The sequence below is a fragment of the Chlamydotis macqueenii genome, chromosome 16 (genome assembly GCF_036417535.1).
Source record: "Chlamydotis macqueenii isolate bChlMac1 chromosome 16, bChlMac1.mat, whole genome shotgun sequence".
Taxonomy (NCBI): domain Eukaryota; kingdom Metazoa; phylum Chordata; class Aves; order Otidiformes; family Otididae; genus Chlamydotis; species Chlamydotis macqueenii.
In genome coordinates this window covers 4,254,084-4,539,979 of record NC_141571.1, presented here as the reverse complement: position 1 = coordinate 4,539,979, position 285,896 = coordinate 4,254,084, and the positions used below count along the sequence as shown (strand labels likewise).

General features: G+C 45.5%; 7 protein-coding genes across 13 annotated transcripts; 2 read left to right on the top strand and 5 right to left on the bottom strand.

The window, feature by feature from the left end:
• Nucleotides 1–68,035: 68,035 nt before the first annotated feature.
• DHX35 (DEAH-box helicase 35) lies at nucleotides 68,036–99,215 on the bottom strand. Of its 2 annotated transcripts, none has more exons than XM_086760905.1 (22): nucleotides 99,116–99,215; nucleotides 96,987–97,120; nucleotides 96,502–96,594; nucleotides 95,594–95,671; nucleotides 93,248–93,352; nucleotides 91,910–91,971; nucleotides 91,247–91,316; nucleotides 90,621–90,680; nucleotides 88,475–88,587; nucleotides 88,027–88,123; nucleotides 86,762–86,920; nucleotides 85,280–85,490; nucleotides 83,428–83,552; nucleotides 82,593–82,647; nucleotides 77,199–77,294; nucleotides 76,770–76,864; nucleotides 76,077–76,154; nucleotides 74,790–74,919; nucleotides 73,870–73,951; nucleotides 73,297–73,368; nucleotides 70,809–70,947; nucleotides 68,036–69,796 (listed from the first exon to the last, which is right to left on the bottom strand). In XM_086760905.1, exons 1-22 carry the CDS (start codon nucleotides 99,213–99,215, stop codon nucleotides 69,752–69,754), a joined length of 2,199 nt encoding a protein of 732 aa, XP_086617031.1. In that variant the 3' UTR covers nucleotides 68,036–69,751. The 2 variants fall into 2 exon arrangements, with proteins under 2 accessions (XP_086617031.1, XP_086617032.1); XM_086760906.1 differs by having other exon boundaries at nucleotides 70,836–70,947; nucleotides 99,116–99,160.
• An 853-nt stretch (nucleotides 99,216–100,068) lies between these two features.
• LOC104475457 (protein FAM83D-B) lies at nucleotides 100,069–105,516 on the bottom strand. Its single transcript, XM_086760750.1, has 4 exons — nucleotides 105,011–105,516; nucleotides 103,213–103,380; nucleotides 102,499–102,623; nucleotides 100,069–102,255 (listed from the first exon to the last, which is right to left on the bottom strand). Exons 1-4 carry the CDS (start codon nucleotides 105,464–105,466, stop codon nucleotides 101,865–101,867), a joined length of 1,140 nt encoding a protein of 379 aa, XP_086616876.1. The 5' UTR covers nucleotides 105,467–105,516; the 3' UTR covers nucleotides 100,069–101,864.
• A 2,305-nt stretch (nucleotides 105,517–107,821) lies between these two features.
• SACK1D (scaffolding CK1 anchoring protein D) lies at nucleotides 107,822–113,039 on the bottom strand. The gene is made up of 4 exons (XM_086760753.1): nucleotides 112,584–113,039; nucleotides 109,588–109,755; nucleotides 109,320–109,444; nucleotides 107,822–108,969 (listed from the first exon to the last, which is right to left on the bottom strand). The coding sequence occupies exons 1-4, from the start codon at nucleotides 113,037–113,039 to the stop codon at nucleotides 108,015–108,017; spliced, it is 1,704 nt and encodes a 567-aa protein (XP_086616879.1). The 3' UTR covers nucleotides 107,822–108,014.
• A 738-nt stretch (nucleotides 113,040–113,777) lies between these two features.
• Nucleotides 113,778–175,358, bottom strand: PPP1R16B (protein phosphatase 1 regulatory subunit 16B). Of its 5 annotated transcripts, XM_086760898.1 has the most exons (13): nucleotides 160,398–160,480; nucleotides 160,084–160,287; nucleotides 158,999–159,061; nucleotides 158,658–158,909; nucleotides 130,047–130,117; nucleotides 127,866–128,011; nucleotides 125,541–125,644; nucleotides 125,094–125,218; nucleotides 122,933–123,058; nucleotides 122,505–122,580; nucleotides 121,455–121,584; nucleotides 120,548–120,716; nucleotides 113,778–119,931 (listed from the first exon to the last, which is right to left on the bottom strand). In XM_086760898.1, exons 4-13 carry the CDS (start codon nucleotides 158,902–158,904, stop codon nucleotides 119,410–119,412), a joined length of 1,716 nt encoding a protein of 571 aa, XP_086617024.1. In that variant the 5' UTR covers nucleotides 158,905–158,909; nucleotides 158,999–159,061; nucleotides 160,084–160,287; nucleotides 160,398–160,480; the 3' UTR covers nucleotides 113,778–119,409. The 5 variants fall into 5 exon arrangements, with proteins under 5 accessions (XP_086617024.1, XP_086617025.1, XP_086617022.1 ...); XM_086760899.1 differs by lacking the exons at nucleotides 160,084–160,287; nucleotides 160,398–160,480 and adding exons at nucleotides 162,812–162,939; nucleotides 175,320–175,329 and having other exon boundaries at nucleotides 158,658–159,061; XM_086760896.1 differs by lacking the exons at nucleotides 160,084–160,287; nucleotides 160,398–160,480 and adding an exon at nucleotides 175,320–175,358 and having other exon boundaries at nucleotides 158,658–159,061.
• Nucleotides 175,359–197,340: 21,982 nt separating this feature from the next.
• On the bottom strand, nucleotides 197,341–208,485 carry ACTR5 (actin related protein 5). 2 transcript variants are annotated; one of them, XM_086760467.1, is made up of 10 exons: nucleotides 207,963–208,485; nucleotides 206,835–207,064; nucleotides 206,037–206,206; nucleotides 205,071–205,288; nucleotides 204,562–204,744; nucleotides 201,843–201,965; nucleotides 201,158–201,297; nucleotides 200,139–200,271; nucleotides 199,686–199,825; nucleotides 198,586–198,708 (listed from the first exon to the last, which is right to left on the bottom strand). In XM_086760467.1, the coding sequence occupies exons 1-9, from the start codon at nucleotides 208,344–208,346 to the stop codon at nucleotides 199,718–199,720; spliced, it is 1,689 nt and encodes a 562-aa protein (XP_086616593.1). In that variant the 5' UTR covers nucleotides 208,347–208,485; the 3' UTR covers nucleotides 198,586–198,708; nucleotides 199,686–199,717. The 2 variants fall into 2 exon arrangements, with proteins under 2 accessions (XP_086616592.1, XP_086616593.1); XM_086760466.1 differs by lacking the exon at nucleotides 199,686–199,825 and having other exon boundaries at nucleotides 197,341–198,708.
• On the top strand, nucleotides 198,437–213,858 carry LOC147598694 (uncharacterized). The gene is made up of 5 exons (XM_086761069.1): nucleotides 198,437–198,552; nucleotides 201,930–201,990; nucleotides 207,765–208,749; nucleotides 211,748–212,049; nucleotides 213,304–213,858. Exons 1-5 carry the CDS (start codon nucleotides 198,437–198,439, stop codon nucleotides 213,535–213,537), a joined length of 1,698 nt encoding a protein of 565 aa, XP_086617195.1. The 3' UTR covers nucleotides 213,538–213,858.
• Nucleotides 213,859–229,500: 15,642 nt separating this feature from the next.
• ARHGAP40 (Rho GTPase activating protein 40) lies at nucleotides 229,501–255,678 on the top strand. Its single transcript, XM_010130343.2, has 15 exons — nucleotides 229,501–229,887; nucleotides 237,931–238,133; nucleotides 241,551–241,771; nucleotides 243,788–243,863; nucleotides 244,453–244,604; nucleotides 245,234–245,399; nucleotides 245,785–245,876; nucleotides 246,006–246,083; nucleotides 246,307–246,466; nucleotides 247,190–247,272; nucleotides 248,277–248,483; nucleotides 248,749–248,889; nucleotides 250,464–250,624; nucleotides 251,638–251,693; nucleotides 252,972–255,678. Exons 1-15 carry the CDS (start codon nucleotides 229,631–229,633, stop codon nucleotides 253,076–253,078), a joined length of 2,160 nt encoding a protein of 719 aa, XP_010128645.2. The 5' UTR covers nucleotides 229,501–229,630; the 3' UTR covers nucleotides 253,079–255,678.
• The last annotated feature ends 30,218 nt before the right edge of the window (nucleotides 255,679–285,896 follow it).

Here is a 285,896-nt window from a genome sequence, read left to right as displayed (position 1 = left end):
AGACCCAACAGCAGAGCAGGCCATACGGTTTTAAGCTGCCTGTATTTATAAATTCTTGTGTCCCATATTCCAAGGAAACAAAAAACCTTCAAACCTGACAACTCCTCAGCAAGTTACAAAGAAAAGAAAAAAGAAGAAAAAAAAAAAAAAGTAGAGGAGAACAAGCACTCCATTTCCTGATATCACCACTCCTCTTGCACCAGGGAGAATTTTGGTTGGTGTATTTTTGTAGGGGGGTTAAAAAAGGTTTGATTTTGCAGTTTAGCATGTTGAGGCCTCTTGGTGCTTGCTGTCAGAGGGTGCCTATTACCCAGCTTCATTCATCAAAGTGTCACTTTTCTGACAGCCATTAATAAATATACTGCCAGAGCCCCTCACACCTGGCAGCCATGGCACACTGCAACACGCCGCTAACCTAATTTGCTAATTGCTGCTTTCCCCATTAATTTTAGTCCTGTCTTGTTTGGTGTTGACATGGAGGGAAAAAGAATTAAGAGTGGGGAAAAAAGCAGGCAAGGAGGAAAGTATCTGATGATTTCTCTCTATTTGTTAATTTATTCCTCACCCTCCATCACCACGTACTTGGGGATATCAACTGCTGTTAACCTCCTGCTTACTTTCACCCTTTCAGCCAAAGGACTAAGAGCAATCCTAATTTTGGCACTGCTGTGTGAAGGGTTAATAATCCACACAGTGGTTTTATCCAGAAATAAGCCCAGGGTATTGTACTTCCAGTTCTGCCAGCTGATAACCTCCTCCTCGACCCCCAAAGCCACCCCCACCCAGCGGCTGCACCCCCGCAAGGCCAGGAGTGCTCTGCCTCCCCAGACTGGGGTCTCGGCTTTGCCAGCGCTTCACACCTGCCAAAATCCCTCTTCTGTTAATTCAATTCCTGGCCATTCTTGAACAGAGATCACTCAGTTCCATTAATCATGTGATTTTCTGATAAATCTCCTCTTTAAGGCCCAAGCACAGACCAGGTCCTTTGTGACTGAGCTGGACTGAAACACAGGTCTCCAGCCGAGGTCAATTAAGACGAGGAGTACCAGACCCATCAAACCTTCAGGCAATGATGAATTGTTGTTGCAGCGCTAGTAAAAGTCTCCCTGCAGGACACTCACCAAGCTGTTGTACTTGGACCACACATTGGGGTCCATATGCTCCAAAGCTTTTCTTTGCCTGATTAGATCCAGCAACCTCTTTCTTTGCCCACCACTCCAGCTGTGGTGGTAGACTCTGCCTCCTCTTTTCAGGAATGGAGCATTAATCCCCAGGAGTAGTGAGGTTCTTTGAGCTCCAGGTAGGTGCGTGGCCACAAATGTCTGGCTAAGGAAGCAGAGACACCTGGGCTCTGCAAAAGTTTCCAGATCAATCACCGTTTTCTCTAATTAATGGAAGAAATGGGCACATCTATCTCAAAAGTAAAACCCATGGGCATCCTCTTGCACACTCAGCCTACCAGCTTGGGTCCTTCTTACAAAGCTTTCTTTTAATACCAGCTGCTAGTGCAAGAATCCTAGTCCCTTTGGGTAATTAGAGCCTCCCACTGCTGAAACTCTCAGACCCAACCACACAATGCTCATGTTGAGAGGAACAATCCTCTGCCAATCCAAGAGCCTTGTCTTGGAGCAGACAGCCAGGACAACTTCTACTGTCAGCTTGTGCCAAATGCAAGAATTTCCAATGTTTCATTAAGACCTGGAAGAGGAGAACACGGGTGCCAAAGGCAGCCCAATTCCACCTTTACTAGGGTCTTGCAGTCTGTCATCCACACACTGAATATCCCAGTCTCAGGAATAATGTCAAACCCTGGGGACACATTTTAGAAGCAGTTGCAGTAAGTTGCAACTAGATACTAGCAAGAAAAGTTTTGCTTCTTCTGGATAGAGTTTAGTGCAGAACCAGTGTTTTTCCTTAAAAGAAGCAGAGGATGTAACTAGATTAAAATTGGAACATATCACCAGAAGGGTCAAAACCAGGACTAGCTTAGGTTGTTTCAAAGTATGTAGGAAGACAACATCTTTGAATCAGCATTCATACGACTGCTGCTAGGGGACCAGCTCCAGCCTGGAAGCAGCAGTCAAATGAACTGCTAATTCAGGACATTGGTTTTTTTCCTGCCTTTGAAACGTGCATGTGTGTGTCCCCCTTCAGCTTTTCTGGCACTTAAAATGGTACTGAGACTTCATTTTGCAATGGCACAGTGCTCCTTCCAGCTGGTGGAAGTGTCACCCACATCTCTCCTTCACCTGTTGATGGGATCTTTTTATATTTCACTTCTACCCAGAAAAGCTGGGCTGATTCCTGTTCACCTTGAAAGGTCCACCACAGTGTTGGACTGCTGCTCCGCAAAGCCCCAGCTCCCAAGGAGCTGAATGAGACCTGACACAGGCAGGGCCTTCAACTTCCAAGGGCCTTAGAAGTAAAATATACTATCCGGTTCCAAGTGAAGTTAAAAGGTCCCAGTAAAGAGTAACAGCATTTCAGCTCTTAGCCAAAAGCTTCAATTCATGGTCCTTTAAAGTTAAATTTACTGCCTCCATTTAGCAATGTCCCTGTAAAAATCCCTCCTGGCACAGAAAAACCTGTGTGCAGCTCAGCAGTGCTATGGCAAACAAAATATTTCATCCTAGGGATCTAGGTGTGCATCTATCTGCCTTTACTTAGGTCTTTGTGTCTTTTCCTTCCCTTCGGTGCTCAACAGCTCTGAGCAATAAGGCAGCACAGGTGATCATGCTCACCACTTCTCAAGCCCAGCATCTTCTGCTGCTCGCTGAAGGGCCCATCAAAAGGGGGAAAACCACCAACATATAATCTACCCCTGCAACAGGGAAGGATGTAGCTATATACAACTGGGCTCCCTCTCCCAGTGCAGAAGACCAAGAAACACTAGTCAGGGCAGAGCTGAGTTGAATGATCGATGCTCTACCCAATGGTATAACTCTACTGTATACACTAGCACGATAAATAACCCTGTTCAGAAGTCAAGGTTACCTCAGGGCTTTAGCTGCTCTGTAGTATCACTCCTGTCCTTTAAAGATCCAATCCATCTTCCTGCACAAGCCTCACCATGCCCTGACCCATGGCCACCAAAGTTTGCCGTGCGTGTTTTCTGCCTACGGGCAGGCAGGACGCTGAAGCCGAGAAGCCTTTCCCAGGAAAAGTTTTGTCAGGGTGGACACATTTGCTGTAAAAAGTTTTGTTTGAGAGTGCTGTCTGACAAAAGGGAAAACAAAGGAAAAAGTTTTGCTGAAAAATACCAGGTTGGTTGGTAATGGAAGCCCTTTCATCTTTCATTCTCTGGGTCGGTTTTATTACACCACGAAATCATTTTACTGAATTAGGATCATAATCATGGCAATGTAATGGGAGTATTGAGCACTGCAGCATGAGCCAGATCCCTCAGCTGGTACAAACCAGCACAGCTCCATTAACTTCAGTGGAGCCGATTTATATCAGCTGAGGATCTGCCCTTTAGTTTTTACTACAGGAAAGCCAGACTACAAATGGGAGAAACCGATATTAAAAACAAATATCTTCAATCACAGCAGCAGGAATGCAGAAAAATATTGGCTGAGTCAACTTTTATAGCAATGTTTCCTTTCTCTCCTGAGTGCTCAATTTTGAACACTCCCCAATAAAATTTTCCAAGCCTGGAGCAACTTTCCTCCGTCCTCTGGTTAAAACCCACCTCACCTGATGGAGGCAACAGGGCTCTGGAGATGCCATACTACTTCATCCACCTTGGGGAAGCTGGCAGCATCCTTGTGTTGAGACAGCTCAAGCCTGCAGCCAGCCAATGGGACAGTTGCGAAAATGGAGATCAGGCCACAAACATCTGCTCTTCCTGAGTAGTGTGACCCTTCCCATGAGGAGAAGGTTGCTCCACCAGCCCCCCTTTGGAAGGCCACCAGGTCCCTTGAATGAAAGCACACTGAAGAGTTCAGGGCCCCTTGGCAGCCTTGCAGTAAGCGCCTTTTGTTCAAAGCCCAGAGCTGTTAATTAAGGACTGGTGATTAATGATTAAGCTCCACGTGGTTCCTATCTCAGGCTTTAAAAGTCCTAGGGATGCTGACTTTGCTGAAGGCTTCAGTGTGAGGTTCTGGGATGCGAGTAGCTATTTATAGAGGTGTCCATCAGAGCTCTGAAAGGAAGTGCTCCTTCCACGTAATTAAGAGGAACGAAATACCATTTCCAAAATATATAAAGGTCAAATATTCAGATTAGGTAAACAAGCTCTCTGCTTGTATAAGCTGCAGCCAGAAATGGGAGACTATTTCAGCATGTGCTCTCCTCAACGGGGTGCATTCAGCCCTCCGACTCAGGTTTCTGTAGCAAATACTCTCTCTGAGGGGGTTCAGAATTCATTGTCCATAAAGCTCGTGGATCCTCATGCTGTACTGCATTCATAAACAATGAGCACAAAGGGCTTCCACACGCAGGAACTGACTATCTGGTCAGGGCAGTGTTTACTGAGTGCCAGGGGCTGCTTTTAAAGGGCTTTCCAGTTGCATTTGCTGTGCAGTACACTCTTAGGTAAACATCTTACCAGTTCAGAAAAGCTGTCACACCTGGAGCACATTTTAAGAATAACACAGAAGGACCCTTTGGTAGTACAAGGCTGGTTTGAAAAGCTCCTCAGTCCCTGAAGCTGGTGCAGGGTTCTTGGCATTCCTAAAAGCTGGAAAATTGTGCTACTCTAATGTTTCTCAGCCTGAAAATGTTTAACACAAAGCGAGGGCTGCCCAGGCATATCGCAGAACTGGTCCAGCTGGATCCATCCATCTTTCTTGAATTGTGGTCTGAAAGCTTCAGTGTAGGATCTGGACCTCCCAGCTTCAAACTCTCATATCAGACAATGCCAGCAAAGTATTGCGTGGTTTCTGCTAATTGCTAATATAAACAATTCACTTGGGTCCCCAGATTTTGTACATTGCTAACCCGGTAAAGGCCAGGCTCCTTTCCTGATTATAAGCTCTAGCTCTGACTGTATTCAACCAAAGAAAGTTGATTTATGCTCTGAATGTTAGGGTATAGCCTCTCTTCTTATAAAAATGTATACACAAATATTCTGACAGCTCCTCATTTTGCTTCAGTCCAGCACTTGATTTATTGCGGTCCACAAAATCATAGAAACAATGGGTGGAAGGGCCCGCTGGAGTTCTCAGATCCTACCTGCTCCTTGGAGAGGGACTACTACCAGCACTAGGGCAGGTCCGCCATGGCTTTGGCTCCACAAACACTTTGTCCTGTGCTGTATCCATACAAGCAGTTATTTCTTAATCAAAAGCAGTCATGTTGCTCAAGTATGATTTGCCTTTCATAAACTCATCTTGTCCTTTCAAGCCTATGTTTGAAAATGGGTTACAAGAAGACACGCTCCATGACCTGCACACTGACCGACTGGGCTAACTGTATCCTGGGTGCTGCTCATTGCAGTTCTGGCAGACTGGAGTAACGTCAGCCTTTTCACATCATCAGGGACCTCCCCCAGATCACCATGATGCTCCTCAGACAGCAGCTCACAATCACATTGGCTGACTTTTTTATCACCTTTGGGTGAATTCCATCCGACCCCATAAATTCAAATACATCTAACTTATCTGAGAAGTCCCTAAATAGTTGTTCCTCCACTGCTGGCTGCCCCTTTCCTTCCCATGTTGATTTTGACAAGAACATTATGTACCTTTTCTTTCCTTTCACACCACTGCTGTAATACATACTCCTGCTGAAACACTGCATTTTCAAAATTTAAGTTAAAACAAATTAACATCCCCTTAGATAAATGTTGCCAAGTCTGAGTCCTGCTGCCACTGTTCCACATTTTCAGGTCTCCCTGGGGAGCAAAAATTGTTAATTGTGGTTTTGGGGGGTTCCCCCTCCCTGTCCTTCAGTCATATTTGTGGGATGCAAGTTAGACATGTTTATGTTGAGAACTTTGGTAGCAGTTCTCAGGACCTAATTATTCCCTATCGAAGTGTAATAAATCCTATAGCTTGCGTAGGCTTCAAGAGATTGTGGATTAATATTATCCCTTTTTGACCTTGGCAGTTAGCCAAAATATTTTGGTACTTGCATGTTTTTTCTAGCATAAAGGGAAAATAACTGAAGGTGGAGTTAATTACCAGATCCTGTTTGTTTACAAAGAACATTAAAAGCCCCATTCTTCCTTCCATGGCATGAACTGCAGGAAAGGATTTGTTCTACGGAACTGCTCACCTCATGGCCTTTCTGACCAGCACTCAGCCCAGAAATCTCTCTCTAGGCTTTCTTGATGAAATTATTTTCACTGCTGTCTCTCAGGTTTCACGGTCTTCCTACAAATGTTTTTTACAAAACACTCCAAAGCTTTAGCATATATCCCACATGTGCCCATTCCACAAGCAGACAGATGTTTGAGTTTTGGCTGGTGGCTGCTATCACTTACACCGTGTGGTTTCAAAAATGTCTTCTTACAACGATCCTAGTAAAGGAGTGGCACTTCTACTTAGCCCATAGTGTTACACAACTGGAATTCATTATATGGTTTTCTCTGCTTTGTTTTAGCCTTTGAAAGAGCACATTTGCTACACGGTGCCCCAGGCAGTTCATCAGCAACAGGGCTCAAGACCAGCATGACAGACATTACAGAATCATCGAATATTCAAAGATTATATTAAAGTTACAAACACTACGTCTATACCTCTATCCATCCTAGTGATAGTTCTCCTGGCTCTATGAGTGAAATATAAAGTGCTTCCTGAAAAAAAAAAAAAAAAAAAAAAAAAAAGACGCCATTAGTGGGTAATTAATGCAAGCCTTGAATGCTCAAGCAGTATGAGTAATACGTCTTTTGAAGTTTGGCCACAAGAGGAGGGGGGGGAATCTCACATATCAATTTGACCTGACTCAAAGCTTTAACCAACAAAAGGTCCAAAATGATGTGAAATAAAGGTCCCAGCCTGGAGGAAATGGTCACTTGTTTTTAAGATCTCATAGGCTGAAAACTACGCAGAGGAGCATTCCCTTTCCCTTCCCAGTCTATCAGGGAGTATGCAGACCCCAAGGTCCTCACCGTATTATGGAAAACAATAGAAGGAAAATACAACCGAGCTGCTTGTTTTTAAAGATAGATTTTCCTCAAAGTACTCTTGCTCCAAATAAATAGGTCTACTGCCTGGCAACGAGGTGGTCCATGTCCCTCCGGTCTATGCACCCTGTAAAAACGGGACATCAGCCTCTATAAAAGGACAGTAAATTTCAAGAGCTTGAGGAAAAAAAACCTGGCTCAAAACTAAGGTTTACCTGAATAGAGCGTCTTTAAGTAAGGTCAAAAAGGGTCAAAAGAAAGATAAGACCACATCTTCAAGAGCAAGTTTCTCATACTTAGAGCTAGAAGATGATCTACCATTAGTGGTGAGAAGATTCAGAGCTCTCCATAGTCAGAAGAAGCAAGCATGGGCTACACCACAGCTTTCGAACTGAATGTAAAAAAGGATAAAACTTCAATAGAGATAAACCCATGGCCTGTTATTCTGAAGTAAATCCAGCAACTCTTTGGTTTAACTGAAAAAGTTTTGCCTGATGCTCTTAGTAGTTGCAGCAGAACACAAACATCTGGGTCCTATTCCCCACTCATCCGAGTCCTTAGTTACCACAACTGTAAAATACCTATTTCACAAAAAAGTTAGAAAGCCAGCATGAAATGCCTTTTTGTGCTGACAAATGCCATTGCTGTGAAGTATCACCTAGGCTCAAGTCCAGCCAATTCCCTTTGTTTCCAATTTTCACACGCACCAAAGACTTATCCTCACTTAAGCAAAACAAGTCAGTAAGGTGACTGTGGGAGATAAATGTAGAATACATGAACACCAGAGGAAAAGAGTTAGAATGGGATTGCAAGTACAACGATAGGTCCGTTCCAGAGTGGGAATAATTAGCCCTTTAATTAAACTTATCTTGCTGCTAGACAAGAGCAACGCTCAGCAACACCTGGCCTGGAACATTCCCGTCTCTGCAGGCAGCAGATGGCATGGACACGATCCACCTCCCTCCTACCAGGTCCGCAGTTGCCTGTGCCAGTAATTAAGGTCTGGGACAATGTCTGAGTTATTGTGAACATGGCCAGACATTTCCTTATCTGATTCGCCCTCAGTAGGTAAAGGTGGGCTTTTCTTTTTGCTGATTTTCCCCTCGTCCTTCCCCTGCTTTCTGCCATCCTAATGTTACACCCCTCATCTCATTCCTGTCCGGGGCAACACAGAAATAAACTCAGATTTTGCAGCAACTTGCATGCAAGTATTTCTCAGGGACTTCAGCAGAGCTTTGCTGAAACAAATTCATCCAGGTGACAGCCAGTACAGGCCTGGAAGTGTTAGCCTCCAAGTTAACTGCTTCTTTGACCCCTTTTTCATGCCCTGACAGGGAATTAATTTTGATGTCAGGCCTTTGGGATCCTTTTCACATCCCTCCTGAAATTATTACAGCATAATGACAGAACAGGGGCGGGTTAAAAGACTAGCTGCTCCCGTAACCCTCCTCCAACAGCAGCCTGTTTGGGAAAAACGGAATGTAGGAACAAGTTCAGGAGATTTAGCAATGCAAAATATGTCAAAATATATTCAGTATCTAGAGATTATACTGTTTTTATGAATTAGGCTATTTGAACCTAGGTAAACTTCACGCATCCCATTATCTCATAGTAAGTTACTCCATTGTATAACTCCATTGTATCTCAAGAAAAAGTAAATTATTTTGTTTATATTAAGTCTGTGACCTGATAAATTATTTTGATGTTCCTTATTTTATCTAGTAAGAAACACAGTGATGAGCTGTTCCCTGCTCTTCTTTCTTCTCGCACCTCAGGCTTGTATGCTCTTCTAACAAAGCAGAGTTTCATTTCCCAAGCAGAAGAATCCAAAGTTAGCATCTCTATACAGAGTGACTAATTGTATCATACATTTAATCACATTTTCTGCCCTTTGTTGCACCTTTGTTATTCTAAACATGCGCTTGAGATAGGAGGACAAACACTTCAGAGGCTGTTCAGGCTGTGGATACACCAAAGATACCTGCAGTGAGCTGGTAAGTGAGACAGTTCTGTGGAAATGACTCCCAGACTTCTTTCCTAAGTAGTAACATCTTGCTTAAAGCCCATTACCGAGCTTAAAAAGTTAGGATTTATTTTCCCTATTTCCTTTCCTTTGCATTTAACAACATGAAATTTTATCCACTTCGTCAGTCACTCAGTACCAAGACATTTCCTAAACCTTTGTCCGATGTAATGCAATAGTTAATCTCAGTTCTTTCCATCTTAACCATTTCATTGGGGGATGGCAGGACTAACCACGGACAAAACAGCTTTCACAACACAAAACTCTCACCTGGCCAGAAACACAAGGTCGCATTTCAACTTAAAACTCTCCATTAATGATCTTAAATTAAGAGGTGTTGGCATTGTGTTCGTTGTGGTGTAGACCACACTGAATTGTGGCAAAGTGTGAATGTTAACCTGAAATCATCTGAATTCTAGCCCATGACTTACCTTGAACCAGGTAAAACCAATCCACTTTTCTCCCCTTAAAACATGCAACTTGGAAAGGCTTCCTAGTTTGCTTGCAGTGAAAATTTGCATGAATTATCAAAACGGCAACCACTGGCTGGATGGATAATGTTCTTTATCCGGACTAATTAGCCAAGAACACAATCAGTAGCCGAATAAAAAAAAAAAAAAAAAAAAAAAAGATACATCCAATACTCATTGTATAATAGTTTTGCTTACCCCTTGTGTCCACAGTGTCCCTCACAGTGGAGCTTAGCGAGACAGAGACACTTAAATGGCATGAGGAAAGCGATATCTATGATTTCTATAGTGCCATCTGCACACAGGGGACACTTAAAATCTTGAAAAGCCAAAAGTCTACTGTCCTTAAAATTTAGATTGTAAAGCCAATGAAAAAAAAAAATCTATAGGGATAGAGAAGCTGGGAAAAATAAGGCTTACACTAAGGCATTAGAGCTGGCCGAATAAAACTAGACTCATTAATATGTTCACAAATAAGCAGATTTCTGGGGTGACATTAATCATGGCTTGCAATTATTCACTTGAAAAATCAGCATGATAAAGTGAAGCATGGTGTTTCATCCATTTTAGTACGCACTCTTTGTGTGAAATTTCATACCAGAATTTAGTGATTGTTATTCTCTTGTTAGGAAAGGTTCTCTCATCCCATGGAGCGACACAGATTTGGAGCGCATTAGCACTAACCAAAGGAGAAAGATCGTTTTCTCAGGTAAGCCAATCCAATTCCCAGAAAAAAACAACTGAAAAGACACTTACCAAAAAATGAGTGCATTTTCATAAATTAGTATATTTTTTACTAAACAGAAAATGAGGATGGGTTTGTAACTGATTCTATACAAGAAGCATTTGACTTGAACTAAGTCATGTTTTTTCTGCTGTGAGAGTATGGCTGAATATAACCGAGAGCACGATGGCCAACGAAGTGATCTGTAAGTTAGTTTTGTCTGTCCGTTTGTTATAATATCCTGCTCTGTTACATCCATAAATTAAAAGAAGAAAAAGACAGTTAAGGTAACAGTAGAGAAGGGATCTGCTGAGATTATCATATTTATTTTTCTACAGAGGCGAGAAGTGAGATTTTATTGCATATTGCATCTAGAGAAGAATTCCAGAGATAAGGGAGTGGAAGGAGATAATGAAGCCAGAAGTCAAGGGAGGTTACCCAGCTCTAAATTAGGTCCTAGTTTCAAACAGTGCGAAAGCAGTAACACAGGAGAAATCTACAACAGACCTAAGCAGGAGCAGCATCTGGAGCTCAGTGGATCTGTTTGGATTAGCAAAGGAGAAATACAGCTTGTGCCTTTGCATAGAAATGCTAAAATATTTTGATATTTGTTTTGTTTTAAATAAAGCATAAGGATGGTAAAAAAAAAAAAAAAAAAAAATCAAACAAAAACCATGGACCAGAGGAGTGTGGGTGGTATTCTCCTCTACTTTGCATCTCAGCTCCTTTCCAGTTTGCACAGAGCAAACTGGTCTCTGTTATAGGAGGCTGGAACTATTTGTACCATCCTAGCTGCAGTTGATTTTCACATTAAACTAAATTTACTAATTTGTTACTGGGATTGAGAAGGTGCATTTTAGAAAACATTTATGCACAAGCAACTGCTAGGATTTGCACCCCAAAGCCCATGAGCCCCAACATTTTCCCTTCTCCAACAACCTTGGCATCCACAAATGCAGTGTAGTTGTGATGAGAAGTTATTTTCTAAGAGAGAAACGTGTTTTTCTTAAAGCCAAAGGTAACTTTATTCCCAAACAGAGGGGGGAAACTAAAAATCTAACTCTTTCTTCTAAATATTTTTGACAGTTTCCTTGAACCATGACTCCTGGCAGCAGTGCGTAACTTTCCTACTGCCCAATGTTCCTCAGGACACAAAGGGAGAGCTAGATCTGTACTCTGCAAGTATTAGGTCCAAATACCAGTCACGGTTCTGGAAAGTCAAGAGGAAAAAGCTAAGACTGATCATTAGACAATAAGGAGACCACGGAGTACAGGTAAGAAGATGGTTCTGTCTGGCAATAGACACAGCTCCTACAAAAGGCTTTGCCAGAACACCGTCATTACTGCTCCATGGCAGGACCCCACACCCTCCTGAAGAGATGTTGTGTAAGAAGTAAAGGTAAGATCTCAGTGCCCAAGCACAGCTGCTCAAAAAAACAGCAGAGGCCCACCAGCAGAAAAAAAAAAAAAAAAAAAATGTCCCCAGTTGCAAAGAAGTTACAACTGATCCATTTCCAGTTCAGACTTAGCCTCCAGTCCTAGACTCCTTGAAGTAACTTACAAGAGCAACCACGCAAAAAAAACCACAACAGAGAAGAAGAAAAAGTGTACAGGACCAACCATAGAGCTGATGTGAATATAAGCAGAACAGCTTTGATTCAGCAAAAGCTCACTCATTGACATCACCAATGCGTTTGCCCCTCTCCCTGCAGGTGAATGGGGGGATTGCTCCCTCTCCCTGCCATGTCTTGCTACCTGGGCTTCAGCTGCGGCTTTCAGCAGGACCCAGCAGCCCAAAGAGACGTCCTGCCCATAGCACGCACAATCTGGGCACAATTAGAAACACAAATTGACCATTACATCCTTTATTAATCTACTCAAGTTTTTGTGCTATGAAAACACCTAATTCCTCTGCTTTGGCTACCGGCCCCTAGCATAACAAGCTACATGGGACTTGTCTCATCAAAATATCATCATGTCTAAATAGAGGATCTGTCTGAACCACAGAGAAAATGAGTAATGATCACAATTATGGGCTGTATAACAGTCCAATAAAATCTAATTAAAATGATCCACATCCCATCTGCCAACAGCACATAAGCAACACCAGCCATAGCAGGGTGGGCAGGGGGAGAGAGTAAATAACACTGTCTCAATTTTAAAAATATCAAATATTTCACAGTGAAAAAGCTACTTCTATTTTATAACTAGCTCCAAACTGTATTGCCAATGAACTTCTCTGATGACTGGAGATTCCTTACCCTTATGTTCTGAGAAATTTTGGGGGCTGCTCCCTGGAAAAAAAAAAATCCCAGGAAAAAGTTTCCTCAAAGTAAACTTTTCTGAAGAGCCCATAGAGTTTGAGGTCCTAAGCCTATTTTCAAGCTGATGTAAGAACTAAGTATCCTGGGTTCCAGTGACTTTTAATGACATAAACACATTTGTAAAAAATTGGGCATAATTCCATTTATTGCTCCTTTCTCAGGACAGCAGCCAAATAAAAATATCATCATGTGGTCTTACTTGCCATACTTAGTGCATCTTCAAACTTGGACATTTCTTGGGCTTTCTACAGCCGACATCAAATACAGTTCAAGTTACTTTCTATCACCTATTCTGTGATCTGTTCTCATTTTTGAGATGGTGAAGATAATAGTTTGCTTTCTGATAATGTTGAATACGAGGTTATCAACAAATTGCCAAGAAGCAAAATAGTACCATCCCACTCTACCTGGAAACAGAAAGCATTTGGAATAACACCATGTTCCCCTCATCTCATTGCCCATTTAAGGGAACAAAAAAATCAAGGGACAAGATACAAAATATAGGAAAAAAAAAGTGCTGAAGCATGGTTTGAAGGAAGAGAAAAGAAACACTTAGTGATGGAAACTAGATTATGTTCTCTCACCTGAAGGTGCCATGAAGTGCACTGCAAAGCTGTGCCTGGAAAGAAACTAAGATGAGAGTAAAGAGAGAGCAAGCTGATGAGCAGGAAAAGTACACACACCAGTGTGCTTGAGATGGCTTTGTAAATGTTAAAGATTACACCCAAGGTAACAGTCAGGGTCTGAATAGTTTTCTATATTGAAGAGAAGTGACATAAAGCTAGAGACAACCTATCCTAAAAGGCAGCAAAAGCTTGTCCTAGATTTCAGCGTGTTTGTCTGGCTGTAGCTTGAGCTTTGTTACAAGAAACCGACCACGATTTCAGAGGGAGCATTCAACTTTGGATCCGACTTCTATCTGGAACCCACCCAGGGAACAGCAGGAAGTGTGCACTGCTTCAGCAAAGGTATTCACCAGTGCAAAGACACTCTTTTGTTAAATTGCCTTTGTGTTCTACAACTGATAGCTTGGTGAAAGGATGAGAACTCCTCCATCATTTCTCCATAGCCTGCCTAGTCTTTATGGTTGCCTCTCCAGTGCCTTGGCCTTATAGAACGGAGAGTTCCTGATGGATTGAACCACATCCTTGCCCTATTGCTAGTACCAGCTTTCATCCAAGCGTTGTTCACTTGAAATTAAACCAGTCTGAGCAGTCCTTTCTGCACTTACAAAAACAGGTGCAAAGGAATGGATGTGATCCTCCCTCCTGGTCTAGAAGCTGTGGGACTGTTTCTTATAGTTCAGTAGGAAGTCAGCCTTCACCCTATCTCTGGTGTTTTAATTTGGAAGAAGTGCTCCTCATTACTCTTAAAATCTTCCTAAACTCATCTTGCTACGTCAGCCTAATTACCTAGAAGCTAATTCTAGAATTGCATCCTTAAAAAGCTCTCTGACTGTGCACCTCCCAGGCTGCGTCTCTCTGAAGGGGCACATGTGCCTTTCCCCATCCTCTGATCATCCTTAGCATCAAAAAAAAAAAAAAAAAGAAAACCAAAAAACAAAAACCTGTGCTCTAGCTGCCCAGTCCAAAATGTTGATTTTTAGTGAAGTTAAGAATGTTATCTCTTGAAATGTTACCTCCTGAAATTTTATCCAGCAATCAATTTTTATATACAATCTTGTGAACATTTTGATGCCCAGGTACCAAAGCTATCCAAAATTCCAAGTTTCCTGACCAGGAAGAGACCAACAATGAAAAGGATTTTTCTTCTAGCAGAATGCACCTGGGATGGTGTCTATTTTTGCATTTTTTTTGTGATTAATCTCCATCCATCTCGAAAATGATCGTCACAGGTTCAGTCTCAGCTGCCCCGGCACTAAAGACGTTTGTTACTCCCTGTTTATCATGTGGCTATGGCCCATTTTCGTACAAAGCTAAAGCCGTGCAATTTTGCCATGAGAGGAAGCAGAAGGCTTCACGACTTTGCTTTGACTGTGGTTGCTCAAATCAACCTAACCTTTGACTGAGGAAGAAGTTCGGGAATGCAGAGACACAACAGTCACCAGCATAAGTGTTATGATAAAATTAGAAAGAAGGAAAATACATATTATACACTTCACCTCTGGGAAATAGTAATCACAAAAGTTATTAAACATTCTGTCAAAGGCTCTGCAGACCCCTTTTCTCTCCTGCCTGGTTTTGTAAGCAATAAAAGCAGGTTGCTAATATTTGTCACTTTCAAATTCATAATTTACTACTCAAAAGCCAGCAAAGATACATTATATTTTCATAAAAAAAGCTATGAAGTTGTCCAATTTTCCAGAGCTGCAGGAGGACTAAAACCCTCTGCTAAGGCACAGGTCTATTCATGCATTATGGATACGATGATTTTACAATTCAAAGCAATGGTTCTCACCTTTCCCAGTGCCTGGCATCGCTGAATGATGCTGTAGGAGATGCAGCGGCTTTCAAGATTGCAAACACATACCCTTGTTGAAAGCAAAAGGACTGATCAGGGTACCCCAAATGCCATCAATGTGTTTAGGGCAGGGATTTGGCCCCCTGGCACTTCTAATACTTCAGCAGTTTAAAAAAGTATGCTGGGAGTCACTGGGACCCATGTTTTCACTGCTGATTCAGAGTTAGTAACCTGCAAGAGAAGCAGGCAGATTTCAGAAACCCACTTGGTGTCAACAGCCAGCGAGGACATGTAAAACTTTGACTTCCCAGGCATCCTAGCTTCAAAGCAAGATGTTCCAGCAGTTATCAAACCTCACAGATTAACATCACATCTTTGGATTTCCCCCATTATAACAGGCTCTAACGAGGTTTTAGTAAGCATATTCTGATTGGCTTGCACTTGTGGATTCTCTGGAGTCTAGTAAGGTGTTGCACTCATCAATAACACTTTTTTTTTCTGTAGCTAGAACCCTTTAACACTGGTCATCCTACTTTAATGAAACTTGTAGAAACTTAATATCTTTCAGACCTACACACAGTATACGCTTAAAACAAGCTAAAAAGGATTACCTGTTTGCCTGCCTGCAATCAAGCTTCAGCCTTTTCCAGCTCTCAAAATGAAATCTTGCCTCAGCGGGTTCTCTGAAGCCAGCTTTGCCTGAGACATTAGAGCAGAGAACAGCATTTCATTTTTCCCAAGTTTAATACAGACATAGAGCACAGTCTCTTACTATATCGTTAACTCCTATTGGCTTGAGAAAGGCTTACTGAAATTCTTCGAGGGAAATTAAAGCCCAGAGACTCAGAGCGTGCATATCCATACACATGCCAAGAGACATGCCAAGCCTCAACACATCCAGCAAAAGAACTCCCATTTGAGAATTAAAGACAGGTTCCAAAAGCTCTCTCTTCCTGAAGAGAAGTTTTGCTATGTAGTTAATTTTGCAAGATTTTAAAATTTACTCTATATATCCTTCTTTTTCTAATACATCAAAAATGTCTGTTGACAACATTTTTTATGCTCCTTTTCACTTTAAATTGAGTCTTATTCCTTGTTCTCTTCATTCCCTCAAAATCTTCATACTATCTCCAAAACTATACTTCATATACTAGAGAAACATAAAAGAATTTCAGGTCTTCAGTCTGCTCAATGAAGCGTTTCGTTATGACCAAATTTGCTGTAAATGGGTGCAGCTATAGAGAACAATAAGTGAACAGCATGGAATGGGACGCATGGCATATATGTGTGTAAAGGGAGGGAAATAGGAAGGAGAGATATATTTGCAAAATAAAAAACTTTATTTCCAATTGAGGATGAAGGTCCCCACATTGCTATCCAGAGAGGGCAGTGCATTGTATTTCCCGCTATGGCCAAAACTATGGGGGAGCTTCTAATGCCTGAAAAAGACTGAAAAGACCAAGCAGGCAAGGGAGAAGGGAGGTTTATTAAATCAAATGAGATTCAATACTAACATAGCTCACTGCTATAGATCCAGAATCCAATATCCTACATGAGACGGATAATGATATAGTCAGTGGGAGGTCCTTCCAAATGCAGAAAAATACAGCTATATTTTTATTTTATTTTTTTTATCCCTTTCTATCTCAAACCTTTGCAGAAGGGAGAGGAAGTTTTTCTTTTTTCTACTTTTTCCCTGCTCAGAAAAAAAGAAAAAAAAAATTTCATCACATACACAAGACACCAAAGCCAGACATTCACAAGAAAGTGGCATTCAATCAAGAATTTGAGAATTGGGCTAGGAAGAGCAGGAGATGAAGTGTTCCGAGTTGTGGAGGCTTCTGAGTTGGTTTGCTGAAACTGTATTCAAGCAAACAGGGCCAACTTTCCAGCTTCTGTAAATGAAATCAAAATAACTGAAGTCAAATTAATTTCACTGATTTACCTCAAAATCCTATGTCTTATTTCTGGCCCATTCACAACCAGCATTACTGAGTACATCCACTCTGAGCACACACACATAAGCAGGAATAACAAATTCCCATTTCATAAGAATCCTGGTAGCAGAAAACTGGTATTTCTGAGTTCCTAATGAGCAGTGGAGATTTTTAATAGGCATTAAACCAGGGTCTCTCCTACACAGCCCCACAGGTACAGCTCCCGTACTTGCTCGTTGTGCATAAAGCAACGGAGAAGTCCAGTTGCACGGCTCTGATCATCCCTGTGAGCTGCACAAGAGAAAGACTGAGTCATCTTGTAGCACAGCTCCAACAGTACAGTAAATATTAACATACGGTATAAATTACATCGCTATTTCCTTGATTTACCCAGGCAGGCTAACATTACAAACAGATTGAGGAGCAAAGCAGGTACATTTAAGTCCTAATGCTACCAATCCCAGATGCGTTATACAAAAAGGCTACTAGCAGATAGACAGCAACTCACAGAAGTCAGCAGAAATCTTCTGAACACCAAAATTCCAGTAAACAAGCACATCTAGCAGGTTATCAGGTAAAGAACCAAAATACAAGGCTTATATGTAAGTTACTCTGTGAGCATCTCAACACAGGATTTTTTTACTCTGAAAAAAAAAAAAAAATGCCCCTTTCAGAGATGTTTCACAGCAGTGTTCAGGGTGAAGACAGTAAGATTTCTGTAAGCCGTACTACCTGTTTTTCTCTACCCTGCAAACAAGGGGTAAAGTACATTTTATCTTTAGACATCAGTCAGATACCAGCTCTCCGGCCAGCGTAAGCCAGGGGAGCTCTTAAATATTTTCAAATGGAAAAAACAAGCTGAAAGTTCCAGGCTATTTTTGCTGACTTTTACAGAGAATCTGAGGCTTTTCAACCTGCTCCTCTTCACCTTTTCCCCAGCCCCACGGAGATCCCGACTCCACGGGTGGGTCCGGAGCCCCCCGCCCCGCCCCGCTACCTGTGGTTTGAAACCACTGATGAACGTTCAGGATGTCTGAAAGAGCCCGGGGGGGAGCCAGCAGCCTGGCTTCGCTACGAGGGGCTGCAGCTGGGGTCATCATGTCACTCCCTCTTGTGAACTGGCCAAAATGATCATTGAACTTGTTAAATAAGTTATTGCTCTATGTGGCCGCCTCTGTAAATTAACTAAACCAATGATTTAACAAGTAATTTGCAAGATGTGTGAATATATAAGAATATATTAGGAGCTAAGTCTCACAAAACAACAGAGAAAATACTCATTTTTTAAAATCCTGTAAGATAAACTATGTAATCATAAAGAAGACTGTCCATATTATATGACCTGTAGCCAGATGTGATCTGAGACCCCTCATACTGCATTATCACAGGCTTGTTTTTAATATAACATATTCGACGTTCCTACTGATGTTGCCTGTTTACATTTTGTGCTGTCAAAAAGCTGTATTAGGAGTGATACTGTGGTGAGTTATATCAGCTCACACAAGTCTGCCCAATGTCACATCAATACTAACAGGGCTTTTAATGCTGGCTGCTGTTTTATGGGAATTTTCAGACTCTATTGTGTATAGAGTATAAATATTTATATATAATGTGTGTTTGTGAATACATGTACATACACAGGACCAGACAGACCCAGTTAATCAGCCAGTTTGAAAACTTCATTGCTTTCAGATGAAAAAGCAAATTATATTAACATATCAATAGCATATACATGCTGAGAGAGTGATTACCCTTCACATCTTCAGGATATCCAAGCACCCAGACAGGCCCGGCTACATTAACACCCGATCTGAAATATTCTGTCTCGGCATCTTTCATTTCTCTCCTACTCTTTCTTCAGACTTTCTTCTCTCTTATCTGCCTTTCCTCTTTACCCTTTTCCATCCATCTCATTTCTCTTCCCATTTCCCCTGTTCATCCATCTTTCTCCCCTCCTTTTTGTCATTCATCACTCCCTTGTCCTTTTTTTTCCCCTTCCTCCCTTCCCCCCCCCACCTCTTCCCCTCCTGTGCTCCCTCTCCCACCCCCGTTCCTCGCTGCCTGTTTTGCTTGAAGTTTCCACCTTGTGGGTGCTTACTGCTGACTTCACATTTGCTGTGGTGTGAACTTCACATCTGTGAATGGATGACAGGAAAGATTAATAACCCTGCGTTCCCCTTCTCCTTGACTGTGGGCCCACTTAATGAATAAATATATAAATAAATAAGAGCTTTAAAATCACCTAAATAGAGACCTAGAGCCTGGGAGAAACAATATTTTGCTGAATCTAGTCTTAAAAAAAAAAAAAAAAAAAAGCTACCACACCACAGTAACAACAGAAAAAAAAACCCCGCAACCTCTAATGACCTCTAGTTTACATACTCGGCAATTTTTTTCCTAAACACTTTATTGGAAAAAAGAAAAATTATAGGCAAAGGAATTAGTCCTTTCTCCCGAGCCAACTAAAGGAAGAGCTATTTAAAAGCAATAATACAGAAGATACAGGAAACGTGTGGGAAAGAAATTTAGATACCCGCAAAAAGCAGAGCTGTCAGACGGTGATACCCGCATGAGATCCCTGGCAGTAAGATCGCTCACACAGCCATGCAGAAGTTACACTGTGGAGCCATAACGCTAGAACAAGGACGGTATTTCTGACTAATCCCAGCTTTTCCATGCAAGCGAAAATCTCTGCCTGTGGCTCCAGACCCGATTACACCATGCACAGCAACTCATCCAAATAGGTGTTTCCCGTCACAAATTAGGTTTGAAGCCTTTTTGTTTAATTCCCCATTTGTGAGTTGACCATTTGACTCAATTAACTCTTACATGAAAGCAGAGACAAATAGAGCAACAAGGTCCACACATAGTGCATCTTCAGCATCTTTGGAGTGGGAGGCAGGGAGCTTTGCTCCCAACTCATTCTCACTTTGGTCCTTCACCTCACTCTCGAGAAGATCTTTTATTATTGAGGGAAAAGACGACCCATCAATGGATGGCTGTAGGAGGAGACATTTCACCAGCCAACACCAACCTGCCCAGCCTATGGCCATAGCTCAAATCAGATGGAGGTCATAATGGCAGCAAGTCTTGGGGTCTCTTGGGGTCTCATTACCCCCAGGAAAACACATGTGAAGTACCATTACAAATATTGCAGTTTGATCCAAAGGCATTTGGCAAAAGTTGATACACAAAAACAACGGAAAGTGGGGGGAGAAATAATTAACTTACTTAGCTTTCTGTTGCTGGGCAAAGTTGTCACCAGCTTCGCTGAGTCTTTCGCACAAGTACAAACGGAGACCACTTGTCCCCACATGCCTGTTTGCTCTGCTGGGGTCTGAGGAGAGGATCGCAAACGAGCCGTTCTGCGGTCATGGAGCGTTTCTCCCCGACCCAGAGAGTGATAAATCTGTCCCCTGTGAAGCGGGACGAAGATGACCCTTCTGTGACTGCACATCATCTGCTGCCGCCACCTTACCTGCTCTTTGCGGGGCCCGAGCAGCCTCTCCCAGCGCCGGGCAGCGGCAGGTTTACAAGGCAGCTGCACTCCTTCACCGGAGCGTTTCCTTCCCCTGCGCTCGTTTTCACTTTCAGCGATGGTGCTCGCTCCTCTTCCCTGAGCGAGGGAAAAGGAAAGCAGCAGGATGGACACACTCCTCCACTGCCCTTCCAAACCTCACATTCCCCCTGTCCCTCTGCTGCTGTGATTCAGGCCCGCGGGAGCCAGATTAAGCATCTCCTGCAGCAGGCAAATCCCCAGTTTCTCCCGTGTTTCTTCCCAATACCCGAAATTAAACGTGACCGCAAGGTCCCGGCCTCAACAACCGTGTCTGGGAATGGGTGGGGATGCCTGTGTGGCAAAGCCTGGTTGCCCTTTCGAGCATCAAACTGGGTTATTGCAATAGGAAAAGACCTTTGAAACCTTCTTTAAAAAAAAAAAAATCTTCTTAAAAAAAAAAAAAATCAGCAATGTAAAACATACAAGTTACTCTAAACAGTTTTATTAGGCTGAGGAGGGCTGCTGCTGCACGTAACACCTGGCTTTTAAAAATGAAACAAAGAAAAACAGACACACAGCACATCCTTGCTAACTCTTCCACACGTGGGTAATTTTACTGGTGCAAATTTACCACAGAATTCATATAAAATCATGTGGGAAACCCTAGGAAAAGAGATAGATATCCTGTCATCTTTTCATATGTATGTATGTCACACAAATGCACATTTTTTTAAAATGGTATTTTTTAAATTACTGCTAGTAATGAAGAAAAATATTGGGCTTAATGCTGCAGTTTTTATTTAGCAAAACAGCTACTGTAATGTACCACAGAACCAGGGCCAGTGCAGTCAATTTTACAATTCTTTTCTTGCAATCTCACCTCAAAATAAAGCAATTCTTCTCCTTCGAAATTTTGCAATATACGTGAAGAATAAACTGCTCTGAAATGGTAGTGACCTTCAGGTTTTAAATTTGAAAAGAATTCTAGATGGAAGAAACAAATGCAGTGTAAATAACCACTGGGTAATTAAATTTATTTTTAAATAGCATCAAAGTTCAGAAGAAAGAGAATAACAAAGAATATCTCATACAGACATGCACAAAGGCTGTGTCTGTATAATTAGTTATCTAGCAGTAACCAAAGTCTTTTTTATACAGATTTGATTATTTTTGAGATTGCATCTTGCAAATCTGAACAAGAAATGATTTTTTGCTGCGTTCAAACACGAAGATGCCTTTGGTAACACTACAGGCTGGGGATCCCAAATAGATATTTAATTTAGATTGAACAGGACACTTACACCACGGTAAATAAATCAGTTTATTAATGAAAGTCTTTCTGTTGATGTTTAATGGCTATCATATTTATAGAACTGCTGTTAATCCAAAATAAATGTGTTTAATAATCGATTGATATTTGTTTATAATGCAGTAATTGTCTTATTAAATCAGAATTAAATGCCTGTTAGGAGATGTTAACTTAAAGCTTTACAAAGACTTCTGAATAAGGGTATAATTAATAATTTTCTTACTTCATGAAAAGGATTAACAAATTAATTGTCAAAATATTGTAATATATGTTGTGAAAACCCATAAATGAGAACTTTGAATGGTTAAGTACAAAGAAGAGATAACTGTTCCTAAGAGCAGATTAAAAATTCTACATTATAATTATTACATTTAGTAGGATTTCTTTTTCTGGGTTTTAATAATTCTGAAGGGTTGTTTGTTTTTTTTTTTTGATCAAATTGTTTGATGACTGAGAGAAGAAAAAGAGAAGAGATATCTTTAGTTTCCTTACTTCCTTACAGCTACTTGCAAAATGCTGCTCTCGATTCGGCAGATTTTCCTCTCCAAAAGCAATTCTGTACTATTGAAAATTCCAAAGTTCTTTTTCTTTTTGATTCCTTTAAAACGTGTGTTTTCTTTTAAAAGCTGGGGAAAAAAAAAAAAAAAAAATACAGTTAACTCGTTGGCTTTAATTGCAAACATATCCCTTCCCATCAGCATGGCACTTGATCAAAATGCCAGAAATAAATATATTAAGACATCCATCAGTTCCACCGTCCCCACTGTCATTTTTTCAAAAGTTGCAAAACGTCTGTTATCCCCATCCTACGGGCTGGGCTGAGTTGCAGTGGGGCTTCAGCCACTTTTCAAGGACTGCAGAATTATTTGTTTCGGGGGTGTCAGCCTTGCACCCCCCGGGAAATGTTGGCAGCAGATGCAGGAGAACCACAGGGCTGCACAGCTTCGGCTGCCCATGACCCGCAGCAGCGGCTGGGGAACGGGCTCCTGAGGCATTGGGGGATCAAGGAGAGAGGGAAAGAGGCTCTAATCCACGGGTCAAAGTCAAATCATAGATGCTTGTGGGACAGAAGTACATGGATACTCTTACAGCAAAGTAGTTTAAGAGAGGAACCTGGGTACTGGTGAAGATGCTCTGGGCAATTTGTGTTTGGCCACATCAATGTTTTTGGGTTGTTTTTTTTTTGTTTTGTTTTTGTTTTGTTTTTGTTTTGTTTTTTTTATAAATAGGTTGTAGTGAGGAGGGTGTAAAAGCAGCTCAGTTCTATTTAAGGAACTGAAAAGGTTTGAACAAAATCACACCTTGTTTTTCTTTTCGTCACCACTCAGGAAGCCTTGTCCGCTTCTGACAATTATCTCTATTAATGCCCCAAAGCACACGCAGACCTTCAAATTGTTCTTTTCTTAACATTTTAAAAAAAAAGAAAAAAAAAAAAAAGGGATTTGTTATGTTTCAAAGTCCTTTCAGACAGCTACTGGAGTTATAAAAAGAAATAATGCCCACAACTCAGTGCCCAGTTAAAAAAAAAAAAAAAAAATAAAATAAATCCACTATTCCCTTGAGTTAGCAAATCGAACTGAAACAAGCAGCGCTCTCGTTCTGTCTTTTTGCTGTTTGTGACGGCTTCTAGCACAGGAGTCTCCTGGCACAAATATTTATAGCCATCACCAGTTCAGGGAATCTGGATTTAGAACACAAAAATCCATGTTGCATCTGTCTTGTCAAGGCAGAAAAGCACCATCGGGTGATCTAGCCCTCAGTCAGACTGGAGGAAAGGGTCAAAAATGCGCAGAAAAAAAAGATTAGTAGCAAAGTATCCAGCACGTAATGGATAGAGGGACACATACAAAAACCAGACTGCTTGGACAGTTTGCAAATAAAAAGGGAATAAATTCTCTTAATGAATTATTCAGGATGTGATCAGCTCTACCTTGGGCCAAATTTATCTTCCACGTGAGCAAATGCAACTCCCTGTAAAGTTCGCGGCGCTTTTAACAGGTTTACTGCGCGCTCATCGGCACGCTCTCAGAGAGTTACACTGCAGACTAATTTCTCTGGAAGCCTCTGTCAAGTGGTTCAAATTTCTAATGAAAATGTTCACTTCCATAAAGGAAGGAAGCACATTTTTGGTAACAGATATTGCACCCTCCAGTCCAGAAGTGTTTCATAAACCTTTTAAAATATTTGCTTGTGTTGCTTAAGTAATTAACAATATTCCAGGAGATGATCAGCTACCAGAATCTCATTGTCCTCTCTGTATGTGAGCTGGAGTGTATAAATATATAAAAAAAAATTAATTTCTTGTCACTTAAACTCTGTGTGTGCACAGCTATTACAACCAAACTCCAGCGAGTCAAAAGAATCACCCCGTCCGTGCAATACAACCATAATTAAACACTCAGGCCTGTCATAACAGCAGGCAGAGCTGAAAAGATCTGACATCCTCAGCACCAGTTCACTTCGACAAGAAGCACGTTGCAGAAGAGAGCTCACCCCTTTTGAAGAGGAAAAAAAAAAAAAAAAAAAAGAAAAAGAAAGAGAAAGATGGAGAGAAAGAAGAGAAGCTATTATTTTGCTCAACAGAATATTAAATTCTTTCATTTCTTTTTAATTTCTATGTAATTTAGAATATAAAATGCTTTCATTTTAATTGAAGAAACCCTTTCTAATTCACTGCAGTGGTTTAAATTTTACCAGCTAAGTTTTCATTGATTACAAGGAAAGAGGAGCACTTCAAAACATCATTTATTCCCTTACAGACGGAAGGCTCAGTGTTTGTGTAGAGCCTTGGGTAGGTGTGAGGGCTTCCTGAGCATCGCCCTGGTGTCGTTTAGAAGCACGATCTGGTCTAGCACTGTCTCTGGGATGCCAGCCTCCCAAAGATTTAAAAATATTACCGTTACAGTTGTAAAAATAAAAAAGAAAGTTCTGAGCCTAAGGAGAAAAAGTAAATACCTTTGAATAGCAATGATAAATTACATTTTACAATTATCATATCTTTAACATTTACCATTTTAAAAGGAATGTAAAAATTAAACTGAGTGAAAAATTAATAAAAACCATTATTTCAAGGTCTCCAAACAGCTTTTTACCCGTGAGCCAAGCCCGGCGCAGTGGGAAGCCCCAGAGCTCCATCTCGTGGCTTTTCTGGTTCGAGGAAGGGAAAAAGCATTAAAGGTAAAAGCAATTTTGTTATTAAATCACTCTAAAATGCAATTTCTTTTGCTGGCATCACTCGTAGAAGCAAGGCAGAGAAGAAAAACAGCCAACAAACTATTTTTTTCTCTATTTTGCAGTGCAATGTCATCTAATTTTTGCTTAAGGAAAAATTCTCTGCTTTTTCCTAACCCACAGCCCATTGCAAAACGCTTGCCAGGAGTAGGACCTAAATTAAATAAACCTGTGGTCTGGAAGAGAAAGTTGCTGGGCTGGAGAATGGCACAGCACAGAGCAGAGAGGCCGCACGGCTTCCAGTTGAAACCAGTTTGCAGCTGCTCGGCATGATTGCTCCTCTCCCCACAAGCGCCCTCCTTAATCCCGAAAGAACGGGGATATTTGGGCCAGACCTCCTGCATCTCAGGCCCTGCTGTTATTTTCTGCTTTTGGTATTTACCATTTTACGACCTTTGCAATAGGATGCCGGGGAATTTCTGGAGCGCGTGTTCTCGCCTTGTGCGTGAGCCGCACCTGCCGCAGGGACGGCCCCGGCTCCGCTCACTCCTCTGCCTCCAACCTGCCGCACGAACAGTCACACTCTGCTGCCCACGAGAAGCTCGAGGATGAATTTGTAGGTGCTATGGGGAAAGAGAGAGAGGATAGAAGACAAATAAAAATCAAGATGGCAGAACTCGCTTATCTGACGGAGAAATGTTCTAGCTCTGCCGTGAAATGGGGCTGTTTCAGTATTGCAACACGAGGTTTTGCTGCTTTTGGAGACACAAGATTCTGCTTAGGCTTTACTCAGACAGATAAAGCAGACAAGTCTGCTCTTGTAGACTTTTGTAACATGATTTTTTTCTTTTTTTTTTTTTTAATCCTGAATCAGTAACAGATAAATCCCAACTTAATTGTTGTTTCCCCATTCTGAAACGGGATCCTTCTTGGGAGGCTATTGATCCATTTCTCATGGGAAACCATGCTCAAAATTCAGGTCTCTGCTCTATGTTCATTCCAATCAAGGAGCGTCCTTGAAGATGTATTTCTGGGAGGCTCATAGATCTTTGAGCCTCATTAATTCAAAATCAAGCTGGGGGGGGGGGGGGGGTGTGTGAATTCTTGTAGAAACATCTCCATTACGTGACAAAACGAGCAACACCAGACCTATAATGCACTGTGCGTCTTATCAAAATACCCCCCACGGAGAAGCAAATGGCTTTATGAATTTGCAATGAAGCAAAGCATCTGTTGCCTTCAGGTGACTCCTTTGAAACCGGCTGGCTTGCCACCCATGCTCACCATCATCAGGCAAAGCCAGCCCTGCAGTGGCCATGGTGAATTCACACTCCAGGAGAGGACAGTGGCAGGCATGGATTTAGCCCAGGTAGTTGGAATTGAGCTAAAGAGAGATCGGCCATCGCCCGTCCCATGGAGCCCTGGGCGCTGGTGCCGCTGCAGCCTGCCGAGGGCTGAGCAGAAGCAGGCAGACTTCTCTGCTGTCCTTGTGAGGGTTGGAGGTCAGCCTAGGAACAGCTGGCTCAACCGCAGCTCAAAATAATCAGCCTCTTCCTATATGTGATAGGAATCTTAGGAAACACATTGTCAAGTTCAAGGAAGGGCTAATGGCCATTTCCCCAAATCCATTTGTCTTCTGGCACTAGGTCGTGCAACCTTTACTCATCCTGGGACAGGACTTTGCTTCTTCAGGGCTTCCACTGGGAATAATGTCACTCTCCTGGATTAAAAATAAAATAATGGATGAAAAGGAGCAGGGAGAAGGAGAATGACAGGGTGCCGCTCTGGAGACCTCAGAAGACCTCTGCAGAATAGCCAAGGCCACGTTGCCAGCAAGTTGAAGTCCACAATTACTGTATATTAATTAATGCATATTTGTATTTCTCTTTTTTCCTAGATTCATTTATACAATGGGCTGTGTTTGTATTTCAAAGCACTTCCCCTCAAAATAACTTCAGAGGATACAGTTGTTGACTGACATCTTATTTCTCTGTGTTTGCATTTTTTTGCCATGCAGGGCATAATCTGGTTCTTAGGGAGTTAATGCACCTGCCATTCCAGTGCTGACAAGCAGTTTTTCAGAGAAACATGGAATTTATTTATTTATTTATTTATCTAAGGAGCCCTGAAGATTGTGCTCGGGAGACTTCTCGAGTACTGCCAATAACTAGCAGGTACCAACACATGTACGTTTTTGACTGCGCTATGATTGATGGTGCTTATTTGTGGCTTGCTGCCTAAACCTCTCCTTTTCCTTTGCTTGGTGTCTTTCTCTCTCACTAGGGCTTTTTTGGGGTCTGGGTTTTTTTTTTTTTTTTTTTTTAAATAAATAATAAAGATACTCTAGCCATTTGGGTTGGGGGGAAGGGAGGAGGAATGATTTATCTGATGCCTCTGCTGTCTTTGAGCTGCTCTATTCTGTGGAGATTTTCACGGCAGCGAGCAGTCAGTGGAGAGAGATTGAGACCTACGGGCAGGGAGGGCTTTGGAGCTGTGGACACAAACTGGCAAAACCCTGGAGGAGCACAGTGAGAGGGAAACCCACCTTCTGGGTCTGGTCCTGCTTCCAGAGCCCACGTTGAACTTCTTCCTTTCCAGAGTCAGGAGACCCAACTCCCATGAGCAAACAGATCAATTCTCATTTCCCTGCCCCTCCTTCCCTATCCTTCACCTTGTTGAAGCAGAGAGTCTGGGGATGAGAAGTCCATATAGGAGACATAAGGCTCTAGAAAATAGCAGAAACCTGTAAAACCCACCCAGTACAGCATTCGCTTGCCCAACCACCCCTTTACCAGCCTCCATCCAACCACCAAGCCGATCTTAATAGGCTCACAGTGAACCCAGACAAACCTCCGAGGTGGATGCTATTTCTCTTTCAATTCCACAGAGGACTAATTGCTTTTATCACTTCTTCTAACCCCCTCTGCACCTGCAGGGCACATTGGGGAGATGCAGAGGAGTGTTTCCCATTTCCCTCACACACAGGTTAACCTGCTACTTTTCATTCAAAGGAAAAAAATTGATCTGATGAAAGCTTAAGCACAAAGCACCTGGCAACTAGACAGAAATAGCAATAGGTCTACCAGGAGATCGTTTGGACTTTGCATAGCTGAGTCCAGCCAGAAGTCGCTGCTTTGCTCCATGCAGCCACATGGGAGCTATTTGCGCCGGCGCGGTCGAAGTGGGGCGCGTGGCGCAGCCTCCACACCAAACGAGACAAGCCACAAACAAAGACCTAAAGAGAAGTTCAAAGCTCCTGACACCTCATCCACAAGGCAAGCCTGCAAGGAAGTCAAACGCTGACTGAATTTCAGCCAGATACAGGGGCGCCTGTTTCCGGCGCTTTTTACAAAGACGTCTCCGTGTGAACGTGCATGTGTGGTACACATGTACGACACGCTGTGCCGCCAACGCTTGCTGCTGTGTCGCTTAAACACGGGGCAAAACAGCTGTATGAGATGCTGCGCTGCTGTTTGCAGCAGGTTTTGTTTCACCCTGAGCAGCGAATGCTGACGGGGTGGTGTAGGGTTCCCAGGTGAGCTGGGAGATGCACAAGTGCGTGTGAGCTGAGAGGGCATCTCACTGCTGCCCAAGGTGTCCACAGCACAGTAGGAAAAAGCAAGATTAATCCCTTCGCTAGGTTACAGCTGAATTCCACCTTGAGTAACTGCCCTCTCCTTGGGGATGAAGCAACACCACAGGCTGGGTCCGAAGGGAAAAGATGAAGGAGAGGTGATTTCCCACATCATTGACTTTAAAGGATCACGGCGGCTTTGGGACTGAAATGAGGATACGTGCAGAGAAAGGGGAGGACATGACCGAGTGCCTCCCAGCAATGAGCTAAGCACCACTGGCTCTGCACAGCACTGTTCCCAGAAGCAGAGGAAAACTGCAGAGGACACGGCAGGCCGCTGGTATGGATGTACAGCTATTTAAACCCAGGAAAGACAAAATTCTCCTGGGCTAGCACAGTGCTTCTAATGTAAGCTCATGAACAAGCAAAACATCACATTACATATCACAAAAACCTAACCAGAAGCATGAAATGTATATGTGTAAGCCCACTACCCCTTCTCTGTCTCGTGCTCCGCGCACTAGTTTCTTGGAAGAAACCAGCATCATCGCCTAGAGTGGCTTTTCTCCAGCACAGCAGCTCTAGCCAACGGGGAGTTGATTAGATCACAGAAAAACTCTGACCCTCCACCCAGATAAGGCCCTTGAACTCCTTTTATTTATTTATTTTATAAATAAATAGTTGTAATTATTACCCATCGTGCCAGGATGCCTACATTAACCCTGGGCATTTGCCACGCTGCCGATGGTTATACCTACAAACTCAGTCTTACACGGCACCCTGGCACTGTCTCAGGAGGCTGCTGGGCTCCTGCTCCCCACACAGGTGCCTGACCTCCCCGAACTCACCCAGAACCTGGGTGTCCCTCGGGTGAGGGGTGCCTTTTGCCCTTGCACCCAATCCAAGAGCAGGCAAGGGTAGAGCGCTGCCCAGCCACCCTGCTGGGCCCGGACACTCTTGCAACACTCACCCCAATATCTGCGCTGGTCGCTACCGTGGATGGCTGCAAAACGGTCAAACAGTACCACCTTCAGGGATGAGGAGAAGTTGCAGTAGGTGCCTGATGGCCAGGAACACTTACTGCAACCAGAGTGGGCTCTGGTGGGCTTCGGCTCGCACGGCTGAGTTACCGGCTGCCTTGACTCACCTGAAAACAGGTTGATGAGAGGGATATTTTATTTTTTTTTTAAGAAAAAAAGCAACATAAGAAATTTTTAAAACTTGCAAGAAAACCGTCGTGAGGATAGTAGGAAGCTCAGACGTGCACAGCAGAGCAGGCTGTTGCTCGCTGGCAGCTCGCACCGCAGACCTCACCCCGGCGTCACGCAGACACCCCACGCGCTCTCGGGAGACGTGAGTGAGTAACGCTGCGCAGGGATTCAGCAAAAGGAGCTCAGAGCCGGGAGGACTCACTGGACACGAGCACGGGATCGAGAGTCTAGCTCCCCAGCCGACTGCAAGAGAGGAGTTTTCAGAAACCAATGCATGGGTAACACTCAGATGTCCATTGTGACCAGTTCATCTGGCTGCAAACTGGTAGCAAAGGACTCCTAGATTCATTTGCTACCCGTTTATATATTTCTTAGTAAAAGATGTCTCCCAGATAGAGAATTTCTCTGTAGTATCGAAACACCCATAGCAAGCTAGCTCATCAAAAACAGATTTATTCCATTAATAATTCCTGAACTGTGAATAAAAGGTATTTGTAAACTGCACAGTTTAAGACATCACACTCTCATTGACCCAGTTTGTGGCAGGGTGACCACAGATCCCCCAGAAGATGAACCAGTTGCTCATCTGGTGGATTTTCTCCCATGGAATAAGACGTAAGAGGAAGCAGATCGCAAGCACAGCCCAACCTGTCGCCAGTAACATCAGCTCACTCACCTACCGAGGCTCCTGACAGGGCAGGAGGGGACTCATCGGTGGTTGCCAGCAACCTCAGCAGACTGCACCCAGAACTGGCATCCTGCTGATGGTGCGCTCATGGTCACGGGCAGGTTTCAGGCCAATCCCCCTTTCAGGGCCATGGACACTCTCTGGGCTCTATCATCTACAAATGACCTGGGAAGGTTCGTTCTGGGAGAAGGAATGCTGTGCTTTGCCAGCTTTTCCATATCTTAGCCAAAGAGATTATCTTTAATTAACATTTTAATAGCAGAGCCACTTATTGAATTAAAGGTTGTCAGGTGTCCAGGGAGCCCAGGTTATTTATCCCAGACTCCATCTGGGATTTTTGCTGCTTGCTATTTGCTACACCAAGAAACATCTCCACGAGTCGCTGGGAAACAGCCCCACAACACATCCACGTGTCAGGGCCTTCAGTCTTTCCGCATCTCAGTTCCTGACCTGTGAAACAAAACAAACACCTGTTTTCTTTTGCCCTGCTGCTTTAAACCACGCAGATCAAGCGCTGTTTAGGGACAGGGCAGCTCAAGAAAAAGGGATGTGTTTCTTTAGCTGTTAATTTGCGGTGCTTCCCCGAAAACCACCACCACAGTAATCCCAAATAGCTGCAGCCGCAGCATTTACTGCACATTATGGCATCTGCAAAAGTGCTGACAGGGACAGCTGACAACCGCTCTGCAGTGTAATTCACACCATAACATCATCTCTGGGCTCTTGGATTTCTCATTGAAAAATTATGCGATGCTTTTTTGGAAATCCAGTGCCAATTTATTGATACTCAGCCTGTGTCAAATAACGAGCGAGGCCTTCAGTAAATTAGCTTAATTTTTTTTTTTTTAATCGAGTAATGTCTGTCTCATGTCTCTTACGCACCATGTTAAAAGTCATTGAATTCTTCAGCTGTAAGAAATGTATTTATTTCGTCATCTGCCTCTGTCTCCCCACGTGAGCAACTCCATGTAACATTCCTCTGACTCCAGCCTGCTCACTTTCCGATTTCTGTCCTGAGCAGTTTTATTTGCTAAACCCTACACCAAACCATAGCAAAGAAAACTTCTAGCACTCAATAAACTCTTTTTATTTTCTTTCACAATATAAAATGCACCTACAGGTCAAAGCCTAGCAACGACCTACCTCTTTACATCAAATATTTTACTTTACCTAGTCCGCAGCCTCTTTGAGTCAGGGACCACTCAGTTACAAAACATAAGCCCTATTCCTGGCTTAAGTCCATAAGCACCACTGATTTCCCAATATCAAGCCCTATATAGGATTTGCCACATCAAATCAGACTTTTGTCTCCTAGGTTTTAAATCCAATACATATGACAAAAAAAAAAAAAAAATAATCTTTGGTTTTTTCCCCACTTACCTGAACCTTATGTTGAGTGTCAGCATGCAATAAGCCACCAGAATCCTTGTGGGTGCTTTGAGCTCTGGCTTGATGGTTTGTTCCTGCTGGGCTCCTCTCTCCAAGGCTGTATCTTATGTCTGGAAATCAGAAAGGAAAAGGACAACGCAGAGACCGTCTGCTCCAGGCCTGTTGGGAAGTGCAGGAGTGAGGATGTGTTGGCTGGGGTGGTTCAGAATCCACCCGCCAGCTCCAAAGCTCAGGCTGAACAACACGAGGGAATGGAGATGGGCCAGGACAGGAAAAGGAGGCTCATTCTGGGATGCAGTCAAACCTGCCCTAACGGTGAGCAGACCTGAGTATTTTGTCTGTGTGCCTCCAAAATGACCAGGAACCTGAACAGACAGAGCCCTTGCAAGATCTAAACTGGTCCATGTTGCCTTTTACTGAACCCCAGGTGAACAGCAAAGGGCATCCCCCCAAGGAGGGCCATGCCAGCGTTCAGGAGAGCTGAAGGTTCCCCTTTTCCTTGTCACAGGAGCCATCTCCTTGTGCCCCCTGGGAAATCACGCACCAGAGTCCAGAAACAAAGAAAAATGGGTGTTTAGTTCATCCACAACTGAGCAGACTTCTCGTCCTTCTCAGCTTTGTTCCAAAATCTGCTTCAGTGTCAAATTGGTAGCTTTGGTGTCGTTAAGTTCAACTGTTCCTGCACATTTTTAATATCTGTGGGAAGGAGGTTATCTTAAAACAGTATTGGATGCTGTGTGTTTAGCTACAACTTCAAGCTTTGCCCATAAGAGAAAGTTTTGCAAGAGCAGATGAGGGCATATTTTAAAGCTGGAAATCAAACCTGAATGTATTTTCTAAGAGCACCTTTTAAAAAAAATGCAGTGGGAATTACCGTGATCCGATGAGGTCAAGCGTAAGCCTCTGTTCCTGCTGAAAAAGCCAGCCCCACCCCCTTGCCCCTGCACTCCCCTCACCTCCATCTCCACGCTTAAGGCAAAACCTCACCTTTTCATGTCCCAGTCGGGTCCACTTTCAGCATCACCCAGATCCCAGCGGAGCCGGCAGCAGGAGTGGGGAGCACCCCTTTAGCCAGTCTTGTCCCTGTTACGGAACTGCACTTTCAGGAGGTTTTAAAATCTGCCTGTGTTCACTTCACAAGAGCACGTGCAATACAAGAACTCTGCAAAGCAGATGAAAATCATGATGCGAAACGGACAAAGAGGGTTTTAACCACGAAAATTGGAGGCACAGGCATTTCCCTATGGCAGAGCTGGAGCAGAAGCTGTGCTTTGCAATCTCAGTGCCCAGTAAAACACGCTGCCAGGGCACCGGGGCTCCTCCAGCCCTTGCTCCGGAGTTACTGAAGCTCCGGAAAAGTGAGTAAGGACTTTCCTCCATCCCACGACCCACCGACATCCGCTCTGGGGAAGGAGCACGTGCTCAGTGCTGACTTTTGTGGGTTTTTCTTCCATTAGTTGACACTGTTTTTTGACACGGTTTACTTTTTGCTGCCGAACGTGACAGCTCCGCGTACTGACACCATACAGTATATTTATTCTGGTTTAGCGCGATCACTGCTCCACAGCATTTAAAGCTACAGTCCGTGTTCAATCTGTGTCGGTTTAACACGCCAGCACCATATGGCATTCTGTAATCAGCTGCAGCATTGCACTTCAAACCCACTGCTGCATTTATAATATTATTGTATGCTGCACAAACACCAATATTTAGAAAGAAAAATGTCCTTTTTATTGGACTCCTGCTGATATCCCAGCTGTCAGCCAAAGCACGCAAAGAGTTTCTCTTTTTTTGCATTCAAAAAAAAAAAAGAGCCCGCAGCATTTTTTAAAAATCTTACATCTGAAAGGTACATTTTGTCCTGCCCCAGTAGGTCTGTATGACTGAGTTCAAATGTGTTTTTTTATTAGATGAATTGCATCATTAAATTACATTATAAAAACTAAAAATGCACCATTAATTTTCAAAAACAATAGTAAATACATCTCATTTCTGATACATGATTCTGCATTTAATTTTTGCCCCGGGCCACATTTTTCTAACACGCTCGCTATCTTCCATTACACAGCCTATACAAATGGAGCTAAATTGCTGAAGCTGGGGGGGATCAGTTCGTTGGGGGGAGGGAGCTGTTGGTCAAACGTCTAATGTGAAAATAAATGAATTTCTAATCGGCTGTTGCAAAAAGAAAAATTACTTTTTGATCTCGGCTCAGCCAAGCAAGAACCTACCTAGCTGGAGTAATAAGATACAATGGCAGTGTGGAGGATGCGAGAGACACAAAAGGCTGGGCAGACAGATGGACGGACACGGCAGTAAATTAGGTTAGGGCACTCAGTTCTGTACGAGTAGCGTTTCTTAATTAAATGGACAGAAGTTCCCCCCAGCGCAAACCTTATCGCTGCAGGGTCTTCGCCACTAACGTAGCTGTGGCTCTGAGCATCCATGGGTCGCTACGGTTTGGAAGCGAGAATTAGAGAGAGTGCATTCAGCCCTGTAGTGATGGCTGAGCAAGGGGATGGAAGCAGAAGAGAAACAACCATCTCAGAACTTTTACACATGTCGTGAACAGCTAAGCCGAACCTTCCAGAAAGTCTCAAAAGCCTGGCAAAGTCTCAGGACACGCCTGTGTGTTGGATGGCCGTACCCTGCTGTAACGCCACGCACAAGTCTCTCTCCTGAGAAAGCTGCTTGCCAGCAAGCACACGTGCTTTCCAAACCAGCCCATGGCAGAAAGCTACAAACACCTTCAGTTTAAAAACATCCTCCAGAATGGAAGTCTGCACCCCAGAACATACCGAACCAGGGTACAAGCAGCTCCCAAAGTCAACTACATGGCCCCATCAGGTCTCCTGTCCACGTCTGAACCCAGCAGGTGATGTTCCCCATCCCAAATGGCCACCTAAGCTCTGCCAGACCAAGCAGAGGAGCTGAAGAGCCAGGCTCCCAAGGACTCAACATCCCCACCAGCCACAGCTGAGAAGTTTTTCTGTTCCAGATTAGTTCCAGCCTGGTCCCATGGACTACATACCCCTTAGTGGCTTCAGGCACATGCTTGAAGAGCATTTTCCGTTTCACTTGGTTTTAGAGGAATTTAGGTCAGACACGGAGAAGTGAAAGGAAACCAAAATGCAGTGAAGTGGAGACAGCCAAGAGGTTTGCTTCAGAAGTGCCTTCCTGGTCCGAACTACACCCCAACTATAGGTACACCCAGATGGCCCCTGGCTGCCAGCATCTCTGAGGAACTGAGCACACAGGAGAGATTACCGAGGGTATGGAGAATTTCCTTTCCTTCAGAAGACAGGCAAGGATGACCCAGACCCAGGCTGAGACAGCCAAGTCCATCAGAAGCGTTTTATTTTCTTCTGCCATTACCTACCCCTATTAAAAATTACTGTGCTTTTTTATGGCGAGAACGAAATCTACTCAGTAAAATTGACAAAAGCCGCGGTGTTTAGGACTATAACTGTAGAATAATGCAGCGGTACTATAAGGTAGTTATGGCTCAGTATCATTTTACACATAAAGAGGTTGAATCCTGCCTTTTGTAGGAAAAGCACAGAATAACTGCACAGAATTATAGCACTTTATATGTAACACTATAGTAAATAGTTACCAATTTATATTATTAATCTTTTTTATTACAGTAACAACAAGGGGTCAGTGCAGAATGAGGCCACATTCAGCAAAAAATCCGTTCTGGTCTCAACAAGCAGGTCAGACTGCGTGGGAGGGGGGACCAAGCACTGATGCAGTCCCTGGTGTTTCTAATATTTTGTGCTGGTTTTATGGAGCTGGGATAAGTAAAAGTTTAAGGGAAAAATCTCAGGAAGAGAGAACGGGTATCGGAAATAGAACGAGAAAAGAAAATAAGAAAGGGACATACATAGAAACAGATGGAAAAGCCAAAAATACCTGCTGCTTTTTTTGATCTGAATAGTTAGTTTTAACACAAAGATATGTTTGTGCACAAGTCAGATGTTACTGTGAGCCCTGTCTCCCAGATCAGCCGGATGAGTGATGGTACCTTACCTTTTAAATTAACAACCACGCTCCAGCTCTCTGTCCTCGATGCCGAGCAGCAGTGTGATGAACTGTTTTTATAATCCATTAATGGATGAAAAATATTTACCACATTACCCTCAGATAGCCTTGTCAAACTGCGACAGGAGCCACTTTGCTCCACACATCCCTGTTTGAAACCTTCTGTGCCAAATTAATTAACATGCAACAATTTTACGCAACGAGTCAATGATAGGAGTAGAATAGCGTAGAAACAAGTGCGATTACCCTGTGAATATGTTCAAGGTTAAAAGAAAGGCTATTTTCTGCACCTGGGTGAGAAATCTTTAAAAAGGAAGAAAAAGTAACATGTCATAACTTTCTGGTCTCAGCAGAGCACGAGGAGGGAAGGACCTGCTGCTGCTCTGCATGAACAAGTCCAGGGAGGCTTCCCCTGGGTCTCGGCTCTACTCCCTGCTATAATAAATAAGCTCAGGATTGTAAATCATGAACTGCTTACCATAAAACTCAGAGAGAAGGAAAAACCAGTGCCATTGCCTTGAAATGGTCAACAGCCCCCGACAGCAGGACTCTGAACACAGCCTGCCCTCATCCCACCTGAGCCTCTGAAACAGCCAGGCCTCCTGAGAAATGGGCTAGATCCTTCCTGAAACAAACAGCTACTCTTGTTTGCTTGGAGCACACAAACCCTCTCCACAAGCCCCCTGTAAATCCCATCACGAAGCAGCCTGTCATGCAGAACAGGCTTTGCCCGTGGAAAGGTGCAGAATCGGGCCCTTCCCAGATTCCCTGCATCATCACCGCATTTTGGGATTCTTGTGAATGCAACACTCTTGTACACCTACAGCTAATTCCACATTCCTGATCAACAGCCTCTAGATCACTAAATGGATTTCTTTTTTTTTTAAGCAGACTCTCTATTTTTAGAGTGGATATTAATTACCCTTAAGCAGGTGCAAAATCAACCTGTTTATTATTGTTTCTTCAAATCCTTAATTGGAATTGCAAGCAAATAAATCCAGTTAATGCAATAAAAGGATTTATTGTCACCCAAATTTATGCCAGCGGTTTAATCATAACACCTTTTCATCTGACAGACTTTCTCGAGAACAATTTGCCCCACGATTTGTCAGCAGGAAAATGGCTTTGTATAAATGCGCGGAGAAAATAAATGCTAATACGTGGCACCGTCTTTCATTCTTCTAATTGCCCAGGGAGTTTAAGGGAGACAGACTTATTTACTCACCGTAGGAAGTGTGCTGTAATAAATTATCACTATTATGGGTCTAAATAAGTCCCTGACAGGGACAGAAGCGAAGGTGAAAGGGAAGCGAGGGGAGATGACGGCATCCTGAAAACGTACCTGCTGGTGAGTGGGTGTGTGGGCACGTACACCCCTGTTAGCAATAACGCCCTGACGTATTAATATTCCGGGTCCGTATGGGAGCCCTGAAAGACATTTCTTGCATACTGAAGGCCGCCTCAGTGCTCAGTCTCTTCTAAAGAGAGATGCAGCCCAGGCTGTAACGCGAGCATCCTCCTTGCATGCTGCTGGAGGACGCTTGACCTTCTTCAGCACTGGGCTGCGGCAGCAGTGTCCTGCCACCCCCCCATCACCGGCATTCACTTTGGCCCAGCCTAGAGCTGGTGTCATCCCAGTATCAGAGCCTCCAGAGCTGAGCCCGGTCCATGACCACCACAGGCTTTTAGAGACCAGCACCCTTGTTGGGCGAACCCAGGCAAGCATATGAACTCCTCAACTGCCCCATTTAAGTGAGTGGCTTGAAAAGTTTATCTGCCTGCCTGCTCTCAGCACAGCCATTTGTTAGCTCCTTCAGAAGCTGCCCAGATACCATAAATAACAGGAGGTGCCACTGGCAAGGCAGCGGAGAGGCAGAAACAAAGACAAACCCAGTGTCCCCAGCCCAGATGTCTCCTCCTGGGGTCCCTCCCTGTGCGCCGGGCACCGGTGTGAGCCAAGGACCCCAAACCCTGTCCTTGAGTTGAGATTTGCCCATTGCAATAACAACAGGCCAGTGTTACCACAATACAGACAAGCTCTGGGTACTTCCCCCCTCCTATTATTTCTTTATTTTCTCTTTTTTCTTCTTTTCCTTGTGTCCCTCTCTACAGACTCCCTCATTTCTCTGAAACAAATTGCCCACAGCTTGCTTTCCCATACATCACAGAGTGAGGACCAGGCCTTATCAACGTTGCTCTGCTTTTCCCATCTATTACCCGGTTTGTTTGCACTTTTATCCCATCGTCCTTGCACAAGGGAGAAAACATCCATCATCTGTACATCTGCCAGCTGTCACCGGGCTGTCAGCACAGTGACAGCCTACATGACAAAACTGTTGTAACGGTGCACCGGCTCTGGGGCTCTGAGTTGAGATTAAACAGCGCAGAAGAAAAAAAAAATAATAATAAAAGGGGAAAAAAAAAATGGAAGCAGATTTAGAGAGAAGAAATTAAGAACACAGAGGAGAGGGGAGAGAGGAGAAAGCAGAAAGCAGCAAAAAGTGAGGTGAGGGGGTAGTGGAACGGGGTTTGTTTTCAAAAAGAAGGTCTTAGAGCACTGATAAAACAGAGAGAAACTATAATGTTCAGCACTCAGCTGAAGCAAGCATGGTGCCTGGCGCTTCGCCCCGCGTCCCCAGAAGCCGATCTCCTGCAAGCGTGGGACCTCTCGGCGGGGACAGCACCCTACCCCTGGCAGCGACCCGGCAGCGAGGGCTGGTTCACGGCACCCACATCTGCTACCACGGTGGGCTTGGGGGTTTTCCTGCTGCTTCCTCTTCTCTCCCAAGCACTGTCAATAGAGCTGGAAAATTAAGAAGTGCTTCACCTCTACCTCTCATTTGGCTGCTGTCAGAATAGAAACCAGTTCTAAACCCTCAGGGTGGAAGATGCTCTTGTGTTGGAGTCAGGAGAAAAGTTAGCATCCATGTGGGAGGGGGGCAATCCGCAGGTTGTTCAAGATGTCTTTCTCCGAAGCACCCAAACAGCAACGTGTCAGAGACACGGAACAACACTGCCCTGCTCTGAACAGACAAAGTGCACGGCAGATCCAAAAACCAGGACTGCAAATGGTCAAAGTCAGTTTCAAACCTATAGATCTTTCTTTTCATAAAATATAATAGAATAATATAAAAATAGAGCTGTAAAACTAGCCCTATGTTCATTTTTTTCCTGATTTATTCAGGGTGTACAGTCTGAAGGTCATAGTCTGGGAATATCAACTTAACAAAGAGATGTTTTAGCTTGTACTTACTTTTCCAAAACTTTCATTTTGCACCCAAAACACCATGTACCCAGGGACGTACCTTTACTTCTTTCATTTCTTTAGGACTTTTAAGAAGAAAAAGTTAAAGCAAGCCCCAACCCCTGCTTGATTTTTTAGCCAAGACACAACACTTGCCGTTACAGCCTCCGAAATCCGCAGCTGTAAACCCAGCCCTGCTCTGGGAGCAGCACCCGCATTCCCTCAGGAAGGTTTTTTGGTCCATAAATTATAAGTCAGCCTGGGCTCCTCAGGCTGGGAAAGGGATGGCCAGACAAGATGAGGGTAGGAATCTTTAAGCTCATGGGCATCACTGGGCTGGTAAACAGGCGGTGATTCTTCACAGCTTCTTGCAAAGCAAAAAGCAGGGCATCCGATGGAAAGAGAGCCAAGCAGGGAGTCTAAAAGTAGAAAAATTGAGGCTTTTTTTTTTTTTTTTTTTTTTTTTTGCAATCACACAACATGCTACAGAGTGGAAGCCATTCCCGTATTTTGCTGTGGAAGTCATGAGCATACATATGTTCAACTCAATAAATTCACAGAGAAAAATCCATCAAGGGCCATTAACAAATGTGTTCCCTTTGGCTCATAAGTTCCTACATAATGGATTGCTGGAAGGATACACCAAGAGAAATATTGTATGCATATATAATTATACTGTTCCGCTTCTGGCCACAGTGGACTGCAGGTCTGAGACAGAGCAGCCATTTTTATATTATTTTTAAAAATTTCTTATTTCCATTGTCCTAAAAAAAATTTCTTAGAAACAAAAGCAATTCAATTTCTTCAAAAAACAATGCTTCATCCAAATCATGAAACAAATATTTAAACTAAATATCTTCAGAGTCTTTAAAAATATTAAGTAGTGACTAAAAAAAAAAAAGTAAAAAGGACATTTGAGATCGCAAAGTCCATGTCAGAACAGGGATGAGAGCTTGTCCATCTGCACCTGTCAGATCTACAGTTGAGAAAGTTCTTGTTCAGTGTTCCCACCTAAGCAAGATCACCTCAACTACTTTTTCTTTCTTATGTTCAGAGATATGCAAGGAGCATCAGGCAATCCATCTAGAACAGTGACTTAATTTACAAAAAACTAAACCATGCCATGACTCAGTTTTGATTTGAGTTTTGGAAACCATAACCTTTAGCAAAGGTTACAGACAAGAGGGGAGAACTCGGCTGATCCCTTTCCCCCACGCCCGGGTGCCACCACTTTCTCAGCATCACGAGGACCAAATTCAGCCATGCGTTCAGGTTACAATTAGGGGTTTCTGTCAGGTTCCTCCTCTTTTGGGACTACATCTAACTGCAATTTAGCCAGGGAGGTGCCTGACACAGTGGCTCTGTAGGAAATAAGGATTGTTATGGTTAAGAAAGCATGGAAAAGCTTGTGTGTTCCTTTCCCCAACTACTTTAGTGTTTCTGCTAAATAAAAATCCATTTTTATTCTTAAGGGAGCTGAGTGGGGAGATGTTGTTTTACATCCTGGCTTTTGCCGGTGATGATGTATGTCCCTTTTACAAACTTATCTCTGGGTTTTTGCTCAGTTTATAAGCTAGGAGCAATCTTTCTTTCCTAAAGCTTCCTTCTCTCACAGTCTGGAGGAACCTTGAGATTTCCTGCCGGTGATTTAAAGGGCTATAATACTCGCAGGCTAGATTTGTTTTAGTGTCCATAAAACTCAAAAATTTCATAAAACAATTGGTGAAAATAAAATTACCAAAAAATGATGTACTGCCAGCAGACTGTATAATAGTTACGGGGGAAATGGAGAATATGATTCACTGGGGTATAAAAATGACAATGTATTTATTGCAGCGCAGTGACAAGAAACTAATTTGTCCCTTTTACTTTTCAGACAGGGCTCAAATTCCGATATTTCTCCTTCGCCTCCGCTGTGGCAGGGTAGCAATGTGCACGCTGCAAGCACTCGGCGGAGGGACAGCTGCGGCCGCAACGCAAGTTACTGCACCAGTGCCAGAAGGAACAGAATAATAGTTGCTCTCTATCGAGCTAAATCCTTGCAAATCTGCAGAAATATTAACTAAAAGCAGACGGCTTTGGCTAAAACAAGTAGGCATTCAAATATTAATTTAAAAAATCAGTCTAACTGGGTGGGTGAAAAAGAGTTAACTCTCCCAAACCCATTTTCTGCTCTTCTTGAAGTCAAACCCTGTACTTCCATGTCCCAGATGTTTTCCTCCTTAGGCTTCTCCAGAAGCTCATGGGAAAACAAACCAGCCTTCAAAGAAACAAAAAGCCAAGAGTAAAGACAGAAGCAGCGAGTGAGGGGTCTGGCCAGAGGAGACGCAGCCTTCCCACCCTTTGGCCTTTGGACAGTGTGGGCCTTTGTGCTCCGGTTGCTCGCTCAGCGTGAGGAGGTGGAAAACAGAGTTAAAAGACAGATTCAGCATCAGGTCTGGAAACAGGGGAGTGGGAGGTTTAGTCCCTGAAAAACAAAGTTATGGAACTGAAGCTATTGCAGCTATAAAGCAATGGTGGAGAATAGGTACACAACAAAATTCAAACACTACTACAGAAAATTCAACACCAGAAAATGGTGATCCCTGCCACAATGGAGTCAACTGCACAGCGCACACCAAATTCCTTTTTGGATGGCATTTTGGGGTGCCTCTCTTGCTCAAGTTATGTTACCTAGTGTAAATAAACTCAGAAGATCAGGTCCTGGAGAGCAGACAAGTGCCCTCAAACCTTGATCTGCAGAGAGATGTTCTCCCCATCCCACTGCAGGGGTTATTTATGTCTAAATATCTGCTTGCTATTGACCATGGAGGTGAATGCAATAGTTCTGGTCTACGTCCCTTTGACACATTAGCTCTATATCATAAAGTGCTTCCACCGGCAGTTCCGGCTCTGGAAAGCCCAAAACAGAACAGGATTGATTCCAGGATTGTATAAACTGGGTTTTATGAGGCAAGTGAAGTAGCTAAACACATTGCCCAGGTCATTGTCCTAAAATGCACCATAAAAATGCTCTAAATTCTCTACATTTGGGGGATGGAATGAAAAGCTTACTTTTTCCCTAGCTTGCACAGGTCTCTGAAGTTAATAAGTTTCTGTGGATTATAAAACCTCAGAATTGGATTTCAGTGCAATTTCAATTTGTTGTTTCATTCTGTGCTATTAAATATATTTACTTTTATGAGCCCCCTTCCTCTCCTCAGTCCCCAGAAATATAGGGCACATCCTGCCGTTTGCTCCTGGCCCGTAATGCCCTAAGTCCTCCTGGGCCCCAGCAAAGCCTGCTGAGAGCTCCCACATCACGTAAGAGGCACTGGACCAGTTGTACTTGGGCTGACAGTCTGGGAATAACTCTAAATGCGGGATCGTAACCTGAGGAACTACAATAACTGTCTTACAACAGCACTGCCTTTGGAAAACACCCCGCACACCAGCCTGGATACGTGTTATTCCTAAACTTTAAGCAATATTGCATGCTTCCTAATATTATTCCAATTTCCATTTTAAAACACTGACAACAGGGGAAGAAGAGCATCTTTGGGATCTCACCAAAGTTATTTCACTGCACCCACTCACCTTTTCTTTTAAGCTACGCTATTTCCGCTCAAGTCGGTAATTTCAACATAGAATCACATTGCCATGGGCATCAGAGCGTTACAGCCAGCTCCACTGAGGTCAGGGGAATTGTGTGGCACAGAGAGACGGATCAGCCATACCAGCTTGAGAAAATACTTTCTAGCGTGAAAAGTTTTAGATTACTTACACAAAGAACCTGGCATCTGACATTGCAAACCAGCTCCTACCTTTCCGCTTGCTCAGTCTCGGCAGTTAGGGGCTCCACGCGCGCTTGCCTCCTCAGTATTTGTCCTTAAGTGAGAGATGCCAGATTTTTCTCTTAGAAAATTGCTTAGCAGACATCTTAATTCAGTTATTGTCCTTGAGATTTTATTCATTTAACTGCTAATTTTGATTCTATTTTCCATCACAGTCCTATGAGAGAAAAACTTAATTCAGGCTCTTTCTTGGCGGTAACCTGATCAGAGAGCAGTTCACTTTTGGCAAGGGTTGTTATTGCCAAAAGGAACTTACAAACTGGGGGGGGAAGGCCAATGGTGTTACTGGAACTATACAAAGTTTGTGTATTAACTGCCACCCACATTGCTAATTTACAGTTGGCCTAAAATTTGTGGAGGAAAAGACCCAGATTTTTTACATTAATTAATTCAGCTGCAATACACAGAAGGCAAGAGTCAAAAAGCTGACTGTTACCCACAGAAAATGTGTCCAGGTGAAGCTGATGTCCACCAAGGTACTCTGCAAGCACTCCACAGCAATTACTAAAAGCACATAAAGCATCTGCTTTGTCTCTAGTAAACCAAGCTTCTGGCACTTCTGAATTTTCCATCCTGTTACAGCAAAATCCTTATCCACCTGGCAGAAGTATGGGAACTATTTTATGATGATTTCTAAGCAAAGGAGAGGTTCAGTCGTACATTGTTTTGCTTTTTCCCACAAAGATGTTAAGATGGTTTTGATTTAGGATTGAGGATTTTTTTTAAAAATACAGTTGCTAAATTAAGTGTGAATCCTAATAAGTATCCTTGTACAAGAACGTGAAGCATTCAAGCAATTAACATTTTCCCAAGATAAGGGTCTTGAATCTGGGGCATTTTAGAGGTAAATTCACTATTTCTAATCACTAAAAACAAGTTGGCCTGTGCTAGCATGTCACTCGTTCTCCAGAACAATAAAAATTAAAGTCTGAAGTCATTTTCACGGTTCTCAGCAGAGCCAGGAGGGCTGACGCTTACACGGCAGAGGTAGCAGCGCCGACCTCCCCTGCCCCGCAGCCCCAGCGCGCTGCCTGCTCGGCCCACGCGCGGTTCTCTCCCTTCTGCTGCTTCGGGCTGTGCAGCAGCCCGCGAGACAAAAGACACCTTAAAAAGGCATTGCTCCAAAACAACACGGTTTTGCTCCACTGGCCAAGAAGGCTGGTGGAGAGCCAGATGTTATGAAATCGGTATAGACAGTAACACACAGTTTCTACACCTGATGGAGGAGCCGGTAATTAATAAAATAACAGGGAAAATGCATTTCGTTGCCAAAAATCACAAGCAGCCCCTGACTCAGTGAGGTACACAGTACCTCAGGTCTATCTACAAGTTTTTCTGAGGGTTTCAGCGCTTCCCTGCAAAGATTTTCAAGCAGCATTTTTCCACAGCAGTGGGATTTGGGGTGCATTCACACAATGCAAACGTGCACGCAGGTAGCTTGCTGCAAAAAGAATCATTGCAGCGAGACACACGAAGGTGGAAGGAGGGAGCGCGTACATCCACTCAGCCCATGTACCTGGATTGCTCTAACTGATGCGACCAGACCAACCAGTTCAGGCAGGTAACATACCCGCTCCTTCCCTCTTACTGTCTCACATGCACTCTTCACAGAGCTATTTCAAAGATCTGACACAGAAAACACAAGCAGCGCGTGGTGAGTAGATGGTGGATGCGCTCTGCACGGAGAGTTGCAATGATTAAGTTCTCCCCTGCGCTCTTGCACTTGGCTGCCCTCTCTTCCCCCCTCCCTCCCCTCCAAGGAGTTTCTTTTCAAACGTTATTGCATTTGCACCACTAATGCCACCATCCTTTCTCAACCTGGTTACAACAGCCCTTAGACCGCAGATTTATTATCCAAATGCCACGAGTCTCGTTATCACTAACAAACTTCAGGAAGCAGGAAAAGTCGTACATGAGGGTCCGGGTTTATTTACTCAGACAGCATCTTTAACTACTGAAAAATGTTATCCCTTTAAATCATGTAGCCCCAGATAGATCTGCTTAAAGCCGGGTAACTCTGCTGACAAAAGATGTGATCCTTCCCCAACACAGCTGATGGCCTTCAAATATTAAACAGGATCCATTTTCTCAGACTTTGTCTGAAATTGCTTTCAAGTCCAGAAATCTGAGTTATTCCAGTCAAAAGAAAGGAAATCTATGATTTTTTACACTGGAGATGTATTACCTAAAAGATGAGGAATACATGGACGTTGAGATAAGCTAGCCATCCCTTCTGCCGCCATCTAATTTGGTTAAAAAAATAATGATATATTTTGCTCAGCTAATAATTTACTACAAACTACTTCATTAATTTCCAGCAGCAAGTCTCACTACTCTACAGATCAGAACTCCACCATATACGAAGCAACTTTGTGATTAAACGGGTAAGTGACACACTGCCTGTGTCACATAATAAACATCAGCTGTGGTCAAAAACTGTGAACTTAATACTTTGATTGGCACATGCAAACTATTAGTTTGGGATATAGAATACTGCTGCACACAACTTTAAACTTTACAGAAAAAAAAAAAGCTTTCATAGCAGCAGGATTTTATAGTCCAAATTTTCATGGGAAGTACTTGACAAAAAGGCGTGAACACAGCTGAAACATATTCGCCTAAGATGTTACACACTTCCTGAAGACTGCACGTGTGTTTAAGAGTTCTCCTGGGCTATCAACCAGAAAACAGTCACAGAAATCCTTCTTATTCACTCTGAAATTTTGTTTCAGTACTTCTGCTTCATCCACACCCAGGCTGAAGTTTCTAACAGAGATCTGCAATAACAGAGCTGATGTCCACCACAAAACTCTGCTTCCTTTTACACAGTCGGGCAAGGCCAGCTGCTGTCAGATACCTCAAAGATGGTGGGAAGTGTCCCATTTTAACAGTACCTCACAAATTCATCCTGTTTCTCTTCAGAAATCAAAAACTGCTTTCAACATCCTGTTTTGAAGAGACAACTCAGACAGCTCGGACTCCTGACACGGTCCAAGAGCAACGGTGATGTTCATGGGCACGTGGAGTGGGAGAGCAGGCACTGCAGACCCCTCACTGAGTGAGGGAGGACAAGGCAATTCTGTCAACAGAAGAAGATCACAGAAAGTTTCTGTCAACAGTTAATTGCACTAATTCAGTCTTCTTCGCAAGTATATACACTACTCTGATATACAGCATATCTTCACCTAGCTCTGATTGTCTGTACAAAGTGTAGCGTGTTGGCTTGACCAAAAAAAAAATACAGAAATAGAAATAAAGTTATACCATTTAAATGTCTTTTTTTAAAAAAACAAACAAATAAGCAAACAAACAAAAATACCGTCAACCCAAAAACCAGAGACAGTTAAGACTTTTCAGATAACGGCAGTCATCTCCTCCTCCTTTTTGACCAATGAATCACCACCATCGCCCAAACCACTCAGTGCCACATCACCTCTTGCCCATCCCTTCAGAGCCTGCAGTGCTCCTTGATTCCAGCTGCAGAAGTTCCTGCAGCCACTTCCAGCTTTTCAAAGTGGAAATAAAATCACCATGAAAAGCCATTTCCACAACCCAGCGTTCTGCCGCTTTGGCTCGCGTTGGATTCACAGCAAGGGAAGGAACACAGGAGGATGAGATGAGAGCAGTTTCAGACATTTGTGTTGCAGTTGATGGTAGGTGCTTGCCAATTCCTTACTCAGATCTGAGTTTCCAAATGATAAAAACACAAGTGAACATCTCCAGATAGATAGATTTAGATATATAGGTATGTAGCATGAGTATAAGTTTTCTACCTCCCCAGAAAAAAAAAGCACAAGTAGCTGAAAAAAATAATAGGAGTTGTGCTTTTTTTTAGCTTAAGTTTTTATTTGCCTTCTAGTTCCTGAGTCTTTACAGCGGAGCCAGATCACATTTTAAAGCCATTCTCTCAAACCACAATTGCTAGAAACACTTTAAAACAAAAGCCAAGATTCTCCTGCAGTCGTTTGCCCCCCGGAGCTGGGACTATAAACACGAGACCAAATATCTCCAGACTCAGTAAAAGCACAAGAGCAGGCAAAGCTGTCTCCGTTTCAAAGCATTAAAAAGTATTAAAGCTCCGGTCACTGGAGGGTATAAACCAAATACTAGAGGGTCTGTGACTAGCGATCCTATTACACAAATTGGTTGGCCCAGCTCTAATTTTATAGATAAAGCTCAAAAAAAAAAAAAAATCAAATATGCCATATAAAAGGTTATTGATGAATCCACCTGGGGCAAGAAACCCTCGCGGCGATGGGCAGAGGCGATACCAGAACCGCGTGCCAACTCGCTGTGGGCTCAGCTTGGCTTTACGGAGGCAAGATCCAGACTGGTCCCTTGTTAGACTTTATTGGCCAACTTCAAGAAACCTGCCTGGTTTTCTTCTAACTCCTGAACTTCTCTTGAAGACAAAACAAGAGGGACAAAAATTGACAGGGAAGGATTTAGAACAAGATGGGTATCTGAGAAGAGTTTAAAAGTTAAATACGGTGGGAGTTGGCACACTCAGGTTTTATTGCCAATTTTACATTCACATAAAATTTTACTGCCTCCGATGACCCCGCACGCTACCATGTGCCTCGCCTCTCACCGCAGGCGTGCTGGCGGTGACCTGCCAGTTGCCCCTGCTTCGCTCCTTTGTCTCCTCGCCCCTCTCCTTAATTGATTATTTATCCAATACGAGGTTGAAATTAAATCCTCGTGTCAGTTTACTGTAAGGGAGAGCAGGGGGCAGCAGGGATGGGAACACATCTAATCAAGTGTGGATTTCCCCAGCTTGCACGTGCTATGGGATTGATCTCTGGGCCCTGATGTGGCTGATAACAGCCCCGGTGCATCGCTTCCCACCGCAATCAGGGACGGGGGACGAGCTGGGATGCAGCCCTGGCTGCCATGTGCAGTGATCAGCCCCCTCCAGCAGCTCGGGACCCTCTCCTGTTGCATTTGAGCAAAGTCTGAGGAATAGGAGTGAGAAAGGTGAGTTTTGGGAGGTGCTGGAAGCTACAGACCCCACTTGAGTTACCCACTTGTGGAAACAACTGCAGGTGAAAGCACAAAACTGAGAGGAGCTACGTTACACCAGCAGCAAGGGCAGAGCACCGGAGCAACGGGCTTTCACAGAAGCGAATAAAAGAAAAGGAACACAGCTTTCACCCCTTCCCTTACACCTTGTACACCCAGCTGTAGGAGAGCTCTCCTTGTAGCATGCTTTTTGGTGTACTTTGAGGATAAAAACAAAAAACAAACAAACAAAAAAAACAAACATGAAAGACTGGAGAGTCCAGGATGAAAGAGGATGACTGAGCGCGGAGCGGGGACATCCATCCACCTCCTGTGGCTGTGGACAGGGGAGGAGGTTCTGGCCAGGAGTCCTACAGGTCTTTAAAATGAGGTAGATAAAGAAAAACATTGCACAAACGCAGAGGCTTTTCTTCTTTCATCCCATCTCTTCCTGCATTTAAACAGCATGCCACTGAAATTTGTCTAGTAAAGGCAGAGCAACAAAACAAGCAGGAGATAAATTCTGTAGGAACATCTCTGATCATGGATAAATGCAGGGTAAAGTCCTTTTATCTCAGTGGATCAGAGGTGTGTCCGTAAATCCTTGTCTCTCATCTTTGGCCTCTCAAAAGAATACAAACCTTGCCTCTCCGCAGTCCCAAATTGGCAGTGCAGCACAGAGGTCCCTTCCTCACCTTACACTGATACTCCAAAACATTCCATTTAATTACTGCTAATACTTGTGAATTTTACCAGCTTTAACACCAAGGTGCATCTCATCCTTGAGCAAAATCCTTAAGAAGAGATACTCACATTTGCAGTGGGGTTAATCTAGGTTGGAACATCAGCGGCCCCGGTTCAAAATAAGCAATGCGGGCTGCAGATTCTCAGTCCTTCCCCAAACATCGTTAAGCTAAATCAGAGACGGGAAAATCTGAGTCATGCTGTTAACTGCCTGACCTCTGTGTCCAGCTGGGAGAGGTGGAGACATGACTTGTGAAGCAGCTGCCTTAGGCACAACTGGGATGGGGCTGAGGATGCAAACCAATTACAGAAGTTTGGGAAATCAGCTAATACTTTCCAGCGTACCATACTGTTAGTTGTCCTGAGAATCGGAGCGGGGTGAAGTCATTGCCCAGTAAAATCTTAATTGGCTTTTCTTTTACACTGATGGTATACTCAGCAGCATTAATCACATTCTGATTAATGATTGACTTCAAAGCAGGACGCTTACTTCACTGAAGGATGTCCAAGAACTCTTGCCACCATTAATGGATTTTACATTATTCTCCACTTCGTTTTAAAAAGAGCAAAAACAAATTAAGGAGATGCTCATGCTGTAGCGCGGCACAAGGGAAAGAGCCGGGAAGGAAACACAAGAGCCTCGACTCCCCGCTCCGTACTGCGAGTCAGGATTTCTGAAGTTCAGCGGGTGGCATCAGGAATAAACAGCCAACCCTCCGGCTTGGGTTACCCCTTGTATATACTCAAAGTGCTAAAAATAAATCTGCAAAATAAAAGCTCCTGCCTGGCACACCAAAACACAACGGGCATCAAATTGCATTAGAATGTTTATATGGAGGAAAATTGCATCCTGCAAACTTAAATTATCTCTCTCCTCCCTCTTCCCTCCCACCTGCCACGGCCCATTTCCTATTATATTTTTCTAACAAACCAATAGATGCTTGAAATCACGGAAAGCCATAAAGAATTGGAATCAAATTAAGTCTACATTCTAACTGCATTAGGTGCTGTCAAGCATAGTTTACTCACTCTTCACAGTTCTATCTAGAGGCTAAACAATTTTGTACCCTTTCTCTACTAATCAAAACTGATTACTCCGATAATGGACCCCTGACGCTGAACACTTTATGAAGGTAAATTATGCCATATCGAACAGGAAGGGGAATGGAAAAATCACCCAGAGATAAATAGGTCTAAAGATGCATATATTGATCTTGCACTCATTCTTTCTCTCTCTTTCAACGTCTGCAATGGCTAAAGGTTCAATCAATACCTCCAGTGCTGTAATGCCGTCTTTTATAATATCATCATAATTGGCTGTTACCACCGCGTATCCTCAGACTGGCTTGTGCTGGGGCCTTTTATAGCTGAGGTCTTTTGTTTCTTCCCATCCCAGGCCACATAACTGAAGGGGCAGGTTAAACGTGGCCCCGGCGTTCTCCACATCAGGCCCCGCCTGCACACCAGGGTGAGGGGAGGACAGGCATGCTCAGCTGCAAACTGAAACTACCAGGAAATTCAACCAAAAACTACCTTCTAATTCAGTTACCAAGAAACGGTCAAGCATGAGCAGATCTTATGGCTGAGCATGTTGATTGCAAGAGACAATATCCCTTTGTTGTTCTGGAGCTTCAAAACTCATCCTATCCCAAAAAGAAAGGATGGCTTTGGGTTATAAGGCTGTTAACAGTTAACAGAACAGACTGCTCAAGGGAAGGAAATCCTGATTGGGTGCCTTCCCAGGATGAATTTTAATAATTTTTGACTACTCTGTCAAAGGGCAAAGAACAAACCTGCTTCCTATCCCAGCAAATTCTGCACCTTGGTGGCCTTCCCCACGGTGGATTTAGGGTCCCGAGAGATCAGGGTGTTACAGGGAACGTGGTGCACACCTCCAGAAGAAAGGGGAGGCAGGAAAAGGTCTTTGAGGGGTTTTGTTTTCCCTGTGGAAAACTTATATTGGGTCACGTTGGGTTTTGGCTGTATGGGTTTCCAAACACCCTCTAAAGTGCCTGCACGAGGCACCACCAGTGTTACCCTGGAGCAGAAACCACTCTGTTTTCAGTCCAGGCCCAGCATTTTCTGTTCATACAAGTGTTTATTTGCTACAAGGAGATACTACTTCATAGAAACCAAGAGCATGCTGAACAGTAACACATCAGCTGCTGGTTTTACCCACTGCCCTCTCTGGAACAGCATAAGAAACGTTTGATTGCGTTGTGAAGGCCTCACCTTGCTGAACATGGCTCTACATCAACAGAGGAAGAAGCCTCTGCTATCAGAGCAGCCCCAAAATCCCCCACAGCTACAGAGAGCAATATAAGCATGAAATTCTCTATAAAAACAGGTTACGGCATGATATGAGCTTTTGTGGACTTCAAGAAACCTCCTCTCGGGAATCAGTTGGCAAAAAAAAAAAAAAAAAGAAAAATAAAAACAAACAAACAAACAAACAATCAGCTGACAGTGCTCTGCACAGCTGCATAAAAGCTCCATGGAATAAGAGTGATCTCTGATTAATTCCTGCATGGCATCCATAAATATTCCATCGAATTCCTTCATCGCCTCTATAAATATTCCGAGTTTAACTCATCTGTGAAACAGCAAAAGCCAGGCAACGTGTGTTTGAGTTTATTTGGTTCTAGATGTCTCAGTGTCACTCAAAACAAGGGGGAGATTTATTGCATCAAACACAAGCTCTGCTGCAGAGGTACAAGCTGCTCTTTGCTACCCAGCTGTGGCCAGTGAAATCCAACCCACTTACTGGCATGGTCAGTTAGCCTGCTTGTTGGAAGTGTCCAGCTTTTTAAAGAAAACACAGATGATCTGCGTGAAACATAAATGAAAATGTTCAATTAGCAAAAGCTCAGTTGAACCAACACCAAACCATATCTGCTGTTTTGACACATCATTTGTGCATCTCTCCATGTAGCAGGAATTAATGCTCCATTCTCCTCCCTCACAAAACTTTCCACTCTCTCTCCACCTCTAAAGCCCCAGGATGCCAAAACACTTTGCACTCCACTAAAACAGAATTACTGACTCCAAATTACCTCAAAAAAACCACAGAGAGGGTCCCTCTGGGAGGTCAGCAGCACTGTTCTGGGAACTTTTAGGTCAAGAGAAAAAGACAAGCAAGGCTACCAGGAAGCAGGTAGATGTGTACACATACACACACACAAAAAAAAAAAATTTAAAAATTAGAAAAAAAATATATACACATGTACCTCAGGGGTCTATTTCGCACCCATCATTACACTCATTCTAGACAAGACCATGAGATGTTCTGACAAAACCACTGTGCCCAGAGGGGTAACTGTGGTTCCCTGCAGTCACCAACATGCCTGACCAAAGGAAGGCTTGTTACAAAGCTACGTCTGCTGTCCCAATCTGGATAAAGATTTCTGCCCTGAGAAATCTAGAATTGTCTTTGGCTGTAGGAAGAGAAAGTGACTGTTTAATCTTGTTTAATTCACAAAACTAACCCTTATGCAAAGTGGGAGATTTTAGTTATCAAGGATGAGCACAACAGCTTGGATCAAGATCTGAGAAGTCTTCTCTACGTGTCTTCAGGTCTCATCAGGAGATGGCTGGCTTTCAGAACAACTAGCCGGTTCAGGAATATTTAGAAATCAAAACATGAACAAGGGATGCTCACAGATCAAAACAACCTTAAATACCACCACAGTCCCCACCCAAGCCCTGTCCGTCCCCACGGGCTGACACCCACACAGGCACCTGCATGCGAACACCACGCGCCAGCAGCCAGGGCTGCCCATGGATGCTCAGCAAGATGAATGTCCTCCTTTCTGAGATGAGATACCTATCCCACAAATCACTGCTCTCTTCCCCCTGCACCTTCCCTTCCCTCTAACCCTTTTCCATTACTCATCCACTGGAAGAAAATGCAAAGAGTAATAATAATTAGACAAGTACAAATAGCCGGACGGTGCTGTGGATGGCGCCTTCCACTAAATAACGGGCCGTTACCATACCAACGGGTGGGACGAGCACTGGTCTGACGGAGCTCACAGGCGCTCCGGCGCTGGCACACCATCCATTATCCCACTGCTTGGGCTGGCCTCACCGAGGCACTGCCCAGCTCCTCACGCCCCATCAGTTTAAGTCAGGAGGAACCAATATTTCTCATGAGAAAGCCTCTGTGTTAGCAATGAATTAGGTGAAGGCTCAGCTTCGCTTTGGGAGGGGGAACAGGGATGGAGTAAGCAGTTATGGGGAGGGGATGGACTTCCACACTCTCATCTGCACTTCTCAATCTCTGTAGACAACCTGGCTAACTGGGCTGTCTCCTCTAAAAAGACCGAGGTTGCAGACAGAGGTTGATGAACTGGAAGGGAGAAAGCTGGAGAGGATTTGACGGGCTTGGTCCTTGCAACAGCAGGAGATCTGCTGGATTCCTCGTGTGTCCAGCGACACAGGTCCAGCAAAGCGATCTTGCTGAAAGGCTGAAATGCTTGGTTGTGTCACAGGACGCAGAAAAGAAAGATCATCCAAAGACAGATCAACAGTCAGGTGAAGCTCTGAGCCCTTGTAACTGCAAACAATCTTCTGACATAACACACTTACAGCAACAACCCAGCTACACAAAGAAACAGAACAGAAAGGAAACGCTCTTTAAGAGGGAACATAACAAACATTCTCTGTGATCCTGCTAGGAAAGTTAACAACAAACCAAGTCCAGACATTTTTTGAAAAAGCCTGATGTAGAGGACTGATGCTCTTTGAAAAGTCTCTCACTCCCCCCACCCTCCAGTGGGACAGGGAGAAGAACTGGGAAAGAAAAGAAGGCAAAACTCACAAGTTGAGATAAAAACAGATTAAGAGAACAACAGAGGAAAACAAAACATAGATGGAAAACAAAACCAGTAACAGAAAATACATCGGCATGTAATTTCCAGTACCATAACTGACTGTGGATCCCGATGCCCAGCTCCCTCCTGAGTAGCAGCAACCTCCCCTCAGTCCCCTCCTCACTTATACACTGAGCGTGGGTCCCAGGGGATGGAACGGCCCTTGGGCCAATCTGGGTAACCTGTCCCAGCTGGTGGCTGATCAGTAACCTGTCCCAGCTGTGTCCCCAGCCAGGGGTGCCACCAGCTCCAGCTCCTATCCCAGCCCAGGTGAAAACTAAATCCATCCTAGCCAGAACCAGGACAAGAGTCTACAAGAAATACTTGTGCACCCAGTAGCTGCCTTTCCAAGATCACTGACCTTTTAAAAATCTTGATCATTGCTCCTAAGTTAGGTAGTGAAATCTAATTGAAAGAAAACATCTGGAAACACCACCAAGGGAGCAAAACTGTACCGTTGTGAAGGAATGGAGATACAAAGGGCTGCAGTGCAGTTTCCTCCTTTTGCCACTGTCTGTTCAAACCTTCAATGCTGGAAGAGCTAACAGCCAAAAGAAAAAAAAAAACAACAAACAAAACAAAACCCAAAACTCTGCAGTACCAGTTACCAGTTTTTCTATCGTGTGATAGGATGGGAAAATGGGGAAAGGAAGAAGTCGATCATTTTTTAAAATGTTGTTCATGAAATACAAAGTATTCTGCAATCAATTTCTCTCCCCAAAGTTTTTATTTAAGGTTTTATTTCCAGGTTTAGTGACCACACATTGATTTAATTAAATTAATCTCTCTTTGCTCGCTGGTCTGTCCTTGCTGCATATAAAATAGTCAATGTCCCAGCTGAAATTTGCAATACATTTCCAAAGGTAATCATGTCCAGCACAACAAACACATCCTCTGGTTTTAGTGTCTTCAGATAGGAATTTAGGGTACAGCTGTTTCTTCTGTCGTACAGAAAGCTGATGGAGCCAGCAATCCCTTGAACCTCACTTCCCTATAGCCAAGCCGCGTAAATTCCCTTCTCTGCCTGCTTCCTTTGCAGTCTCTTCTCTTTCGCCCTGAAAACCTCCTTGGGAGGACCTGTCGGTCCCTGTGCTAAAACTATTCAGGGCACACGTGTTTTTAGGGCACTACATGACCATCACAACAGGGATCTCATGCACACCTTCCATTAGTAAGTTAGTATTTATTTCATCTTCCTTTCCTTCTTTACTCCACAAAGGAGGTGAGCAAAAGCCAGAGGAAAGACACAACCCATTGGAAGCTATCTTTTGAAAAGGTACACCCACAAAAGGATGGGTTTTTTCCTTTTTGTTCTGAGCCAGAAGAACAAGTCCCATGCAACTCTGCTTTCCCAGTATTCAGGATTTTAACAACCTCAGCAAAGGCACGTAAAAAATAAAGTGCACGTAGACAACAGTTCATGTGAACAGGTAATGATGCAAGTGCTAGGATAATTATAAAAAAGCTCAACAAAACAGCCTGAACAGACCCTTTCTGCTATTTCTGGCTAGTTCTGGGAGGCTCCTGTTCCCAGACATCTTAAAAACTGGAATAAAAGGGCATTTTTGCAGCGAAAGGGTCAATCAAATCATTCCGTTCCTGCCTCACACTAACTTCTGAAATATGTGAAACAACAGAGATTTTGCTGGAAGATACGAATACTAAACAGAAGGAGTAACTCTAATTTGCTGCCTTTTCACAGTATGGATGAACATATCCATGACTTAAAATCCACATAACTACAAGGAACCAGCTGGGCCTTGGTCTAAGCTCATCTCAAGCACTTCACTTGCACCTTGTGTTTTTTCCCCACACTGTTTCCATTGCAAACTGAGGCAAAATACTTCCCCCTACCTATTTCTGTGTCCGCCTATTCTTTGAGCCAAAAGCCTGAAATGTCAAAATTCAAGTTTCCTGCTAGATTTTACACTAGCAACTCAGCTAAAAAGCCTTCTCTAAGAACCTATACGTTAAACCAGGGAGGTTTGATTTCAGGTGATGCTGTACGCAGCTCTAATCTGCCGGGGAACATTATCTAGCTCAGCAATTCCCAAATAATTGTTCCAAATTAGGTCTTTAATTTCACATCTCTAGGAAAAAGAAAATCACCGTGCAGTCTTATTTTCTTAATTGAGACCAAAGAACAAATATAGTGAATTAAAGTCACTCCTATACCAGGACAAAGCAATGGCAGAGTACTTTATCTTAAATCTTAGAATCTTAGAATCACAGAAGGGTTTGGGTGGGAAGGGACCTTCAAAGCCCACCCAGTCCAACCCCCCTGCAAGGAGCAGGGACATCTCCAACCAGATCAGGTTGCTCAGAGCCCCGGCCAACCTGGCCTGGAATGTTTCCAGGGATGGGGCATCAACCACCTCTCTGGGCAGCCTGGGCCAGTGTTCCACCACCCTCACTGTGAAAAATTTTTTTACAGGTTGATTTCAGTTCACAGTAAAGGTTTTATTTAGGCTCTTCTATTTTTCCTTTAGCACTTACGCCCTGTGACAGACAGCAGTTTTTACCCAGATTGGCGACCCCTGATTTTTTTTCAGCAGAGGTGTGACGTGAGGTGCCCCAATACCAGCCTTTTGCCACGAGCTGCCTCTCTCAGCAGCCTTTGTGGGCAGCAGGTGTGAGACCCCAGGAGGCTGCCTTCTGGCTGGAAATGACTCTTAGAAAGGTACCATGGTTCTTCCATTTGAGTTCAGATTCAATATTTCCCAATACAGAACAATCATTCAGGAACTCCTCTCATTAAAAAGCAGAGGAGGTGAAAAGACTCTCTCGATCTCTTTAATTCCTAGAAAAGAGGAGTGGGTTTTTCCTTGTTTTTCACATGTATGCAGGGACAGCTCCCTACATTTAGTAGTGCCACGAGCACACTCTCCTCCAGCTCTGGGACAAGTTTCGGTACACAAGATGGTTAAGGAGAGTTGATGGTTGTGGCCTCACCAACACAAGAAGCTGACCTGAATTTATTTCAAAAAGAAACGAGGGCATCGGATCCTCCAGGCACGGTTTCAGGCGTTTCAAGGGGAAGGAGGCAAGGGATAAACATCTGTTAATTGAATTATTGGTCCCATTTGAAATGTCCATGTCCTGTGAGAGACCTGCTCTACCCACATCCCTCAGCCACATGCAGTGAGAGGAAACCAAGCAGTACAGAGAGCTCCATCTTCCCTCAATAAACTCATTCGAGGCCAGATGTAACGCTCCAGCTCTGTGGGACGCAGCTAGCAGATGTTCAATGCTATGGTGGCAGGAGTTCAGACAGACAGGAGCACCCATTTAGTTTTGCAGCCTGAATTTTGGGGCGTGACTCCAGTCGGAGAGATTTCTGAGCAGAGGGAGGGCAGCACCCGCAGGGGTCCTGACAGAGGAGGCAGCAGCAGCTTGCAGCGTTGCTGGCCCTCCCGGCATCACAAGCTCCTCTTCTTTCTCTGCTTCAAAATCCACTCAAGTTTTCAACCCCCACTTTTAATAACAGCAAACCTTCAGGCGTTTCAGTTCGCTGGCTGTGCCTCTCCACAAAGCTGCTTTGTTCCCTTTGCACTGACCAAGACAAAGAAGATGGTTAACAAGAACTTTTGCAGATACATTTTATTTTTATTTTTAAGACCTTCGGAAGCCAACTCATCTGCTCTCATGGGCTTCTTGCTGCTACGTCTCACTTTATTAGTGACTTTGGCCTTGGATGCCTCAGCTGTTGATCAATACTGCAGGGGGTCAGTGATATTTTCTCACTTTTAGTGTCTCGCTGCCTTTAACTTTGTCACCTGATGAACAGCACTACCCCTGGAACACTTATCTCGTATCGATTTTCTCCAGCCTCCCGCTGCATTTCCAGCTGTCCCACCATTTCCCCCCCCGTCACCGCATGCCCATTTAATGTTAACTTATCCCCTCACTCCCAGGCTCCTCGTTCTCACAGGATTTTACCCTTCCCTTCCCCCAACAGCAGATTGTCAAAAAAACAATTTCCTTTTTTCACCTGACTCATTGTTATCCTTCAGCCGTTTGTCAGCCAGGCACCCACTGGCCACTGCTCCACACTGGGACGGCTGGAGGAGAGGTCCAAAGTTGAAGCAGATGTTCAAAAGCCACCTGCCCCACGGCCGTACCGCTCCACCCAGGATGGATGGGCTCAGATTTACTATGGGAGCGATGTGGCCAGGTGACAGAAACTCCCAGCCCTCCACCGCTGCCGTGTCTTTCATCCCAGCCTGGATTTGGAGCCTGTTGCAGGCTCCAGAAAGCAGCTTGACATACTTTGCACCTCTTGATACTGGAGAAGTGACCGACGGCTACCACAAGCTCTGTTTATGATGGAGTGATGGTTTTCACACTGCTGAACCGAAAAGGGTACTGACACCGATGCCTTTGCTGGTGGAACGGGCTGCGAGCCGGGTACACATCTCATCCCTGGGTAACACCGGGCTGCATGGAAGAGCAGGGAAATGAGCGCTGCAGGTTTTACACCAGTAAGAACAAAGAAACTGTTTCTTTGTGGATTTTTTCCTGACACCAAAACCATTTCAAAAGATCCCTGTATGCGAACGCTGTCCCTTGCAGCCACGCGCCTTCCACCAGTTGAGCAAAAAGGCTCCTAAGCAGAAAGCCTGTCTTCCTCAGCAACAGCAAAACTTTTCCTCTCACCTTAGCAAAATAAAAGCAAAAAGAAATTATTTTCGTATAGCATAGAAAAATGAACAGCACTGCCAACAGCCTCCAACTGTCTCTTTACTTAAAGACCACGGATGTTTTGGGGGGACCCTGCAAAGCACAGCCCTCCTCAAGGCACGGGGTGTTTAATCACCATACCCTGCTCTGAAACAGCCGGAGGCTGAAGAAGCCTTTCCAGCCACATCACTGGCAGTAGGTAACTGGTTTTAAGACTAACAAGGTGCTGCCCAAGGAGAATCATCTCATTCCGTGCTCAACATGAGAGAAATATCCCCGGGTACAGAAACAGCTGCTCCTGCATCGGGCTCATGTCCAGCGCTTTGGGCTCTCTGCCCCGTGTGCTCTACCCAGCAGCTGCCCAGGGCAGAGTGCTGTGCACAGCTTCAGCTGAGAAGCATTTTCTAGTGAGACAATCTCACAAAGGTACCTAATGTTAAAACTGGGAGAAAAAAAAATTGTCTGGAATTCATAGGATCCAAAGTAGTATTTCTGATTTTGTGTTCCAACAGAAAAATACAAAGTAAGAAGAAGTTTCACCTGGTACTTGACATTTAAAATTTAAGTTTATCAAGAAAAAAAAGCAACATTTGAAAAAAAAAAAATCAGTGATCTACACAGTTCCATTTTCAGAGCTTCCAATGACTTCAGTGGACCAGATCTCACAAGTTTCCATATTGTTTTCCTGTAGCCTTTAGAAGTTCTGAGATCAGGGATGCAGGGATGCTGAGAGGCAATGGCATACCTTGCTCTATTTTTACTGTAGGTCATTGCCTTGAATTGCTCCATTTTTAGGCAAGTAACATGGCGAATTTTAGGGAAACCACTCCAGTACCTGTATTAATATAGACAAAGTCCTCTGCAGTACTTACATTGAAAATTTCCTAATTTATACATTTTAAAATGTTTATTTTCAATAAACACATTACCCTTTAGCAGTTGAGTCTTCCTACCTAAACTAAGAGGATACAGTTTTAGCTGTGCGACTGTAAGCATTCAGAAAATCGGTTCTTATATCTAACAGATAATACCATAGAGGGAATAAAGTCTTATCAGGAGAAAAAAAAAAAAACAAACAACTTCTCCCTTTATAAGGCCTGAGGTCCTGTTTGTTCTAGGAAATTCCTTAGGGAATCAAGGTGAACCAGTTCTTTCTGGTTGACTTCCCAGAAGGGTCAGGGAGGTTGAAGGATTTCACAGGAGCTTGTTTCCCCACCAAGGCTGGTGGGAAAGGAATCAGAGGCACACAACCCTCTCTGCCCAGCAGGAAAACCGGAGTCGCAGGGAGCGGAAGAAGAGCGTAACACAAGTGCTGCAGAGGGTACCTCCCCTCAACGCAAGGATGCTTCGTGGATCCTGGCCTCCCAACTTGCTTCTGCTGAACCCTCTTGGTCCCAAATGCAGTTATGAACAGGTCTCACCCACATCCTGAAGTGGATGAGGACAACACACATTTCTAGGGCTGCCGGGCAGCTTGTCCCTCTCCTGCCTGTGAGCAGCTTTCGAAACCCCTCAGTCTCGCTGTGCCTTCCTCCAAGCCATCGTAGAGGATGGAGCAACGCGGCTGAAGGGCCCTCAGCAGCTCTCCAGCCCTGCACATCCCTGCCGAACACCGAGCATTTCCCGTTCCTCAGCGAGGAGCGGCATCAACGCCGCACGGCCAGCGCTGCGCAGCCCTCTCTCCATCTCCAGGCATTACACTCCCTGATTTAATGCATATGTGCTCTTTTATTCATCTAACAAGTTTATTCCTTTGTCAGGTGCAGCCTCACATCAGAGGGCTGCACCGAGACAGATACGGGGGGAATTTATTGCTCTAACAGGTTTATTCTTACAACGGCTATTCATTTATGCAGAGTCCCCTCTCGCTGGCATCCCCGTGCGTAAGCGGAGGCAGGCAGGCTGCCGCAGAGCGAGCCTGCATTGCCCTCCCGCGGCTGGCCGCTGGATCGGAGAGCCCCTCCATTAATCATAGCAGCGGGAGTGTAAAATTCAATTTTACCTCTCCATTCATTCTGAGATGAGTTGAAGGCCGGCCTTGTACATATAAACTACACTTTACTTCATCAGAGCCCTGGTAACAAATGGAGTGTCTTCTTCGGGGAGTTTAACCATCAAAAAACACCGCGCCATTTAATTCCATGCGTGCCTAGGGTCAGAGAAGGAGCTCTCAGCATCAGCAAATGCTTCAGCCCTCAGCTGCGCAGTAAACTATGTTTTAGAGATTGTTCCTCAATACGAAATGATCAGTCCATTTATCTGCTAAAGCAGCCTGTCTCTTTGTTCAGTCTCCCAATATTTTTTCCGCTGACCTGATCTGGACAATAAACCAAAGTCATCTTAAGATATTCACCGTTCAATTTGTTACTTGAGTGCCTCCGAGCCCGACTGTCCCTGCTGTCAGCATCGCAGACTCGCCAGCCTTCACCATTAACCCCAGTGCCTGCGCTGGGCTCCCCCGACCCCGGGTCCGGACCAGCGCAGCGGCACTGCCCGCTCTGCCCGGCTCTCCGGTCCCAGCTACCACCACGTCCCAAAGCCCTGGCAGGGTGTTTTGCCCAGTGTCCCTCTCACGTGTACGAGGGCTGGGTCTCTGCTCCCTGAGGAGCTGCTTTTGTGGAGCTGCAGCCACACGCCTCTCCCCAGGCCGTGCTACAAGTGGTAGCTGATCTGCACCCCAAATGTGCTGCGTACCTCCTCTTCACCCTCAGGCTCTCCTCCGGAGGTGGCGAGTTTTACCGCCTTTGACTGAAGAGAGCCCAGAAGCCCCATCGCTGTCCCCTAAGTGAATGCATCCAACACTGAGCCATCACACAGAGCAGGAATTTACCGCTTACCTATCTCATCCTGTAGTTATAATTTTGACTGTTCTGCCCCAGAGTGTGGTGCTGAAGTCAGCAGGTCATCATCCTTACGGCTCTTTGCACGCTTACCGGCAAAGGCCCCTGGCATGGTGTGACTTTGTCCATCTCTCTCAGAAGGACGTGTAACTCGTGAACAACTGTATCGCTCTTGGCCATCAGCATCCCACTGGCGCCTGAGTTCTGGGTGTCCGGTTTTGGAACTGGTTCATGTATGTCTACATCACCTTATGGGAGGCTTTTAGAGACTCACTTCCATGGGAGTTTTCACAGTACACCAAAGAGCTGAGCTCCCACCACAGCACTACCACCTCAAACTCACTTTCTCTGGCTATCTTAGGTGGGTTTCCCACTAAGCAAGCTGAATGCCGTCAACCTTATCCTTGGGCATCAACATCCCTTTGCACTGCGTGGAAGATTAGACACCTACACAGGGCTGTGGTGTCCACTGCAGGAGCCAGACGTCCAGAAGTCAGACCTCACGGATCCCTGACTCATGCCCAGAGCCCTTTCATGCCCGTCGCCGTAAATAACTCATGCAAGTTTACACTACGGTGATGGAGGGATTTAATCTTTGGAGATGTTAAGAGAGCTTCCAAACCACTGAACCATACTTGCTACTCAGACAAGAAGCTGCCTAGAAACACTGCTCCTTACGATCATTAATTGTGACCCACTTGCCATTTCTCGTGACGTACGCGCTACGTGTTGCTCCACTTCGGAGAGCCGCATTGCCTGTTCAGCATCACCCAGGCACCGAGATTTTAACAGCAACCTGCTGACAGCGGGAGTTTTCCCAACGCTTCCCACCTCAATTGCCTCACACCAGCGCCTCAGCCAAAAGAAGGCAGGCGTGCAGAAGCAAATGAGAAATGGCCGAAGCCTCAAGAAGAGCACTTTCATGTCATTGTAAAGGCCCCGTGAGTCGGAGGGCTGCGAGCGTGCACGTGTGCATGGAGCACAGTTTGGAGAGATGGAGCCTAAATGGCTGGGCAGCTTCTGAAATTTTTTTTTCCAGAAATCCTTCCATTAAAAAGGTTTTGACCTGTTTTTCAGGGAAGATTCTAAAATTTTATCCACACTTTGACGTTTCACCCTGCTTCTGCTGCTTTTTTCCAAATAAAAAAGGAGGGGGAGCAACCCTCACTTGCAAGTCTGCATCTTTCTGTGGTGGAAAAGCACGGGCAGCAGAGACGTGGCAAACTGCTTTCTGCCACTAGACAATACTAGGAGAAGGGAGGGATGGAAGACTTACTTTCTCTACTAGTTTTTCTCCAGTGACCACAAAGGAGGAATTAAAGGGAGACAAGTGACACAAATAAACCCCAAAATCTAAAAGAGAAATTGAAGGAAAAAAGCGCACCTCAAATCAAGCATGGCATTTAAAGACCAGTCAGCACTGAGAAATACCAGACGTCAGCAATCTGCTAATTCCAGTTTTAGACAGAAGAGTTTTCTCTCAGAATGTTTCAGCTAGCTTTGGCGAGAAAACTCCCAACATGCAAACCCACTTGCCAAAAACATTTTTGCCTTCCAGAAAGCATCGTGTTTGTGTCAATATATCTGACAGACACTACAGTCTCCTCCTGCCGCAGCAGATAAAATTTCACCCGTATTTACACTTCAGCAAAGTGAACTGCAAGTGGATTTACTCAGTGAGAGACAAAGTCAACAGTAAAATTCAGATGTTCCAGCTCTTTCTGTCTCCAACCAAAAACTCATTCCAGAATAAAATTCTGCAGGGAGGAGGCTGATACAGAATGCTTATCCCCTAACTTTTGTAAAAACACACAAAGCAGCCCACACCAAAACTGGGGCAGTTTTGCTAATCTTTTGTTTTTCTAGTTCAAGTCCATCTCTTGCTTCTCTGCTCTCCTAAGCCCCAACATGTTCCCATCTCTGCAGCGCCTGAAGGCATCTGCTAAGGGCTGTGCCTTGCTGTCCCAGACACCCAACACCCATGTGCGTACCCACACACTTGGAAACAGTCCTCGGCCTCCCAAAATATTAATAGGAAGAATCGGAAAGAGGAAGGATTAAGTCTACCACCGTACAAACAGATCCTGCACTCGGTGCAGGCATGAACATGAGCCCGGCTCTTTCAGGTCTGAACTCATCTGAAAGGTTCCCTCCTGCTCTCACTTCAGCGGGGCTGTCGCACGGTTTGTGAGTCGCTTACGAAACCCCGGGGTCTCACCAGATACCGAAAAGAGAAACAGCAGGAGTTCTGTGAATCCTGCCTCATGGAAGATGCTTCTTGGCATCAAAACGCTCCCTGCCCCACGGGATTATCGTTCTGCCGGCAGGCACCTGCAATGAACAACCCACGTCTTGGCCTCGAGGGAGGCAAGAAAGCGTTGTGATTTTCTGTTCTCTGTCCTGATCTGTCTTCTGTAAGTTTTGACTTTGTCCAGCGAAGTAGTGCAAGCTGGAAAGCCTACAGAGAACCGGTGGGTGATTCCCAGCCAGGTCTGGGACCCGCTGACCGTGTGGGGAGCCCTGCAGGCAGAGGATGCATGAGCCAAGCAGGACTTGGGCATCTGCACTCGGGGAAACCTGCCCGCTTCCAGCTGCAGGGCATCTGCGAGAGGCGACAGACAACTCCGTGCGGTCCAACACTCACTCCAAGGATGGGTGACGTCCTCCTCTGACTTCCTCCACCTACAGAACTCTTCCATCTGAGCCCTTTTCCCCTCCTGCCTCTCCCTGCAGCACCCAGCTTGGGAGGAGGAGAGCACCCGGACCAACCCTCAGATCCAGGAGCCCTTGTAGAAACAGCGAGGGTGAGACCTGCAGCTGCAGCCATCTCCTGCGCTTACACCATGAACGGCGGTCGGGGCTCTCCTGGTGAGGTGCTCCCTGTGCCGCTGAGTACTCCAGGATATGCTCAGGAGAGCTAAAACAGAATGGAAAGAGAAATGAAATACATTTATTTTAAATTATAATTGTGTTTCTAGAAAGGAGGTAAAGGCAAGTGTTTCCAGGCAGTTTTTGATCTCTCGGAGCTGGGAACACAGCTAAAAGCAACCTCTGCATCCCACGTCCTCGCAAAACCGCACCCTGCAAAAGGCGATTTCGGAACGGAGCAGGCAGCCGTTTTCGCATTCTCTGAGAGAAATCACATCTACCACGCTGCCATGAACAGAACAGGGTTTTTTTTTCCCCTAAACTGTTAATTTTGCATATTACAACAGTGGCTGGAATCCAACACAGACTAGAATTTTTTTGTAGTGAATATGACAGCTGCCGCCCTGAACTGTGGGCAAACTGGGGAGGAGAGAAAAGCCAAGCGGGAGGGCGGACTGGATCTGTTACTGGAAACACGCACCCAGGGGCTGCTGCAGCGGGGCACCCCAGACCCTCCCCCCGCCGGCGGGGAAACGGGAGCAGGCGCTCACGGAGAGGAACACGGCCCAGCCCCAGACGTGCAGCCCCTCAAGCGCCCCGCGGGGCTGGCCTGCGCTTTTGGACACAGACCGGTGTTTGCAAAACACAGCCCGCAGACCACTGGTCCTCGCGCTGCTCCGAGGGACGTTCATGTCTCCAGAGCTCCCCGTGCACACCTCAATAAAGCACCAGGGAACAGCTTTGGCTATGGAGCCCGTTGCTCCAGCCTTAGGCTTTGATTCCACAGGAGGAACTCTGGACGTGCAGAGCCCTTGCGCTGGAATTTTGGACTTGAAGGATTCTGTCAGCTCTTCGTTTTCTTATTACAAAAGTATTTCTATTTAGTTAATTGAAAAGCTGAGAGCTGTTGCTGAAAGTAGGACAAAAAAAAAAGTGTAAAAACTCCAAATCTTGTAATTTCAGCTATGGCTGGTCGCTTGGGTGAGCGGAGCGTAAACACCAGTGACAAATGCTGTCCATCTCCCTGCAGCATTTACACGCTCCCGCCCGGCACACTGTCACAGCTCCAGCTGTGGTTTACAGGAAAGGGGCTTATTTTATGGCTCGGCATGGAATTGAAAGAACTGCTATGGAATTTATTGATTGGGATTTTGGGTTTGGGGGGCATTTTTTTTGGTTGTTATTAAACCAGTGGGGGGACACAGGACTCTGGGCTTTTTCACTGATCTCTGCACTTCAAACACTGATTTTGTCACACAGCCACTGATAGCTTTTTCCTTTTACCCTTCCCAAACCCACTTATCACTAATTTAATGCTAAAAGTGAAGAACAAGAAAAACTTCCAAGAACTGGGCAATAATTTGTTCCCCAAGATGCTGCTGCTCAAAACTGATGCCTGCCATCTACCGGCACCTTTCTCAAAATGCAGCCAGTTTTAACCCAAAATGCACATCTCTGAGCAAGCTTACAGAGAAAGACAAAGTTGTTAAGTGACAGACGAAAACTCCCTAACAAACTCTCAAGCACAAAAGCTCTGCAAGTCTAAGAACAGGCCAGAAACTGGATATAAGGACATTTTTTCCATATGCCACTTACATTCATCTTGCAACTTGCTTGTCCTAGGTCCCAGCCAAGGAACTTGCCCTCAATGCTGAGTTGTATTGTTGACTTTCTTTGCCAGTTGTTGATAGTACGGCCACTTGATAGAGAATAATATAAAGTTATGAAATTACTGTAATGAATAGTGGTTGCAGGTTGCCTTCAATGAAATTGATCAAAGTGATGAAGTAGTCCAGTAAGTGACCCTTACCAGAATGATGGGATGACACTAATGACAGATGCACATTGATGCTCTCAAATAAGGGGGTTCTGAAGGGCTGGCGGGGAAAAAAAAAACCAAAACCAAAACAGATACAGCCAATTCTCTAATGTAAATAAAGCAGCTGAAACATAAGGAATGATTTTGACAACTGTATTTCGGAACAGAACCGCCTTTCCAGTCCAAAGATAGTGTGCCTTCTAGGTGGCTTTCACCTCCAGCGTGACAAGATGAACGGCTGAGTCCAGCCTCCTACGGCCTCCATCGCACTGAAGTCACTGTGCCCATGCTCCTGCATCAGCAACTGCCTGCCCCACCAGCAAGGACTCTGGTCCTTGACCCCAGGACTGCTGCGCGGGGGTTTTAATCACAAGAGTCACACGAGGGGGTCAAGCAGAGCAATATTGGCTCAGGTAGTGAACTCCCAGTTCAGTTTCCCACCAGCCAAGCCAGCAGCTCAGGAACCACCGGCTCAGCTGCAATCAGAGCAGTAAACAACCCAAGCACTGCCGCGAGTCACCACGTGAACCAATGGCGAAGAAACCCTGCACCTACTTGCACCTTCCCTGCAGATCTCTCTCTGCTTTTTTCTTGCCCTCCTACCCTGCCACGGAGGCTTCCCACAGAATGAGGGAAGCCCAGCTCTCCCTCATAATCAGAAGGTCTTTGCAGAATACGGCTGGAATTGCTGAAACATTTCTAGTGGCTCACAGCCCGGCCATCCCCCACGCAGAAATACTGCTCCAGCATCTTAGTGTCTCTGTCCTGTTTCTCCGTGTGCTGGAACAGGGAAGTATTCACTGTTTGCACTTGCCCATGAGCCAGAAAAGATCTGAACCACACACATATCTGATTCAGGTAAACTACTTTTTTTTTTTTTTTTTCCTTTAAAGGTGCGTAGTACCTGACTTACCACTTTTTCCCGATGCCTGTCTGTAACGTGCTTATTGTAACACATGTACAAAATTAATTCAGTTTTAAATGTACCTTTAGAGAACATTGCTGTGTGCACAATTACATAGTGTATTACACAGGCATTTTTATCATAAAGCACTGAGAAGAAATGGCCATTACGTCTCCCTTATTTATTTCCTTTTTTTTTCATTTTAGTCTTTTAATTACTTGTCTCTTTCTTGAAAACAACCAGGAAGACTTGTAACTGTTTTCCCATCAGTTTATCAGAATTATTTTCAATCTACAACATGAGAAATAGATTTCAGTTAATAGTCTTGGCTGAATTTTTATTCCAATTTCGCTTCATTTATTCTATAACTGGCAATACTAAAGCCATGAGTAGAAACACTGGAAGCCCTTTCTGGTGGACTTCAGGAGTACAGCTTCTTTTTATCTCCATAGTAATTTGTCATTCATGGACTTAAAATTTACCTTTTTAAAAATATCTGTCTTCTTGCCAGTGGTGGCATGACTTCTTTTTCAAGCAGCATTTTGATTCAAAAGCCTAATGTTTTAACCTCATTCTCTAAAAGCCAGGTTTAAGATCCTTAAGCTGCTTCATAAACTCCTGATGATCATCTTCAAATGATCCAGCCTCCCCCACCACAGCACACAGACTGTTTATGCAACGAAGAGCCCACAAGGCACAGTTGCCCATCTCCTTAACCACAGTTATTGAAAGCGTAACGCTATGTACAAATCTAGCAGAGCTGTAGGCCAGAATTTTACAAAGTAAAGAGATTTTCAGGCCTTTTAAGTTTTGGGTCTCTGTCTTCAAACACCTTCAAAGAGTCCACATTTCTGATGCAAGCAGTGCTTGCTCTCTCAAGGTAACCTTAATCTGGATACTAAACCCATTTATTCTTAGCCTGATTCTCTGGTATAAAGTCAGCCTGCTCCATCTCTGCACCTCCAGCAATACCTCAATGGTTTGTAAAACTGCTAAAAAGACAAGTCTCAATTTCTGTTTTTGTTTACAGAGACCTACGGCACTCGTTCTTACAAAAGTACAGTTGCTTGCAGCATGTTACAAACCTTGTACAACCCCGGGTTCTGAACTCAGCAGGAGTCACAATCATTCCAAGAGAAAATTTTGCAGCTGTACAGCCAGGTAAAGAAAAAAAAAAAAAAAACCCAAAAAAAAAAAAAAAAAAAACCAAAAACATCCGGAGAAAAGAGTTCTCCAGAACACTAGAAATTCTCAGAACTGTCAAATGAAGTGGCCATCCACTCACAGCACATCACAATCCAGACCAGGACAGTACAACCACCCAGTGCGCTGGGAAATCATCCACCACTCCGGCCGAAGTGATGCATTCTCAAGCCTCTTTGATTCAATGGTTTTATTTTTCTTAAGAATACTTCCAGAGGACAGAGAGACACGGACATTTCACAAGTCTTCATATTCAGTTCTTTCTCCGATCCTTTAAGAGAAAAAAAACCTGCGAATTCAATCTTTGTAGTAAGTGCCAACACCGCTCTCAGCTTGGGCTAGGAGACAGTCCCTGCCCCGAAGAGCTTCCACTCTAAGAGGGAGAGTCATACAAAGGGGACGTTCACAGGGAAAACAAGGAAGGTGACATGGTTTGTCATGCTGCCGGTGCCATACATGGAGACTGGTACACCTTTTTGTGCTGGCAGTCAGTACATAGACACTGAGTAGACCACACACTGCACATGACAGAACATGTTCTCTCTGCAGGTGTTTGGAAGGGAGAAGGTAAAGAAGCTCTCAAAGTTTTCAAGGCAGTCCTGTGATGAGGAAGGCATTTGTTCTACGTAGAAATGTTTGCCTATTTACATTCTTTTTTTTTTTTTTTAAAAAGAAAACAAAATTATAGTTAACATGCCAAAACCACATTCATCAAATCAGTTGCCTTACAAAAATAAAACTTTCAACAACGTGTTTATAAAATAAATATCAATAACGTTGGAAAAAATAAATACAAGTACCCAAGCTATCTTGTTAAAACATGAAAAGGAACAGTTCCTTACTGAAAAGTAGCCATGGAGTCCTGATTAAAGCAGCAACTGTTCAGAGCATCCTTCTCTGACAGTAATACATGAAGAGTCTCAAGCAGCAAAGAACAGATTCTTAATAAAAGAAATATATAGGACTGTGTTCCTTATAGGAAAGCACAGAACATTTTCATCTTTACTGAATGACAGACTAAAAACCAGTGTTCCATGATACACCTCTGCTGAAATGTTCTGCTATTTCCAAGCGGTGGGAGGTTAACATCTCTTCCCTTGTTAGGAAAAAAAAAAAAAAAAAAAAAAAAAAAATCAAAGCCCCATCTCTGAATTTGAGAATAGTCCCTTGATTGAGTAAAAAAATTAATTCTTCTTAAAAATACTGAGCTACTCTTCCTCCCCCTCCCCAAACAGCAGCTCTCACGTACGGAAACAAGCCATTTTAATACGCTACCTACAACAGAACTGTTACAGCATAGGGAGCCAGGGGTAGCTGGCTCAGGCAGGAGACTTCTACTGCTTGGGAGCACAAGCTGCACCAGTTCAGGATGGTCCAACATGGAATCAGCGTTTCCATGGCAGTCCCTTGCATTCCAAGGGCTAGCTCATTGTGCTGAGCTCCTGCTGCCAGGAGTCAGTCTCAGTTTGGCCGGTAGTTGTCACAGTGCTCTAGGTAATGGGAGGCAGGGTACCCTATTCCCCACTCTCATAAGGCAGCCATACCACTCCAGAAAACCAGTTTCCCTCTTGAAGGTTTCAGTTTTCTATGGTCCTGTATGTCCTCTTACTTTTTAAATTTTTTTTTTTTCTATCTATTTAAAAGGAGCAACATGCCCAGATTAACAACAGTGGTCAAGTAGGCAAAGAATAAAATGTCCACAATGCAAGCTCTACACAGGTTTACAATGTACTGGTCATGCATAAACCCCTACAGACCCTGGCAGGCATTTAAACATTTAAGTGGATGTACGATCAAATTGCTAATGAACTGACTGCTTAATGGACTCTAGTCAGCTTGAAATCACTGGTAGGTTCTGCATCTGATGGCACAAGATTTAAGTCATGTGAAATCAGTGGTCATCCACTTTAACTCTTTTTGCTTTCAAGGAAAGATGCTGAAAGAAAAGAAAAGAAACACTGCTTAGCATATGTACCACAATTAGAAAAAAGTTCAACTAGGATGCTTTCAGTTTTTAATCCCAAATTAAATAAGTTATTATACAAATATCAAAGCTCACATTTCCCAAGCTCTGCTTGTTACTGCTGTAGCTAAAATAAACCTATGAAATAAAAAAAACCACATGTATCCCAAAGTGACAGTCTGGCTTGGTATAAAATATCATCATCCACTACTTCTGTACTACCTGCAAGCATAGGAAGAGTTTCCCATTGGAAGCAAGTTGCCAGAGTGTAAAAATAGTTAGCAGTCTCCTATGGGAGATTCACATGCAAGACCAATTTGGTTATCTGGCCTGTACAGTATTTACATTCAACTGCTCCAGCATAACTAACATTTAGATAATATTTGATACCAATCCAGTCCTCTGAATGACCAGTGAATAAGGCTAGATTGATGGATTCACATGGGATAGAGTTGGTAAAGGATGCTGGCAACTATTAAAAGCTAAAGAGAAGGTATGTATATCACATACAACAGAATTTGCAATAAGGTTTACACAAATAGCAGCTGTTCTTTGCCATTTCAAGTCTGAACAGAGCAGAGCTGTAGTAAATATAATCAGCGCTCAAAAAAAAAAAACCACCTCAGGACTTGCACAAACACTTGCAAAGCATGCAAAGACTCCTCTAAAATTCTTGTGCAAAGTATGACCACTGCCTAGCTATAGAGCTGCTCAGAGAAGTGCTTCCAAGTGCCTACGTTTAAGTGTAAAAACATTGAAGGCTTCATTTACCAGAGTGACACACTGTTTTGTAACTTTGAGATCAGGTCTGCTGGCTGGATAATAGGGAAAAAGCTTTCATGCATCAATTTATTATCCTCCTCCTTGATATTAAAACTACTACAATGAACAAAACCAAATTCATTTTTGTACCATTAAACAGACAACCACAAAACATAAACACGTAAAAGTTCAGATACAAGAGCTGCTAATACAGCAGTGGTACCGTTTGGGCTTTATGCCGATTCCGTACCGTTCCTTGCTGGTAAAAATGAGGCGCCAGTTCCAAGAGCCAGGCAGATTCAACGGCAGTCACGTCTCTCATGTAGTATTTAGCAGTCTGTATGACTTCATTATAGACTACCCTAGGAGAAAGGAAAAAAAAAGTGTTTGTTATAAAACAATGAGGGATAGAGACGACTAACAGCGTACTTAGACAGCTTCACATACATGCTGCCAGAGGCAGTATTTAAAGAGTGACAAGAAATTATTTAAGTTACAATGCAGCTTCTTACCTCTTTCCCTCTGGTTGTTCAGAGCACTCCGCATTAAGATAAGAGTTAGACTGCTGCTAAAAACACCTTCAAACACTACCAGGACATATGGATGCAATGCATAAAAAAAAAAAGTATTTCTTATAATGGGGTCAAGAGGGACTCATAACAGATGCTCTGGAAGACAGAATGTTAGTTACTCTGTGATATCATGAGGAAGGGTGTCAAAAGCACCAAAAGCCTGAACCCACAACAAGTAGGGCAAATCACAGCATGACTATCGCTAGTGCTTGTCTGCAGACACACAAGATAAGGATTAGAGGAAGAAATCAGTGTTAACTACTGCCAGAACATCTCCTGATAAGAGATGTAGAAACAAACAGCCATGTGGACTCAATCTCCACCGCCAGCATGAACAGGTCGCCAACATGGGCAACCTACTTCTGAAGTCACCCTTCAGTAGGGAAAGTCATTTTTACCAAGGAAGCACAAACCCACGCGCTGAAGGGTCAGTCACCAAGACCCTAAGTCATTATCTGCCTTCTACACACAGTCGAGCAAACCCACAAGGTTTGTGGTCTCTCATTAACTGGTATTTTGCTCTCAAAAGCAAAGAGGAGAGAGTCCAAAATGCTCTTCGCCAAATGCAGCCTGAGACACACTAATACAACTCAAGAATAATCTGAGGAAAATAAACAAGAGTGACAACACATTTTCTATACACCTGTAACAGGGAATTTAGAAGGCTTCAGTATAGCATGAGTGCCCAAGCAGCAGTACCACTGAAATTAGGGTTCCTAAGTAAGTTAAACTCCTGCCTTACAGGATGCCATGAGCCAGCTGCATCTTTAGGCTGGCTGTGGCAATACCATGTGGCCTTGGAACACAGCTCTGTGCCTGATCTGCAATGCAGGGGTCCAAAAAGAGATTTAAGCCCAGAATCAGTATTCCCCAGAACTCCAGCAATACCGCTGCCACCAACAGCAAACAGGCTGTGAAGCAAAGAGCAGTCTTCAGGTTTTGCCAGTTAGGACTTTCAGCTACTGTTCTGCTTTTCCAGATGTCTGGAAGTGCCCAAGGCTGGGATGGGAGTTCCACGCTGAGGGCTCATCATCTAAAAGCTGAGCCCTGGAGGAGGTGTGTGCTAGAGCAAAGAATTCTCCCAGTACTCTCCTACCACTAGACTTTCTTTCCAGACTAATTTATTCTCAATTTATTCTTCTTACTGTCTGTCACTCTCCCCTAACCCAATCTCTTTCAGTATGTTACTTCTGAAATTTTCTAGCTTACAGTAGATATATCTGCAAAGTATGATTTTTACTATCTCAACCAAATTGTGTTTTGTTTTTAATAGCAGTGACAGGAGGTCAAAAAAACTGGCAAAACAACCCAGCTGGTTTCAGCGGCAAAAATTACTTTAGCTACACTCTGCTCAACTCAGCCCTGAAGAATTGGTACAGTGAACTGGACTCATGATTATTTTGTGAGTCAATATAACTGGAGGCCAAGTTCCAACGAGTTACACTTCTGCAAACCCTACGCACCAGGTGTAGGAGCCCAATTCAGAGATAACAGACAACGCTGGCCAGGTTTATCCTTCCAAGTCTCAGCAACAGGCAAAGAAGGACAAGAGTCCAAGTACTTCAGGTGGATTGTGCCCACCTGATACTTAAACACATTTCTATTTGTTTTCTGAGCATCTCTGACATACAAATGGGATTGTAATATCCCAGCTAATACAAAAGTACAGCTATTTCTTCCCTCAATCTGCTGGACAGCCACAACTTCTGCATCATGCATTTCACATGTATGTCTTCTCCTAGCAAGCCACTTGCAATTACTGCAGCACCTGTTTGACACGGTATTTCCTTAATAGGTTTAAAATAAATTAAACCTAGTTCTATCCAAGTACATAGATTACTTGAACAGCAGTTTGCAGTGCCAGATACGGTGCCCATTAAAAAAGGGTCACCTGACTCTGCATTCCAGCCTCTGCAGGTTTTCGTGATGGTTAAATGTCACTCTATTTTCCTGATTTATTTTTTGGATACTGCCTATGAGAAGTCGCAAAGGAAATACCAATTGAATTCTCTCTGTGGGAACCATGACCTTTTGCATCTATTCCTCCACTGATGGAGAAAAGCCATTCACAAAAATATGTCAGGATGCTGGGAATGTCTTACAGAGATCACCAAACAAGTGAAAGCAGCCTTAACTTACCATCGTGGAGGTTTCTCTGCGTACAGCACTGAAGTGGGATGGATATGAAGCTCATGGTCATCACGGATAGTCCTTGAAAGCAAGATACTACTTCAGACTGTGTCTATTTATTGTTTAACATTTGGTTCCTTTCATCTCCAGTAAGAATGTTAATAAAAGGCAACTATGAAAGAGCTGGAGCAAGTTAAAAACATTTGCATTTAATGAACAGATGAAACCAGGCTTAAATCCCGGCCAAAGGAACAACTGATAACTTAACGTTCTAAAAGAGCTCTATCTACATTAAATGAAAAAGCAGTGTTTCAGGCTTTTATTCAGTGCACTGGGAGTGCTACAACAGAGACACTGCTTATATTAACACAAACTAATTACTATTTATATTTTCGAGAGAGAAGAGATAAACATTGAAGCAGTCTGAAAATACAAAACTTCAAATATTTAGTAAATCAATTGCCATGTGTTTCTTACTGCCAGTGTCTGAAGAAGCACCTGTTTGTTGATTATACTTAGATTTGTCAAGTCAAAGGAGCTTTTAAACTAAGCAACAGTTGCAGAGAAACTATATATATTTACCTGTAAGCTCCGGTAGAGTGGAATTTAGCTGCATTAGCAAAGAATCCAGAAACTATGCATCTCAAAACAGGGTCTGGATCACCTGAAAAGAAGAATTTTTCTGTAAAATGAGTCAACGGAATGACAAAAATCCCTAAAATACCACTTAATCATCTCAAACAACTTTTCACAGTGCATTAGGCTTTGACAGCAAAAGCTCCAAGGCAGACAAACCCCGCAATCTCTTATGACTTCAATTTCACAGCGAATCAAAACGACTATGTAAAAACCTACTGTTGCCACTGGTGTCTCCATGAAGATAGTTTCACAGTTCTTAGAGCAACCTTGTGTGACAGCTAAGCATTGAAGCTTGATTTCGCAGAGCAGTTACAGATAAGTGCTGAGAACGAGCTATGGCATCCATGCACACACAGCACTGCTGGAAATCAGATCCTAGTGATGGTACATCATTTTGAACATACTAAAAAAATGGCTTTTTGAAAAGTCAAAAAAAAGACTCTTTTGGTAAATCTCTCCATTAAATATATAATCAGTGGTGATGATCTCTTGCTGGAAAACTTAACTAATGAAGAGTGGACTAAACATTAATTGTAAAAATAAGCTAAAATGCTCTTCTACAGTCATTCATAGGAAAAAAAATGGGTTTTATTAACATCATTTTTAGGCCAGGGAGAAAATCATAGAATCATAGAACGGTTAAGGTTGGAAGGGACCTTCAAAGCCCATCCAGTCCAACCCCCCTGCAAGGAGCAGGGACATCCCCGACTAGATCAGGTTGCCCAGAGCCTCATCCAGCCTGGCCTTGAATGTTAATTAAAGGTTAATTAATTCAAAGGTTACAGGAAAAGCAGAAAGCAGACTGGAAATTTGGAGAATACCTTCAACATGTATTGGACAACAGGTTAAAAAAAAAATTTCACCTTCACTGGACTTCTTTGGCACTTTAAAGCGGACGAGAAGCTTTTTCAGCTGCTCTCTTACAACAGAAGCTCTAACAAGCCCTTTGTAGTTCAGGAAGTGTTCCTGACACCACTGAGAGCTCTTGTTGTGCTGTACAGTGAGAAGAACAGAAAAATTTACAATTAAATACCATCAGCAAAACAAAACCCAATCTCTTTTGGATCACATAGTCTTGTTCTGTTTTCTTTTATCTCCTACAACACATTGATTGTAGTTTTCCCTGAAAATTACCTATTTACATAGTAACTAACAAGGGCACATAACACCAGTAACTACAGAACATGTTTCAAACAACATCTAAATAGCAGCAGCACAAATGCCACGGGGTATTTTCAAACAGATGTGCTTCATTTTCTCATATGTGGTAAGAGAGAATAGCACCAGTCATTCCATTCTCACACACAAATGCATCACATCATAAACCAGTCTGTTTCCAATCTCAAAATGTAAACAACCTTCTCTATGAAAAGAACTGTTTCTCCAGAAGCCAGTACTCCAAGAGTCTCTGCATTTGGCTGTTTCTAAGAGAGTTTGGCAGATATAAAATTGAAACGGTAAAATTTCAGTTGATGCCTGATTGCTTTCGGGTTGGGGAGAGGGAAATCGTCTTTTAAACACTTGAGTGGTGATACTGCTTCAACTCAACACTGGTGCAAATCTATTATTACAGAAGTGCTTTATACCAGCAAAATATATGTGTTCCAAACAGGTATAGCACTTCAAAACAGTTAAGTAAAACCTCAGCTTACAAAGAGGTACTAAGATTGGTGTTAAACCGTAGGGTAAATACATAAGGCCAATGAAAAAGAGGATATGATGATCAGTGAGGCATTTTTTTTTTTTTTAAAGACTGCTAGATTTAGATGCACTTTATCATCAGTAAAATTACAGGGATATCTATAGAAAAGATGAGAGAACATGAATTATATTTGTAATTTGGATATCTGTTTTTCCCAGGCCCTTTCAAAAATCTCAGTCTCCTTGAAAATACAGTTGTCTACCCATAAGACTTCCATGCTGAACCCAAACCAAATTATTTCTATTCTCTATTCAGAGGAAGTACAGAATGTCTGTGGAAAAAGATAACATTTAGACATGTGCTAAATGTCTTTTAAAGCAGAGTTATCACTTAATAGACTTGGTAAGTCCTCAGCCTTGAGGGTTCTATAACCAGAACTTCCAGAATCAGACCTGAGGACGTCAAGTTCTTCCCATTCCTGCAACCCACATCACTTGAACTGACTTACCTTGACAAAGGCTTCATAAACGTTAAGCATAGTGAGATGATCACCTTCTTCCACAGCAAACTTTCTGTGTTGCCTGGCCTGGAGAAGAAGAAATATATTTTTTAGGCAGATTGATTTTTTCAAAAATCATGTCCAATACGCTCCACTCCCATCATCTGCGTATTTCCTGGTGACTATCAAAACTCTTACCAAGAGCGTAGTTCCTCCAGCAGTAGCTATTATTTTACTATCCCACCTATATTTAGTAGCACCTCTAAAAATGAAATTAGAAAAGTGAACTGAAAATGAACCCTGAAAATCCAGTAGAGGGATGCATTAATGTTAGGCTCCTGCTACATATTAAAAATTTTCTACATCCCAATGCTTTCTTTTTTGTTCCTCTTGAAAGAAAGTGGTATTTAGGGAGGTTTGATTTTGTTGGTTTTGGGGTTACCCCCCCGCCCAACCCTTATGCTGACCAATACTGGTTTATAATCCTTCATGTTTCTGGTCCTCAGGAGGCTTTTAACACCAGTAAAGGACTCCAAGGTTCCCACTGTTACTCAGTTTTTTCTTTTACCTATAAGCAATAGGTACAGTTCAAGACCTTGTTTGATTTTCATACAAACTTGCAGTCTGGAAGGGGTATCAATAAAATACCTGTTAGTTCCACATTTCTGGATTTCTGTTAAAAAGAGAGACAACTGAACTTACAGCCTGAGTTTTTTGATTTGGAGGGATCACAAAGATGTTTTGAATCTGCATCATGGCAGCAATTGTCAAAATCTCCTGGGAGCAGCCAAAATTTCCTGAGGAGTAAGTCGAAAAATTCAGTAAAGGAAATCCTCCTCCATTCAACTAACCCCCACATAGATTAAAATGGAAAAGCAGTGGAACATATTTTTATAGTTTATAAAAACAAAATATCTCAACTCCTGGATTTTTTAGTATAACAGTGAATGTTTTTAAAGGAAAATTTATTATGCATTAGAGAGGTCCACGAGTTCAACCAATTATTTTCACTAAACACCATGACGAAGCATACAGTCTGTTGAGCAAACATCTAATACTACACTACAACTACAAAAGGCAGTGTCCTCTACTCAAGTCTATGAAAAGAATTTGATTTTTTTTTTCTCCTACCTGATTCCAGAAGCATCTTTGCAAACATAGGATTCAAAGGAAACTCTGCTATTCTTATTCCAAGAGGTTCTGTTAAACGGCAGTGCATATCCAAACCTGCAGCATATTAATAAACGTAGCTGAGATATAGGCAAAAGTAGCACAGAAAGTCTTAAACACACAAATTTCTTCATTTTGACCAAGTTCCATTGCTACTGCCAAGGATTTGGCCACGAAGACGATAAAAGGGCTGGAGCACCTCTCTTATGAGGACAGGCTGAGAGAGCTGGGGCTGTTCAGCCTGGAGAAGAGGAGGCTCCGGGGAGACCTTACAGCGGCCTTCCAGTGCCTAAAGGGGGCTGCAGAAAAGATGGGGAGAGGCTGTTCAGTAGGGCCTGTTGCGATAGGACAAGGAGTAATGGTTTTAAAATAGTGGGGGGTAGATTTAGATTGGATATTAGGAAAAAATTTTTTTACAATGCGAGTTGTAGAACACTGGCCCAGGTTGCCCAGAGAGGTGGTGGATGCCCCATCCCTGGAAACATTCCAGGCCAGGCTGGATGAGGCTCTGAGCAACCTGATCTGGTTGGAGATGTCCCTGCTCCTTGCAGGGGGGTTGGACTGGATGGGCTTTGAAGGTCCCTTCCAACCCAAACCATTCTGTGATTCTATGATTCTATGATTTAGAAAAAATCAATGCAATAGCCAGAGTGCCTATTAGCTGTTCAGACTCATGCATCTCCTTTTTAAGTATTTAGCAACATCTTTGTTCGTGGGGACGGACAGCAGCAGGAGTCCCGATGAGAATAAAAAAAAAAAAAAAAAGGGCATAATTATGGAACAGGCATAATTGCAGAAACAGGAAGCACTACTGGGGATGGGAGTAGGGTGTCATTTTTCTGAGTCACATCTGCTTACATGACAGAGAAAAATTATTTAACTTTAATCTAAACTAGTGATGTACAGCTGATGAAGATTCTCTACAGTTTAGTCTGCCTCATGCACCAATAACTAAACTGCCAGCCACGTTCCAACTATAATCTTGTTACTGGAGATAGTACAGGACAGAGCCATAACAGCTTGCTTTTCGATTCCCAGTTAGCACTGAGAAACCCTGCACATTTACCATTTTAGTTGTATGGCTTCCTACAGACAAATATCTGCAGTAAATTTTACCCATGCAAACCACTGGGTCACACTCCAATGCAGAGCACTATGTTGAAATTTCAGGGAACGATGTACATTGAAAAGCTTTTCCTTTGTAGGAGGACATAAGAAATATAATATACTGTATCTGTATTATTTTTTAATTTTAAGAAAAGAGATTGCTAAGGAAAGTAGCACAGAGTGAAAATTGAAAGAGAAAACTGCAAGTAAGCCAAGTTGTACAAGGCGTGATAAGGAGGCAGCGCACAAGAGAAAAGCTACACAAGGAGGGACTAACAGGAGCCCAATAATAGGACTTTCAGGCACTGTAGATTGCATAAAAAACCACAGCAGAGTGGAGTGAGGAAACACAACTGTGGCCCACGCATTATATAAACATATTATTTGTCAAACTGCCTGGTGGCACAAAAACCACAGTTGTACTTCAGCTGTGTTTCACAGAGAAAAGCAAAGCCACAAATCCAGGAAAGGAATGAGATCTCCTATAACTCATGTCAGTATATGTAAAACCACAGATACCTCTGTCCTTTATTATGTGATACACTAGCATCTCACTCACTATAACAATGTAGTAACTCACTCACCACACCCCTGCACTGCTCAGCAAAACCTGATAGACATTTCACATAATGTCAAAACATTTTCCTCAGAAACAGGTACAAAAGGCAGCCTGTGTGAAATGATAAAGTATTATATGTAAACACAAAGTCACAGAAACTGCAAAAATTAAGGGAGGATAGCTTTCATCTGACCACTGTAACATGAGAAGTTCAAGTGCTACCACAGTTAATAGCTTAGAATACGTTGTCTTTCATGTACAAAAAGATAACCGGGTTCCTAAGTAGGAAAAAGGCGAAACTGTGACCTTTTTAACTTTCCACAGGTGTATCAAGCCATAACCCTTTGGCTTCTGCTGAATCCTACAAATCTCAGTGCAATTTTGTATGGATATATACAGCTTGTGTACAGATGTCTTTGTAGCAATAAGCCTGAACATAAACAAAAGGCCTGCAATGGATACAGGTGTGTGTATGTATATATAAATATACAAATATATATAAATAAAATATATAAAATTGCAGAAAATTGCAGATATGAAGCTCCGCTTCGAAAAAGATACTGCAAAGATTTTTATTGAACGTGCTCAGCAGAGATTATTCAAGTACCATGTCACTAAGAAGTTTAAAGTAACAATCACTACTATGTCACAGCCTGAGGGATTAAAAAACTTTTAAACTCAGACAGAGTGGTTGTTTCTGACATGTGACAACTTACAAACAAATCTTCAACAAAATCTTGGATCTGAAATAAAGCTAAAAATAAAGCCACTTTTTACTTGCTTATTTACCTCCTGAATTATGCTTAAAAATAATAAACTCCAACTGACCACTCAGACTTTCAAAGGGGCATCAAAAGAGAAGGCTGAGAAGAGACACTCCTGATGTAAGCACTTTGCATCACTGTAAAAATAAGCAGTCTAAAAACAGTGATGTGTTTATTCAACAGAACTACCTCAACCTTAACAGCGTCTGCTCTGCCCAGGTTTCTCTCTTGGCACCGCACTGGCACAATGGGGTTCTGACCTTAAACTGCACATTTGCATGCTATTACGACACAAACGATTAAACACCTGCTCCTACTTGCATAAGAGAAATTTAATCCTTACTGCACCTGCAAAAGCTTGGGCAGCTTCATCTCAGCAACTTAGATAAAATCTCCAGAATAAACCATCTAAAATGTTAAACTTCAGCAAAAATTGATGAGTGAATCTGTGTATCACACATACACACACATTTATTTCCTTCTTAAACACCAACATCAGCACTTCTCTGCTTTGCTACAAAAGCTGGGCAGCCAAGAGAGTAACAGCTCTGTACCTTCCTGTGAAGCTACCATGAGCATAACACTTGAGCTGTTTGATGTTTTGCTAAATCAGTGAGTTTATTGACTTTTCCTCTCCACTTCCCTAAGGTGGTTTTGGCTGTGAATTCATCCCTGCAACATGCTTCCAAGCCAGTGTGAAAGTCCTTGTTCCAAGCTGGAAATGGTTGCCAAGAACCAAGTGCCTGAAGTGAAACCCTCCCTTGCAACATGGAATCGAATCAGCACTGAGAAAAAATCATGGCCAAGCAGAGTTAGAGCTCCATGAGAATAAAAAGAGAGCAGACTACCACACATTACAACACAGCATTCGTAAGTGATGTAAAACCAGCCACAAACCTCTGGAAGCTTCCAAAACTTACACAATCTCCTTTACACTACCCTTTTCCTCATGTTTATATTATGGAGCAAATATTGTTAACTTTGAATTAACTACAAACTCTGAGTTGAAGTCAAACAGAGCTTCATTTTGATTACTTGTTCTTGTGTCAAATTTCTGTTTTGTTTAAGTTTGTTGCACTCGAAAAGATTAAACATCTGTCAAAAAAAACCAACAATGTAACATTTTTCCCATAAACAAAATTAGATAGCATACATTCTGCACACCACAACAAAAAGGACTTGAAAACTGTGTATAAAAATATTACTACAGTGTGATTTGAATGTTACAGCTACCCAGCAGTAGCCTAATGAGAAAAAACCAAAAATGAACACATGTAAAATCACAGAATCACAGCAAATCTCAAGCTGTAAGGGACCCAGAGGTATCAGAGTTCAACTCCCCACTCCTCTCAGGGCTACTTAAAACCAAACCACATGAGTAAGAGTGTTGTTCAGACTCCACTGAATTTGAGAACAAGCTGTGATTATAATCCAGAGAACATAATAAAAAACAAAAACAAAAAACAATTAAGTAGCTAAATAGTAGAAAAGTACTTTGAATGTTTTTTCTTCTTTTCACTGGAAGTTTGTGTGTATCTGCTCATTTGCCCATAATCAGAAAGTTCAGTACTAAAACTCAAGGCAACTCTCTTTGTGAGCTGCGTGCCAACGAGCTCCTAGGCATTTAAACGCACGCAAAGCAAGCAGGCTGTGCTCAGAAAACACAGCCATGAAGTAAGAGTAACGTAGTTCCAATCCATCCAGGAGGAAAAGGGCTGCCTTTAGGAACGATGAGGGGGATTTTTAGTGGTTGCATCATGTATTCACAGCTAATAGAATCAGAACAGTTTGACTTGCTACAGGCTTGAACTTTGTCTCAGCTGCAGGACCAACACCACTAACATCAATAGAACTACACCACCTAAGGTGTAATAAGCCGTACTACATTCAGAGCAGAGACACAGACTAGAACTAATTTAAAAAATTATAACTAGATTAGCTTTTAATAAGTTTTGGCAGTCATACTTTGAAAATCATATCAATGACAAGGTCTGAAAACTAAGATGTGACATGTGCTTTGCTAAGCCATCCAGAAGCACGCTCTCTATCAGGTTTAATTCCAGTGTCCAGTGACTGGCCTCTCCCAAATTCAAGCATCAGATTTTACTTACAGTGTTTAGGCAGAGTTACTGCGCACACATCAAGATGAGATAATGAATGTAACATGCCAACAGAAAAAATTTAAAATAGATACACTATGCTTTTTAAAGTCTGACCAAGGAATAAACCAAGTAGCAATTACAGTAATCTTGCTAAATTCTAGGTTATTACAATCAGTCTGATGGTGAAAGAGATGTCAAACCTTGACTTTCAACGTTTTTTGTTTATACTTGCAAGTGCTACATGTTTCCATCATTGGCACAGTAACATAAAACAAAAGATTACCACATTAAGAGCTTCAGTAACTAACAGCTTACGTAATTGGATGCAGGTAAATTTAGTGTTTAAGTCATGTACTGGGTCTAATCAGTGTCCGAACTCCATTTGTATCTTCATACCACTCTGTAAGGACGGAAGAAACACAAACGGATCTGCCTGAGAGAATCAAGCCAACACCCTCACCAGCTCAGGGCTGTTCCTAGCAAAGACAAAAGGCTGGTTCCTCCCATGCAGGTGCAAAAAGATACACAGAAAGTAGATGTAAAATATATGTCTGCCCAGCCTAAACAGTTAAATTCTAGTCTATACTCTATGCAATAGATTTCTATTTCCTCCCAAAAAGTTATTGCTGCTTTTTGCTTGCTTACTTGTCTGAAATAACCAGAGGAAAAGAAAGGAAATTCAGAGGAGACTGAGAGATGCTTTAAAAACACACTAACAAAAAACTTCCACCAGTCAAGGCTCTGTTTTCTGTAACTTTTTTTTTTTGTGTGTGTGTAACTCCAGTAACATAACTACAAATAAAGCAAAGCATAATATTCTCACCTCCTAAAGCATACAGCAATTCTAAAGCTTGCACCATTGACTGTGCAGGAGGTGGCTGCGAAGAAAAAAAATGTGTATAGTTTAAAGTTATCATCACAGAACACACAAGTTTTCACACAAATTTTTAGATCTTCCCCTTTGCAAAATTCTTACATTCTAACTACCTACCTTTCTACTTAGGCAAAATGAAGAAAGAGCTCTCCGACTCTTCCTATCATCCTTCTGCTGACCATCAGTGCTGCAAGTCAAAACTATCTCAACAGGCTCAGCGTCATCACTACGATGCTCTCAAGATCTGAGCTAGAAAAGGCATACTTGCTTTGTCCAACAGCAATGCCAGCAGTGATCAGAACAGTTTTTTAACTTTCTCTTCTAACGCTACTATATTAGTTTTTCACATCAGTACAAGAGTAGCTAGAAACTTTACAGAAATCAACTCTAAAATTTGGGATGGCTCTTTTAAACAAGATGGACAGCATAGGTTTATTTCTGTAGATACCAACCTTTTCTTCCCCTTTTTCTTTATAAATTCCGTGCAAAGGGATTACAGTTACCGTTTTGCAGAATCTCAGAGTCTGTCTTTCTAGGCCTTTCTCAGCTTCTCAACACTTTCAATAGCAAACTCAGAAACAACTGTTTGTGTTGTAAAGTTGTCACACACATTACTTACACTAGCTGATTTCCCAAAACATACTTTGCTGCCTGACAGCGGGCAATGAGTTATGCTCTCCAAACCAACAGGGCAATGGTTACTGGTGAATGGTTCTGTGGGTTATCAACAAGTTACGTAGTGATGTTTCTTCACGCTAAAAAAAGATGACAAACTAGGACTCACCGAAAGAAAGGGGAACCTGAGCACATTGTCAATTCCCAAAGCCTTTAGCTGCAAGATGACAGGTGCAAGGTTACTGCGCTGCATCTCAGGAACAGTGGACTTGGGCAGCTTCTCGAAGTCCTCCTCTGTTGTGGGAGAAAACAGCAATTTGGGACTGAGCTTCAATTCCTACTCTATATTTCAAGTTAAAATTTTCAAGTATGAATAGTTCACAGGGGTTAAAAAGAACTCTAACTCAAAGATGATAATCTTTCTCCAATTACTGTATCTTAAGATAGTTTAATTTAAATAGAAAATTCAATGTATTTGGCTACACTGCTGCTTTTGTAGTTCATCCATCCATATTTCAACTTGAAATGTAATAAGTTCTTCACAAAAATCTGGAAATGTTTTATTTCTCTTCTGTTTAACATTTTTTTAAATCAGGAAATAAAAGGTAGGGTGCAACATAACAAAAAAAAAAAGCTTTTTTTTTTAAAAGAAGTGACACGGAAAAGTTCAAAGAATACTATTTTTAGTAAATACTCAAACAAAAGGAGGTTTAAAATGTACATTTAAAATAAAGACTAAGTATTGAAAAACAATTTATTTAACAACATCTTTTTAAAAGCACGTTCACTATAAAGTCTAAGTCTGGAAAAATACTTCATATAAGGTCAAAATCCCTGCACCTTTCAGTAATGAACTCTTCTGCAGTAAAGAAAAAGGCACACACATCCCTATATTGATCTAAAACTCCAAATGAAGGCAAGAAATATATTATTTTCACCTGAATTATTTTAATTTCTACACAGAACCCTCTTTTAGCCCTGGTCTATCTCAGACCTTCCCTAAGAAAAAGGGAAGTCCACTCAGTGCACTTTCTTCTTTTCTTTTTTCCCTCTCCTTTAAAATGTTTCTTAAAGCACTCACTAGGTCAGCTCCTGAGTATACAAAAATAACTTCAGTGTAGTCATGGTTTCTCCAGTAAAATACTTCCAAAGCTGTGTAAGCTTGGTATATTATACCTGGTATATTCTCTCCTGATTCTTACTGGACACACAAATTTAGAGAATAAATCATGACTTTGTTTAACATGGCAACTGCTGGGAAGCACACACACATTCTAAAAGAACGTGCTTGATCTCTCTAAGTCTCAAAGCTCCAGTAAAACTAGAGGGGGCACGTAAGCAATGGCAACACTCAACTGCAAAGCCTTTTCTCATTAAACAGCTGAGAACAGAAACAGCTGGATTACAACTTTCTGAACACTAATAGGTAGCCAACAGATTTATCTGTAACAATTATTTTTGAACAGTGCCAGGGTCATTGATTCAAGAGAAGCATTTGGGGTTGGCACCTATTCCTGCAAAGGAGGGGACTCAAAGAAGTTTATCTCACTTATCTAAAGGATTTCCAGAGTCCTTTGTTAGACACACAGTCTAAAGGAGACTTCAGACACAGAAGAGAGCATCATAGGTGGGTATTATAAACGGAAGCAATGGCTCAGAAACTAAGATCATAAGAAGATAAACTTCTTAGTAGACTTGCCAGAGTTGCGTTAACATTACAGGTTTGCAATTGCTGACAATGTTGTAGCACCTACCCTGCTCAGTTTGTGTTTCCGTCTCACGAAAGGATTCAGTGTCCAATGCTTAGCACATATTAACAATGTATTTCTAAATAAGCCAGAGGAATAATGAAGGGAAATTTCTGTCTCTCACTCAGAGAGAAAAGAGGAAAAAAAGAAAAAAAAACAAAAAAAACCCAAACCCCACTGTTTTTTTCTTCTTTATCTAAAACTAAAACCACCGTAAAACAAAGTGCGAGTCACACCAGCAAGTTCACCTTCCCTACACATCAAATTACTGACCTGTATAAAGTCTGTAACATTTTCCGGAGCGGTTCCGTCCCGCACGCCCTGCTCTCTGATTAGCCGAAGCTTTAGACACCGGCACCACCACAAGGCATTCAATGGCTGTTTTGGGGTTGTAGGCCCGGAGCTTCACAAAACCACAATCGATTACGAATGCAATCCCGTGAATTGTGATGGAGGTCTCGGCAATGTTGGTGGCTACTATCACCTACAGACACAACAAAGACACTGTGAACTCAATCTCAATTACACCGTCAAGCCCCAGCATCAGTGCAGAAGAACTCCAACACAAGCCACTTAAATGACCTCAGATATCACAGCTCCAGTAAACACTCCAGAGTACAACAGGATACAGTACATGCACAGAAAGAGCTGTCGGCTTGAAATAAGCCCAGTTTTTATAGCTTCACAATCACTCTTATTCAAATTTATTCTCTCTTAATAAAAGAAGAATTTGGCAGTGTTTGCAGAGAAAAGCATTGACTGTAAATCAAGTGTTCTTATGTAGCAAACTAAAAATATTTTCTTTCTGCTTCTCAGTTAGATTGAGCTATTACTTGTAAGGTTGGAATGAGGCAGCGGATAGGAGGGGAACAGAGCTGATTAAGTGTTCCACGTTCAGTATTCCTGCAGAGGTATATACAAATGTCCTAAAATATTTTAAAAAACAATTGTTCCCAGATGACAGAGGGCAGTTTAATCCTTAGTTCACCTGAAATCATAAAATAAATCTTGGTAGTTAATTGACTAATGTTATATCCTGGAGACAAAAGAAGCATTTAAACACTCAATGTTCTCACATACCAGATGAACAATTTTACTTCTTAGATGCCAACAGGCTCAAGAATTACAAGAAGTCACCCCTGTGTAATTCTGTCATCTTATCTCAGCCCCAATACAGGCTCTGCCTAAGCAGAAAGCACTAATAATGAACAATTACATAGTTCTGTGACATTAAATGTCTGAACAAGACTTACAGAAAGCAAAACAAAGCTTTTTTTCTACTAAAACCATGGAAGTTTTAACTTGTTTCTTAGGTGAACATAGAGCACTTACCCACTCTGTCACTGATTTTTCCATTATTGATGGAAAACAATCATAGATACTTAGACCACAAAAAGAAATAAAACCCAGTAAAAGTAAAGGACTTCAGGGTGCAAGAAGCTGCAATGGGACATAGAGAAATACAAGGCTGAACGAAGACTCTTAAAAACTGAGAAGTTTATGAGGAGGGAGGAGAGTTATTAGGCAGGAGAATTAGAACTAACAAGTGTAGGACTGATAAAAGACAAAAAGGGAAGTCAGAGAACAGGTTCTTGGTTCACAGTCTGAAAACTGATAGGCAGCGTCAGGAGATGCAGAAAGCCTCCCTCGGTAAGCGTTTGCAATACTCGCACAATGTAAACCTGATCTGTATGATCTGTGCAATGCAGACACCCTTCTGGGTGGTAGAAATTGAGACACACGCAACAGCCTTACCTTCCTGACGCTGTGAGAAACTCTCTCAAACACTTTCATTTGGTCAGGAGAAGGCAGCCCAGCATACATGGGGAGAACGCGGAGGTGCTTTTTCATTCCAGTGCGAGAAAGGGCCCGAGCCTGCTCTATGAGCATGGAAACAACAGTCTCCACTTCCTCCTAGAGTCAGAGCACGACACAGGACAGAACGAGAGAGGTGTCACTTTAACATCACATAGCTGTCACCTATATACAAAAAATGCACCAAAATAATCCAAATATAATTTTAGTTGTCCAAACTCCAGGATTTTTTTACTAGCTCCTTCAATTTTATAATTATGTAAATGGTTATTCATAACATATATGTAAAATATTTATGTTCATTGTTATTTGAAACAATGTCACAAATACATAAGAAAAGTCACAAGGGAAGGACTGAACATCATTCAGGAGGGAGCAGGCATGTTTTCCCACGTACGTCAACTTGTGAGAGCAAAATGGGAGGCCAATCTGTTTTGACTGTGCAGAATGCTGTGGGTCTTGATCAGGAATGACACAGTTTACACCTATTGCTCAACCTCAAATTTAATCTCAGAGATCAACCATAGCATCTCACTCTTAAAAAACACAGACAACAAAACACTTAGACATCGCCTTGTCAGATACAAAATTCATTCTTTTAAAGTCAAATCAATAATGGAAGTGAAGAAATTATTCTGAAAATATGCAAGATGTTATTGAAGTTCTTCAAGGTAGCTCCTCACTGGAAAAGTGATAAGCTGCCTCCCACTTACTCTTCTCAGCTGCAAAACAAACTGACAAACATAAATAGAGCAGAAGAGATGAGCAAATTTTCATCTCACAGCAATTTGTTTTTCTGTCAAAGACTTCAGATGTTAAGCCTAACAAATGTAAATTCTGTTTGCCTTAAGTCAACTTTGTAGGTGCGACTAGCACTAAAACCCACATACTGTTCCACTTATTAACAAGGCCAAAAGCATTAAAGGAGAAAAACTCTCACCCATCACCAGCTTTAATAAATCCAGACCATAATTACATTTTCCAAAAAAGTCTTTTGGACTGGCCTAATTCTGCTTCTGTCAACGCAGAAATATTTGTCATCTTTAATGAGATTAAAGTAAGCACAACTAAGGAAAGCAGGAGACTGAGGCAGCTTTGTAAAGCCCACAATACAGCACTGTAAAGCAAAAAAAAAAAAAAAAAAAAAGAAAAAAAGCAAACCAAAAAAAAAAACCCAAACGAAAAAACCAAACGTATGTCTATACCTGGCCAGTTAAAAAAGCCAGTATATCACCATCATTCTCCATCTGATGAATTTTCATTGCAGTTTCCACAGTTGATTTTACGTAGTCTGGAACAGGACTACAGGGAGAGAAAACAGGAGAGACATGAGCAGAAAAATGGGTACAGGCCCCTCACTGCTATAAGTAACAAACAGAGAGCCAGCTTTTGGACACTATATATCAGCCACACCACACTTAGTTCATGATGCATCTTTGGGAATCAGCCTTCAGCAATTCATTTGTTCCCTTTACACTGCAGTAAGCTTAAAAACATGTCTGCTGCTACAAGCAATATCCAAATGCTTCCCAAATTGAATACTACACCACCTTACCATTGATCTGGGAATTTTGTGAGTTCCAACCTAGACAAAATGATACCACAGCTCCACACTCTCATAATCACCACTGACAGGATCAAACAGGAACACACCTCTGTATGTAAAAGATGTCCACCGGAAACGTTCTCCCCTCAACAGTCAGGATCACACTGGTATCCTTGCTGGGGTCACCGGTATCATTTTGATTAAAGAAATCTCTGAATTTCTACATTGAAATAAAAACAAACACTTTCAGTTTCGTACTTCAAAGAATTGAGGGAGAATCCTAAAGACACGAAGAAGTGAGATTACTACTACTTTGATGTTTTCTTCCTAAACTTGACAGTGCCAATTTACAAATTTTAAAGTTTGATTTTTTTGCCTTTTATTCAGTTTGGGGTTTAGACATTTACCACAAACACTGTCTTGCACGGTTATTACTTTGAGAAGCAAAGACTAAAAAGAGGTAATAAAATTCACTAGATCAGCTGATATAGCTGGAAAAACCAGATATATAAACTTTTTATTGCATCGGTAACAGTGACAAAGTCATAAATAAGAAGAACTTAGAAATGACTAGTCCTAAAAGTTCTGGGTAGGGCTTGCATATTCCCATCCATTTTTGGATGAGCAAGTAAATGTCACAGCTCTTACTGAACACCAAGATCTCACTTTATAAAAGCAGAGTTAGGCTGATTTATGTAAGTTTTTTACTTATGTGTTGCGAGACACCTTCATAAATTTAGATTTATTGACATAAAGTATTTTAAATATGTAATAGCAAAAGAATGAACATTAAGAACCCAAATAATCCATCTCAACTTTCATGATCATTGTAGAGACACCACAAACTTCCTGTATTTAAACATGTTCATATACTCACACTAATAATTTTGCTCTTATTGACTCATTTTTATACTAACCATAAGCTATTTGAAATGTGTGATTTCTAGCAGCTAAAAATTTTGCAAAGGCAAAGTATTGTAATGTTATCTAACACAACATACAGAATACATAGTGCTGCAAAAACTACCATGCACAGCGTACTATCAAAATCTATGGGGTACAATATTTGCCACTAAGGGAAATCTCAGCACATCTCCATCTTCAGTGTTACATGCAAGCTCTCACCACCACACCTCATGAAGGACACAGAGCTAGGAGAAGTACAGAGAAAAGCAATGAACATGATAAAGGAGATGGAGTAGCTGCAATGTGAGGAAAGACTGAAAAGGCTGGGGCTCTGCTTGGGAAGCAGAAGGGTGAGAAGACACGGAGCTGAAGCTTACAGAATCAAAGGTGACAGACAAATGTAAAACTGGTTTTGTTTTTTTTTCTGTTTAAAAAAAAAAAACAAACCAAAAAAACAAATCCCGCACTATTAGAATTAGGAGGTCCTTGATGAAACTAGAACATTTAAAAGAAATTAAAGTAATTTGTTATATACCAGGTGGCAAACTTCTGAAAATTGCTCTCAGATGATGTCCTGGAGACTAACAGCTTCATCAAGCAGAATGAAACACAAATTAACAAACAGCAGGTCTGTAAACACATACTAGAAGGAAACAGCAGGACTGTGCTGTGTAATATCTGTTACAACCACTGCAGGCACTGAAGAAGCTCAAAGAGAACAGACCCACAGCAGGTGGACAGGCTCATGTGCTCTCCCTAAACAGCATCTCCTATTGCTGCTGCTACAGACAGAGCACTGGGCTGGATGAACCACTGCTCTGATCTAGGAGAGCACTTCTTCTGTTCCTACTCAAAATTAAATTAGTTATGTTTAATTAGTAAGTTGCACAAGTTTCCACAGGCCACAAGTCAATCAAGGATCTAGTAAGATCTCACTGAAATTAAATCCACTCACAAAATTTATCACTTATTTTTACTGGTCTATGGTTGTCTCAAATTACTAGCACCAGCAAAACAGAGCTAAAGCAATGCCTCTCACTAGAACAGATTAAGCCAAGAGAACATCATTTTATACAATACCAGTAAGAGGAAAAAAAGGCATAAAAATACAAAAAGCAGATTCTTATTTAAATTCACTTCCAAAAAAGTTTGCTAATACAAAACCCAAACCAAACATAGCAATCTAAAAACAGCAGATTTTTTTCCTGCACTCCTTCCTCTCTTCACCACTCAAACAGCAGTAATGCTTCACAAGAAGCAAGCAGCACAGAGGATAAGCTGTATACAAATAGAAGTGGAGCTGCCACTTAAGGTGTCTTCATTTCAAAGCAAATCTGTGAGCTATACCTCTGCATCCAAGGTGGCTGAAGCCACAATCAGTCGAAGATCCCCACGCTTCTTTTGAACCTAGGATAGAGACCAAGAACATCCAAAGTAAGCCTCTTTTCTGAGATAAAAGGCTAGAACCAAGTTTTAGAGCATCCAGACTATCAATAACTTATCCTTAAAAATACTTTGAAACTACAAGACAGTGGATGAACTGAAGCACCCATATCACCCCACAGATCCAACAACCTGATGACTGCTTGGAGTTTTACATATCCATTTTCAGGGCATTTGGTCTGTAATCATTATAGCTTACTCTTAATTTCTAGTAGAAGTCAGATCTCTAGTAGGTTGAAAGTCAACAACAATCCTCTATCAGATCACTTCACATGATCAGCAGCAAATGAAGACCACCTTTTTGCTAATATCATCTAAGGAGACATTTCAGCATCAGGAGGAGGAAACAGAGGATCCTGAGTGTCAGATGTCTAAAGTAAATAGGTGGATATGTACAATAGGCTGTAGGATACATGAGGAGCTAGAAATCACTGTCTCTCAAATTGGTTCAGTAATCAGCCATTCGGATCAGAGGTTTAACGAAAAGGATGAAAATGAAAATGGTTACAGAGAATATTTTTTAAAATCACCTTTTTTAGTAGGCCAATTGCAATGTCTGTATAAAGAGTCCTTTCATGGGCTTCATCCAGCATGAGGACACTGTGAATAAAGCAGAAAGATTTCAGAAATGGTTTGATTGACACAAGAATCAGTGTCTTCTTGCCTTCTAGAATTACCACTATTTGAAATCTGCTGCTGGACTATTACTGTTTACATCCACTTACAAAACTATGAAAGTTTAAAAAAGCACAATGACAAAGTAGGGAGAAAAATTTAGCTAACATGTGGTACATAAATACTGTTCTTTATTTGGGACAGTTTCTGGAAAGGGGTAGGAGAAAAGGTCTGTTTTCCTTGTACTGCACAGGTTTTCTGGATATCAGAATAGTCTGTGTTTGTATTTTTTTTTTATTTGATAAGCATCAGAAAGCAAAAGTGAATTTAAAACTAGCAAATGAAACAATTCAGCCTCCATGAGGCCCATTTAGCTTTTTTCCAAAACCATAGCACCAAATCCTGCCAGGTTTGGATCAACTGATTTTCTAACAGTCTTTACAACATAAAGAAGTCAAACTCTAAAATAATTTTCATATCTTTTGATATTTAATTTATAATAACTACACCTTGGTCTAAAAAAATGCGGTGGTTTACCAAATTACACTTCAGCAAGCATTCACTCCATGTTTCCTTACCTGTATCTTGTTAATAAAGGATCAGCCATCATCTCCCTCACCAGCATACCATCCGTTAGAAACTAAAAGTGAATGCAAAGAAAAACATTTTGAAAACTCCTATCAGGTAGTCTGGATTACCCATGTAACTTTTAAAGATTATTTTCTAGGCTTTTGCCGGAATTTTTCCTTGCCTTTAATTTTCTAATGATCTGTTAAATTGATCTATTTTCAGCTATGGAGGTCAAATATGTATTTCTGAGTGCTAACGCAGAGATAAGCAGAGCGATTGCTTTTTAGTATGTATTGAATTTTTCAAAATTAGTTACTCATGTATTGGAAAAAAATAACAGATTGGCAGCGCTGGAAGACAGCAACAGAAGTTTCTTCCCTCTTGTCTGTATCACGGCTAAATCTGTTGTACCAGTAACATCCTCTGTGTCAATCCAATCTTGACCCTCTCAAAGTAGGCTACTTAACAACTATCACACACTTCTGACCAGAAAACAAACCTTAAGATTTTAACAAAATGCAACATTTTAATTTAATTCTTTCTACTTGCCAGTGGAAACTCATCAGCCTCATAGAGCCATCAATAATTTGACCTGGGACTCCAGCTGTGGCTTTGAACTAGGCAAGAACTGGTGTGCAAGGTAAAAACCTCCAAATTTCCAAATCCAAATGCTTAATCAACACAGTCAAAAAGAGAAAAACAAAACCCAGAAGATTTCAGCTGCATTTAACGAACAAACATCTCAATTTCTTTAACTCTGAAAGGGCTACCAGACTCAGAAAAAAATAAAAAAGTAAATTGTCTCATTCATCATCATTGCTACTCCAGCGTAACTAAAGCAAACTCCCATCTGTACCAGCACAAGCAACACTAATATTGCTCACAGCACTAAAGAACAGCTGTGATGCTTGCGATTTAATCCCCATCAAATTACTCTCAGTTAGCCTACTCATCTTATGTTTTCTCTGCATTTTTAATCAAAATCTATTTTTAGGGTGGTGAGGATATTTCAGCTGTGTGATTCACTGCAGCCTTTCACTATGACTGTGAGTGACATACCAGGTCACACTAGCACTGTACCAACATCTGGCCACACTTACCTTGAAAAACCTCCTTTAGTTTTAAAATGGTGGTTGCCAGACCAGCAGAACAGAACACATGCCCATTTTATTAAGGTTTGGATAGCCACAGCCGTTTCAAGCACACTTTTGGGGTACCCACTTGGAAAATTGAAATGCTATCTATTCTCTTTACTGGGCATCACAAGTTTCTCATTAATTTTGCAAAAGTACTTGAAGAGGTTCAGATAACCCTTGCAGAGTAACCACACATTGGTCATGTTTCACCTTAATTCTTGTAGCCTGTGGATCTGTGCAGTCATCAAACCGAATACAATATCCAACTTCATGACCCAGCACTGCACCTCTTTCATCAGCAACTCGGCCTGCAACCTGAGAAAAGAGATTCTTAAAAAGAGACAGCTCACAGCACACTTCTGAGTTGTATGGTTATTTTATCCACAGAGAACAGGCATCAAAACAGAAACAGAGCTGGTGCTTCCAAATAATTATTTGTTCTTGCTCAGACACAAAATTCCATTGGTGCATACTGAATATACAAGCAGCAAATACTTTAAAAATGTTTTAGGGTAACTTAATAAATCTATTTCACCTTGCTTCTACTCAGGAAAGCTAAGAGGTACCTTTCTGTGACAAGTACTCTGACAGACCTACAAAGGCAGCCACTCAATGAAGAAGAACCACCTACCAGCGAATGCTGGACTGCAATTTAAGAACACAGTTAGCATGCAAAAAGGGAATACATGGATATGGTACATAGAGAAAAGTTATCAGTTAAGCTGATCTGTCTCTGAACTTACTTAAACTTTTTTTTTTTTAATTAAAGATGCTACTGTACTTTTCATAATACAGAATCTTCTAAGCAGGAAACAGACAGAGTACTGGCAGAATAATTAAAAGCAGCATCAATTTTTTGGAACAGCATTACCCTGGGCCAGTTTTAAGCCAATAGCTCCTTTAGCTAAAAATCTTGAGTTATGCAGACTTATTCTACAGAATATTAGGTATTATCAGGCCATGGTTTCAGCCAACTACTAAAGACATGTAATAGCTAAAGACACAATAAAACTCCACAACAAATACATTAGTCCTAGTAGAATTCCAAAAGGAAGCTACTTTCAGTCATTTGAGTGACATTGTAAACCATACCAACAGGCAGTGAATTCATGATTTCACTTGGAATCTCATCACCCCATCACTTTCAGCTCAAATATTCAGGATAATTGTCAGCCTGAGTACTGCAAATAGAAGTTCAGGAATTTCTAAGCTATGCCTTATGCCTCTGCAGTAGCTCTCTTTACTTCTGACAATCTCCATACCCTAGATGGGAAAGCAGATAAGCACACCAATTAAAATAAAAGATCACTTTCAGTTCAAGACAAAGCAACAAATCATCAGCTACATCTCTAACCTCCCTGCAACAGCCACACAGTCCAGGCAGTTTGCAACAACACTCTCAAAGAAAAATCCTACTGTGTCTATATAGCAAGTCCTAATTGAGTAATATTTTTATTTTAGGCTCAAAAATAACGTGTTAAGACACCAAAGGGAAAAAAGAAGTAAGCTTGTCATGAGAAATTATTGCAGTATACACAACGTCTCCTGTTAGAATCATGCACTGTCAGCTGGATGTCCTATGAAGGAGAAAAGGGAGGACACTGCAGGCAGACTGCGCAAAGCACAAGATGCAGATTACTGCTAGAGACTGTTTCCTTAACCACGTTGGATCTGGTCAAAGAATACTGGATGAGATGAAACAGCAAGTTGTACAGCTGCTCAGTCTACTACATTTTTACCAGAGGCATAAGCTGATTTGTTGCAGGTACATCATAAAGAACAGGCAAAACGAGGGTTATAAAATGGCACCTCAGTTTTCTGTACAAAAAGAATGCTGCAGCAGAAACTTCAGCTCACCAAGTCAGTGTTGGCAGCAGTTACAAAGACAAGGAGCACTGGACACTTTCTGGGCAGACTATTACCAGACAGTCCAAGATGTTGCCCTCAGCACCCCCTCTTGTTCCTCTCATAGTACATCGAGATGACTTATGCTTTCCTAGATATACTATGTATATGAAAAGAATTCTCACAATAAAATTTTTTCTTCTTTTCCCTGACACTTAGAAGGGAAAACAAAACAAAACAAATCAAGAACCCCACCCACAACAACAACAAAACCACAGAGAAACTATTTGAGAAAACTAGGTATGAATGACCAAAAAGAGGTACACAGCCTCCTCTTTCTTCCACTGGTTCTGTTACTACACAAAGATCTACACCATTACTTTACTTTGTGAGAGAAGTTAAGGGTCACACAAGCACAGTTCTAGTCCAGAGGCAATCATAGCTCAACGCTGCGCAGCCCTACCTTCTGTACACAGTTCTGCTGATACCACTTTGTTTTATTTCAAAACTTCTACTTCTGCAATTCCGGACTTGGAATCCTTGGCAAGCCCTAGTGTATGGTACCAGCAATTCCGTGAGGAAGATAAGTAGAAATGTCTACTCATTCAGGAGCTCATGCATTTGCCATTCCTGCTATTCAGCAAAACCTGCTAATAAACTGGAGGTTATAATGACAAGAAACCAGGAAAATCTGGACATGGAGAAACTCACTGAAACAGCAGCTACCCGACGAGGCTGCGTCACACCAACAACTCTTCCTTCAGCTGTCCAGCCAGCTTCTGCTAGGTACTGCAAATAAATATTGAGGATAAGAAACAAATTGATCATGCTGTGACTACAGCAAGGTGTTAGTTCTCCACACTATGTGCTTTTTCCTGGTTCTGACACTAACTGATGCATGACCTTAGACAAATCAGTTACTTAGAGATTTTGTGCATTATTAATCTCACTATTAAAATTAATACAGTACAATCCCTACTCCCTAAGTACATGAGCTTTCAGAAAGCACCTAAGAGCAGTTCTTTGGGTCTCAAGTATTCTTAACTACTTCATTTTTTATCTCTTCCTTCCTTCACTTTATAATCCCTTTAAGAAAAAAAAAAAAGCTAAGCAGCACATGTCCTGCACTCACACTGAAGCAGATGATATTCATCATTAGTCTGCAATTTTTTAAGTTAAAATCAAGAACTAACTTTGAAACATTCTCAGTCTTTTTTCCTTTCTGTCACAAAAGAGAAAATTTTACAAAACCATAAAAATACAATATTCCAAAAATTTCCAAGAGGAAGACTCGTAAGAAAACTGTACCTTTTTTCTTTCTTAAAAACAGATTCTCAATAAAATTTTAAACATGACTCTGATAGAGTAATAAATACCCACTATAGCTAAATGACTACAATTTTACCAGCGTAAGTTTATTTGTTGTGTAAGGTCCTTTCCTGTAGTGGGAGAGGGTTTATATTACACCTATACCAGCTCCTGCTTTCAAAAATGAAATCTTATATTTCTCTCCTTTTGGTCACACAGGTGAATTCCATTCCCACAGTGCTGTTCCGGGTTGCTGGTTTAAACATTTCATGTAAAATCACCTGATTTTACCAAGTTAAACAGACACTTACTTGCGGAATCTGCGTTGATTTCCCACAGCCTGTTTCCCCAACAATCACCAGAGTCTGATAATTCTCCACTAGATAAAGTATGTGATTTCTTAGCTGAAAGAGAAGATGACATTTAAGTATCAAAAACAGATGTGTATAAAAACAAGAAAATAATCAAAATGACAATATTTACAAATCTAACAGACACAGCAAATTTATTTAACATGGAGTTTACTGCCAAAAGCTAAACAGTTCTTTAAAATATATAAATGACACATACAACATATAGTAAATAACAAATCTACAAAGCCTGTAAAACTGTCAGTAACAGTTTTACAACAGTAAAGTTATCAAACAGGACAACCAATTCCAGCAAATAAAGAGGGCAAGGTCATAAAATTATTATTTTATGTTGTAAAGTGATTCTATACTGCTCTTTTTAAAAAAAAAAAGTAAGAGCCAGGCATCATGCAACAGATTTAATATACCAAAAAGAATTTCTGTACCTTAAAAACAGGCAGCTTTTGTCTTTGTTGCTCGATAGAAAGGGAAGCATAAGGATTATAGATAACGGTTATGCCGCTGCTCTCAGCAGGACTCTGTCTCTCCTCTGAGACACTGACACCTGGACCTTCCGTGCCTAGATGACATAAGTTAAAATTAACTGGAAGAATAGACTTCTGCCTAGCATATCACAATACAGCCCAAATAAATATGTTCCTTACAAGGAGGAATCATGGGTAGCAACACATATCAAAATATTAACTTTTCTATTAAAATAATCAAAATAATAACTAACAATAAACATGTAGAAAATCTTTCAAATTAAATGTGTGTCTCCTGCTCATTAAAAAAAAAAAAATATATATATATATATAATGAAGGAAAAAAAACCCACATAGGAAAAACATTCAGCAAGATCTTGGAAACTTTCTTCTTCTTCTGTGCAACAGTTCAGATGTATCTTGAATATCCTTCTCCGAAGATTTTAAGCCAGCCAGTCAGACGTGTAACAACTTCCCTTGACTAACATCAGCTGTATAAACATTCTACCTTGTGTGCTTATGATATATGCCTCTCGCTTCAGATCTGAATTTACCTCAATAACTGACACTTGATTTATTCCTGCTGCAGGTTACCATAAAACTACTGAAAACGCCGAATCATGTAAGTGAACTAGAAACAAAAACTCATGTCAATAACGGAACATACCATCTCCAGCTGCAGATTTGTCTGGGAAAGTCTGAGAGCAAAGAGCGTTCCCCTCTTCTGTAGGATTTGCTTGTTTGGGCTTTTTGCACTTTCCCCATTGTTTAAAAACAGTTAGTCTTTATTCAAAGCTGACAAGCAAGTTTTATAGCAAATTGATTCAATTTTAAGTGTCATTAGCAATTATTCCAATGACTATTCACTCCCCAGGACAGATTGGGACTTGAAGAACCAGAGACTTAAATAGCTGGATCTTGACAAATCAACAAAGTTAACAGATATTGCTTCTCATCACCCACTGATGTTCTTTCACAGCATTTTCTATGTTTTTTTTTAAGAGGCAACTGTCAATCTATTACTATATATATGCATACTATATATACACATGTATTATTATAATATTAAAATGATTAAAAAGCTGTTTGCTAAACTAATCTTGACTCCGGAATAGCTTTGCAAACCACAGCATATCACAACGCAGCGAACAATTTTTAAAAACTACCACACTGAGACCCACCAAGCTTCCCTTCGGGTTAAGTGAACAGGAAGGTACACAACTGTCCAAAGCCCGAGGGAACCATCACAGAGTCACAGCACAGTGAAGGCTGGGAGGGGCCTCTGGACACCTTCTAGTCCACCACCCTGCTCTCCACAGGGTCACTTACAGCAGGCTGCGCAGGTCCTTTCTCAGTCAGGCTGGACACCCCACAACCTGGCTGACTGTTCCCGAACCTGCTCACTCACACAGCAGAAAAGGTTTTTCTCATGTTTAAGGCGACTTTCTCATATTTCCGCTTGTGCCCATTGCCTCTTGTGTGGCTTCATCTCCTTCAGGTTCCCCTATCAGGTATTACATACATCAGAAAGCCCCTCCTGAGACTCCTCTTCTCCAGGCTGCGCAGTCCCAGCTCTCTCAGCGCCCCGTTGCATGTCGCATGCCCCTGTCTGTCCATCATCCTCGTGGCCCTTGACTTCGTGGACCTGCTTCAGTGAGCACACGTCCTGCTGGTGCTGGGGAGCCCACAGAGCACCCCGATACGGCTTCTCCAGTGCTGAGGGGAAGGATCCCCCCTCCCGCAGCCCAGGGCGCGGGTGACCTTCTCTGCCGCCATCACCGGCTCACGCTCGGCTTGTACCCACGGGACCCCAAGGTCCTTCTCTGCCGAGCGGCTCTCCCCAGTGTGTAGCACACGGGGTTACTCCCTCTCGGGAGCGGGAAAGTTGTTAAACTTCTTGGGGTTTTTCCGAGCCCCCCTCGAAGGGCAGCACAACCACCCGGCGAGCCATCCACCCCACCGGGCTGAGGGCGGACGCTCTCCCCTCCCTTGCCACCCCCGGTACCGGGCAGCGCCCGGCTGGAGTCACAGAGCCCGGGACCCCCGCCGCCACGGGACCACCACTCCCCGCGTGGGCTGCGCCCCCTCACCCGGCTTCCAAAACTTCACCGGTCCTACGGGCGCCGCCATCTTGAGGTGAGAGGGCAAGCGGAAGCGGCGGCGCCCACGTGACGCGCCGCCCGTTGCCATGGTGAGCGGAGCGGGCCCGCCGGCTCTCCCGGCCCCGAGGCGGCCCCCGGCTCCCACCCAGCCGTGCGAGGTGCCTTTGCTGGGGGAAGCCGGCTCCCCTCCTCTAAGGGCAGGCAAAAGGCCCTGCTACCAACACCGTAGCTGTTGCGGCAAAGCATTAAGTGCTGTAGCTTTGGGTATTTTCCTATTTTAACAGCAAAAATGGCTCCCAGTTCGTAACACCGAGTGTAAGATCAGTGCTGTCACGTCAGACCCGCAGAAAGCAGTGTCGCTGAGGAAACGCGGTTGATAAAATCATTCTCAACTGCGGCTGAAGCCCACCCTTCCCCTCTGAACCAAAAGAAAAATAAAGAATTACAGATAAAGACTAGGGGCCAAGCCCCCCAGGCACTACTCCTGTTACTAAAATCACGCATACAACCTGGGGGAAGAACCTGGGATTTAACAGGATTGAAAGGTCGCCTCCAAAATGTCTTTGCCTCATTAATTAACCAAAGCTAATTGCTTCCCTGCTCCACATGAAGGATGCCTCCATGCTACCTGCACCACAGCTGTTGCACTTCACACCGGGCAGCCGAAGGACTAGAAAAAAAAACAAGTACAGTAACAGTTAATGGACTCAGCTGTGCCCTACCACAGGCTCATTACAGGCCAGGAAAGTTATTATTGAATCACATTTAATGTAGACTTGAATTAATTAAGCACAGGCTGGCATAAAAAAAAAAAACCCAAACAAAAAAAAAAAAAAACAAAAAAACCCAACTTATAAGCAGTTTAGTAATGCTGCCAAAAAAGTCATGCTTAAGGCAAAAAAAAAATCCCATTTTATTTTCTTCTTAATCATTCTCATTCTTCATTATTAACTTTACACGCTAGCAGGGCAGTTGTGGTGATTAACACAGGCTGCACTTCACAACACTGTACCTCCATAGTCACTTGTTACGCTAAGTCTCTAGGTAACCACTTGAAAAAGAGGTTATTCAGTTATAACCAAAGACATTCTTCAAATTCTAGCTATTTATTTCACTGGACTTTTCAGATTAAGTCCACTCTAGCAAAGTTAAAAACTTATATTTGAGAAAACATTCACAGACAAGAATTGTCAAAATAAGATTGTACAAACAATATTTTGCATAGTGTACATTGTATTTTTTGTGTGTTTACGGAAAATATAGTTAAGAATAAAAATTCATGTTTCAAACTTCTTTACATCTGGATAAAATTTAGGACTGTTGAACTATTGAATATTTACAGATCAAGACAGTCAAAACTATTACATTTCTATGATTGTAAGCACAGAAGAAAAAGGCACAGATGAGTTGCATCCTAATCAGTACATTATTGCATTGCCCATAAAGACCATTTCATAAGCTCCACATGTCCAATTTGACATTATCCTGCTGATGTTTAGCACAGACCTGTAAGAAATTCCCCAGTGAAGTTTTAACCTTCCCCTTTGAAGCCCAGAACCCACAAGACACTTATACAAGCATAAACCCAAGTTTTTTGCAGAGCCTCAAGAACAATTTGAGAAATGGTGTACCTCTGCTTTTGCCACAGCTGCCGTGGTTGGACTAACACGAGTTTCTGCACTGGCAGGCTGCTGAAAGTTCAGTGCCTCAACGTACAACTGTTTGGGAGGACAGCTTATTCATTTGAGGTTTTTTGTTTTACTTCAGGAATGGACGGATTAAAAAAAATAAATAAATTGAGCTTGCATGAAACCTTAAAAATAAATGGTTCTATTTCTGATTTCCATGTTATCGCACATCTAGTGGACGTAAGGCTTTTGAGAAGTAGCAGCAGCTTCACAGATTTCAGATCTACTCAACTTTTCCCTTAAGATCAGACAGCAGTAGCATCCATAAAGAAACCAAAAAAGTATATATAGTAATGACAAGAAAATGGCCTCTGCTACAAACATAGTAGGTTAGGAAATCTATCCCTTGCATGCATTTATTGCATGATGTCCAACAATCCAAGTATTCTTATAATTATTAAGAAAAGGTCATTTGAAAGTCAATCATTGCAAAAGCCTTGTAAGCCTTGTTTGCCTGACACATTAGCTCCTTCTGCCTGTTCTTTCTTGTGTAAAGAAAATGCGACACTGGAGGACTGGTAGCATTGTACTGATCTACTTGCTACTCCACTTCAATTCTGTCTCATGAAACAGTTCGTGGAGAGTTTGTGCAACGCAAGGCTAAGCTTATACTGATCTCAGAGCCATACAGCAGTCCTGCTACTCATCTTTAGAAGACTTCTAAGCAATATTATTTTCAAGACCTAGATTCCTTAAAAAGAGGTTTGAGCTACTGAGCTAAGACACTGCTAACCCATCAGCTTAAAACATCTGAGGATAGGTTGAAAAATGAAAATCTGACAGAATACTAGAAGCCAATAATGGCTTTACAGGTGGCAAGAGTTTTGGTTTTTTTTAAACACATCTGAGCCTAAGACAATACCATAATTGTACCTGTTGATCTGCATTACAGTGGTCTTAAAACAAAACCACAGTTAAAGTATCACTTTCTCTCAGTTTGAGGTTTGTTTCCCAGCTGCTCTCACAAACATACTCTAAGACAGTACTGGACATGGACAGCTGGACATGGTTCCTGAGGTTCTGCTTCTCGCTCTGAGTGAACACGCGATTCATCTCGCTGCGATCCAGTGTGGCCTCATAACTAGAGAGCCATTCCTCTTAGTCAGCAAAGGAGAGGTATGCATTGCATTACTTGACACGTAGACTGCCTCCCTTGAGGCATGCAGATAGCTTCGCTTCCTTTTTACGTTTCCTACAAATGCTCTAAGATACAAAAACTCCATTCTCAGGAAATTTTCCCTGGTCAAGTCTCTGGAAGCCACTGTTATCCTGACCAGCTGGTCCAACACCTTATTCTTCTTGCAGCTGGAGAACTCTTTGAGGTTGATAGGCTTTGACCGTGCATAAAGAATCCGAAATTCCAGGTCAAAGTGTGCAACTGCAGGGCCTGACAGGATCAAAATGTTACTGCTGTTCAGCTTCCCATCTGTCCACGTAAAACTAGCAAAGGAAGGATGAGAAAATTCTGAGTTAATTCAAAATAAATAGTAAACAAAGTATTAACTGAAAATACTCTTTCATCACATTTACTTAAATTGTTCTTACAATCCAAATGATGAGCAGTGCGCTCTTTTTAGGACAAACACTACACAAACTCTGATAAGGAAAGCAGTTTTGCCATATGGCTGTTTTTCCTCTCCATGTAAAGAAATCGTGAATCAACAGAAAGAAATGGGCACTTGCCTGTAGGAGCCTGTTATCACTCTAATGCCATCAATTAACATGAACTTTTCACGGACTTTTCCAACAATTTTGACACCCGATCTTGTGTAGTATGTTTTCCCAGTGATATTTCGAATTCTCATCAACTGTTAAAGACATGGCAAGCGTTATGCACATTTCAAAGTTAAACAATTTCATTTAAAGGAGGAACACACAACAATAATGATCACTGACGAACTGGCAAAGGTTGCTGCGCAGCGGCACAAGATTCACTGTCTAGGAACCAAACAATAATTTTGTCTTTAGTAGGCAAAGGGGTGGCATTAAGGGGCAGACCCATAAACTGAGCACATTGTGATTGTAATAACTCCTGTCGCCTCATCTTGGAGGGACCCGAACTCCGCAGACTCCTGAGAACCTACTTCTCCATTAGCCTTCAAAGTCTCGGCGAGCCTGAGCAACTCCAGTGATGCTTTAGGAACTGGACATTCCTCCTGCATTCCTTGAATATTCAATTAGTATTTGTGCTCAGAGAGCAATAGTAACATCCACTTAGAAAGATTTCAGTTTTTCTATTGCCTTCGCATGCAAGAATGGTTAAATCTTCCAAGAAATAGCCAGAGCTACATAAACTCCATTTTAGGTTGTGCCAGCAGGCAAAATAGTTCTTCTTTTGACAGCTCAAAGATTGTAAGAGGATTGCCTCTCTATCCCTATAAATATGACAAGGCTCACCTTTTCCTGTTCCAGGTCAACTCCTAGATCCTTGCACATTTTCAGAAAGTGGGAAAATGAAGACTGATCTAGAAGGATATATGCTTTAACTTGCCGCTGGCTACAAGCTTCCAAGAGGTCTCTGAAGATATCGGTATCTGTGAAGGAATCCATAACCAGGGCAATCATCTGCAACGAGTTTCAGAAGAAATCATTAGGCTGTTTCCACAGCATCTCAAAGGAGATGGCACATGAGGAATTTGACTTTCAGATTAAATATTCCCCCTCCCCCCTTTTTTTTTTCCTGGTGGTTACGGAACATGGTATAGTCTTTTGTAATATGGTGTATTCTTCTGTTGTTCACAGGAGTGCTGAAACATTTAACAGACACATAAGAAGGAGAAGGGAAAAATAACTCTGATTAGAATAAAGTTATGTGAAGCAAATGGTGTTTTGGTGAAGGTGATTACTGAGCACAGTACGCTGAGGCACAGGAGACACAATATACATCACCCCTTCACTATGATCGCGTATGCACGTCCCTGTATAGTTAAATAGGAAAAAAATATATATACATTGAATTTATTAACAGAAATTTTTGTTAAAGATTATTTGCCCCAATCTTGTTGTCACTTGACTGACTTGTAGCAGATAACATAATTTACAATTTTTATTACTGCATTGTGGAATTTCATTTTTTACTATAATTCTAGCAGCAGACATTGAAGCTTCTTTTGCCAGGATATGCATCTTTTTTAGTTAATTAGGTACAAGCAATCTATCCTGAAAGCCTTTTGTGAAAAGACACATTTTCTCTATTTAAAAATCAGAGTTCATCACTAATGAGCAGCAGTGATAGCTCCTGCATCTCTTTAGTAGCACGTTGCTCATGGTTTTTAATTAGGGTTGTGCTAAACTCTTCCCTTTTTTACTACATAACTTCACCTTCAAGAAAAAGATTACAGAAATCGGAGCACTTTCTCCTTTCCCCCACCTCTAGAGAAGTGCCAAGACCTACCAAGGCAGAAGGAGATAACACCTCTCCAAAAACCGAAGGGAGCTGATAAAAAAAAGTATTTTGCAAGAGGAAAAGAAAGACATTTTGCTGTCAGTCTTCTTCAGCTACATCAGTAACTTTTGGTGTAACAAAAGCACCGAACTGATTGTGGAGACGTCTGGGGGTGCTGAGAATATCTCGGGAGAACCACAGCACTGCCAAATGTATTGCTTCAGGTTTCTTCCTCACCCCGAGGTATGGCAAAACCAGGGGTCTAGTTCAGTGTTAGACAAATTTCGTCTCTAAATCCCAGACAAGAGGGTTTTTTCCTGAGAACAGATGCCTCTTCCTCAAAAGCATTGCCTGAAGAAAAAGGTGAGCTTATTTCCAAAGCTTAAGTTTTCCAAAGCCTTTCACACTTTTCAAATATGAAAAGTAAATAAATAAATCACCAGTGTCTGACTGCTCTTGACACCTCACCTCTCTATTCAAGATAAAAGAGAGGTCTGTCTGCAACTTATTGTTCGGAGTCTCGTCTTCCAAGCCGAGACCGGACAATCCGCCCGAGCTCCTCCGGTAAACCCTCCCCGTTCCCGCCCCGGCAGAGCCCCCCGCGCACTGCCCCGCACCCCGGTTTGCACCCGCCGGACGCTGGGGAAGCAGCGGCCGCTGAGCAGAGCGGGGAACGGGCGCGGGGAGGAGGCATCGCTCGCAGGCGCCGGCTCCTCCAGTGAGCGCAGCGAGGCCCGGACAGCCCGGACACGGTTTTCACCACTATGGGGAGAAGGGGAGGCTGCGGGAGCGAGACCCCCGCACACTGACCTGCCGCGCGGAGCGGATCTGCCGCCGCACCGCCTCCTTGCAGCAGCCGTAGCCGCTCTCCCCGCAGCCCGGCTGGAAGTGCGCCTCCACCCGCGTCAGCCCGCGGAACGCGCCGCTGGCGAAGCCCGGCCAGCCCAGCTCCAGCGCCGGCGGCTCCAGGTCCGAGCGCTCGGGGAAGTAGGTGAGCGAGGAGGCGTCGAGGGAGGCGCCGAGCGAGGGCTCGCCCGCCGGCTCCGGGGCCGCGGCGGGCGGCCGGGCGCCCCGCGCGATGGCCTGCACCTCGGGCTCCGACAGGAACGGCGCCAGCTGCTCCCGCCGCAGGAAGGCCCGCAGCGCCTCGGGGCCGCCCGCCACCAGCTCCTCCAGCGCCAGCCGCTGCGCCTCGCTGTACGGCCCGGGCGGCTGCGGCGGCCAGCGCCCCGCGCCCTCCTCCAGGCACTGCGACGGGTTGGCCATGGCGCGGCACGGCTCAGCCTGGCCCGGCCCCGCGCCTTTATAGCGGCTCTGCGGGCCGGCCCTACGCGCGGGAGGCTCTTCCCCGCCTCCCGGCCGGCCCCGGTTGGGACGCGGGAAGGAGCCGGGAGCCCCCGCTCCGCCCGGCCCCCGGCAGGCACAGGGGCGCTGGGGCAGCGTGGCCCGTGGGACAGCGACGGGTGGGAAGGCCGGCTGGCTTCCCCCCGCCCAGCGAGGCGTCTGCAGAAAAAACAAACTGTGAATTAAGCAGGGACGGCGAGCGCAGCCCTCGACCCGCGCCGTAGCCCCTGATCAAAGGGCTGCTCCTCAAGCCAGGGCTCAGGAGCGCACCGACAAAGGGGGAAGTGCTGCCTGACTCACCCAGAGTCAAAACGCCAAACAAACAGAAAACAAAGCTCCTTAATGATCAGGTGTAAACCCCCATGGCAAAAGTTTATTTGTAAACTGTTTCTTGTTCCTGGGAAAGTACCAAAACAGCTGCACAATGCAATAGTTAAAAAGCACTGAGAACAAGTTGATTTTACATACATTCAAGCACTGCTGAACACCAGCTCTTAAAAATACAACTCAAGACTGGCTTTCGAGGCGTATCTTGGCTCCTTCTCTGCAACTTGCTTCGCTCCCAGTGTTCCAGCTCCAGGCCAGAATCTTATCTTTTTAAACAAGTGCAGACAGAGCTTTTATTCCACACCTGCTCCTCCCTGTACATCTGCCTTACAGCTTGAGGGAGCAGCTGCTTTGAAATCCAAGCTGTAGAAGTAGCTAAGCCTCTTTCTCCGTACCCATTTCAGAGACAGAAATGCCAAAGACAGTAGAATAAACTGTTGTTGTCACACTCAGCCTTGCTGAGTTTTGGCTAATTTTCTGTTCATTCACTTCTTCATTGCTGCTTATAATCAAGACAACGGCTGAAACATGCCATCTGCTGGGCACCTGTGCCCAGGAGTGAGAAGAAAATACATTACCTGGACTCTGATTGGACTTGGCAGAATTCAGAGTCTGGCTGGTCACTAAAATACTGGGATGCAAGCCTAAAGAATAACAGTACAGGTCAGAGCTCAGAGGGAACCCACACAGTGCTCCAATAAGCAATCCAGCAAGCACAGGCGTGCACCACTCACACATGGTACTGCTAACAAATATTCAAATAATGTGTCCGCAAAGCAAATGAACCCAAGACCCATTTAATAGTGAAAGCAGAATATTAAAAAGTTAAAATAAAAATAGAGTGGCCCTTCAGCTCCTCAAATCAAGTCAGCAGCGGGTAAAGGATAAACAGAACAGGAAACAGAGTATTTCAGATAGTACAGTTTAAAGAGAAAAATGTTTTGTTATTCACTTTACAGTTACTTGTACAATAACATTAGCAAACATAACCCATAACATTTTGTAGTGCATTTGTCAGTTTACTTTTGTCATGTGCCCTCAGTGATTGTCTTGCCTGTAAATTCACTCCAAAAAAGGAAGCTGTTTACAGGTCTCAATGGAAAGAGAATGATTCGGATATTCCTAGACCCAGCCAGAACAGCACACTTTACAGTGCTAAGACTAAAAGTCTTAATTCCGTGTAACAAGCTGCACAAAGTTCTTTGAAGCAATCCCAAAAGAAAAAATACAGGAGGTATGCTGCATCAAGACACTGAACTCCAAGTCACCTCATCTCCCACAAGTGCAAAAAGAGAACAGTTCAGCAGTACATTCCCATTAATATTCTTGTAGGTCCAATATATCAAGGTTTTACTTCCAAATATTAGAAACATTTTCATCAGGACTGTACCTAAAATGGGTACAGCTATCTTGGAGTGCTCAGTTGCTACTTCCTGGCCTTGGTTTTAAAAAGATGCTATTCTGAGAATGTGTATATATGTATATATATATATAAATATATAAAATGTATGTACCTACACAAAGACATGAGAAGATAAACTGAAGAGCTAGTTAGCTCAGTCCATTTCAGAAGGCTTAGACAATGGAAAAAAGCATACAGTTGAAGATAAGAGCCTGCAACTGCTCCAATAGACCCTTCACAACTTTAGTGGAAGGGTAATGTATAGATCTCTGAAGTCAGAATAAAATTAGCTTTAAGGCTCTTCATAGAAGTTGTTTCCCCTCATGCTAAAGTAGAAATAAAAGACAATATTAAAAAGAAAAAAAAAATTTGAGTATACCTTGATGTAAGCTAAGTCTCCAAAGCCACTCTGAGCAAGAACAGTCTGACTCAGATTTTTTTCCAAGTTTATATAAATTAAAGCCAATCCTAGAAAGCAGCAAGAAGCTTACTTTTCAGGTTAGACAACCAGAATGAAAATGAACCTTTACCACTAATGCATGTAAGAGGAACATGCAAGTAGTTACAGTATAAATAAACCTCTGAGTTTTTTTATTGCTTAAGTTGCAGAGTATAAAACAAAATGCTGGAGAGTGATGTACACATGTAGTAAAAGTGCTGGAAGGAAGTGGAAGAATCAGCAGGTACGAAGTGACTGCAGTTTGAGACTGGAGCTTGTGTGTTCTGCATTCAGTGCAGTAATCATTTATTCAGAGAAAAGAGTGAAACGTCCCGGAGGCTGCGCAGGCTGGCACTGATGTCACGCCGCTGTTTTAGATTGCATCTTCCGGTGTATTGGGTCATGTAGTTTTCAGGCACACGTCCCCCCCGGGATAGGATATCCACCATGTGGCTAAGCTTCGACCTGATGGTCGAGTAGTGGAATTGCCTCTCTTTATGCAGTTTTTGGAAATATTCTGCCCTGTGACTGCCAGAATATTCAAAGGACCGGAGAGAAGATAGTGAGCCAGTAGAGCTTGCAAGAGAGCACTGGGATGATGATGAAGACAGTGATCGCAGACTAGAATTTGACACAGTCTTTCCAGACAGGAAAGATCCTTCTTTTGACAGCTTTCTGGGAAGCACAGGTGTTTCTGTGTACCCGTCTTCCTTTGTCTGCGTCACTGCAGTCTTCAGCAAAACTGAAGTCTGAGTGCCCGTCACTCTAGCAGCGACAGAAGCCTGAGTGCCAGTTTCTGCCGTTACAACATTGGTCTGCGTGGCAGCATTACAGGCAGTCGCTGCAGGCTTCTCTTCCCACGGGCCAGTTTGAGTTGATGCGCTTTTCCGTTCCACTGTGGCCACTTGATCGCTGAACCACTCCTCTTCACACAGGCAAGACTGCCCCAGGTTACAAGGTTTGCCTTCAGGGGTATCTTCAGGTAGATCTAGTTCTTTCAACAGTTTCTTTGGAGTACTAGACAATCTGGCAAATTCCGCGGTCAGGTTGCCTTCCACAGTATATTCTTTAGGGGACTCCATTCTGTTCGCCAGGTGGTCAAATATCCCACTGCTCCTGCAGCCGGATGGCCACTCGGGGCTGATGGGCATCGACTGGGCGTAAAGAATCCTGAACTGGAGGTCAAAGTGTTCAACCACTTGCCCTGACAATAGCAGCAAGTTGCTGCTGTTCAGCTTCCCATCGGACCATGTGAAACTATTGAAAACAAACCAAGACTCACAGTTAATCTCCAGTGCATTTCGACACACACAGTTACAGGTAGCAAGACTCAGCTTAGAAGTGCTGTGCGTAAGGAAAGAATAAAGCAGATAGACTACTCACTCTCTCTTCTTCAGGAAGAACTCTATTTAGCCATAGCCAAGTGCTTTGCTAGCAATAAGCTGTGTAAACCAGTTTTCCAAAGCTGCTTCCAGTTTTGCGTTAGTCCCACTTAGACTCAGCTAGTCCACTCGCCACTGGCATTCATTCATCCCAGGCAAACAGCAAAGTTCATGCTTCTTTTTTGCCAGAACTCCCCCTTTCCGCCAGCAGACCCCAATACTCGCCTGTAGGAGCCTGTTGTCACTCTAATGCCATCAATTAACATGAACTTCTCATGGACTTTCCCAACAATCTTGGCGCCTGACCTCATGTAGTATATGTTCCCCGTGAGAGTTCGAACCCTCAGCAGCTGTTTCAGAAAAGAAGGGAAAAAATAACATTGGATTTAAGTTAACTTCCAAAAAGTTTTGATTAGCAATTTAACCTAAAAGCAGCTATACTGTACCACAAAAACATAAAAGCAAACGGCACCCACTCACGTTTAGTACTCACACTTTCCTGCTCAGGACGAACTCCTAAGTTCTTGCACATTTCTAAGAAATGCGGCAGAAAGTCCTGGTCAAGAAGGATATAGACAGGGACTTTGCGGTTTTTATAGGCATCCTGAAGGTCACTGAAGATATCAATGTCTGTGAAGGCATCCATCACAAGGGCAATCACCTGCAAGAAAAGTGACAACACTTGTTCAAGGGCTTTATTTTACACAAGGCTAGACCACTGCCCCTCCCAGCCATTTTCTCCTGCTGCTGTCATCGAGGCCAGATGCACATTTCTTTGTCCTGCTGGGTTGGCCCTGGCAAATTAGGAGAGATTTCTATATTCCTGCAATGTTTCTGTAAATTCACTGTGCCCTAGAGTGCAAAGCATAAGCCTGAAGAGGTTTCTCCCTCACATCTGCTCCTGCTTTTGTACACTTTCACAGCCTGCTTTCCTACATCATCTCTTGTTGTCTGGCCTTTTGGTAACACCAGAGAAGCTATCACAAGCAGAATCGGGAACCCAGACAAGCTGTCTCCACTCCTGTTCTCCCAGCGCACCATACCTGCTACAGAGAGCCACTGCCTGCAGGAGAATTAGCTTGAGTGGCCTCCTCACTGTCCCAGCTGAACTTCTCACAAACCCCAACTGATTTATCTTTGTGTGGTAGGAAGGAAATGCTGTCCCTATATAAGTTATCAAGGGATAAACTAGTTCTGTGACAACATAGAAACTGAATGCACTATTTCCAGACACTTACTAGATGTATTCCGAGTTTCCATTCTATACCTTCACAAGAAATCCTTCCACTCACTCAACTCAACAGTTCTTTATAAAAGGCAAGTCCTGAGGTGGGAAGACTTTCTTTCAATGAGCCTAAGACAAGATGACAGTCCTACATTTATGAACAGTCTCTCCAGGTAATTCAGAGCCACATCGCGCACAGTTTGAGTGCTAAAATTCTCACCCTTCAAAACCAGGAACACACATCTGTGTGGGGACACAAAGGCATAAAGGACTTGGCTTCATGACTTATTTTTCCCATTCTCTTTCTATTAGACCAGCATTGAGGACAACGATTACACAGCCGCTGTGGGTACCTGGCACCTGCCCTTATCAGATAACAGGGCATCCACGCACCGCTGCAACGCAGATGCTCTGTGTGCGGCACTGCCTGTACTCAGAGGGAACGTTTCCCACAGGAACGGGCTACGCTTCGCATTCACACCTGCGCCCTGCTCCCTAAGGGACTGGCTCCATACAGATGGGTTCTCAGGTGTAACACACACAGGCACGTTGGTATTTCTAAATAAAGTTAGTTTATGCTTGTACCCCTGGCATGTCTCCTCTGCTTTTCTCCACCCTTGTCTAAGTGTCAAAGAAGATAAAGAAAATTAAGATCCTTTTGGCAGGACCAGATGAGTAAGAAGTTAACCCCTGAAAACAGCGCAGCAGGTACATAATTCTTGTAACCTCGGAAAGAAACACTGGTGCCTTCAAATTACTACTGCTCAATTAGCAGCACATTCAAGTTCTAATCCCAGAACTGGCAGCTGAAAAAGAAATACACTTTTACTCAAAATGAGCAAAAGTACAGTTATGTTTAGAAGAGAGAAATAAAACCCTTTTCTCTACACTCATCCATTCAGGATAGTGGAGACAAGATAGCAAGTGTCCCCTTTAGCCACTCAAGCTAACTGCATTTGAGCAAGCCAAGAAGAAACTATACAGCATCTGAAGTTTTCCTGTTCCTCACGTTAACCCACAGAACTCAGACATGACTGAGCAACATTGCACAGGATTGGATATTCAGTAAATTATAGAGGGTCAAGATTTCTCTCCATTCCATAAAAATGCTCCCTGGGTCAGATACGTACAGAGCGTTGGCAGGAACAGCTTGGCTCAGTGCGAGGGAACGCATTTGGCAGGATGCTACAAGCAAGGACATTACAAACCAAGTACAGCTTCTTGGAGAAATAGATGCTTTCATGGAGTTTACCTGAATCACCAGACCGATTGGTATCTATCTATCTATATCTACATACATGTCTTGTGTAGATGTGAACAGAGCTTCCTCTGTGACCGTTTCTGGCAAGAAGCCCATCGTTCACGTCATCCTCACACACCCCCTAAGCTTCTGCGCTCAGAAGCAGGCAGGAGCTGAGCTCAGTTGCTGGTTCAGGCTGTGCCATGTGCGAGGAGATGTTAGGCACAGAGCCAGGGGTTGCTTCACCTGGCCACCTGCAGAAGAAGCTACACATTTAAATTTCAGCTAAGCCAATCGAATGGCTGCTAACGAGAAGGGTGGTTCCCTTCTGAGGAGGACAGTTGGAGGCTATAAACTCAGGTAACACAATGAGTTATAGAGAACAGTTAGAAGATACTACTCTGCGTGATTTTTTTTTTAAGCCATGTTCTGCATCAGATCAAAACCATCCACTCCTGTAGGAGGGAAGTCCTGTTAAAAGCAGGTCTGCATGTTACTGAGGGGCGATAATGAGGAGAAAGAGATAAAGAGATATAATCATAGGGTTACGCCTGTAGATATTCTTCTATAATAAAGGATATGACACAGAAAAGAACAGTGGGACGTTTCTGCAAGCGAACCTGTCTTGCAGAGCACATCAGCAAGGATTCTGGCGGAGGAAACCCTCTGCTCTGTACAGCAAGATCAGCTCGAAGCCAGCGGGTGGTTTGGCCGCGGACAGCAGCAGCGGCCTGCACCGGGGAACTCTTGGTCACCTCCGGAGCAACGTAACTGCCACAGCGAGGCCTCACGGGCGTAGCGCGCAGACCGAGTGCCACTCGCTGCGTAAGGACAAGCGCAGCCTCCTGAGGGGGTTTCTCTGCTCCACAGCCCGCTTAGCATCACACGAAGGAGACGCCCATCGGTACCGCCGGTCATGTCTGCCCCCGTTCGCAGACCCGCCGGAGGAGGGCGCCGGGCCGGCCGCTTTCGGGGGGCGCCGCCGGCAGAGCCCGCACCCCCATGGCCTCCCCCGCACACTGACCTGCCGCGCGGAGCGGATCTGCCGCCGCACCGCCTCCTTGCAGCAGCCGTAGCCGCTCTCCCCGCAGCCCGGCTGGAAGTGCGCCTCCACCCGCGTCAGCCCGCGGAACGCGCCGCTGGCGAAGCCCGGCCAGCCCAGCTCCAGCGCCGGCGGCTCCAGGTCCGAGCGCTCGGGGAAGTAGGTGAGCGAGGAGGCGTCGAGGGAGGCGCCGAGCGAGGGCTCGCCCGCCGGCTCCGGGGCGGCGGCGGGCGGCCGGGCGCCCCGCGCGATGGCCTGCACCTCGGGCTCCGACAGGAACGGCGCCAGCTGCTCCCGCCGCAGGAAGGCCCGCAGCGCCTCGGGGCCGCCCGCCACCAGCTCCTCCAGCGCCAGCCGCTGCGCCTCGCTGTACGGCCCGGGCGGCTGCGGCGGCCAGCGCCCCGCGCCCTCCTCCAGGCACTGCGACGGGTTGGCCATGGCGCGGCACGGCTCAGCCTGCCCCGGCCCCGCGCCTTTATAGCGGCTTTGAATCCAAACAGCGCCGCCGCCGCCGCCGCCACTGGGGGAGCCGCGCCCCGCCCCGCGCCCCGGTTGGCTGCGGCGAGGGTGGCCCGGCCCCGCCGCCCGCCCGGCTCCGGTGCAGCCGAGAAGCGGCGGGGCCGGCGTAGCTGTTCGTCGCGGAGTCGGTGCTGGGTGTCGGGCAGCCCCCGTTGGTGCCCGGCCCTGGAGGCTGCACGCCCCCGCGGTCCCGTCCTCAGCCTCCGGAGGTGCCCCCGGCCTCCGCGCCGACGCCCTTCCGTGCGGCCTCAAGGCCCGACCCAGACCGGCCCGGTGGCCAGCCCCGCCGCGGGGCCTGGCCCTCGCTGCTCCCCTCGCCCACCATGTCCCGTCAGGCAGGACTAGGAGGGCAAGGGTGCTTTTGCCTTCGCCAGAATCAACCCCCCTTGAGAACCCTCGTAACGAAGCACATGAACAAATACCAGGCCTAATACCTTGGACATGACAAAGTCCAGAAAAGACAGTTACAGTTTTGACCCTTTTGCTTGTTCCCATCATGAATTACTGCTACCTGCTGAAAATTAAGAAGTTTCACCTACCCACTGCCTAGATTTACTCTTCTACACAATTCCTGGCTGTACTTAAGAGAGTGGCAGAGACATTTAAGCAGAGTCCCCAAAACGTAAACCAAGTAAATAAAAGTCAGTGGCATTTCTGTATTATTAAAAGAAATTTAATATAATCTTTAAATTAAAAAATTCAATTCTCTATTAAAGACACTGAGTCAGGTGCTAATACTGTCGGACATACCCTTTTGGCATGAGTTTTACATACAATTTAAGATTTTATGCATTGCTTCAACATGTTAAGAAACCATCTTTTCATACTTAGAGTAGCAATAAAGTCAGTTCCATACAATATCAAATATCCTTTTTAAAAAAAGTTTTAAATATATTAGACTCTGATTGCCAAAATGCCATTTTATACACAAAGCTGCTAATACAATATACAGTTCTTACATTATTTTTTTTTCACATAAAATACATTTCATCAAGTTTTATTTGTACATCGTTTACTACCGATGGATGGAATTATGCGTTATTGCAGAAGGCTTGCCGTCGTTTGTTAATATCCCGTACACGCAGCAGTCGCACCGAGCTGTACCAGGGTTACCGACGCTCCTCTCGTCCACTCTCACACTGCAATCTGTGGCCTGAAGACATAGAGGTGGCAATGCTAAGGCTGCATCTGCACCGTTTAAAATCCCGTATCTCCCCTCCAGCTGCGGGTGGAGATAATTTTGTTGGTGTAGGTTTAGGGAGCAGGTATCTTGAGCAGAATCTCCTCTGCTACAGCTTCCGCACTTGAAATACAGCAAAATATTCTAGGTGGTAGTTGTGCCACGGCAGACGTTGCCAGTGGTACTCGAATTGTGTGGGTGGACTGAAAAGTCCATTACCAGTTTGGCCAACATGAAAATAGCAAAATAAAGCTGAAGAACAATCAGGGACAACAAATTCTGTTGTACAGCCACAAGGCAAAACAAACCAAAAAAACGTAAATATTAGCTGTGTTCTGTAGCAAGAGGCTAGACCTTGCTGCTACAGGCATATTCTGGACTCTGCCTGCAGAGAACTGCTGTAACAAAGTAGGTCAAGGTGATTTGTTAAAGTAGAATTAAGACCCTCTGCATTTCGTCTCTGTGCATCTAGGAAGAGAGAACCGGCGACCATGAAATAAACTCCAAGAGCAAATAAAAACTTAAAAAGCTGGTACGCTCTGAACTGTTAACCCCTCGCTAAATAGTCTCCAAGTTAAAGAACAGCACTGTACAGTCACCACAGACGTTTCAGAGACTAGTCACCGAGTCACCTTTAGCAAGTACGATAAGGCACGGAAATACCCAGACGTAGGGAGAACACTTCCAGCAGATGGACAGCAGTTCACCTATGGCTCTCTGCAGACCTGTGCTACTGCGTTCCCCGTTAAGATACTCCTGTTTCATGGTATTGCTGATTTAGTTTCAGCAAAGATTTGGGTAAACAGAGCTCCAAGATTAAAGCAAAAGGACACTAAACAGATGCTGTAATGACATTTGGGAGCTTGTAAGTGTTTTCAACCCCATGAAATAAGACCCTGCTCAATAAACTTAAGAATTCACTGCGTCCATTGAGTATTGCACTGATTCATTATTGCTATTGCCCTGCCGTGCTCCTCTCCTTCCCTACCAGGAGTTCCTTATCCACGTGGTTTTTCAGCCACACCTGAAAGATGGTACAGAATCAGCTCTTCCCAAAACTGGGAGGGTTTTAAGATTCTAGAGCACCACAGAAGTGAGACTAAGTGGGCTAAAATCGCATCACTTGGTACGTGAAATACAGACCCCGGTCCGACGTCAAACAGATCCCAGCATGGTACTTAAGCCCTTATCTAACATTTCCGTGCTGGGACTTTCTTGGTTGAGCTCAGTAAAGCAGAGATGCTGTTTTGAGAGATACCATCTTCTCCATCTAAAAAAAAAAGTCTTTCAACATCTAAAGTAAAGCTGCTCTCATAAACTGGTTAGTTTGCTGGAAACAGTCAGCATACAGGAAGGTTTCTCAAGCAGAAGGGTTATTCTCATGTGCAGCTCTGCCTGCATAGACCCTACATCCACCTTCTCAAATCTTTGTGTAGTCTCTATGAACAACTACAACCTTTAGCTTCCTGCTAACAAAAATGGGACTCTAATCTGATACTGAATCTGTACTTAGATGTACATCGAGCCTAAAAGCACTGAGTATAGCATAAAAATCTCCAAATCTTCCCCTAATTCAAGTGCTAGATATGCCAGTCACAACATGATTTCTAGTTTCTACAGCTTCTCAGATCCGATGAAATAGTCAAGTGCCTTCTGCTGTGTACTTCACAGCATTCCACTGGGATGGCCTTTAAAATACATAGATATAAAAAACCCCTGTTGTTGTAACACTGCTAAATTTTATAATAAAAAGTCCTATTCCTAGAGGTAGGCTTCTAGAATGCACGTATAAGAGTATCTCTGTGTTTATTATTCCCTCAAAAGCCCGTTTGTCTCTACCAAACAGTTTACCAGAGGCCAGTTAAATATCCAGTTTACAGAATTGCTCATCCCAGACCTACACCCGACAACTCTGCATGCAGCAGAAATTGCCAGCTCCTTCCTTGAGGGCTGCCAGTGCCCCACAGGCAGCGACCAGTGTATCCAGAATGTCACCAACACATAAGCATGAATCCAGTTCAGGTCACTCTTCAGCAACCTTTACAAGTCCCGCTGTGATGCAACTTTAACCCAAAGCCAGTGGTAAACAAACACTTGGCATGAATATGAAACATATCCTGGAGGATTTATCAATCACTGACTCTGCTGTCTGAATAAGAATTGATTACATCTCATCAGACACCACTAGACTCCAGTGAGCACGTTAGCTTAGTGCTAAAGCCAGAAGAGCTGTATCACAGTCAATTTTACAATCACAATACAAAGTCCCATTAGGGAGATGTTTTGTAATCTAGAACCTGTAATATCTTTCACCTGATAGTAAATCAGTTATTGGTTTGCTCAAGATCACAGCTAGAGTGATGAGTTCTTGGAATTTTACATATAAACGGAGTGAAATAGCAATGGACTAAAAGCTGTTTGTCTAAAATGGACTGGCTTCCTAAAGTTTTAACGTATTAACAACCCTCAGTGAAAGCAAGCCTCCAACTGCTTAACACTGCTGCATTCAATGGTCTTTCCACATGCTTGGAGTTAGGCAGGATTCAATACACTCAGTAGCACAAAAGTGCTTGGAGAAGGAAAAGGGCCCGACGACTCCTTCCCTGGGAGGGAAGGCCTCAGCTGGGCCTGAATTTTGGACCTCTTCCAACCTAGTAGATAGCACCAAAAAACAGTGGGTTCAGAAGTCTCATTAAGATGGACACAGAGAGACAACTCCCACCACCATGGGAGAAAAGAGGCACCTGAAAGATCATCTCCCCCCGTTCAGCAATACCCAGGCTACACTTGGTGCTACCCTAGAAAAGTTTTCTCGAGGTAATCAGAAGACCCACTGTTAACCACACACAGATGCGACAAAGTCTTTCCAGTTACCAAATCATCTTCTTTCTACTAGAGAATGTTTTTAAATCCCTTACAGCACAATAATATTTCCTATTTTTATATCTAGCCTATGCGTTTCAATAATGGAGGAAGCCCAACTTCTCTGAATGTTTCAAAACATAAAAAGAAACCTCCTGCCTTTAACTGAACAGAGGTTTTAACAAACATCAGATCAACGACTACCATTTTCTAATTTGTTCCTAAGACTGGTGAGGGAGGACAATTGTATCTTGAGGGTTCAAATGACTAAACTGTCAGCCAGCACAGCATGGTTGTGGTGGTGACACAGCCACCTCTGCCGCCTCGAGGAGCTGAGAATGAGGAGCCCAAAGCCCTGTGTCATAAAATACCCAGCCCCAGCGACGGGGTAGATTTGATGGGGAGCAGAGGGCAGCACTTAACAGTCACTAGCAGCCTAAATCAATTTTTTACAGCCTAGAAAAAAGGAAAAGCTGTGAGCATTCCCAAAGGAGGAGTACGTGTGAAGTGTAATATTGATGTCTAACAGCTGCCAGCTAAAAGGAAGATTGGTGGAAGCTGCATGTGCTGTTGCTTGGCTGAAGGACAACCACATGAGCTGGATTTAATCCACTGATGGCTTACAGACACCCACACAGGCTTATGTTTTCAGAGTTTGGAATTTAAACTGCCCAAAAAGACACATATTCATGCGAGCAAAGAGTTATGTGTGCAATAGCCCCTCTGGGCAGAAAAAGGGTTGATGATTTACAGTTACTCCTGTAGATACAACTCGTTGACTCAACTGCGGCCAGTTCCTCAGAGCTGAATCCCACAGGACGCTCTCACCTTCCCCAGGTACGCAAAGCCTTAACTTGCTGAGCCAGTGCCAAACCCCAGATGATGCCACGCTGGTGTTTCTCAGGTCGTCTGTCAGAGCCAACATGAACTGCGCCCAAACGCTGGTGTTGGTGTGCCAGCCGCTCTACAGCGGAGAGGCTTTGCCAAGTACTGCACGGCGCTGGGCAACTCCCTTACACATGGAGGCATTTAAGTCTTCTTCCAACACCTACTAACCACTGCTGACAACTTCAGCATGGGAGCTGCAAAAAATAGACAAAAAAAAATATCCTGCCCTACTGCGATGTTCAACTACCAAAGCAATGACGTAACATGAATTTATCAGCCAAAGACTGCAGGTTAACGCAAGTGTCATAACACCTAGGGAGATCAGAAACACTTCCCTGACATTTCCAGATGGGTGTCGGCAAGCCTTTCCTCCTCATCCCTCCCTAGCCCTGTGCTTCTGGAAACCCAGGAAGATCAGAACGCAAAGCATACTGCCCTTAGTATCTGTGCTGAGCGTACAGAGTAAATAAACAGAATCAATAGGAAAATGAGATCAGCAAAAGTCTTTTCAGGTTTAACAAATTAAGAGTCTAAATAGTACAAATAAGGTTTTAAAATTACTTATCCCAATATAGACCTTTGTCAGTATTTTATTGCAGTTAAATTCTATTGCCAGGGCCCCTTATTGCAACATCAGTTTTAAAGCCTAGTGAGTGAAGCCTGTTCCAGAAAAAGTTCTGCTTAGAACCTGGTGGCAGTCTGCAGTGATGAGTTTACATGAGCACAACAGGACCCAACCAGTGCAGTTTGTGATGGTGAGCTGTCACTGCAAGGAGATAACACCTTGCAAACTTCCTAAAGCAAGCGCAGCATCTACACCTGCTTGTTGCTCAGGCCCCGTAAGTGCTGGATCCAGCCGTAGGGAAAACAGCTCTGTCCACTCTTGCAAACCCCATGTGGGGGCTGATCTCCTCTCCAGGACATACGCATCACCCAAGAGTGAAAATTCAGGTCGGAACTGTCACCTTCCAGAAGCTTGGTGACTTACAGCAAGAGGCTCAGATGCAAAGATTTTAATTCAGATCCTTTCTTCGTTCCAAGACATCTCGTGACTTCCCAAGGATGGGGAGGCAGTGCACCATACCTTCTTCCTCAGGAAGCAAGACTAGGGCGACTCTTTTTACATCCTACTGATGCACATCCCTTCCTCTCCTAAGTGCCTTGCTCCACCTGCGTTACTCATTCAACTGCCACAGAAGTAATTGGCAGGGTAAAGTACAATTCAAGATGCACGAGGCCGCTGCAGTCAGGATGTCTATAACCAAATTCTCCCTTTGGAATGCAAACAACCTGGCCACTGCAATGGATCCAACCAGCCCACCCACGTCATCTTTCCTCTGGAGTGAGAAACAAATGGGACTAGGAAATCCTGCAGCACCCATGCACCTTCTCTTCCATTTCCTCCATGGGAGCTTTGAATTTCAAGAGGGGGGGATCACCACTGGACACTGTGTAATACACTGAGGTCCCGTTGGAGCTGTAGGGAGAAGTCCGGGATCCGATTAGGTGTGACTTGGCCTCACCGCTGTTCTCCGCAACTCCTCCCATGCCACTGCCGAAGTGGGTGCTGAGGAAAGGGTGATTGAGGAGTTTGGCTGCAGCCCGCTGCCGCTTAAGTTCGGAGAGCGTTTGGTGGTTATGCTCCTTGTAGGCACCCCAGAACTGCTGGGCGTCAGGGAGCCCAGGGTTGCCGTAGGGCAGCATGTGGCCTGGGTTACTGTCGGGGTCAGCGTGCATACTCCAAATGTCCCCGTTGGAAAAGGTGTACTGGTAAGCGCCGGCTGATGCCATGAGTCCATTCTGGAGGGGGATTTCAGAGTCACACTGGGTGCTTTTGTTCGCTAGCTCCGGAAGGAGGGAAGAGTTCTCCAGCACTGAATTCTGAAACAAGAAGACATGAAAGAAGAGCATCTTCCCTTGTCCCTCATAACCCAGTTCATTCCTGTGACAGCTTCCTAAGCCTGCTCACACCAAGCCCTTCCACCAGACAGGTACTGCTGCACAGACAAGGAATTCACCCACTGATGGGACCCTACAATGCTGTGAGCCCCAGCCAGGAGCTGGTTCCCAACCAGGAATACGGAATGCTAACTCAGAAGGAGTTACAAAAAAAATTATATAGATAGATAAGCATATTAATATAACATGACTGTAACTGAATTAAAAACAAATAACTGCAAAACAGTTATCACGATTCTTTTGTGATTGCTAGTTTGTTAGCTGGTAATGTAAGAAAAATGCACACATGATTTTTTCTGAACTTCCTGATTCACTGGGGCTGTATCTCAAAACTATGCAGCTGTAAACCCAAAACAGTCTCTCCACATGAGTGGGTTATCCGAGTTTATACCAAGTGAGAATTTGGTCTTTTGCTTACATCTGATGGACGCAGTGTATGAATTTTTCAGCCACCTTCCCTCCCAGGGCACCCACTGCTATTGCACCTGCACTACCAGCCCTCCACGGTGACTCCCATGATACAGAAGAGATTCCTTACGGGGTCTGTATTCTCCTGGTCAGACCGAGTCTCCCCAATTTCTCCAATAAGACCCGAGTTTCTTCCTTCTTCTGCTGCCCCCAGCTGCTGCCAGACAATGGCTTCTTTCTCGCACTCCTTTCTGTAGAGGTTTGTTCGGTCCGAAAGGCTGGCTCTCCTCACCACCTTCCTGCGGGACAGGGAGAAGGGGCATCGAAGCTGTGAGTAGGGCATGACATTTCCTCTTACCCTGTGCTCTCCTCACCTCCTCCTTCACAGCCTCTCCCACTGGAATGTGAATTTAGCTTCCCGGCACCCACGCAAAGCAAAGGCACTAGTGTGAATCTTAAAGGTGGGAGGAATTTTAAGGAGTTTTAAAGCAGTAGTGCAAATCTGCGTTAGCTCTCATACAGCTCACCTAATGGATCTGCTCTGCAAGCAGTGAAGTAAATGCAGAAGAGAAGGGCCCACGGGCTGTTTAGGGAGTTTTGTGGTCTGCAGGAGTGCTTTGGTATCTAGTAAACATCTTACAACGACCTGCGCAAACTGTGTCTGAGCACAGTATCTTGGCCATGAGACACACTACTGAGAAGCTCAAGTTAATCTGTTTGAAGCACTGATTCCCAGACACCGGTCTCAGTGGTTTAACAGGGTAAGTTCTCACCACTTGGTCCTCTGCTCAGAGCAGTTCTTAAGCCACGACAGGGCAGAGCCATCTCCCCCCAGGAAACAACACCTCTTGCTAGTGAAAGAACCACGCTTCAAAGGACCTCTGCCTTCGGCAACCAAAAGTCAGTTTCTGCTTTTCAGTGTTCGTTCAGAAAGGACAGACGGGTTGTTCTCCACGCACCGACTGCCGGGTGCTCTGCAGCCACATCTTGGTGGCCAAGCTAACACACTGGGTGACCTGCGGGGACAAGGCACTTACCCCCGGCTGCCGGTGCTGGAGGTCCTTCGACTCAGGGAGGATTTATGCCTCATCTGAGACTTCATGATCACATCGTGTTTGTGTTTCAACTCCAGGAGTAATACTTTGAATTCCTCCTCTTCACACAGATCTACAGCACACACAAGCCAAGCCAATAACCAGGTTCAAATGTGGTAACATTAACGTTATGTTACTAACTGCACCTTCCTACTATATACAACTACAAATGCTCGGAGGAAGAGAAGGGAAATTTAAGCAGAATATGCTTAGGCACATTAATCTCTAAACAAATTAGGGGAGGCAGAATGGTTTGAACACCTGAACAGAAGCAGAAGACAAGAGCTGCTGATTGTGATGGGGGTGCAGCTTTGTGATGATGCCGCTGTTCAGCTAGGTTTTGTCCCATCCCTGCAGCATACTGTGCCTTTACCCGTGAAAGGGTGACAGATACACTGACTACTGTATCAAGGCTTTAAGATGGGAGGAAAAGAAATTTCTTTAATTACTAGACTGCAGCACCCCTGCAGAATACAGCATTTTTACTTAAGCCTCCAAACCAAAAAAGAATATAGACAAAAACAAAGCAGATCAGGGTAGAAGGCAAGAACTTTCAACCTTCAAAACAAGGATGCACAGATTTTTCAATTAAGGCTCAGAAAACATTTTTCCAAAAGAAAATGTGGCACAAGGTTATAATGCACATGGTCAGATGCCAGCACTTTGGCATTTTCACTTCTAATCTGTTCCAAGACTTGGGTGTACTTTCTCTTTCCTCTCCAACCCCTTCTAGCTTACTACACTTCATTGCCTGACTTGGTGCTTGAGAAACTGCTTCTCCCTTGGTTTTAGGAACAGGAAGAAGCGTTTTCAGAAGTAATAAAGGAAGCACTTTAAAACTTCAGTCCCAGTTAAAATAACTGCAACTTTGATTCTGCAGACACCTGAAAAATAATGCTAATGCTCCTGAAAGCACTGTGTGAAGATTCCTGCAGGCTTAGGGGGAAAAGCTTTTCTAGCAAGCTCTTCTTTTTTTAAGCTTAGTAAACTCACCTATTGGCATCTCATCCAAAGATGTCCTGGCACTCAAACTAGCCCCATGGGACACAAGCAACTCTGCCATCTGCATCTAAAGAAAAGGAAAGAAAGCCAAGTTGATAGAGGTACTTTAGGGAATCTATTTCCTCCTCAAAGCTGAAAAGCTGGAAGAAGATAAGAAGCAATAGCATGCATGCTCAGCTCATCTCAAATTATTCTGGCACATGTGTGGTGTGTGATGTTAAACATTGTTCCTACCATTCAACTGCACTCCCTGAACCTTCTCAGCAACAGGTTCTTTTTGGAGCCCCAAGGACCTCATTTGACACTGCCAGTGAGTCCAGCCCTAGTACAGGTTTCTTCCGTTTGCAGAGTACTACACAACTTGTCCAGGCAGAAAGAAATGTCACCCTCATACATGACATTTGCAACAAAAGCATTACCTGTCCCCAGAAAGCAGCAGCATGAAGAGGTTCCCAGCCGTCCCAGTCCTTAACATCCAGGCTTGCCCCCTGGTCAAGAAGGACTTCAGCTGCATGCAGATAACCATTGGCTGCAGCTATATGCAGCTAGGAGACAAGGAACAGAGCATGAGCCACCAGCAAGGACCACGAATGGGTTTATACGCCAAGTTGCAGTGGAATTTCTTGGATAACATCTGAGTCTAGATCTGGACGGGCAGCACATTTCACATTCGGCAGATGCCATCAGGTCAAAAGCAGGTTGTTCCTGTTACTAAAACTCAGTATTACCTGCATATCATTCTGTTTGGAGAGGAAACTGCTTAACAGTTCTTAAAATAAATTACAAATATGGGTTAGGAAAATAATGTTTTCACATTTTAAATCAAGGAATCTTAAGTGCTTCCCAGTCTGTAGGGAAATAGCACCATCAAAACGCAACCCTGCAATGGAGAACATCATCCACCGCAAACTCCGCATTCTTCATGCCAGAAGAATGTCTCCTCTTCCACATTTAGGTGCTGTGGGTGTGATTTTTTAAATCAAATTTTCAGTCTGATTTAGTCAGGACTCACTTCATGTAAGTGCACTTCCACTCACGCTATAATTGTTTTCACCATTTGAAAATCAAAACCACTTAAATCTGGGGCTACTTTTAGTTAAGGGAATCTGATTTTTCAGGGACTGGCTTCCAACTACAACCATTACTTTGGAGACATCAATAACAGCTTCCTTCAGTCGCACACCACACTTCGTGTCTTGGAAGATTTTCATAATTGTGGTCTGCTGTTGCATCTCTGAGCAAAACATTGACCTACGCTCTACTCAAAGTATGAACTCCTCTCAGAGCTCATCCAATTTCATCTATACTGAAGAGGAGAATTAAAGCTTCTTTTCAAAAATTTCCATGTAGATTCCACCACACAAAGTTAAATCCTCATCTGGAAATAAATTCTCATGCTTTCTGGCAATTCAGTTAATTTCTACATAAATATTGTGGCATTGGGTCATACCCTCTAGAGACCATATGAATTAACAAGGAATCACTTGGGGGTGATAAAAAAAGGGAAGCCAAGAGGTCATCTTGAATTTATGTATATAATCCTTGTTAAAGGGGAAAAACATGTTAAAAAAATAAGCTGCAATAAACGCTTCAGTCATCCAAGTTTATCTTGGAGGGAGCTGGCCCTCTCCTTACACTGGTAGATGCTATAGGTGACAATTTAGATTAAGAAACCTGAATGCACTGCCATGGTCTGCCATCCAACAAATGACACCAAGTGGCCTGGATGTCAGTTATATCTGTGCCCAAGCCTCCAATGACCAAGGTTGTATAAAAGTCCCAACATGTATGACAGCATTACTGAACTTTCCCTAAGTTGGGACTGCTCTAAGCAAGGGCTTAAGACACGTTTGCAGGTGAAAAAGAAGGGAACAGGACTAGGATTGTTCAGCCTTCTTGGTCCCTGACCAGTCATATCAGATGCCAGCTTGCTTTGTGCTGCACATTTGTCCTCTGCCCAGGGGCAGATGCCATCCTACACGAATAAACTCAGCGCTCCGTTGACTCTGTATGAGCCAGATGCTATGCAAAGCAGAAAGAAGAGGAGGCAGAAAGTCTCCAGAGTGCTTAACACCAGCTCCAGCTCCCATGAAAACCAGAGGGCTCTCACGTCTCCTCCATGGGAGTCAGGTCAGACTACAGGACTAGTGAGAAGCAAAGCGTTACTGGGGGGTCGTTCAGTCTCCATTTCCTCAGAGGTCAGCACCAGTGTTATGTTCTGCAGCTCATCATCACAGGATTTCTTGCATCTTTCTTTGGTACCAGCCACTGTCAGACAGGACCCAGGAGCTCCGCAGCCTCACTGCAGGACCTGAGCTGCTGGACAACTGACAGAGCTCACATGAACAAGGGATTCACTTCAAAAAAGCACGGCTTAGACACCAAGTTATGTCAGCTGTACTTATGGACAGAGCCTGTTCCTACGTGACAGTAAACTAAACCAGGGAGAAGATCAAAACAGCTTCCTCGCTCCTCTCTGTGATTGTACGTGTTGATGTTGTATAAGTCCTGCCTCAGGGCAGGTTTCGTAACCTGCGGGCTGAAGGAAGGCAAAAGTGAAGCCACGGCAGTTTCACTCACCAGCGTAGCACCTTGGGCATCAGTCCTGTTCAGGTCTTGTCCAGTTGCAAGTATGTCATGAATGTCACAGATCATGACCTGCTCCGGAGCAGCCCGCATCTCATTGATCCTTTCCTGTGTAATTCCTGTTAAAATTCGGAGTCAGAGAGAGAAGAGTTGGAAAGGGTCTTTGTCTCCACTGGTGGAGTAAAACAAGACTTATGATTCCCTGTTGATATGACCTCACATCCTTTTCAGAGGCTATGTAGCCGAGGGGACTGACAGCTGTCCTTCACCCTCATCATTTCTTAGGAATCAGAGAAACTAGACAGAGTTAGGTTCCAAGAAATTATGCCAGGCAGCAGCTCTCTGCTTTTCTCCAAAGGCAAATCAAGAGCTGAGAAGCAAGGTAATTTTTAGCACTACATCGACCCATTTTTGTATTTTGCATGAACTCAGTCTCCTTACCTTGATAAGCCATGCAAGTCTCAATGACATCCAGAGTTGGCTCATCTTCACAGAGGTCATACGGCATGTTGCCATCTGCATTTACTGCTAACAAGTCTGCTCCACTGCAAGGAGAAAGCGGAGTTACACAAGGAAGGACCTCAGACATCCTTGAGCAGACAGTGCCAACCACTGGGATAAATGCTCAGCAAAAACTAACTGGGGTTTAATGGTCGCCCAGATGTCACCAAGATTTGTGTGAGATACGAAAGATTTAAAGCAAAGCCATGGAGCTGTCAATGGGGAAGATAAACTCCAGAAGTGGATGAAAGGCAGCATGCTACACCTCCTTCATGGGCTGTGGGGCACACGAGCCACCGAGCTGTTCCTGTCCTCTCCTGACCCTGGCACTGGACAGACCGGCAGCTTCTCAATGACAGAAGTGATTTATTTGCTGAATTTCTGGATAACAATGCCAAGCAACTACCAGGTGCTTGTTATCTGGGCATCCGGCAGTCCTTCAACGAAAAGTTCACAATGACCAGAAAAGTTGGGAAAGATAGGAGCTGAGTGGTGGAGGAGCCTTCCAAGTAGCCAAGGGCATGCTGGCATAAAATAGTAATTAAAAATACCCTGTCAATGGTGAATTTTTCTTTCTGATTGTCCAAAAGCACTTCTCTAAGTGCTTTAGTGACCTCCAGGAGGTCACTATGTGGAATTAAAATTACCAGCTAAATTAATCACTGTCCCCATATTCCCGCATAGTAGAAATTTTCCAGCACCTTCTGAACTGTGCTATTTCAGCTAGCAGTTAAATAGTTTCAGCTGAATTCTCATCTACCCTGACAGCTACCTTGCAAGGACAGCAGACAGTACCCATTTGCATTTAGATTCCTGTTTCTTCTTTTGTGTTTTCCCCTCTGCCTGAGCAGAGCAAACTGCATTGAATTCACATTTGCAAAGTACCAGCGTTTGTTTAGTCAGCAAATTAAAAAGCAAAGAACTGGGCATCTTGTGGGCTACTTCCTCTGATGGTCTCCAGGTGTTCCAGGTCTCACCAACAGTAACATTGCTTTTACAGGCAGTGTTTAACCAGTCATTTGATATGTGACACCTCCTGTGAAGGACAACTTTGATTGTCACAGACAAATTAAATCACCCCATTCCTCAAAAGTCCAGGAGAAGACTGTTTCTGAAGACAGGATCATGTCATTAGGCTACTAGTGTCCAAATTTGCTGGCAGCTCCTTACCACATGGCAGTCTGTGACAACCAGGGCCATAAGCTCCAGTTCCTCACCTTGCCACCCATCCCCATGACGCTCCCTTATCTTCAGTTAAGGGTCAGGAATGCAATATATTGTCCTATATTTGTGTGCTCCATTTTTATGACCCCCATCCAAAAGTTTCCTAACCCAAGTAGGAACGTCCTTCCAAGGGATGACTATTTGCATCCTCTGCTCCACTTCCATTATATGGCCAAAGAGCTTAATCTTTAATGCGAGTCTCCCAGATGCATCCCAGCATCACAGGAAGAAGTCTCCCTCCCTGAGGGAGAAGCAGCAGACAGTGCTGAGTGTTAACGCTCCCAAAGCACATCCTGCCCTCCATGCCGCCACTCTGGGAAGTGGAGGAGAAGGCTCCATACAGAGTCAGGACCATCTGCTCCAGACAGGATTCACAGCAGGTGCTCATTAAACGCTGCACATGGTACAGCTCAAAACACCTTCTCCTCCTTGCTGGCAAGTCTAGAAAAGACTTGAGCTTTAGGGCCTTTGTAAAGGCAAGTGGAAAGTCCAGTGCGAGCACCTTCTCTCACACTGCTGAGGAACAAATGCATTACAAGAGGGTAACTAGTTACTAATTAAGAGCCAGTAAGACAGGTCACAAAGTTCACCCAAGCATTTGAGCTAAACGAAGATGCTGTCCTACATCAGTGTCTCTTTGGCTGTGGCTGGAAGACCTGAAGTCATGTTTAAGAGCTTGAAGGTGGATCCTGTTGGTTGCTCCTATTTCTACCCATCCAGCGAGCACAGTTCAAGCACAAACACAGCCACATACACACAGAATACAGACAAAAAGTGGCAAATTTTGTCTCAGTCTCCAGAAACTTCATGCAACGGAGTCAAGTCATCTAAGGTTTTACTGCATGTCCTCAGCCTTTCTTGCTCTTCCTCCTCCACCCCTTTTGCCCCACGCAGGAAGGAGTCCAATGAATAGCCTGAAAGCAGGGAATAATCACCACCGCTGCAATCTTGCAAGGAAGTGAGCAGTCTCTGTTTCCATCCACAGAAGCTGTGGGTAGAATCAGATCTGTGGAAAGGGACAGACACAAAAAAGCCACCTACTGCTGGATGAGGATCTTCACCAGGTTGATATGACCACACGTAGCTGCTGCATGCAACGGAGTCCACAGCTCATTGTCCTTTGCATTGACATTGGCCCCATGGTTGAGGAGAAGCTTGACTATCTCTTCATAGTTGTCTATGCAGCACTGGTGGGGAAGAGATGCAGACAGATTGTTTTTTTAAAACTTTGGGAAGACAAGGAGCTGTCTTACTGCTCAGTTGTACCAGGATGTGGAGACGTACTTCATCCTGCAGTGTTTGGCAACAAGCATCTCCGACAGAGTTAAACACTAAATTGAGCACAACCAGCTCAGAAAGGAACCATGCAGAACACCTACACTGGGCAGAGTGAAGGTCACTGGTGTTTTACAGGGCCTTCTGGTTTGAGGGCAGAACCAGTAGGGAACGATAGCAAATCGGCTCACAGCTTCTCTTCCCCTGGGTCTTCCATATTCAAGAGCAAACACAGCAGAAATTCAGCGTAACCAGTATAACCACATACCAGGGGGTGAGTTGACAAGCTGACATTCCCTTTTCTTGGGGAAAATCCCACACACTGGCATGTGATGAGTAAACACCTTCCCAGCAGCTCACGCTACCTACCACAGTTACCTGAAGAAATGCAAGTTGGATTCCCAGAATTATGAGGTGCTTCACAGGGCACCTTTCATCTCTTGGAAAAAAAAAAAAAAAAAAAAAAAATCAGCACCCTCGGTGCGCTTACACCACAGTCCCCAAGGCAGCCTGCGAGAAGGGCCTCAACCGCCTTCCTCTGGGGAAGGTGGAACTTGCTCTTTGATCCACCTTGTGCTCGCTTCTTGACATGAACGTCCGTGCAATAAAGATACAAAAATAAATTCATTCCTGCGCAAAGAGCCTGTTTGTGGTCTGCGCGTTCCTGCAGACCCACACAGGAGCCTCACAGCTCAGCGCCGCAGTATGGGCTTCTCATGGGGCTGAACTGCACCCCACAACAAGCCCTTCAGCAGCTGAGTGACACGGACCTTTCATGTGTTTCTATTTCTGTGTACTATTTGGATAATGTGAGGTTAAAATCACGCCTCTCACACAGCCAAGTTGTCACAGAAGTATAACTGCTAATGGGCAGTAATGTTCACTGAGGAGCTTCTCCCTGTTCGGGGATTCAGTTAATTCTAGCGGATGCAAAGTTCCCACCTCAACTCTCAAAAGGCACCTTTACAATAACTGATCCTTCAGTGGGCTTCAGTACCTCGTGGGGAAAGCAATGACGCCATCACACATCTCTGCGTGCAGAGTAACATCTCTTTGGAGAGGTGGTGGTGGGGACCTTTTATTCTTCTAGAAGCCAGTTTGCATTTTTAAGCAAACATCCATTCAGCTTTAGAAGAGAGCAAGTGACTTGCAGAAGAATCCCAAATCCCAAGTCAATGGGAGCATTTACAGCAGGGACTAACGGCAAGAAAACCACGAGTCCCCGTTCCGCCCTCGGAGCCGGGGTGACAACCGCGCCACTGTTTTTGGTGGCGGTGGAGGCGGCAGCTGCCAGGCGTGGCGAGTCCCACGGCCTTCCACAGGCTGGCTCTCCTGATGCTTCCGCACTGAAAACCAGGACTCACGAGGAGGGGTGGGGACGGGGGCCTATTAGAAGAATAGAAAAACCCTTATGGGAGTAGTGCAGAGGCTCTGAGGAAGGACACAGTTACACTCTACCATAGCAAGTCTGTATTTTACTGGCGATCAGGTCCTTCCATCTCACATGGACCTTTGGAAGTCACCAAGCCTACAGAGAGCAGCAGGCTCTCCAAGCATCCTGTGCATCATTTATCTAATCCAGGTTCTAAACTCATAGGTTGCCAAAGTCTCTAAATTTAGAGTCAATCTGCTTTAAGAGTTTACAGGCCAGCCCCACAAAGATTAAAGGGTGAGAGAAATGTTCTTCACATCTGAAATTCAGCCACAATTCCTGAGCTCTTATCACTGAGCAAAGTCTGGGATAAGGGAAGATAAGGGTTTGATCTCAGTTTGCTCTCCAAAAAATAGGATCGCCAGCACAACACGGTGAAGTTTCACTGCTTTAACACAGCAACAAAATGAAATACAGGAGCTTTCCCCATTCTCCGTGGCAGGCCTGCTCAGAGGGCAGCAGGAGACGCGACGGCGGGGAGCGGCAGGGAGCTGCGACCTCCTCCCGCGCCTCACCTGATGCAGTGCAGTCAGTCCGTCTTCGTTGCACAGGTCTGGGCTGATGTTGCTCTTCAGCAAGTAACACACTGTAAGGGAAGGGGACAGGAGGAAAGGAGTCAGATCAGGAATGATCAGTGATCCTAACACATCTCTTGTCCTCAGCTAGCCCTGGCCAGTTCAAGCCAAAGCCAAGTCACCCCGTCAGGGTGTCCCAGTGCGGGCAGAGCTGCAGGAGACCAAGAGCCACCACTGGTGTGAACCCGCAGTCACCGCAGTGCTGGTGAGCAAAGAGCCTTCTTGGCTTTATCCAGCAGAGAGCACCAGCATACAATTTTCCCCCCCACTTCCTTCCAAAGGAGACTTTGCTATTACAGCTGTCATTTTGAGATGGTTGTGCTGGAACCATCTACATTTTTATCTCGTGCTTTGCAACATCCCAGTGCAACATCTGCGCCCTGCAGCCCAGGAGAGCTCAAAGGCAATCGGGGGATTTTTGGGTCCCGAGTTAAAAGCGTAAGAGAGATCTCACTGTGGAGGGGATGAGGTCTTGCCTCCAGAAATTATTAATCTGGGACGAGAAAACCAATAGATTCAGGGGTCTGCCAGGTTGAAAATACACTGAGGTCACTTTGGACGCTTCAGATGAGCTGTTGGGTATTTGAAGAAAGCTTCTCAGAGGCTTATTTTTTTATTGCTGCTTTGGGAGGAAAGGATAAGATTTATTCCATTAAAGTGCAAATTTCTGGAACACATGAAAAGCCATTAGCCCCTAGGTAAAAAGTAAAGTTTGCTCTGAGGTGCAGATCTCGCATGGGGTAACAGCAATAAGCCTGGGAGAGGAAGGAAATCAACAGCAACACCAAGAACTCTTCCAATTCAACACTGCTGACAAATCTTGATGATCTATACCCATCTTCTGTTGTTTACTTGCTCATTCCCTGCTTTTTCTCCAGAGATTTCAGGACCTAATGCTTTTCCCACCTCAGATGTCACTGACAGCACAGGCACCAGCCAGAGGTTCATAGTCATCTCCCTGGGACCAGGGTAGCAAGAGATGTTCAAGTCCCACCTTATCTGTTGGCAAGGATGCAACCATTAAGCTAAACCAGAGCCACAAAACAAGCGACACTAACAAAACTGAAGGGGCAACAACCATCTTCAGAGCTGGCAATCAAAAAAAGGCTGCAAGGCTGGTCGCTCCCAAAGCATCCCGCAGCCGCTGCTGCTTTCACCTGATCCCATCCCGCTGTTGGAGGGAGCCCTTTCCCCAGCACATCACGGCTGTCCCTGGGGACAGAGCACTTCTGGCATCCAAAGAAGAACACGGAAAACATGTCCGCAGTGACATCAGCGGTGATTTATGAAGCTTTGTTTAAAAGATCTGGCAAGTGCACTCGCAAGAAAGGCAAATAGAAAACAAAGTGAAATTTTGTTTGGAAGCCACCAAGCTGACGTTATCAAAAAGGAAGGCAAAACCAGACAGAAGTGAAATGAAACCCTTTATATCACAGGACTGTTTCACCTGACCCAAAATGGATGCTGGAATTTATGTTTACTGGAAATAATTTCAAGGCATTGACACCTGCTTGATGAAACTGATGCAAAAAAGCAGAATACAACCAAGAACAGAACTCATCCCCCACCGCGGCGAGTCCAAAGAGCCTGGCATTTTTCCAGCTCAAAGGCCAGCGCAGGAAGCCCACGCCCACAGGCAGCTCACACCCCCAACACTTGCATGCTCCACAGTAACAAGAGCGCTGAACCCCAGCCAATATCCAATTTAATGACCGTGCTTCTACTGTTTCTGGCCAGCCCCGAGCTCCTGCTCTCCTAATCCAAGCTGAGCGATAGGCAAGTCATTCGCCAGCGGATCTGGTTGTCTTTTATTTACTTTGGATGCTCTGCCATTAGGGTTTTAATTCAATCTCAGTCATTTAAGAGCCATTGTGTGCTAATGGCATGCAGCTCCATAATCATGTTTTGCCTGATCATGAAGAGTTGGACAAGTAGACGCTGGCAGATTAACCTTACAAGTGCTGACCCACCATGGGAAGAAGCAGTAGCATAAATCCCAGCTTGTTACGGAGTGTTGGGTTATGGAGTGTCGGGTTTTGTGTTGAAGACTCTGCCATCATGGCTTGACAGAGCTTGTAAGAGTCCTTGAAGGGTTCAGATTCAGAGAAAGATTTCTCTTACCCGAAAGCAGCTTTGAATTCTCTACTAACCCCAGCAGCAGCCCTCATGTTCACAGCACACCTCCCTTGACTCTCATACGCCCTCGGGACCAGCTCTCTGCAGCCCTCCAAACATTCCTTAGTATCTCTCAACACACTGAAGACTGACAACCACAAGACATCAGAAAAGAGTATATAGAAAAGTCAGGTAGCGAAGCTAGGTATGGATGTAGTACCAATGAGTCCAGGCACAGATGGCTTGAAGAAGAGATCAAACTGCTTTCTAATCAGTCCTAAGCTGAGGTTCACATCTCGGGGTTCGGCAGGGGAGCACAGGGCTGGGCAGCAACAAGTTCTGGCTCTTTTCTCCAAAATTAGAGGGATGTTGCCTTCAGTATTCCTCATGCTCCAGAAAACAAATCCCAACAGCCAGGCAGAAGTCTGCGAGATCTATGATTTCCTATCACATACAGACCCTTTTACAAGGGAGGGGATCTACCCAGTGTCCCACCGAGCTCGCAGCAGAACGCAGCCCTGATTCCCACCAAGCAGCAAAGAGCGGCTTTGTCAGCTCCTGCTCCCTGTGGGCAGGGCTGCAGAGGGACGTGGAGGGGCAACAGGGATCTTCCCCATGCCCACTACCCAGGGATGGCCCAGGTCAAAACCTCCCACCTGGCTGGGAAGAACAAGCCCTCCTTTCTGATGGACTTCAGGAGAAATGTGCATTGGTGGGTTTTCCAGTGCCTTAAGGGCAGGAAAAGAGGGGCACAACCGTGATGCTCTGCAATGCTGGAAGCTGGACCCTCAGCTGCAGGGCTGTGGCACTGCCACCAACCCGCACCGCTGCTTAATACACATCAGGGACAGGGACCAGAGCAAGCAAAGTGCTTCTCTTCCAGCCCCCTGATACCACACGCCTCACTGCGAAGCCCAACACCTTCTCCTCCCACCTCCAGGCACGAACAGTGCCATACAGGTAGGAAGCATACGCTTCAGCTCACAAGGATGCAGACTAATCGCTCAACGTCAGCCGATCGCCTTCTGTCAGCCCGAGCACATCCCTCGTGAAAGGAAGGTCCCCCCAGATGCACGAGGTGTGGCACGGACAGGGGTCCTCTCTGAGCTGAGGTCACCGCAAGCCCGACAGAATGAACTTTTATGGGTCACATCGGCGGGCTGAGCAGGCAGCAGCCTCCACTGTAACACTTACGATTAAGTTCTTAGAGAGAGCTCAGTACCTGAAATGCCGAGCTCTCTAAAATCTGTCCTCCTTCGCACGTAGGCAGGGGGAGGTGGGGAGAAGGGGCTGGATGCGTGGATGTTCTTTATTACATGTCAAGCAGAAGTTGTGGGAAGCAGTTTCAAATGCATAGCGAATGAAGGAATGAAAATGATTACAATAAGACCTGGGTGAACAAATTGTTGTGAATAATTCATCGCAAATTATATTAACTGAACAATCACTCAAATGTATTTTCCATTATTCAGCTTGTTCTGCCTATAATTGAACCTCTCACACGCCAAGATGGTGTACATTAATCTTCAATTTATATTTTATCATTCACATCTGTGCTGTGTGAAATGGAAAACGCTCCCACAACAGCTGTGAAAATACACCCTAGGTTTTAAGTCACCCTCCATCACATGTCCTGGAGCAGCCTCCGACAGCTTCTCCTCCCCAAACACAACAAACCCCCTTCTCAGGAGCCCTCTCTCCTCCTGAGCATGGCCAAGCCCTGCTTACTCTCCCCAAACCCCATAAATCATGGGGAAGACAAAGAAGCCACTGCAGAAGCCCTAAGGAAAATTCAGTGTGGGGTCATCAGCTCTCTCGCCTGAAGAGATATCCCAGCACTACGGCTTTTCATCGATGTCCCTTCCCACTGAGTTTAAACGAGAAACAGCTTTGCCAGAAAAGTTCCTAAACCAGATGAACGCTTTTCCATGGGGAAAAATATGCCTCTGTCAATGCAGGCCCCCCCAAGTCAATAAGCTACCCCATAAAAGTCTGGATACTATTACGCTCTCATCCATACCTTAGGTATTAGTAACTCATAAGAGGAAAAGCCAGCTGAAACTGATATGGATACCAGGGCTGGGAAAAAGCCCCGAACACCTTTCTGACAGGAGGTGCCGATTCCTCCCAACAATAGACAGTGGCAAACTGTCCATACTGGCAAGCAAGCTTACCTACGCGCTCCAAGTTTACATACACATATAGGCCATTAGTTTTTAAAAATTCAGGTTTATCTTGATCCTTTGCACTCAACAATTTTCTTTTTGAAAATATTTAAACTCTTTTAGTTCACTTTCTGGTTCTCAGGCCCCCTTTAAAAGCTCCTATTGCACTGAGGTCTCTATGGAAGCAGATATTTCTTGTACATTTACACCTGAGTTCAGTGAATTAACCAAAGAAGTTTCACTTGGATTAAGATGCACACTTTTCCACATTGCTAGAAGTCACTTCTCCCCAAGTGCAGCTTTAGTCAAAAACCCAGTGTGGCAGAAGAAACTCTTCCCAGTGTCGCTTGTGGTGAGATACTGGTGGTGCCTGAGCCACGGGGATGTGCTGGCAAAGGTCTAGAAAGCCCGGTCCCCAGGCTCAGCTACTTCAAAGCTGCATTTTCACCGCTATGGTTTTGCAGGGAGATTTATTACACGGAAGAAACACTGCCAGGAGAACAGCACTGAAGCTGCGAGCGCTCTGGCAGCAAAGCAGCCAGCTTCCTAACACAGCGTAGCGTGACGTTCGCGTTCAGGAGCGTACCTGAACCCGAGCAGTGACAGCATGAAAGCACTCAGCCTTATCCTCCAGCATACAACCGGCAGCCCATGCTGGTCCATTGATAAACTCTGCAGCTCCCTAAAGCTATTTGAAGGACAAAAATAAAAACCCCAGAAAACAAAACCCCGCACTCAGACAGCTTCAAACATGTAGCGCACCTAAAAAAAAACACGGCCCAGTTTGCCTGCTGAGCTAGCAACTGAGACATCCCGTCACGACTGATCCCCCCGCGTTCCCGGGAAGGTTCAAAGCCTGTTGTGACACTTCCCACCCAGTTTATAGCTGGGCACACACATTCCTTCCACTACACCCACCAAAATCTGGGAAGTCTGGAAAGAGGCCAGCAGAGCCCCATCTGCTGCGTGCCACGTTCTCGCGGGCAGGGACATTTCGTGCAGCTACGCTCAGCCCAGGTGCTGCTTCTCTCAAGGAAAAACTATTTCTGGCTTTGATGCTTCTTGCTGAAGGGGGCACATCCTTCTGCAGCCCCCAGGAACCTGCTTCGCACAGCCAGCTCCTCCTGCAGAGCCTGGGGCCTGGCTCATACACAAGCTTTATCCTGACAGCAAGTGAGAGTTATCAACAAATCACACATTTATTTAACGTATGGGGCCCAACTCTTTCTCCCCCTCTTTGTATCTATTTCAATCCGTTTTTGCTTTATGCTTTGACCCCTGTCCGTCGCTGCAGTACCAGAGCACCAAGAATGCTACAAGGGGACAGCTGCCTGCAGCTGCGTCTTGGATGAAGGGGCCATAGGCAGGCACCCAAGCTCTACTGCATCCCATATTTTTCTTGTTCTGCATCTACAGGGCTTCAAGCTCTGGTAATCCACTTAGGGCTAGTGATGCTAAAGCATCTTTCTTTCTTTAACGGCTGCCATCAAGCTGAGATTACTCAGATAAGTAACAGCGTGCAAGTTACCCGTCTGTGACAAGCAATGCTCAAAGGACGCAGCAGAAACAAAGCCAAACTCATTTCAGTAGGGAAAATGAAAATTAAAGGATGCTGCCATCTGACAAGCTTTTCTGAGGATGTAGTGTCACGTTCAAAAGCATCCTTATCCTCTCCTCCTGCTCAGACTAACAGTGACATTGGTGCACACCAGAGATACCAAACACATACAGGAAAACTAAAGTCAGAGATTATTTTCTTGGCTTCCCATTCCTCATCTGTTACTGGAAGAATAAATAAATCATTTTGGTACAGTTTTTAAACAGATGATGGGCTTTAAAAGGGATGAGTGTTTTACATAACCTTCAGGCTCAGCTGCCTTGAGCAGGATTTCTGCAGGCAGGCAGCCAGGAAAGCAGATTCCCCAATATCATTGCGACAGTGACACCTGGGCTGCCAGAGAGCCTCTTCTCTTGTTAAGAGCCATTTTGGAGTAAATATTTTCTATGAATGGTGCCTATTTAAAGGGTGCTAAAAAAAATTTTAAGTTAGACTTAATGAAGGTATGGATCAAGAGACCAAGACCAAGTTTCCCACGAGTGACTCAGAAGTTGCAGCAATGAACAGAGCAATGTTGGCTTTTAGGGTGCGGTGGTGCTCAGCAGAAGGCACGGACAACGTGCAGAGGGAATTGTCCTGCTGCAGTCGGAGCCACACGAGCCAGTGGCCTGAGCAGGGAGCACCAACGGAATGCGAGGGAGGGACAGCCACCTCCTCCAGCAGCAGCTCAATAGGAACCTGCATCCCCCACCTCTTGAGTTCGCATCCGAAATGCTGGGTTTGGTGGGTGCAAGCTGGCAAGCAACTAATTTCACTTCCCTTCTTGCTTCAGGCAGAGTTAGACAAAGGGCACCTACGGAGTCAGTAAATGCTTAACCAGGACCTCCTCTTCTCCTACAGCTCTGGCTACTTCCAGCTTTCTTCCTACAAAAAGCTCTTCTTGGAAGTCATGACAACACACGCAAATCCATTCAAACACAAGATCAAAGGCTTTTATCTGAGTAGCACAGAGGATCCCGCTCATATACCTGTTCAGAAACCTATTTTGATGTACTGGACCAAAACCCATCTACTGAGACATGCAGCAGCCATCACCTGCAGTGTCTGTACTAAGCTTCTTAGAAAATAAGTCTTTCAGGGTACTAGAAAGGAATTGCAGAAAAAAAAAATAATTGGCTGTAATAGAAATTACAGCTTAAGAAGTGTTTAGATAAAAGGGAGCAGCGGTGTCAGGAGGCAAACTCTTGCAGCTGTCCGAGTACATGAAGAGGTTCCCCAGCCCCGTTAACACAATAACGTAACAGGTGATCTGGAGCAGAACTGCAATATCCCCCACGTGCACCCAGAGCCAGCCCGTCAGTGTCTGCAAGAGGATACTCTTGTGTGCTCCGTGTAGGAGGAAATAGTTCATCTGGCCATTTGAAAGTGTTATTAGGTTCCAGAGTCAACAGCCTCTGCCCCAGCTCGTATTTCAGGCATCCTGTGCCCTCAGCTGAGCAGCTGTACGCTGACCTGAACCACACGAATGTTTTTAAGTCTCACTTATAAAACAGGAAACTTTCTATTTAGAGTAACGGAAAAGAGGTTTTGGTGGAGGGGGGGGAAACACATAGCTGCTTTTCAAGCTGCCCTGAATTAATACCAACGATTCCCCGCAGCGACAGCTCGCCAGCAGACTGGGCTCTCCCCCTCCTCCGCCAGCCCCACTTCAGAGACCCTTCTCTGTTGTGCATCCTTAACCTTGCCCTGCTCTCCAGAGAAGCTCCAGCTGCTCTGGCTGTTTCAGTACCTCTTCCGTGCTCAGCAGCATCCACTCTGACCTCGATCAGCACATTTCGGGTTTCTTCCCCTCTAAAAAACCAGCTCTGTGCGAGACGGCAGTGGCAGGAGCCAGTGCCAGCCCCCAGGTTGCACCCGGCCCTGTCGTGTCTCACACCATCACCCCGCACGGGAGACCACAGGGGACACGGCAGGGGTTAAGGTGCAATCTGCTGGAACATCACCTGCTGCTCCACAGCACCATGTCTTACGGGAAATGCTGCACTGCTGCTCAGTGCTGGAAGGGAAATGTCTACACAGGCAGAAAGTCCTCCCCTTTCTTTTCTTTAGAAGAATCACAGAACAGTTCAGGTTGGAAGGGACCTTTAAAGGCCATCCAGTGCAACCCCCCTGCCAGGAGCAGGGACATCTCCAACCAGATCAGGTTGCTCAGAGCCTCATCCAGCCTGGCCTGGAATGTTTCCAGGGATGGGGCATCCACCACCTCTGGACAACCTGAGCCAGTGTTCCACCATCCTCAGCATGAAAATTGTTTTCCTGATGTCCAGTCTGAATGTACCTCCCTCTATTTTAAAACCATTACCCCTCACCCTGTCACAACAGGCCCTGCTGAACAGTTTCTCCCCATCTTTCCTGCAGCCCCCTTTAGGCACTGGAAGGCCGCTCTAAGGTCTCCCCGGAGCCTTCTCTTCTCCAGGCTGAACAGCCCCAGCTCTCTCAGCCTGGCCTCACAGGAGAGAAGCTCCAGCCCTCTCATCATCTTTGTAGCCTTCTCTGGACTCACTCCAACTGGTCCATGTCCTTCTTATGGGTCAAATAAAGAGAGATTGTGGTTTCCTTTTAAAAAGCACATGCTACAGAAAGAAGACTTTCACACAAGTTTAGCAGCAACCTGAACTTCACCAGAGAACCGTGGCCTGATCCTTAGCAACCTTTCTGTTTTTGCAACCTGTAATTATTCAGCAGGAAATTTTACATGATGCTGAGATTTGAAATTCAACAGAGCCTTTCATCCCGAGATCCCTGCAAGCGCTGCAGCCGTTAGCAGAGCGAGCTCCAGGCTGTCTCCAGGGATTTTACAATCAGTATTCGCCTCATTTCACAGATGTGACATCTCAGCCCGAGTTAGACCAAGACTCTGGAGGCTCAGGTTTCTTGGCCAAGGTCACAGTGACGGTCCGCAGCACAGCTGTGACAGTGTTTGAGTCCCAGGTCCCAGCTCCACCCTTTCAGCACACGAAAAATTTCCTTTCCTCCCCCGCATCCTCCTGGTTGTTCAGCCGAGAGGAACTGGGCAAAGCAGCTGAGGTCAACGCTAACAGCTTTGACAGGAACCAGACCCCAAGGTGAACCTTGCATTTGACAGAGCTCGGCAATTGTGTCCACGGGTATTTTCACAAGAGCAACGGAAGCTGTGGCTCGGCAGCCACTCTCGGATGGTATTGCTCCCTCGGGAAGGTCTCCACCACTCAACTCAGACCTATTTGCTGCCCACATTGAGGACCTGGGCTGGCCAAGAAGAGTGAGTCACAATGGGTGGGGGAGCAAGGTCATCCGAAGGGCTTGCAGCATAGCAACACACTTCACTTAGTTACGTGTCAGGAATGGCGCCATCACCAAGGTGGAGAATGAAGCACGTTTGGTCGCCAAGCCTACATTTGACAACCATCCCTGATCTTCACGAGCAACCCAGACAGGATAACCTCTTAAGTCCCATCTCAAAAGCCCAAGTTCCAAAAGTTTGCAAGTTTTCAGGGCTGAGCAAATCCTACTATTCCCCCAGAGTTTCAAACCACTTCTCTTTCAGTCTTCATTTCAGCGCCTGTCACACACAGACAAATCACACAGTCTAGAACTACTTTTTCGGTATTAACGAAAAAGTACATTCAGTTTTCTCTCCAGGTCAAACATCTCCAATCCCAAAGCAACTCCCAATGCCGAGCATCACCCCGGCGCAGCTGCTGCCTCTCAGTGCCTGCGACAGCCCGACACCAACACAGGGCAGCTGTCACGGGCCTCCAAGCAACTGCACAAAGTCCCACAGCTGGTGGCACGCTGCCCTTGGTGGGACCCGGCTGGGAGGCGTGGGCAATCCTTGTACCACCGCATACCAAACAGGGGCATTTCCAATAAATACCTTCTCACCCCAGCTCTCCATGCTGCAAATTTCTTTTCAACGTAACCAAACGGATTAGAGAGCCAGAGCAACTGCTCTCCCAGCCCCTGGCAACCAAGAAACCCTTATCAGAGAAGTCAAAAGAGTTTATCTATGAACCATGAAAGGTATTCAGCACTATGTGAAAACCATTTCATACATTTAAGAGCTGAATCAGAAGTTAGCACCTGAGCTTGGCAGAAATGCAAGTTTTTCACAGCTACAACAATGCTCATAATCAATGAGACAGGCCTGACAGAAGGTATAGAAAGAAATCTGCGTGATGGCTGCTGTGCACAGAGGGCACCAGTCCCCACAGCCAGGGGCTGAAGCTGGAGACCATCCACCTCGTGGGCCCTGGGCCTGATCCAGGATGGTCTGCTCAAAGATCACGGCATAATCGTGCAATCCAAATCTAAGACTCATTCTCTCAAGCATCCAAGTAAAAAAAAAGTATTTTTAAAAAATGGACAAAAAGTAAATTTTCTTAACGTTTCCCAATTTCATCAAAGAAGGCTTGAAATTCCTGGTTGGTTGACTCCCCAACATTGGACACACTTCAGATTTGGCTGGAGAGGGTGCTGGGCCATCTTGTCTAGACCGTGCTTTTACCAAGAAAGGTTGGACCAGATGATCCTTGAGGTCCCTTCCAATACTATGATTCTATGAAATCCCCATCCATGACTCCTCAGAGACTGCACAAAAGACCTTCACAAACTAGGTCAAAACAAGTGGGCTGGTCTATAACCTGACTGTCAAGTGCTTTGCATACAGACCACCTTGTTTTAATATTTGTTTCACCTGCCCTATCACACGAAGTTGAAAACTCTCTCAGACTTCTTCTGTCACAAGTTCTACATGATTTCTGCTTCCTGCCACCTCAGCTAGTAGAAGATGAGTGTTCCCAGGCTGGATTCATCATCATGCACTGTGATTCATGGCTGCCGGGAGGTCAGCACGTAGGAAAGCAGCTTGAGAGCTTGACAGGGCATTTAGACTTTTCAGAAAGAAAGAAAAAGTCCAACTTGCTGCCTTCACCCATCCCTTTCATATCTGCAGACACCAAAGCTCAGAGCCTCACATGAACTCAAAACAAGACAGTTTTTACTGCCAGCTCTCCTCCACCGAGCTTCCTGTGCTTTGATGCAGCAAAGAAAGAAACTGCGCATGGGGTGGGGAGCACTTTCCTTTTTAGCGAGCGGCTCCTTCACTTTCAAAAGCCATCTCAGCCAGCTTAAAACTTTCATCTGCAGAATACAGCTTGGATTAGGCAAAACCCTTCCAATCAGAGCTGGCGGAGCGCGAAACCCAGCTCCCTCTCAATACTGCTGACGACGTCGTGGCAGAGGACCAAGGATGCTCCCTGACAGGAGGGGAGGTCTGGGGTCCAAACCAACGGGCACAGCTCACTCCCAACACTTTCGAGACTGCACTAACAGACTTGGGGGTCAGCTAGGAGTCTTTTACTTACTGTAAAAATGAAAAGAGCTGAAAAGCTCCTCCAGAAAGTGCTTTGCCTTAGTGCTTCAGATCAGGTCACTGATGTTTCATCCCATTTTCTGAGATCAGCACCTTAATCTCAGCGCATACAGTGATTTTTTTTTAATTTATTTTGCTTTGTATGTACACTCTGAGCTCATTAATACTAACAAAATACATAGTTTAAAAGACCAAATTAAAAATACATTATTGCTACAGCTTTTATACAGGTTTAAAGCATCCCATTGATCAGAGCAGTATCTCTGAAGGTTGAAACATAATTCCTTGATGGTGGGAACGAGGAGTTGCAGGCAACAGCAGAGAGCAGAGAGAAAGCAAGAGAATCCACTTCTCTCCCTTCATCCCTTCAAGAGGTCTCCTGTCCTGGGCTGAAAGACCCTGTCCAACTCTCCACGTTAGTCAAACGCCTCCCACACCCTCTTCAGCAAGAGCCAGCTCAGAGGAGTTACAGTTTTCCCTTCTGCGGCAGTGGAGAAAAGCTTCGGTTTGCCAAAGTATATTGCCTTTCCCAGGAAAACTGCAGTTTTCAAAATAATTAACAGTCATTAAAATTCCCCATTAAGTTTTGCCATTAGCAACGACAGGACCGTTCTTCTCTCCACAGTGGGGAAAACTCTGCTTATTTCTGTATTAAAACCAGTTTTGTTAATGAACCATTTTATCCCATCCTGTTTGCTTGTAAGAGAGCTCCCTCACCAGCAGATCCCTCACATCAGGGAGTTTTTCATTACATATTTAACACGACAAGAGCCCAAGCACCGTGGGCCACCTTTTAGCTGTCACAGTGCTGGAAAGGTGACATCCATCTCCTGGGTTTGACTGGCAGATTGCCCTGCGCTCACTGCAGCCCTCACACCGAGGTGTGAGCAGACTGGAGAGCCGCCGTACGCTCCCACAGCTGTTTCTGTGCAGCGGAGGAGAAAAGACTGCAGGATTAAATTACCTAAAAAAAAAAAAAACCACCACACTTTGGACATTAAGACAAGAGGAAAGCCAGTCTCCAGCTTTGCGTTATCCCCCGTCAATTCCGCAGTCTAATATTTTGACTTAAAAATTTATAGCAACCACAAGATGCTCTAGTAGCTAAACCCACCTTAGGAAGTTCATAAAAGTAATTAATGCTGAAGTGGCTGCTCACACCGCTCTGCTGGCAGCACTAATTACAGGTTGCAGAGGTGGATCCCAGTGACAGCGCAGGGAACCAGGAGCTGGTCCGAGGCTGCTGCACGGTACTGGGAGGACGTGCAGTTCCCTGCCTGGGGAGGGACCCAGCACTTGCTTACCTCTCCCTGCTACTAAAACCCAAACCCAGTATCTCCAGCACTGCGTATAGCTGAGCTGCACCCAGCAGAAGAGGCCCGCAGCATCACGCCCAACACCCTTTTCAAGAGCAAGTCGGGAGCGGGGCTGGAGAGCCACGGTGGCAGGGTCCTTGCAGACCATTGTGAGGACAGGAATCAAAACGCTCTGGTTCCTGGAGACGCCACGGACCGTTTTATCGCTCGTGAAATGAAACGGGAGGGTTGCACTCACTCACTCCCTAAACCAGGGGTGTAACCTTCCTCACACAAGCAGTCCTGTCCTTCAAACACGGGCAGAGATCCACGTGCTCAGCGCGACCTGTGCCAGGAGCATTTATACCTGCTTTGGGAGACGCAGGAGATCTGATCCTCATTACTAGAGGATTTGTGAGCAATTATAAGATCCCTTCTCAACTGTTTTTGGTTCTACCTTTGTCTGGAAAAAACAATCTTAAAAAATTTGATTTATTTCCAAGCAACTGCTTGTGACAAATGCTCTGAGACGTTCCCCACATTTCACAGACCAAAGCAAATCCCACTCCAAGCCTCCACTACCACCCTAGTGCTACAACAGAGAAACCCTGTTTGTTTCTGTACATCATATCATAAAGAATCGTTCCCAGGGAAAGGAGCCCACCAGAACAGGAGCATCCAACGAGGTCTGGATCTCGCACGAGCAGCTGCAACCAGTTCAGTTGTATAATGGAAACCTGACCTACAAACCTTGAACCAAATTCCAGCTATATTCCCCTTCGGAAAGCGAGTGCGTGAAGGCTGCACACCTCTGCTCTGCTGCTGCCAGCTCTTACAGGTGGAAACTCTGGCTTGGCTCCATGCCCTGACAGGACCATTACCTTTCCTCCATCCGGAACACCTGGGAAGAAGGGGATGGCCAGGAAAAATAGAGTTTAAATGCGCCCTGGTTGTGTAAGTGTGATCTGTGCAACCCGTTAGCAGGGGATGGAGCGTGTCGCACTGGCCCGGATCCCCACGCATCACCATATGCCTTCTGCTGAAGGACAGAAGAAGGAGCAGCAGCCTCTGGCGCTGCCTCTTCCACCGAACAGGGCTCCGGGAGCCCTGAAGCAAGGGACACTTTCCCAACAAACACGCATCCCTTGTAGATCAAATGGCTGCACGCAATGCTCTGGGGCCAGAACAACTGCGGGGCTAAAAGGAGCAAGATGACAATCAGGCTTGGTGCGAGGCACAGTTTTTGGGATGGATCACGTTAACCTCTTCACTGCTGAAGCTTTGCTCCCCAGCGGGGCCATTCCTCAAGAGGGTTGTTTTTCTAGACAGACCAAATAAACCTAATTGTTTGAGGTGTTTCATGCCTGAAACACGCAACAGCGGAGATTCAAAAGGAGAACATATGCACCAGGGTTTTCTAGGAAATAAAACACCCGTAAAGCAGAGATGAACACTCGGCACATGCAGGCAAGGTTCAGGCAAGGCCGTCCCCACCGCAGGCGAAGAGGAACAAATCACGGCAGCTGTGATCTGCAGAGTCACCATGGGATGGGAACGAGATGCAAGGCAAAGCCATCTTCTCCACTCCAGCACCAGCCCAGCAGCACCAGTCAGGAGAGCCCGGCCAGATGGAAATTCAGATCGACCTGAGCCCCAGAGGAGCTGGGCAAGACGTGCAAACCCTCCCTTGGATGTCTACTCTGCAGTAAAAATCCAAAAGCATGAGAAAGAGGTGCTTCAAGGAACTGTGGGAGAAGCAGGAGCTCTCAAAGAGGTTCTTACATCGTCAACAGTTTGCAACCATCTGATCTCTCGTTCCTCCACCCCAGAGTATTTAAATCAAGGAGTTTCTTCAGATACTGGACTGAATTTGAATGACAGTGTTTCTCCAACTTCTCGGCTGGCAATCCCTTCCTTTCCCACGTTCACTCTGGAAATAAGGAGACGTTTGCTGTTGATGGAGCACATCCCTCCGGACTAACCCAGCAGCGAGGGACAGGGGCCAGGCCACGCTGACCCACCGACGGGTCCTATTTGGCCACATTTCTGGATCAGCTCCCACGTGCCCGTGTCACGCACGGTATCCTATCTCCCCTCACAGATACCGCTTCCGTTTCACGAGAAAAAGAGCTTGATAAGAACCGCTGACCCCTGTGCAGCTTATCGCAAGAGAAAAAAAAAAAAACGAAACCAGCCTGGAGCCAGGAAGGGGCTACGTGGGCCTCCTCGGAAGTTGCCCCTTCGCCTCCACCCGCCCTCACAGCCACGCAACTCCAGTGCGTTAAACACCACAGGAGCCCAGCGAGATGTATTTCAGCCATCACACGCAACTGCAGCAGAGAGCAGCTCACTAAAAATCTGATTTACTTAACGACCTTACCAGTCGCTTTGCAAAGCCCGGGTGATTTCAGAGGAAGCGGGTGCCTTGCCGCCGCTCTGAGTCACGGGAAGCGCGGCACCGCGGCCAAGCCCCGGCGCGAGGCAGGAACACTGAAATTTCCCCCAACCGTTCTTATCTTCTCTCACAGCAACTCAAGGCCCGTTTTCAAAACCGGGGCCCTATTCAGAGCAAACAAACAAGCCGCTGCGTTTGGCCAACCCTGCTGCGTCCGGGAAAGTGCCGTAAATCGCGGGCAGAGACAGGGTTTACATGCAGAAGCGACAAGGAACGCGCATCTGCAATGATTTTATGGCACACCAGCACAGATAGCGGTTTTATGCTCCTAAAAACAGGTGATTTAAATTCAAGGGTGTCACAGACTCTAATTCTGAGCTAATTTCTCCTCTCTTCTGTGCTCTAGCGTACATTACCATTATTGAGAGAGCAGAACACAAAAATCTGGTTTCCTGAAGACAGAGTACAACAAAATGATGTTTTTCATGGCAAATCAGTTCAACAGAGGCTCAATAAAACAGGATTGATAATTAGCATTTTCTTTTTGACAGCTAGCAGCGATTGGCTTCGCCTTAAATCTAGCACATTTGCCTATTTAAAACTAAATCTGTCCAAAAATGAAACAAAACATCTGGCAAAAAGCTCCCAGTGAATGCTGGCTAAGATTGACAGCGTCATACACCAGCGTCACCGGCTACAGCGTCAGACAATGCAACAGTGACCAGGGCAGAACGGCGGCGGCCTTCTGGAAACAGCCATCAGGCGAACGGAAAATGCCTCGGAATAGCTAAATCAGTTTACGTTTTCCCTAACAGGACTAGATCAAAAGAAAGCTAACCTGATTAGGAAGGAGAGAGACACTGATTTGGATGCATGGAGCAAAGCAGAACAGCTATAAAGTGATATTTACGGTTGCTTTCCTTACCAGGGTTGCACAGAGCAGCCAGCAAGTACCAGCAGGTCTGGCCCACGTTTATGGGCTAAGGGTAGACCCTTTGAAACAAGGACAGCTTCCCTTTCCCAGCTTACTTTCCCAGTTAAGCAGCTATCAAAAAAAAAAAAAAAAAAAAAAAAAAACAACCAAAAATGTAATTAGAGCAAGCAATGCTCACTCACTGCCTGCTGGCAGTGCCGTTTCTCCCTGCACCGGGCAGCTTGCCCCGATCACGGGCAGGTCGAAGCCACGTTGCCAGACCACGGCTTTTGGCTCAGCCCTCTCAGACAGCGAGGGAAGGGAAGGGCCAGGCAGGACTGGGTTCAAGCACTGGCTGTGCCTACACGCAGGTCCCCAAGCATCCTGCTCTGAGGACGCCGGCCGGTGTGACTACGTGGCTTGTATCAGGATATAAGCTGGCGTGTGGACTAAGGCTTGTTGGTGCTCCCCTTGGGATGCTCGCAGCGCTGAATCCTACGGGAATACGATGCACACACACCTCAGGGACATTGTGCCTGCCTTCCCAAGGGAAGCCAATATGGATCCTGGCACCTGCGCCAGCCAAGGCACCTGGCAGCCATCACCTCCTCCAGCAAATCCTCTCCCCCGTGAGATTAGCACTCTGCTATGCACAGCTGCTTACAAGGGGCTAATTTTAGTTAAATGTGACCACTCAGTCAGTCACTGGGTGCCTGGGCCCCTGCTCCACCAGTCAGTCACTCACAGCTCCCCAAAACCCCTCTGCCACACACAGCAGAGCTGCCAGGCTTCTCGTCAACACGGGGGCCAGCCGGCGCAAGCACCCAGGCTGGCAGGGTCAAAGCCCTGCGGAGCACCTCGCGTGCTCGCTCTCTCCAAACCCCACGGGAACCAGTCAGTCCCCAGGGGCGATGACAGAGCAAAAAGCTTGGAGAAGGCTTTCTGGAGCTGTGCACATCCCAGGGGATGCCCAAGCACAGGGTCACGTTTTCTTTCCGAAGCAAATACCCGCCCCAGCCTGTCACATGTCTGCTCAGGTGAAACGCTTAAGCCCACAAGTCAGAATTTTACACAATTACTCTGTACACTGCAAACTGTGCCCATACTATCGAGGTTTTCACGGCTCCAGGAGGCTGTCCCAGCGCTGGGCTGCACCGCTCGCCCTGCCCCAGCATCGCATGCGTCCTGCTCTGGCAGGGAGACCTCCAGCCTTTCCTCCGCCTGCCCCACAAGCATTTCCACCAACAAACCCTCTCCAGACGCAGCTCTGTCACCCCGCTTGCCTTTGCTAACAGCCCTCAAAGCCGTAACGATGAGACTTCAGATGTCCACAACAAACCAGCCAGTGCCCAACGTCCTCTCATATTTTAGTGAGAGATAATAAATGCGGGCAAGGCTTTGCATGAGCCTCACCAAGCCTCCATGTCCACGCACGGGTCAGACACTATCTGACACCTCCCAGGGAGCCCATATGGAGTTGGATGGTATTAGGCTCTATGACAGAAAATGCTTTAGGGCAAGGGAAAAACTGCCAGACCAACTTTGCCCACTGCAGGGTCAATAAATATCCTTCTCTTGCCCCTCAGTCCCAAGACCTCATGGTATGTGGGTCTTATTTTCACCTCCCAGTTACACAGAAACCAGGGCTGGTGCCTCAACCCCTCGAATTAGCCTGCTGGATTTTGAAATGCTTTGCAGCATCCCAGCTGTGGCATCTCAGGACCTCCACGCATGGTGCTCCATGGAGGAGCTCTTTCCATGGCATGGCAGGGACAGGGCAGACGAACAACGAGGTGCAACGAGGTTTTAAATAGATGTGAACAGCTTGGTGGGTAGGTAAACAGGATCCCCGTTTCTTTCCTGTTCCACAGTTGGAAAACCCACAGCTCCTCCCTGTGGGATGGAAAGGAGGAGGGTTGGGAGCCCACAGCACTGGGGCTGGTTTCCAGAACTGGGGAACCACTTCTCCGCCCCAGCAAAGAGGGGAGACCTTTCCACCGCTGGTGGGAACTTGGGCAATCCCCACAGGGCACAACATGCCACATTGGTATATTTTAACATCATGGGGCAGGAGTGCTTAATGGGGTGGTCTTTATACCAGCATGCACCAGAAAGGAGCTGAGCCTTTTTCTGATGGACTTGGTATCCCTAAGGAACACAAACACATTAGGTGACCAAACCAAACGACTTCAGGAAAAGTTGAAATATCAAAATATCTTTAGAGATCTGTGCCAAAACGCTCAGGGATTCACAAGAAGCCCCCAGTTAATGGTAGCTGAACGTGCTCCTATCCAAGCTTGGTCCAGGAAGGCGGAATGAGCAATGTGTTTCAGGAAGCTTTCAAACCCCAGAGAAGGGCACAGGGATTAAGCAAAGCCGGGTGGCCAGGGTCACCCTTGCACCACTCTGGGCATGGCTCCTTCCACCTCCAGCTGCAATTCAAGCAGTCAATCCTACTTCACAGGAGGAAATCAGCCAACAAATATTGCCCTTCAGCCAGAAGACAAGCCTTTGAACGTAAGCGAAGCAATGAACGTTTCCTGTTCTCTTGTTCCCCTAAGGATAAGTGGACACATCGACACTGCAAATATTCCTGCTACTAAACACACGGGAAGTCTCAGGGCACGGGGCAATACAATGCAGTGATGACGCAAATCTTGAACCCACGCTACAGATTCAGTGCTGACCAGTACTCAAAGGACAATTTTCCTTGCTGCAAAGAGTGATGGAGAATTGCCACAGATGAGAATAATTTGGGTCAGGGGCAGAGCAGCAGCTTGTTCATAGCTGTTCCACAACTGCATGATTAAAGTTATAGAATAATAAATTTACTATGAAAGCGTACGGGGAATCCAGCTTAGATGCCCTTTAAGACAAAATTCTAAACACACTGGCTCTTCTAATAAAAACAAAATGGACTTCCAGCATCTCTCCATGATCCACTGCCACCTACGAACCCAGACGCGTTGTGTTTTTGGCACAGCATCCAGCAGTAGGCTGGAAGTTGACTGGTCACAGCCTAGACTGGAGTTTCAGGTCACATTCAGGACTTGCATAATTTTCTTGACAGCATCAGCTTTAGGAGGAAAGAAAACCCTGGGATCAGCTGCCCGACAGCCAGGAGGATGTCACTGCAGATCCTCATGGACTGTCCTCCTTCGCTGCAGCTGTGGCTCTTTCTAATGCCTGCTATTTCTGGCTAACAAACCAGAATTTAATTAAGAGTCCCATTTACCTTCCCGAGCAGCCCTGCTCTGGCCTTGCTAATTAAAGACAAACCAACAGAATATGAAGCAAAAAAATAAACCAGGTCTGAAAAGTTCGAGAGTCACACATAGTCTGAGCTCCTAAGTAGGTTGAAACCCTCTCTCCATGGGAACGTCACATGTTGTCCAGCCCCGGGTTTCTAAGTTAGGACCTGGTCTCTGTACAGCTGGTGGATTCTCCAGAGGATTAACCACAGCACCCCAGTTCAGATCTCGCTGACAATGCATGAGGACTGAACCCAAGGTTGGTAGACAGATGCAGAAAGTGCTCTTCTCGCCAGGTCCTTCCCACGAGGGAAATAGCTGTCCTTTAGCACAGAGCCATTGCTCCCGCCCAGCTCCAAGAGGCTGAGAGCTGGTCCAGACTTCCTGGTCCCAAGCCGTTGGGCAGAGCGGAGATGTCCTGCAGCAAGGAAACCTCAGCACAGCAGAGCTGCTCCATTCCTGTGCAAGGACTTCGTGTTCTCATTCAAGAATATTCCTGCTGGTAAAATTTTGCTTTTATTGAAATAGAGGATCCTTCAGATTGGGCGATTTGGAAGACTTTGTTTGAATACACCAAGCCACCGTGTCTCGCTACGTTCCAACCTCATCATTTCAACCGGAACCAGGCAAGTATCAGCACTTGATCTCCAACCTTTGCTGCTCTGAATCAGACCAGAGTGGAAATACTTTGAAGGTGCCAGAATCTCCCCCACCAACTCAAAAGGTGGATGTTTCCAGACAGATGTAGGTGTAACAGGACAAAACACGCGCTGTGTGCAGATAACGCTTCTCTATGGCGGAAACCATCGGCTGCCAACCGGGTTCAAACAGGGCTGGTGCAACCAGTGAGAATGGCGTGAGGGTGACATTCAGGTTAGATCCTGCTCTCCTCTCTGTTTTTAGAGGTGAACACTATAGCAGTAGCCCTTAGGAGAAAAAAAAAAAGTGGGCTTTTCTTGTATGGTGGGAGCTGGGGTGTATTTTGTTTGTTTGGGGTTTTTTAAACTAACAGGATCTCTCTTGTCAGCCACAAAGGCACACAAAGATGAAAGAGACTTTGGAAGTTTCCCAGTGCAATTCAGAGCGTGGGGGTTTTAAGGTTAAGAGAGGGACCGCTCCTCTGTGCCACTCAAAGCACAGCCAGGCAGCGCATACGGGACCACCAGAAAAAGGGACCTGAGATCCACCTTGAAGTCCTTCCCCAAACTGACAGAAGCTGCAAACTCATAAAACATACACAGAGCAGGAGAAACACAACTGAGCAACTACAGCCAGTTTCCTCCACCAGTAACCTTTACAGCCAGCCTGCCTCACGCCGTCAAGGGAATCCGGGGGCCAAATGGAGCAATAAGCAGTTGCACATTGCAGGGACCTCGGCGGAAACGGCATCCGCTTCCTAGGAGCCGCACACGGGCTCTTGCTCCCCGAATTACAAGGAGCACAGGGTGCTTGATTGCATCTTGGCTCTTGATTACAAAGGCACCAGCAGACAGAATTAAACAGTTCCTGGCCTGTTCAGCATCCTTTGGGTGACAGGTTAGAGGGCAGGCAAGGCTTAGGAGATGTTTTTAACAGTTGTGCCAGAATCTGAATTTTTTTCTTTTATTTTTTTTTTGTCAAGACAGTTGCACCTTGTGATAAGGTTTCCCAAAGACCTGGCCAGGCTCCAGAGGTAAAAAAAAAAAAAAAAAAAAAAAAAAAAAGCAGTGGAAGTGTATGTAAAAGCAGCTCTGTGCGGGGTTATAAGGCACTGCCTGAACGAGCTGCCATAGCAACTGCGATTAAAGAAAGAATTGGAGCATTCTTCACAGAAGTATGAAAACTCACAGTCAGTAAGCATAAGGATGGGAGGCAAAGCAAACTAGAAGTGGATAAATACAAGCAAGTGGGAAAAATATCCCGAAATGAATGAGACGCAGGGCTGCTTGCACAGGTATCTGCTCTCGTGTTGCAGAGATGCCTATAAATACACGGAGATACCCAACTCCAACCTCATTAGCAAGCGTTTTAGATACAGTTGATCCTGCCTTGGGGCAGGAGGTGGATTACGTGACCTCCCGGAGCCCTCTCAACCTCTATTTTCCATGATTCTAGGAGGAAGAAATCTACACCAGCTGAGCTGTGCTGGCCCAGGTCCAGAAAGGCAGGAATTTAAATCTGGAAAATATAGATTTAATCCACTTTTCAAGTTCTCCTTGACCAGGAGAAGGGTCAGAAAGCAGAGCCTGCAGCCAAGCTCTTCCTATCTGGAAACTACGTCCAAGCGCTCTGTTTTCAACTGCATCAGGGTAAAGCAATCACGTGAAGCCTAGCCATGCAAGACGACTTCACCTCCAAAATTGCCTCACCAATATTCATTTGCAAACAAAAAGAGTATTTTTTGTTTGGTTTTTTGTTGGGTTTGTTTTTGCTTTGGTTTTTTTTTTTCCCAAAATATACTTGAAAACACAATGATGCTGCAAAATGCCAGGTACCAGCGAGCTCTCAAGCATGATCAGGCCAACATCTTACATCCTTTTGGCAGAACTGGATTAGATATCACAACACAGCAACGCAATGAGACGGAGCCCTTGCTACCGGAGGTCACAGCCAAGGTGGGAAGACAGACGATATTTCACTCTGGATTGCTTCTGCTTATTACACAGAAGATACGAGAGGATCCCGACTGAGCAGCTATTTACGCTCTCTGGTTTCTTGTTGCTGGAGCGGGACAAAACACACAGTCAATCGGAGCGTAGGAAGCAGCACACGCCTGGAAGGCAGCCAGGCAGGCAAGAAACACGTTGCCTGCAAGAAACCCCATGGCACAGCCCTCCGGAGCAAGGAGCTGGCCGGGTGCATCGTCAGCCCTTCCACGCTGTCGACCCACCGAGCAGGCAGGCAAGCACTGCATTCAGTGCATGATCCGACCCACATCCACGGCCATCGCTGCGCTTCCACGCCTCGGTCCCCCTTGCCCCGATGGCAGGCAGTGATCCCCCAGGGAAATCGTAAGGACAACCAAGCTGGGAAGTTACTGGCTGGAAGAAGCCACTGATAGACCAGCAAGTATTATCACGATCGGATTGGGAAGGTCTGGCTTCGACATTTGGCAGCCTGTAGATATCAGAAAATAAGCAGCCATCCAAAGCTGCCTCCGCATCATCAGAAGCAGAGCAGCCAGGACAGGGAAGGGAGAGGTTAAGCGCCAGCGATTTAGCACTTTGTTGTATGCGCAGACATCCCTGGGCACCTGGTTGAGTTAAGGTCCCATGGATAATCTGCCTTTGGCTGACAAAAGTCCTGACGTTCCCGGTGAAGGCAGCCGTTCCGTCCTGAGCCCTCCCTGCTGTGATTTGGCCAGGCAGGGTTTGCAGAGCAGATGGTGACCTTACGTATCCTACCTGCTGCACCTCGCACGAGCAGCCCAAAGGGTTTCAGCCTTCACCTCCCATCGCCCAAGCCTCCTTTCAAAAGGGAATACTCCTGACTCATGGTTGCATTAAGAAGCAACCATCGACAACACTCAAATCGCAGAAACGCCCAGTTTGCATTTAGGGGTCCGTGCCACCAAGGAGACATCGGTTCCGAGTTTCCCCTCCAAAACACACTGTAGGGAAATTTTAGAAGCCAATTAAGTGATTTAAGCCACTTCTAGTAAGAAAAAAAAATCTGGGATTGGCAAAGTCATTGGCCAATCTCCATTTGACTTAAAACATCTTGAATCCAGGCAGATCGTCCTTACTGGAGGGACACGTAGCGTGAGTCCAATGTTTATTCATTATCTTGTAATACTCTTACAAGATACAGAAGAAATATTTTCAGTGGTATCAGAAAGGGTAGAAGCTGACACAGATGTAAAAGCCAGAAACCGAAACAATGTGAAACCAACCCGGTTCCATCACGCAAGCCAAGAACGTGTGCTTTGCCAAAACAAGGTGCGAGCGGAAAGATCTGCCCACGGAGGCAGGGGTGGGCAGCCAGGCCAGCAATAGGAAGCTGGGGGGTTTAAATTTTGATCAAAAAAAGTTCCAGCCAGGATCTCTACATCATCATTTCTTAACAAGACAGTCGGAGCGCCTTTGCATGCACGTTTTCGGTTCCTGTCTTAGTCAAGAAAAGAAATTGCTCATTGTGCGGGGCGCAGGAGGGAGACTGCTTGTGCTACAGGACTTTCTGTGACTCGAGAAACTCAAAAGATGCAGAATTTCTGGTCTGTAGGGATGGAAAGAGCCTGTTTCTGAACTCGCACGTCTTGAAACAGCAAGCAGCAACACTCCACACGCACAACAGCCAGCACTCCAACCACAGGCGCCCGAATCCTTCTGAAAGGGATTAAGAGGTTTGACCCACGGAAACCAAAGCTCTTCTACAACAGCTGGGGTAATGTTTTATGAAATGCATTCTGAAGTTAAGGAAATACCTCATTTTGTTATTTAAAAAGTAAAAAAGAAGTATTTCTGATCAAACTTATTGGATTAAAGAAGGGTTTGAAATGAAATGTTCAAGCTGACTCCAGATTTGGAGAGGGAGAGGGCCTCATGCCAGAAAAACTCGAGATGAAGTTTCAGCATTCACTTCCAACCAGAGAAGTTGGCATTTCAAGCCCTTATGGAAATGGAAATCATATTCCCACTTGACTGAAATTCTAGGAAATGGGGGGGGGGGGGGGAGCTTATTTACTTGCTATGACAACAAAGCAAGTGTCATACTCAATATTGCTCATGCTCCCAGATGCCATCTAGTTAGCTGCCACATGCAAGCCACCCTGTGTCGGCATCGCATCCCGATTGCCTGAAAAAGCCAAGTTAATTGTGGCCAGATACACGAATCTGCTTTTGGAAGACATTCCAACCACCATTAACAAAATTAACAAAATCCATCATTGCCAAGAGCTCCCACGCGCAGCTTCCCACAGAGGATGGGTTTCATTTCCACACCTATGGAGTTTAAAATTCAAGAAACATCTTTGCTATTGAACAGAAACTTTTCATTTCTGACTCAAGTCATTCCCCAAATACCCAGATATAGACTCACACTGCTAGTGATAAAAAAGGCTTTTTTTTTTTTTCAGAGCCCTTCAAAGGGCACGAAACCCAGAAGAAAAATCTTCAGACAGATAAATGCACTTGCTCATAGACTCAGACACAGGAACTCCACGTAAAAAGCTTCAGGAGACTGATAATGTGGGTGGAAAATTAAAGCACCTCATAAAAGGTTTTTAGTAACAAGGGAACAGATCACATCAACTTGGAAAGGTTAAAGAAAGCAATTTATAGACACTAATTAGGGCCTCTTTTTAAAGTGCCTTTGCAAATGACGAGGTTGGTTTTATTCCGGAAAGGTGCAAAGGGAGCGCGGTGGGAGCTGCCTCGGGACGGCTCCCGAAAGGGTTTGCCACGCGCGGTGGCAAAATCTCGCTTTTACAGGAGATGGAAGGGTTGGCACGAAGGGAAACGTTGTCGGGGATGTACGTACACAAATAAGCTGTGCAATATTTATATCCTTCCCAGGGAAATCCTCTCCACACCAGCGCAGGACCCAGCGAGCCCCAAGCTTGCGCCCCACTGCTCGCTGGATGCCAAGGCCATCAAACCTGAGATTTCTCCGACTTTCTGGCTCGCCAGCTGCAAGGATCTGTGCAGTTAAAACTTCTGCAGAAAAGCTGTTTTATGCAACGCCTTTGCTCTGACAAAGTTTTGCTCGCAGGATGAGGTGCCAGGAGGTGGGAGCTGAAGGACGTTCCAGTGATGCTTCCCGGAGCCATGGCGGCAGCGGGCGCCCGCAGGGAGGCAGCTCCCATCCGAGAGCCGGAGGAACCAGGGCACCTCCAGTGCTGCTGGAAGGTGAATCCGTCCTTCAGCGGGGCTTTACTTCTCCGTTGGTTCGCTGAAGGGAACGCATTACACCCCAGCTTCTGCCGTTAAAGTCAGAGCTCCCCTGCAAACAGGCTGGGCGTGCAAAGGGACTTGCAGCCAGTAAATGCCACCCATCTGTGCAGGCAGCCACTGTACCCACCTCTGGGATCTCTTTTTTTTTCAATTTCTACAACACCGGCTCCTCTCCCCGTGCTCTGGGGCAGCTTTTACAGGAGCTCAGCGATGCAGAAAGACCTGGACACGACAGCCTGCAGCAGCCGGGGCTGCTTTCGGGGACAAGGCGCTGCCCTGGCCATGGTGGGACCAGCCTCCTCCCTGCAGTTTCAGTACATCACACCCTTCCCAGCTCCTCTGCCAGGGATAGCGGAGCGGGTCCAGTGTGGCAACTGGGAGCACTCTGCTCTCACCTCGGAGCTGAACCGCAAGCCGTCTGTAGATGTTTCAGCTGTCCAAAGGTCCCGGCCAGCGCAGTGCAGCCCAAGGGGACCGCTGCCCTCGGCTGGGGTCACTGCCCATCACCTCCCCAGCGTGACCATCCGCTCACATTTGCCACCAGCGTGTTTGCAGCATGCTCCCTACCCTGGTTCTGTCAGCAGGGATCCAAAGGAGCTTTTAACAGCAGCTTGCTTGTTAAACTCGGTCTGTTTTTGACAGATCTGTTGCAGAAGACGCGAGGATGAAGCAGGCAGAAGCTGTCACCCCTTCGCAGCTCCTGCCCACGCCGGAGCCAGCACTCCCTAGGAGCCCTTGCCTTCAGCACCACACCGAGACACAGCGGTTCTGCAACGCGTCCAGTCGCCCACGGGCTCATCGGCCACAAACTTGGATTTCTTACACAGGAAAGAAGTCCTCTGAAACCATCATGTTTGCACAGCCAGAGAGGTCACAGGCTCGGTGGGAAGTAGGGGTGGCTCAGTGCGGCAGCCGTGCCGTCAGCAGCAAGAAGGACGAGTGAAGATGCTGCAGACACCCACGGGTGCTGCTCTTTCAATGACACCTGGGTGAGGCGCAAGCAAAGGACAGTGAAGTTGGCAAGTCCAGGTCCTCAGGGACGCGGGGCTGCTCCCTGAGGAGCAGGGCAGGGATTTGCACCCGCCAACTCCATCCTACGTGGCTCAACACGCTGCTCCATCAGTGGGTTACACCACAGCATGAGACACCTTCCGGACAACGAGCCAACTCGCTACCCAACTCCACTTTCTTTTCCCCCAATTCCATTGCACGGTGCCTACTACCATCCCCTGTCCCCATTCAGGAGTAAGAATGCTAAAAATAAATACAAAAGTGGAGAAAAGTGACAAAGCTTGGAAATGGCACACCTGCTCAGAGGTAGCTCGGAGGTGACGCGTGCCAGCTACGCCCCCAGCTCTCTAACCTTCCTCACGCTAACTTCTGAATCATCTGTATTTCACCTCCCCCTCCACTTCCCACATGGAAACAAAAGATGATTCATACACCAAAATAATCACCTGGGACCTCCAACAGCCCACAGCTTCCCTCACTTTTGTCCTAGGGCACTTGATTAGGAATTTTCCCAGTTTGACACCTGGATAATGGCATGGGGGCTACTGCCCATGCCCTCCCTGGCGGGTGGAGAGGTTGATTTTCCACTGAGCAGGGAAGCCCCTCTGTCACGTTTGCTGTAACCAGCATCACATCGGAAAGAGCGACTGATGGTTAAAGCTCGCTATCTGGGCTCGCCTACGGAAAGAGGTCAACATGATTATAGCACCAAGAGAGACCTGTAGTGATGGATTTTCCCTTACAGGAGGAAAAGAGTGAAACCGTGAGCTGCAAGCTCAACTCCTGCATCCCCCAAGAGTAAAGCATCCATGTCCGTGTGTGGTGGCAGACCGTTGTCCCCAGGACCTCTGACACCAGGCACGTTAATGCCACTGCCATCAGGGTGCACAGCGACCTGCGCCAGTGCTGTGTGGGCAAATACGTCTGCCAGCTGTCCATCTCACCAAATGAAAATGCATTTTTAAGGCAGACAGTGCAGGAGCTTTCCTCCTTCCAAACTGACCCCTTGCCCAGATCCAATGCCAGAAAGCCAAACTAGAAGGCTGGGTCTCTGGCAGACCTGTTGGACCCATCACACCCTCCAGCCCAAGAGCTGAGCAAAGATACCACTGGTGCATGAAGAGGGGAACGACGAAACGCTCATTAGCCACCCCAACACAGTGCCCTGTCACTTACAAGTATAAAACCCAAAGCCATGCCCTACCAAGTATCTGCCAGCACAGGCAGAGGCGAGACAAGTCACAAATCTGTCACCTCAGGCAATGCCAACAGACGCAGTGTCACAGTAGGGCTGGGCTGGCGTTTGGGGCTCTCCTGGAAAACCAGAACAGCTCAGACTGGGAAAGGCAGCTTCAACAGAGCAAAGAGCTGGAAGCAACTGTTAAACCTTTAAAGCAAGGAAGAAGCAAATAAAAACCTGCAGTTTCCAGGGCATTATCGCAGGTCTGCTCTCCTAGAGAGAGGCTACACGTGTCTGCAAAACCCCAGACACACTGCAGGGCTTGGCAAACGCTTCTCACGCACCGCCCAGGCAGGCATCACCAACCACCACGGTGCTCTGTTTCCGAACGGGTGCAAAACATGCACTGGTGGGACGCGAGGGCAAGTTACGGTGCACAAGAGGCCTTCTCAGAAACAGGGATGTGACTCTGCGGAGATTCCTCACAAGACGAGACAAGGTCCTCACCCTCACCCGCATACCAGACAAGTATACACCGCTTCTTGCAAAAGATGCTGGAAACCAGAGCAACACTCACCAGCAGAGACGCAACTCAACTGGGCAGGTTTCCTAAGCATCTGCCCCGTCCCTGCCACACCAAGGGATCCAGAGACGACACCGATTTCGGTACCCGGCCACTCCAAAAGCTACTCCAGTTCTCCTCCGAGAAATGCTTGTACTTCTCTGTGGAGAAGTCAGCTCTGGCTCCCCGGAGCTTACAGGTTTCCCTCCCCCGTGCTGTGCTGAGGCTAACAGGGATCGACTTTTAGACATATCTTTTTTCTTCTCCCTTCAGATTTTGAAGCAAAAGCTTTGATCTGCTTTGAAATGGTGCAATTAAACCAACTCCTGAACAATTTGTCATTCTCTTCTATAGAAAGCATTAAGCAAAGCCATGCTTTTCAGTATTTTGAACAGGGAAAAATTTCATACATCCGTGTAGCTCTCCATCCATCGCCCACAAGCTGGGAAGCTGAAGAGATTTACACTGACATGTAAATCCCTGCGACAGACTTGTATAAAACCACTAACAGAGGCACACCCAGAAGGCAAAGAACTGTTTCACACCTTCTGCAAGGAGAAAGTGTGAAAGGGAAAGAGATGAAAGCCGCCTCCCTGTCACCATCCCACCCTATCCTGCCATTCCTGATGTCAGTTTAGGTAACGCTGCTGTCACACAGGGCTGTGAGACCCCACAGCTATACCAGAGATGGCAACACTCGAGACCAACACCACATCGAGGGCAGTCCTGTCCGTGGATGTCAACGCTGATCTCTGCACACCACAGCGCGACATGGAGCTCGCACGCAGCCTGACAAAGAAATGGCCAGATAAGAGTGCCGTACCTTCCTCCACGTCGTTCCTCAGAGAAGCCTCCAGCAGAGCAACGCTGGCTTCAAAAGACACTTTCTTTCGGTTAACAGCGTTTCTCTTCTTTTCATGCTTCCGCTTCTTGTGCTGCATCTCCTTCTCGTACTGCGCCCATTTCTTCAGCTGCTGCGCCCTCCGCTTCTGGGCTGCCCGCAGCCTCTCCAGTGTGGGCACCTTATCCAGCAGCTGCAGCTCTGTCAGGAGGTCCACGTGGGCATCCATCGCTTCTGCTGAGAGAGGTGGGGGTGAAGGATGTCCCAGTGGGAAACAACGTCCCACCGCAGGTCCTCCGGATCGCAGCTGCCCGCTGCTATACCAGCATCTCGAGGCCGAGCTGGGAAGGGCCCATCGCAGTGTCTGATGAAAATACAGCAGAAACCTGAAATGAGGAGGGAAGTGTGAGGGATCAAGTCTCATCACAGCAGGAAACACCTGCCATCTCAAAAGGTGGTTCACTTAATTGTGTTTTAATTGCTTGGTTGTTCTCACTAGCCTTTGTGACTCCACCCTTTACTCACTCTAAACACCCAAGCAAAACCCTCTTGATTAAGCTGCAGTTTTGGCCTGCAGTCCATTCATGGCCATAGTTCAAGGTATCCCCCCTTTATGACCACAAGAAAGCCTTAATGAGCAAAGATCTTCCACAGCATCCAACACCATTCCTCACTACAGACACCCCCAACGCCGCAGCCAGGACCGCACTGAATGGATACCCGCAGAGCCATCGGCCGGGGACCCGTGGGCAGCCGCCCAGCCACCTGCTGCACAGAAGTGCCCCAGATTTGAGGAGCGATCCAGCAGTGAAAGGTGCGTTTGAAATAAAGCCAACGTCATGAGCAACTTTCCAAACAGACCCGCACAGAGCACATCGAATGCCAAGGCGAGCGTGCCAAACCGAGGTCAGCTGCAAATAACCACGTATGAGACAAGAGCTCCTGTGGTTCAGCCAGCTTGGGAAAAATCTTGATGGGGAAGGGAGACTGTGGAGAGCTTTCACAAGCACCTGAGAAAGCCCCAACAGAGCAGCTGAGGCTGTTCTTTCCTCAGCCCTCCCGCTCCAAAGGAGAGGAAGCAACAGTCTCACAAGCAATGGATGCAAAGCATCTACAGGGAAAAGAGCAGCAGAACTAAACCAGGTAACAAAAGCGGGCAACTAAACCCAGGTGAGAGGCGTGGTGAGGACACCAAACCTCACCTCACCCAGCCAAGCCAGGAAAAGCCACCGTCCATCCCCCCTCAGAAGGCGAAGCCGCGTGGTCAGGCAGGCATTGCGCCGGGGGGCTGCAGGGAAAGGTCCACGCCACGCAGCGCATCCACCACATCCCAGAGAACTGCGCAAGGTTGAGACATCCACTCCTTTCAAACACTGCTCCAGACCTTCCGCAGGGGTTTTGACCTTACCTATAAATATCTCAGCAGACTGACAACCAGGCACAGCATTTCCTCTGCGAGATAATTGGTTTGAGAACCAAAAACAAACAAACTCAGCCAGAGCACGCAGGCAGGTCCCAAGCAGTCCCTTTATCCAGAATGAAGGGCCAACATGAGGTCAAGGGCAGCTCCAGCTGCACCTGCAAACCTTCTTTTGAGGGTTTCAGAACAGACCTGAACAAAAAGAAAAAAAAACAAAAAAAAAAAACCACAAAAAAAAAAACCAAAAACCCATCCCCATTCCATCCCATAAGAACTTAAGATTGCAAACAAATGCAGCCTACTTTCTAAAAAGCTTTTATTTTGGGACGGATGCATTTTCCACCGCCCCTCACAGGCGTTCCTGGGAAGGTATCTTTTTTGGCGATCTCCGCTCCAGCAACGCAGGCTGTGGATCTGAAGCCCCGTTTACAATACCTCGAAGGAGGGGAGACAAGGGCAGGAAATGCCTCTCGGCATACCGCGCGCGGCACTCCCACCCTGCTCCCTTTCCAGGCCACTTCTGCCATTGTTCGCTGAAAAATGAACAAACATTTTCCAAAACACACCTGAAGTAGCAATGAGGACCTAATTCTGAAAGTTTGTTAAAGCAAATGAGCCTTATTTCAGCGTTTCCCTGTTTACCTCCAGAAAGCTGGAAGCTTTTTTTGGTGGTATTAGGGCTGCACCGTAGAAAGAGCCACAGGACACTGATTTACAAGGAGAGGAGAAGCATGGCTTGCTCTGCTTGCCCGCGTTTCAGCTTTCCTGCACACACCTCGTCCTCCAGCAGTTCCTCTGCTCTCACAACAGAACAAAAGGGAGACTCAAGAGGGGATGGAATGGAGAGGGGAGATCCACAAACACCAGGAGACATCCTCTGCTGCCACAAGTACCAGACACCAGCGTCTCCTCAAACCAACCAGCAAATGAATCTCTAAAGAAGAAAGATCTCCCCGAGAAGCCTTCCCGAAGGGAACACAGCTCGACTTCTCACAGACCTAGGTACAAGCTCCCCAGCATCCTCCACAGACCCCAGAGCCCCTGAAAGACTTCGGCTCTACAACTCCAGCTGCGTGTTTTACAATGACCTGGTTTCTTCTCTGTACCAAAAAAAAAAAAGGTACATTGACTTCTCACGGCACAAACTGCTCAGTCTAACTATAGCACAGCTTCAGAGCCCAGCATTTGTTTACCTGCAAAGCAAGACAGATGCTGGCTGTGTGGGTGTCTGCGGTTTGCAATGCATCACATTTTGGTTTCTGATTTATTTAAAGAAGAGGAGGGGAAAAAAAAAAAAAAAAAAGTGCCATTCTTTGTGTTCGACCAAGCTGAGTTTCCATGAGCTCAGCAGATCCGCCTGCCACCGTGCCGAGCACATCCTGCCAGACGCATGTGTGGCCCCTGGCCCTGCGGGGACAACGGGCGACTATTTCGGGGCCGAAAGGAAGGTGAGATGCTCGCTGTTGTATCGTGCTCGCGCCATCGCGGTCCTCTTAGCGCTGCAGCGGGGTAAGACCCGCTCCAGCCACATCAAAGCTCAGTCCCCACAAAGGCCGCGCAAGTGTTGGCAAACACAATTGTCTTTTTCAAAAAGCTTGCGCTTCCTGTACGTTTTGTCTCACCTCAGTACAAGATCCAGCTCACTGAGCTCAAAGGACCGTTTCAGGGCACTCACTTGGGTTACAAGAGACAGCGATTCCGTGAAGTGAGGGTTTACTGAGTCAGCAGCCGCAGCAAGCTGCCGACCTCGACCTGGTACCATCAACCCCGGCGGGCTCCTGCGCCTCCTACACACGCACCTCTTCCCATTTCACATTTAGAGGTTGCCACTTACATCCCACAAAAGGAGAAAACCCAGTGCACTTGCTTTCCCGTCCCAGCACACACTCAGAGCTGCCCCCCTCCAGCCTCCTACGCTTTGCCATAACTTCGCCAAGGCTGGATCCACTGAACCAGCCGTGATGCTGGAGAGCCTCCTCATCTCCCCGTCCAAGGATGAAGCTGGAGCCCAGACCTGCGAATCCTCTGTCGCATCTCCCCAGGGCTCTGCTTATGGCACAGCATGACACTGAAGCAGAACACAAACACTTGCAAGAGTCCTTCACTCAAGTGTCATCAATTGACTTCGCTTCTACACCACTTGAAAAAAAAAAAAAAAAACCACACACAAACCATGCAAGAGCAACCCTTGAATGGGACACCTTGAAACAAAATAGCTCAGCAACTACAGAATTCTTCTAAGCTGTGCATCTTTCAAGCAAAGGCAAAACTCAAGACCCAGGTGTGTGAGCAGCCACTTCTGAAGGAAAGGAGATCATCCCCATTCCCAGGATTGCCTGCAGGGAGGAACCTGCAGGATCGGGCCCAGCTGATGAGCTGAAGCATTTGTGTTTGCAGCATAAAGTCAAGGCAGTGGCATGAAGAGGGACAGAAATAGCTCTCTCCTCCCACCCCAAGCTAATCTTCTCTCAGGTGGAACTGGAAACCAAGCACGAAAGCCCATAGCAGGGATCTGAGCGCATAAGCGGCCTGCAAAGGAGGTGGCTGCCTGGTTTATTTATTCCATTAGCATCAACTCCTGCACCACGGCAAGGTGAGGAATTGCCACATTTACCCCTTCTGCCTCCTATGAGAGTCAAGCTGTGGTGTTCTCGCTCCATGATAGATGGGGCCCATCTAGATGATCAGCCCATCGCAGCCCTTTTGCTGAACCCACCCTCCAGCAACAAGCACCAACGAAGAATTCACAGGCACCACCTTCAAGACCGTCACTGCTCGGTGAAACAAAGCAGCTGAAGACGTGTTCTGTCTCGTTTCCGCCGTTGGCCAGGATCTCCCCAAGGTCTGGAGGACACAGTAGAGCGGCTCTTCATCGCTTGCTCCCCAACAAGCAGCGTTCCCCTCCCTCCCCAGAGGAATACAGTCCAAGTCATTTCCTAAACCCTGCCACTGCTGAGCACGTAACCCCACCGGCTCTGCCAAGGCACTCCCACCCTAGCACCGGCACTGCTCCTTGCGGCAATCCACAAACCTTCAGGAAGGTGGGAAACCTTCCTGCCCATTGACGGGAATGATCCCTGTTCGGGATCAAGAGCTCTTGGAGTTTGTAGGGTTTTTTTTGGTTTTTTTTTGTTTGGTTATTTTTTTTTTTAAAACAGTACAGGGTACTTCAAGACAAAAGGGTCTTTCCTGCTAAGCAGACCAGAGCCTAGAACCAGGGTTTCTTTCCTTATCATAGCTGCTTCTCTCACTTCCTGCCTTTTGGAAAAACATTTCATTAGAGCATCGTCAACGAGAACACTGCATCAAGCCCTACCATCCAAACCATTACAGCCTGACCCACCCCTAACGGGGGACTCAGCCGCCGGGTCTTCCAAATCAAGACAGAGGGTCAGATACCAACAGCAAACACACAGCAAACTGGGAAGGGGAGTTCAAATCCCAAGAGACACGCCTACCCTTCTGAGGAATCCCAGCCCCAAAACTCTTGTTGTCCCCTGCAATGCTACAGGACAGACACGTTTTCTGCAAAGCCCAGGGAAGGAGTAGGAGAGAACACCCGTGGTGAAAGGCTGCAGTGGTAAGCAATTCAAAACACGGCGTTTCCAGCCTCCTGAAGGGTTTCCTTTCTTTTTGAAACTGAAATCTTTATTCCTCAGCCCATTAAACAACAGCTTGACGCACACCTAAGCCAGTACTTTCAAGATAATATGCAACAAATCCTTCTCTAGGGGTCAAGAGGATCCACTGATGAGCAGAGGAACACAGAACAAGGTCACCTGCCTGACTTGGGGCAGCAAACTCACTGCAAGAGCTACACCATCACCTCAGGATTGTTATTTCTAGTCCTGTGCTCCAGCCACGAGGAACTGGCAAAACCCTACTCATCCCTCAGTGCTGCTCTCACAGCGCTGGCTGTTGCTTCTGGTGGCAAATTCTTCTTGCACGCACCATGCAATTCTCCCCGCGCCGTGCTGCGAATCCCACAGCACCCGCAGGTTAGAACCACACAGAGGAGTGAAAATTATGAAAACTGTTGCTGCATGATTTAATTCCACCGGTATCTTAGAAGCAAACTGCTCCTCTCCTCACTCAGGGCTTCTGCAGCATTTTGAGAGGCAGATGCTCAGGGCTACCAAGTGAACGGTTCCTCCAGAAGGAATGAAGCGGGGAGCGACAGGAAATATCACTTTAAAAATTTAAAAAAAAAAAAAAAAAGGAAAAAACAGATATTTCAGCCAAGACTCCTTAGGGAATACAACTCCTACAGACTGCCCTGGAGTGCTGGTGGAGAAGAGCAGGTACAGAAGTCTTCTGGGTAAGAGATCTCATCAGACATCGGGAGTTTCGGGCGAGATTCCTGGCTTTCCCACAGGTTTTTTGTATGCAAAGTGAGTAACTTAATCTGTGCCCCAATTACCTTCTTAAAGGGAAGATACTGCTTTCCCCGTCCGCAGCAAGGGAAGTCTCATTGCTGCCTGATGCAAAGGTAAGTCTGGTGGTGAAGGTGCATCAACACAAGTTATTTTTCCAGTTTAATGGAAAGCTCAAAGTTTAAAGCTACATTCTCCCCCAGAGAATTAAAACCACGTTGGTTTGGCCGCTTTATCTCTCGTTCCAGATAATCTCTCCCTCTTCAGTGAGCTCCTGCCTAGCAGTAGGAGTGAAACACAAGCAAGAAGAAAAAAAGCGAAACAGCACGTCAAAAAATCTCTTTGGAGCCAATGCTGTAACAGAAAATTTTAAGTGCCTCATTCTTTTCTCATCTCAACTGTTCCACTCCTAACAATATTGGCAATTGTTTGAGGAAAGCCCCTCAGTATTTTCACCATATATTTCCCATAAACATTCAACACAGCACAATATACATTCTTTTTCCTATCAATATTTCAATGTAGGCTTCCATAAAAAAAAAAAAAAGAGAACTTCTGTGCCAAGCAGCCCTCCCCCACGTCAGCGCGCTCGGAACCACGCTGCTCTTCCCACTGGCACCTCAGTGAGGAGCAAAACAAAGCTGGTGCTGGTTCCCAGACACACACACATTTATCAATGGCTGGAGAGCTGGGGCTTTGGGATCATTGGGCACGGCCACTGCCATGGAGCGGTTGGCTCTAATAGGACACAAGCCCAAGAACAGCTCACTCGTGTGATTTAGGAGCAAGCTGGGGCATCAGAGATAGACCAGCTCAGCACTTCCTTCCCTCCACATGGTTCTTGTGCAAAGCTGCTCCTCACACCCCATTTCCAGTGCGAGGCAGCCGGACTTGGAGGCATTTTAGAAAACCTTGATCTAGAAGGTCTGTAGAGCAAATAGATAAAAGAAATTAGGAATTTTTTTTTTTTTTAACACTGAGGATGGTGGAGCACTGGCCCAGGTTGCCCAGAGAGGTGGTGGATGCCCCATCCCTGGAAACTTTCCAGGCCAGGTTGGCCGGGGCTCTGAGCAACCTGATCTGGTTGGAGATGTCCCTGCTCCTTGCAGGGGGGTTGGGCTGGATGGGCTTTAACGGTCCCTTCCCACCCAAACCCTTCTGTCATTCTATGAAATGCTCTTTTCTATGTCTGCTCCACACAGCTGCCACCTTTCTGCATTAAACTGCCCTTGCCTGGGTAGCTTTTCAAATCCAGAATGTTTACATGGATCATTTTTACGCTCCCTACAAGTTTGGGGTTTTTTTCCTCCCCTCTCCATTTTCAGTCCCCAGCATCCTTCCTAGCACCCAGGCTCCAGCCCAGCTCCGCTCGCGCTGGCTCTCCCTCCGCACCCACAGGCGGAGCGGGCTCCTCCAGCCCTGGGTCCCGGGTGCCCCTCCGCGGGTGCTTCGGAGCCACAGAAACTGCTCGGCTCCCTTTTGCTTTCCGAGGGCGACAGCTCAGGTTTGCCTCCTGCTTTCAGGTCAACGGGCGAATCAGTAAAAACAGCCAGCCTGCGCTCTTGGCCGTGAGCTTAGCACGCAGAGAAAGGTGAGTTTGAACTTGAAAATCTAACTGCGATTCAGAGTCAAGTTAGAAATCAGAAGTTCGGGGCTCAATTTCAAACTAGACACCAAAACAAGGCGTCCCCTTTTAACCCAGTGCAATAGAGAAAACCATTCAGCAAAGCTGAGTCCGCAGAGAGCGCGTACTAATTGTACTGATTCTTTTTTTTTATTCTCTCTCCTTAGATGAGGACTGTACACATCAAACCACAAGCAAAGCTCTTCCCTCTGTACCCGAGACGGCACACGGGACTCTAGAGAAGGCTACGCATGAAGACAAGGAAATTTTATCCCTTCAAGAATTCATTACATACCACTCCCCTCTCCCCTTTGCTCTCCCCAAAGAAAAGTATCTGCTCACAAAATTTATCTCTCGCATCAGAGGAGCAGCCGGATCCCTGCCCTCAGGCAAAGACAGAAAGATCAGAACGGGATTTCTGTGCAAACACGAACCGAATCCCGGCTCCCCTCGCAGGAGAGCGGCCCCGTCTCCTGAGCCAGGCGGTTAAATATTGAAGGAAAGGCATGCAGCAGCCCCGATTATGTGGAACAAAAATTAATTGAGGGCATAAGTCTCCGATTGGGCTCTCCATTTATTTTTTCCACAGCACATTATACGTGTGCATGGATGGCAATGCAGACACTTGCGGGGAAAGCAGCCCGGCCCAGCTGTGACAGCGATATTGACGCCTTTTATTTGTTTTGTTTTCCTGGTTAAAGCTTCCTTTTCTTTTTTTTTTTATCAGCCCTGCAACAGACAGATGTGTGGAGTCTTCCAAAACCGCATCCCCCTCCCTGACATTTTAACCTACACATTTGGAGACCTGTAATTTGAAAAACAACAAAATCTTCCCCAAACAGGCTTTAAAACAAGGCATGGGGAAAAACAAAGCTAAATTCCAACAGGATCTCAAAAAGACCATTGCAAGAGCCCCCACCCTTCCCTTAAGAAAGAAATTAAGGCCCGATTCGCCTGCACCTCGGTCTTTTTAACAGAAATCCTTCTATTGTTTAAATCCACTTGCACAGATTTTGGCCCATTGAAAAATAAATAAATAAATAAAACCCCTGGGAACAGCCCAATTCTGGCTCAGCAACAAGTGAGATAAGTGCCTGGATTTCCCATTTACAGCTCCTAGGCACCTCAAGGCACGCCAACGCGGGATGCTCCAGCGGCAGGGCTTTTGCAGGCTCTCAGCTGCTGACGGGGACGTCTGCTCCTGTCACTGCCGGTGCATCGCAGAGGTGACAGCGAGAGCGCGATCCCGCTGGGCCCCATGCAGCTACGCAGCCTCCCCGGGCTGGGGGACACGGCATCCCCCGGGGAGTTACCACCTGATGGGATTACGTTCCTCTTTTTTTAATTTTTTCTGGTTTCCTTGCCGCCAGAAGAGAGTCCTGCCTTGCTCTTCTCCAATGCTTACAGACACTATCGAGCAGATCTATAACCATTCCAATAATCCTCAAAGGATGTTCACTAAATAACACACAAGGGTGCCCTCTGACCCATCCTGCATCCATCAGGGAGCCTGTACATCCATTCAGGACGGTGTTGCCCACCTGCCTCTGCTGCTCAGGGACCAGCACGGTGCCCAAGGGCTCTGCTGGGAGAGTACAGAGGTGAGACTTCGGGAAAAACAAATTATCCGCACTACGGTGCGGGATGTTTTGCTCCACATGGCTCTAATATCTGGATTTGTTATCCAAGGCATGGCCCTTATACCTTGGTGACCTCCTCAATGACTTATTCCACTGCTAAACCATGCGCGTGCCACACTCTGACAAGCAGCATCATACAGTTTCTGTAGGGTACCGGTATCAGCCCGTTCACAACAACGGCAGCGAAGATCAGCACCACCAGATACTGTTACTGCAGGGCAATCAAGACCGTTTTCCCTTGAAGCCTGCAGGAATACTGTAAGTGCATCTTCTAGAAAGTTGAACCATAATACTTCAAGAGGACAACGGCTCCTTAAAATGCAGATCAGCAGAAACCCCGCATGGGAAGTAGGCTGCTGCCGGCAGCGCTCGGCTGAGGAAAAGCATCTCCGCTGCCTCTCGCCTCCACCTCTGCCCAAGCACAGCTCCAGAGTAACTTGCCTTATCTTAGATGCAAACCATCAGACTGAAACAAGTTTGTTTTTTTTTTTTTTGCTAGCAAAATGCTAAAAAAAAAAAAAAAAAAGTTAGCACAGCTTTCTGCAGTGCCAACATCACCAGTTTCAGTCTTAAATCAGACACTCGGCGCAGCTTGCCACCACCGTGCTTGCGAGGCAGATTTGCTGTTTCTGAAGTGCCTTATTTTTAGGTGCTGTTATCAACCCCTTCGTCACCATCCATGCCCTACTTTCTGTGTTTTCTGCATCCACTCTTGGCCACAGTCAGAGATGGTACGTTGGCTTGACTTGCTGCCCTGACAACACAGTTGCTTTGACATTCAGTTTCATCAAATATTTACCACTTCTTAGTTTGTAAATACGATTTCGGATACTTTACACTAACTTGACTATGAACACGGTACCAGAATTGCTGGTACTGCCCTCTCCTCATCCGTCTAGTTCTTACTCTGCTTCTGCCATTCCAGAGATCACAAGCTCTAGGGCTCTGCTGCCACAGGTCAAGAGAGACCAAGGAGAACCTTGTCCACCTACAAGCATGAGGTTCAGCCATCCTGCTCTGCTTTCTCAATGTGCACCCGCGCCCGGATACGCAAACAGCCAGACCTGCCCAGGAGAAAGACTCTTCCCAAAGATATTGGGATTAAAGGGCCAGAACTCAGCTGGAAAGAATGGCTGCTCTTGAGGGAGACCTTCTAGAGGGCTTCCCGGGCACAGGTACGCACCCTGCCATTCGGTATGTACCTCAGCTGAATATTTGTTCTGAGAAGCAGTTTTATTTGTGTGGCAGAAAAATCAGTGTTCCGGTAGTGAAAGTCAAATTCAGGTAGCAGGGGCACCCTAAAGCCAGAAATCTGCTCTGATCCTGCAGATGGTGGAGATGGTCCTGCATCCCGCTGGCAGACCTACAGCACAGCTCCCACCAGCCACTTTGGTGGGTTAAGCAAGTAAAGCCCACCCAGTACAAAGCCCCTCTTAACTTCACATACCAGATGAACTCTTGCTCAAGATCTCGGCAATAAAAAGCCAAGCCCTACACTAATCCCCAAATCTCAGCTCAGCACCATGAAGTAGAGAAAGCGATGGCAGGCATTACTAGACACATCACAGTCAGCATGGGGCTCATGTCTTCCTTGGTCTTTCTCCTCAAGATTTGGGTTTTGAGCTGCTGAGCAAGTAACCAAGCAGACGTTGCGGCTGTGAAATGCTGCCAACATCCAGCGTTGCCACACAGAGCCACTGGAGAGCAACGCCTCGCACTTGGGGTTTTCCCATACGGATCATTAGAGGTGCCACGATGTCACATGGAGCTGTTGGGACAAAACTGAGGCCGTTAGCATTGACAAGTGAAGCTGTGCATCTCCAGCCTTCCCTCCTAGGCTGCCCCCTCTTCTCTTCCAGAAATACCCAACCTGCACCTCCAGCCCCTTCCAGCTGCAGGGCAAAGCATCAAGCCGTAGGGTGTCAAGCAGCCCCTCACCTACAGAGTTGGGGGGAAGAGCTAATGAGCCAGCTCACAAGGGTGGTCTCTTGGCAACATGGGGTGAGAGAAAAGGAGGAGAAAAATCGCTGTCAGCTCGTTTGTGTGCACTTAGGGTGGCATTCCCAACCCTGTAATTGTTGCGTAATGAATTTAGCAATGGAGTTCAAGAGTTATGATTCATTCAGGCCAAAAAAACCATGAGTCAGTCCCCAAAGAATCATGAGATGTTAAAATTATACACATTTAACTTCAGCCTGACAAATCCAAAGGAGTACTGTAACAGCAGAGTGCCTCAGCACAACTCACAACATCACGCAAACATCCCCACTCCTCCTCCCAGCCAACGCAAGACGAGAGCCGCACGAGAGCAGTGCCTGGGTCTGCCGCTGCAAATAATTTACGCCTGCCGCCTGTTCCCAGCTCAGGTTATCAGCCCCAGCTCAGAAAAAAGGCACCTGATTCTGCCTCTCAGCCAGTGCTCACGCTGACTCACCGAGAAAGGCGATAAGGTCCCATCCAGCCCAACAAAAGGTCTTTGCGCAATCTCGCAGGAGGTGAGCTCTGGGGATGCCCAGCACAAAAGCCGGTGAGGGGACAGGGGAGGAGAGCAGAGGTGGCTGCGGGAAGTGGGCAGTCAGGGTGCAAACCACAGGGCTGGGGAAGAAGCGCAGCTCTCTGTGGGGATCAAGCAAGGAACGGGGCAGATTTATTATAGAAAAGGATGGCTACGTTGAGGAGCATGTGTGGGTCACCAGGAGGCAACGCAGAGAAGACCTCGGGAAAAATAAGATGTTTTCCTAGCTCTGTTGGGTGATCTTGCTTAAGTCACGTCCTGTATTCTGTGCTTACGGAGCTCACATATATGGAGAGGAAAGCTATTTTGAAGTGAGACAGGGCGCGAATTCAAAGCAGAACAATTATTCTGGGTTAACTCCCCAGGTGGCTTCTTATTCTAGAGTGGCAATACCTTTTTCTAGTTTAATGCACTTCAAAAATAGATTAGGCCAATGGTTCTGATCTGCAAGGCTGTGGTAGCTGGCCTGCTGCTTTTAGAGCATCCTTAATTAGAGCCTGGTACGGGGACATGAGGGCTCCAGGATGCAGATGTGATAGTCCAAGTTTAGAGACATTTTATTAACTGGGAAAGAAACAACGGCTTGCAGGAGGGTCTGCCCAGACATGGCTTGGGCAGGAGCTGCTGCAGCAGCCACTCCTGCGGCAGGCACACGGGACACAGCCCAACGTGCCAATGCGCTCTGCCAACCCAAACCCAAACAGCGCTGGACGAAACCGACACGCCGCACCTCCTGCGCAACCAAAAGCCTTCTTGTAAAGCCATTTTTCTTTGAGGTTCATTTGAATTTACTATTTATCAGGCTTCCATTTAGCCTCATTAATCACAGCCTATCAAGCTCTTTCAAATCAAACATAGAAAAGTACCCAGCAACTGCACTGCTGGCTTTATCCTGCTGGAATTATGGAAGGCTAGGAAGCAAGAATGCCAACCCACCTGTCTCCTGCTTCTCAACCACTTCCCCTGGGATAAAATCAGCTGACTCTTCTGGAAAAACCCACGCCGGTGTCTTTCCCTGCCAGCTAGCAACATTCAAGGAGAGCAAACAAGATGTCATGCAGGAGAAAGCGCATCCCTGCGAAAGCCGAGGGAAAGGCAGATGCGCAGCTCCCAGCAGCACTGGTACCAGCATCAGCACGCGGACGCTGTCTCTGGAGCTGGGGCAGTCAGCCACCTTTGTCAGAGGCATTTCCTACCCGGGCCTCCCGAGCCGGAGATCCGGCAGCTCACCTAAGCCATGTCAAACGATACACCATTTGTTTGCTTTGTACGGGTATTAAGGCTTAGCCTTCCTCAAGCTATTACTTTATATTTTTTCCCCTCAGTGCCTACATGGCTGTTAACCCCTGTATTGACATGCTTCTGTGAGACCTGCAAGGAAAAGCTCCATGAGGAAGAAGGGCATGACTCAAAGTTACGCTTGCCCAGCTGGTAGAGGTGCTGAGGGGTGCCACCAAGGCTCGGCCCAGCACCATCAGCTCTCACTGATGAACCCTTTCCTGCTCAGCCGTGAAACTCGGGGTGTGGCGTTCATTGCTCCCACCTCCCAAAGTCTGACAGCTTTTTGTACGGCCCTTCACCTGTGTTCTTTGGGAACAAAGTGGGAACTATCCTGATTTCAGAGGAGAAGGTGAAGCAGACAGTGAGTCACATCCACAATTACTGGTCCCTTACGCCGCTGCCAGCGGCAAGGCAAGCTGTGCTCCACGCCGAGCAGGACCTGGCGTAAGACTGGGCTCTGGGTTACTCAGAGCTGGAGTCTGACTGCTCCTGAATCACTGTACCGTGATTCTCCGGCACCTCCACCCCAGCCAGCAAAGCACCCGGGCTCTGCCCTCCTCTCAGGAGCATCACCTTAAAAAAAAAAAAAAAAAAAAAATCTATAATATCTATGTGTATATATAAAGAAAAACTGTGCTGGACAGCAAAAAGTGACAGTCTATAAAGGATCATGCCCTCAACAAGACTTTGGCGAGTGGCACGGCCAGTGTCAGCGCAGGCAGAATGGCGCTGGCGTGATGAATGAGCAAGGGAGCACGTGGAAAGGAGATGAGGAGAGACAAGCAGGCTAATAGAAGACGACAGATTTCTAGTAAGATTGCGATAAGCCTCTTTAAACTTCCCTAAAGGATGAGCCAGCTGGCAAGGCCATCCTAGGAGGTGGTGGAACCCAACTAACAGCCTCACAAAAAGCCGCCAGCTGACCCCTTTCACACATCCCGCAGCTCTGTGAGCAAGGAGGGCTGGACTCTCCTGCGCCGGCGCTCACCTGCCGTTCCAGCCTTCCTTGCAGAGAAGCCGCCAGCCCTGAATGATTTTCCACAAGCAGTGAGGTCGGGCTGAGCATTAGTGCCGGCCGAGCACACTGTCCTGCTCCCTCCGGCCCCAACTAGCCATACTGCATGTTTCGTAGCCCACACCAGAGCTAATCCTGACCCACACCCCCAGCATTGGGCCAGGAAGCTTCACCTCCTTCCTAAATTTGGGATCCCTGGCAGAGCCAGCTCCTCCAAAACCATTACACCCCGGTGAGCAGATTCACCCACTGAGAAGGAAGAGGAGAGGGCTATCCACAGGGGAGAGCAAGCTTGAAACGTTAAGATTTTCATTTTTAAAAATTTTTTAAAGGGATGGTACCTTCCAAACCTGCCGAAGGCGGAGCGGATACCACGCACAGGTATTTCTAACACAGTTTACTATGCCCCCCTTTCCAGTGCCTCCACAAAACCCCATAAGTATCTGAAACTGGAGGTATCACCTGGCGCAGCTGAGGGTTTTGGAGTGAAGAACAACAGCAGCCAGTTTGATATCAAGCAAGTTTTTCTTCTTAGGCCAATTAGCCAGTGATATAATCTGCCCACTAAGGTCGCTGAATCATCATTTAGCAGTTTCAAAGGAGACAAGATGAACCGCAGGCCAAGTTTCCCCCTCCAGCTCAATGAGTGATCCAAGACGCAGTTAATGATAGTGGCTCATGAGTATCTGCTAGAGGATTTGAGAGGGCAATTTATGGCCCAAAAAGAGACTGACCTCCTTCACACCAAAGAAGCGAAGCCTGTGAAGATGCAGGACCTGATTTTGGGATCTTAATTCACAAGCATTAAACATCCGAGAGCTGCCAGACTTGAGTCAGACAGGGGTCAGAGCAAAAAGGGACCCAAAAACAGGTGAAGGAAGGTCACACTAAAATCCCACTTCGTCACCAGCGGGCAAGAGACCTTTTTAAGGCTGGGAATAAGAAAGGAGTCACATCCCTAGAAGACTCCTAGCACAAACCTTGCATTTTTGTGAGTTTATATAAGACAAAAAATGAGACATCCCCTCATCCACAAAAGCTTCATTATTTGTCAACCTCAGGCTGTAACCAGTAAACACTGGTTGATGTTTTTCTTCTTACTGGATGTAATGTGCCTAGAGGCAACAGGCATTTTATAAATTATTAAACCAAGGGAAAATAAGGTTCCAACAAAGTGGCTGCAGAAGCACCAAGGAGCCAGTACAATTGGTACCAGCGCACTCACACAAAGCCATTTTTCCTGCAACGCCGGACTCAACAACAAGACATTGTTAGAAACAGGCAGCCTGGACACGTGGTCTCGGTGGCAAAAAGACGACGCGCTATCTCAGCGTTTCATCGCATCCACCACAGTTATCTGAAGTTCAACACTCGAAACATAGTTTTTCCTATTAAATAGTCACTTATGTTCTCCAGTCAGAAGGAAAATAAGCACTTTTTTTTAAAAAATCTCACGAGAGATCTCAGGACATGAAGCAAAACCCACAAAAATAATGCAATAAGAGTATTTTCAATGTCATCTGTAGGTTTTGGTCCAACCTATAGTGTAGAGTTAAACAGGGAAGGGAAAAACATAAATGAAAAAGTATTCTTCACATTCAGGATTTAACACATTACATCTCTCATAACAAATATGATCCCTCATCAGACTAAATTCAGTAGTAGCCAGAAAAATCCCTTCTGCTTTCTGCCCTAACAGCCCTCAGCCCTTCCACCTGTGAAAAGCACCCGAGAGTGGCCGGGCTCAGGACACCTGGCCAGGGCTGGGTGAAGGTGACAGCACGGGCAGCCCAGGCACCCGCTGCTCCCCCCGTTCCTGAGCATTCGTTAGAAGCGCAGGAGGACGCAGAGATGGGTTTGGTTTTTTATTTTTCCCCCAAGTTTGTGAGCCCTCTGCTTTCCTTTTGCACTTTCTCTGCTAGTCCACTGTAACTGGAAGCATCCTCCTCCTCCTCGAGCAGTTACCACAGCGCAGAAAAGATCTTTTCACGATAAGGAAGCAAAGATATGAACACAAATCACTGGCTTGCCAACAGGGTCAGCCAAAAGCATCTCTGCCACCACTGACACCCCACAGCCCAGAGAAGGGGCTGAAGTTGGGGCTGAAGTTCGCCGGGTCCACCAGCACCCAAAGGAGACTCTCACTGAGAAAGACCTTCGCCGCCTCACGCGGGGACCAGCGCTCGCAATCCTGGTGCCATTTCGGGAATTACGGTTCCTTATGTTTCTGCTGCCCCCCGTACGTTTCTTCCACAGCCCAATCACACCGACTGGGAGAGGGTTTCCAAGCGCAATACGCAAAACCCAGCCACGAACAAACGCAAGGAATTCTCCACCCAAGCGTCCCGGGTTTTGCGCGACGACCCCACGGCACGAACGCGGGTTTAACCACTCACGCCAGTGACCCAGTGCAGTAAGAACTGCCTCGAAGGACGGGGGAACTGCACCCTCACCATCACGCGTGTCCGGGACCCGGCTGGGCGGAGGGACCCGCGGGTGCTTGGTGCTACCGGGAAAGGCACCGGACCCCGTTACTGGAGTGGCTCCGACCGGCCCGGTCTGGGACCGCACTGGGCTGGAGTCACCGAAACTCCGCGGCGCGACTGCAGCCGCTGCCCCAGCCGCAGCGGGGACCCCCCCCCTGCTGCGGGCCCGCGGAGAGCTCCGCGGCCCGGGGGGGACACCCACCCAGAAAGCGCGAAGCCCCGGGCATCCCCCTCAGCCGCTGCCCGAGTCGGCCCCGCTCCCCGTCCCGCACCTCCAGCCCCGCACTCACCCGCGGCAGCTCCGCGCGGCGCAGCGGGCCCGGCCCCCGCGCTCCCGGCAGCCAGCGGCGCCGCGCAACCCCGGCCCCCGCCCGCCGGCTGCGGCTCCGCCCCGGGGGGCGGTACCGCGCAGGGGGGCGGGGGGCGGGCGCGGCCGCGGAGGGGGCGCGGAGCGGCCGGGCCGGCAGGTGGAGGGTGCAGAGCGGGGGCGGGGGGGGGCAGCCTCCGCGGAGCCCCCGGCTGCCCGCATGACGGCAGAGGGGTGTAACTAGAATAAATAAGGAAATTAAAAAAAATACTAAAAATAATAAAAAATGTCTTCAAGTGTTGGTGGCAGCCCTGACTTCTGGCCGGGCACAAGATGGGAGCTGCTGTGCTGAGGTGGGGAGGGCTGGGGAGGATATCCGGGTGAGAAACAGGGTTTTGCCCCTTTTTTGGCATAAATAGCCCAGCCCGGCAGCAGGCTCCTGTTTGCCACAGAGCAAGTGGACGCTAGGGACTGGGTCCCGGAGCGTTTGTTAGGAGAAACTAAAAGCCACCCCAACGTTCACTCAGGTTTTTAAAACACAGTGACTGATGCTGAAAACAAATGCCGTTCCCGGAGTATGGCTCATGCCCACTTCACAGACGGACAAGGAGAGGCAGATAAGAGTCTTTGCCAGGAGCCAAAACCCGTCGCCAGTGCTGGGACAGAAGCCAAGAAGCCTCCTGGGCCAGGGAGCGGCACCCGGGAGCCCACGCTCAACCCGGCACGGGCTGGGAGCGGAGCAGAGAGGATTCCTCACGCTGCCGTCAGATATTCTGTCTGGGATGGGTTGCCTTTTCCAGGGTGAAATAGGTGTGGGAAGGTTTGGAGGATTAATCACCATGGGCCCCATTTCTCCTTGGGGAAGGGCCTCCGCCAGGACCGAACAGATGGATGAGGGGAAAAAAACCCTGGAAAACGAAGCTGATGAGAAGCAAGTACATCCATGTCCTCCTCCTCACTGGATCCGTAGAAGTGTAGGTGCGGTATGGGAGGAATGGGAAAAGTTTTAGCCAAGTTAAAGCTTAGCTACAGATCTGGGACTGGACTCCTCACCAGCCAGAGACCTTGGCAGCCCTGGGTGGAGGAGGCTTCATGTGGCATGAGTCCGGCTGCCAGAGCTTTAGCCCAGAGCGCTGGAGAGCCGAGCAACTTTGGACTGGTCTCTGAAGTCCGTAATTCGGTCTGTTTATATCAAACGTGTTGTAAGCACAGCTGCTTTCTGAGGCACGTATGGTAGTGATGGGGGGAGTCACATAAATAAACTGGCTCCGTGCCAGACCAGTGAGTCAGCATAAAGAGCTGAAATACTTCTTAACAGTCAGAGGATCAAAAAAAAAAAAAAAGAAAGAAAAAAGAGACTAATTTTCTATTCCAATTTGGGTATGAGCGTTGCGATTGGGGAGATAAGGCCAGCTACCACGGCAGCAGGCCCTTGCGATGCCCAGAGCCCAGGAGTGGAGGAGGTGAAGATCCCCAGGGCAGAGGGAGGTGAGCACGGCAGACAGAGCCCGCAGGCATCTGCATCATCCTCGTTTTTTCTGGCAAATCAAAGCTCTCGGTTCAATTGCCAGTATGAAGATTTGGGGCTAGAATGGAAATACAGTTTGTTTGTTTTCTAATGCAGTCAAAAATGACTGCATCAAGTTTTCTTTTTTGTACAAATTAAAAATATTACAAAGATTTAGGTTTAAAAAAAAAAAGCTATTTCGAAAGTGAAGTTTCTTGAAAAGCACTGCTAAAACATCTGGCATTTTCAGAGACCCAGTTCCTGACATTTCCTTCCCCATCCAGTGTTCAATCCAATTTTACAGCTAGTTTTGGTCCCTCAAATTCCTTTCTTTAGCAAGCTCACTATTCGCTGGAAAGACTTCACCTGGCTGTGAGAACAGGATTTTTCTCTTGTGCTCTTATAACAAATACATTTCTCAGCAGTCAGACTAGATGCTGCCAATCAATTGAGTCTTCTGGATTAAAAAAAAAACAGGTAGGGAGCTGCAGTGATTGAAGGTCACTGAGCCCATCCCGTAACTCGGACACAGAGACAGAGCCGCCAGTCTTGGGCTGTGCTGGGAGCTGAAAAATGTACAAGTGAGGGGACAGCAAAAATCAGGTCCCTGTTCTGCAGGCGTACAGCACACGTGTGCTTGTGATTGCTGCTTCGTCGTACACTCGCGTGGTGACAGCTTGTCAAAACAAGCCAGCCGAGCGTGGGTAGGCTGCAGCCGGAGCCGAGCGCCGTGGGAAGGTGCTGCCCCATTTTTCCTCTCTCCTCTTCCATTTACACTTCCACCTCTGCCGTTTGAATTCCCTGGCAAAGCTTTCTTTTCATGAGCTTTCAAGGTCTCCTGGTGTATTTTATTCCGGCTAAGAGCCACTGTCACTAAGAAGCGAGCAGGTAGACCATGTCCGTGGTTAAACCCATGGCGAACGAGCACGAGCCTCTGCAAAGCAGAGGAGCAGCCCACATCCCAGCACCTGCGCGGCACAGCACTGCTGGGCAACACTTGGAAGGGCTGGGGAGAAGAAACAAGCCATGAGGCAAGAAGTGAAGGTGGAAGTTGGTCGCAGTCGGTGAACTTGAGCTGCTTTGAGCACTGGGGCTGGCCCAGCAAAGCCAGCTGGGGAGGCATGGAGAGCACTGGGAAGGTGAGGGAGATGAGGGTGGGAGGGATGGAGATGGGGAAACAGAAGGAAATGGCCCATCTCGCCGTCTTAATGGTGAGAGCAAGAGGTTTTGAATAGACATACTGGGCGGAAATGAGTGGTGGCAGGGGAGAAGCAACTCAGTGTGGGGTGTGGGTTGTCTCGGAGGAAGCAACGAGGGACAAGAAAAGGAAATGATGCTCAAACCAGGGGGTTGCCAGTGGTGAAACACTGTCTTAGAGAAAGATACATGAGCAAAACCACTGTGTCAGTTATTCTCTGAAAAAAAAAACAAAAACAAACAACCAGCGAGCAAACAAACAGCAGATCCAAGGGCTTGGAAAGAGCTGAAGCCATGGGAAGGCTCTCCAATGTCTTACAGAAGGGCACATGGAGTAACCAGGGGCTGACTGAAAAAGTACAGGAAGAAAAATCAGTAAGAGAAGAGAGGACACAGGACACCAAGGCAAAGCTGAAAGTGGTAGCAGAAATGTGGGACTAATGAAGAGATAGATGGGTAGAGCTGGGGTATTCGCGCTGATTTCAGTGAAGGCCATGAGAGGAAATCAATGATCAGACAAAGAATAAACCAGGAGGCAAAAAGAGAGTGTGCACAGATCTGGCTCCAAGGCAGAGCCTTGCCTTGTTAGCAAGGCAGGTAAGCAGTTTTAACTCACAGGATGCTCAACCACCAAGTAGTTCAGCTTTTCACAACCAATCCTATTCCTCAGGCAACCCTCACCCCCACCTACATTAAAAGCAGCTGGAGACTAACTTTACACAGCATGTCACCTGAAGAAATTCTTAAGATTGTGGGATGTTCCAATGCCTTGGACAAAATTTCAGTAACTGATACAAGTGCTGTAGCAAGAGAAATCAAAAGTAATTTGTCTTTCATACTTGAGCATGAAAGCAGTAAAAACCAGCTTTGTGAAGGCTGGCAGGAGGGCCCCCAACCTCGGGGACCGTTGCTCCATTGCGCTAGGAAAGCCTGCGCCAAACCGGGCACGAGCCAGTGAACTGGCACAACGACTTCCCAACGGCCCAACGAGTCGTCCAAGCGCATCCTCACTGCTGCAGAGAAACTAAGGCTTGGGACGGCACCAACGGCAGTTTGTACCGTGTAAATATACCCAAAGAAGAAAAAGACATTAATTGATCAACCCCTGTATTTGTACAGCTCATCCTTATCAAAGGCTGGCGCTCATTCCTCCTCTTTTCTGCAGGCACAAAGGCCAACTCTGTGCAAGCAACGCGCCCAGTGCCAGCTCCAGCAGCAGTGACCCAGAGCAACGCCGCAGCGTTGGCATCCACGGCTTTCCCAGAAGAAAGGCCGTTTGCAAACACAGAAGCCAGGAACAGTTTTGGAGAGTAAAGCTCTCCAAATGCACAAAGGGCCAGGACCCTGTTGTCCTATGGAAGATTTCGTGCCTTGACAGGAGAGAAGTATTACAGACTGGTGGGCACAGCTTCGCAGCTCGCAAGGTTACCGGTTAAAATCCCCGTGGTCAGGAGCTGGCCCCCTGCCCGGTGCCCAGCGTGGAACCGCGCTCCTGTTGTGAACAGCGTGCTCCTCCTCCTCCGCCTTCGGCCGAAGGAACGGGCACCTCTCGCCCCACTTCTCCACCGGGCCCTGTGCCCACATCTTTCACCAGGGGCACGTCCAGCGCCCTCACATCGGGGGAGCAAGCCCATAGGGTTGCTTGGCGTGAAGTCCTACAGGGGTTTGCTTTTGGGACGGGTTAGAGAGAAGGGGTGGTACTTCGGTGGTGGTTTCCTCCTCCCAACTCCGCACAGCCGCTGTGGTGACAAGCCGGAGTTACCCCGCAGCGGAGCAGAGCCCACCGGCGCAGCGGTGGACCTTCAGCAGCAGTGGCTTTAATCTTACTATTAATCCCCACATCTTCTCTAACGCTTAAAGTCCTCTGCTGTGGCTGCCCTCTTGCTGCAGCGAAGTGGAGAAACGTGTGGGGTAGGTGCCATCTCCACCCGTTTCTGCGGGAAGACCACCTGGACAGCACAGCATTTCTGTTCTGCTGCGGTTCAGGGGCAGAGAGCCTTTTACGTTATCGTGGCTCTGCACCTCGTTCCCTTCCTCTAATCCTCAGGACTGCAGTTAATGCCTGGTCCCGACCTTCTTCACAGCAGGCTGGGAAGATTAATTAGGAAGATTGTCTCAAGGTGCAAACTTTGCATCTGGATGGAAATTTTGAAGGTCAGAAATAAGCTGATTTAACCCCGTGTCTCTGTGCCTGTGAGAAGCTTTGAGGGGAAGACATTTTAAGGGCTAAATACATCTTACAGCCAGGACATAAAAGCGTGGCACACTCCTAGTACTGCACAAGCTCATTGGACTGGCTTACTAGCAATAGATGCTGTCTTAGGGAGTTTAAAAGTGACAGCAGCTGATGAGGAGGGGAACCTCAAAAAACAGCCTCCAGAAGGACTTTGAATTAGAGGCAAGACCCTCTGGCATTTCTGAGCAGCCCTAGGGTCAGTGTTGAAGGCCTTCAGAAAGAAAAGATCACGTTAAGCAAAGCAAGATGCTCCTAAAACACCTTGGTGCTGGACTTTACTGAGGGATGGTTTAGCTTTTAGATAAAACAATGCTCTTTTGTTTACAGCCATGTCTACCCTTGACTGAAATAATCCATTCTTCCTGACAGTGTCCTTGAATTTCTCAGTTTCTCGCCTTGAATAAACCATCCAGCCTATAATTCACTTTGTGGAACAGGGGTGATTCCTTCACCTATATTTCACAAAGCTGATAGAAATTTGGACAATAATTGCCACACTCCCGTTCTCCAGCCTGCGGGCTACACCTGGAGAAAACAGAGACTTCCACAGAAACCCAGAGAGCAACACTGATTTTGAAAGCAAATGTCACTTTTGCAGATGGTTGTGGTGGTTAGAGGGAAGGTCAGAGCCCTACCAGAGGAGAAACACGACATATGCTACCCAGTTATGACATACTGGTCCCATTAAAGGGTCTTCCACCTTCTATTGGACACCCATTGATTGGCAATTAAGTCAAATATCTCCTGTGCACTGCACTTGAAACTCATCAGTGCTTTGTCATCATCTGTGAGCTTTCTCCCCAGTTTAAGCAAATATTGTACAATAATCTGATTTCCACTAAGTGCACAGAACATGTAGCCATAAAATCCTCTGTGGTATTCAGGTATTTGACAAGCTGAAGTGTTTAAGGGTGTGCCTGGCATTTCTGTTGAGATATACAACTGTTTAATGTGTTTTTTAATCCAGTCTCAGAGGGAAACTTGGCCTCAGAGCCTTTTGGAACAAAGAAACTGCAAATAGGTTTCCTGAATCATAACTCCAAGCCCTTGGCTTGGGCAGGCGCTTGCACCGTGTAACCCTTGAGATGAAGCAGCCGTGCTGCGTCTTGCAGCCAGCTCAGTCCTGTAGAATGGTTTGGGTGGGAAGGGACCTTCAAAGCCCATCCAGTCCAACCCCCCTGCCAGGAGCAGGGACATCTCCAACCGGATCAGGTTGCTCAGAGCCCTGGCCAACCTGGCCTGGAATGTTTCCAGGGATGGGGCATCCACCGCCTCTCTGGGCAACCTGGGCCAGTGCTCCACCACCCTTAGGGTAAAAAGAATTTTCCTGATGTCCAGTCTGAATCTACCTCCTTCTATTTTACAACCATTACCCCTCATCCTTTCACAGCAGGCCCTGCTGAAGAGTTTCTCCCCATCTTTCCTGTAGCCCCCTTTAGGCGCTGGAAGGCTGCTCTAAGGTCTCCCCGGAGCCTTCTCTTCTCCAGGCTGAACGTCAGTGTACCAGACAGCTTTACCTGGCTGGGCTGGCTGCAGAGATGCTCTGAGTTCATCAGGTCTTGACCATCTGTGAAGCAAAAGAGCACAAGGGGACTCTTAATGCTGGAGCTGCTGCTCAGAGCCCTGGGCAGCACACTCGCCCGCCCCGTCGGGAAATGGAGATCTTGACAGTTCATGAATCTTTAACGATGCTGCTCAGCAGAGTACACATTTGATAGCTGAAGGCATAAAAGCCTCACCAACAGCAGGAGTGTTAGAAACCTTTGTGCATCTTTCAGGGCCAGATCTGGTTTCTACGGTTAATGAAAGTCCTCCTGTTAGAGTTAGCAGGACTGGACCCAGCGCCTGAGCAGCCACACGCAAGGAAAGCTACAGCTGGGACGTGCAGCTGTGAGACTCACGGGCCGGGTTGTAGGGATTTAAACATGGATATTCCATGTTTAGGGCTTTCTCCTCCGTAAGTGGGGTGGCTTTACCGGTCAAGTGCCCTGACAGCACTGTTACTGTACAGAGACAAGAGACTTTGCAGCAGCGCTCAGATAACCGGGGTTATATTGTCAACGGCATCACAGCCTGGCCCGTCACACACATCCAGTGTTTCCAAATGAGGACACAATGCCTTTAGTCTTGGAATCCATAAATGAACATGTAAATAATCAGCAATTTAGAACAGCGAGAGCTGAGCAACACCAACAGACACATCACAGGCACCAGAAGCTCAGCTCTTTATCTAAGTTACTTAACATCAGAAATACGGACTCAGGGGTGAGGTATCCAGCCTTGACTGTGTATTCCATGTTACACAACTCACACAGCACTAAAAGTAATGCCAGCATTTCTTTTCCCCCGCCCCGAGGCTATGGAGACCTGGTTTAATGATGTATCACAACAACCCGCCTGAGGAGAACACACACGGAACAAGCCCTGCGCGTGAACGGTTATGGGAACGCACAAGTCACCCCCGCCACGAGCTTGGGTTTTATTTTGCAGCATCCCAGACTTTTCCCAGTTTTACTGAGCTTTTAGAAAAGCAGATGAATGTGTTCTCCTTCTTAGGGCCTTCACCAGTCAGCCTGGGCATGACTCTGCATCTATTGCAGGTCAAGATTTTTCTAAAATCTTTCATAGGTATTCCAGTTAATTAACTTGGTTACAGAATAAATGAAAGACCATCTTTCCATTGCCATCCTAATGAGTAAACAAAAATCAAGATGACAGCTGTAACAAGAAAAGTGCTGATGACAATGTACACTGTGCTACAGCAGCTGCAATGAGAAAAATTGTTTCTAATCAATATTAATTGGAAGTTTCCTGCTTTGAGAGCTTGCATGCTTGTTAAGTGTCCGGTTCCCAGTTGTACCAGTTAGTCTAATAACAGACATACTGTCCTATAGAGTTCATCTTTCTAACTGGTTGATGTAAGGATGAACTTACAGGAAAAATAAATTCTAAGGAGCCATTGTGAGTTGGCTGTAGGGATGAGAACTCACACCAGCAGGGATGGAGCTGTTGGAACGGAGCCCTTGCCGCTTGCATTGCAGAAACATCTGCAGCATAAGCACCTATTCCAGTCTGAAAGCGTCAGAGGTGTTGACTCGTTAGCAAGGACGTGAGCAGAGAGCTCCCACCCTGCCCAGGTTGCCAGGAAAACAGAAGCGTGGAAGGGAAGATGTCATTATGGAAATGTAAAAGGACATTGGGTCAAGTTATTGCAAAGCACGAGACACTTCTACATTTTGATAACTGCTTAGCATTTAATTTCTCTCTCTCTTTTTTTTTTTTTTTTAAATCCCACCCACAGGCAAAGGAACAAAGCCCTGATTTTTTAAAATAAGTCCTGCCTTGAACACGCCGTGCCGGATCCCAGCACGTAATGGTGTAGCCACTCGGTGCCGATTACCAGCAGAACTTGGATTGGGGACCTGAGGCACCAAACTCACCCCAAAGGGAAGGGGCCGGCCAGCAGCAGCGCCTGGTTGCCCCCAGTGCTCTGCAAGCAGAACTGTTAAGTTATTCCCAAGGAGCACTCGCACTGGTTAAAGTGGGAGTCTTCTGGTCTGCCTTGTGCCAGCAGACATCCAGCTTTGCCAGTTTGGGACGAAGGCTTTCAAAAAAACAGCCACTGAAGCCTCCAGATGTGGTGGATTAACCTGCTCAGCTCTGCCTCAGAAGCCCCTACTCAGCATTTCAGGATGCGAAATAACATAACACAAAATGCTATAGCTAAGCTTCTTTGGTAAGGTCTTAAATTTTCTTGGTGATGGTATTTTAGGGGCGTATGGAGGGGGAGGCATCAGTGAAGTCACCAGAAATACAGATTTATATCAAGTCTCACAGCTGTGGAGAGTATTCTCAGTAAAAATTATTTTCTTGGCTGTGCCTTAAATCACACTCCAAGAAATAATTGTGATACCTGGACTACAGCAGTCTGATGTTAAAATATTGGTACCTTGTATCAAGGAGATATTCCTGTCTCTGATCATGAAACAGTGAAAAAAAAAATCTGAAATAAAGCAAGAAGAAATAAGGCTTCCAAAAGCAATAAATATCAGTTTAAGTCTGCTCCCGTGGACATCAACAGAAGCCTTCTCCCATTATCAAACTGGGCACTTACAAATCCCCTAGCGATGCCCAGTCCTGAAATATCAACTCTGCTGAGGCAAGGGGCAAAATCTTGCCTTTTACTCTGTGTGGTAGGCTTTAAATCCTCGGAGGACTTAAAACTTAATTTAGAGACAACCAAGAGTGCTTGAAATGACACTGGACAGGCAGGAGACCGGCCCGGCCTGGGGGGCTGCAGGAACAGAACAGCAAATTGGCAGAAACCCCAGATGAAGACGAATTGGAGGTGAGTACCTGGCTGGCCCCAGGCTTGCCCTGGGTCACAGCCTTGTTTGTCCTCTGACCATCTCAGCTGGGTGCTACAGGAAGCCTTAGTCTGCTGTGAACTTTAAAATGACCAAAGAGACTTCTGTTCAGGGCTCTGCCTGCTCTGGCATTGCACTCAACATAATGAAGCCTCAGCAGCATTAACCCCTGAAGAACTCAGCCAACACCTTTGCACCTCTTCTCCACTGAGAGAGCCATCCACTTCCTCTCCTTAAAGTCCAACCAGCTCATGCCTTCCACGATGCGCCAAGGTGGCCATCAAATCAGATTTGTGAGTCTCATCAGAAACGCCCGTGATCAGACACATCACACCCAGAACACAGGGCACCACTAGCAGAAAAATAACTGGAATGGTTCACTCGTGTCCTGTTCACTGTGCCTTCTTCATAGAATCTTAAGGTTGGAAGAGACCTCCAAGATCATCAAGTCCAACCATCAACCCAACCCCACCATGTCCACTAAACCATGTCCTGGAGTGCCACATCTACACTTTCTTTGAACACCTCCGGGGATGGTGACTCCACCACTTCCCTGGGCAGCCTGTTCCAGTGCCTGGCTACTCTTGCAGTAACGAATTTTTTTCCCTAATATCCAATCTAAGCCTCCCCTGATGCAACTTGAGGCCATTTCCTCTTGTCCTATCACTTGTTAATCAGGAGAAGAGACCTGACCCACAACTTTCAGGCAGTTGTAGAGAGGATGAGGTCTCCCCTCAGCCTCCTCTTCTCCAGACTAAACAAACCCAGTTCCCTCAGCTGCTTCTCATCAGACTTGTGCTCCAGACCCCTCACCAGCTTTGTTGCCCTTCTCTGGACACACTCCAGCACCTCAACATCTTTCTTGTACTGAGAGGCTCAAAACTGCACACAGTATTTGAGGTGGGGCCTCACCAGTGCCGAGTACAGGGGCACGATCACTTCCCTACTCCTGCTGGCCACGCTGTTCCTGATACAAGCCAGGATGCTGTTGGCCTTCTGGGCCACCTGGACACACTGCTGGCTCAAGTTCAACTGACTGCCTACCAGCACCCCCAGGTCCATGCGTTCATGCAAGATGACAGTCCCTTCCCAGCCGGCAGCAGCGGTGGCCAGCACAGCCGCTGCCAGGCTGTGGCTCAGCGAGTCCCCGGCAGAACTGGCAGGACCACAAAGGGAAGTGCTCAGGTCACAGGCACACCTGACTGAACTTGTTCAACCTGAACGCTCTGCTTCAGCTTGAGCCTTAACATACCCACGCCGCCACCGCTCGCAGCTGGGTCCCCGACCTCCTGGCACTGCTTGGCACCGAGCCCGCGAGGAGCAGGCACTGGTTTCACCGGCGCGTTCAGCAGCGCTGCCGAAGCTGTGGTAACAGAGATTAACAGAAAGACTAATTCCCTATGGGGCCACCAGGCCGTTGTCCGCACTGTGGCAGACATGTCAAAGCGCAAGTGGAGAAAGCAAAGCTACAGCAGCTCTCTGGCTTGGTTTTTTTTCCTTCCTCTTAATTATCCTTAATCACCTCCAGCGTTCAGCCTGGTCACGCACAGCTATGGCCACAGCGTGGGAGGGCTTCCAGGGGTGAAGGTTAATGGCCTCAGGAGCAGGAGAAGCCAAGCACCACATTATGTACTATTTTCAGACCATGGAGATGTAGGGAAGCAGCCACTTGCTCTGATGCTGATGAGACCCTTCCCTTGAGAGCTCTTCTCTGAGGAGCTGTAGTAGGAAACCCTGTCCGACAGTCACTGCTGAGCCTTCTCTCAATTCAGTTGGTGGCTTAGGTCTGTCCGCAGCTTGCCTTCTTCTTGTTTTCTGTCTGGAAACACAGATCTTCTACCTAGAGTGAAGGGAACAGAGGGACTCTGCCACCATTCAGGGTTTCTGCAAGCAGCTCTGCGCAGTAGGAGACAGACGCCAGAGGCCCTTGCCCAGCAAAAGCACCATCGCGAGCAGCCACCCATCCCTCAAAGCCGAAGCCAAGCAAGGGTCTGAGCCAGGGGTGTAACAGGAGTTACAGTACTGCCTGCGAGCGCCTGGGGTGGGACGTCACTGGAGTCACCCCAGTACAGGAGGGAAAACAAGTGACAGAGAGGACCAGTACCTGTTTTGGATGAGGCAGGCTGTTTCCTACCTCTCCAGCAGCGCCCATCAGCAAATACAAATCAACAGACCCAGTTTCTGAAATTACGTGGTTTGGAATAAAACCCCTGTGAGATAAAGCTGCAAGTCTCATCTGGACACCCCCATGCTCATTTTCCATGCTGCAGCTGGGCAGAATTGCTTCTATTCGGCGACGCTAGAGATGCTCCAATCAAAGGTGCCATGTAATTGCTGTGGTAATGTGAAGCACGGTGGAGGTGGCGAACGGCTCATGCTGCCTGATTTAGCGGCAGGTGATTAGTTAAGTTGCAGGTTCGTTTTTTTTTTTTTTTCCCCCTCCTTCTTTCCCTCTTCTGCGAAAAATTCAATTTGCCTCAAGGCAGCTGATACTGACCTAATCCCTCAGCAGCCCAGCCCTGACCTGCTGCAAATTCCCACCTCTATCAAGAGCACAGACCCACATTCCTCTCCCTGACAACACAACAGCCCCCGGATCCGCTTACCTTCAGGCCCTGCTTAAAAACCTGGGCTGCAAAACACGTTATATAATCATGAAACAAAAGTCAAAGCCGCGTGAGCCAGCAGGTGAAAATGCTCTGATGCATTGTGCTTGGTTGGCAAGCCCTGAAAAGCGTCGTTAAATATTTCCTATAGCTCTTTCTGTAAAGGCTGACAGTTCTTCCTTCTCCCTTCTCTGCTAGGGTCTTAAATCCTCTCTGCTCAGCAAACATTATTTTTCTTTTGTCCTGCTAGTGCGAAAATTCACATCTCTGTTTCTCGCTCTTCCTCCCTTCCCAGTACGCCTAATTGACCGTTATTGCTAATAACCTTAGCAGGGATCTGGGAGGGCTCCTTAGTACCACAGTACTCCTGGGGAACGGGCTCTGGCAGCGCCCACAGGCAGAAAGAAGCCCTCATTTCTTCTTCCAGCCTTGCAGAAACAGATAGCTTGAGGTATACTCTCCTCCCTCAGATGTTTCCTTAAACATTCAGATGTTTAAGGAAATAATGTGAAGGTCAGATTCTGAAGCACAAGTTGTTTCAACACCCTCTTGATGATGCCCTGCTCAGCCTTGTGTTCTGCCAAGGCTGGAACATGAGTGTGATGGTGGCCTTTTCCTGCGCAGAGGTGGGCAAGTGGGTGTCAGCGTGCAGCCACGTAAAAGGAAAAAGCACAGACGTATTTATGTTGCACTAAAAATTTGGGATGATGGCTAAGAGCTCGGAAGCGAAGCAGCGATGTGCAGACAAGGCTACAGCACGTTGTATCGGAGCGCGGACGAAGCGTGCTCCAGCCGCGTAACTGCTCCTGCTGATGTCATTTGTGCTGAGTTCCCACCAGGAGAAGATAAACCCTCCCAGGCTCAAGCACCCGGCAGCAGCAGATGTGCTGTACAGAAGATAAAGGGACGGGGTACCATCGCTGGGATTGCGAACCCCGTGGGTTTACCGGGGCGTTGCAGGGACGGGCAGTGCCGGCTGCATGGTGTGCTTCCCCTGCGGGCAGGGCAGCTGGCGCAGGGGAGCTCCCTGGTTTGTACAAGCGCAATAGGACGAGGGGTAATGGTTGTAAAATAGAAGGAGGTAGATTCAGACTGGACATCAGGAAATTTTTTTTTTACACTGAGGGTGGCGGAACACTGTCCCAGGTTGCCCAGAGAGGCAGTGGATGCCCCATCCCTGGAAACATTCCAGGCCAGGTTGGATGAGGCTCTGAGCAACCTGATCTGGTTGGAGATGTCCCTGCTCCTTGCAGGGAGTTGGACTGGGTGGGCTTTGAAGGTCCCTTCCCACCCAAACCCTTCTGTGATTCTATGCAATTACAAAGAGGTACCAATGCACCTTTCCAGAGCATCCCTGATTTAGACGGCCACACCAGCGCGCGTGACGCTGGTGTGCAGGCACTTGGAGGTGGGTGAAAATGCCTCCCTGCACTCGGGCTCCCAGGTTTCCCAAGCCTTGGCTGAGATGGTGCCCATGCATCAGCTACCAGCACCTCTGAAAAGAACACGCCGAGGGGATGGCACAACAGCAGGGTCATTTCTACTTCCCTACAAGTTTTCTGCTTGCCAAAGTGGCTAGTAAATGCAGCTTAGGCAGAAATAAGAGAGAGTAGAAAAAAACTAAGCATGTCTTCGGCAGAGCTCTGCCAATGGAAGGCTTTTCATTCCGTGTTTTCCAGGAAATGGTGCTGGGAGGAGGAAAAGGGACAACTTGAGAAAACCCCGCTGCTCCCCCCGCACCTCGTCTGCAGCCGGGGAAGAGGGATGCTGCCAACACAAAACAAGGTTCCCCGGGATTCTCTCTCCACATCTCAAGCAAGGCATTTTGCATTTTATATCCTTCTTCAATCTAATGGCTTAAAATTATTTTTCCAAAAGCTAAATTACTTCAAAAAAAATCTTTCCATTTAGTCATTTGAGGAAACTCTCTTTTCTCTGGAGAAATTATTCTATCTTTATGTTGAGTATGGAAGAAATTAAATATGATCGTATTAATTATGGTTCCTCATTTAACATAAAACTATAATCAAATGATTTAAATGTCTAAGCAGTTGTGGTAGCAGTACTAAGAAATTGTGACATTAAAGGCTTGCACTTAAGTTAAAAATGTTTAAATTATACATCTCGGGAGAAACTGATGCTACATTTAGAGAGCTACAACCTTTTTATTTTCAAGTAGAAAGATGAAGGAGCAAAACACTTTCACGAGACACATGCTTTTGCTTTAATTTTGAGAAAGTCCTTAGGATGCCTATGAAACAAAACTAGCCCCCCCCCCCCCCAATTTAAACCATGGTGCCTTCTTTAAAAAGGAAGGGGAAGCCTGCTTGAGCATCTTCTGACAAAGCCCATGAAGCAAAAATATGCTGAGGCCACGAAGTCTGCAAAGCCGGAGCAAAGGAAATTGTCATTTCTGGCAGGACCCGGCTCGCTGGGTTTCTACCAGCTTGGTGGGGAACTTCTGGTGCCTGTGGCTCCAGAGTCAGCCTCAGGTTTGAGGGCTGATTTCCTGAGCCAGAAAACCCTGGAGCATTTCTGTCTGCATTTCAGGAAAAGACTTCCTTCAATTCAGGAGCTGGAGCTGCCCGAACACCCTGCTAGAAGGAAGAAAAAGAGGAAGCCGTCAGTATAGCTGCTCAGAACAAGTCATGGGGGGTTCCTTCTGTGGGAAACACCAAACTGCTATTTTTGGGTTCAAAATCAGCACAGTGGGGTTTGGGGGGGTATTTTGTTGTTGTTCTCTCAGTCTCCACTTCTTGCAGAATAGAGACGTTCACACGTGAACCAGCGCCGCGTCCCACATGGCTCTGTGTAGCTCGGTCCCCCTGCTGCCGGGCCGCGCCGTGGGGCGTTGGGGAGTACCTGAAAGTCAAAGGTCTCCTTGGAATGGTGACCATCTACTGAAACCTTCCCCACAAAGCCTGGAGCTTGAGATAAAACCCCTCTTCATGAGCCCCTCATCCCAGATTGCAAGAATCTACTTTGATACCGGCTAAAATCAATTGTTTGGGACTGCTGGCTCCTGTGATTGAAGTGACGACTGCTTGTAAAAGCCGCCGTCCCCAGCTCGACAAATTAAGGACTCGTTTGCCATCTCTGTGTACAGCACACAGCACAACCAGTGCTTATACATATTTCAGATCCCAGCGTGTAAAATCACGGAGTAGGCTGAAGGTGTTGTAACATCACAAAGCGCATTCTGGGTTGGGTAAACACACTCAAGGGGCTGATGGCTCCCGGGAATCGTCGTCTTTGGTGCCAGGGGAATCCGTCTTGTTGTGAAAAAATAGTATTCAGTGGGATTTTTAAAATGCATTCAAGAGAAAGGGCTCAGGGGTAGGGTAAATATGAATTGTCTCCTCCAAGTTTGCATCATTATAAAATTTGTTTTCATTCAATACCCAGACAAAGGGATCTGGGCAGTGAGGGGCAGAAACAAAGCCTCCTGCAAACAGCAGTTATCGCTGTTAAGGTACGGACGTGTAAGTTTTACAGCACGTTGGGAAGCCAAGCCCTCAGGAGCTGAGGAATCATCCCTTCCAGCCTCAATTCAGCCCCTGACAAGAGGGGTTGGTGGAGCGGCTGGTGCACCCCCAGGACAACGGGGACAGGAGGCCTGAGCGGAGCTCCCCTGGGTCACGCATGCTGGGCATCTCCCAGCTCTTCCAGGCATGAACCTGCACAGCCTGAACCCAAGACAAGAATCCTGCAACCTCCTCATTCTTCTCTTGCTAGGAAAACATGACAAATTCTCATAAATGCCAGATTCTCTTTGTATCTTCTCCACCCGCTGGCAGTGCAGCACCATCAGCTGCTCCCGCGTGGGCAAGAGCTATTGACCATCTCTACTGCTGACGTGGGACGCTGCTGTGGCCAAGGAGGGCAGATGCTGGGCCGAAGTCATCAACTTGGGGGCAGTCTGCAATAGGACGTGACTCATTTGTCTTCCCCAGGTGATGGAGAGATCCATCGCTGCATGGTGTCACCACGGCAGGGCACCAGCCCTTCTTCCTGGGCTGGAGTGCGCCTGCGGGCAGCCGGGCTCAACTCTTCCCATTCCCAGGCCAGAGGACACTCCTGGGGCTGAATATCAAAGCCCTGCTGCGAACAATGTCAGCCAAAGTGCATAAACAAAGCCCAAAGACAGGTCACAGCAGTTCCCACAACAAGAAGTCACCAGCGGTTTACAAAGGATAAAAGCAAAAATAAAAAAAAAAAATTAGCCCCCAGTTCCTTCCATCTGCACCACCCCTGAGCCAGTGTCCATCACTGTGAAATCAAAGCCTTCCTCTCCATTGTTTCCTCAGTAGCCAGACAGCCCGTGGCCCTCCGCTGCCGCGGAGCTGGCCGAAAGCAGCCCGGGGCCCCACCCGACAGGACCCAGGGCTCTCGGTGCACCTGTCCCGCGCAGCTGCGGCGCAGCCCCTCTCCCAGTGCAGGAGGCAGAGCCGGGCTCACTGGCCAAACCTCTGTGTTCGCGTGCCTCCCCGGCTACACAGCATTAACCAGCTGGGACTATTGACAGCCTTCCTGCTTCACACGCACGCCGCTCTTGCTCCACGCCAGCCCTATGCTTGCCCTCCTCCCTCAGCATCTCCTGGAGGTCACTACCAGGACCAGGCTGGAAGAACCTTTGATCCAATGCCACTTTATGTTTGAGGGTAAATTAACAACGAAGCCTGGAACAAAACTATTTGACTTGACAACCTTTACATTCCCTTCTCTATACGGAGAGTTTGGCCAGATTGCCACGACCAGTAAAAGCTGAAGTGCCAACAGCCCAGGAGCTGTGCCGGTGCCCCTTTCTGAATTTGCAAGAGTACAAATCTCCTCTGCTTCACCCATGACACCAGGAGCTCGCTGCAACGTGGCCTCCATCCACAGCAATGCTTACAACAAGGCCCAAGCAGAAAGTAGCTATTGAACAAGGAACTGAAAACCCTGTTCACCATTAAAAGCAAGGTTTGCCGTGCAAGGACTATCTTTTGGGGAGATTTCTATCCTAAATGGGGCTTTTCATGAGAAATCCACTTAGTATTCCTCTAAAATTCCAGGAGGGTGAAATCCCCCACTCCATCTCATTAAGGATGAAGGAATGCCAGGTATGTGGCAGGAATCTGGGGTGAGAGGAGGAGTGGGGTTTATTTTAACCAAGCTGTAGTGTGAGGGGAAAAAAAAGTAGTGATCTAAGGGTGAGGATTTGAAACGCATTTCCCAGTGCTGAGAAGCGATGCCAGCCAGGAGCATCATGCTAATGCACGTTTAACCCAAGGGACACAAAACTAAGTTTAAAGATGACAAAAAAAAAAAAAAACCCTAAACCTGCCACATTCGGAAATCAGAGGTGCTTTTCCTAGCACTAGACAAGCTATGCAAGGTGTTATGCAAGAAGCTTACTAATAGCTCAAACCCAGTGCGAGCGGATGGCACCTACCTTGCGACAACCTTCCTCGTGCCCTGTGAAAATCCACGATGGAATCCCAGGGCACGGCATTGCGGTGCACCTAGGAGAACAGCTTGGGGCCTTTTTAAGGCATTTTGCCTCTGGAGCGCTGACAACATATTCGTTGATGGCTTCTAGATTAGGTGGATTTTTGTAAGCATAGCAGATGAAATGCTGGAAGGCAGCTCAAGGTGAGAAGAGTGACGGGGAGGCCACCCCTGAGGAGCAGGCACCCAAGTGCCCCAGGGGACTTCTGGTCATTCTAACAGTGACACAAGTTATTTCTAAAATTGTGTGGAGGAGCCCTGTGAAAGTCCCTGTTAGCCCTCAACGCAGAGCAGGAAGACCAGTTTCTTATTTGGACACAGCTGGGCTGCCAGTCAAACACAAACAAGTGTCAGAGAGGCAGGCTATTTTTTCTTATTTATTCCCATTCTCCTCCGAAGAGAGCGACAACACCCCGAAGAACAAAATCACATCAAAATCTCTAGTGGAAACATAAGACTAGACAAAGATGTTTGCACAAACTCAAACGTGCCTCCCAACAAGCCTCAGGCACAGCAGCAAGTGGCCAGCCTCCCGTGCTTGTACGGGACAGTTTTCCCACTGGGCACACAGAGCTGAGGGTGCTGCAGGAAGGGGTGCACAAACAGGGTGATGGTTTAGAGAGCAGAGGAGGAAAATCAGCCTCAGCTGCAGCCAGCAGCCTCCCACCCCTCCTGAGCATCAGGGCACTCAAAGTGCCTACACAGCAGCCCCTGTGCCAGCTCCATGTGCCCCTGCAGCAGCTACGAGGCTTTTGGGGCTGCAGGTCACCATCACCGCTCAAAACTTCTTCCACCCAGAGGTCCACCACGCACCCTTGCCCTTCACCTATGGGGGGTACCCAACGCGTTGTGGTCTTCCTGCTGTCCAATACTTTATCATCCACCACATTCCCAAGTCGGTCAAACATGAGGAGCTTAGACACTTTCCAAAGGCATCTCTCCTCTGGAATTTGTTTCACCTAGGTTCAACAAAGCCACGCTTTTTCCTTGCACGTTGTAAAGCTCATTTCTCCAGCCAGACCTGCCAAGAGCAGTGCCCCAAGCTTCCCCAGAAGCTTCCTCTTGATGTTAACTGCCTGACGATGGCTACTGGAAATGCAGGAACTGGGATGCTTTCATGGAGTCTCACTGGCAACATAAAAGATGCTTTACCCATCGGCACAGCACAGTTACTTCCCAAAAGATAGATGGGAGAAGCTGCTTCGTACTTCACCTCAGTCCTGAAACAAATAAAAAGCTATAAAAATACTGTCCTGTTTCAAACTAGGAAATTTCAAGAGCATGAAAGCTTCTGAGTCAGACCATAAATCCAGCTTGCTTCATATCCTAACTGACAGCAGTCAATAGCAATTGCTTAAGAATAAAAGCATACCTGCATGGAGCGGTTCTTACCATACACGCTTCTTCCAGCTCCAGGCAGTGAGTGGTTTGAAGACCTCCCACTTGGACCTCTGTGCATTAAGGAGCTGTTCTCCATGATTTTATTTTACCTCCCTCCTTCCCCACAAACCCCTTTCCAGCCTTCCCATCACCCTTACTGCCTTCTACAGTAATTCAGTGCTGTGTGAAAGCACCTGCTAGCAACATTCTCGGGTCAGCTTTGCTGTTACGGATGCTGAGGCACAAAACTGAGGTCAGAGCAAACAGACCTGGCTTGTCATGAGTAAACAGAGATGAAAATGGATTCAGGTCTCCTGACTCTCAATGCAGTACTCTCATCACAGTCTCTGCTGCCTTAGGAAATGGAAGCCAAGCCCTCTGCTCAAAAAGAGGAAGAAAAGATCCCTAAGGATGTAAAAAAAAGCCAAATACAATTGAAAAGAAAACAAACCAACAAACAAAACCTTTAAACTACAGTACTTTGCACCCTAAGAGGTAGGACTGGGCTCCTGTCATGAACAAGGAGGGGAAAAGGTGCTTGTCAACAACTCTATTTCAGGCCAAGATGGACAGGGCTCTGAGCAACCTGATCTGGTTGGAGATGTCCCTGCTCCTTGCAGGGCGCTTGGACTGGATGGGTTTAACGGTCCCTTCCCACCCAAACCATCCTGTGATTCTAAATATAGGAAACCAAGCACCTGAAGAGAGGGAGCAAAAGTAGCCTGGAAAATTCTTGGCAAATGATGCCAGGAGTTTGAGCCACTTAAAACTGAGAAGCTTTGTTGAAGGGGATGCTGAGGGACCAGCTCTGTATCTGCACAAAGCAGTGGGCGTGAGCAACGGGAATCGGCACAGCTGCTCTGTGCCTGACGTATCGAACTGGGGTGGAAATCCCACCATATGACTCTGCGGATAATGTTAAATCCATTACAGCATTCTCCCCTCCCCTGCTCATCCCACACAAGCTTCAAAACTTCTGGCTTATGACTGGCTGCTAGAGGATCATTGCAGGCTGTCTCTGGAGGGATAATCCTAAATTTTAAGTGACAGTTCATGGGCATCTTCTCTTTCTTCTGAACTGCTGTCTTACACAGCACATTAAGTATTTCAGAGATTAATAACTGGAGCAAAGAGTTCTAATCTCTGTGTCCTAGCGGAGATTTAGTAAAGAACAGTTAGTGTTTGAAGTTGCTATGGCACAGGAAATGTAAGAAGCCTTGAAGACCAAAAGCAAGGCTCGCAGGCAGCAAAAACGGAAATCTGGGACATGAAACACGTGATCTGTGTTTAGTCTCCAGGGCTTCGCACTGACGTGGTATTTCCACTCGGAGCAGGTCTTAGGGACCCTGTGAAAGGTGGAACCCAGTTCGAGCTCTCTTTTAGATTAAATAGACCAAGCTCACCACGCCTGTTAAACTGCAACTTGTACTTTTGTATTCTCTGACCTGAATTAGGTGATAACTGAATTGTATAATAAGGTTACAGGTTGCTTTGAACTTTGTATACTGAGGGTCAACTGGGAACCACTTGACCATCTCTGAACTGGCAATTGCACCTTGTCAGCTTGCAGGACACCCGCCAGGATAAACACACTACAGGATTTGAGGCTGCCTGCACAGCAGCTTGCTCAACAGCAGCCCTGTCTCTTGGCAAAGGCCCTCACAGTGCAGCAGTTCCGCCTACTGCTCCTCACACAACCAGAAGCCCCATGAAAAAGGAGCCAAGGAGGCACCTTACTGGCCTGCCCCACTCTGAGGTGGCATAAGCCAATGCACAGAAGAAATATTCCAAGCCCCTTGTGGGTTTGGTGAGCCCTGTGCCAGTTATATGTAGAACAACCAAATTATGTACACGGGCATGAGAAAACCTTGCCACAAGTGTCACAGTGGTGGAGCTCCACAAGAACTCCAACCAACGCCACCGTCAAAAATAACGCCGTTGTGTCCTCCTGCCCTCAGCACCATGCACTCCTTCCATTTTTCTCCTGCGAGCACCCATGCCCACATAGCACCACAGCAAATTGTGTGGGGGAACTGAATTTAAACTGGTAGAATGAATCCCATTTTGCAATGTTTGCGCTTTTCACGGTGCTACTCCAAGCAACAGAATGCCCACCAGCACACTCAGAACAGCCTGTGACTGCGATCACGTTGTCCAAGTTCATTAGCTACTCCATTGTGGGGATAAAGTAACAAGTTAACAGCTAATATTTAGGAGATTATAAAATTATGCTTCCTTGAAGCTGTTTAAGCAGCTGATCTGGCATCTCTGTACAGAATTAGAGAGCTCTGCTTCGAATTAATGCAAGTGAAGTGGTTGGCACAATTTGGGCAAACATTTGAAAATACTACAACCATCCATTACAGATACCCTTCTAGGCCTCCAATCTGGAACAGTTTTACGCACAACACCCTCTTATCTATTTAGCAACCAACACCACGGACTGGAACAAATTTCTGTATCCTGAGTAGCCACTGTGCCACGATAGCTCAAGCTGTGTCAGAAAGAGGTCAAATAGCAGTGGGATATCATACACTCTACTCCAGGTCACTGATATGAACCGAGATCAGGAAAGACACTGCTTTGAGGTGTAACTTTGCCCTGAGTTTCAGCACAGCATGTTTTTCCACATTCTTTACAACAGAGAGAATTGCCTTAATGGTCCTGAAAATTAGCATGCCTCCAGGCAGCTAGGGATAGGATCAATAATCCAAATTTGAGGTTACCTGGACTTCTCCTCCTCCTCCCCTGCCCAACAGCCTGTTATGACCAGCTCAAAGGTCCATCAAGACCTGCACCCCACCTGAGCACGACCAGTGCTGGGTGCCACAGGACCCACATAAGAGAGCAGGTCTGTAACAACACCTCCCTCAGACCCGCTGCGGAATATGCGACTGCAGGACCTCCTATGCACAGGTGAGACCTCTGTGTTTGATGGCAGATTTTTCAGCTCATAGATCTGGGTAATACTTTTTGAATCCAGAAATGTATGTACCACATCCTGTGGCAACAAACTCCGCACTTCAGCACCAACAAGCACCTCATCTCCTTTGTTTTGAATCTGCCAGATGACAACTTTTCTTGATGCTCCGCAGCCCTTGGGGACAGTAAGCCACCACCTCTTCACGTTCTTTATACCAGTTATGGTCTGGATATTTTCCCCATAGTCTTACCTATTCCAGCCTAATGCTTTACAGCTCTTGAAAACTGATGCAGTCTGCTTGGGTTTCAGTTCAGCATTTAGTATTCATTATTCTTTTGGGAAAGCAATAGCAAGTTGCTCTGTGCGAGAACTGAATCCCCAGTCAAATTCAAACTAGAGTACGCCGTGCAGCAGGATAGGGGCCTGGCTGCAAAGGTGCATTTTTCAGCCAGGTACAATCAATCAAATACATTCTTATTGCTATATTTTCTAAAGAGGTCAAATCACTGAAACACAGAACTTAGCGTTAAAGTAAAAGGTTGCTTTACTGCTAAAACAACTTCTGATTAAGAAGTCCCACCGGTCCAGAGCTGCCCTGCTGAGGCCCCACTCTTGCAAACCCACTTAAGGGCTGCACAAGCTTTGGCAGCCCTTCTGGACTGTACTTTACGGAGGGTTTTGTCTTTATAGCTGGACAGTGCTTTATGTGACCACGTCTCCAGTTTCAACCAAGACATTAATTTTACTGACATAAAAGAAGTCAAAAACTATCCGAAATCCCACTGCTTATCTGGCAGGGGTTTAGCAGAAAGTGTTTGCCTCTTCCTGCTGCACAAAATGTGAGCGCAGGAGGCCTCAGGAAGAAAGGCACAGACAGATCAGCCCCTCGGCCTCCAGCAGCAGGAGAACGCGTCCTGAGCAACACATCCTGACAAACGCTGGCTGCAGCGACCGAGGGAGACGCCTGCTGGGCTGACTCGCTTGATACAAGCCTTGATCCAGCTGCCGGATCACACCATAAAAGCCGTATAAAACCTGTAAATTTTAATTAAACTTTAAAAAAAGCTGTAAAACAGATACTCTCAAAAACCTCTGAGTCTTACTATGAAAGTCCAGAAGATAGTATTTTTCTCTGGAACACACTTCAGTTGTGTGCCTCCTTGCTGATGCACACCCCTGTGCTACGCACGAGCAGCACTGTGCGTTGCAAGCGCTACCACCATGCCAGCTGCTGCCCCAGCGCAACTCGTCCTCCTCGTTCCAGTGCCAGGATGAGATGCTTCGTGCCCTCTGAGCAGCCGGCAAGGCTAGGCTGAAGCCTGCACTCCGTGCACAGCTCATACTGCAACCCAGTAACTCTTCTTTGCACTGTTATCTCCAGCCAAGGGTCTGCGATGAAGGCGCGGCGCTACGCCTGCTCACAAGGATTGCCTGTGCTGGACGTCAGCGCTCTGCCAGATGCTAATGCCTCTGTTGTCCGTGGGGCCTGCTTTGGAAGGCGAATGGGAACGTAGACATTCGAAGCACAGTGTTCCTTGAGGTATTCTCCCCCTTTTTCTTCATAGTCTTTTCTGGTTATCCAGCCTTCCTCACGGCTCATGTATTCCACTGCCCAATCCCTAGCCCCATACCAGGCATCTAAAACAGGACTGGAAGCAAGGTGAACCTGGATGGAAAGAAAACAGAACAACAACATCAATTCAACACAGGAAAAAGGCCCTTTTTACCCTGATTACAGAAGTATACAACATAAAACCAAATTTCAGCACTTTGAGCTGATTTTTCAGTGCCTCTAGGGATCAGTAACGTTAGGAAGGGGTTGAAGTGTGTTTTCACTTTGAGATCAATTCTCCATGAGCCTGCTTTTTTCTACAGGTTGAGAAAGCACATGGCTATATCCCATTCAAAACCAACAACCCTCACAGCTAGAAGCCAATGTTGGAAGAGTTGGTGGTACTGCAAAACAAGTATCAAGTGCTCCAGCAAAACTTCCTCTCTGCTTGAAGTAGCAAGGAGTAACACTGCAGGCTAGAAAAATCACACGTGCTCTTTCCACTAGTGCAGATTCATACTTCCACTTAAACCATTCCTATTTCTGTAGCATGAACGGCTTTCCTGGCTCAGCTATAGGCTTGCTAGACACCATGGAAATCCAACATGTGATATCTGAAGTGACAGGTTTCTGACAGGACCACACTATGGACCATATTTTAACGGAAAGAAGAAAGCTCTTAGTCAGTTACAAGCAGCGACATTAAAAGCAGATTTCTCCTCACAGACACAAGTTACACACTGTAAACTTAGCAAGCAATATCCTTCCTAAAGCTACCAAGCAGATGGCTGTAACTACGCTTCTGTCAGTCACACCTGGCTCACAGCTACATACAATAACTACAAAACAAGGGTTGTGGACTCACAAGATTATATTTGCACTGATTTATCTTTTTTTTCTCTCCAGTTTATAGGCTGATGTTGTATTCAAGAAGATAGTAGATTTGAGGAGACAAGGTGGTTTCAGAACAGCAAAGGAGACTCTTGCAAGTGTCCTCACAAAACGTATGGCAAACTCTGGGACTCACCCAGCTTGTACTGTGCTTGCTACTAAAACAGTTGCAAAGGATCCTAGGTTTGCAAGATACTCGCTGAATCTCTTTTGCTGCTGTCCCACAGAGTCATCACATGTAACAGACCGAACACGTAACTTCGTTTTGAAGCGAGTACAGTTTTTCCCAGCAACTACTCCTAACAAAGGTCACTTGCTCCAGATAATAACGGTCCCAGTCCTAAAAAAAAAAAAAAAATCAATCTGCACACTTCCAGTCAAACACACTTGTGCATCCATGGTCCTTTAGCTGAAGCAGGTTTTCCTGTTCCAAGGCTTCTACTCTAACTCTCTCTAATGTCTTCAGTAAGAGCAACTGTATCTTTGCTTAACCTTCAAATCTCAGGTCAAAACAGCTGTTTGTAGTGTCTTGTCATAAAACACTCTGCATTCCCATGCTCTAAGCACACCTGCTCTGTACCTCTCCCAACCCAAATTACTTTTGAACGTAGACAAACAGGCTGTTCACGCAAACATCTCGTCAATAAACGTACCTGAAAAGATGACTGGAAAGGCCTCATTTCAAGGAGTTCCTTCTGGACTCTGGCTTTCAGTCCAGGGTACATTGTATTTCCACCAGTGAGAAAAACATTCTGGACAAGAATAGCTTGCTGTTCCTTTGGATACCTACAAGGAGCAAAAACCAACTTCAGGCTTTCTCAAGGACATGAACTGAACAGCTATGGGGAATACCGATACCTTGTCTCCAGGACTCACTTTGAAAAACTGCATTCACTTCCCTAAGCATGAAAACCTGCGTTCATTTGTTTTCTGGAAATTCAGGGGGTGGCAGAAGAAAATCCTTAAAGCACCTATGCACTGTACGCCACAAATCAACAACTCAGCAGAGCTGGAATTCTTACATTTCCGAAAATGCAATCTCGTATGTCCATACAGTTCAGGGGCAACATTTTGCTAAGTTGGAAATACATGGAAATGTGTCTGCTAAGCACACCTGTATCATGATTTTAAAATATCACCCCTGATTTTGGTCTAACAAAAAACAGGGACTGCCAGCTCATTTTTTCAAGGGACAGCTATTCACAAGGGTTTGTTGTTTCCCCTCTATAACAAGTTGGACCAGGGGTCTCCAAAGTGGGGAAGATTTTTTGGTACCATAAACAAAAAAATTAAAATAGTGTTTATCTCACCTTTATCTCATCCTTTTCTAATTTCTGTTTTTGCAAAAGTTTTAAAATGTACATAATATTAGTTCAGTAATACCTGTATGTAATTTATAAATATACATATATCGGAGGTGTGTGCTCAAAACTTTTTTACTGATGGGGTAATCAATCTAAAAAGTTTGGAGGCCACTGACTTAAGACGAGCAGAGTCACACATGGTTTTCAGAACAGGAAGACATGTCTAACCTGCAACGCTCAACCCCACCAAAAAGAACTATTCAAACATACTTTCTCAAATTATTATTAAGTAACCAGCATTGCAAAAGCTGATATCAAAACAAGACTAGCTTGCCTGAAGTAAGTGCCAAGTAGCTTTGTAAACTCACCTCTCAAGGACATATTGCATGGTTTCTGCTATACCAGCCTGGTCTTCTCCTATCAGGGAGGGCTGGAAGACAATCTCAGGAGCCCTGATTCTTTCAGTGCCAAGGAAAAGCTGATGGTACTCTGCCAGGTTAAACACGGGCTTTAAAAATATGAGATTGAAAAGTAGTGGGAAATTATGTTAAAGACGAGTAATATTCTAGAATAAGCAAAGCTTTCAAACAGTTCTGTAGACAAAAACCAGACGGCAATGCTCTCCCAGAGAAAGGGTCATGCCGTAAAAGCCTCAAAAAGGCCAAGAAAGCTGGACTTTTCCTGTACTTGATTCTGTTTGGTGCCACTCAATCCTAAGGCTGAACTGCACAAGCTGAAAGCTGCGTCCACTGAAACGTGATATTGGGCTACAGATCATATACCAAACACTTGAGCAGGACTTGTTTTCTCTAATAACATGGTACTGCTACAAGAGGCACTGCCTGCAGAGTGAGCCAAGTGTGTATATTCCTGCTCTAAACCATCAGTTAAGATTGCAAGGACATCTCCTCTCTTAATGTCCTGTCCAGATAGTTTAAGCTTCTATTTCAACATCAGGCAAACAATGTTTGCCTTTGGAGAAATGTTAGCAGACCGGCTGGACAACTGAGAGGCAATAACATCTGGCACGAGGTATAGATATACAAATCAAACCTGCACTGCAGCAACAGGCTTCTCAACTTCAGGCTGTTCCTCAGCAAATAAAGGTTCAAACTCATTAATACTCTCCACATCCTCCAGCGAGTGTTCACTGCCTAATGGATCCAAATCAGGAGTCTGGAAACAGAGAAGGTACATCAAGGTAGGTTAGCTCAGGTGTGCTAGGCACATACATGACTTCAATTCTGGTGACAGATTTGGAAAATTCAATGCCAATTTCCTCAGATCTTAACTTTTTAACATGCCTGAAACCAAATATGCTGTTCTCCAGCACTAAAGACAAAAATCAAAATCGTGAACAGCCCAGCAGACAGGGCGTAAGCCAGACATTCAGTCAAAGCATAAAAATCAAACACTTTCAATAAACTTATCACGATGCCAGCTCAGAAATTAAAGGCTTTAATCAACAGGCTGAATGCCAGGATCCTAGCCAGCCATTTCCTAAATATAACAACATACTAAAACTTATTAAAATAGCTTTTTTTAATTGGTGCACTCCCAGCACTTCTAACTGCTCTGTAATTACCATTGAATTCCTTGCTTTGCTTGTGTGAGGCTGGAAAACAAGTATTTGCTAGCTACAAAGCCGCCACACGGTTTTTGGCAGTTTCAACCACCTCGCATTTGCACGTGGAACACACCAAAAGCCCTCAGGTCTTACACAGACCTGCAAGTGCTCCCAACGCTCTTCCTAATGAAAAGTATCACTCAAAAGCCTGAAGTACTTCACTGTTGCGAAGTAGAGGAAGCTTTTTAATCATCTTGTTTAGTTTTGTGTTACAATATTACTTTTGGGATTTTGTTGCTAAAGATCTGTTTTTGTTATTTTAAGGTTGAAACATTTGTTGCAATGTCTAGCAAACAACGCCGGGATGAGATGGAGCTGGCTCATTGAAGCGTTCTGAAGTATCTAGCTTAGGTCCACTTAAAACCCAAGAAATTACTCAAACTGCAGTTTAAGCAGTGTCCATCGGTAGAGCAAACAAACAGCAGTCCCCAGAAGTTATCTCCAACACTTATGCTTTTTAAAAATGCATTTCTTTTTATGTCTTAAACCTAGCAACAGAAAGATAGAACTGTGCTGAAGAATTGGCACAGACCCTAGGATAACATAATTAGCTTTTTTGTCTCCTTTACACAGCCACAGAAGGATGGCCGATCTTCACAAATGGTGTCAGTGATAACTGTAGGCACAGACCAAACAAAAAGGCTTGGCGATTCATTCCGAGGTCTGGGGTTACACCTAGAGTAAAGAGGAGGAGCTCAGGATTCAAAACAGACGTGTTGGAACTTAGGCACCACCACTGGGCAGAACTACAAGGAGCTGACGGTCTTTCAGTTATCTCTTTCCAGAACATTTTCTTTTGACAGAAGGCAGGAAGTTTCTTTACCACAATGGTAAGACCATGTGCACTGAGTTCTTGAACTTCCAATTTTGCTCAAATGCAGCCATTCTGATTCTTACACAAACCTTCCTGTTAAGGATAGGCAAAACATAACCAAGACACCAGCTCACCTGCTAGTTCTGTCTACATCGCAAGTCCCACATAAGACACAAAAACTGCCCTATCCAGCACCATTCTCCTCCACGCTTCAATTTTCAGTTTTTCTCTACCTTTTCCTGAGCAAAGACTGATATAACTAACAAAGCTCTATCTCAATTTCAAGCAAATGCACAAACAGCCTTAGACCAGCTCTAAGAAGCAGCTGCTACGTGCTGGGCCTGTATTAGTCTGGCAAAGCAGACAAATAAGCTTCTCATCTTCAAGACAACTCCAACAACCAAGAGCAGCAATTAATCTTTCATTGTTAAGTAAACAGAATAGAACGTGCTGTTTAACTGCACCAAAAAAGACAGCCAAAATGAAGGCAAGGGTTAGTTGTTTACCATAAAGTTCTCTGCACCTGAAAGGGAAGAACAGAAAGGAAAACAAACACTGTTTTTAACAAAAAGCTTGATAGGTTCTACTATATGATTAATACAAGGCTAGAGACATTTAAGGACAGTTGTCTTAGGATTATAACCAGTTGAGATTTAAGTACTCAGGACTCCATGACATTTAATTTTCAGAGACTGGAACAAAAAATAAATCTCTAACACACCAGGCCCACTTACTTCATCAAAATTATTGCAAAAGCAGAGCTAGAGGTTGGTTTAAAGTACGAACAAAATCAGTATGCTAGCTGCTGCATTTACAACTGTCTAAGTAAGTCAACGTTAATTAAGGACACCGGCTAGCACATGCTGCCAGGAGTAAGGACAAAGGGAACTGTGGTACCCTCCGTGGTACTTTCTCTGACCGGCGAGGCCTCTTTAATTTTTTCTCCAACTTATTAAATATGTGCAAGAAATTTTAAAGGAGATTTAATGATTTCATAGAATTGTACACTTCAACTAGTGTCAGAAAGCCTTCTGATTATGCTTGGATCTATATGGAATCAAACTATAAGATACGTCGCAGAGCACGGTGCAGAACAGCACAAGGAGGATTACTGATTTCAGGCATATTCTGTAAGATCAAAACTGTAATCTTCTGTAACTGCACAGGAAAGCTGGAAAAGAGAGGAGCAGTTGCCAAATTAACAGTGAGTTGCAGTGTGTTAAAGGCAAAGTTTAGCTCATCAGTAGAAGTCTGAAGGGGCACATTCTCAGGCATAAAAGCTTAATTCTCTCAGAGAAAAGAACAGAATTAAAGTGGTGAAAATGTTGTACCTCTGGTTTGCTGTCCACAACATCCACTTCAATATTGACTTCTGCCTGGAGGATTTTTTGCTTCGTTTGTTCAACTGACAGACTCAATTTGTTGATGTAAGACTGAAGTTCTTCTGCAGAGTCCATGTTCAGCTCCACTAAAGCTTTGTGGAATTGATCCATTTGACCATCTTCTAACAGTTCCTACAGACAGATCAGAGCTCGCTGTGACGAACGGTACGATACAATACAATAAATATTCCATCAACTGTGTTTACACAGACAGTTTGCTTTCATTACTATTGCAATGTGCACACTTCAGCAGCATTCAAAAATATTTCACAAAAACCTGGGAGCATGGTCTGCATAATCTCTCCCTTTTATCTTGCAAGTAACCTTCAAAAGCTCCTCTCTGAAAACTCGCAGGACAGTTGTAGCTTCTTTACAGCTATGCATGACCTTCTGACAAAGCCCTGAGGGCAGCCTGCCCCCCTCCCGAAATATCACACAGAAAATTTTGCCTTGATTACCTGTATGTATAGTAGTCTGTCCAACCTCTCTTGGTCAAGTTGCAGTTTCTCTTCTCTGCGACGTGCATTGAGTTCTTGCAGTCGACGTAATTGCTGCTGCCGCCTCTCCTGCTTTTCCTCTGATGTCAGAGTGCTTCCCAGGAGTTTGTTAGAGAAAGGAAGCTGCATCTTGTGCATGTTGTTCTCGTAGTACTCTGGGGACCGCCACTTCTGTAGCTCTGAATGTTTTGAAAGCAAAAGAACTGTTTTGTCAGGCTGAGAAGGACGATTGGTATGCTGTAGGCACTCCAGGCTAAGTACAGACTTTGTGTTCTGATCTCCAGCGTACAGGAAACACAAAGTACTAACAAGTGGGAAGTACACACTAATGTCACTTCTCTGTTCCTGAGGTAAGGGAGAGTTCTCACACACTTCTAAGGATTCCTTCAGGCTCTTTCATAAATGACAAATTCATGAAAATACTGTTCTTCAGTCTCTATTTAAGATTACATTTAACACAGAAATTCAAAAACTTCTGTAATTCACAAAAAGTCATGAGAAGTGTTCTCTGCAATTCTGAAAACCTTAAAATGGATATGCCAAAAACCTAGAGAAGAAACATGGTCAGATGCAGAAATCATCCTAACCAGTGCCATGTTTAGGTGGAAGCATAGAGTAAAGTAACTAATAAAATAACCTCATTTTAAATTATTTTCCTCTGAAATAATTCCAGTTAGGATTCACGGAGAAATCTGAACTAATACAGAAATTTTTTTAATATAGTTTTGTTTCTCTCTTACTGCTAAATTTGAAGCTGTTGTCAAGTGTTTCCCATGAGCTAGATTACCAAAAAGACAGCTACGAAGAAAGCAAGATAGTAGTAGAGTATTTCTGCCAGAATCCCTGCCAATTGGAGAACAAAGGATACAGAGGACAAAACTAAGTTGGATGAATACTATGTAGCAGTAAACTACAGCTGGTTTTTACCTTCTATATAGTCCTCTGCAACATAGCTATGCTCATGCAGAATTTCCTCCATGCGACTGAGAGTGATGGCAGCAAAATGTCCTGGATATTTCAGCTGAAGGAGGCGCTGGAGATACACAGCTGCTTGACACCCTCCAAGATTAATACGTTTGCAGTTTTTAGCATCCAACCTGAAAACGTGAAGAGACACGACTAAGACTGGAGAGATCCACAAGTTCAGTGTTAGTGGAGCTACAAGTACTTCCTTTACCCTTTGTAACACTTCACAATTGGCCAGGTGTAACCCCTGAAAATCTGAAGCATCTACCAGATATAAATAAAGCCATTTCCTGAAGTAAGGATTAAAAAAAAAAAAAAAAAAAAAGAAAAGAAGAGTAAAAAGAGTAGAGCAACATAGCAGCAGAATCAGAATGATAAAAGCCTCAAGAACCGCAGAAATCTCACAGAGCACCTTCTTCTGTCCCAAAGCAGCTTTAAAACCTAACATATACTTTTCAATGCCTGATCTTATTGGGGCAGATATTCCCTGCTACTTTTGAAAGTACAGATCTATGCATGAATAGCAACTCAAAATACAATACAGACAAGAACAGCACTGCTTCTTCAATTCAAAACTCAACAGAACTTAGCAAAATCTGCAGACTTAGTTTTAACTCATCAGTATAAATCAAGACCCGATAAGAGATTATACTGCAGGAGCTGGAATACTGCATGCTAGAGGAACGGGTACTTGCATCACTGAAAAGTCAACGACTGACAAAGAGAGGCTGTACCGTGCTTAACACACCAAGAACTCACCTGCCTTCCAAGACTGGCAAAATGTGCGTGCACTGATAACCTGAAGATATCACCAAACCACTGCAGGGCCACTTCTGCTTTCTGTTGTGGTAAAAACTGTACAAGCTATCTACGCCATAGGAGACTTTTGGCACTTGGTAACACTCGAAGAGAAGCTCTGACATCATTTGTCTCGAGTACAGAGGATTGCACACTGCTTCTGTCAAAACAATGGGATGATCAACACAACCCTGTAAGAGATAAGAGTAAAGAAAAACAACAAAGGAATGAAGGGAAAATCCAGGGATACTTATCCTTGCCTCTTCTTTTGAGCATCAGCAGTAACACCTCCAAAACAGCAATGAGAAAGCACGTCATGTGTAGGCTATTAATCATGTAAGGCAAATTGTATCTACTGCTTAAGGGAGTAAAAAGAAGCCTTGTCTATAGCAGGGCTTCAAAGTTAATTCAACCAAAGAATAAACTCCTCAGGGTGGAGGAGAATACATTTTTTAAAGCATATAGGAATTATTTAAAAAGTAAGTAACCAAAGTCTATGCAACGAGGGGGTGAAGTGCAAGTGAAAACTGGTGGAAGTTCAGTTCAGCACTACGTAAAGCTTTTAAATGAGTGTTGTTACACATTCAAAAGGCTTCACGGTCTGACGAGCAACTCTCAACTCAGCTGGGTATACAAACCAGGTAGTCAACGAGCAATGTTAATAAAGAGCACTATACAAAACTAGTAATGTTTCATGTCCTTCTCAAAAACTGCTCCTGGACACCGGTGCTCAGCCACAGCCTGATAAGACACTGCAGTCCAAACCTCTCGCCCTGCAGCTGTATCCTCCCGCTTTTGTTTCACCACAAAACTATGAAGAAATTAAGAGAATAGGGAGGTTCAAGAGACACCCCTGGGCAGCACCTGGCCTGGCCACGGTCCCCTCAGCAGGACCCAGGCTGCGAGTATCAGCGAGAGGACAACACAACGTCCCTGGACAAGCAGGGCGATGCTGGACCCCTGCATCCCCACCACGCACCCAGGCACAACCTCCCCCTCCACCCAAACCCCCCACCCACCCCAAGGCCCGGCTTGGTTTCACCGGTGGCTTCAGGGCCTCGCCCCGGAGCCCCCCCCCCCCCCCGGTACCTGCGAGGAAACGCCGAGGCGCTGGAAGACGTGGTCGAGGAGCAGCTCCTGCAGCTCCAGCTGCACGGGCACGTTGCGATCGAAGGGCGAGCGGAGCAGCCAGCGCAGCGGCTCAGGGCTGCCCAGGTCGTTGCCCACCTGCGTCTCGGCGCCGGCCCCGCCGCGGGCCCCGCGGCTGCGCGCCGCCAGCGAGCGGAACCGCAGCAGGGGCTCGGCGGGGACGGAGGGGTCGGCGGAGGCCCAGCCCGCCCGCGTCTGGAAGGAGCCGTTGTCGATCACCAGCGGCACCGGGTGCGGCGTCCGGACGGCCGCGCTCGGCTCCAGCACCGGGTCCGGGGCCCAGCGCGCATCGCGGAAGGCGAACACCCGCGTGCCCGCCGCCATTTTGCGCCCGTCCCCGGCTCCCTCCGTCCGGGAACGCTGGCACCGACTCACGTTCCGGGCTCGGCCCCGGCCACGCCGCGGGGTGGGCGGCCTGGACCCCCTCAAAGTGCCTCTCCCGCGCCTGCTGCCACTCCCACCCCGACACTTCAGACCTTCACAGTGTCTGTGACCTGCGTGGAAGGGAAAACCCGCGACCCTGGCCTGTGCCAGACCGCCCTGGGAGGTCACCGGCACGGCCTGTGCTTCCTCAAGGCCTCGCCAGCCTTCAGCCTGCACATCTCCCCATTTTCAGAAACGCCACCAACCTGCAACCCAAACTGTGTGAAATGGGGACTGCAAACATCAGCATCCTTGAAGCTCGGGTCATTAATGGCTTTTCTCACTTGTTTACCTGATGCACAAGGTAGAGATAATAGCTTTCTTTCATCACACAGTGTTGTTATTAACATAAATTAATAAGAATTTGCAAAATTCATTTAGATATTGGGATTAAAAGGCTCGTTTCAAGGTGTTGTTGCTACATAAACACATCCACACAAGCCAGAACATTAAATGCGTGCAATCATTCATAACGTGCGCTTGCACAGCTGCTCTTGTCTAAGGTTTTCTGAGTGCTACACAAACAATTAATTTAGCCAAACAACCTCCTGTGAGGTGAGCAAGAGATAATGGTTTTATTTTATTGAAGGAGAAACACACAGTGTAATGAATATCAAGTTACCAAAGTCACATTTCTGTTCCTGCTTTGATCACCACTGAACTCCTTTACTATTAAGCAGTGCGTTTATAGACACATATCCTATGAAACATGCTTGCTTGCCTTTCTTAGAGGGAAGGGAGATAGAAAGGTAATGAAAATACGAAGGTTTATTTTCCTAATGGGTAGAAACGTAGGGAGCAGGTTAAAAATAGGGCCCAAGTTAATATAGAAAAGAATCACAGGGTGGTTCAGGTTGGAAGGGACCTTTCAAGGCCACCCAGTCCAACCCCCCTGTAAGGAGCAGGGACATCTCCAACCAGATCAGGTTGCTCACAGCCCCATCCAACCTGGCCTGGAATGTTTCCAGGGGTGGGGCGTCCACCACCTCTCTGGGACATATTTCTGCTCCACATCAAATAAGAAAGCCTGTGAGAAGTTATTTTTACCTCACCATTCTCTACATATCTCTGCAAGGTTGATTCTGTTTTATTGATTTCTCAAAACTAACCTTGGCCATCCAGTTGCAAAGCAGCTGAAGTGCTTGATTATCTCCTTTATATCTGAAGAGATAAAGATACCTTTAACATTTGCCTTGAAAGCTTCCTCATTTGTGTTTATCCTTTAAATGCCAATGGAAGAAAGGACAATCAAATCAGATGTTTTCTCAGTTCTTCTTATCCCATGTTTAATCCTTATTACTCCCTCCCTGCATAGCACAGGCCTGCCCCTCAGCCACGCTGGGTCCATCAGCCGTCTTCTTGCGATTAACACAGTGATGCAATTAGTGTTATTAAAAGGTAGTTAGTAAAGCAGAGCAGGCAAACTGTTCTAAACTTAGGGTAACCTGAAGCAAGCAATGAGGTATCCTCTGGATCTTTTGGTGAATGAGCTGACCTTTCCTCTTCTTTTCTTCTGGCTTTGTTTGCCATTTCTAATGCTGTTGATCGCAATAATTATCTGGCTACAGCTTCTACTTAATGAAGGTAAGTTCTGCAGTTGATCAGATAAAACGCTCCTGCATAAAGGCTTTATCTTTTAGCTTCATGTGGCTTGTCACGGGAGGAAACTAAAGGTTTTTTAGTACTGTTGGTAGCATATGGAAAACCAAACTCAAATTGTGCTTCTCTGTTCAAAATGCTTATAAGAAACAAGCTGCTGCCAGCTGTTCTTCCTTACTCTCTCCCTTTTTCTCAGAGGTAATTTAACTTAAGGCAAAGGACAAGTGATTTTTGTAAATTTGTATTTAAAAATCCCCCAAGAAAGCAAACCTAACCCTCTAATTTTGTATACTTCCAATCTCTGACATTATAGTTCTCTTACACTTCTCCTATTCTTTTCTTGGGGAGAGGTGTTACCGGGGAGCTGTTAATGGATTATTTTATCAATGCTGAGACTGATTGATAGAAAATTTTTCAAGGGAGCAAGACTTAATTTTCATTTATTTGTGTTTTGCTCCTCTTTCCAGCCCATCACCGATTCTTAATTCTAACATGTCAGTAACCAGTAACAGGCTCTGGTTTAGGCTAATAATAGGCTTGTTGATGTACTTATGAGGATAAAGCCTTGCTAGTTCGCTCTAATCCTGGAGCACAAGCAATCCCAGCTGAGGAATCAATCCTAAATTCAAAATCAGTGATTCTGCCTGTGCAGAACATCTGTAGGAAGGAAAAAAAGAACAAAATTTGTCTTCAGCAAGCTTTTACTTCTATTTGGTGTCCAGTCCTATAACAGATCAAGTAGGAGTAGCAAGAAGACGATGCCTTTGGACCCACAGACAGCAGAGGAACAGGAGATGCTTACCACAGCAGAGGCTTGTACTCCTCTCTCCTTTCCTGTTCTGCCTGTGCATGCTGCATTTTCAACTTTCAGCTCCCATTCTGCAGGCGTAGCACACAATTGCTGCTCCTAACAGCCTCTGCTTGCTGCAGTGGGAAAGCACCTTCCCCCCACACACTCAAGTGCACTCTTGCAGGTAACCGAGCATGGTAATTAAAAGCGCAGGTTGTGACAATGGTAGAAACTACCCTGAGCAGCACAAGAATGTCTTACTGCTGATACCTGAAGAGAAAAATATCTGTTTTGCATAGGTAAAGGGTAGCTCTGCCACATACTTACACTTAAGTTGAGTATCAGCTGTTTGCCTGGATGGAGTAACTCTGGAATATCTTGATGCCTTGAATGAGATGTTTCAGGTTATGTGTACGGTATTTACCTTCACAATTTCTGGCCCTTGAAGGTGACTGTTGTTAGCACCAGGCTTCCAAATTCCATTTTAATAAATATGACTATACACATTACTAAATTTTTCCGTACTAGCATGTTTACAGGACTAGAGCATTAACATGTTTCTTAATCACTCTTAAGAGAATAAAATAAAACTGTTTTCTTTTTAATATCTTCCTGATTAACTCAGTCATACCCACTTATTTTATGCTACTTCGCAACAGGTACAAGTAAAAAGCATTGTATCTTTCAGCTCCTCCTTTAATATCGTTGCTGATTAAGAGCTAATTGGTTAAAATCAAACACTTGTACAGTCCTCTTATTGCCTCTACAATAAGCTGGGCTTGTAAATCCTTTATTTCAGGTGAAAAAGATTCAGAAGAACTTTGTCTAGCTCCTAGTTGGAACATGCTTGTAGATAGGGAGAAAAAGTCCCATTACAGCTGTTTTACCCACTCTTTTTCAACTCTATTTCTAGACCAGGTGCCTAGTGCTGAAGAAATAAAGAAACAATCTTCTTATGAGTCTGATTCCGACTCTAAATTTGAGAATGAGCTACCAGCGGAAGAAAACCAGAATGACATATGTAGTACAGAAACGCAAGAGGAGATTCAATCCATTGGATCTCTGGAAAAACTGAGGCCCAAACCTGCTTATTTGAGCTCAAAACCAAAAAGCCAAAAGCAAAGTTGTCCTGCTGCAATCTCAGACAGCTGGTCTCACAGCCAGAAGATAAAACCTTCCCGCACTGAGAAGAGCGATCTCTGTAACATCGTGATGGTGAGTAGTGTGACCAGACTACCTCTTTGCATACCTACTGCTTTTGTGCATCAGCTCTGATTTTTTTTTTTTTACTTCTTCCTGACTCCCCTGCCTCTTGGGTAAGAGAAAGGTGTAAGATTGGTTTCTGCTTGGTTAATAACTAACAAGGGTGGTTTTCCATCATCCCTGTTTGGAATGACTCCTGTTGTAGATGGGGTAAAGGTAGCACAAAATTGCACAGAATAACTATAATATATATTTAGTGTATAAGTATGTGTATAGATATATATTTTAATATATGAATAGAACTTAATTTAAATTTATTTTCAGAATTTAATTTGAAGCAGTGAAAATTGCTACCTATTCCTCTAAGATAAGAAGTCTAAATGCACTGTGTATAGAAACTTTCCTGGTACGTATGGCTGATATGTATTTTTAAAAGCTGCTTCAGATTTTTTACAGTGGTGTATGTGATTAAAAATTAGATCTATTTCATTTGCTCAATAAGAGCTGAAGCCAGAACTTTATTTGCAAACACAGTAGTTCCAATCCTCTTAGGCTTTATACAAATCCCAGAAGATATATTTGAGGCAGTGGAAGAGCTTAGTGTCTTGTGTGTCTTCTCTTTCCTGGTGCCTTGTCTGTGCGTCCCTTTGCATAAGGGGCTCAGAAAGGAAAGCTGGTGTGTGCTCTTCACAGTTCTGTCAGCTCACTTATGTTGCTTGGACTTCTGAATTGTAGCAACTGAGGTACTTGCCCACACTTACTTCCACAAGCTTTGCTGGAGCAGTGACCTTTATTAGGCTGGAATAGCTAAGAACCAGTATCATCTTAAACTGCTCCAGCTGTTTGACTAGCACACTCTGAGGCTGAGCTCTAGAGTGGAATCAGTAATATCTCAAGTCAAAGTATTTTTTTACATCATTAATACTACCAGGTCAGTGTAGGAAGATTTTTTTTTTCATTGTTGTTGTTCAGAGACTAGAGAAACGATACGAAGAATGACCTTGGATTTGTCTAGGGTACCATTTGGTTCTTCTAGAGCTCTTCACATGTACAAGAATTGATTTGAACAGAGCCGTTTAAAGAGCTGGGGTTTAAACTTATCCCTTGTAGGACATAAAACTTATTCTGAAAAGCTTGCTATTTGTGTTGAGTGGATGAGGGAAGGAAACAAGAACTCATGGTCTCACAAAACCTATACTCTACTGAAAACTGAGCCTCTTCTGAAAACATCATTGCCATGACAATTCTCTTCTTCCTTTTCACCAGCTCTTGTGCACCATGCTCTCTTCTCTCGCCTGGAATTTTATCTGCCAGTTGCTCCACGTCTCTAATGTCCTGAGGATTCAGCTGCTGCCATCCTCTCTGACCATCTACACAGATCAGCTGTTTGTGCTGCTGGGTGAAAAAATTGTGAAAATCCTGGGCTTTCTGAGACTGGAAAGCAGAGGGCTGCTGACTTCAGTCTCGGGGAGGAGACATAAGAAAAGCGGAACAGAGTGATGAACCTCAGAGAACCACCTCAGGGTGGAAATAAAGCAGGTATTCCCGTGACCATTAGTAGCAATCCTGGTGAGCTTCACTGAGAGCTACTACAGCATGGCAGAAGGCAGTTGATTCTCTGAAAAGGAAACCTAGTCAAGACTAAGTTGACACATTTGGGTTACAACAGCTACTTTCAAAGTGAACAGTATTGACTAAGCAGTTAAATGGATGACAGCAGCCAGCCTCTTGTCCAGTGCTTGGGTGCGTACTCTGGTCCCCTGTCACTTCAGGGAGGGACACATTGCTCTTTTTGTAAGGACCAAACACTACACCAGCGCCAGTGACATTCTGTTCACCACTACTAATCTTTGATTTCAACCAAATAAGATCAAGGCAATAGCTCTCAGTAGCAGTTCTTACTGGAGCTTTAACACCATGCAGCCCAGTGATTATTTCACTCATACTGCAATTAGCACTTTTCTGATCTCCAGCTTGTCAGTTTTTGAAGTAGGAAACAATTTTTCAACGCTCAGGTCAAACAAGTGAAATGAGCCTACCTCCAATTAACAAGAAATAATTAAGCCCTTTGCAGATACTGAGCATGCATTTCCTTCATTTCTGTCCAGAATATGCCTTTTCAGCACAGCTGACAGGCTGATAGAAGGTTATTTATCAAGCATATGTAGAGTTATACATGTTCCTTCTCTGCGGGAAGTGAAAGTGGCTCATCCACCTAGATAAAGACTGGTCATTATTGTCTTTTAGCAGAAATCATGATGCGTTGTGACTCCAAGCTCCTTATTGTCCCTGCATATTCCATGTGATGGGCATTCACTTTAGCTAGATGGAATCAGTTTATTTACAATCAAGTCATACATTCACAATCAGATCTTGCATGTTTCCTGTGTACAGTTCTTGGAAGTCCATAGAATTACTGCACAAAGATGTTCCGCCACCTCCAACAGTTCTCATCTCTGGCTCCTGTAAGATGGACATCCAGGACCTTCTCCATCAGTGCTGTAACAGATGGAGGATCTTTTCTGAACACCAGGATAGGCACTGGTGACAATTGTGGCTCCTGGTGAGAGGATGCCCCTGACATCACTGAACCCTTGTTGTCACAGTCCATATGAGGGCAGTTTTAAGTCAGGCAGCCCACCCTCAAGAGCTGCCCAGCTGTGCCCATCTTTCCACCTGTGGGCTGAGGATATGTGGGTCAGTTGCCAGATTTGTTTCGCCGTTGGAAATACTAGCAGTAGGTTGGTGAGGCCAACTGACAGGGAGGAAATAGCTATAATTCCTGCTGGGGCAGAGTTCAACTTGGTTACTCTGAAGAGCATCCAGTGGGACCATGTGGAGGTGTGACCTCTGCGGCTCTGCCCAGTTAGTAGCTATGATCATGTCTGAAGAGAGGCATCGTTCCTCCTGCCAGCCCAGGGACGCACTCGCCAACAACTTGAATGAACCAGTTGGTGGGACCACAAGGTTGGCAGGGCTGGAATGAACCATAATTTTGTGGCCTCAGGGTTTGTCCAGCTGTTGGGCTATGAACAGAAGAGCTGTTTGCTCCTGGTGTTGATGCACTCATTCAACAAACTGTTTTTAAAGAGGACGTGAATTAGGAAGTCGCATCCCAAAAAAGTACATCGCCACTGTGGAAACGTTTGTCTCTGCTCGTGGTGTGGAGTAACTGTGTCTCTCCGGAGTCTTGCAGGGGCAGGCTGTGGCAGTGACACTAACCTGCGTGAATCGTGAAGCATGCCTTGTTTGTTTTTATTTGTCTTTCCCTCCCCATCTCCTGAAGTCTGCACGTCCAAATATTTGTCCAGAGCGGTATGCTCTTAAATAAAACTTGTTTGTCCACCTCTTTATTTTTGCAGGTCCTTTATTTAGAAAAAAAATAAATATTTGCCATTCCTCAGCTGTTTGCCGAGGAAACCTCCGTCTCTCCCTCTGTCCAGAGGGTGACCCGGGCTGGGGCGCTTCTCCTTCGGGGGGGGCCCCGTTTCTTCCCCGCCTGCCAGTCGGGGAGCGGGCCGAGATGGGTGCTCACGGTCGATGCTGAGGGACCGGTTACGGCCGCCGCTGTTAGCGGGGGCGGCGCGGAGCGAGCTCGGGCAGCGGCCCCGCCCCCTCGCAGGAGCCAAGCCGAGCCCCGCGGCTGCCCGCGGGCCGGCTCTCGCCTGCCGCCGGTGCGGTGCGGTGCGGTGCGGTGCGGTGCTGGGGCTCCGGGGAAGCCGGGAGCGGCGGCGGGCGGTGCCGCGCCCGGCTGCCAAGGGAACCGCCGCCTCTCGCCGTCCTCCCCCGCGGCTGCAGCGCGGCTCGGAGCAGGTAGGCTGGTGCTAAGTGGCGGGGCGGGGGGGTCTGGGCTCTGGGGGCGAGGGGCTGCGGCGTTTAGTGCTGAATTGCTGCTTTTCCTGCAGAATTTGGCCTCCCCTGCCCCCTTGGGGAGCGGGGTTATTGTTTCAGCTTAGCCCTTCTGCTCACCCCTCAGAGCTGCTGCCCCTCAGTTAGCGAGGAAAATGCTTTCTGGTAGCCCCAAGGTTTTTGTCTTTTCCTTTTTCACCTCATCTGCGTGCAGTTAAAGTCGTGTTGGCAAGGACTTTGTCTTGCAGCACTGGGGATGCCTCCTGTCTCTGGAAATTCACTTGTTTAGGCTACTGGGATATGCTGGTAAATCTCAGTTCAGTAATAAGAAACCTGATTATCTTGAGGCAGTTGCCACCATTTGAGTTAAAAAAAACCTTTTTACCGAGATCGCCACTGCGAAGAAGCCGATGACCTGAGATGAGTAGGTAGCCTTGTCTAAAGGTCTAGAAGAATACTGCTGTTTCTTGTGTTGCATGGTGATACTGAAGTATGTGCTTTGTGTAGTTTTTAGTCTGTGAAGATGCTCAGAATAGCTTCAGCTTGGCTGGGCTGGCTGTCGCTTGCAATATCGCTCTAATAGCAGGGAGGTTGATGCCAGCATGCAAAACCTGCTTGAGAAACCTACTTTGAGGATTGCTGGTTCCTGCGGAGTTGCCCAGTACCACAGCTATGCTGGTGGCAGTAGTGGTTTGTACCTGGTTTTCCTGTCACTGAGTGATGAGAAATACTGCACGACTGAATATTTGGGTATTAAGAATAAAGCTTTTATGTGGGGATTTGGCTAAAAGTAGCACAGAAAGGCCGTTTTGGCTCTGCTGTGGGTCTGTGCTTCTTGCAAGAGGCTGGTGATGTGTGAAGCTGATCTGGAGGACGAGCTCAGACCTAAAGACACGGGGACTTGGTTTGAACCCTGTAGATTGTGTCGTGGTCCACCTGCGTTAAAATCTTCCTTACCCTTCGTCCAGCTGTAACACCTGCCCCGGTGCTGATCTTTGCTGAGCTTTTGGAGTTCACAGGGGGAACGTGGCATGGCCTCTCAGCTGCTTTGTAGTCTGGGAGCACTTGAATGGCATCGGAGAATTTGTGCTTTAATTTCCCTTTTGCTGTTGTGTGCAAAAGCCGTTTTCTGGCCATCAGCAGGAGCGTTAGAGCTTGCAGACTTGGATATTGTCGTAGAGCTCCTTCCAGTGTGATTGTTTGCAGAGATTGCAAATGGATGACTTTTTTTTTTTTTTTTTTTTTTTTTTTTTTTTTTTAATGAAGGCTTTTCTGTAGTTTTGGATTTAATTCACCTGTAATGTCTCCTGTTCACCTGGGGAAAAACATCATTTCTCATATGCACCCAGCAGCCTCCATCCCAGAGCACTTCTATGTTGCAGCAAGTATGTTGTTTTCTTAGCTGCCAAAGTTTGATATCAAAACCTGGACTGAACACTTTGAAGCACAGCATCAGTGGTAGTTTCTTTTTGGTAGTTTCTTTTGACTGAGGTTAAGCCTACTGGGAGAGAGAAGGCTGCATTTCTGTACTGTTGATGTTTTATGACCTTTTGTATATCACTGAATCTCTCTTCTCTTTTTTCCCCTTTCGTATTGATAAAGCGTTTACTTTGCGGGCATGTCAGAGGGGTGGGGTTTGTTAAACATTACGACTCCATTGGGAAGCATTGTATGTTGAAAAACGTAGGTATCTGCTTCTTTCTCCTCTGAGCTCAAAACTCTGGAAGAAGTTGATAAAAGACCCAAACTCTAATCTAGTGTAAACTCAAGGAACCTGATGTGGTTTGATGGATGTCAGTGATAGACACATCCAGAAGCAGTATGTCAAAGCATTTGGGGCTGAGGTCTTGCAACACGTTGGGATCCCTAACTTGTAAGCGGGGCCTCTCTTGGTAACAGCTGGGTGAGCTGTGGCTGTTTACATCCTCCTGGAGGAGTCATGGGATGATTTAACTTGGCCGACATCTGTTTTTAGTAAAGAGGAATCGGGGTTCCTAGGTCCAGCTGCATGTAGAAATATAATGCTGAAAATTTGGCTCGTGGTCCCTTGTGCCGCAAGAGTGCGCAACGGCAGCAGCGTGGCTCTGGGTTTCATCAATACGTGGTTTTGAGATGATGTTTTTGAGTCACTTGTGAAAGCTTTGTAGGTTGAAATGGGTGAGGGTCCAGCTTGCATTAAGGAAAAATACTGCTGCTGGTGAGTACAGGATTGTATTGAAAGGGGGACCCGCAGGAGTTGTGGCACCTCAGGCCTTAACAAGACCCAACTGGCCAAAGCCCTCAGCATCCTGGTCTGGCTTCTGGTTTGACTCTGCTTTAAGCAGGAGGTTGGATGAAGTGGTGGCCTGAGGAGCGCTTCACGTGTGCTGGGGATAGCACGTGTAAACTGTTCTGGGCAACAGTGCCCTTCTCTGCAGAGGGCAAAGGACCCCTTGCTCCTCTAGTGCCGCGTTGAAGATCCCTGTGTGACTTGCACTGCGGTCTTCTGCTTTGGCTGGGTGAGAAGGGAACTCAAGGTTACAAGTGTATGTGCTACACTATCTTAGCTTTTCTTTATCCTTTAAAAGTTAGAGGCTACAATGCATGACCAAGAATGCAGTATATTCTAGCTTCGTGTGTCTTTTAGGCTCTCAGTTGAGCAAAATGTTTGCTTAATTGGGGATGTTACAGCCCATATGCTTCTGTTCCAAGCAGTTTAAGTGCTTTCCGTTGGAGACATAAAAATGTCTTAGTTGTGACATGGTGTTTGAGCCTTCCTGCTGCAGATGTAAAATTCATATGGCAGTGAGTCTTAATTGAAACCTGCTGGAGTTACTTTTCTCCTGCAACACAGTATATGAAATATTCTGTATGCAGCTGGCTTGAACGGAGTACCCTTAATGAGATATTGCTAATCAATTAGTGCTATTGCTTTCTGTAATGCTGTTCCTTCCTAAGAAACATGATTTTGAGTTATGTAAGGCACTTCAATTCGATATTCTACATATCAAATATGGCCTGTATGATTTAGTCCCTATTTTATACCATGGACTTCAGGTAGAAGTCATTCACTGCAGCATTGTTAATCGGGCGGGTAAGCCCCTCCAGGTGTGTTGTGTAGTGAAAAGCTTGTCAGAAATCAGAACCTGTTGCTTGAAAAGTGAGGTCTCAAAATAGTTTTTAGATACAGATGTTTGTAATACTTTCTGGTATTTGTTGCTGTTTGGTAAGACCGTTAGGTCAGTTTGCAGGGGAGTGTGTTTGGTGATTGCAAAGAAGTTTGGAGAAAGAAATCTAAAAGCTGATGTAGCTTAAAGCGTATTCCCCAAAGTAGATTACTCCAAGAGTCTGGAATGTGTCGGTGGGAGGCTTCAGTTTTAGTGAGATGTTGCTCCATGTATGCAGGAGTCCTTCCCCTCCTAAATAATTGTTTCCATCTGCATAGCTTATTCCATCAGCCCCAGGGCTGCTGGTGCCTGGACTGTTGAGCTGTCTGCAAAATTTGGGTCTCTTGTAAAAATGAAGATCTTTCTCACTAAGTCCTCTGTGCTAGCTAGGTATGAAGGGACATTTGCTGCTGTTATACAGAAAAATAACAGGGCAACCCTCACTGCAGGACCTTTTAAAATAAGCAACATTCTGGCATTTCTTTCCTGTCCTGTTAAACTTTTAGAGGGAGAAGTTTGGGGACCCCCCGAATCTTACTGCATAATGTCTGGCAATTCACTAGTTGTCTGAGAGTTGTTTAGTTTTTATATAATATGATTTTTTTTTTCCGTCTCTGATAACAGGCAATGTCCCTGACTACTTGAATTGAATACTGTGCCTTATGGTCTGTGAGATGTCCACGTGAACATACACGCTCCCATCATATGGTGGAGCCTGAGAGTAGGAAATGATACTGAACGCAACGTAAGAGTTGAGACCGCAGCGTTTCAGTAAACAGCTTGGCTGAGACCCAAGCACACTTCTAGTGCGTGAATTTGTGTTTGTTGTACTTTAATTTTGTGTTGTACTTGTCCTCTGTCCTTTTTTGCCCTTTTAGAGAAGGTTTCTTCTAGGAAGATGGACTTTGTTAGCAGTGGAGGTTGGTGCCGCCACATTACTATTAAATAATGGGAAGGGACTGTGAAGGAGGTGGTGAGGGAAGAGCCTGCTCGACCATTATACGCTTACAGTTCGGCAGCAGCGTAGCAGGCAGCCTGTGCATTGATGAAGCAGTGACAGCAGGCTCCTGACCAAGAGTTACCACTTACTTCTTCTCAGGGTCTGTTGTGATAGGACAAGGGGTAATAGTTTTAAAACAGAGGGAGGCAGAGTATGACTGGGGCATAAGGAAGAAATTTTTTACGCTGAGGGCGGTGGAGCACTGTCCCAGGTTGCCCAGAGAGGTGGTGGATGCCCCATCCCTGGAAATGTTCCAGGCCAGGTTGGACGGGGCTCTGAGCAACCTGATCTGGCTGGAGATGTCCCTGCTCCTGGCAGGGGGGTTGGACTGGGTGGGCTTTAATGGTCCCTTCCAACCCGAACCATTCTATGATTCTCAGTTATCCTTGCCTGGGTCACCTAATGAAGCGTGGGAGAGAGGTCATTGTAACTAAGAAACAGTGCAATGGCACAAACCTGGAGTACCTTTCACTCCCTTGCCTCTGCGCTCTTCTCTCTGAAGGGTCTCGGTTCTGAATTACTTGAGGTCAGTTAAGTGCCCATTTCCTGGAGGAGGTGGCATGACAGATGTGTTTTTCCTTAATCTTCAGTTCTTGGTGAACCTTCTGTGGGCCTAGCCTGTAGTGGATGTGGAGAATGTACACACCAGGAAAGGCAGTCTGCCTGCTGTGGTGCTGGGGCATTTGAAGGGCTGTACACTGCTGGTTTGGGGAGGAAAGATGATTATGGAGGCTGTCTTTCTGATGGTGGTTACCATTCAGCTGCTGTAAACTTAAATTTTTTCACTGCTGCTGCCAAATTAGCAGTTCTGCTGGAGTCCTGGGAGCTCAGATTTATCAGTGTCTCTGTATGTGCAGAACTGAGCATGCTACCAGTGCTTGAACCTCCTGACAACCCTAACCAACTGACCAACATTGAAAATTGAAGTGATATTTCTTGCCTTGAGGGTGCATGTAAGCTCTTTGAGCGAACAGGAGCCTGTAACTCTTGCGAGATCCATAGCAGGTGGCCAATATATAATGGAACTGGAAGGATATCCTCTTTAGGCAACAAATAAATACAGCTTTGCTGATGAAAGTTGTTTTTCTCAGTCAAGGTAAAGCTCAGACAATGTTAATGTTTGAGAACAGCGGGGCTAGCACAGTGGAAGGAAATCCTCACATGCCTCATAGCGGAAGGTAGACATGAGCCTGCAATGTATACATCCCTGCAGCTGATCTGAGATACAGTTGTTTTGGTCAAATATTCCAGAATCCTGGAGTCGTTCCAGCCTGTGCACAAGAAGGGTAGAAGCAGATAAAGGTAGCAGCTGTATTTAGATGCAGTGTTTCCTTTGACTAACGGGAGAGGAAGGATACCTCCGGGGAGCAGTCCTTCCAAGAGATCCCGAATCCAAGAGTTTCAGAGTTCATTCACTTCGCTCTTCCTACGCTCTCTTGGCCAGCGTAAAGCAGGCGTGAAGCTGCTGGATGTTTGCAGGCCAGGATGTTTGGAGCAAGTCCAGAGCTGTCAGGCCAGTTGGGAGAGTTCAAGGCTTTGTTAAATACCAGCACGCACCGTGGAAAAAGCTTTTTTTTTTTGAGAATGGCTTTTTGCAAAGTTTATTCTAGCTGCAGCCATGTGTTAACTGGAAGAAAACCTAACTGGAGACCAAATCTATAAGTAGGACCAAGGAATTGGTTCTTTAAGCAATTTGTGAACTCTGCTAGCAAGGTCTGTGCAGTTTTGTGATGGATTAGCATTACCTCATTGTCAACAAGGCAGATGGCAAAGAAAAACTAGTCTGTAAGGCTCACGAAGCTGCCAGTCCATTGCTCGCTGGGGAGCTGTGAGTATCATTTAACCCTATACGAGTATTTTTTCTGACAATGGTACTGAATCAAGTGTCATGGTTCACTTGGACCTCTCAAAGTTACAGGAGGAGCTACCCTGCGAATCCATGAGCTCATGTGGTAAAAAATCAAACAAGGACTCAGTCCCCTTCCAATGGGCTGGTGTAACTTGTTAATTCTCTAATTCACTACTTCATTAATTCAGAAATTCATTAGCTCATGTGCTTATCAGGAAGCCAGTTTCCCAGCTGATGGTGAGAACGCTCATCCTCCTTCCTCCATCGCGGTGCGAGTGTGGCAGTGGGAGGCCTGGGGGCCTCAGCAGTGTGGATGCTGATGGGTCAGCGTGAAAGCTTTTTGGGTAAGGTGATATGCTTACACCTTCCATCATGGAAGCTTGGTTTCTGCCATTCCTGTGGGTTGTTCCTATTAATTCTGAAGAGTTTCAGTCTTACCAGAAACTGCCCAAGAGTTGCTTTTGCATAGCTGCAAGGACAGCAGGTCTTATCTCCTCCTCTCCTTTGCGTCTGCCGTACGTGTAGCTCTTGCTTTAACCCAGTGGTGCTGCTCCCAGCACAGATCAGGCTGAGCTGTGTATTGGGCCAAAACCTGAGCAGGAGTTGAGTCGGCAGCCACAGTCCAGTGATGCCTATGTCAGAAAACGTCCGTTGTACAAAAGTTTGGTTGCTTAGACCAGCCTGGTTAAAACACTGTACTGCGTGTCAGTTTGGTTATGAGTTTGTCTCTTACTAGAGCTGTGAGGTAAAACGTAGTTGCTGTAGTTCATCTGCTCGTGTGTGTGTCTTTAGATTTACTTTTATGAAATCTTTGTAGCTTTCAACTCACCTGGGCGTCTGAGTTGAATTTCTACTTCGCTAGCTTGTTGGAGTGCTTATTTGGTGGATGATCTATGCGCCGTCGTCATTTTGCCTTTGCATTAGCACTGTGTTACTCTGAACTTGCACACCGGGTGTAAACTGAAGAATGGAAGTCTATCTTGCAGCATCACTTGACATGGATACCCGAGACTTCATCTTCTCTTTGGCCCTGCCGTGAGAGCGGTGGGCTTTTATAGAAGGATAAGCAGCGTGTGGGGATTTACAGGCACTGCTGTGGTCTCTGACCGAACTTTGAGATGATCCTGCACCACGAACATCACCTGCCCCATGTTCTTCCTTTAAATCCTGCACTACAAAGCTGTTTGGAAATGTCTGTGGCAAACTCTTCCATCCCCTTGTTGGCCCCTAAGTCCTAGATCGTGCCTGCAGTTCTCTAATCCTGGTTTTCATGAAGACTTGTGTAATTAAACTGTCATGAGTATTTTGGAAAAACAAGCCCTCTCCTAATGAGTTAAACTCTTGACTACTAATAGTTCTGTAAGAGCCGTGAGCTGGATTGTGCAATCTGGTTCAGCATCTCAAGCAGTTTTGTTCCAGCTGTTGCATCGTTTATAGACAAAACCAGTACAAACAAGCTCTGTGTGGTGACTTCAGAGCAAGGTGCCAGCATAGCAAAAATAGAGACAGCTGACTTTTTTTTAAAACTACTGAGCCTTTAAAGCAGTAGCCCAGTTTTGTTTCTGTCTCAGCTCTTTTCTAGAGGACAAATGAGGAGAATGACCATAAACATGAATTATGGGCCAGTTGTAATCTCGCCACGCTCGGAGGAGTTTGGATTCCTCCTGATGGACTTGTTACTGCTAAAGAGATGACGAAGTAGGGCAGAAGCCTGATCAACAATGGCAGTTCTGAGTATGAGCACAACTGTTGCTTACGAGTGGAATAATTGGCACTTACTATTGCCCGACTGCTAAATAAGAACTTCTCCTACTAGGCTGTATTAAATTTTCTTTTTGTTTTGGAAATAATTGATTGAGCAATCAGGATCTATGAAAACGCTGCTCCCTTTCAGAGGGTGGTGTCGCTCTGTCCCCTGCTCAGAGGCTGATGGATGTCCCACCCACCAGTGAGCACAGTGGCATCTCCTTCCCCAGTAGATGCCCTACATCCATGGGTGCAGGGACAATGTGTGGGCACCTGTTTGGTAAATATTTTTCTCTGGATCTTGAATTTAGAATATTTAGGTAAGTGGATTTGGTTTTTATTGTAAACATTCAACAAGAGAAACTTCAATAGCACGGAGGGGATTCCAGTCTAATCTCTGAAGTAGTTTTAGCTTGTCTGACCCAATATTAAAACTCCTGAGGAGATTTTTAAAACTGTAGGATGCTAAAATCTAAAAAAAAAAAAAAAACAAACCCTAACCAAGACATTGCTTTGAAAATGGCATTTGTACTTAGTCCATACTCTGGTCTTTAGGTGTTTCACTTTTAATCTTAATAAATATCTTAGTTGTGTAGCTGTGATCATGTCACTCCTGCCTTTCTCCTCCTCTTGTCCTACCATCCCAGCTAAAACTCGGGCTTATCGGAGCCAAGCTATCAGTAGCTGTTGTGTAGCTGTCTCATAACCTTGGTAGCTCGGAGCCATTTGCGTCTGCCCTGATCGCGGGGCCATGCCATGTGCATGACTCTTGTTCTTTCCAGAGTGGATGTTTGGCATTCTTTGGGCAGGAACTCCTGTGGGATGCCTGAAAACACACTGACTCACGGTGAGTTCAGCCCGTGGAGCCCATCCCGCTGCTTGTGATCACGGTGCAAGAAATAAACAAGATGACAACCTAATCTATCACGTCTGTGGGCTGAGAACTGGGGCAGCAGAGTAAGTGTATTTCTGACAATTTTTCTATTTGTAACTCTGTCGCCCCATCCGTTTCCCAGAAGGGAGCAGAAAATTCAGCTTGCAAAAATCAAAATGAGGTTTGTGAAATGGGCTGGGATGCGAGCTTGGGAGTTGGAGCTCTTGCAAATTCCTTTTTTTTAGGACAATTAAGGAGGTGCAAAGCACTCAGTGAAGGTGGTTCTGGGGGTGAGCTCTGCAGTGTGGACTCCAGTCCCGTGCGAGCTGGACTGGCACAGCTGGTCTGGTGTGAGGTTGCTCATTGCAGCCCGAGAGGGAACCAACTGCTGATCCTCTGTCCCTTCTGCCTCTCTTCTGTCACACCTTAGCAATGATGTGTAGCCCTTTGTCAGCTGGTTACAGCAATAACAGGTCCCTGTGTTTAAGGGAAGTGAACAGGCATCTTGGTGGTTGTTAATCTGGTGCCTGCCACTTCTTTCTACCTTGAGTGTCCGTCAGGAAAGAGACGTTTTTGGGAGGCACAGCACCCGGTAGATATCAGGCACGTGTTTGAACGGGGAGGTAAACGAGGTCATCCTCAGAAACCCACTAAGATGTCTAATTTTATACAATCTGAAAATGCCCAGGAGGCAGAAACATGTTCAATTTAAATTAGTGAGTAAGTCTTGGTTATTCATCAGAATAAGTGTTTTTCTGTATCAAGAATAGCCGCTGTGTCCTAGCGCTTCCTCCTATTGTTACAGGTCTTCCTTGAGCAGTGGAAATGGTGGAATGGAGTGCTTTAAATTGCGTTTACAGTAGTAATTAGGTTTAAGCAACTTTTCAGTTATCTAAAAATACAGGTGTCTAAAGAGCATATTCCCCCTGCCCCGCCTTTACCCCCAGGCCATGACATTATCAAACAGGGTGAGCAGCTGGAGGCAGTCGTGTGCCCAGCCACTGGCCCGTGTCTGGTGGAGTCTCTGCTCAGAGCTGCTGCTTGTGATGGAGAGGGGATGCGGTGGCTCTGCCTTTGACTGCCAGCCTGCCAGTCCCGCTCTGCTGCAGCATCTCATCCTGCCGGATACCAGCGGTTCCTCCTTTGCCCAGTGTTTTTATCTTTTTTTTCTTAAATATGAGATTAATAGCCATCTGCGTACAAACAATTTCAGCTTAGGAAGCATCTGTTGTTGCTGTTTATCCCCTGCCTGAAGCCCTAATCCTCTGTTTGCTACAACTCCTGGGCGTAGTAAAGCAGATTATGCGCTCTGCCACACAGCTTGCGGCTGCAGGCAGGTTGGGTTTTACCATGAGTGGGGTCTGACCGTTCAGTGTTGGCTCCGAGCTGCCCTGAGCGTGGGTAGAGCAGGGAGGGTTGAGGGGAAGTTAAGGAAGGCGATGCTTTACCTCTCTGCTTGCGCTGGATTGATACCCCGGCTCCCATGGGCTGCACATCTCCCAGTGGGGTGACAAAGGAGGTCTTGTCTCGTGAAGTCAAGTTACCTGACAGCTGCTGGGCTGAGGTGCTTGTTGGATCTCCCAGCTCGGGGCAGAGCAGAGCCAGCTGGTGTCGCAGGGCTGGCTGCTGGGAGCCGGTGCCTGTTACCCAGACGTGGCCACAATTCAGTGCCTCGCCCCGGGCACCCCTGGGTGCTGCCTTGGGAACAAGCCGGGGCTTGGGTAATCTCACCGCCTCGGTGACTCCAGAAACTGTAATAATCTCTTAATCTTAATGGGTCCAAGTGATGATGGGTAACACTACTTGAGGATTTTCTTGATATGTGACGGGCTGAATGAATTATTTTCAGGCTTTCCTAGTGTTATGCACTCTGTAAAAATAAACTTCCTGGAGAAAAAAGAATTGCATATTAGGGATTTCAGCTATGTACAGGTTTTTCCACTCTACTTCACATTGCAGTGTCTTTCACTTGCATTTGATTTTCACAGTAACAAATTACTGGGGACGCTTGAAAAATGTAATGCTGTTTTACAGTCTGGTGATGCAGTTCACGACCATTGTGTCCAAGCCAACCTGAAGGCGTGGTGCTGAGCTCTGTCAGGGGCAGGTCTCCCAGGCTGGTGGGTCCCTGTGGTCTGGCAGAGGATTGCTGTAGTCCTTGGCTCTCCAGCCTGCACATACTTTGCCCGGCTGAAATTCCAGATTATACAAAAGCATGTTGGATGTTTTTCTGCCTACTTTTTTTTTTGTTCTGAAAACAGTCAGGTTTACTGAGCAAGCTCGGTTGTGTCAGTTCAGCAGAACATGTTGATACTTTCAGAAGTACCGCGTGCACTAAAGCTGTGATGGTAACAGCGCTGTGTCTGTGCCGCTGATTCATGTGAACTAATTGGCTGCTGAGGGCATTGGTATGTCTCTTTATCACCATATTTGAGTAAGATTCAGCTCCTTGGATTGAGACGATCTCATCCCAGTGAGCTAATCTCTAATGATGCCGGGAAGGCTGTCCTGGTGCATGAGACATGCTGGAGAGCTTGAAACTGGAGTTGGAATATTTATCCTGATTCACTCTGTCCGAAAATGCAGACTCAGCTGGCCTCATGTCCTATTCCTCCGCCTCTTTTTTCACAAGCTAGGAAATAAACTTGCTGATTATTCCTCTCTGATGCCATGAGTAACCCAAGTCCAGACAGCAGTGAATATGTGAAAGGCTGTAGATGGTAGAGGAGCTGTTATTACCCACAGAGAGCTTAAACTTTCAGCAGTGCTTGTGTACTGCTTTAGGTGAGTAATCAAAGCTGAATGTACTATTAAAGAATTTTATTTTCATTCTGGATACTTTAAATTCGCCTCAGTTGTGCAACAAGCCTGGCTGAATTATTACTGCCGTGTTAGAAAGCTGTGAGGATGCAGCTCGCTAGCATGAATCTGCCTGCCTGAAAATCTGCTGGTCAAAAAGGACACGCAGCTGGCTGAAGTTATTAGAAGAAATGTCATGAGAAGGAACCTAGCTGAGGGGTAAAGGAAATGTAGTGGGCTGTGGACTTGCCCTCCTGGCGGCTTAGATGTGTTTGTGCGTACGGGAGAAGGAACGGCCTGAAAGCCAACCACTTGTCTCGCGGCACGGCGTGCTGGGTGGGAAGCCTTTTTGGAAAGGCTGGCTGCTCCCTGGGGAGGAATAACGCTTTCCTGCGTTTGTAAAACCGGTGAAGCTTAGCGCACCAGTATCTCCTCTCATAGATGTTTGTGTTGTCATCCATCCTTGCTCTTCCCTCCGGTGTCTCAGACCCTGGGCAGTTTGTGTGGTGGCATGCGAATGACGTAGGCTTCTGTCCCATGTTGCTTTCCAAAAACGCTTGCCTGTTTACCTGATTAAAAGCATCAGAACTGGTTTGATTTGCTTTGTGCACATTGGTAAGCTCTTCAGTAGCGCATGCATTTTTTTACAACGTGCTGTCTGTGTATAATTCAGTGCTGTTGTAAAAGCTGTGGCTCGTGGGTGGGTTTTTGTCGTAACTGAATTTCACAAACTGAGATTCTTCCAGGCTGGTACGTGCTGTGGCTTATCTTGGTCTGGGGCTGGCGGAGGAGAAGCTGTATGGATAATTCGTGTTTTGGATTTGATCCCTTATGATTCTTATTAGCACCACTTGTAGTGAACAAGCTGAATAAGAAATAGAACGGACGATGTATGTGGAAGGGCTGTGGGTCTGTTGGGAGCAGGAGTGAGCGAGGGAAAGCCAGCTCTAACTCCAGCTGTGCATAGGAGCCTTCCCAGAGATGCTTCGCAGTGTCTAAAATCTTGGGGGAGGCATATAATATTGCAAGAATTTGGGGTAAGTAGAAAAAGGGAGGGGGGAAACATCCCATTAATATTTTTGCATACTTTTAGCGTGGGGAGTTTTAAGAGTCCCAGACCAAATTACCCTCCCTCCACCTCCCCGGAGGGCTGAAGCTGTGCTGGGGTGTAGCCGAAGGCACAACCCCAGCCCGCAGCCTAAACCATGGAAAAACCAGTGTCGTTTAATGTAGCGCAGGGGGTGTCCGTCAGGGATCCCTCTGGGATGCAGCCGGGGCTCTGCCTACAGCTACGCTCAGGACAGAGCCTGGGCTAATGCCGCTATACGGAGGGTGCGGAGCGGGATGGCAGCAGGAGTTTGGGCAGTGTTCCCGCTGCAACATGTTGTCTACGTGTTCGCAAGGTGGGGTGAAAGCAGCTGGACTAAAGCAGAGGCTGGGAAAACAGCTGTGTTCGTGGGTAAGGAGCAAAACTGGGACAGCCTCTGCATGCTGTCCCAGGGACAGGCTCTAAAATAGCTACTGCTGCCACAGACCCAGTCTTACTGGGAGTACTGGAAGCAAGGAGCGGGGTTATTACCTGTACTGGAAAAGCTTTGCATGTCTTTGTTAAGGAAACTGTAAATAAATGACTGGCTTGTCTCTTTAACTTCAGGATTATAACTAGTAAATGTCAGAGGAAAGGGGAGTTACAGAAACGCTGTGAAAGGAGGTTTGGAGGGTAACAAGGGAAAAACAAAACCTGTTAGGACGGCAGGGAGATGGAAATTTGATTGCTTTAACCCTTTGCTTGCTCGTGTGTTGCTTGTTGATGAGATTTTAAAGAAAGATCTGGATCTTGCAAAATATTCTCTGTGGGTGTTATGGGTTTACGCTGCTCTTTCAACACCGGTGTCTTACATATGGCTGGGATTTACTCACTGCTCAACTATGGGAGGAAATGCTGAATTTGCCTTTTTCATAAGCGCTGGGATTTTTTTGCTGTCTGCTCTGAGTCCCCAGGCATATACTTTCTGCTTTTCTTCATGTTCTCTGGTTTCAGAGAAGTACAATTTTGAGGAGTGCATGCGCTGTTTGGCTCCTCCCTCGTTTGTGGGAGTTACTCTTTAACGCAGCTGAGGCTTGAGTTAATGTTTAGCAACCCTTCACTTCAGCCCAGGCTTGGAAATAACTCCTTGCTCTTTTCTGGTGACGCCGTGGGCTGGGTGCTGGCCGTGGGCTGCGTCCTTCAGCCCGCGTCCCTGGCGTGGGCGGCTCGGCCTCGGCCACCGCTGCCTTGAAGGTGCAGGTGGATTTACTGTGAATTCTGCTCCATCCGCCCGGGCAGGTGGATGTGGGGAGGGAGGAGAGGATGCTCAGGAGCACCCAGTCGGCACCTCGTGGGTGACGAGGAGCGATCCTTTGTTATCAGCTGTGGGGCTCAGCAGCAGCTCCTCGACTCGTCAGTGGCAACGGGATGGACTGACTGCTGCTTGTCTTCACATCTGGACATGGACCAGCTTGGCACACGTGGCTCTGGGGCCACCAGAAGTGGGATCCCCCGGCCTCGGGTGGTGTTGACGCCCACCCAGCTCGGCCACCTCGGCAGGTATGGAGTGCAGTCGTGGGGTACAGCTGTTTGGGGTGATGACTGCTCTTCCTCCGAAGAGCAAGGGCAGTACCTGGGGCAGGATAGGTGGAAACAAGGTAAATTTCTAGAGGTGAGCAGGTGACAACATGCTCTTTAAAACTGTGCTTTGACGGCCTCGATCATGAAATGAAACCTATTAAAACTCCCTTTTTTTTTTTCTGTATTAACTCTATAATTGGGCTTGGTGCAGCTGTGAAAGTGGGACCTGGGGGGTGCGTGCATGCCTGGCAGGGCCGAAACGCAGACTGCGTGTTTCCTTGTGCCTCAGCGGTACCGCTGCCCTGGCTGCCTGTGGGGTTTGAGGGCTCTTCAGTGATTTGTAGAATCATATGAAGCGGAGAACTGCGTATTTATAAATATTACGCAAAACACACATACTAAAGGATACAACTGAAAATTGAACTGCTTTACTTAACATACACCGTACTGCTTATCTGCTGAAATGACATTAAATGACTTAAGACTTCATTTAACGTGTATTTGCATCAGCTTAGGAGTTGTACCGAGTTTCAGAACATCTTCCTGCTGCAGTAATCAAAACCTGTTGGTTTTGTGTGAATGTACTCAGTGATTTCATTTCTAAACATAGCTCACGTTTTCATGTTTCTGTCTGACTTCTCATTTTTCCTAGTCTGTTTGACCTTCTCTGTAGAGCCAGAAAGGAAATATTTAAAAGATTCCAGGCAAAATCTGAGGTGTGGAAAAAAAAAAAATTAAAGAATTATAATCTTAGGGGGAATGAAACAGGAATAATATGGTAAAATACTTTTAAATTACACGTGTGTAAGACTAGACTAGCACCTTGAGTATTGCAGAGTTTCTTTGATAAAAATCAAAATATTGAGGAACAACTTACATTTTTTGCCAGACAAGTGAGTTGAGTTCCAGTGTCTGTACTGGTGCTGGAACACCTCTGTGGTCAGGTCTGAAGAGGTGCTACAGCAGGAACCCCAGATTTGCTCACTAATGTTGACCAAACACTGAACTCCTAGCAAGTGGCGCTTTACATCTGTTCATTTGGGACTTGCCCAATCTCTGCTGGGATTGACCTAAAACATGGCTGTGCAATAAGGGGATGATGCGCCAGCTATCCTGGTTTTCTCATTAATTGCCATAAATGACTATTTATTTTTGCAACGGTAACTGTGGTGTGCTCCTTGGCTCCCATTAAGACACCTACCGGCTTACCCGGCGGTGGTAGTGCCATGCCTCCGACGCACCGCTCCGAACCAAGCTCTCCCCGCCTCGTGCTGCTCCTCTCACTGCTGTAAAGCTCATGGTACGTGGGGTGGCTGCGGCCAGCAGCCCTGGGCTTGCAGGTGGCACTCCACTTATTAGTTATACAATTAGTTATAAACCTCAACCAAGGGGAGACTTTTCATGGCAGTGTAATAGCCCAGAAATTTGTCTTATGTGTAATTACTCTTACCTGAGAAATCCAAGCAAGGAGCTTATGACTGTCCTTCCCGTCTTCCTGCATCCCGAAACCTCTCATGCGTGAAGTATGGCTGGATTCCAGCACGTCTCTCAACCCCTCCTGACTTTGTGCTGCTCGACAGGTTACTCCTGTGACTTCTTCAGAGTCTCTTGCCTGTTCCCATATATCTGAGCAGCCTTTCCTCTGAAAGCCACGTGGTCCCTCATCCCCTTTGTCCCTCAGCTGGGCAGCTGAGTCATGTAGAGGTTCAGCATCTTGCCTAAAGTCACAGCAGTGATGGAAATAAAGTGAGGGTGGCTTGTCTGACGTAACAGTAGCGTGTTTTGAGGAGATATTGACTCATACCTTGGTAAGATCCCTGGCAGTGTGTGCTCTAGGGCTGTGACAGCCGCGTCACTAAAGGGCAGCGAGTCTGTGCCAGCTGCTTCACAGGAGTCCCGAGCCCAGGCTCAGCCTTGCGACAGCTGGAGGAAGCCCAGGGCGGCTCCTGTACTGAGGACAGGGTGATGGAGCTCCCGTCTGTAGCCAGTGCCACTGGTCTGTGGGTTTGGTAGCCCCATGCTAACTGGTTTGTGGGCTTTGGCATCCTGGTGGTGTGCTGATAGGCAGAACCTGAATGGCAGACTGGATCTTTGTGGCTGCTAGACGGGCAAAGCTACTTGCATATTTAGATGAATGTGGATTGTGGAGTGTGGAGATGGAAATGGGGATGAGAATGCCACCTTTTAATTAGCGATTCTCGCATAATCATCTGGTATATCAGGCTTATCAGTTCACAATTGCATTAAAGATCAGAGTGCTCCTAAAGCTGTTTTGGCCATGCACCCCTCTCTCGCAGGCGGATTTCCGTGTCAATGAAAGGCCTTTCCTGTTTGGCTTACCGTGCGAACGCAGGGAAAGTGAGCAACGGGCTTGTCTGCAGTGACCTTCCAGTGAAAGAAAAAACACGTACAGAGAGCATGGCTTATGTCTTCTGAGGCCAAAACAAGCTCTAGGGTGATGGGACAGACACCCAGCTAATAGACTAAACTAAACATGGCTTTGAATATTTTTAATTGGGCTGTGTCTGCATGGGCTTATCAATCTGGTGTTTGTTCTGCCCCGAGACACCTCCAGGCAGATCTGGAATTCCAGGCAAATTTTGCCATTCCTTAGCTTGCTTGTTTAGACCCTTACTAGACAGAGAGGAGACAAGTCTACTGCTGCTGAAGGCCTGGGACACAGATGCTGAGATGAGGTTTCTTTGCCCTTAAATGGCAAGGAACACTTATTGTCAGGTAAGTTATAAGCTGTTGTTCTGGTTTTTTTTGGAGCTCGGGTCCATCACAGCGAGCGAGGGGGATGCTAAGCTGGAGCAGTGTTCCACATGAGCATCAGGGTGCAGGTCTTTGAATCCACAGAGCACTGGGCGAAGGATCGCTGTTTTGTCTTTCTAGTGTCTACAGGAATGGCGGGACGGGAGTTGGGGAGTGCCTTGTTGTTGCTGGGGGGAGGAAAAGCTGGCTGTGGTGTGAAATACTCCACGCAGGCAGAGCTATCTTGGCACGTCCTCTTTATCACTTGCAGAACAGGCTTCTTCAAAACAACCTCAAATGACGCTGCTCCCCGAGCTGCTTGCATAATGGCAGATCCTGATGAACTGATTGCTGTGTTACTGAAAACAAGCTGTAATCCCATTAGCAAATTGTAGCAGTGACAGCTTGGCTGTTCTTGCTGGTGCTGTAGAGACAGACCTTCAAGTGTGCCATCCTGTGGGTGCGAAGTCCTTGATAAAACGCCTTAATGCCAGCAGAAGTGGTGGGTGGCAGCAACGCTGTGTAAAACGGTCTGGACTAGAGGCACTGGGACTTCTCGTAAGGGATGCTCTCAGTGAAACTGCTGTGTGAGCAAATCCCCTGCGCTTGGGGAGATGCAAAGGTGTATGTCAGCGGTGGCAGCCTGCTTCTGAGATTGCCTTAATTCTGGCCCTTTAGCAGCATTGGTGTAGTTAAGCCAGGGAAAGTAAGGCGTGGTAGGAGTGTATCGGGTAAGTTACTGCTCATCGCTGCCGCCGTAATTTGATAATTAGTCTGTCTTTATGGTCTGGTCCAAGGAATTTAAATAGCTTTTCATTTTCTCCCAAGAGTACACTTAAGTTTTGCTCTTTTGCTGCATGTTGTGAGGAGGACAAGGGAATTGGTAGTCTGTGATGTTTGTGTACAAAATTTGGAGGATTGTAAAAGCCAGGCTTTAAAGATTGGCAGGAGAGCTTTCTGTTGGTTTAGAGCTTTGGTAGGAAAGTTGCGCAGTTTGTGTCCATGTGGCATCTCCTGGATAAATTTACTGCCTCTCTGTTGAGGTTGGAGTCTTGTGTAATTCTGTCTGTTTGAAAGAAATAGCTGATGATGTGTATTTTGTCTAAGATTTTCATAAGTAGATCGACTTCTTTCATATAGGGAGTTGTTCTTATATTAACATTGATGTCTTTGAAAGGCTGAGGTTTAAACTATCAATACTTTCAGTAAGCAAAATATCTATATTTTATATACATATAGCTATAGATATGACTTGCTGCTTCAGGATCGTCTCCAGTTTTTCAAATATTCTTATCTGTTGTTTCTAGATGTCTTTGTCCTGATTTTAAACAGGAAAACCTATCATGTTATGAGCTGTGATGGAATGACTTTTAGGTGATTCTTTCTCTTCAGAACTAACTACACAGTTCTTCATTTGGTTTTAAACTGCTTGCATAGAGTAGGAACTTGGAAGCAACGTGAAGATGGACTTTTTCCTGCATGGACTTTTTTTGTTTCTTTTTATCTTGTGCTTCTGTACTCATCGATTCGTGTTGACCTTGAAGTAAATGGAAAGCTGGTAAGAAAAGACGTGCGTGTGTTGTAACGCTAACGTATTTTTGTTCTCTTAGTGTCTTTATCTGTCAAAATACTGCAATCGGTTGATAGAGTAATTGTTCACTTTCTTTTTCCTTTCAAAACAGCTTGTGTTTCACACTAGTGGTCTGAATTGCTGTGATGGTGTGACTTGGTGTGCTGCTCCGAACTTGCTCTCGAGGTTAATTCAGACTCCTTCCATCTGTTTCTCTGTTTCATGTGTACCTTTGTGCTTGCTCCAGGTCTTTGGAAAAAACTAGGTGCTTGAGTGTGGAAGGACTGCCCTGTATAATTTAATTCTTCTGTTCCTGTTGCCTTTTTCTCATCTAGTTTTTCTGGAAACAGTATTAAACAAATTCCATTTTCTTGGCTTACGCTTGTCGCCTCCTGTTCTGTTTGAAATGCTTGAGAAGGAACCTCTTTATTTATCCATCTGCTAGAGAAGTATTTCAATGAGGGAGGGATGTTGAGCAAGCGGTGAACCAGCCTAGGCAGCTACAGATCCTTTGAGAAGCTCTCTGATGGGAGTGATTTAAGCCTGAAATCAACTAATACATAGCAACAGTGTTTATTTTATTTTGATATTCAAGAGGGCCAAGAGTCTCATGAGTGTTTGCTGTGTGTTGACAGTATCTAGGAACGGATCAAAAACTACTCTGAGACTGCATATTCTGGCCCAGGACTGGGGGCTTTGTGGGCATGCAGATCTTGTGAAGGGCTACCAGTGTTCTACATGGAGAGGATTTATAGAAGAAATAGTAAGAAAATGAACCGTATAAGGTCCATGCTCTTCTAATTTCTCATAAGTCTGCTGTTAATATTCTTAAATCAGGGTTGTGGAGTCTGCTGAATGAATCTCAAGCCTTATTAAAACTGGCTGTGCTCTTAAACAAGAGGAGAAGGTTGCGTTAGGATGGTCAGCCTTTCCTCAGGGTCATTCCTTTATGGTTGGCCTTAACTAGATCTTTCTGCCAGTTTGCTTTTTGTTGGGTTAATTTTTAAAGCTTTATCATCTTAAGCTTTTTGTTAAGTTGACAGTGCAACCGAGTGAACTTGATTATTCCACCTGCTCTTTGCCTGGTTGCAACCGAGCGATTAACATTTTAAGCCAACAATCTACACTTTCAATCTGAACTGTTACTGTGTTTAGACGTCACAGATTATCCTCCGTTGACTTGGGAATGCAACGAGGAAGAACAATCTCTTGGGTGCACTGAATCTAAAATTAACCTTCCACCTGAGTGGTTGGATTTGTGAAGCACTGTGCAGTGTGTTCAAGGAAAAAAAAAAAAGTATTTAGATCAGAAAATAAAATGTTTTCTAAATGTAAAGACCTGATTTTGCTTTAGTGTTATCCTGTGAGACGGCACTAGCTTAGGACTTGTAGAGCTGGACTTTGAATCCTGCTACGGCTGTGTAGAGCTGCTATGTGACATCAGCATCCTGTGCATCAATACATGAGGTTCTTGAGGAAAAAAAAAGTTAGGATGGTTTTTGGGCTGTTTGACGCACAAGTAGTTCAAATATGACTCTCCTAGAGCAGGCATGATGTGACTGGTGGTGGAGATTTTGGGTGCAAGCACTACTAGATCATCTGTATTTCCAGCTGTGGAAGGAAGCAGAATACCTGTGGGTGGTACAGAAGCACAAGTCAGAGTGGGATAGGGGTGCAACAGTTCACTGTTGTCTGGCAAGGCTGTATCCTTGCACCAGTACTGTGTTGTCTTGATATGGACTGAAGGTGCTGGTAGATAAAAAGTAAGTGCTGGCAAGGCTGTAGCCTGGAATCTGGACTGTAAGGATGTTGTGACCCTTCTCAGATGTACACCAGGCATCTGCCCTGATGCTTTTTAGGTAAGCATGGCTCCACTTGGACATAGCATCTCCTGGACTAGAACTTGCGTTCGGGATCTGGTGCTGGGTAAGTCATGCAGAACATCCAAGGCAAGAGTCACCCTTTTGAAAGAGCTGAAGTCTGTATTTATGTTGACTTTTGGTTTGTTTTTTTTTTTCCAGGCAGGCCTGTAGCAGGTGTGGGGAAGGGATTGTCACATCCACGTGTGACACACAGGCTTGTTGCAGGGCCTGTGTGCTGGGTATAAGCTGCTGCTGGGGTCTCGGGTGGGTTCTGCTGGATCTGCAAACTTAAATTATCTTTCAGTGTGAATCCGTGGAGATTTTGGGGATGTTAGACGGGCTCTAAACCAAGCTGAACATGAAGGAAAGGTACATTTCAGAGCTGCTTTGATCTCTATAACCTGGATCCCACAGTACTCTGGGGCAGTAATTTAGGGAAAGAAGAATGAGTAGCTGAGTGCCTTCAGTAGAGCGATTAGGAGAGCTTGCAAGGTGGTTCCTTGGCCTGTGAGGTGTTGTGCCCTGGCAGACTGCTCTTTAGTGTAAGTTCAGCTGCCAGTGCTTCTGGAAGTCCTATGGCCAAAACCAAGTCCCTCAAGAGAATCTAAAATCCTCCTCCTAGTTAGTTTTTTGTCACAAGCGATGGTTTCTATTGACTGGTGTGTAATAGAATTCTAGTGAGATATCATGGCAATGGTTTTGATGCTTGCCAGGTGGCTTTGTTTAGATCTGATCCTCTTAGGAGAAAGCTGTTAGCAAATGTGAGAAAATGGAGAGGAGCACTCAAGATTAAGAGTTAACGTGTGATCTAAAATTTTAACTCCTGATGGGTAAACTTTTAAGGAAAAAGTTGAAAGGTAGAGTAATGATTTGGGATGGTAGCTGTAGCAGAATTGAGAGAGATGGACATGAACTATGAAGGTTAAATAAATAATTAAAAAATCTTAGATTGACTCTTTAAGTGTGGTACCAGGCTATGGAGTGGCATCTCGGCTGGAGGCCAAGTGCAGAATATCCTACAATGTGTACCTCTGAGCTGTTGGATCTTCGAATTTAGTCCTTCATGACTTGAAAGGCTTCTTGTAACAGAAGCAAGTTAGTGCCAGAACTACTAATAATGACTTTCTGGAATGAAAGGAAAGTCTTTGAAAAAGATATACAGCAGAGTTTAAATGGTTTGTGAGCCTTTTAAGTGAATTAAAATTCTGCCGCCCATGAATTCATCAGCAGGGTGGTAAGAAAATTCTTTGTTTGGGTTTCCCAGGAAACTTGTGCTGTTTCACAGCTGAAAAATCTGGTCTGGGCAGGAAAAGAGGGCCTCAAACATCTGAGTGATTTATTGCATGAGCTGAAGTGCCGGAGATGGAGCTGTGCTGGTTTTTGCATACGGAGGACAAGCCTACTGGGTTCAGTCTGCTGTGGCTGGGAGATGTTGGGCTTGCAGCGCGTTGCAAATAAGCAGAGCACGCATGGACCAGGCTGGAAACATCTTGGTTGTCTGTGAATGTACAGAGTATCTGTGCAAGTTTGCAGGGGAGTCTTGGAAGCAAGTGTGGGAGTGGTAGGTGGTGTCTGGGAGGTCACTGGAAGGACAGCATCGGAAAACCCGTGTGGATACTGTGTTCTCTCACATGTTTGGACGACAGTTTTTCCCCTTTCCTTGGGATTTCATCCCAACCTTGTCTGTTATTGCTAAACAGTAATCAAAGGAAGTCTAGCACTTACCTCTGTTTGGCTTTTATTGCAGTCATTAATCAATGAAGACCGCTGTATTGTGAATGCCGTATCAGAATACGTGTAGATTAATCTCTCTCTTCTTATCTCTTCCTCTCTCAGTACCAGAAATTGCCCTTGCAAAATGAGCCAGCTTCCTCCGAAGAGTCCTTTGGCATCCTCAGTGTCAGAGGGCACGAATTCCAGGGTCGAGTCTTTGGACAGCTTGTCAATGGACAGTTTTTGGCTGGAAGTGGAAAACATTAAACAGAGTGCTGAAGCCGAGCAAGAGGAATGCAGCCTTGCAGATGTCAAAACACAAGAGGGTAGGTTGCCAAAAATGTTGGGAGTGAGAGGAGGAAGATGAACGTCTTAGAAAATTTGCTCATGCACTTGAATGGTTTAAAAGCATGTTAGAATATTACCCGTCAAATCACAGATATAGATATATATTTTTATTTTTTTTATTGGGTGGTGCGTAATGCCCTGCGGAAGAGGAGTGCTGGCCTGGCCTAGTTTCAGCTTCTGAAACAAAGCTGACTCTAAAGGTCAGTCAGGAGAACGTTCAAGGCTCCAGATTTTTTCCAACAGCCTCCACTGAGCGTGGGGGCTCTCGCTTGCCATGCAGGTGGCTGTATGGTAAACAGGCTGGGAGAGCCGATGGGGTTTTGGAAGCCTTGTTTGTGTACGCGGTTCTGAGATTTCATCACAGTGGCTTTTAAGAGCTGCTTTTGTGGAAGGCAAGCTTTTTCCCTCTGATTCACGACTCAGGAAACCATAATAAACATCCAGAATGACTTGAGTCTATCCACACAAAGTTTTCCTTAGATATATACTTTTTTTGTTTGTTTTCTTCCACTTTTTTTTTCCTTTCGAAGACTGCTTCATGTACATGGGGTGTTTCTACTGGGCTTTCTGTAGGCGCTGATGTTATCCAGTGTTTTGGCATAACTGGAACCTGGACCATGTGCCTTTTGACAAGGGTGGTACAACATCCTGGGGTGCTGGCGGGATGATGAACTGTGACAACGCCCAGCGGTCCCGCAGATCGGGATCACGCATTTTCCAGATCCATTTTGAAGACTGTGGTTTAGCTGGCTGTACGTCCTCGGTTTGTGGCTGGTACAGCCTGCAGCTGTTGTGCTGGCCTGATGGTGAGACGGATCCACATTTGAGTGAAAGTTCTGGTGTTTAGGAAGGGTAAATTGCTGTCCTGGGTGCACTGAGGGGGCTCTGGAAAGCAGGGTGGAAAAATCATCATCTGTGCCTGCCATAGTAGGGAAGACGCGGTTAAACATGAAGGTCTGCTGTTCGTGTCCCTGCATAAAAGATGTAAGTTCGGTTTTTAGAGCTGGAAAAGAGGCAAAAGTGGCTCGGAAAGCGAGTGCGCCAGGAAGGAGACTCTGGAAAAGAGGCCGTGCCGTGAGATGAAAGGCTGTCTGGGACATCCGAAACACTGATGCGCTGGAGGCAATTCGATGGACGTCACAGGGCAAACCTTAGCAGCTCTCCAGGCTTAAACCCACAGCTCAGCTTGTGCAGGTCTCTCAGTTCTGACCTGTTTCTCCGTGATTTCCCCCTTCTCCCTATAAATAACTTATTTTTGCTGATTTCCTTTTGCGTTACTGGCAAACGTATCTGGGCCAAAAATATTAAATAGAGGAATTAAAATCTGGTGCTTTGGCATCAGACGGAGGCAGTAGGCTCACACGGATGTCCGATTCGGGGCCTGCTGTTCAGTGCTGTGTATTAGATTAGTTTCCTGTTGTGACTGGAATTGGGTATTTTAAAAATTTGCAAGCAATACACTTAACTTCCTTTAGTTCCCAAAGACAAAATGCACCAGAAGTCTTTTGCGGGCTGTGCTGCTGTGAAACCACAGCTGTGGGACAAACTGCTGTGCGGTGAGGAGCCATCAATGGGGCCAGGAGCGCGTGAGCAGCGCTGAGGGATGCTCTTACCTGTTAGCTTCTGTAGAGCCAGGCAGGGGGAGTGACCAAAACTTAAGACTGTGTAGGAAAGCTAACCAGGTTGCTAGAAGATTCGTTAAAGAAAATACTTGACTTCAAGTCCAGCTGTATTTATTGTGGTGTGATCCTGAAAACAAAGTTCTGTTTCATTACGATGCCTGAGAACACAAAGAGCACGCTCTGAAGGCTGAAAATAGTTTTAATGGAGTCACAATGTGTTCTGCAAGTTGCATGAACACAGAAGTTTCGCCAGAAAAATGAAATTATTTAATCTCTCACAAGACCTGCATGGCTTTTTTATTATGGCTGCAGCAATAATAAAATTTTGAGCAGCTGTGTTGATTGAGGAGATACCAGTTTGCCCAGGAAAGGAAGAGTGGGAATTAACTGTTCTGTTTCAGTCAGTCCAGTTGTGATTTTTCTTTTTCCCAGTATAACCTTTAGTAGGGCTATGCTGGAGCTGCCTGCGGTGACTGAATATGGTACATAGAATTGAAAAGATAAAGGCTTTGTGGTGTTCTCCCTGTTAAAGTTGAAGCCACCTGTTAAATTGCTTCTTTTATCCTTGGATTTCAAGTAGCTGCACTGCTCAGGGCACTTTCTCACTTGCACAAAGGATGCAGCCCATAAGGAAAAAATTGTCTTCTGTGTCTGAAGTGCAACTTTATATATATTGAAGAATGAAGTGGAACTGAGCTTTTTTGAGTCATGCTGCTGTACTGTCTCCAGGCTTCTCACACTTCATTCTGGAACTAGAATGGTCTTTAATTGTAGTGGTGTTTTGAATAGGCACAGACAGAAAGCAAGTGCACGGAGTAAGAATAATGGGTTTGCTTTTGTTGAATGACTGTACGGGTACTAATCCACTTTAAAAGATAAGGAATGGAGATGGTGCATACAAATAATTCTGCCAGTATATTAAATAAAATACACTTGAACCTACCAGAGCAGTGTCTGGATACTTAAAAGAAAAAAAGGCAAGCCTATCAGTTGTGTGCCTGCTCTAAAGATTGTGATAAATCTTCTGTGCAGACGAACTGTTTTGTCCATTTGCACTGACTTTGCGTGTTATATAGGCATGCACATAGACAAATAAAAATTAAAAAATATAGCCAAATAATTGGGAAAAGTACAACAGCCAAATGTGCGGTGTTGTGCGTCGTGGCTTCCCACAGACCTGTTGCCCATCCTCTGTGGTGTCAGGGGATCGGGTGTGCTGCAGGGCGGGAGGCTCTGCCGCTCATTCTGAGTTTGCTACGCGTTGTTGCCTGCTGCCAGAGCTCCCCTTTGCACAGGCACTCCATGCAAAGGCAGGTTTAAGCAAGTGTGCCTGACTTTCCTTCCATCTCCTGTGAAAGCCCCCACTGGGTACAGTTCCTGCTGCAATCCTTCTGCTAAATACCGTGCAGAGTCACGCTCTGCCCAGCTTCTGAGGGAGCCTAAGTCCCTGGCAATATCCATGCCTCCGTAGTTGTTTTCTTCTCTTTCTCCTCACCTAGCATGAGGAGAAAGGAGTATGTTGGTTGTAGCTGCCTAAAGTGCTGTCTCTCCTCTGATTTCACCCTGATACCCGGCTGGGTATGTGGAAATAGGGGTAAGATTTTGAGAACAGCTGTGGCTTCCCGAAAAAGATGTTGCTCCCTCCCGGTGATGTCCCATTGCCACCCCAGAATGGAGATGGCTCAGGCTTCTGTTTTTCTGCCTCTGAAGTGTTTCAAGCACTCAAATTGCTGTTATCCTTCTCACTCGCCCTCCTCATCCCTTGCCTTGCAGAGGGAGAAGCTGAAGCCGAGTGGCTCCAGGACGCAGGATTGTCCGACCTCCTCGGGGACCATGCCTCGGAGAACGACAACATCGTGCTGCTCTCCACCCTGACCAAGACCCAGGCTGCCGCTGTGCAGCGGCGGTTGGATACCTACTCCCGGTCTCGGAGGAGGAAGAACAAGCATCCTGTGCGTGATGTCCGAGACATTTTTGGAGTGGTCAGTTCTGAGGTATGTTGATTTAGTGGGATCTCCTGAAAGACTTTGTTGCGTTCTGGTAGCTGACTTGGCTTTCTGGATCTAGGGTGACTCTCATTTCGAAATAGATGACTTCATCTTTTGAGCTGAAATGAAGCTGAGATTGTAGAAATTCTGCATCTGGGTTGCAGGGTTGATAAATTGCTAGAAAACCTGCAGATCCATAGCTTCCTAGAGACCGCTGGGAGACTTCTGTATAGTACCTACAGCACTGCAGCCTCTTGGAGCACTGGTATCGTTTGGAGCCCTCTTGTGTTTTCTTTGTTCCAGTGACATGTTAAATTCAATTCTCATAAGCTGATCTTGTACAGCTGGTAATTCTAGAGAAACAATAGCTGATGAAGGGGAAGAAAGACTGATCTCAGCTTAGGCAAATTGACAGTGATTTCTATGTAAAATTATAAACTTCTGAGACATTAAAATATTGCACTGGATGTAGGCACTTAGCAGAAGTAATCCTTTACCTTTGAGTAATTCCTGGAGCAATCCTAGAGGGAAGCAGGCTTTTTGGTTAACTTTCCATGCTGGTTTGCTGTGTCATCCCAGTTTCAAGCACAGCTTTGGTGCTCTGAAGGATGCGTTAGAGATCCGTATGCCAAAACAGACCTGGTGTTGCTGTAACACTTGTTCAAGGCACGTAGCCAAACATGATTAATCCCTTATTGCACAAAAGGATATTTGAAATCTCCACCTTGTAGGTGGGGTTTGCACCTTGTAGAAGTGCAGTGAACTGAAGTTTTGAGGTTTGGTGGTTTGTTTTGTATGTTTTTGGTTCCCCCCGCCGCCTGCTCCCCGCAATCTCAGAAATTCCTGATCTGGTGCCCAGATCCCGTATCTGTGCCTTTACTCCTTAATCAGGTTTTGGATGCTTCCTGCTGCTGACTGCTCTCTTGGTACACTGGGAACAGAACTTTTGAATGGGTTACGGAAAAAGCTATGTTCAGCAAATCAAGCTTAAAGCTAATTCATTTCAGCTGCGACTTGAGTGGAATCAATTTAGGCTGTAAGAGTGCAGGCACCAATGTGTCAGTCATCTGCATTTTTATTTCCATCAGCATTTCAAACTGGATTTGCATTTTGCCTCCTGTCTGTGTCTATCATGAGCTACTCTCAGGCATCAAAGCTGTTGGGATTTCTATCAGTACCCTTCTGCATACGTCCCCTGTATCGCTGTTCGTTATGGCCTGTTTACACAGCAGCTGGATCTGAAGGTCCTCTGGCATTATTCATTACCTGTTCTGTGATTAAACCAGATGCTAAATAAATTGGTTCTGCTTTCAAGGCAAGCACATCCGTTGTGCGCCTCCTCTAAAGATGTAATAAATCTTCTGTGCAGGTGAATTGTTTTGGCCATTTGCGCAGGTTCCTTTTAACTTCCAGCCCTTGGTCTACAATTCCGTGCTATAAGCAGGTTCTCAGAAAGTTGCTAACTTTTGGTAATAGACTATAGGAAAGCATATTCTAACTAATTCTAGCAAAAATAAGATTTTTGTTAATAGGGCTGCCTGCCAAATGCCTCCTTGTACTTTTAAAGATTCACTTCTCTCTCTAGACATGAAGAGGTAGGTTATGAAGCCCGTGAAGGGAAGCTCTTAGGTGCTGATGCCCACTCAGTGTGTTCTTTCTCGTGAAAGACCTTGTGATCACGGGCAATGGGTAGATCCCGTGCAGCTTGGTTGGTCCACTGTTTGTTAGGCTCTCAGTGCATGAACTAAAAGGGGGAAATAGGCCAATGATTGTGTGAAAGGAAGAATTGTTTTATTGATGTGCAAATTTATCAAATACTATTAAAGTCATCTGTTTTCCATCTGCCTGCCAAACCCTTTAATTAAGATTCTTAATTTCAGAGCAGTCTTGTAGCCCTGAGCTTGAGCAGCATTTTCTTAGACTAGCAGACGATGTCAGGTGTGTGTTTTCTGCCAAAATTGGGTTGTCTTCTAAATAACTACTGCATTGTGTAGGTAAACATGTTCTGGTTTATTTTTTCAGGAGACAGCAGTGGAGAAAGATGATTCCAGCCCAGATCAGTTGTGGCACAATCTACGGACTTCAAACGTACAGAAATGTAAGGAGGAATAGGTAGAGTAGGATTGGAGGGGGAGTAGGATCTGAAGCAGGGCTGGACCTGGAAGGGAAGTTACACTAGTCTGGGCTCTGATTGGCCTTGTTTGTTTGGGTTTTGGTTTTGTTTGTTTCTAAATACATGATTATCCACAGTTGTGGATTTAGTAAACTTCTCCAGGCTCTAGTGTTGTTAGGAATTGCTGCTGAAATTGATAACTGTAACTCTTCAAGAAAGAAATTGGAAGATGCAAATAAAATCACTCGAGCAAAGATCATATGGTGAAATCCTTTAAACACCATGTGGGATTGTGTAAAGAGAAGTTAGCCGTAGGTATGTCCTATAATTTAAGGCCATGCTCATGTCTTACCAGTGATCTGGTGATTGTAGCTGTAATGTTATGGCTTTAAGCTAATCTTACCCTACTGATCAGTGTCAGGACTGTGCTGTGACAACACTCTTTTCAAATGTTGATACAGTTTTTTATTTAAAAATGGTCTCCAAATCCATCTCAAATTGCTCTTTTAGCACACTTGTTCTCAAAGCTTCACCCTTCTGGCTTTCTGAAATTAAGACGTTTTCTCCTCTGTAGCAGAAACCCAGGATTACTCCTGCACGGTTCGAAACTCTGGGAAAGAGGAGGTGTTCAACATGGACGTTGCCTACTCAGAGCAAGCGGCTGTCCTGCTCAAGGGATCGTACCTGTCTGAATCTAGGAGGCTAAAGGATGGCAATGCCCTAACTGTAAGGACCAAAGGAATTTTTCCTGTTAGAATTTATTAGATCCCTTCTTGTGTAGAGGAGTACAAGACATTTGATTCGTATGATCAACTCTTGGAAATGTCCTGTGTGGGTAGTGTTGGAACAGGTCTATATTGGGTAGGTATTTTTAGACAAGTAATGCTGTTAGCCTTGCAATTTTGGGCAAGGATACGTATTGTGTAGTGAAGGGTCAAAAAAAGTAGTAGTAGTGTGTGAAACTAGCTATTTTTATTCAAAATCTGGGTCATTTCCACTGAAAAGAGAATAACTGGACGCTTTCTTACTTGTAATGCTGACAGTTTTCTTCTCTGCATATGTGCTGGACTGCTTCCAAAGTTCAAGTAGATTAGGGTGGGTATCAGGCTGGCTTTAATTTAGATAAATAGGCATGTCCAATACAGTTAGAGTAATGCCGAAAAGGGAAAATATTTATTCAGCTGTGGACTGAGTAGAAGTAGGAGTAGTTTGGGGCATTTGCCTGGTGTTGAACACAAGAGAATGAATAGATGCCTGGTTATAATAAGGAATGATAAAAATGCAGCAAAACTTGATACCAACGGGATTAGTAATGATACTTGCACTGAACCTTGTTTGTGTATGTTTTCCCTTAGAAATTTAAGATCCTCAAGGGCAGACTAGGAGTGACCAGGATTGGAGATCTATCTGCTCAGGACATGAAGAAGATCCCCACACTTGCCCTTATTGAACTAACAGCTCTCTGTGATGTTCTGGGCTTTGAGCTGAAGAGGAACAAGGCAGCAAAACTGAAGACAACAGGTTAGTTGTATTTAATCTTGTTTGGGTTTTTTTGTTTGTTGTTTTGTGTTTGGTTTTTTTTTTTTTTGTGCATGCGTTTTTTTGTTGATTTTTCTCATAGACTTGTGTTTGAAATGTTAGGGCAGAAAGGGTCTTTGATAAGAAACCTTGTGACAGGAGTGTTTTCCTAGGTCAGAATTTCTCCTGGAAGTCACAGGATCGTGACCTCAAGACCTAGCACCACATTTATGTCTGACTGTCAAAAGCACTTGTCCTTCTAACTGTTCTTCTCTTTCTCCAGTACCTACACTTATAGAATGTGCCCTCTTAGTCTGTGGTGGTGGCTATATCTCTGACATCTGTATTGGTGATGATACAGACTTAAAACATGTTTTTTCTGTTGTAGAGAAAAGACTCTTTGGAGTTCCACTCAACACTCTGTTGGAAAATGACCAAAAACTACTCCCCAACACCAAGGTCCCTCTGTTACTCCAGGCAGTAAGTTCCCTTCTGATTTCATTCACGCCTCTGATCCTCAGCGTCAGGAAAGCTTTGAGGCCTGTGATAGGGAAGGGCTGAATTCTCATCCTCTGTGCCTAAGAGCATTCTTTTTTCCCCCTTTAATAGCTGCTGTCCTGCTTGGAAAAGAGAGGACTTGAAACAGAAGGCATTTTGAGAGTGTCTGGGTCCCAGACCAGAATCAAGGTATGAGCTCTTTAGTCATGTTCAAAAGTATCGAGGTGATCAAGGAGCATGTTGCTGAAACAAGTGTCTAAATAACCTGACTTGCCTCATCTCCCTTCCCAGTGTGACTGGAAATGTCTGTTCCTGGGAAATCTGGGAGTGCCTGCTGTGAGGGTCTCTGCAGTATTTTGACTTGATGGGTTCAGCTATAGAAGCATGTAATAAATTCAATCTTTTTTTATAGAGTCTGGAACAGAAGCTAGAAAGGGACTTTTATACTGGCCTTTTCCGTTGGGATGAAGTCCACCAGAATGATGTATCTGGGCTACTAAAAAGATTCATAAGAGAGCTTCCAGCCCCACTGCTGACAGCAGAGTACCTTCCTGCTTTTGCTGCTGTACAAAGTGAGTCCCTGCTTTTGGCTGTTGAGCATCAATTTGCCAGTTTGTGCTTTTCTTGCAAAGCTCTGCTGGTCTTGGGCTCTCCTGTCAGGTGTGTTTGGAGCCTGTGGATTCCATGGGAATACAGAGCATGACATGAACTGTAGCCAAACGTGTGCTGGGTGCTGTATGTACTATTACGTGTCAGCCTGAGAGTCATAGTCACTGGTACTTGGTTGCATACGTCTTTGTGTAGGTGGAGTCTTAAATTATGTTGTGTCATTTGAGGCTGAACTGTGGCAGCTGGGCAGGGTGTCTGGGTCTTGGCCTGTCTGTAGGTAATGCAGTGTTCTGTAAGCATCTTATTTTGAGATTTATGCCTCAACAGATGGTTAAAATGTGTTGAGATAACTGTTTAAGTGCACAACTTTTTTTTTTTTTTTTTTGTACAAGAAATGGAGGATGGAGTCTTTGGATGCCCTTCAAGGGCATCAGACTTGCTGGTGGAGTGTGTACTCTGGAACAAATCAGCCAGTCTTCTCAAACACAGGTAGTTCACTTCATAGGGGCTGTATGAGCCTGATTTACTTCTGTAAAACAAGGTCTCAAATCCTAGATTCCTAGATGACAAACACTACGATAAGTAATTGCCTTACCCCTGCTTTCAATGTATGTGACTGAGGAACGTGATTTCTATTTTCAAAAAGAGCCTGAATCCTCTGTCCTGTTGTTGCTCTCCCTTTCTAGATATTCCAGACCTGAAGCAAAGATTGCAAGCACTGAACCTCCTGATCCTGATTCTTCCAGAGCCCAACAGAAACACTCTAAAGGTAACTCTACCTGTTTGGGATTTAACTGGAAAAACATGATCTCATTTCATGTTTTTATTACAGGAACTCTATCAGTTTTTGCAAATAACATACGTCAAGTTATTTGTTCTTGTTTCACTGACTTGAGAATGGAAACCCGTGATGGGGGGAGCTGGTGAATCTCAAGGCTGTGCAGTGAAGGCAAGCTGTAAGCAGAGTCTGCCTTTTGGGTACAAACTGAAGAGCAGTAGGAATCCACGTGGCCTCAGAGCATTCTCCTTGGTAACACGCTCTTCTTCTTCAGGGTGATAAAGCACTTCACTGTGGAGTGAAAGATGTACAGGTTTTATGTTGTCTGTGGGCCTGCTAGGATATAGGGGAAGAAATTCAGGTTTTTAATGGTTTGTGGTACTGTCATAATCTGTGAAAGATGGTTTAAATTGAAGAAAAAAATTATAAAAGCTACTGAGCTTAAAACTTCCTACTCTTTTCTAATAGGAAAACATTTCAAATCTTTTCACCTACTACTTTTTGAAAGCTTAAATGCTGATAGGATCAGCTTCGCAGGCAGTGCAAAATGCAGGCAGGTAATCTGTCATGCGTCATGGCTTTGGTAGAAATGTGAGGCAGAAGAGGTGGTCCAAAAGGTTTATTTTTTCAAAACTGGGATGATCTTTGAAGGGGATACTGGGTGAAGGAGAGGGGTCATCCTTGGATTCCATAACTTCTATGAATGGATTTTGTAAATTGCCACCTGCCAGGAGTAAGAGCTCATCTACTTCTCACACAGATTGTCTCTCCTGATTTGTGAGTGCTGGACAAACTGTCTCTCCTTAGTATGGTTATTTGCTGCTATCCTGGTATTGGAAATTGGTCACTGAACTTCCTGACTGGAGAAATAGTGTTTGCTCATGGATAGCAAGAAAAAAAAAATGCTAGTTAAATTATTTATCTAGCAATTGCCACAGTATTTTCTTGAGGACTGTCACTAATGAATGTCTTAAAGTCTCTTCCTCTCTCTTTAGGCTCTGCTTGAATTTCTTAGCAAAGTGGTTGCCAGGGAGAAGAACAACAAGATGAACCTCTGGAACGTTTCCACAGTCATGGCCCCAAACCTCTTCATGCACAAGGGGCTGCCAAACAAGATCCCCGAAGGGAAGGAGAAACAGCTGGCAGAGGGGGCAGCTGACGTGGTGCGGATGATGATCCATTACCAGGATTTGCTCTGGACAGTAAGTTGCGCAGGTGTCTTGTGATACGGTGTAGCAGTGTCTTGGTCTGCCTAGAATTGGAGCAGAGGAAGGAATACTCTTGGAAATTTCAGAGGAGTTAAATGTCTGTAGCAAAACCCTCTAGCTGGGTTCCAAGACTACTTTTTTTCAAGGTATATGGATGTTTTGTCTACATAAGGAGCTTCATAAAGTGATGTTTAGTTTCTTAAATGACATCCTCATCTCTCCTTGATTTTTATTCCTATCTTCCTTCTTCCCTTCCCAGGTGTCCTCTTTTCTGGTAGCTCAAGTGAGGAAGCTGAATGAGAGCAATAGCAAAAGGTACCAGTTTTGTGACAAACGAATTAAAAATTTGTTGCGGAAGATTCATGCTGATAAAGACAAGATGGAAAAGAACCAGGCAGCGGTGAGTTAGGACTTGGGAAAACAGAGCCCTTTCATAACAGTGCCAAATACTTCCTCTTTGTAAGTGCTTTCATGAGAACTCAGAAAACTGTGAGGAGTGATGCTCTTTCCAGAGCAAAAGGGAGAAAAATCTGCAGAACCATACAAAACAGATTCCCAGCGGCAAGTGTACTAAATGAATTTTGGGCTACAAAACACTTGGTTAAGACGCTATGTTTTTGCAGGAGAAAGAGGAGGAGACCAGAAGCAGAAATGCTGGTCTTTACCTCGCGTGAAAAGCAGACTCCTCGTGGCTCTACATGCCCTGTGTGTTTAGGCAGATGGGTCTGCTGTGATAAAGGCAGATTTATTTTCATGAACTTAAAGCAAAAAATTAGGCTATTACAGTAGTGTGCAAGTGTATTTTTGCATCTAATTTTCTTTTTGTTCAATAGTGCTGCTGATCTGTATGGGAAGGTTTGAAGTCGAGGTTCTTGACACTTAGAAAGAGAGAATTAATTTCCTTGATAAATGAATTGCTTCTACTCCTTCTTGTGTGGGTGCAGACTGAGATTTTTTTTTTTTTTTTAAACAGATGTTACTAACAGATCTATTTGTATATTAAAGTTGGGAAAAGATCCTTGGAGTCATTCTGCCCTTTTCTGGTTGCCACTGTTAGTTGAATAAGCGTAAGTCTGTGGCAGCTAAGTTACAGCATGCAGTGCTGCATTTTAAGTATTGCATAGCAGCGGTGGTGCAACTCGGATGCTCTAAGGACACAAGCTTGATGGAGTCTGCAGGTGGAAATAATATGTTGAAAGCTTAAATCTGCAGAACCAAAGAAAAGTGCTATTACTACTTCCTAATGGTTTTGATGTTCAGCGTTGTTTTTGCAAAAGATTTGGGACTGCAGAATTAAATTGCTGCAGATCAGACCCCATTAGAACTGTTCAATATTCTCCACGGAAGTTCTGAGAAGTTACTTCATGAAGGAGTTGATTAAAACAATCCTGAGAAAATAGCACTTGAACTCTGCTCTGTGATACCTCAGTGCTTCCTTTTTTTTGAAACCACCTTTCTGAAGCTCAGTAGTCTGCAATTCAACTGTCTAAACTCCTTTTCCAGTAGTTTAAATGAATTCCAGAGAAGTCTATCAGACCTGAGCAAAACAGTTTGTCAAAATTTATTCTGACAAACCCTATTTTCATCAAAGCTTGTGTCGCTGCTGGTGCCGGTGCTGTATTTGAACAGCAGAGAGCACCAGCGCACGCTGATGGAGAGCGGTGCTTTTCTCCTCGGCCACAACACCAAAGCACCAAAGCTTCATTTATAATCATAGAATCATAGAGATTTCCAACTTGGAGGTTGGAAAAGACCTCCAAGATCATCAAGTCCAACCATCAATGCTCACCTTGATGCTTCTGTAAGCTTCTGGCTTGTAGTTTGTGTGGGACAAAAAACAAACCTAAGTTTTCTGAACAGCTGACTGGATAGGTTTAATTCTTCACACACTCCCATCTATTTTGACACTTGATGTTTCAGCTGATACCAAAGTCTTTATTTAAGCACTTTCTTCTTTTTGCCTGCCTTGCTCAGCCTTCCAAGATTGTGAAGGTCCATGCTTCGCTTCTCCTGAAGGATTCGCTAGAAGTACATTTGAACAACACAACCAGAGTTGCTGATGTCTTGAGGCAGTTTCAGAAGAACCTGTGCCAGAATGGCTGGAATATTGTTAACACTGTCAACCTCCTTAAGTGGTAAATGGCTTTTTCTCTGCTTTAAAAAAAAATTATATATATATGTAAGAAAAAGTACTAGGTGGTCTAGTTGCTGTTTTCTGTCTTCTGGCAGAGCTGGTGTGGTGGCAGTGAGCTGTTAGGAGACTGTTCCCTGCTCCTCTGTTCTAAGCTTTGGAAATAGTGTGTTGGATGGGACAAGCAAATGTCAGTTCAGCTGAGTGATTCCATCACTGTGCTTAGGCTGTCAGGAGCTCAATAGTCCCCTCTGGGCTGCTGGACGGCAAGTGAACTTTAGCAGCCTTGCTGAAGGGAGGAGAAAGTGGAATAACATTGACCCTGCAAAACAAACCCTCTCTAGCTCTCCTGGAGGAAAAACATCACCTGGCAAATTACTTGCCTGGAGTAGTATTTCCAACGTGCATAGGGATTTCAAAAAAAAAAAAAAAGCTCTTCAGTTCCCTCCAATGTTCCAGTGGTGAATTGCTGAAATAACCCAAAAAATGAACAGAAGAATTCCTGCCTCCCTCTGTCACCATGCCTGCAGACCGTATCTAGTAGGCGAAGTCTTAGTGCATCTCCTAACTGTGTCCCTGGGCAGGAGATGTCTAGACAGGGAGGGTGGATGGGAAGTTGGCTGAGTGTGGGTCAGCTGGTATCTCACTGAGAAGCTATTACGGCTGCCAAAGTCTTCCTGCAGATGAGCTTTTCTAGAGCAGCCCATCAGTTCAGAGGAGTGCTGCCAGTGAACTTTGGTATTTATGCCTGTTGTCTTCCTAGTGAAAAAATAGTGTTTACATATAGTGTGCTTCTTGCTACCAGTGAGGATTATCTGCCTTGTTTTCTTTTTTCCAATTTTGCCTGTCCTTTTCAACAGCTGCGCTGTTCAGGAGGATCACCAAGGTTTCTGTAGCTTCCTTGATCATTGCTGCCCTCTGAACCAGAAGCAATTCTTTTGGAAGAAACATTACTAAACTACCTAACCTGCCTCTCACAGAGCTTTGTTCACTTGAATGTCTTTTTTCTTTCTGCAGTAACAACTCAATGGAGTGCACAAACTTGCTCCTGTATGAAGTGGGAGGCAATATTGGTAAGTCTGGATGGTAACTGAAAATAAGGACTCTGATATCCAGTTTTCATGCTAAACTTGTCTTAAGAAGAGGGGTTATAAATAGATTGAGACTCAGAGGGGGGTCCAAAAATTAGAAGGTAAATGAACAAATGTGGCTTAACCTCACCCACAGCAAAGAGCACCTGCCAAAGCTCTTGGGTTGGTAGCTCACATGGCTTCCAGCCATCACTGCAAAGCCTTTATCGTGCGAGTATGTGGAAGTTGAAGCTTGGACTTCCAAAAATACTTACTTCTAATGGATCTTATTCAGAAGCTGCCTGTCAAGAAAAGTGGAAACTCAAAAGTCCAAAAGTCTTGAGAACACAGACATGCAAAATTTTATCCATCTTAAAAACAAACAAACCTCCCATTCTGTTAAACCTACCATGTTAAAATCCCTCTCCCCTCAACAATAAAGGTTCATGTTTGCAATTAAGTATAGAACTTAAAATCATAAACAACATTTGTCGAAGTGAAGGTAAACTTTATCCTATGCCACCAGGCTTTTAATTGTGTGCTTCTTAACTGGGCTTTAAGTGTGGTAGGCTGGCAGATGGCATCTGTACTAACGCCTGCCAGCTCCAGGTGTGAATTCTGTCAATTTTCTGACGAAAGAACGTGTGCTAACTTGGGTGGAAGTTTCTCAGACCATGTGGTTAAACAAGTTGATGAAGTTCATTAGCCACTGATCTCCGCTTGTTGATAGGGTAATGTCATCAGATGGAGAGGAGACTTAAATAATGTGCTCACAGCAGCAGATTAAGGGTGTCTGGAAAAAAAAAAAAAAAAAAAAAAACACGGAATTTTTATGCCCTGTTACAGCTGCTTCTGGAGACTATCGGTTACTGGAGTGCTTTGGCTGCCTCTTAGTGTTTCTCTTAGTGAGAGAATAAACTTCTGTCTGTAGGAGAAAAGCTCTGTCACTGGAAGCAATTCAGTCTCTGGATTTCATCCCTGACATATTTCATGATGGTTTGAAGTGCTAAAGTTATTGGGTGTTAAAGTTACGGTACCTTTCCACAAAAGTCAAAGCTTGGGCTTTGTATAGTTTGAAGAAACACACATTCATTGAAACATAAACAACTAGAACTTTCCCAGATTTGTGGAAACACTTCTGAATGGTTGTGATATTGAAATTAATGAGAACAGATACCAATTTTTTTTTTTTTGGGGGGTGGGGGGGAACAAACTAGCAGCTGTAGGACTAACAATGTAAGATAAGCTTTTTTTTTTTTCCTGAATCTTTTGTTTTGGTAGGTGAGCGTTGCCTGGACCCAGACACTTACCTCTTAGACTTGTACCACGTCAATCCCCATGCTGAGTGGATAATTAAGCAAAACCCATCCTGCCCTCGGATGTTCTAAGGAAAGCATAAGCAAAACAAAGCTTTTGGTGGAAATTTTTGGAAGGCGTGGAAAAGCTATAGACATGTTCCTGCTATGGTCTCAGACTGGACAATGCTTGTGTCTTTGAAGGAAAACCAGCTTTATTTACTACTTCCATGACAGCTGGCTGTGAGAGTACACCAGCCTACATGCGAAGAGGGGCGTTAATAACAAGCAGCAATTAGCATTATGTAGCAGGACTTGCAGGGGATATAATTAGTCTTAAATAAGGTAACTCTCCCCAAAACAAGCCCTGCGAACAAAGCTACAGGGATTGTGCAGCAAAGATGGGACACAAGAGGAGAAATGTTTTCTTGAAGATGGTAGAAGACGTCTAATTCTTCTGGATGTGCTCTTTCTTTGGATCACATCCACATTTTGGAGGAGAGACAGTTGAATGCTGCAGCGGTACTCACAACGTCCCTTTGGTAGGATCCACTATGGACTGTTGTACATCACCAGAAGCAGTTGTGATCCTGGGTTTCACTAACAAGATGCTGTTAGTTCCTTTGAAGAATTGAAAAGGATGCTTCCATAAAGGCCAGATCAGATATGAAGCCAATATCCTGTATTTATTGACTACAGTTAAATACATATATGCAACACAAGAAGGTAACTTTCCTTGGAAAAAAAGTATGGGATGGACAGCAGGCTTTCAAATGCACGATTTGATAGAAGAGTTGCCTGTCCTATACAGATCTTCTGGTACTGCAAAAATAAATGTACATGTTGCCATTTGTGACCGTAAAACATGCATTTGTTTTGCTGGACAACCTACATATCAACGAATAACCAAGGAAATATTCTGGGGTTAATTTGAGGTTAGTAATCTGACCTGGCCACATTAACTGACCTTCTTTTTGGAAGACTCTGCGTGAACGTGTCTGTTTAAAAACAAAACGAAACCCCCCTAAGATGTGGAGTGGCTGAAGTACAGGCTCCATGCCTGTGTCTGGTCGCACAGTGGGTACTGACTGAGCCTGTGCTGCTCTGCCTGCGTGTTTTCATCCCACGCAGCACAGTGATCGCTGTGGTCTGGAGAGACGAGGGGAAGGGCAGAGCGCTTGCACCTCGCGTCACTGTGTCATCATCGTACGGCCTCAGCTCAACCTGGACTGCGCTTGTGGAAGAGGAGTGCAGAACTGTTGTTTTCCTTTGTGGTGATGCTGAAATACCTCACGTGAGGGAACCCACTATGCAGTTACGGGGAATGGAACACGCACCATTCCTGAAAATCCCGATGTCTCTTTTTTACATACTGTTTTTAAACACTGTTGGATATTTATTCATGCGGCAGAAGCAGGGCTGCCCTGCAAGCGTGTACTCAGTGTATTTCATTTGCCAAGTCTTAACTGCACTATAGTGACAATATCCAGTATTATTTCTTTTGTTTAACCAAATTTGTTTCCATTGCAGTCTGAACATTCCCTCCTCTGGGTGGGTTTTTTTGGTGGTGTTTGGTTTTTTGTTTGGTTGGGTTTTTTTTTTTGTTTTTTTTTTTTTTTTTCTTCCAAGCTGATGTGTAGCTATCCCTGTTCATTATCTCCAAGTCCTAGTTTCTGTTGTAAGGGCACTTCGTTCTGTGGTGTTTCTGTCTGTGTAGTTAAATTCTCTTGGTTGAGATCCTTGCGGAACAGGTGAGCCATAGTCCATATTCCTTCTAACCTGTTATGAATACTGTATGAGTGGTGCTGATGTCTTGAAATGATGCATATATTAGAGCGTCTGTCTACTTTTTTTTTTTTGTTGAGATGATGCAGATGCAGTGACTAGTGGGATTGTCTTCATAGTTGTCTTTTTAAGAACCTGTAATAGAAAGTTGCAAAAAAACCACCTCCCAACCCAGAACCCCAATGTCAAGACTTCTCGAGGTGCCTCTGTTTTGTAGGGCTTAAACTGTGCCTAAAAGGGCCTGACTCCTGTCCTTGAGGCTGGGCCCTCTGTGTCTCTTGAAAGATCAAGCTGCTTTAAAATCGGGCATTAAAAATCGAAGGTACCTGTTCACTCGTCACTTCTGGAAATTGTTGTTGCAGTGATGAAGCTTAGAAAAAAGCAAATGCCAGAGATGTGATACTGTAAAAAATACCTAACTCACAAAGGTATTGGAGGCAGAAGAACCAGAGATGCTTTGTAACCTGAACTGCATCCTGCAAATCACATAATGCTGCATTTTTTTTCCACCTCTCATACTGGATGTTTTATTAAACATACTGGTTTCCATACATATGAGGGGGAAATGCTACATCACAGCTTCTGTCAGCAACAAGAGTGGGGTTTTTTGAACACCAAATAATGTGAATTAGTGCTGTGAAAAACAAGGTTGGTGGGAGATTCTCATGAGACAAATATCGGTTCTCAAGTGTGAAAGGAAATGCAAAAAAAAAAAATCTTCTCTTTTGAGATGATGGATATGCTTTCTTTTTCTTTCCTATCTTTGTACCAAAAAGTAAGTATATTTTTTTCAGTTACTGATGTGCAACCTACTTCTGAATGCTGGCTTTTAATAACTTTTTTTACAATTTTTTAATTCTGTATTTAAAATTCATTTATTCAGTAAAACAATAAAAATATAGTAAAATCTTTTGGCTCCAGTTTCACCAGTGACTGAGAACAAGTTAGCACGGTAAATGGCACCACATCTGTGAATGCCAGGAAGATTTGCCTCATGCCTGAAGAGGGATGTACCTGGGGTCCAAGTGAGCTTGACCAGAATTTCATGTTACAGTTTCCAGAGAAGTTCCTCTGGGGATGATCCTGTGGGGATGCTGCAAAAGAATGATCCAGGAGGAGGAAGAGGAGGTCAGTGTTGGGTATAGGAAGTCTAGAGAAAGGTTGAGAGCGGGCTGAAGGTCTGTGAGCACCAAGGATGAGTGGCTTCTGAAGGAAGAAGAACTGTTAAAGATTTAAGGTTGAGGGAGGATGGCCATGTCCTGTGAGAAGTCCCCTTCCCACCCCTCAGTCCCTTCTCAGCTGAGCTGTGCTCAGTGATGTACGTGCTGACCGGACTGCCAAGTTGGCCAAGAATAGGAATCCAGTGTGAATCTCTGGTTAAATTATGACTAATATTTTAGTGTTCAATAGCCAGTGATGAAATGCGGCATAAATCCACTGCTATTTGTTTAACAACAGTAACAGAGGCAGCCTGTCCAGTATTCCTGATGGAAAAGCAGGACTTGCCATCCTATCCAGAAACAAAGGGAAAGGGAGGAGGATCCAAGAGCCCTTAGAAAGCTTTCAGAGCAATTATCTGAGGAAAACACCAGCTTATCAAACTCATTTCACCCATTCATCTTCAGTGTATCAAAGTGCTAATCTCTCCCATCCCCAAGGGCGTTTTTTGATTGATCATTACACAGCTATCTCCCCTGCTCAGAACAAAACCTCAATATTTATTCTGTGTGCAACCTAAAGTCGGGTGTGCTGAGATAACAGGACATAGCATAAAAGAATCTTGCAAATGCTGGTTAAGCATATTTGTGGATGAAGTGGAACTGAAATATCACATTGAAAAAAAAATAAATAGTTTGCTTCAGGGAAAAAAAAATCTTTGCAGAAATACAGGGTCTTCACGGGAACAAATGAAGCTTCAACCCTCGGAGAGAAACGCTATAGGAAAACAACCAAATACTTCCTGGAGCAAAGTAAGTAAATGATGGTAAATCCTCTTGTAAACAAAATACAATTGCATTTGATTAAATCTTATTCCTTCCCCTAGTGCCCTCCCCAGTGTTGAAAACCAGACAAATGGCATCTGTGGTTTTGCATGCCAAAGAATGAAACTTCAAAGTTCTTTCCAGATCCTGCTTGCTCTTGGTTGCTCATGAGAGTTGCATGTGTCTTCACCTTGGGGAAACATGTGAGAGGCTCTGGTTCAATATTTTATGTTATTAGGAAAGAAAACGTGCAGCTGCACTGACTTGCCAGCTGGGAAATGGCCATGGCAGGATCAGACCCTGTGGTCTTCCCCAGCCATCTCTGCTCCCTACAAACTCAGGCTTGTACACTTTTTTTTGGTTTTGTGTGGTGACAAACGCCTTCTTTCTCAAAGCAGCTTTGCGTTGGCTGTCCCCTCCTGGTTCCTTGTTGTCCAGGGGGAGGCAGGTGACCTTGCCTGCCTCTCCCCAGCACCCAGATCTGGCAGGATCCACTGAGCTCAAGGGGTTGAACCTTTTTTCCCCACGCTGTGTTCTGCTATTTAGCTCTATCCAAGGGCTGGTCTAAAGAATGAGGATGGGGAGAAGAAATCTTTTTTTTGTCCTTATTCCTTGGAGAGGAGCTTGAAGTACTGATGTTTTCACCTGTCTGACCCTCTTGGCTGTCCCGATTTGCCTGGCTGGTGAAGTTGAAGGAATAATTAGGGGATAAAGGAGGAAAAGAGGAAGAAAACCAACAGGAATGGAGGGTGTAAGCGTACCTGTGTGGGTTGTTTGGTTTTTGCTTGCTTTGCAGGGTTTGAAAGAGATGCAGAAGAACATGAGCTCTGCTGTCCTCTTCCCCACTCATCTCAAACCTTGCTCTTGGCACGCTGTGGTAGAAACCGACTTCAGTGGTTCCCCATCCTTTGCTGGCTGAAAACCAAAGGCTGGTTTCCGTTGCCTTCAGCTTTCGCTAGCACCCCTTTCTATGCTGGGAGGGTGATGTGAGCCTTCAGGACTGAATGCATTTCATGTTGGTCCATGTGTGCAGACGGATGCTCCAAGCTGTGCATGGGCGGCTTGTGACTTGTGTTGAAACAGAACCTTTTGAGCCTTACCCAGAATTTTAAAAGTCCTGAGGAGTGTGGTTATCCATCACCCACCTGTGTTACCTCCTGTCTCAGCTCTTTGTGCCTCATCAGTGCAGCAAGTTGCTCTTCTCTGTGCTGATGACTCTGTAGTGAGCCTTCTCTGGACACAAGAGGCAGGCAGAAAGTGGAATAATTGTCTTTTACTTATAACAAACCAGCAAGCTGGCTCTGAGTTTCAAGAGAGACAATTAAAGATATTGCATTGTTTTCTTCAAAAGGAGAAATAGACCTAGGGGTTCCCTAATAGCCCTCCTGATTCTGCGCCACGCTCTCGGAGCGCCTTGTTGTGGGTTGCATTTGTTATGAGCCACTTATTATCCCTAATTATTTAGCAGGGGGGAGGTCTCTCAGTAACAGGCGAATTTGTGACTTGATGAACACTCAGCTGCCTGTATTTAAGAGAAAATTACTGTAATTAACAAATCGATCAACCCTACTTTCACTCTGCCTGGCTGGGACAGAACAAATGGGCTCAATGAGACCTATTGAGTACAAAGGTAGAGAAAGGGGTTTGCAGACCTCGGGATACACAGGATTAAAGCTTTTTTTTTTTTTTTTTTCTCCACACACTGCTTTTAATGGTAATGTCACATAATTGTCTCTTGTTAGATAATTTTGTCTCCAACAAAAAGCACTCATGCTGTGCTTTCCTCAGCCCAGCGAGGCAGAGTCACGGCGGGTGAACAGCCAGGTGGGTTTGTTTTATCACAACCTCAACCTGGAGCAGGGGTGGGTTGGGTTCCCTGGGTGCTGTGCTCTCTTCTGCCTCTGGTTGTTTGCAGAACTGCTGTCTCTTATGCCCTGACCTAGCTCACAGTAGTTTCCTCATGAAGCCAATGCTTGGAGCCATGTGCTGTCTAGAAAGCAGTCAGCTATTGGGATTTGACCCCCTTTAAGCTTTTGAGGCACGGCTGTGCACCCTGGCAAGCTCCCGCTGCCGGTGTTGTGAGCCCATCCTCGCTGCCCTGTCACTCCAGGGCTGTGCGGCATCTGCACGTGTGTTTAAGGTGATCCCGTTAAGTAGGCAAGGTAGTGGAGGGTCAAGGAGATTCTCTCCATTTCACTATATTCTGCTGTCCTGTGAAATGAACTGGTAAAGGGTGGATCTGCTATGGAAGAAGAAACCAGCTCTGACCATGAGCATGAAGATGAGGAGGGTAACTCAAGTGTCTTCTCTGAGAAGTGGAGCTGTCCCTGTGATCGGATCCATGAAGGGCAGATCTGGTAGTGACGGAGGGAGAGATTGTCCCAGTTACAAAATGAGGCTGCTTCAGCAACAGCTGGTTGCTCTTGCAGGAGAACAAAGATGTCTTCAGGGGAAGCTGGCGCTCCTTGCCAGTGATGGCGGTTCTTCCTACACCCGCTCAGCTCGCAAAAGAGGGCTTGCTTACATGTGCTGCGTAAGAAAATCACAGTCAAATTTATTTCAAGAGATTGTTAAAACAAATAATCTGTGAGTGTTTCAAGGAACTGCAACTGCTTAAACAGGAGAGTCATCTTCGTCCCATCCCTCTTTGCATACACCGGTAAGGGGGTCTATCCTTGCTGCACCCATAGTCGCAGGCAGGCAGCAGCTGTGGTGTGATAAGGATGTGACGTCCGATGGATAAATGGGCACTGGAGGATGTCTGGCTTGGTCCATAGTGCCGACGGCTCAGCGTTTCAGAGGGCCTCATCATCATCGCCTTGTTTTGTGGCGCGTGAGGCTGCTCTCTGTTTTGGAGGCTGGTTGCATCTTTTGGTTTTGCCTCTTTCCTCCAGTCCTGCCCATCGCTCTCCATCAGGCATTTCCTCCATCCAGCTCCGGAGACATCCCTGGCTGGAGGGGACGTCGAGTCACTGCTCTAACTGTCACATACATGCCAGGAAAACCCGTGTTGAACCATCAAAGGCAGAGCCAAGAGCATTTGAAAGCTTCATTAGCCAGGCTTTGTTCTGACAGTGCAGTCAGGCGGGGAAATAATGCCGTGAGTGTTATCAGCCATGTGCAGGAGGCGGTTGCGTAGCAACCCCGATCGGGGTACCGCGCGGCTTTTCCGAGAGGAAAAAGAAATACTCATTTTCTTCAATTTAGAGGCATTGCAAACAGGAATTCATTATTGACGAAGGATTCACTTGGATTTTACAACTTGTAAAGAGATGGCAGGTGGTGTTGGCCTGGTTTCAGCATTGTGTAGGTGCAAACTCACCAGCTAAACGAACCTGGGACAATCTAGGTTTTGGTTGTGTTCTCAGGTGCTGTTTTTTTATCTCTTTGTCCTGCTGGGGCTCAAAAAAGGATGAGGACTGGAAATTTCATTGCTCCTTTCTGACCTGATGTAAAGGCATCTCCGGGGAACCCTCCTTGGTATCACGTTGATTATTACAGGTGAGAAAGGTGACTGTGCTCCCTCGTCCCTCCGAGCCGTGTTCAGAGAGCAAAGTGCGGAGGCGGGGTGGTTCTGCTGCTGTATCTCCACGTCAGGCTGGAGAAGTGGCCGGGCTCCAGAGCCCCCGCAGCTCTGCAATAGTTGTGGGGCTGTTAAGGAGCCTTGGATGTGAGGTGGGTGCCTGGATAGGAAAAGGATTCACCAACCCACTTCTTTTTTGGGGTCCTAGGTGGTGAGATTTAGGTAAATGGAGACTGTCCAGGGTTGTTTTGAGGAGTGGCATGATTACATGGCACAAATAAGAAAGGGGTTCCAGCACTGAGGAGCAGGATTGCCAAACGTACCGGCAGGACAGAGTATCACACCATCTCCCCGTCTGTCTGCAGCTCTAGCTGTTTCATTCAGGAAGGGCAGAGAGAGCTTTTTCCAAACTTGGTATATATTGTGTAATACAGTGGTGGGGTAGGGGCAGCTCCACCCTGAAAGAGGAACCGGGCTGCTTGAGACACCATGTGGGCATCCCTAATGCATCTGTCTACATCTGGTCTGTCTGACTCCGTCTGACTCAGTACTGAGACACAGGCTGTCCATGTGCCATTCAGCCAGACGATGTCTCTGGCTTTCCAAACTTGCATGGACTGTGGAGCACCTACCCTTGCACACCCCTCTCTGGGTGCCGAAGAGTGCTAGCACAGAAAGGGCAGGCCTGAGTGCTACCGAGGGAAGATATTATATATAGAATTAACTACTACGGAGTATTTATTGTGCTTCTCCGTCTCTGTACAGTAACGTGGAAATCGGTGTTGTATTTTCTGTTCAGCTGTTAACATCTGCATTGCCAGGGTGTGCAGGTACCGGCAGAAGGGTGCTGGTACTGCCAATGAGCTTTGGGATCCCTGACGGAGGAGACCTGAAACAAACATCCCCTGTGAGGCCTCGCCTGCTGAGAAAATGGAGGCGTTTTCTGTCACGGATTAGCTAGTGATGGCAAGTAGAAAGAATATTATTTGTATTTTGTGAAACTCTCTTCTTTGCTCTATCCCCTAACTTCATTCTTTCAGTACTGAGCAATAACACACCTTCCCTTCGCATTAGCAATTCGGCTTGCAAGCTGATTCAGATTAACTCGGACTCACACTGTATTAAACACTTCAGGAAAAAAAAAACAGAGGAGCTCAGAATGTTTATGAAAAGCAATTTCCTCAATGCCAGGCAGTTTAATAACTCCATAGCCATGGCATTCAGGCTCATCCATTTTAAGCTCTGGTTCCAAACTGTGACGGGTCAATAATAAATAAGGCAGTGTGGCAGATTTTGCACAGAAGAGATCTCATTTCAAAGAAAAGAATACGGGCAAATTCAGTCAGGAGTGCAGAGAATAGTGCTGCTTTTAGGTCCACCAAGTCCAACGTTCATTTGAAAAACTTAATCTTCTAATAATCCATATTTTCTTGCTGAACTAGTGGCAGCAAGTGAACATTTGGAGAAGTATGTGACAAAAGGGAGAAATCTCTGCTCCTCTCTCATCTAAACAATTTTGTTTCTTGTAACAGTAAAATTGTTCTTCTGCGCGTCGGTCGGCTTTTCTTTTCCTTTAATCGAGTTCACGGTGGAGAGACACATGTAGCCCCAGGCAGTGTTTTGCACCTGAGACCTCAGACCTATTCAAGCAATAAATACACACGTCGCCGTGTGTTTCAAAGGACTTGTCAAAAATATTGGAAATCAGTATCTTGTAGGAAACAAAGTGAGTTAATACTCTTAGTTGGAAACACCTTTTACAAACCATGTGGGACGCTAAGCAGGTCAACTGGAATGTGTAACAGCATTCACCTATCTCCTGCTTTCCCTCTGTGGATATTCCAGCAGGGATGTTGGTGTTTTTAGCTTTTATTATCTGCCTTGGAAGCATGGAGCATGCTGAAGAACCAAGCTGAACTGGTTTGCTTTCTGTTCTGCCCCACTTACAGAAACCTTGGGCTCTCCACCTCAGGAAGATCTTGTCTTCTGCATCTGCCATGCTCAGGGTGGCAGGTTAAAAATGTAAATAAGGTTCAAAAAGTTGGAATAGCCAGATTGTTGTTAATATACAGGGACTGGGAAATCAGCTTCTTTGAGGTTGCCTTTCAGATTCCTCCTTGGTGGAAGGATCCCCCTTCTCTTCTCTGTGGAGTGCCAAGTGCTGTGGATTGTTCCTTGCAAACCAAAACATTAAGCTTGATTAAACTGTTGTCTATCTCACTGTTATTTGAGATGCATCTGTTGGATAATTTCTGTGAATAACGGAGCAGATAGGTTGTTCCTGCTGTTCGTTACGAGCCCAGCCCGGAGGTTTTGCTGTGGCTGGCCAGGGAGGTGAGCTGGCTCTGCTTTTGTTTTGGTTGAACAATAAATTTATAAATCAGGTGCCCAGCAGAAATGTTTATTTAAGAGTCCTAACTTGTTCATAATGTTCCTGAGTGCTCACTTATTAGAAGCTCACACTGTGAATCCCCAGGAATTCATGAGATGTTTTATCTATCCGTGTACTTTAAATAAAACTCAGGAGTGCCAGCCGCGGGTCCTGGGTAGATGTGCTGTTTCTGAACAGGCTTCCCACGCTGACCTTCCCCTTCTCCAGCATGGCAGAAAGAGCTGCACCAGAATCTTGAGGTCTTTTTCCTGTTGATGAACTTACATGCAGAGTTTCTTATCTGAAACAGGGGCTTCAATGGTGGTCGGGGTGACACTGGAGATATGGGTGGCACTGTCTCCAGGGGTTATGTGGGTAATAGTATGAGCAAATAAAAAAACAAGTCCATAAAAGCTAATGAGGAAATATAGTGACATCTATCATTGCCTGTTCATGATGTAAATCTGTGTTATGACTAATAATGATTTTTATACTGGATGGTGTCTGCCTGTGACACCTGGTGTGTCAGTGCCCTACAAGCATCAATACCTAAAATGCTGTCCCTCTGCGCTGCAGCGTTTCCGTAAGGCTGTTTCTGGGATCAAGATCTCAATCTTTAAAGAAACCAACCCCCAACTCCTGACCTTCTGAGAAAGGACAGGCATAAAAATAGCTTCACCCCTGCCTGCTTCCTCCCCTCTGTCCTAAAGCCCATGATCTCTGTGACCCAACGAATCAGGACTCCTGGCAAGTGTCTCTGCCATCAGAGTGCTACAGCTGGCAGGCTAATGAGACAGAAACAGAATTCGTCTTGAACTCGCATCCCCTCCGCCACTCCTGCGCAGTGCGCATGGCTCCTGCTGCTCTGCCCGCACTGTCCTGGGTATGGCCGTGTGCACGCACGAATACCTGGAGCAGGATGCAGATGCAAGGCACAGGGACAAATACTGCTTCTTGGGTGGTTAAAGGATTTTATTTTTTAATTTATTTTAATTTTAATATTTTTTTTAATTTTTTTTTTTTTTTTAAAGACCATAGCAAATTGAGTCCTATAGCCTAATGGAAAGAAAGTGTTACGCCTCATCCTCCCGCAGTCCTGTCCTCAAGGATGTCTGCTCTCAAAGCCTATTTTGAGTCATTGCTTGATGCGTTTGGCTGCAGGGGCACTGACGAAGTCCCCAGCGTTAGTCCGAGGGTTCATTCCAGCGTGCCGTGAAGGGATGCCTGCTGTTACATGGGGTGACTGGGAGCGTGCGTTGCTGACTGCTTCCTGGCTGCTTTTTTTAGTCCTTTGATTTAAAGGCGTTCTGTCACTGTGTGGCCACTCATTTTGCTTAGATGTGCTAGTTACAGAGCCACAGACAGCAAGAATTGTCATCTAAATTGTTTGTAATATTTTCAGGAGTAGCCTCCAGTTGTGGGTGCTGATTTTGTTAAGGTTTTGGCTCATAGGTGCTTTGCTTTTGATCCAGATTTGGAGGGATAAAACTTCTTTTTCTGCCTTTCTTTCCCAAATATGCTGTCTACTGCATACTGAAGGCTGAAGAAAACTATCCAAAAAATTCTACCTCATTTAAGGCTTCCCTGCCTTATGGTCAGGTAGCTGGAAGTATGCATAAAAATGATAGAGAGAGCAGATAGGTTGACAGTTTTAAGGGTGTTCAGCTCTGGTGATGGTGTCCCAGCTCTTTCCAATCTTCACTTTGCTGCAGAACCCACTCCCATGATGATAATCATTTGACAGCTTTTAATCTTCCAGTGCAGATGTGACAAAATAGCTTCATAATCTGCTTTTGTGTGTTGGGCTTCTCACTTCTCCTCCTGGAGATCTGCGGCTGACTGACATACGGCTTTGTCCCGTGGTATGCGACGTAACCGCGTCTTAAGCAAGTGCCTCCAGAAAGCAACACAACCGTTCTCAGTAGTTTTAGAGGGATCTGAGGGGTTCAAGCCAAAAATAGGAACCAGTGACTCACTCCTGCTCCAAAGGGGTGTGGAGCAGCAGGCAGCGGCACGCTTCTCTCCACCGCAGAGGATGCCAGTTACGCGAGAAATCCCCAGAGACATTTCTGAGTCATTTGTGGGAGGCGAAAGTACGAGGATGATGGGGGAAAAATTTGAACGTCGTGTCGTCTGAGGAGCGCTTTGCTGCAAAACTCGTGACATGGGGCAAAAGCACTAAAATCTAACAAATTTACATTGAGGTGAGTGTGGGGAAACATCTGATTATACATCCAAGTGTTTCATTATAACCTGCACATGTGGTCGTTTGACTGTGTCTGCATGTCTATTTACACTAACAATACGCTAATTTGATCTCGTTAAAGCTGAATGAAAGAATGGTCAGACGCCTGTCCAGAGTAACTGTCCGCATGTTCACTTGTTCCTAGATGACCAAGGGCATTTGATTAAAAATAATTAAAATTTCAATTAGTTTCAATGTATAGATGGCTTAAAACGAAGATGAAACGTGGTTGCAATACAATCAATACCTTGATCAATCCAATAATTTACTTTTGGGAAGTGGCAATGAGGCCTACAGGGGAAAAAATGGCTTTTTCTCTTGAGACCATACTTGATCAAATAAGAAAGTTGGTAGAAAGACAAAGCAATTTTCAGTTGTGCCTAATGAAAGCCTGTGTAAATATGTGCATGGAAGGTTTTGACAAAGAATCTAGCAGTTGTTTTGCTAATAGTAACAATACTTAGATATAGGTAAAGATGGAAACGAGTCCAAAGCCAAGTCTAGGAGTAAACCCTATCATTTGTCATCTATATTCTTTTAGAAACAAGAAATGACTGACATACATGCTTAATTCAAACTAAATAGCCTATAAAACAAGTTCCCCAAGGCTAATAATAATAATATCAGGATAAATGAGTGTAAGGATGATTGAATACAGGATACACTGAGGGGTGAATATGGGATATAGATACATATCGCGCTGGCTAGAATGGGCTGGGGTTTATGGTACGCTTGAAAGTCCAATCCATCATCTGACCGGAGAATGTAATGCAGTTAGAATCAAAAAAGATGCCTCTGTTCAAAGCGATACGAGAATGTTATAAACCAGCAAATGCAAATAATCAATCAAAAGCAGCAAGCGGGCAAAAGTGGAATATCATCAAGCAATAATTCAGATCACAGCTGTGATTATGAGCAATAACCTTAGATCTGCTATTTAATTAACATTAAGCTTCTGACACCCTCTAGGACAGGGCGCACAAGCCTTCTCCAGCTAATACGATAATAGTAAGAGAAAATGTTACATTCCTTAGGTATTTCAGAAAGCAAATTAACCGTTCCTCAAAGGCTTTCTGGTCTGTGTGTATGACCAATGTTCTCCTTGCTCAAGCAATGGCGGGCTCCCTGGGATCGAGCATCCCTTGTCAGAGCCCCCAGTTCACACTGGGGCAACAACAGATCGGACTTGGTACCCCTGTCATCTTTGAGGTCCCTCTTTTGGGGGGATCTCTGCTCCATGGCTGCTGTGTAGCCTGGTCTTTTTTCTGCTACCCAGGGAAGAAGCCTGCTTCTGAGCAAAGCTGGCTGCAGCCGCTCTTTGCCCAAGGCTGGTGATGGAAAGTTGGTTGCCTTAACGTAGGGTGAGGGTGCTCAACTCAAGGACCTAGCTTCGGAAGAGATGACCTGGCATCTTCAGCAGCCTGACGTACGTGGAGAGAAGTGGCTCCCATCTGCTCCCAAAGCCTGAGTGTTCATATGCGTGCAGGTCTAAAGAACAGAGCTTTGTCTGGGTGAGTGCACTGGCTATAGATAGATTTATTTTTGCAGTAACGTTGTGGATTTGCATCGCTAATGGAGTAAACGTGATTCCCAAGTCTAGGAATTGCTTCCGTCAATTGCCTGCATCAGTCTAGGAATAGCAGCTTCCATTGCTTTCCCGTGTTTTGTGAGTGTGTGCGTGTGTGTGGTAAATGACCTTTGAAATGAAAATATTAACAGAAAAGGAAAACATGATTGTAATTTATGAAATGTTAGCCCAGATGCCTCTAGGGGGGAACAGACCTTTCAGTCTCACAAGCTGATACATCGCTGGGGTGCCGGCATCGACACAGGTGCATTTTAAGAGTCAATTAAGGGGAAACTGTGTATTTACACAGCCTGGATTAATTTGGGGTTTTGGCAACTTTCTTTTTAAACAGTTGAGTCTACTGATATTGCTTAAAGAGTTTGCTTGTTCAGAAAGTGCTGGAGAAGGTACCAGAAGAAAGAGGTGAAGCACAGACCTCTGGTGACAAAATATTTATGGGGATGCTCCTCCGGGAGTCAGGCCTGAACAGCCTCCAGCACATGCTGGAGCAGCCCTTGATGGTGGGATTTGGGCTCTTGGATGAAAATGATGTTGGAAAATGGCTGCAAATAATCATCCAATTTCCAGGCATGTTTTCTGAAGGAGAACAAAGAAAGCGGGTGCTCTCCTGGAAGTTGCTTTGTGCAATTCCATTTTCTGGGTAAAAGCCCCGAGTTTCTGTCTTCATTATTGGCCAGGAGCTTCCATGCAGAGCTATAAAAACCTTAAAAGACTCATTTTGAACTTTGAGGCAGATCAACGCAAAATGGAATGGGGGGAAATTGTTTATTGCTGAGGAAAATACAGCACTGTGAATAGCAAGGAAGAAAATGCAGCTGAGGGCTCAAATTGAATCTCTATTATGCCTATGATTAAAGTTAATGTGCTAGGAAAAGGGAATTACAGAAGGGTTTCTGTGCTAGGTTGGATGGCTAAAAATGTGGTGATTGTGGCTGCTGAGCCCTCATTGGCCTGGGCTTGATGCCTAAATTATAGGGTTATTACAGGGAAATTAGCTTGATGCTCACTCTGAAGTGCAGAGCCTCTCTGCTACCCAGCTGGCTGGGGGGGGATAGGTCCTGCTTGAGGCCTGGAAACTCTCCATCTCCTCATTTTCCTTGGTAACTAAGGGTTTGTAGTGCTTTACATGACCAAGGAGCTGGTAGGGTTCCTTATTTGTCCTTTTGTCAGCGGTGAACAGGAGACGAGCTTGTTGAATGCAGGAGAGCAATTACATCCCTGGTGCTGACCCAAGCCCTTCCCGAGTTGCCTGTGTCTCCCTAGGCTCCGGCACCGAGCTGGTGCATCCGCTCTGAAGCACTCTGTGGGGCTAGGACTCAAATTATCTGACCTGTAGCTTTCCTTGAAAATCTCAGAAACCCCAAGTCAAAGGAAGGGGAAGAAACCATATCTGACATAGCTCAGACCCATGAGATGTAGTGGACATGGTCGTGTTAGGTTGATGGTTGGTCTTGATGATCTTGGAGGTCTTTTCCAACCTTAAAGATTCGGTGATTCTATGATCCTCCTCCAGCAGGACTGGTGAGCAGAGTGAGGGGAGGAGGGATGTGTGTTGAGTGAATGGGATGAGGCTGAGAAATTGCAAGGGTTGAACTTTGTTTTGTTTTATTACAAACGTCATTACAACCTTGAACACATCACTGGCCCCCTCAGCATCTCCGATACCATGTATAGAACAGAATAATCGTGGATACCATGTATTATCATAGCATAATACACCTTTGGTGTATTCTGGTCTGTGCATATTATAAGGTTTTGGGTTTTTTTGCAGGAGATAAAGGGACATCAAATTTGGTTAAATCTTCTGGCCTGTAATAAAATACAGTAATGTATACAACACCCTTGGGAAGAAACTAAAAAAATTATGGAGACCTCTTCGCAATCACCAGGAAAGCACCAGCCTATACTCTGCACTCCTGTTCAGCAGTGCTGGTATACAAATAAACTGTTTAATTTTACTTTAAAATTTCACACCTAAAGCTTTTTTTAGGAGGCAAAAAATATCAAATATGTATAGGCTCTTACAGTCACCTACCATTCCACGTAAACTTCCAGCTAGCTCCTGAGTGACTGCTCTGTTTTAAAACTGATTTTTTTGTTGTTGTTGTTTATTTTAATGAAGTTTGTGTCCCTTCATTAATAAGGGTCACGTGAGGGAAGGTGGTGTAAGATTTGTGATGTTTTCAAGAATAAACTTGCGTGGTTTTCAGGAGTTAGGATCGCAAGTGGTGGCTGGGGAGTTGTTATTTGGCAGACTTAGTTACATTTGAAATGTATCAGGGCTTGAATTTGGGAGATACTGCTTTCTGTTTGAAACATAATTGTTTACACAGGGATGAGAAGAAGATTTCAGTGACATGTGTTTATTTAGTAGGCTCAAGGCCCTTTTCACTAACTTCAGAACCGCTCAGCATCACAAGTCATTTTCTCAGGGAAATCTTTCCTGCTCCGCATCCTCAGCCCCCAGGAGCCTTGGTCTGGGAATTGCTGCTATCAGCTGCCCGCAGCGCTCTGCTCTTGGCTTATCTTCCCCTGACACAGAAAGGACACCGGCAGCTGCTAATCTGCCTTGAGCCCGCAGGTCTCCCAAAAACATCAACAGCATCCTCGCTGCCTCCCTTTCTTTCTTTCCTTCTTATATTATTGGGGGGAAGCATCCTTACTGTCTGCAGTTTCCTCAAGCTTAAAAATTGAAGCACAATTTATTATGCTTATTGAGTTGCAGCATTGACATTTAGCTGAACTTTGTTTTTAAGCACAGAGCTACTTAAATTTGGAGTTACGGGGCACACAGTTATCTACTTAGTCTTCAAATATTAAAGGCCAATCTCCCCCCAGCACCAGTAACACCAGCAGGTGCCATGGCGCTGGGAGGTGTGGCACTACTTCCACCCTGGTTTTGTCCCCGTTTTAGGGGACATGCTGCAAATCCTGTTCCCTTGGAGCCCCAGGCAGGTCGTTGGCTGCTTGGTGTCACCTCTGGGTCACCCTCCCTGTTAGTGCCGGCCACTTATTTGGTGACCAGGTTCTGTGGGTGCCAAGGGTCTGGCATGGCCAACTGGAATTCCTCAGCAAAGGAGGAGAGTAAAGATGCTGAAGTGAGAACTACAGCTTCTGCAGGGTAGGCCAGATTGTAATTTGGTATTTTGAACTGGGGTTTCTAAACTGTGCTGAGCGCAGCCTTTCGAGCCTCTATTGACCTTGACGTTCCTTGGATGATTTAGTTAAAATGACACACAAACAAACCTCAGCTTTTATTTCGGTACTCCTGTCGCCACTCCTGCTGCTTTGGCTGCTTTTGCCTGGGACACTGATATCACAGTTGTCATCACCGTGCCAAAATGTGGCAGGAATAGCAAGTGTTTCTGCAGGAGTGCGGGGGCAGAAGAGGATTTGGAGTCCTGGAGACTGGAAGTGTCTAGGAAGAGTTTGGCTGACGAACCTAGGCTGCTGTTTGGTGTTTCTGTAATTTTACTGAGAAATCAGATATGTGCAGGGTAAACCTCCAGCTCTAAGTTTTGTGCAATTTTTATTCTCTTTAAAGGAGGAAAAATGATTGGAAGTCAGGAGGCACAGCCTGTGCTGTTGGGCTGTAACGGCTCCAGGCTCCGGTGAGCGACGCAGCACTGGTGCAGCGTAGATGGAGATCTGCGGGTGGGTGATGCCCGGCTCCACGGTGAGGATGAGGCGATGACATCGGTGTTTCAGGGGTCTTGTATGACTGGTTCCTGCGAATTTTCCAAGATGCCTTTGTGGCTAATGAAACCCAGCCTGTGCCCGTGGTGAGGTCTAGCCTGACTGTGCCGTACCCTGGCCTCCACCCTTCCATGTCTTGTTGTTTAAAGTTAGCAAACAAGGTTGAAGGTACAATAACCCCCTCCTCCTTTTTTCACAGTTCTTCTGCTGTGGTTGTTTAAGAGCCAGCCATGTGTGAGATGAGGCCAAGGTTAAATTGCAAGGCTCCCTTAGCCAAGGCAAGATTTGACACTTAGCCTGAGGCAGGGGTGTCTAACCTGAGCTGTTATATCGCTTGTTAGATTCTGGTTTTTTCGTAGGCAAAACGTATTGACAGCATAACCTCACTGTCCTTGTCTGCTGGGAGGGGTGGTGGATTTTAGTAAATCTGTGTAAACCTGATGTAAAACACCCTGTTAGCGAGTTGTCCACAACCCATCCGACTTTGGGCTGCCAAAAAATGGGTGGTATTGTATACTTTTTCTGACTTGTGCCAGGAAGAAGCAGTTTGTCCCTCTGCATCTAGTATTCGGTGAGTGGGAATCAGGAATTATTAGATGTCTCTTCAGATTTATGCTACTGCAGATGAACAAGACCTGTGTGTCTCGTGTGTGTATACAGGGCACAGAGCTGACTCATGACATGGCCATGGGAGCTGGCTGGTTGCCTCTGCTTCGTGAGCGAGTTGAGAAAATTTAACTCTCATTGCATGAGTTCACCCACAATGAAATCTATACAAACGCAACCTGGAAGCATTTTGCTGCAAACACAGTAGATGGCAGGTCTGCTTGGGTGTGCTGACGGACTGAGGGGGAACCTGCAACGGAATAACATCCCAGACTTCGCTGGTCCTGCCAAGCCTTTGTATGGCTTGTCATAGAAAAAGAAAATGGAGCTGCAGCACAGTAAGCCGCCACCTTAAGACTGCAATGTGGGACCATCCGTATGGACCATCTGGCCGGCCCCACTGAGTCGCTGAGCCTGCAGGGCTCTGTGTCCAGTGACACGCGGAGGCAAACCATGCGTAAGCAAAGCATTGCTCCTTTTATCGGCAGAACAGTGCTTACATGTGACAAAGGATTTTATAGTGACAGTCATCTTCTATGAAATCTATTGTGGTTCATTTTTCTTCGTGGTGCTATAGGCAGACCTCACCTTTACAACATGCTGTGTTTTTCTTGAACCTGCATAGATGCTGTGTGCTCCGTTTTCTGGTCCTGTATCTGATGATGAAGGTAGTGGTTTCTCTACCTGATCCTTCCAGGTTTCCTGAACGTGGATTAGATTTGTAACCAAGGAAGAAAACTGCAAGAAGCCCAACAATGTTGCTTAAGTCTCAAACATTCTTTGAGATATGGCTCAACAGAGCCTTATCTCAACAGACATGGCTGTTCTCTCCCTAGGCATCCCTGTTTGACTAATATACTCATTAAACAAATATTTTGATAATCAGTCCACACATAGCATTACAGAATAGCTCCAAGCTTCTTTAAAAAGCCATAGGAACCATTTTTGATGATGAATAGTGGAGAGGGGTGAAAGCCCATCCCTGTTTCATGCAAGGCTGAAACATTGAAAGCCACCTTCCAGGTGGCTTAGTGCCTTCCGGTTGCCAAATTAAATTCTTGCTCCTTTGGGCTCCCAAATATTTTAAGGCACATTAAAGCTGTCAGCATCAAAGGTGAATTTTGGAAGAAAGTATAGTTGACCTTTCTTTCCATTACGTGGACTGCTTATTTCTCCAGTGTCCGTGCAATGTATGCCCCTGCAGACAGAAAACAATCTTTGCTTTCACATTGGGATGCAGGTAAACAAAGGCATCATCAGCTGCCTCCCGAGAGGCTGGGCTGTAATTGAGGTTATTAGCTTTGCTATTTTTCAGCGCACGGAGCGGGCTGATGAGGAGCCAACCCCTCCCTGCGCTGGCAGCATCTCCGCTGCTCCCACAATCGCGGCATCCCCGCCGGCCCCCGCCTCCTCTGCTCACTCTTTCCCAGACTGCCAACCCCCTTCTCACCGGGGAGCTTTTGAAACGGCAGCGCGTCTGGTTAAAAATAGAATTAATTTTTAATGGCTGCAAAATATCCCCCTTTTCCATCCAATTGCCCTCTGGACGAAGCTGGGGAATGCCCGAGAGCTGACGCAGGAGTGATACCTCTCACCTGCTTTACTGGGGTGTGTGGTGGGAGGGAGGAGAAAAGAAATAGAGCAGATATTTGAATTATTATTACATTTTAATGAACCAAATTAATTTTTTTTTCATTGCCTTTTAGTATCAGAGATGAAGAAAAGTGGCCAGGGAGTAATTTGTTTTACTTGGTAGTAGCATATGCAGGCAACCAACTCCATTCAAATGGTTGTGGTGCAAATGGTGCCCGAACACTGAGCATGTTTTGGGGCTCTCACCGGCACGGCCATATCTGCCCAGGCCCGGGCACTGCGCAAGAGCCAGGTTGGCAGAAACCCCTGAGCACCAAGCGCTCACCATCCCATCTTCATGGCAGGCTCCCGTCAGGGCACGTGAGCGGAGCTGCCGCGCTGGCATCCCCGGACCTTGTGACTGGTTTTCAGACAGAGCTCAGTGCTGTGGCAGCTGTAGTCTGCTCGGTGTGCTCAGTCTAGATTGAATTTGCCACTTTTCCTTGGGTTTTTTTTCCTGTGGGAAAACACCATATTGTAACACTTGGTGTGTTGCAATGGGTCGCCCCAAGAACCAAATCTGTCACACAACATCTCATCCTGATGGCTGCTGGCGAAGTTGTAGGGAATCCCAGAGGTCACCCAGCCTTTGCTCCTCGGCCAGGTCAGTGCTGGTGTGTGCCAAAGCACGCAGGTGGGCGCAAGCCCTCCCATGCCTCGCTGCCCCGCGGGACTCAGCAATCACGTTACCCTGGTGGGATTCTTTCTCTACAAAACCCCTGTGACCCACAACCACTTTTTCATCCTGTGTTTGCTCCCAGTCAGAAAAGATAACATTTTTTGTGTGCTCTGTGACTCCATAGATTAATGTGATATTTCCGACTGCTGTAATTTGATGAGGAAAACAAAGTATTGGCATCTAGAAATTAGTGATGAGTGCTTTACAAATGTCTAGATACCTAAAAATAGCTGCAGAAGACAGTGCTGCTGGTACATTTTAAGTACAAGAACAAGCAATGAAAGCTTCCCCAGAAATGCTTGAGGGAATAGCAGACTTTTCATTTAAGGCTGTATTATTTAATTGGATAATCTGATTAAATATATAGGTTATGCGAGGACTTGATGCAATCCCCTTTAGGAACTGCTGCACATAGGTGGAAATGGTGTAATGACCGATGGTATATGAGGGAGAGTTACAACAAATGCTATTCTGGATGCAATTGCTCTGGAGAAACCGGTGGTATTATGCCACGATTTGGATAAAAGGGCTGTTTTTTCCCACAGCAATCAGTTTATGAACTGCAATGAATTGTCGTTAGCAGAAATAATTAAGTTGGAGTCCTTGATACTGGGTATTTTGTTTGAATTTCCTTGTTTTCTTTATCCTGTCCTTGGTTTCCATGTATATTCCTAATGCACATACTCTGGCACCGGCTCTGCGGTGTGAACAGGTCTGAGTCGCTGGAGCTGCTGTTGGATCCCTGTGGTTTTGGCAGCAGTCACGCTGGTCCTGTGCATTGGGTAAGATGAATATATTTAACCTGGGGCTTTTTCTGTGCCTGAGCAAGGGATTTGCCATACTCTGCAGTTGGCTGTTTATTAGCATAACTTAATGGCTGGCTATAAATAGAAATAGAGGGAGGTGCAGACAGAGATTTGCCTTCCTAAGCTATCTCTTGGGTGGTTGCTTGTGATCTTCCTTTTTTCTTTCTTTTTTTTTTTTTTTCCAGCTTTCCACAGTGATAAATAGTTAAAGGCAATTACAATGTTAATTTGTTGTGTTAATGTGCTACAGCAGGAAGGCAAAGGGAACCGCGCTGGCAAGCGTGGGGAGCCAGTCAGTTCCCATTAACCATCCAGGCTGCCGGGGGAGTCCTCCGCCGCGGAAAAACGCAGAAACACAATCAGCGTCTTATCAGGTCTGACACTGTAAATGATGCAATCACGATCAAGTGTCCCAGAAGGACCACGGCGCTGAATAAAGATAAAGCCACTCAGCCTTTCCTTTCTTCACTGGGGTCATTGGGAAGGGAAGGATGTTATTAGCCAAGCAATAAATCTCACTCCTGAGGCCACTAGTTTTGGTTTTCTCCCCACACCTCCTCAGTTACGCAAGGGAGGGGATGGCACCCAGCAGACCCTCGAGTCCCTTTGCGGAGGGTCCTCAGCAGGCAGCACCACAGCAGTGAGATGCTGAGCGCAGCAGGCACGCCGTGAGTGCCAGTGGGAGAGGTGCATCCTATCGTCCCTCCGTGGTCAGTCTCTTCCAGCTTTGCCATTTCCTCGGCTCAGCTGCTGCTGGAGCGCTGCCCTTTGAGGACACCGAGACCAAAAAGTAAAACTTCTTGTCTTGTCCCGTCCTTGCTGGCAGTGAGCCTCAGTGTGTTGGGGAGGGAGCTGTGAAGCTTTATGTGGACCACATCTGGGCCGCATTTGGCAGAGAGGGAGTTCTAGTGGGGGACAGTCCCAGGGTTCATGGGCTCCGGCACAGGTTATCATCCTGCCTTCAATTCTATCCTTTATTTCTGCTTCTGCTGATATGTCACTGAGGGCTTCAGTCCCTCCTCACAGTGTTCTTCCTGGGTCTCCTCTGCTCCACCAGCAGCTGAAAGCTGTCCAGACCACCACGCCGTATTCCAGAGTACGCTGTTCATTAAGGAGAACAGCAGATTTTTCCTCTCTTCTCCCCATTTACTTGACGTTCCACGTTCCCTCCCTAGGAAGGTGGTAAGAGGCAGAAGCATTGCATTTTCTGTTCTTGAAACTGAGAAAATTTCTGTCACCTTTGGAATCCTTTTCTGTAAAAGATGGGGCTGAGGTTAGGGGAAAATGATCCTCCCCAGACTGCGAGGAGGAAACCAATGAAATATCCTGGCTGGTGTATGGCTGAACAGACTGCGTAACCCCTCCAAGAAATAGTACCACCTTTTTATTTTGGGACAGAACAGCAAATAATTTGCAATGGCTACAAGATCTCCCTGGAAAAAGCAGCAGCTGGCAGCCTCTTCTCTCATGTGCATCACTCCTCCCTTTGCCTAACAGAATGTGGGTGAGGAGATTAATTTTTCTGGCTTCCCATTTTTAAGCAATAAAGAACGGGACTGTCCAACTTCTAAATGGTCAGGGAGAATTAGGAAAGGGCTGTGTGTCCTGTCCCCCTGAGATTGTCTTCTCCTCTGGAGGTCCCTTACCTAGCGATGGTCGTTGGAATAATCTGCAGCAGAATCTTGACTGAGCTGGGCGTTAATGCATATGAAAACTGTTTATATACCAGGGTGCTGGTAAGAATGTTCACATTTTGGCTTTCAGCTAATAGATTTATTTCATTCCACCTGTCCTTCCTTTTGAATGTTTACAAAGAGAGGCCTGCTCCAGCGGTACTCCATATAATTTATTGCATAACAAAACACAGCCTTAATCAAATGCTTTTTGGTCGGGGCGTACGTAAATAGGTAAACCAGCCTCCAAATCAAGTCCCTTCCTAGTAATAGAAAAATCCCTTTTTACTAAAGTAGCTGACCTTCCAAGGAATTAAAACTCATTAGCCTCTCCCATTTAGCAAAAATAAGGCTTTTAAACATCAATTTAGAATCCATTTGCCAGCTCTCTTGAGGCCCTGTGTTGCTGCTTGGACCCAGTGGAAGTCTCCCTCGTAAACAGCTGGAAAGGGCAGAAAACCAGGAGTGATCTTGAAGGGAAACTGGAATTTCTGAAATATTTTTTTTTATGTTAAAATAAATAATTATTTACTAAATTAGCATTAAAAAAAAAAAACCTGAATAAAAAAAAACCTAAACCTTCAAGCTTCCATGGCTCTTGTAAAGAGGAGAGAATTAGAAATGCAGTGCCAAAACACGCAAATGCTGCAAAGTTCGAAGGGGACAAACGACGTTCCCGCTCGTCACAGCCCCGGCCTGGCACCCTGCTGAGTGCTTGCGCTGTGCGCTCCCCAGAGAGGACAAGCAAGGGATATTTGCATTAAAATAAATGTTGGTAAGCTGAAGAATATTTTTCAAAAACTACTCATTGAAGAGCACGTGTAGGGCGATGGTAATACTTCACAACAATTTCAGAACCCTACGACCTGATTTTTTCAGTGCTACAGCTCTGCTAGTCTGCAGGGAAAGCCAATAGGGTTTGGATCTTGAACATACCGGTTGCTGAAGAACATCAGACTCCGCTGGAAAAAAATGAGATCCGGTGTGTTTCGAGCTGACGATACAATTAAGCACCACACTTCACAGGTAAGATGAGAGTAATGGTACTGCATCCTGCGCAGTTGTTGTGAGGATGTATCTATCAGTGCTTAAATTCTGGTTGCTCTATTGGCCATGAGAAATGGCCTGTGGGGAAACAGGTACACGTGCATTCAGGATACTGTCCACCTCTATGCAATGAATGGGGCTTGGGGGCACACAATGAAAATAAATGAAAACATTGCTATCGATTCCCTCGTGGAGCGTTACCTTTTCCATGCGCAGAGTGGAGCAGGAGCCATGAAGAAGTGTGCTGGCTGGAAGGTCAAATTTTGGATCTGCTTGAAGATCCTAAATTAAGGGTGTAGGGAGTAGTTAAACTCCAATGCTTTGGGACTCCTACGTGCTCCATTTCACAATGGTCACCAAGTTCTGTGGATATGGTTTGTGCACACTTCCCTGCCTTTAGAGAGAAAATCGTACGGGGCTTTGTTTGCCGTCGCTTGTGAAAGCCAGCGGGCAGTGCATTGGGGTGTGCGCTCGGCTGCTGTTTAATAATCCTAATGCTGTGAGAGCTCTTGGCTCTAACTTAGACGTGGTGGAGCTTTTTTTATTTTTTAAAAATAATTTCTGTTTTAAAAAGTACCATGGATGCTGTAGATCTAGTGAACGCATCGTTGTCCCTTGGGATAACTGATGAAGATGCTGTGGGAGGTTTTTCAGCTTCCTTACCTCGATCCTGCTGCTACACAGGAGCTAGTGCGAGTAGGGGTTAGATGCTATTGCAACCCATGAGGTCCTATCCCACCTGTGTCACTTCCAAACGTTGCATGCAGTGGTAAGGTGTGGCAGGTGGTAGATGAGGACATCGGAGAAGGGAACAGCCCTGCTAAGGAAACCCTTGCCATGGCAGAAGACAGGGTGTGCGGCAGCTTTCCGGAGTGAGGAGATAAAATTAAGAAATCTAGATTGAATATTTAAACTGGGCAGCTAGTATTTGAAAAAATATTAGTGAGGACTGTCCATGTCCCACTGACATCTGCAGAAGTAGTATTTGCTCTTCAAAAAATGTAAAGTAGCCTGAAAGAGAAAGGAGGTGTAAGTAGGGATGTTGGCGCGTTCCTGATTTTCAAAGATGATGTTTTGATGTAGCTCTGCCTGCTCTTTCCCCTTGTTACACCTCATTTTGATACCTTGGGTCCTGTCTGCTCTATTATCATCACGTTAACGAGCTTGTGCTTCTCGTAGGGGTTCTTGCATGGTGTCCAAAGGCACCTCGTATCCAAGAGCGATTTCCAGCTAAAGACCAGGCGGGTCATAAGACCCGTCCCATTAGAGAACTTAATGACATCAGTGATTGCTAACACAGTGTTAGTATTTACCTACAAACTGAGATGCTCACAGCCCCAGTCGTCGCTGGGAGGTGGGAGGTGGCTCTTGCCTACGTCTTTTCTCATGCCTGGCCAAGGGTTGGGTGCACGTGTGTTACTTGACAGCACCAACGCAGTGCCAGGTTTGCCATTTTTCTGGGGTATGTAGTGATAAACAGTTGGCTGACTCCAACATGGCACAACAAACATTGTGTTTAGGACAGAAGTAGGTGTGACGTTGTCATTCTGATTTAGTTTGGATGGGGAAAAAGAAGTAGAGGGTCAAACTATGATGTCTTTCATATACATCTTTGCCATAAAATCCTGTTTAATAGTGCTATATCAGCACAGTAAAGGAGCAAGGCATATCACTGAACTATTCTTTTTAAGGAATATTTTTCTTTCTATGTAAATTTAAATGCTTTGCTATATTTGCCAAGAGAGACAGATTGTTAAAGGCCAGAGAAGCCCTCTCCCTCTCTTGGCTCTCCGCATGCCACACAGCTGGTGTGAATTTTAATATTATCGTCTTCAATTAAAAAAAAATTAAGCCAATTTTAGGAGAAAAAAAAATAGTCAGGATTTTCCACTAAGCCTAGCTCACCCCCACCTCGTACTTTAAAATGTTATAAATAGAAAAACATCATCAACAAACTCCGTCACTGTGCAAGAGCCTAATTTCTTCCTCTCCGCTGGGATCTGGTGTGTTTTTCAGACTCTGTCGTTAATTGTGCTGTATTGTGTGCGTTTTCTGCTTCACTAGTCAGTCAGATAGGCAGCAAATGGAGTGAGCTCTAGGTCAGGGAACACAAAAAGCCAACTCCTGCTGCCTCCCAGTCAGGTAGAGATATTGAATTGGGCTTCACGTAATTGAAAACATTAGCAGGCTGGAAAATAAGCCAATTCTTAAACACACGAGCCCGAAATGCAGAAAAGAAACAAGGTTTGAAATTCTCAACGGGCCTGATCAGCATCCCCCTCAACGCAATAGAAATTCTCCCACCTCTTGCGGTGGACCCAGAGTGGGGTGCATGGGGAGAAAGGCTGAGGGCACAGTGATTTAAAGGTGGAGATCAAAATATTTAACAAATAAATGATCCTTCCCCAAAACCTGTGAATAAAATATGATTTAGCATTCCCATTTCTTGAATAGGCATGCTGAGACATAGAAAAAATGTAGAGTGTTTTGCCAAATTTTGTTTTAAAGTGAACGAATATGGTTTTTTTCTTACCTATGAATAAAGTAAATAGGCACATCTTGTTTGTCCAGAGCCTTTCCTTTCCTAATTTGATATCTAGAAGCTGGTCTATTTCCAAGAAAGAGGAATGTTTTGAAAGGCAGAAAATATCCCACTATTACGTGGTGTGCTGGTCTCTCTTTTCCAGATGAGGAGATATCCCAGACTGACCCTTTTTTTTTTCCTGGATATTCTGTAGTGAAGTGCAAAACAGGGACTCTTCGAAATAGAGATGCTAACTGGTGCAAGAAGGACATCTACACTGGGTAGTGGTTTTGGTTGATGTCTGAGTCAGCAGTGATGGAGATCGCCTTGGCCGTGGGAGCGTGCAGGGGAAGAGGCTGCAGTTTCTCAAAATGCTCCGATTTTGTTCGCAGCGTAATCCGACTGCGGGAGGAAACCAGAGGCTCCAGCTCAGACTGGGTGGGTGCTGCAGGACAGGGGCAAGGGTGCCCTTGGAGACAGGCTGCTCTGTGTGGGGAATCGCAAAATGCCTGCGCTAAGTCTCATCTCTGCTGTTAACATAAGGGAAAGGGGGAGCAGAGAGGGAAACGCGCACCACACCTTTTTGTGCAGACAATTTTTTCTGGGGTAACTATCATATTGTTTCCCACCAAATATAATGGCATTCAGCATAAACTGCCCTGTTACTCTGTAATGTGACAATATCCTCCAGGTCTGGTTCCTGCTGTGGGTGCTGTGACACCCACAGCCCGTATACGCGTTTTAATCCTAACTAGTTGTGTGTGCTTTCTTCCAAATCTCTGTAGATATGAGAAACGCAGACTGAGAGTGGTGGCGATGCAAAATATGGATGGAAAACAACTGTACAAACATCTGCGATGGAGCTTCCCTTATCAGGTGAGCGGCGCTGGCAGATGAGTCCTTCTGGGATCTGCCAGGTTGGGGAATGGCAGAAACAGTAACGTACACTGAACGGAGGAGATAAGGCAGGGAATAATTCCCCAGTGCCTGCTGCTGCTCCGGGCATCCTATCTACATCATCGCAGCCCCTCGGTCTGTGCGCGCCGAGCAGCTGGCCGTCTGTCACAACAATACCCGCGCGGCGTATCAGCGGCACGATGGAACGTTTGGGGTTTGTTGCTCTGGATCGGCTCAGCTCAAGCGTTTGGAAAAGCGTGAGTGGGAGTGGGCTGCTCCTCCATTATCGGCCCAAAAGAGCGGTGTGATTCCCTGAGCAAAGGGGCGACTGCGGTAAGCATGGATGGATGTTGGTGAGTGGCTGTACCTCCAGTATCTGCCCAGTAACCTACACAAAAGTGTCCTGGGGAGAATCTAAGGGCGTAGGACAAATGGACCAAATTACACCCCGCTGTAACTCCACGAGGGTTAAAAAAAAATAATCTCCTGTAGCCACTGTATTCGTACATAAAGCAGTTACATCTACATGGGGCACACCTGGACATTTCGTCACCTCTGGGTTTTAAAAGACAATTAATTTTATTACAGCTTAGGCAATAAACTTCCTTCTTTCAAGATGCAGCACTGCCGAAGGGTGTGCACCTATTCAGAAACGCCTCTCTGCAACTTCAGGCATTTATTTTTGCTGATGCAAATCACACCTCAGAGGCGCAGGACAGCTCCCCGGTCTCGTTGTGGCACAGGGAAGCGCTTGGGTCATGCAGCCGGATGCAAACCAGAACTCTCGGCACTCCTGTTCCGGCATGGGACACGTACAGGGGGTTGTAAATTCAAAGCCGATGAAATATGTGTGAGGTGTTAAATGTTCAAACAGTAAAACACGCTTTTAGCTTTGAATTTTTTTTCAGCATCGCTCTACAGAGCACCTCAGAGCCGTATTGCAGTTTCTGGTAGCAGGCTGCTGGGGAGAAGGGGGAAGCACGGCTGTGATGCAGGTAAGCGTGTCGATGACGCAAGAAGAAATCCCTTAGACACGGTGATGGGGTTGGGAACATCTGCCAGTAGCTTCCTGGGATGCCGTTGCTGACTGCGCACTTTCCTGCTGCTGTAACGCTGATTGTACAGCCACACAGTTTGTGAGGATCACAGAAAAACAGCTGTTTGCAGGTAACGTGGATGTACAGGTCACCTTCATTAAGCTTCAGAGTAAACACCACGCAGGGGTGAAGAAGGCAGTTCACAATGCTCAAAGAACAGTGAAAGCAATTACTTTTAGGATTTGCAATGATTTCAGAAAGGTGAAAATGAATCTCCCCCTCGACCCAGCTGTGTGCCATAAACCGACACCTTTCACTGTGTGCTTTTCCTCCCGGTGTTCCTGCAGCTGAGACCCCTCCCCAGCTCCCTGCATGCGATGCCTGCGCTCAGGTCCTCAGAGGAGAGCAGTCGCCATCTCAGCCAAGTGAGACGGCTCCCCTGGGCACGCTGGCAGGGAAGCGAGCCTCTGGCTTTTACAGCCATTGTAAATTTGGTGATGGCCCAAGGCATGCGAGTAGAAAAAGCTGTTCTGCAGTTATGGACGGAGGGGTCTGGCCTCGTGTCGGGATAACTCTGTAGAGAGCTGTATGGAGTGGCTTGAAGGCATCTGCAGGTGCTTTTGAACTATCATGTCTCCAGCAGTGATGTTTGAAGCCAACAAGTTTTGTTGTGCAGCAGGAAGAGGTTAGGGATAACCACACAGCGACTGCTGAGATGTGGGTGATGCGTGGTGACTTCTGTGCCACAGCAACCCCCTTACTGTCATCGTCTGCCCACAGCGTGATGACTTCTTCGGGCTGACCTGCCCTGATACTCCTCACCCCATCTATTCTAACGCTGCCGTTGTCTTGGCTTGTACTCATGCACTGTGGGACGTCTACGTAAATTCTGCTGGTTAAACACACTTGCTTCTATTTCAAGCTATAAAAGCTGTGTGTGGGGCTCAAACCTTAGGCTGATGCGGACATCTGGAAATATTAGGTCAAAGCAGTGCTTTTCTCTGCTATTGCTAAGACAGAGATTCAGAGCCTGGCAAGGTTTTGCGTGTGTGCTGGCAAAACAGCATTGGTACTAACAGAAAATCCAAGGAAACAGTCCCAGAATAGCAAGGAAACAGGAAAAAAAAAAAAAAAAAAGAGAGAGAGAGAGATACAGATTTTGATCACAAAATAAAACTTCAGTTCTTATAAAGCCCTGAATGAGACGCAGGAATTGCAAATATTTGCTCTGCTGCTGACCTTCTCGGGCAAATAGCGTGCCAGGCCCTGTGGGGAGCTGAGGAATCGCCGAAAGCTGGAGGGGGCTGCAGAGAAGCAGCTGATGAGTTCCCCAAATTCCAGCACAGTGAGAAGCTCTGTCGGGATGAATGTGCCCAGATAACCCCCCTGGATTTGGAGGATAAGGTCTGGGTGCAGGAGCCCACCCTTTCCTCGCTTGGCTCCGGCTGCGGCCCGGGCTGAAGGCCCCGCCGGGAGCAGTTTTGGGGAGCTGTGCGATACCGGGGTGCCCCCAGGTCCCCTGCCCCTTTCTTAACCAAATGCTTTACTGGAACCCCATTGCTGAGGACGTGCTTAGACAGCGACTCGGCAGACAGAGACGAGCGGTGTAGCTGAAAATCACGAGGCACATACGCAGCTCCTGAAGGATGTGAAGCTCTTTTGCACGACTAGTAAAACAGTTGCGCTTACTTGGATTTGCTATAAACTTTATAAAGCTTAGAATGGCAGCGTTCCCTGGGTTAGTAGATTTTCCTCCAGCAGCAAAAGGTGTTTATTTTTGCACAGTTGCTCATTGCTGCCAAAGAGAGAAAAATACATTTCTGGTGTGAGTCTAGAGCTGAAATTTAATAATAATTTAATGTATTTTCAGCATACGTGTGATTTTCGGCACCTGAGTGGTCCTGCTGTCTCTGCTACAGAATGGTTTTCAGTATTTTGAGCTGAAAAATGATAGAACAAATTTTGGTAGAGTTCCCCATTCCATGGCACTGAGAAGCTGATCCTGGCGATGTCTGTGCATCCGAGGGCAGGGCACTGCGGTCACACGGGGGGAAGGTGCCCACCTGAGCTGGACACAGTGCAGAAGCAGCCACTTCACCTACAGCTCTGAAAAGTGTTGGGTTTTTTCTTTTTTTTTTTCTTTCTTTTTTTTTCCTTTCTTTTTTTTTCTTTTTTTCCTTTCTTTTTTTTTCTTTTTTTCCTTTCTTTTTTTTTCTTTTTTTCCTTTCTTTTTTTTTCTTTTTTTCCTTTCTTTTTTTTTCTTTTTTTCCTTTCTTTTTTTTTCTTTTTTTCCTTTCTTTTTTTTTCTTTTTTCCTTTCTTTTTTTCTTTTTTTTTCTTTTTTTTCCTTTCTTTTTTTTCTTTTTTTTCCTTTCTTTTTTTTCTTTTTTTTCCTTTCTTTTTTTTCTTTTTTTTCCTTTCTTTTTTTTTCTTTTTTTTCCTTTCTTTTTTTTTCTTTTCCCTCTTTTCCTTTTTTTTTCTTTTCCCTCTTTTCCTTTTTTTTTCTTTTCCCTCTTTTCCTTTTTTTTTATTTTTTCCCTTTTTTTCTTTTTATTTTTTTTTTCCATTTTATTTTCTTTTCCTCTTCCCTGGAGTGCATGACTGGGGAGTGACACCCGCCACCAAAGTGGTGGTGGCTCTGCTTTCTGCCAAACCTGCAGGTTAGGACAGATTTAAGATGAAAAGGAGAAAGACTAGCCAGGAGAGGAGCTGCACATACTGGTACCTGGCTGCTGGGCTAACGGGGTGTGCATTACTCATGGCTCCTGGTCTCTTCATCACAACCCGTCTCATCCTGAGAGCACCCCTTCATCGAGCCACTGTCTTTATTTTGGGCAGCTGATCATCTCAGTAATGATGCTGTTTGTGACTAATCTTCCAGGATTAAAAATGAACTGTAGCTGCTGCGGCTTCCACCTTTGCCGCATAGCAATGAGAGCAGAAAGTCAATTAATTACCTCCTCGCTGGAATCCAGGGGCCCTTTCGTCCTCTGCTCAGCCGAGTGTGTAATGGAAAAGGGAGCGAGGCAGGCTGCGGCTGGCCAGCTGGGAACAGCGTGACAAAGTGAAAGATGAGCTCTGGGAAAAAGAGGAGAGGATGGGCACTGGGGGGAAATCCTTGTCCTACAGGTTCATTAAAAAAAAAGTAAGATGCCACTGATTCCATTGTTGTTGACTTATTTCCCTGCTTCCAGCCCTGGCGATGGTTCTGCAGACCTTGTCTCCTTGCGGGGCACCAGCTGAGCTCCTGGGGACATGGGATTATCTGCTCTGAACTCCTCTCTGCTTTGAAACTGAGAAATTTCTTTCATTGATGGTCACTTTTTGGATGCCATAACCTCTCACGTTGTCCCAGAGAGACGCCACGTGGCAGCTGGTGCCCAGACCTCTGTTTCGTTGCTCTGAGAGCTGGTTCCAAAGGTGACCACTTTATTGTTCTTTCAGATGGCTTTCTACAGTGAAGGTTAACAGAAAAATCATGAACAAACTTTCCTGGGGCAGAAAAGAGGTGACAGTGGAAGGGAGGAGGGTGAACTCCAGCATGGCTGGTGGGTGAGGCAGGCAGAGCCGTGGGGAGGGGAGGGGATCCCTGCGGAGAGTCTGTTGGGATGGCAGCCAACGAGATGTTAGAGGCAATATTAGAGGGAAATCTGGCATCAGATGACCAGGAAGGCATCCTGGTTTGTAGAAAGAGTTGAACCTAGACGGGTCATGGAAAGTGAGACCCTCTGGTTTAACTTCACCTCTGGGCACTTCTGTCCCATTACCAGCAGGGATGTGAGCTGAACTGGGCTGAAATGGTTTATCCAGAGTGACAAAGCTTCAGTGACTGAAATGGACACAAGGAAGTTTAACCTCTGCTTTCCTGCACAAGCTGGTAGAGTCTGGGATCCCAGGTGGCCCCTTCCCCATTGGCAAATCCCAGGTGGGATCCCAGGTGGCCCCTTCCCCATTCCTCTTTTGGCAAAACAAAGCCTCCAGCTTTATCAGCCACAGACTTCTGACACTGCAAGAGAGATGTCAGCTCCTCCTAAAGAGGTTGACCAGGTGCCATCCTCAGCTCTAAGTCTAATGAGACCTGCAAGTCTTGAGAAACAAGTTCTGAGGATCTTCTACTCCATGTGATCACCAAGAGATGTTTAATTAATAACTTAATCCTAAAATTAGGTTGTTAAGTATTGGAAAAGCGTTTCTGAATCACAGTCCTGCTCTCAGACTGCACAGACCTCTCCTTTCCCAGGCTTGCAATCTTTCCCTCTGCTTTCTGACGCACTCCCTGGAGAAGTGGTAAGTTGAAGTCTCATTATTATTTTATCTCAGCCACAGTTTACGTGTTTGCAGGGGGAGGTAATCACAGACCTACCTTCCCTGCTGTTCTTTTCCTGAGGTTTTACACTCTCCAAATTTCTTTTTTTTCATAAATCAAATTAACTAAATTGCTGAAGAAGTACTTTTCTATTAAAAGAAGATAGTGTTATGACACCAAAAGGTTTACTGTGAGAACCGTCTGTTTAATAGGAATATCTTGAACTTATGGGCTGCTGTCTTCTCTTCAAAATTTAAGGGCTTTGAACATGCTTAAAAGTCGCCTCTGGAATTAATATTCTGGTATGCATTTACAGAGGTCTGAACTGGGGTACAAATGGACAAAAAGTTATTAAAGTGGCTGAAAGATTGGTTCCTGTGTTTGCTGAAGATCCTTCATCCCTGTGCAGAGCAGGAGCGGTACCTGGAGTCATGGTGGACATTAATTGCTGGGACAATTAACAGTTCGGATCAAATCAAAGGGAGCTTTAATTTAAGCATTTACCTGAAAAGGTT

Coding starts and splice junctions, on each gene's coding strand:
- ARHGAP40 (XM_010130343.2), top strand. CDS start 229,631: ATGTGGGGAGGGAGGAGAGGATGCTCAGGAGCACCCAGTCGGCACCTC. Junction 241,772..243,787: donor TTGGAGTGGTCAGTTCTGAG/GTATGTTGATTT, acceptor TTATTTTTTCAG/GAGACAGCAGTGGAGAAAGA. Junction 251,694..252,971: donor TGAAGTGGGAGGCAATATTG/GTAAGTCTGGAT, acceptor TTGTTTTGGTAG/GTGAGCGTTGCCTGGACCCA.
- DHX35 (XM_086760905.1), bottom strand. CDS start 99,215: ATGGCAACGGGCGGCGCGTCACGTGGGCGCCGCCGCTTCCGCTTGCCC. Junction 85,491..86,761: donor TTTCTCACAGCGTCAGGAAG/GTAAGGCTGTTG, acceptor TTGTGTCTGTAG/GTGATAGTAGCCACCAACAT. Junction 82,648..83,427: donor TCAGGTTCCCCTTTCTTTCG/GTGAGTCCTAGT, acceptor TTTTCTTCGCAG/CCACCTCCTGCACAGTCAAT.
- LOC147598694 (XM_086761069.1), top strand. CDS start 198,437: ATGAAGGCGCGGCGCTACGCCTGCTCACAAGGATTGCCTGTGCTGGAC. Junction 201,991..207,764: donor AACAGAGAAGGTACATCAAG/GTAGGTTAGCTC, acceptor TCCCCTCAGCAG/GACCCAGGCTGCGAGTATCA. Junction 208,750..211,747: donor TTGTTTACCTGATGCACAAG/GTAGAGATAATA, acceptor CTCTATTTCTAG/ACCAGGTGCCTAGTGCTGAA.
- ACTR5 (XM_086760466.1), bottom strand. CDS start 208,346: ATGGCGGCGGGCACGCGGGTGTTCGCCTTCCGCGATGCGCGCTGGGCC. Junction 201,966..204,561: donor TTGTGGACAGCAAACCAGAG/GTACAACATTTT, acceptor CTCTGTTTCCAG/ACTCCTGATTTGGATCCATT. Junction 198,709..200,138: donor CTTTCCAGTCATCTTTTCAG/GTACGTTTATTG, acceptor CTTTCCATCCAG/GTTCACCTTGCTTCCAGTCC.
- PPP1R16B (XM_086760894.1), bottom strand. CDS start 162,771: ATGGGCCCCATCTATCATGGAGCGAGAACACCACAGCTTGACTCTCAT. Junction 120,717..121,454: donor TCCAGCACCGGCAGCCGGGG/GTAAGTGCCTTG, acceptor CCTGTCCCGCAG/GAAGGTGGTGAGGAGAGCCA. Junction 119,932..120,547: donor ACCAGGAGAATACAGACCCC/GTAAGGAATCTC, acceptor TTCTTGTTTCAG/AATTCAGTGCTGGAGAACTC.
- LOC104475457 (XM_086760750.1), bottom strand. CDS start 105,466: ATGGCCAACCCGTCGCAGTGCCTGGAGGAGGGCGCGGGGCGCTGGCCG. Junction 103,381..105,010: donor AGATCCGCTCCGCGCGGCAG/GTCAGTGTGCGG, acceptor AACTCGTTGCAG/ATGATTGCCCTGGTTATGGA. Junction 102,624..103,212: donor TTGACCTGGAACAGGAAAAG/GTGAGCCTTGTC, acceptor TGTCTTTAACAG/TTGATGAGAATTCGAAATAT.
- SACK1D (XM_086760753.1), bottom strand. CDS start 113,039: ATGGCCAACCCGTCGCAGTGCCTGGAGGAGGGCGCGGGGCGCTGGCCG. Junction 109,756..112,583: donor AGATCCGCTCCGCGCGGCAG/GTCAGTGTGCGG, acceptor CTTTTCTTGCAG/GTGATTGCCCTTGTGATGGA. Junction 109,445..109,587: donor TTCGTCCTGAGCAGGAAAGT/GTGAGTACTAAA, acceptor TTTCTGAAACAG/CTGCTGAGGGTTCGAACTCT.